The 251,668-nt window shown below is 48.5% G+C and overlaps 5 protein-coding genes across 8 annotated transcripts; 2 read left to right on the top strand and 3 right to left on the bottom strand.

Moving 5' to 3' along the window:
* The first annotated feature begins 56,668 nt into the window (after positions 1 to 56,668).
* SHISA8 (shisa family member 8) lies at positions 56,669 to 89,836 on the top strand. The gene is made up of 4 exons (XM_084618030.1): positions 56,669 to 57,391; positions 82,940 to 83,067; positions 86,109 to 86,258; positions 86,804 to 89,836. Exons 1-4 carry the CDS (start codon positions 56,829 to 56,831, stop codon positions 87,184 to 87,186), a joined length of 1,224 nt encoding a protein of 407 aa, XP_084474156.1. The 5' UTR covers positions 56,669 to 56,828; the 3' UTR covers positions 87,187 to 89,836.
* Positions 89,837 to 104,691: 14,855 nt separating this feature from the next.
* SREBF2 (sterol regulatory element binding transcription factor 2) lies at positions 104,692 to 143,500 on the bottom strand. Of its 2 annotated transcripts, none has more exons than XM_084644984.1 (19): positions 143,302 to 143,500; positions 136,320 to 136,703; positions 135,012 to 135,193; positions 129,680 to 129,826; positions 128,516 to 128,737; positions 127,040 to 127,154; positions 126,660 to 126,841; positions 125,572 to 125,764; positions 124,259 to 124,440; positions 120,754 to 121,027; positions 119,041 to 119,210; positions 117,351 to 117,519; positions 116,610 to 116,736; positions 114,573 to 114,682; positions 113,397 to 113,529; positions 112,164 to 112,332; positions 110,145 to 110,330; positions 108,752 to 108,863; positions 104,692 to 107,881 (listed from the first exon to the last, which is right to left on the bottom strand). In XM_084644984.1, the coding sequence occupies exons 1-19, from the start codon at positions 143,381 to 143,383 to the stop codon at positions 107,661 to 107,663; spliced, it is 3,360 nt and encodes a 1,119-aa protein (XP_084501110.1). In that variant the 5' UTR covers positions 143,384 to 143,500; the 3' UTR covers positions 104,692 to 107,660. The 2 variants fall into 2 exon arrangements, with proteins under 2 accessions (XP_084501110.1, XP_084501111.1); XM_084644985.1 differs by having other exon boundaries at positions 129,686 to 129,826.
* An 8,719-nt stretch (positions 143,501 to 152,219) lies between these two features.
* CCDC134 (coiled-coil domain containing 134) lies at positions 152,220 to 171,776 on the bottom strand. 3 transcript variants are annotated; one of them, XM_084648273.1, is made up of 7 exons: positions 171,334 to 171,776; positions 160,557 to 160,669; positions 158,312 to 158,433; positions 157,778 to 157,862; positions 155,971 to 156,152; positions 155,657 to 155,728; positions 152,220 to 154,611 (listed from the first exon to the last, which is right to left on the bottom strand). In XM_084648273.1, the coding sequence occupies exons 1-7, from the start codon at positions 171,759 to 171,761 to the stop codon at positions 154,486 to 154,488; spliced, it is 1,128 nt and encodes a 375-aa protein (XP_084504399.1). In that variant the 5' UTR covers positions 171,762 to 171,776; the 3' UTR covers positions 152,220 to 154,485. The 3 variants fall into 3 exon arrangements, with proteins under 3 accessions (XP_084504399.1, XP_084504400.1, XP_084504401.1); XM_084648274.1 differs by having other exon boundaries at positions 152,220 to 154,339; XM_084648275.1 differs by lacking the exon at positions 171,334 to 171,776 and adding an exon at positions 170,969 to 171,104.
* A 2,901-nt stretch (positions 171,777 to 174,677) lies between these two features.
* On the bottom strand, positions 174,678 to 241,051 carry MEI1 (meiotic double-stranded break formation protein 1). Its single transcript, XM_084648261.1, has 30 exons — positions 240,820 to 241,051; positions 240,169 to 240,292; positions 234,213 to 234,263; positions 231,145 to 231,218; positions 230,385 to 230,490; positions 225,427 to 225,630; positions 223,185 to 223,315; positions 222,532 to 222,646; positions 218,818 to 218,934; positions 217,872 to 217,971; positions 214,708 to 214,842; positions 214,246 to 214,360; positions 212,386 to 212,477; positions 211,050 to 211,191; positions 209,512 to 209,623; positions 208,786 to 208,846; positions 206,667 to 206,764; positions 205,678 to 205,852; positions 205,433 to 205,580; positions 204,644 to 204,928; positions 200,799 to 200,964; positions 198,828 to 198,932; positions 195,850 to 195,960; positions 195,049 to 195,230; positions 188,584 to 188,665; positions 187,344 to 187,534; positions 186,812 to 186,893; positions 177,846 to 177,952; positions 176,966 to 177,097; positions 174,678 to 176,536 (listed from the first exon to the last, which is right to left on the bottom strand). The coding sequence occupies exons 1-30, from the start codon at positions 240,955 to 240,957 to the stop codon at positions 176,189 to 176,191; spliced, it is 4,029 nt and encodes a 1,342-aa protein (XP_084504387.1). The 5' UTR covers positions 240,958 to 241,051; the 3' UTR covers positions 174,678 to 176,188.
* Positions 241,052 to 246,126: 5,075 nt separating this feature from the next.
* SNU13 (small nuclear ribonucleoprotein 13) lies at positions 246,127 to 251,212 on the top strand. The gene is made up of 3 exons (XM_084648303.1): positions 246,127 to 246,266; positions 248,854 to 248,974; positions 250,197 to 251,212. The coding sequence occupies exons 1-3, from the start codon at positions 246,264 to 246,266 to the stop codon at positions 250,457 to 250,459; spliced, it is 387 nt and encodes a 128-aa protein (XP_084504429.1). The 5' UTR covers positions 246,127 to 246,263; the 3' UTR covers positions 250,460 to 251,212.
* The last annotated feature ends 456 nt before the right edge of the window (positions 251,213 to 251,668 follow it).

Raw genomic sequence — 251,668 nt, 5'->3', positions numbered from 1 at the left:
TAATAGCTTATCTAAAGTGATCACTCTCCTTACAATGTGTATGATAATCAAGGTGGGCCATTTCCAGCACAAATCCAGGGTTTAATAAGAATGTCTGAGGAAGAGGGGGGTGGGGTAGGAAAAAACAAGGGGAAATAGGTTACCTTGCATAATGACTTAGCCACTCCCAGTCTCTATTCAAGCCTAAGTTAATTGTATCCAATTTGCAAATGAATTCCAATTCAGCAGTCTCTCGCTGGAGTCTGGATTTGAAGTTTTTTTGTTGTAATATCGCAACTTTCATGTCTGTAATCGCGTGACCAGAGAGATTGAAGTGTTCTCCGACTGGTTTATGAATGTTATAATTCTTGACGTCTGATTTGTGTCCATTTATTCTTTTACGTAGAGACTGTCCAGTTTGACCAATGTACATGGCAGAGGGGCATTGCTGGCACATGATGGCATATATCACATTGGTGGATGTGCAGGTGAACAAGCCTCTGATAGTGTGGCTGATGTTATTAGGCCCTGTGATGGTGTCCCCTGAATAGATATGTGGGCACAGTTGGCAATGGGCTTTGTTGCGAGGATAGGTTCCTGGGTTAGTGGTTCTGTTGTGTGGTGTGTGGTTGCTGGTGAGTATTTGCTTCAGGTTGGGGGGCTGTCTGTAGGCAAGGACTGGCCTATCTCCCAAGATTTGTGAGAGTGTTGGGTCATCCTTCAGGATAGGTTGTAGATCCTTGATAATGCGTTGGAGGGGTTTTAGTTGGGGGCTGAAGGTGACGGCTAGTGGCGTTCTGTTATTTTCTTTGTTAGGCCTGTCCTGTAGTAGGTGACTTCTGGGAACTCTTCTGGCTCTGTCAATCTGTTTCTTCACTTCCGCAGGTGGGTATTGTAGTTGTAAGAATGCTTGATAGAGATCTTGTAGGTGTTTGTCTCTGTCTGAGGGGTTGGAGCAAATGCGGTTGTATCGCAGAGCTTGGCTGTAGACAATGGATCGTGTGGTGTGGTCAGGATGAAAGCTGGAGGCATGTAGGTAGGAATAGCGGTCAGTAGGTTTCTGGTATAGGGTGGTGTTTATGTGACCATCGTTTATTAGCACTGTAGTGTCCAGGAAGTGGATCTCTTGTGTGGACTGGACCAGGCTGAGGTTGATGGTGGGATGGAAATTGTTGAAATCATGGTGGAATTCCTCAAGGGCTTCTTTTCCATGGGTCCAGATGATGAAGATGCCATCAATATAGCGCAAGGAGAGTAGAGGTGTTAGGGGACGAGAGCTGAGGAAGCGTTGTTCTAAGTCAGTCATAAAAATGTTGGCATACTGTGGGGCCATGCAGGTACCCATAGCAGTGCCGCTGATTTGAAGGTATACATTGTCCCCAAATGTAAAATAGTTATGGGTGAGGATAAAGTCACAAAGTTCAGCCAGCAGGTTAGCCATGACATTATCGGGGATAGTGTTCTTAACGGCTTGTAGTCCATCTTTGTGTAGAATGTTGGTGTAGAGGGCTTCTACATCCATAGTGGCTAGGATGAAGTTATCAGGAAGATCACTGGTGGATTGTAGTTTCCTCAGGAAGCCAGTGATGTCTCGAAGGTAGCTGGGAGTGCTGGGAGCGTAGGGCCTGAGGAGGGAGTCTACATAGCCAGACAATCCTGCTGTCAGGGTGCCAATGCCCGAGATGATGGGGTGCCCAGGATATCCAGGTTTATGGATCTTGGGTAGTAGATAGAATATCCCAGGTCGGGGTTCCAGGAGTGTGTCTGTGCGGATTTGATCTTGTGCTTTTTCAGAGAGTTTCTTGAGCAAATGCTAGACAAATGTTAGACAGTTGCAGTGTTCCACCCCAAGGTAGCTGCATTTCATTGGTACCGTGGGTGAGTGATTTCATAGAATCATAGAATCATAGAATATCAGGGTTGGAAGGGACCCCAGAAGGTCATCTAGTCCAACCCCCTGCTCAAAGCAGGACCAATTCCCAGTTAAATCATCCCAGCCAGGGCTTTGTCAAGCCTGACCTTAAAAACCTCTAAGGAAGGAGATTCTACCACGTCCAGATTCACGTGCAGAGATTCTATACGTCCAGACTGCAAAGAGCTTTAAGTGCCTTCACTTAAATTAGCTATAGAAATTTAAGTTACAGGCATGAGGAAGGATGGCCTTGTGGCAAAGGCGCTGCACTAGGCCTCAGGACAGTGGGGTTCAGCTCTTGTCTCTGCTGCAGACCCCTTGGGTGAGTCACTTTCTCCCTCTGCCTCAGTTCCCCATCCTGCAATAGAGATGACAATACAACCATTTGCCCACCCTATGTTTGTCATCTCTATTGCAGTAAGTGCTCAGGGGCGGGGACTATCTCTTACTACGGGTGTGTACAGTGCCGAGGGCGCTGGGGGTCCCAGTCTGTACTGTAATACTGTACCACTTCACCCAGTCCTGGACCCTCACTCTCTCAGGTGCTAAAAATTCACTCACAATCCTTAAAAATGTAGCATCGCTCCCACCTCCTGAACCAACGTCCCTTCCAGTCACCCGACGCTGCCTGTTCCTCACTCCCACAAGCCAGGCCATAATCATAATGCTGAGTTACAATCTCCCATGATGTGGATGGGGATGGGGTGCCATGGAAAGGGGCTGAGCCCCAGGGCACTCACATTTCATGTGCAGCATTTGACTAGCAGTTCAGAAAGGTCACCACAGCCTCGTTCTCCTCTGTGAGGGAGCAGGGTGGAGCTGGGGGGTGTTGACAGTTGCTTCTTCTCACCACCCTCTCTTATTTTCCACAGCAGTTTTTCACTTCCCCATCTTGGGTAGGCTGTGTGCTTCCTCCCCCTGCCAAGAGGACATTCCCTGCTGGGTGTATAAGGGGGCTTCCCCTGTTTTGCATGGGAGGGTCTGTCAGAGCTGAGGGGGAAGACTCTGGAAACCCCAGTGGCAGATCCTAAGGAGCTGGGTCTGAAACAACCCTTCACTATAAAAGCATGTCAAGACTATTAATAGCACAGCTGAGAAATCACCTCCCTTTCCAAGGAAAGGAACGAAACAAGTTCCAACGGGGTCATCTCACCGGGCACATGTGAGTGGGAAGAGCTCCAGGAGGTCATGTTGCTGGGGATGCTCCAGGGTCTTTGCATTGGAATGGGGCAGAATGTGCAAGGGGGTGGTTCTGAGCACCAATTACTCCTGTTCCGGGCTTATCCTATACCCTTTGGTCACAGAATTTGACTTGGCCTTCCCTTGTAGCAAGAATCAGCAAAGATACAGCATTTCTGAAAATGTTAATGAATGACACTGTATCTTAGGGACCCAAGTCAGCGGCTCTCAACCTTTCCAGACTACTGTACCCCTTTCAGGAGTCTGATTTGTCTTGCATACCCCCAAGTTTCACCTCACTTAAAAATGACTTGCTTATAAAATCAAACAAAAATACAAAAAAGTGTCACAGCACACTTACTGAAAAATTGCTGACTCATTTTTACCATATAATTATAAATCAATTGGAATATAAATATTGTACTTACATTTCAGTGTATAGTATATAAAGCAGTATAAACAAGTTCATTGTCTGTATGAAATTTTAGTTTGTACTGACTTCACTAGTGCTTTTTCTGTAGCCTGTTGTAAAACTAGGCAAATATCTAGATGAGCTGATGTATCCCCGGGAGACCTCTGCGTACCCCCAGGGGTACACGTATCCCTGATTGAGAACCACTGACCCAAGCAGTCAGTGGTGGATATTAACAGCCTCCTCACTCCTGCAAGGGGCACAGCTACAAAATACCTACCCACCACCTGGCCTTGCCTTCTCCATGTTCAGAGGAAGTTGAACCTTCAGTGGGGAAGCTTCATCAGCTCTGGTGTTACAATGAAACAAAAATCCTCACTCCATTTTCCATGCATTACATTCACCTCAGGGAGCCACCCGTTTGCATACCTTGTGTGAGATAAAACATGATGCTGTGGCAGCTGCATCCTCATATCACAACACTGTCAGTTTTCAGAGTAACAGCGGTGTTAGTCTGTATTCGCAAAAAGAAAAGGAGTACTTGTGGCACCTTAGAGACTAACCAATTTATTTGAGCGTGAGCTACAGCTCACTTCATCGGATGCATACCGTGGAAACTGCAGCAGACTTTATATATACACAGAGAATATGAAACAATACCTCCTCCCACCCCACTGTCCTGCTGGTAATAGCTTATCTAAAGTGATCATCAGGTTGGGCCATTTCCAGCACAAATCCAGGTTTTCTCACCCTCCACCCCCCCCACACAAATTCACTCTCCTGCTGGTGATAGCCCATCCAAAGTGACAACTCTTTACACAATGTGCATGATAATCAAGTTGGGCCATTTCCTGCACAAATCCAGGTTCTCTCACCCCCTCACCCCCCTTATCATGCACATGGTGTAAAGAGTTGTCACTTTGGATGGGCTATCACCAGCAGGAGAGTGAATTTGTGTGGGGGTTGGAGGGTGAGAAAACCTGGATTTGTGCTGGAAATGGCCCAACCTGATGATCACTTTAGATAAGCTATTACCAGCAGGACAGTGGGGTGGGAGGAGGTATTGTTTCATATTCTCTGTGTATATATAAAGTCTGCTGCAGTTTCCACGGTATGCATCCGATGAAGTGAGCTGTAGCTCACGAAAGCTCATGCTCAAATAAATTGGTTAGTCTCTAAGGTGCCACAAGTACTCCTTTTCTTTTTGCGAACACTGTCAGTGTCACCCTGTAATCGTAGCGTGAGAGCTGTGGATCTTAGACTTCCCGGTGCAGTGAAGGCAAGAGAGGAGGGAACAAACAGAAGTATGTCAAAAAACAGAGAAAATAAATTATTTAAATTTAAGATTGCATAGGAAGCATGTTAATATGAGTGACAACGTTCCAGTAGCAGCTTCCCCTCGTTCAGGGTAGGAAAGCGTCTAACAGCGACCCTGAAGCAAAAGCTACTAGTTCTGCAGACTGGAGTCAGATCCTTAAAGTAGAGCAAGTTTCAGAACCGAAGTGAACTCCCAAACTAGAGCAAACTTCTGAGATGAACCAAGCGTCTAAGGTGGAATGAGCTCCTGAACTAGACGGAGGAGCCAGTTTCACCTTGTAAAATCTGGAGCAGCTGTCGTTTTCTAATTAAACTGAGCTCCCAAAAAGCAATCCACTCCACAGGGCTGGAGCAAGCACCTAAGTAAATTATGCCATTGCCCAGCAAGTAGAGTGAGGGCTAGAGCATCTACACTGATCTCCTAAAGTGGAATAAATTTGGAGTAAACTTTATAGTCCCTCAGCCCCACCCTTAAGACGTTCTGGCCAATCAGGCCCTTCTACCTCCCCCAAAATGGAATCTCATAGCTGCCAGCAAATATTGCAGCACCTCCCCCACTCCAAGAAATCTCCATCAACACAGCACCCTAAGGTAAAATATAACTCCAGCTCGATTCTTGTAGGGTAAAGGCAACCAGAGGAAGAAACCAACCATTCAGAGCACACCCCATAACTGCTTTTTAACTTCCTATCTGTCATTGGAGTTGATTAAAGAATTTTAATACTTATCCGTGTAACTGTTTCACAAACAAGCCCCCTGGGTTCCCATGCTTTCTGTGGCAGGCTGCTCCGGGGCAGTCAGTATGTGGCGACATTGTGATCCCACACTGGGACGCGTTATCTGTTGACGCAGTGCCCTGGCCTTGTTTTGTTTTAACCAAAATTTTTTGGATCCTTTACTTCTTGGAATGCCAAAGATGAGTTTCCTCAACTGCTGCTACTGGTCCCTTTTGCTAAATTCTCAGACAACCCCCACGAGCTTCTGAACCCTCCTGCCACCCCTCACCCCCAACTGCCAAATTCACCCACGATCTCCTCTGTCAAGCACCACAGCCCTCCCCCCACTGCTGATCCCCTCTTCTAATCCCCAATAGGTGAGACAGCCCCAGCCCAGCTACCTAAACCCTCTGGTATCTTAAACAAGAGCCCAGAGCTCCTAATTCCTGAACCTGACCCAAAGTGTCCACAGCCATCGATACCTCCCACCCACTTCCAACAAGTGATCCACACCTAGCTGAATGGTTCTCTGGCAACCTGAGCTGCCCTGACTACCACATCACCATGTGGTCCCTACCAAAGGCATCTTGAGCCAAGTTCTGCCCCATTGCCACTGCAGACCAAACTAGATCCCAGACCAGGCCCACTTCCCACTCTCTGATGCGCTGTGTGTTCCAGATGGTTGCTAGCCACCAACCCTGCTCCCAGTCCCAAGGACACTGTTTCCAGGTGTCATTTACTGGAAAATACTGTAGATAGCATTGTAAGGTTAATGGTCTCTCAAGCATTTGCTCATAGAGCACTACAACTGGCCCATGAACACCCTTCTTCAGCATCCTCCAATCAGGAGTCTCCAAGGGGAGGTGGGTCCCTAACACCCACTTTCCCTAACCGCCAGCTCCTCAGAACAACTAGAAGATAAATGTGGGAGGGAGTGCAGGGCATAGCTTGATGAAGCCATGCAGCTTCTGCTGACTAGCAAAGGGGAGCTAGAAGGGGTCTGGTTGACTATGAACGATGTTTATAACAGGCAGGAGGCATCCTGATGCCACAAGGTGGCTCTGCTGTACTGCACGTGTGATTGTAACAGGGCTGCAGTAAAACCCATATGGCTCTGTACTGAAAAGCAGCAAGGGGAGCTGCAGCCTGGGGTTGAGGAGGTGCATTGGCTGAGCAATGGGGGAGCCCAGATTGGGCATAGCAGGACTGCAGAGGCGTGTAACTTTTATGCCCTTCATTGTGCAAAATCATTATTTTCTGCCCATCTAGGTCCTTATAAAGGTCCCACCATCACAGTGTCTGGGCACCTTCCATATCGTGTTCTTCCTTCCCAGACTCCGGGAGAAATAGCTTGATTAGTTGCTGGGCTGAGAGCATGGGGTATGCGTTGAGTGTGGGAGTATTGGTTGATCACAGGATGACTATGAGCCGCCAATGTGATATGGCCATGAAAAAAGCTAATGCAGTCTTGGGATGCATCAGGCGAGGTATTTCCAGTAGAGATAAGGAGGTGTTAGTCCCGTTATACAAGGCACTGGTGAGACCTCACCTGCAATACTGTGTGCAGTTCTGGTCTCCCATGTTTAAGAAGGATGAATTCAAACTGGAACAGGTACAGAGAAGGGCTACTAGGATGATCCGAGGAATGGAAAATTTGTCTTATGAAAGGAGACTCAAGGAGCTTGGCTTGTTTAGCCTAACCAAAAGAAGGCTGAGGGGAGATATGATTGCTCTCTATAAATATATCAGAGGGATAAATACCGGAGAGGGAGAGGAATTATTTAAGCTCAGTACCAATACGGACACAAGAACAAATGGATATAAACTGACCATCGGGAAGTTTAGACTTGAAATTAGACGAAGGTCTCTAACCATCAGAGGAGTGAAGTTCTAGAATAGCCTTCCAAGGGAAGCAGTGGGGGCAAAAGATCTATCTGGCTTCAAGATTAAACTCAATAAGTTTATGGAGGAGATGGTATGATGGGATAACATGATTTTGGCAATTAATTGATCTTTAAATATTCATGGTAAATAGACCCAATGGCCTGTGATGGGATGTTAGATGGGGTGGGATCTGAGTTACTACCGAGAATTCTTTCCTGGGTATCTGGCTGGTGAGTCTTGGCCATATGCTCAGGGTTCAGCTGATCGCCATATTTGGGGTCAGGAAGGAATTTTCCTCCAGGGCAGATTGGAAGAGGCCCTGGGGGTTTTTCGCCTTCCTCTGTAGCATGGGGCACGGGTCACTTGCTGGAGGATTCTCTGCACCTTGAAGTCTTTAAACCATGATTTGCGGACTTCAATAGCTCAGACAGAGGAGAGAGGTTTATCGCAGGAGTGAGTGGGTGAGATTCTCTGGCCTGCGTTGTGCGGGGGGTCGGACTAGATGATCATGATGGTCCCTTCTGACCTTAATATCTTTGAATCTATGAATAAATTATGGAGGGAAAATGCAGACAAAGGCAGGAGTGTTGCAGTTAGTTGGGAAGATGATGAGCTCCAGTCTCCTTGCGGGGGGACATTTCAGAAAAATTTGGGGCTGGCTGCGGGGGGGAGTTGTGTCAGCATATAGAAAATATGTGATTATATTGTATCCTGCAAAGACTGGGTTGGGAGGCAAAAAGAGGAAGACATAGTGAGCATATAGAACTATGAAAAGTTGGGTGGTAACTGCCCCCTCTTCGCCGTAGAAAATGATGCCACTGGCTCTTTGCTGTCTCTTGCTGGAGGGAGCGTCATGGTCAGAGTCTAGCTCCCAAGAGGGTTCTATCTGCTGTATGTACAAGGCATAGCTGTTGTGGTAGCACATGATCACGGACCTGATGATCTCTCAGGTCACCATCATGGCAAATCCTCAGTGGACATAGCCTCCTTGCAGATCGGGTGCCACCCGGATCGATATCTGCCTAGGTCCTTCAGACAGTCTGGCTGCCTGTTCAGTTGCCCATCCCTGGCAATCTTATCACAACGCTGAAGCTTTTGGCGACCCCATGACCGCCAGCCATGTAGCAGCATTCCTTGGTAAATGCACAGGTAGCTAGGACCAACCCCATGGAAGGCTTTGAATGTCAGGGCAGAGAGCTTGAACTGGACTCTGTGTTCAGTGGCCAGCCAGTACAGCCGGCACTGAGCTTATGTGTTCATGGCATTGTGTGGCTAGACAGAAGGGCTGCTGCATTTTATACCACTTGAAGCTTTTTCAGGGCATATGGCATAGCTCCTTGAGATAATTCTCTTGCTCCCTGCCTGCTTTTCTAAATTCTTTCTAAGGTGCCTATCACCAGGGCATCTAAGCACCGAACATTGGGTGATTGCTCCTCTTTGATCCCTCCTGATCATCCCCTGATGTAACCATAATTGCAACGTTATTTACTACTACTGCATGCATCTTCCCTCGTGCTCCTGCTGTCCCTAACAGATTTCACTGTTAGACAGGCCAGCTTCCCCTGACCCCAGCTCCTAGTTTAAAGAATCAACCCCTGCCACCCCCCAAAACTTCATAACTTAAACTGCCCTGATTTACTTTTTTTCTCTTCCTTAAATGGCTGGGAGGAAGAAGCTGGCTGGTTCCACGTGCTGAGTCTGTAGGGGGAAAGGGCCTTCCTGGTATCTCTCATCAGCATCCGTCCGTAATCACTACCCACTGCGTAATGACAGTAATTAGGAAGAGCGAAACTGCCTCAGGACTGGAAGAGCTGACGGAGTTGGGGAGCCAGATGGTGTTCACACTTAAGGAAAGATTAAAAAAAAAAGCACTCCAGTTAAATCAGCTTTCATTTCCTTTATTTCATGTCAGAATTGCTTTGGTCCTGCATAGCCTCCAAGAGGACTTGGCATGTTCTGTACGTCAATATACAGCATGCCTGGTGGGTGCAGAAGTGTGACATACACCATGTCAGCGCTGGGGGCGCCCAAGGATAGATGAGGACAACCAGAAGAGCAGGAGCCTTGAATCCAGGATCCCGGCCTGGTCCTTGGATTAAGTTGTCAGGGACCTCACGCCTGTCCTCCAAGCCCTATTGCCCCGATGAATCCATGCGGGCTGGGAATGCAGGGAAAGAGACCAGAAGCAGAGAAATGGAGGGAAACAGAATGGGCAGGATGTCAGGAAAGAGGTGGGAGGGAACTGGGTGTGGGAAAGTCAAAAGAGGAGGGGGTTGGAATGCAAGGAAATGGAGTGGGAGGGTGGTCGTGGATGAGGGGGAAGGAGCCACTTATCCTTTGGGTGCAGCTGCTCTGTATCAGTGCAGCTCAGAACAGAGCGCTCTGTGGACCAGAAGGTCATGGGCTCATAGTCAGTGTTGACGCTGCAGTCTGAAGGGAGGTGTAGGCCTCATCTTTCTGCAGAGGAGGCCTTGAATCAAGGTCCCTTCAGCCCCACTCTGAAGTGAGAGATCCTTCAGGACACTTCAACAAGGCGGGGATAACCAACTCTGCCAACGTCCCCTGTCTTGGCTGAGCAAGTCCCAGGGCCTGGTGCTGCAGGTGGGCTTTCACTGAGGGCACGCTGGTTGTAGCTTGTATCCACAGAGCCCCTGCAGCACCAGGCCCTGGCTCCCCAGCTGACCGGGAAGCCGTTATCCATCTTTCTAAACCCTGGCAATATAAATATCCTTCCTTCTCCCCGCATCTTGCATTCATGAGATATGAACAGAGAGGCCTGGAGAACAGTCGCAGGGGTAGGGGAGGCACTGTCTGGCCTGCTGGTTGGTGTGGGAGGAGTCACGCTGTCACCCCACAGCCATAATTAATGGGCTCCAGTATTTGACTCTGCTGGAACAAAGGGCTGTCTCTTACCTAGTTATTACCCGGGAAGTGGCTGTCGGGAGCGACGGCATATCGTGTAACTGAACCTGCCACATTGCTGCTGCTCTACAGGGCCCGAGAGGACAATGCACTGGAGAGGTGGTCGGGAGCAGGGTAAGCTGCAGACTGTGTGTGGGAAGAGCAGATCATTCAATACTCTGGCCACTCAGCCTTATGGACTTTGATCTATATTATAAACCCTGTAATTTAGGACCTCTTGGTTACTCTTGGCCATTTGTTTCGTGCTAGGAAGTGAGTTTGGGGAGTATCACTTTCTGGATCGCACAAGAGCACCAGGGGTAGCGGGGAGGCCTCTGGGATGTGTCCAGGCCTCTACCACGGAAAGGAGACATCTCATGGTCACCTTTGTGCTCCCTGCCAGTGCCAACACAGCCCATCCTCTTGTGCCCAGTTTGCAGTTCATGGCATTGCAGCTAGGGCACTGCAATAACTCTCTTCCTTTCACCCGCATCTGTTCTCCATGCCTGTCTGCTCATCTCTCCTAGAACTCCCTCCACCACAGAGCCCTCTCCCGTTTTCCAAGACCATGCACCATCGTGGCACCCTCTCAGCCCCCTCCCACAAACCGAGGACCCCCTATCCTCAAGCTGCATCCTGCCCCATCCTGAGGAGGAACTAAACCACAACCAAGGACTGTGGTGAGCCCAGGTTGAGTTGAGTGGTTCTGCCTGGCCAGGGGGTTCCATGTTCCAGGAGGGAACGGGACAGCCCCATCACTTCCCCTGGCAGAGGTGGAAGTGTGTGTGTGTGTGGGGGGGTGCCATTGTGAGTGAAAGCAGGAGTCCTAGCAGAACAGTCCTGGCTGCAGTTACTCCAGAACAAGAGAAATAATGAAACTATTTGCAAAGAAGCAGTAAGAGCTAATTATTGGTCCTGGTGTGGTGGCTGGGGAGGAAACATGACAAGAACAGAGTGCTGGTGAGTGTGTAGCTGTGCCCAGGTGACATGATAACCAGGAGAGGCCACTGCCACTGCCTGTGAGTGTCTAACAGGGATGAACACTAAGGAGCGAGAGGAACTGTTCTGGGTGGCCCAAAGGGCTCTGGCTGGCAGTAACGGGCTGAAATTGAGCAAAGGGGAAGCGGGATGTCAGGAAAGATTTGCTGAGCAAGAGGACTATTGGACACTGGAATAGTCTCCCAAGAGAATTGGTGGAAGCTCCATCTGGCTTCTTGTTGAGACACAGGTGAAGGTATGAGGCTCTCTGCCTGCTGGGATGATGGGACTCTTCTGCTTCTCAAGGTATGAGGAGACTATATCCTAACTAGGCTAAATAAAGGTAAAAGGCTAGTCTGCTGTTCTTAGTCTAGACATACCCTCACCGAGTAGAGGAAGGATTCGGGAGATGGGTGGGTTACTGAGTGGGAGAGACAGAAGAGGCCTGGCAGAGCTCCTCCCTCAAATCAGAACCACAGCAGAAAGGCTGGTTTGAAGGCTCTACGCTGGGACCTGGCAGATCTGCACTCCGTTCCCTATACAGCCGCACAACTCCAGTGTGATACTTCGCCTTCCTGTACTCCGCTCCCCCTCTGTTGGTGGGTATGATACTTCACTGGGGTGTTGTGAGAGTGACTTCAGTCATGTCTGTGAGGTGCTCCAACGCTACCATGGCAGGGGCCTCAGAAGTCAGATAAAAGGCCAACTCTACTTGTCCTTTGAGTTTGAAGGATTAATTTAAAAAAACCCAACATGGGTCATTGTTTTCTGCTTGCTATGTCATCAGCCCACTTGGTAACTCTTCCTTTCCCCCCTCCACTCCCTGCGGAAGACTCATGGGCTGGTGTAGGAATGCAACAGGATGTGGGGTCCCTGTTGCAAGGGTTGGTGAGGGGAAGGCGTCCTGGAGTGACACAAATCCTTCCTGACTCCTGAAGTGAGCGAAGGCGACGGGCAGATTGTAAAGGGAGTGTGCCTGGCCTGGTGTCAGTGCGTTGTGTTGACAAGGGACTGACCCTTTCCTGCCTGGGGCATCTTGGATTGTCGCCCAGGAGCAATGCGCTTGGCTCCTGCTGTCCACTGTGGCTGGCAGTGAGCTAATTCTCCTTTCTCTTCTCATTAAGGGCAGAAGGGATTGATCTAGTTGTTGATGAATGACACATTCAGATTCAAATGGCTATGGGCATCTGGAATTGACCACTGCTGGAGACAGGATACTGGACTAGATGGACCAGAAGGCTTAATACTGGACTGTCCAGGCCATTGGTCTCTCACAGCATCGCAGTTTGTATGCTTATACAGCAAAGCAGAGTCTGGGGAGGTGGAAGACGATATCAGGTATATTCGTGAGGTCACTGATAAACTCTCTTCTCTGTGCAGGCTGGGGCTGATCCTCAGAGAAGACCCAGGAATCCAGTTCAGGGTCCTCTCCTGCTAGGAGCTGACCCCAGGGCTTAGTCCATCTGGACCCAGGAATCCAGTTGAGGTTCTCCTCTTCGCAAATAATGCACCAGAGGCTTATTCTGAGGCAGCAGAGTTATGGCTCCAGTTCTCCTCAGCAGGGCTGCATGCAGAGTCCACTGCAGTTCAGTTAAAAAATACACTGCCGGGTCTTCTTTTTGGTCCAGGTTATGTACAGCCTGCTCTTCCCTCATGGCAAAATCCTATAGAGTTTAACTCTACCCTTTCTGGACCGCTTTGTGAAAACCATCCTGTAGAATTGAATTGAGAATCCTCTTCTTCTTATAGGATGGCTGAGAAAAAACATAGAAAGGATAGAACCGCCTGTGAAATACTGCAGGCCAGATCCTCAGCTGGCATAAATCCGCAGAGCTCCAAGAACATCAGTGGAGCAATGCCAATGTACACTAGCTAGAAATCTGGCTGGGTATGTTTTCTATGGTGTTTTCCATAGAACCCTATTGAATTCGGTAGTACTTTTCCATAAGGATCTGTACTTTATCTCAGTCCCAGCCTGCATCACCCCTTGCTGTTCAGTTCCTGGGACTCTTCACACAATTCTGCCAAGGTACTTCACTCTCAGCCTGCAGTACGCCCTGCTGAGCTACACTGAGAGCTCCACGAATGCCCCTCATTTCTGACCTGCAGATGTGTCGTATAACACAGCAAGGGAGCCTGCTGTAAACTGCAGTCAGTCACAGCTTGTTTCCCCCGTTGCCATTCAGAATCCACCTCCTAAGACAGAGGACAAACTTTGGTCTCTGCAGCCCCAGCTCAGATCTTCCCTCATGACAGCAGCTGCTCTACACACCCTCTTCCACTGCACTGCCAAGGTACATCAATTCTGACCTGCAAAGCCCCTGCAGGTCAAGCTGAGGCACAGGTCTGCCCATCCCCCAGATAAGTACACTCTTAAAACTGGTGCAATTTTGCGTTTAAAACACGGGCACTGCTCCGTTTAAGAGTGGTACGCTGCCGCCTCTCCTCATGCTTCTAGTTGAGTTTTGTTGCAGTCTTTTCTAGAACCTATATCGGTATACAGTACCTGCACAGGGGTTATCAAATTATACAGTGCTTAAATGTGTAGGGAACAGCATGCTGAGTCCCCAAGACTTGGCCTCTATTTGTATCCTGGGGTGTGAGGCAATGCAAGGGTGCAATGTGCCTGGGGGTTGACAGTAAAGGGAAGTGTGTGGGGGAGAAAGTGTGGCAAGGAATTTTGGGTCGACGGCAATAAGAGTTAGCTCTAAAGCATGAGATAATACTTTGTTCCCAAAAGATGAGTGACCACAAGTCTTACAGTGGACTCCTGAGCAATGGCATTGAGCAAGAGATGGACATCCTTGGTGGTGCGGAAGGTAGAGGACAGTTGGATAATGGCAGCTGGGAGAGGACAGCTAGCTAATGACAGGGGCCACGCTCTTGCCAGCCACATGTGCCAGGAGTGGTGAAGGATGGTAGCGCACCGAAGTCCTGTAGTGGGGCTATGAAAAATAGCTGGCCAGGAGAGCACTGGAGAGGCCTTTGCCCTGGAGTGGGACTGAGAGCAAACAGTGAGGCATACATGCATACGCATGCTTGTAAAAAAAATAAAAAGTCCTTTCTGCCAAGTGCCCATGAAAGCAGTGCATCCTGGGAAGTGGCAGACTGTGCCCTTCATGCTGGCAGTAGGCATGTCTTGCTGCTGTCGGCTCCGGTGTCTGACTGCAGCAGCTTGCTAGATATTCTCAAATCCTGGAGGCTATTTTAAGCACAGATCAATGGCCTAGTGCAGGGCCCGTTTTTCAGTAACGGGGGGGTCGGGGGCGGGAATAGGAAGCAGCAGGGATGCTCGGCTGTGTGAATTTGGAGAGAGGAATGAGAGCAGGAAGCTTGATCTGGTATTGGTCTTATAAAAACTATAACATGATCAAAGCAAGAGTGGAGCAAGGGAGAAGGAGATGAGGGCAGGGGAAGGCTAGGACAGCATTTTGATTCCATACTCCCTTGGGTTGTGATCTCATTAGATCCCCTGAGCCAAGCTGGGTCAGCCCTGGTCTGTACAGCGTTTGGATGCGAAACCCTAGGGAAAACCCAGAAGCCGCAGGAAGTAGTGTTGGTGTTTTAGCCTCATTCTTCTCAACACAGATCTGACACCTCAGTGTGGTGCAGATGGTACTGTGTTGCTGGAGGTACTGTCTTTCAGATGAGACCTAAAACCAAGATCCTGCCCACTCATGGTAATTAGCTGTCCCATGGGACTTTTCAGAAGGCAGAATGTTATAATCAAAGTGTCCTAGCCTAGTTCCAACGTGGATAAATGCATTGTGCCAACCTAAATTCTTGCATGAAGTGTCAATCACATGGATGTCTTCTTCACTTCCTTCCCTAAACTGTGGTGTTGTGTGGCTGTGTACTCTTAAACAGCTGCTGCTGTCGACACCATAGAAGTAACTTCTTTTCAGTGACAGGGAATCTAGAAAGGGCATTGGGACAAAAGGTGCTACAGCAAACTAAAGGGATATGATGGAGGGGCCAATTGTAGCTCCACAGGTAAGGTTGAGTTGCGTTTTGCACTTTATGCAGGGATTCAACCTGTCTGTTATGTATGAAGAATACCATGCCTCTGCCCCAAAGTTAGAGCACTTACTCTTCAAGAACAGAATGATTTTTTCTCTTTTGTTGGTGAGGACTGACAAGTAAATAAGCTAATTCATTTATTAATTAACATTAATTTTGAAATGCGTCTTTTAAGAAATTTACCATTGGATATCACCCATTTTTTTTTTCCGAAGTGATCCCAATAAAGGAATAACACAGACTCTTCAAACTTCTCATATAGTTAAAACTCACCAAAATCTTATATATAGGCTACACTTGAAGCCTTTTTTTTGTTAGGATTAAAGTTTATTTTTTGCTGCTATTCTTCATGACTGAAAGTTTCTCCTTCACCAGCTGATGTAGGTTAATGTTCTTCAGAGGATTCCACCACTAACTGCCCTCTTTCAAAATGGCTGCCATCTCCCATTGTTCTCAGCAGGACAAACTATCCATAGCAAAGATGGCCATCATCATTCACCTGCTCCTCACAGTGCTCCTCTTTGCCTTCTGACAACACAGAGGTCCCCAGTCTTCCCTGAGGGCATCTTGTGGTCTCAGTCCTACTGAAAAGAATGGGAGATGGTGGCCATTTTGAAAGAGGGCATGTTAACTGATGATAAACTGTGGCCCAGAACAGAGTTATCAGCTATTCCAAAAGCGGGAAATTGTTGGTAAGTTTTTCTGAAGGACAAGATGTTATTCATCAGCCTCTGCTAACAGAAAAATTTTCAGGTATGAAAAATAATGGCAAAAATTACCATTAGTACTAAGTATTTCGTTACAAAAACTACCTATTTACAGCAGATATACACACCAAAGAGGACAAGAGACGATAGTTGGTGCGGGGCGGGGGGACGGACTGGAAATTGTGTGTGTGTACATGTATCTGTGCATGCATGCATGTGTGAGGAGCACACAGGGGAATGTGCGGAACAGAAAGGAGTGAGGAAGGCAAAACAACTGTAAAGTCAATGTAATTGGCCAGTATACTTTAGCTACTTTGTATTGCTCCAGAGTGGGATAAAACAACCAAAGCACATGAGTGAATCTGACCCTAAAAGTTAAAATTAAAAAAAGGGGAGAGCGATTTCAGATTGATACTACGTATCTTTAAATCGTTAGAAATATTCCATGGTAACATTCTCTTTGGGTTTCTTATTTACTGTTCATATATTAAGTGGTTAATAATTAATTTAAAAAACCCAAGGAAACAACCTGAACTCTGCCCTGTAGCGATACTATAAGGAGGAAAAAAATGCGGGGGAATCAGTTTAATCTAATCTGAGACTTTATTATGCATTAATCACAATCAGATGGTTATTGCATGGTGTCACTAGAGAGCAGAGTTAAGGATATTTGGGAGCCCAAACTGTGTGTTTCTCATGTTAATGTGATTAGCTCGCTTTTAAGTGTACCCTTAACTCTGAATTTCCTGGGTTTATAACTTGGTTTGGGGATGATTACAAGACCCCAGTAAATGTGTTTTACCCTAAATCATGCATACATTCTCTCAACGTTCACCCCTCTTACTGCAGCATCTGCCTGGGAATAGCATTAAATGACAGGCACTGAAATGCTGACGATGGCGAGCACTGGGGGCTCCGGCCCTGACAGTAGGCAGGGCGGGAATGGTCATAGATGGTCATAGTTGTGTTTTGCTTTTTGAATCTCTGCTGTCAGGTGGATCCTACACTCCAGCTCTTCCAGAGCAGGAGGGGACTGATCTTGTCCATGCTGAGGGGCTGGAGCTTGTGCCTCTTTCCCCTGGGGTTCTGCTGGCTCCCTTGTGTGTGCTGCGAGACCTGCAGGATGCATAGTTAGTTTCTCAGCGGTGCCTGGTTGTTGTTTCTGGCTGGTTGGCTCGGACTGTGTGGCACTTTGCGTGCTCAGCATATGGGGGGGGCGTGTTTATATATGTGCGGTTGTGTGTGTTCCTTTTGCCACAGGCGACATCAGAAACTGGCTCCAATGACTTGGAAAGAAGCATGACATTCTCCGGGAGGATTTGTTGAGCGCCAGGGGAAGGGAGCCCCTCTTCTGCCACCACCCCACGTCTCGAGCCCCTCCTCCCTGCTCTCCCCTGCCAGCCCAAGTTCCCATCCAAACACTAAGCAGGCTCCACACAAGATCCAAAATGGCAACTGGAACAACAGCAAAGAGAAGCCCCCCTCTCCAAAGCAGCAGGTCTCCGTGTGTGCATAACGGGTTCTGACAGCTCGCCAAGGAGAGAGATCCCGTTGCCTGGTAACGGCAACAGGGCTACAGCAGCCAGTGGGCCGACAGGAGCCATCGGCCTTCCCCCGTTGCTCTGTAGCGTCTCCCCCAGGGCGTGGGTGGCTTTACGTGGGGGTGCAGGAGGATTCCACTGTGGACAAGGCTCATCTCTGTGGTACACCCTCTCTTCCCCATCACAAGCACTCGGCGCCACACCTAGAACCTTCCACAATCCCCTCTGCACAACGGACCCAACTTCTCTGTGCCAGCTGGGGTCTGCTCACAACCTCTGCGGGGCACAGACCGCGCTTCCTGCGTTTGTGCAGCACTGAGCACATGGTGGCTGCTGCTGGAATACAAACAATAGCCCCCCCCTCCCCCAAGTATCTTGGCTTTCCAAGAACCCTTCTCACTTTATGACTCTATCTGCTACTGCCCCACCAGCGCCCATGCCTGACCCCTTCCTCGCTGTCTGAAACCTCCCAGAAATTCCCTCCAGCCAATGTCCCTGCTACAGCATCACTCACCACGTTCCCAACCACCCCTTTCAACTGCTGACCTGTCCTGCTACCCTCTGCCCCCCAGCCTCAGGCACCCAGTCACAACCCTGCCCTCCGTCCAGCTGTGGAATCTATGACGCCACTAACTTCGGAGTGCCAGACCTGGCTTTATAATGCACCGGTCTCCAGCTAAGAACTAGAGAGTATCCTAATGGTTCACTCCCCCTTCCAGATTCACCATCTGCTGATGCTCTCCCTGAGCTACTAGGGTAAGGGGAACACTTTGAATGGGTAGGGCACCATTTCCCTGTCAGAAGCAAAAGGTACCCTCCTTTGGAATGGCAGCAAATACCCCCTCTAGATCCTGGAATCAGGTGTCCAGACTCTTCTGGGCTGGGATAGGATGACAGTTTAATTTAGTTGAGCAGCTTCAATCTATACTGACAAAAAGCCTGGTCTACACGGGGACCCTAGGGCTGAGCACCAGGGACTCCAGAGATCTAACCCTGCAGCTGCCACTGATTCCATGTGACCCTGGGCAAGTCACTTAAACTCTCCGTGCCTCAGTTTCCTTATCTGCAGAATGGAGGTAACACGGCTGACCTCTCTGGGTGAATGTCTGTGACATGCTATTGAAATAGTGAGTATTATTGCTGCACCAGGGATGCTCTATTGACGAGAAACCACTGTCTAGCTGAGGTTTCTACACAGGGCCTAACCCCATGGTCCTTCAGCCCAAATCTCTAACCATGTGATCAGCTCCAGAGCAGCTATACACACATGCTACAAGAGGACACATTTCTGCCCGTGTAACAAGGTGCTGCTCTTCTGCTTTAACTTGGGGATTGGGGTGAGAGCACTGCTTTTGGAGAGTTCTCAGCTCCTCCAGTCCCAGCAGGAAGTGGTGGAAGGAAGGGAAGGGGGGGGGAGGAGAGCACGGACGGACAGGTGTTGGCTGTTAGGGAGAGCTCCCTGCAAGAGGCACTGTCAGGAATGGCACAGGAGCACTAGATGCGGGAGCCGGGGGAGGGAGGGCCGGGGGGCAGGAGGTGAAGCTCATTGTAGGAGGCATTGGAAATAGGGCATGCGCACCAGAAGTGGGAGCTACCAGCCCCCTCCAGCCCCAGCTGGGCAAGTGATAGCACCCGCATTGCTCCCTGTGGCTTAGTTGGGAACAGGCTGTGGGAGGCATTTTCACACTACTGCTATCTCCCTCTGTCACTGATCCCTGCGTTAAATGGGTCAAGAGACAATAGAGAAGCTGCAGCTCTTGCTGTCTCTTGGAGCGCATTTACCCCCAGTGCTGACTTTCGCTCCTTCTCTCCTTTGTCACTGCTGATTTGCTCTAGCGTTGCCAGGGACCCAGACCGTTAGAGACACCAGAGCCATCTCCCCTGGATGGGCAGTGTCAGCAGCAATTAACTTCTAATTAAAAGGCCAGTCTCTGAGCAGCCACTGCAGAGCAGCCTGTCCCCTGCGAGCCCTGGCAAGGAACGTGGCATCCACTATGCAGAGAGCAGCTGCCAGCTGAGCTGGGCCCAGTGCCCCCTTCCCCCCAGCTTGGGCAGGTGGAGACACAGGTTCCGCTCCCCTGCTAAAGCCTCTGTCTGTGAACTTTGCATGAGCCCTAGGTTCAAATCTCAGGCATAGTAATGGGTGAGACACACCACACGGGCAGTGCCTGACTGGGAGGTGGGGGGAGAAAGGAGCCCACTAATAAACTGGTTATGTCTGCTATTCCGATGCATGGATTGGTGCACAAAGGGAAGACAGCACAATGAGTGTCCGCTTAAGGCGCTCGTGGGGATGGGTAAGAATGTGGCTACCCATCCACTTCGCAGCCTCCTTGAGCTGTGCCTGGATCCCATTAGAAATACATGTACCGTCTTAACTAGATGGCAGAGCACAGCAGAACCTATGTAAAACAATACAGCAGCATTTTACATTAACCAAAAGGTAATGATCTTACCGAATAGAATAGTTTCACTGATCAACAGGGATCCCCAAGCACTTTGCTCACTGACTGTGCCAACTCACTGGATCTATAAGGTTCACCTCACTCACTACTGAAAGGGGGAGGGATAGCTCAGTGGTTTGAGCATTGGCCTGCTAAACCCAGGGTTGTGAGTTCAATCCTTGAGGGGGCCATTTAGGGATCGGGGCAAAAAATGGGGATTGGTCCTGCTTTGAGCAGGGGGTTGGACTAGATGACCTCCTGAGGTCCCTTCCAACCCTGATATTCTATGATTGAAATGTAGCTTCTTCGAGGATGAAACACATGGGAACTGTTTCAACAGTGCACAACTCCACCCAGCTGTTTAGGACAGGAAGTGAAGAAGAATCCTAATGGCCCTACAGGGTGAATTTAAGAAGGCAGAAAATAATTACCCATGTGGGACTTGAATTTATCTAGAATGCCATGTGTTACGGCCCTACTCCTGCAAAGATTCCTGTGGGATTTTAATGCCCATGAGTGATCAAGTCTTCATTTTCACATCTTATCTTAGAAACAGCAACTCAGCTCCCCACCTCACATCACATGGGGGCATTGGTCCAATAATGCGTCAGAGGGAAAAGAGAACCACCTACTGAGTCATCAGCATTACCTTCTACAGCACCTGGTCTCCTATCTAAGTACTAAAGCTCTGCTAAGAAAAGGATGATTTGAGGACAGATGGACATGTGGCTCTCAACCTGTGGTCCACAGAGTTCTCCCAGGTGGTGCGCAGACCTGCTTTGGTGAAATAGGGGAGGAAGCACCTGTCAGTCTCTGAGCAGTGACAATAAGGGTGATCCACACCAGGACTTTTTGGCTTTGCCAGCTCAAAATAACAAACCTCTCTCTGCCCACTGAGTGAGAGCATCATCTCTCTCATGGTCTAGTGTTTCTTTGGTGTAAATTCAGTTGTGGTCACATTTGCAGATGACACCCAATTTGGAGGGGACAGAACCAAAGTGCAAAGCGACCTTAAGAGATTAGCACAATGGGAGCTGCAAGCATCAAGGGGAGATTTGGTCCTAATAAACGTGACATCTTATACCCAGGGAGAGGAAACAAACAGCACAGAGACAAACTGAGGGGGGAACATATCTAGGCAGCCGCTGCCCCCCTCACATTAAAAGGAGTTCATTTTCATCTTGTCTCCTTAAATCTGTCCTAATGCTACGTTTCCATGTAAGCAAGCAGTACAGTTGCCCCAGGGAAGATGTGAGGTTAGGATCGGATTGGCTGGTTGGAAGAGGTCCATAAGAGGAGCTCTAGCTTGAGAACCACGGTGCTGCGCACACACAAGCTGTATTTTGGAGATACAAACCTGTAAGCTGGTTCCCAGCCCTCTTGGAAACGCCATCGCTTAAAGCCTCTTTCCAATCACCCCAACAGGCCTGAAAGGGGAAGTATCCCGCAGCCACGAGCAAAGCAAGCAGCTGCTGGGGGCCCTACTGTTCTGGGGACCCTGCAGCAAATGAAAGCTCCGTAGCTAATGCACTGGGCAGATCTCCCTCTCTGGCAGCAGGAGCATCGGTTGGAGAAGAAACAATCAACTGGCAGCAGACCCTCCTCCAGCAGCAAAACAGTGGGGGTGGGGAGGAACTGGCTCATGGCCTCATTATCCTCTGGCAGTTTGCGGCCCCACAAATTGCAAGGCTGGGCTGCCTCTGGGCAGACGCTCAGGGCCCATTGCCCTGAGGGACAGTGGGGGAAAGGGATGGATTTGGGGATTTTAGCGAGCAGCCCAGGATGTCCCTTTTACCTCATGTGGCAGCACTTCCTTCACCCCGCCAATGCCCTTGTTAAAACCAAACCCAAGGGACCAGGCAGCGAGGGGAAGGAAGGTGAGTCTGGCATCTGCTGAGCAGCAACCCACATTCCCACTGTATTGTCTGTTTTCCTTTTTCCTGGCAGCAGGTGTCACGTGTTCGTCTCCCCAGTCACAGGTGGAGGATAACAAGCCCTGATGGCGCAGACAACCTGCCAAATCCCTCCAAGGAGGCATCTCTCTCTCTCTCTCACTCTTCTTGTTTGTGATGTGTGGGCTCAGGAATGCGAGCGTGAGCGTGAGGGGGGCAGGCAGAAGCTCACAACCGTCCCTGCTCCTCCTTTGCCCTTCACAGCTCTGACAGTGCACCTCGATCCTAAACTGCTCCCCTGCTATTCCAACGCTAGGCTTGCCACACCGTCCTGCATCTCCACTCTGCCCTACGGCAGCCTCCTGTTATCCTAGTCCTCCCCCGCAGCTCTGCCAATGCCCCTCATTTCTGGCCTGCAGCATCCCCCCTGCACTCCCCCCACTCAGTGCACAACCATCCTAAACCATCCCCTGTAACACCCCCTGCTCTTTTATTCCCGTCTTTCCCTACCCCCCTCGCAGCTCTGCCAATGCAGTTCAGTCCTGACCCCCCTGGCACCTTCTGCTACTGCAGGCCTGGGCTCCCCACACACAGCTCTACCAATGTGCCTCATTCCTGCTATTCTAGTCAGGAGGCCCCACCCGTTTCTAGGACAAAAATCTGCTCTCATTTCCACTGAGCTACTCAAGGGGGTCGCTGTCATGTAATTAAGATCAGAATCTGGTTCCCACTGTACTGCCAGGGACAGGGAGTTGTCAGGAGGTTGACACAGTGTAGCCCCCAGGGCCATGTCTCTTTCCCCCTTAGTGTCTGCCTGTCCTCTGTACAGTGGGGAATAGCTTTGGGGAGGCGTGTTAATGTTAAAACCTGTGAAACACCCGGTGAAAAAACAACACATAAATCCCAAATCAGTTAAAGCACCACATCTTTGTCAGTTCATTTGCAGGTTTACACTCCCCTCCTCCCCTCCAACCCCGAGCTAAGGCTGCTGCTAAGTTCCAGTGCGGAAAAGGAGAGGCAAAGTGATTTTAAAGACCTCACAACTAATCAGAACATCCTCTCCTGCTGGGAGGGGCTGAGACAGGAGCAAGCTGTGAACTTCCTCCTGCACCACCTGCCCCAAGCATTCAAAAATCATGAGCCAGGCCCACAAAAATCAAGAGATTGGCTTAAAATCATGAGGTACTTTTAATATAAGAGGCTTGGGGCTCTTTTTATTTATCTTCTTGTTTCTGAGCCTTTGGGGTACACTTGGGTCCCATTTTCAAGCTTTTCTCTGCAACTGTGAGGGCTAGAAACCTGCTTCCTTTGAATGAAAATGGAGATTCTCCTGCAATCTCTTGCTTCCAGCAGCTGGGGCTTTACGAAAAAACATCAAACACCATGATGAAATTGTGAGAGCTGGCAACTGCCCCTCACAGCTCTTGCACCTTTCCTTACAGGAACTTTTTCTAGGCCTGGTGCCGACTGGGCAGAACTCAAACCTGGTGGTGCACGCTAGATGGTTTCTTACATTGCCTCCTGTTGGGCGAGGCCTGGACTGCAGTACTGAGCTGTGAACTGCCCTGCACTGGCCTTGCTGGGAGAGGTACCCCTACAGCTAATGTCCCTGAAGCATTCCCTACAGCAGCGGGTACTGGAACTGGCAGAGCTGTGAAGTGCTCATAGCCAGTGCTGCCAGTGATTCTTGCTGAACACCCCGCATCCTTGTGCCATTCGCCCCCGCTCCATTTCCTGGTGGGAGCGGCTGGGATTGCAGTAGCTGGGAGCTCCCCTCAAGCCCAGCACTCCTGCACCATCCCCCATTTCGACTTTAAGTGCGTGTCACTTGTGCCATCTCAACATACTGGGAAACTCACGGTGGGTTTTTCTGCCTCAGCCAGTAACAAATTCCGCTCCCTCTCAGTGGAGTCTTTTTGTTTTCTCCTTTCAAAGGAGGGACCAAAAAACAAAAAAGTGTCTCAAAAGCCTCCAAACAGCTTCAGCCCATTAAGCCTCCCATTCAAAAGCCACTGAGGCTGTATTGTGTGTGTGGGGGGGGGGGACAGGCGGGAGGGGAAGCTGCATTAGATAGGGAGCGAGCTCACTGCAGCCTGCTGTGCCGTCTTGTCTCCCCGAGGTAAAAGAATCAGAAGAAAAACGCAATGAGAAAACGTCTCTTGCAATGATGTGGAAGACAGCGGAGGGGCCGGTCAGGTGTCGCTAATTTTTGTCTTTACCAAGGCAGCAAAGAAATGAATTTACCTTGTTCACCAAAGCGTGAGCCCTCCTCCCAGCCCCAACCCAGCTCTCCTCACCCACCAAGCCCTGCCACGGGCTGACTGGGGGAACCTAAGCAGGCGTTTCCATAGGCAGGTGAGCTGGAAGGCTCCTGAGTTGTCTAGAAAAGAAATATGGAAAGACAGACTAGTTAAGAAAATACCCCACCAGTGCTACCTGTCAGAGGTAACCCCCAGGCACTCCTCACTTGGGTATCTCAGCATCACGGGGTAACAGCACTTTCCACTATTGTTGCCCCTTCCATCTCAGGATCGCAAATGATTGTACATAGATTAATTAAAGCCCGACAGCCCACACTGTGCAGTATTGTTATCACCATCTTACTGGGGAAACTGAAGCAAAACAAAGGCGAAGGCCCACATTTTCAAACGTATCTCCTTAATATAGGGTTCCTCCATTATTGGGTGCCCAATTTAAGGTATTCAGGGGCTTGACTTTTTGAGAGGTGCTGAGCTGTTGTATGTGTGCTCAGCACCTCTGAAAATTAGGTGTTAGGGAGCCTCAGGCTGGACACCCAAAAGCTAAGGCAATAGGCATTTTTGGAAGTGTTGCCCTAAGTGATTTGCCTAAGTTGCCCCAGGATGCCTGAGGCCAGACTAGAACGCTCATCTTCTTACAGTCAGCCCTGTGCTTTAGCCACTAAACATCACTCCCTTCCATGCACTAATATGTTCATGATTTGTGTCAGGGCGGGAGAGGGGGTGAGATCTAGTTTAGGCCCAACATTTGAGTTTTCTTTAAAAAAATGTTTTATGCACCTGTGAGGAACAAAAATATTTTCATTATGTTCTTGTTAGTAACAAATGTTTTCTTTCTGGTTTGGGTTTAAATGTTGCCCTCCAGTGTCAGACAGAAAAACACAACAGCATAGTTTGTGAAAATCAGAAAGGAAGCCATCCAGAAACTGAAACAAAGCTGTCTGCTTCCAGCATCCAAGCTGAGGCCTTGAGCCTACAATGAACTCAATGCAGATCCATCTCTGCACCCATGCCGAGCCGCACTGATGCCAATGAGCCCTACGCTGAACTCACTGCAGGATCAGTGTCTGCATGAAGCAGTGTAGCCAATTCTTGCTATTTTATCATGAAGGTCATAGTTATTGGGTGTTTTTCTTAAAGCCCCAGCGCCTGGAGTCAGGAGAATCTGAGCTTTCATTTCACACCTGCTGCTGCTTGCCCTCTACCCTAAATTTCTAGACTTCATGCTTGCAAAGAAAAACTGGAAAATATCACCCAAGTGTAACCTAAAGGCTCAAAAACCCAAGGCAAAGAAAAAGAGTCAAAAATTAAAATTTTTAAAACAGCTTATGGTTTTAAGCCAGTCTCATGAGTTTTGAGCGTTTAGGGCTGAGGGCACTGATGAGGTACAATAAAAGAAACAAAAACCATCATTACTGAAAAGTAAATACATTTTTTAATTATTTCATTTTAAGAAGCTCTCTTTATAGTAAAACAAATCAGTGCATTTTAAAAGCGGGTAGCTACAGACCAGCAGCCATGCCCATGGGCTGCCACCGGCCTTAAGGCACCTGTATTCCAGCCCTCTGGCTCTGCCACTGATCAGGAAGGTGACCTTAGACAAATCGCTTCCCCTGTTTCCCAGTCCATTTTTGGTCTTGTAGACTTTAAATTCTTTGGGGCTGGGCCCATCTCTTACTATGTGTTTGGGCAGTGCCTTGCTCGATAGGATCAGACACAGCGGCAGCCTTTAGGCACTTCTGTAATGCCATTTTTTTTTAAAACTCAACAGCGTCACTGCAGCACGCTATACGACTGTGACAAAGTGGCAAGACCAAGCCAATGCACTTCATACTGTGCATCATGACGTTGGTTTGTGGGGTGAGGACGTGACAGTCTCTTTCCAAGTAGCACTGCTGAGACCCTCCCCAAACATATTGTACTCAACTCTGAGAAGCTCAGTACCGTTTTTTTTGTGGGGGGGGAGCGGTGGTAGGGGAGAGGGAAATTCAGAGGAGAGTGAGGGTGAAGAGCAAAGGGGAAATTTGAGAGGACAACCAGGGAAATCTGAATACTGAGACTAGGACCCAGTGGAAGCTATATCAATTTAAATGAAACATCAGTGGAGAGTATGGGAAATGACCCTGCATTGGGTGGGGGATGGACCAGGTGATCTAACTGATCATTTCTGGCACTAACTATGACTGGCTGATCGCCACAGACTGTTTGCCACAGACTGCAATGTTGTTTTGGACTTTTTTTTTTTATTATAGTTTTGACGCTAATGGGGCAGATGCTCAACTGGTGTAAAGTGTCATCGCTCCATTGTGGTGTGGTGATAATTTATACCAGCTGAGTCTTTGCACTGGTGAAAGCTCTGGAGAGGGAAGTCTCCTGTTTATCTCCAGACCAGATGCAGCACAGGTCATTAAACAATTAACCACTGGAACAATTTACCAAGACTGGTTGTGGATCCTCCATCACTGGCAATTTTTAAGTCAAGATTGTATTTTGTTTTTAAGTTGTGCTCTGGTTCAAAAGGAACTATGGTGGGGAAGTTCTCTGGCCTGTGTTACACAGGAGGTCAGACTGGATCATCACAGTGACCCCTTCCGTACCACTGCTGTGCCCTGGAGAGGGCAGAATAGCATTCACCCTCCTGGGTCTATTCAATCCTCAGCTTCTTCATTGAGCTCGCCAATCAGGGGGCTAATTGGTGCCAGCTGGAGGGGGAACAGGGTGTTTGTTGGGTGCTGCAGATCAGACATTCCAGCTGCCTCTAAAATCTGCCTGCAGCGTTAGTTGGGAAGAGGCTCCTCACTTCCCCTCCCACACGCGGTTATGCCGAGTGGCTGGCGTGGAATGGCGGTTGTGCTCCTGCCACCCTGCAAGTGGCTCTTTGGCAGTGGTGAGTGAAGTGGTTGCTGCATATTTATGAGGCGTCTTGGGATGAAAGATGCCATGGAAATGGAAGTCAGCACTAGGAAGGCAGGAAGGATAGTGGGGTGAACGTGAAGGGGGAGAAGATTTATCCAGAATCTCACAGGCTCCCGTCTTTCCCCTCCTACAGTTCTATGGAGCTGGCAATGGTTCCCTGTGGCCATTTTGGAAGAAACAGAGTGGAGCTGCCTTTACTACGTTAACCAAAGTGTTTCTCAAACTACACTTCCATTAGTTCTATCCTCACCCAAATGATTTCTCCCTGCTCTGCATTCCCTCTCCTGGGGCCTGTTCCACAGAGCCTGAGTTTAAGGCAGCTGTGATGACTTGGGGACACTGTACAATTTATGAATTCTGTGTGAGATTATGAACTCTGTGTCAGACTACAGCCTCCATTTTGATTGTAAGATTGGTCTTTACCTTCCTATTGTCCTTTGACCCCCATCTTGAACTAAAATGCTAGAGGGGTGCTGGCACTGGGAGGGACAACTATTGAAATGGAGTAGCTCTAAACAATAGGGGCCCCTGCCCAAGAGAACTGGTTTAGCAGTGGGGAGAAGCTGCCTAGCAATGGAGTCACCTGGTAGAGGCGTCAGATCACTGAGGAGGCTGAGCACATCACCTGACAAAGCGGGCTAAAAGTTATAAAAGGACAGGCATCTCTTTATTGGGGGGAGGGGAGATTTTCTTCCAGCTCAAGAGGAGAAAGAAGCGACCCCTGATGAGGCAGGGGACCCTGCCTACCTTCCTGAACACAGATGGCTCCCAAGGAAGGGTGAGCTAGTAAGGGGCATTGCATGTAGGATGCCTTTTGTTTTCTAAATGATCTGTACTCGCTTGTGCTTTCTCTGCTAAGTAAAAGAGCAATGCTGTTAGATCCCGTACAAGTATGTGTGTGTAACACTTCCCACGGGTCTCCTGAGAGAGTTAAACCGTAACCCAGGAGGCTCACTCCTTGGGGGTTGGAGGGGCTTCCTCGGAGAGGGAGTGTTTAAGTACAGGGGAGTCTTGAATGGTCAACACTGAGTCTAGGGGCAACTGGACAGCAGGTTCCCACCCTCATGAGGGGGTGTTAGCCAGAGATCCATGCTCCAAGATTGTGCCTCGGTACCCCAGACTGGGGCAGTGGCTGAGCTCCATTCAGGCTCCAAAGGGTCAAATCACCCAAGGACCCAGCATCGGGGTTCCGTCACAGCAGTCTATTGAGTGGCCAGGAGGGGGGCTCAGTTGGGATCTGTGACAGCAAGTTATTCCTTTTATACATCTCAAAAGCCAGTTCTGTAGCCAGCCTGCAGCTTCTCCACTAGCAGCTGACGTGTTCACCTTTGGAACAATAGCCAAGGATGTCATGGCGGGGGGGGGGAGGGGGAGGAAGAGGAATTGTTCAGGGTGGTCCAAGGGGGTACAATTATGAGATGAAACTTAGGCTGAATATCGGGGGACACTTCCTGCAAGGTCTATTAGATTGTGAAGTAATCTCCCATGACAAGTGATGGAAGGACATTTAAAGACTGTACTAAAAAAGGCCTTGGAGAATGTACTGGAGAGACCAATCCAGCTTTGGCTGGCGTGGCTGTCTTTCTCATCTCCAATTCCTGTGCTTCTAGTTCATTTTTAATAATCCTTTTATTAACACTAACATTATCCAGCATTATATAAGAGCATGCAGAGTAGGTTTAACATTCACATCCACATTCATCACATCAGTCCCACAGTGCGTAGGAGTTCCCAGAGCAGGGCATGTGCAGAAATGCACTACACTGGCACACATGAACAGCTGATCACAGGAGCTAGAGAGAGACCAGCCCTATCGCATCTTCCAATCCATGCCAGCCAAAGCAGGATTGTTCCCTATGGCACATTTCTATAGTGTTTTGCTCATTCTAGTTTGAGACTATTCCACAGCCAGACACATCTCACCATCAGGAAATGTTTACTGCCTTTCATCCTAACTTTTCCCTTTCATAATTTCATCCTCCTATTCCTAATTATATTTGTGTATCACATTAAATAATTCTTCCCCTCCTTCACGGTTACATCCGTCAGAGATTTGCAGACTGTTATCATAGCCCTTCTTAGTTCTCATGCTTAGCCCAGCTTTACACATTTAGCTCTTTTAATCGCTTCTTGGAAGTCAAACCCTTCATCCTGGCTGACAATTTACGCTGCGCTTCTTTGAATTCCCTCCAGTTTGGCAATATCTTTCTGGTAACAAGATGCCCAAAATGGAATGAGACATTCCCCCAGACACACATTCCACCTTCCATGAAGTGGCACCTCTGCGTATGCAGTGAAGAACAGCATCTGCCTTAGTGGCTATAGGCTATTGAAAGCTTCCATCTAATTTGCTGTCCACACTGAAATGCCCTAGATTTCTCTGAGCATCCCCAGGTTTCTCCATTCCTCAGTCAATATGACCATTGGGCTATTTTTCCCCAGTGATATTAGCTTAATTTTTTTCTCGATGAATATTATTTTATTTTCTCCTTAGGTTCCTAAATTTCTCTGTTATTTATTTGAATTACAGTCGCACCAAGAGGCCCTAAGGAACTAAGGAACCCCACTACGTTGGGCCCTTTGTACTAGAGCTGAGTGAATAATTGGTTTTTCAGTTCAGTGGCGGAACTGAAAAATCTGAAGAAAAATTTGGTTAATTTTGAACCAAAACAGAAATGTTTCCATTTTTCTTGATAAAGCAAAAACAAAAGAGATTTGCTTGAGTCCAGCGAAACATTTCACATGTCACCGAAAGGGACATTTGCAAAACAAAACACTGACATTTTAAAAATGAAATATTTCGACATTTCCAATTATTTTTCCAGACAAAAGTATTCGTGGAATCTGATGTGAATTGACAAATAGTTTGGAGCCTTGAAAAATGCACTTTTTGGCAAAATTTCTATTCATGGAACCAATTTTGGAAGCTCTATTTTATACATACACAGTGAGACACAGCCTCTGCTCCAGAGCGCTTACAATCTGAAGAGACGAGAGAGAGGGAAAATAAGGAAGTGAAGGGGAAGATAGGGCAACAAATCACAGCCAGACACTGACTGAGCCAGGAATAGAACCTAGCTCTACTGATTCCACCTTTGTTTCCCTGCCCGCTAGACTACACTACCTTTTTAGCTCCGAGTTTTCTATTCTATATAGGTTTTTATACCATGCTCATCTCCGTAGTATCCAGTGGTGCATTAAGCACAGGGACTGCACATCTGTCATGTATTGTTTGTTCTCTCATCCTCTTCCCCAGCAGGAGACGTGCATGCAGAAGAGTGTTTTGTTTTGGTAGTGTGTGGGTTTTTTTAAATTGATTTATGTAAATATACCTGTGGCTGTGTGATGTTGGAGAAGGCGAAGTTAAAGCAACGTGCCCAGTATTTGGAGTGGAGGGAAGTGAGGTTTGTGATGGTCTTTAGTTTCTGAGGGAGTTCATTCCACAGTCTTGGATTAGCCCTGGAGAAAGTTCTTTCTTTCTCTCGCACAGAAGAGCGTTACTCCTATTGCTGAGAGTGCTCTTGTGCCAGAGGAGCAAAACTGTCAACCACGGTCTTTGTCCCGGAGCTTTAGACGATCTTCTAGACATCCTGGGCCCAGGCCATGGAGCACTTTGAACATAAGGACCAAGAACTTGAACTTGATTTGCTATTCTGTGGGAAGCCAGCGTAGAGAGCAGAGGACAGGTGTGATGTTCTCACAATAGCCTGTGTTGCTGAGGAGATGCGCTGCAGTGTTCAGTACTAGATGGAGTTTCCTAAGTGCCCAAGGCTTCATATATTGCGTTGCTGTAATCCAGTCGGGAGGTGACAAAGGCATGAATAGCTGAGGCCAGGTCTTCATCCACCAACATGGGACAGAGTTTCCTAGCCAAGCAGAGGTGGTAGAAAGCGTTACTTGCAAATGCTGCTGTGTGACTGCTCAGTGTAGGCGAGGAATCCAAGAGCAGTCCTGGACTAGGGACTCTGTAGGCTCCAGTGTCTTATTTCTCTGAGGTGACTGGCATTTGAAACTCCTCTCAGTTCAGTGTCATCTATAAATGTAACTAATGTGCTCTTTAGCGCTGTGTTCCAGACAATTAACGAAGGTGTCAAGTGAGACCTGTGCTAAACCTGAGGCCTGCAGTACCCCGCTAGACACCATCCCCAGCTCAATACTGGCCATGAGTGGCCAGGAACTTGGTTTTACATCTTCTATGAAAGGCAGCACCTCCACAGCACAGCAAGCTGGGCCTGGCTAGGCTAGCAGTAACTCAAAGGAGAGTCCTCTTACTGAATCACCACTTTGGTTTCCCTAATAGCTCTCCCAATCAAAGGCTGACCAGGCCTCAACTTGCTTAGCTTGAGAGCTGACACAGCCCAGTGGGAGGGTCTGTCTGTACCCAGCCCTCCTGTACTGAAGCTCTCTCCCTCCCCTGTGATTCATAAAGCCAAAGGAAAATAAGACACAAAACAGCAAATGCCTCCCCAGCTGGGAGGGCCCTCCATGAGCCAAGGGCAAACAGAGCCTGGGCTGGGTAACAAAACAAAGGAGGAGGCAGCTCTGGGTGTGCCTGGCGCAGAGTGGGAGAGGCAAAGCATTGTGGGCCATATGCACGGCCGATTTAAACTGGGGCTAGTGGCAGGTTAAGGCACCAATGGAGGCATCTGTCACATTCCACCGTGCAGCCAGGCAGAAAAGTAACACATAACAGGCATCCAGGCCACTCAAGCTTTGTAAGAATCATTAAAAGAAAAGGAGTACAAGTGGCACCTTAGAGACTACCCAATTTATTTGAACATAAGCTTTCGTGAGCTACAGCTCACTTCATCGGATGCATTCAGTGGAAAATACAGTGAGGAGATTTATATACACACAGAACATGAAAAAATGGGTGTTATCATACACACTGTAAGGAGAGTGATCACTTAAGATGAGCTATTAACAGCAGGAAAGCCGGGGGGGGGGGCATATTTTGTAGTGATAATCAAGGTGGGCCATTTCCAGCAGTTAACAGGAACGTCCAAGGAGCAGTGGGGGGTGGGGGAAATAAACATGAGGAAATAGTTTTACTTTGTGTAATGACACATCCACTCCCAGTCTCTATTCAAGCCTAAGTTAATTGTATCCAGTTTGCAAATTAATTCCAATTCAGCAGTCTCTCGTTGGAGTCTGTTGGGCCTGTCCTGTAGTAGGTGACTTCTGGGTACTCTTCTGGCTCTGTGTTCACCTGCACATCTACCAATGTGATATATGCCGTCATGTGCCAGCAATGCCCCTCTGCCATGTACATTGGTTAAACTGGACAGTCTCTACGTAAAAGAATAAATGGACACAAATCATGTCAAGAATTAGAACATTCAGAAACCAATCGGAGAACACTTCAATCTCTCTGGTCACTCGATTTCAGACGTAAAGATCGCAATATTAGAACAAAAAGACTTCAGAAACAGACTCCAACAAGCGACTGCTGAATTGGAATTAATTTACAAACTGGATACAATTAACTTAGGCTTGAATAGAGACTGGGAGTGGATGTGTCATTACACAAAGTAAATCTATTTCCCCATGTTTATTTCCCCCACCCCCCACAGTTCCTTGGACGTTCCTGTTAACTGCTGGAAATGGCCCACCTTGATTATCACTACAAAAGGTTTTCTCCCCCCGCCCCCCCAGTGCTCTCCTGCTGGTAATAACTCATCTTAAGTGATCACTCTCCTTACAATGTGTATGTCACACCCATTTTTTCATGTTCTGTGTGTATATAAATCTCCTCACTGTATTTTCCACTGAATGCATCCGATGAAGTGAGCTGTAGCTCACGAAAGCTTATGTTCAAATAAATTGGTTAGTCTCTAAGGTGCCACTAGTACTCCTTTTCTTTTTGCAAAAACAGACTAACACGGCTGCTACTCTGAAACCTGTAAGAACCATTGGGGCTGCAGAACAAAGGATTCCCCACCCAGAGCCCTTCACTGCCCCCGGCAGGCTCTTGCTCTCCTACAACACGGCAGGGGCAGCCAGTGTCACCCCATGTGCCATAGACACCTCTACCTGGTGTGCCACAGAGCTGGGGGCTCATCACACTCACTGGTTATGCTTCCTGGGAATCATATTTCCTCTGCAAAGAGGGGTTTTTTTTTCAAAATCCTCAGGAAGTCAAGGGTTCCATCAGGATAATCTCTGGTCCCATGCAGCTCCTCTGTCTTCTGCCTCTGGTCCTTCTCCCCCATCGTGACTGGCATTGCGCAGCCCCTAGTTGGCACTGCCAGCAGAGAGGCCAAACACTGACTGGTCCATGGAGACTGAACACACCTCTCATCCCGGGCCCCTGTTAGAACATCTACACCTTCCTCATCACCGCACGGAGGAGAGACGAGGCCGTACTGACCCCCAAACCGTTCCTAGCCCCTCCTACCATTCTGGAGTGAGCGCACACCCTCCCTGCACTGTCAGCTGCCCTCTAACCTCTTTCATCCTTCAACAGGGCCTGGGAAATGTCACACTGGAGCAGACCAATGGTCCCCTAACCTAGTATCCAAAGTCTCCCAGTAACTAAGGACAGACCAGTCAAAAGAGTGCAGGAACCCCATGCTGTGCTCCAGTTTATCAGATTTTGTTGTACAGTACCCTAGCGGTGAGATTTCTTTTTGAGCCCACCAGGGGATCAGCTTCTCTCCTGTAGTGGGAGGACTGCCCATCCTTTCCATTGTTCTCCTAAAAGCAGATGCTGTTTGTATTCCTAGAAGCGCATGGTTCTTTTTAGACTCTCCAGCAGCAGTGAGTTCCACGGCTTGATTATCTGCTGAGTACAACAGGATTTCCTGGTATCTGTGTTGTGGTGGGTTTTGTTTCCCAGCTGGGCGCTCGGTCCCCATGCTCTGCCATGTGAAAGAGGAAAAGGGAGGGACCGACTGGCCTTTTCTTCAAAATTCATGATTTTAGGAACCTCTGTTGTTTTACCTCTAATTCCTTCCCCTTCCAAACTCAGCAATTATCCCAGTTTTTAATCGCTCACTGCTCTGAGGGCCTCCAATTGCTTAGCTATTCACAGAGAGCAGCCTTTGTCTGCTTCACCCTTCTAAACTTCACCAGGAGAGGGAAACAGGCAGAGAGATGAGTGGGTGGGAAGGCTGGGTGCCTGTGGGGGAAGGCAGTGGACAGAAAATTGGGAAGGGGGGGGCAGCATCCCCGTATGCCTGCTGGGACAGCCAGACTCCTGGAATGAATAGCCTGTGAGAAGAGATGCCGCCACCTCATTGTCATGGCCCAGCTGAGTCACAGCCTTAAGAACCGGGGGAAAGGGAGGTTTGGGTTTGTCAGTCACAGACCAGGCCCCCATGAGTCACGGTCCCTGCCCCAAAGAGCTTACAATCTACATGTAAGACAAGAGACAACAGCTGGATACAGACAGACTGGGGAGCACAAGCAAACAATGCGCCAACACTGGTCAGCGTGACAGGCTGTGGTCTCAGCAAACACGCAGATCTTTCTATTTATACTGCACTCATTGCGGATACCCGAGTGCCTTATTGAGCTCCTAAGCACACATGGTTGCAAACATACTCACGCTCTGGCTCCAAATGAGCTTGGCACAGCCTCTCTTCCTGAAGAGAGGCTCTGCCTCCTGCTGCCGGTCTGCCACAGCGAAGGCACGCCACACACTGTTCCGGCCCATATGCTCTCATCTGAGCAACTCTGCCCCAGCCAGACACAAGCGCTCAGAAAATCATCACCCAGCAAATGCAAAATGTCTCTCCACTGCAGCTGTTTCCCCAGTCCCCAAGCCTGGCAAATCTCAGCATGGGGACCAGTCGTTTCTGTACCAGCAGGAACGCTGCTGGTTAACTGCCGTGACTCTCACGCACGTGAACAGGGTGTGATGTAGAGTCAGAAAAGAGTGCTCTTCTTCTTGTGGCAGTTCACCCCTCTTGTCAGGATCAGGTGAGCATAGCCCACATTGGCAATTCCCAGTGAGTGCAGGGGACATCAGACATTTGAGGGGCTCCGACCTTCCTGTCTTTGTATCTAATGACTTTCCTGACTGGTTTTATACTTATTTTTTATAGTCTCACTACTGCTGAGTGCCCTAAGATCAGGGCCCTGTTGTGCGAAGCACTGTAGAAACCTAGAGTAAGAGTTTCTGCCCCAAGAAAGCTTGCAGTCTAAATAGACAAGACAAAGGATGGGAGGGAAATCAAAGACCTTGCCCATAGCCGTAGCCAGGATCAGAACCCAGTGTCTGAAGTGCCTGGCCGGCACCCGCTCTGGGAACAAAGCCCTGCTATGCACTCTGGGGCAAATTCCTCTCTGTGCAAGCTGTTTCCTTCACTGGGTCTGTGTGCACTCAGTCAGGGCGAAACGCAGAGCTAGCTTTTGCCTTCTGGGTGTCCTTCAGCAGCCCCAGCTCACCTTGTTTTCATCCCACCAGCATCAGCTGTAGACTCTGGGGGAGAATGAGGCAGTCGGTTGTCACGAGGATTGCTATGCGCCCCCCTCCCCCCCTTGGTCTGAGGCCCCTGTACTAGAACACTTCAATCAGATCCAGCAGCTGTCTCTATGCTGGGCCCCTTGTGTCACTGCCAGCTCCCTCTCCATTGCATCCAGCTATGTAGCTGCAGCATCTTGCAGTACCACATGGCAGCCTTGGAGGTGGCCTGGCATCGGGTCCAGCACAGAGGCAGCTGCTGGGCCAGAGGGCAGCTCAAAAGAGGATGAGTAGAGGGGATATCCATCAGCTGGTTCTAGAGAAACTGGAGCAAATCCCTGTCTTCATGAGAACCAGCCAGACCATGGAGACTGTCCTGTTCTAAAAACAAAAACATACAGGCCGGTTCCACTAACCTGGTTCAACTCGTCTGGATATCCTGACACCACAGTGCTGTACTGAGGGGGTATACAAAGCACAGCCACCCCCATTCTGCACCACCAGTCCCACACAGTTCTCTGAGGGAAGGAGAGTGAAGAGTAACTTCTCCAAGTGAAAAGGCCTGGGGAATTGCATGTCTGCAGAACGTAGTGAAACAAGTGCTATTAATCCTCCCGCTTCAGGGCATAAACTAATCACCAGCTGGAGGCAGGAGGAAATGTCCCCCTGTGGTACCGTAGTGCACAATGAGGTGCAGAAGGAAGGGTTTTTGCCTCCCATCAAAGCTTCAAGAACGGACCGCTGAGAGATACAGAATACCAGAATAAATGGACCATTGGTCTCTTCTGCTGTTGCAGTCTCTGTTTCAATTACCTAACTGGAATTGGCCAGGACTCAAGGCACAGCAGTTGCATCCCTACACTGGCAGAACACACCCCGGGGTCTTTAATGGCCACAAGTGGTCAAGACCTTGGTTATAGGGCTCCTCTGAAAGATGTCCCTTCTAGCAGCACAGCGCTGGGGGACTGACTCACTATTGATGCAGAGAGGAGAACATCCCCTACCAGATCATCCTGCACTGTCCCGGGGGTCCTTGGGCCTAGCCTGGCCTGCTTCACCTGAGAGATGCACTGAGTGGCCACAGAGCCAGGGTCGGAAGGCAGGGAAATGGAAGGACTGCAGGAAACACAGGAGGCCTCCTTGGCTCTGTCTGAGAGCTTTCCCACCTGGGCAAGTACCAGATTCCACCATCCTGACTAGGCGTTGCACAGGTGCCCTGAGGGAGAGGCGAGGCTGGCCTGGCCTCTGCCTGACCCTCTCCAGTGTACCTGCAGCAGCCTTCCCCCAGTCCCCTGAGACTCGAGGTGGAGCACTGTTATTCTCTTCCTCCTTGTGCTCTCTCCTTTTGGAGGTCTCTTGCCCTGAATTATTCAGCATTTCTTAACTGCTCCAGCTGCCGACATTCACAGGAGTGTTTTAGCACTTTGGTCTTTTTCAGGAGCTCCGGTGCTTGGAGCTAGGATTTTTGTGTTGGGAGGGGAATGGGGAACAGACTCCTCCCCCCACCCCACCCCCAGCAAAGGTATCTTATTGGCGGAGCTCCAGCAACTGGCTTCCCACTGCCCAACAGCTCACGTGCCGCTGACAGATGCGGCCCGCAGTGGTGGGGGGACAGCAGCCCCTTGCACACCCAAATGCACGTGAGTCTTGCAGTGTCATTCTTGGGGCCCCAGGCTGTGGGTCAGGTGGGCAGCTGAGCAATGTCAACTCCTCTGCAGAAATGAGGGGGGCAGCGGTTTGACCGCCTGAGGTGTTCCGCCTACACGAGGAATGAGGACGCAATCCTATGAGGGGCTGAGTGGTCTCAGGTCCCATTGAAGGCCCCAGTTCTGCTCCCATTGACTTCAGTCCAGCCCTTCACCCCTGATGCTCAGCACCTCACCGGCTCAGTAAGAACCTCAGCATTTGGCCCTTTTACGCTCCTGGGGGATGTGAGAACATTGCACCACTCAGGAATGGGCCCAAAGTCTGTGGTGCATTGCTGTACAGGGCATCAGATGATGCAGGGACTAGCTGGGGACCTGGGTTCAGTGCCCTTCTCTGACACAGGCTTCCTGTGTGACCTCACCTTGGGCAAGTCATGCTGTACAGTGAGGTTTCTAGCACCCCATACCTCACAGGGGTGTTGTGAGGGGCTCGTATACCCCGATCAGTGCCTTCGATTAAGGCGGGTTGGATATTTGTGCAGGCAGTGTTGGGACATTACAGCAGCTGGAGGTGAGGTGATGGTCAGTCTAAGCCCCCTCCCGTCTCCACATTTTCTGAAAGCTAGTTCCATTGCGTGGGGACTGCAAAACCACTTGGCAATGTGCCCAGTGTGACATTTCCAGACCCTTTGACGTTAGGTGCTATCTCCTGACCAAAGGAATCACGTAAACGGGGCTAAACCCTGCTGTCAGCTACGCTGCTGTCTACTCCAGTCACTCCCCTGGCTTCTGTCAGGTCACTTGGGATCTACCTGTGTGACTGAGAGCACAGTTACCCCAGCAGTGCCTGGGTGAGCTGCGCAGGTGTGGCTTTGTGCTGCTATTGCACCATGGAGCCCACAATGGTGCTGCGGAAATAACTCCATATATTCCTGCCACACAAGTAGCCACACACACTCCCACCTCTCCCTGCTAGGTGCTCATATAGCACAGAACAAAAGGGGGCTTTTGTTGCTGTTTGTCGTTATAATTTGATCCAGAGTCTTCTTGGACTCTTCAACATAAGGGGATAAGTTTGGGACGCTGTTTCCTCCAGAAAAAGAATGATACCATCAAGACCTTCCCAGGACCTCTGCGGGGCACGGACTCCCTCAGCCAGGAGCACTCGTAAGGAATGCATGAGACCAGGAACCTGTCTGCTTGTGTCTGAGCACTGGGATACTTGCATGGTAAATGTGGGGGAGCAGCATAACTTAGCCATGCTGCGAGTCACCCCGAGGCGTTGTTATGCCACCGTCTGAGCATAAAGGTCAGTACCCAAGATCATGCACCTATTTGCATTTATCTCACTCCCATGTTCCGACTAGGCCACCCCTGCTTTCCCTCTAGTGACCAGAGGTGCGTCTGCCACACTTGCATTACCAGTGGCTTGTGACTGCATGCGAGGTATGCTCTCCCAGCACTCTCACCTGGCACGCTTAACATATGCTAGTGTAATCCTGGACACCACCAATGAAAATGGAGCCTTTGGAATATTTGGGATTATAAATAATACTGTGAAATGTAAACTTAATATGCCACAAGCCCAGTTGTGCCTCTGGTGATCTCACACAGCTCCGAATGACTTCAGCAGGAGCTGCACAGATGTATCTGCGGGCAAGACTGGGTTCCTGCATTTGCAGTGTGGATTTAAGGTTACTGGGCTAGATTCTGATCTCAGATCCAGCAGTGTAAACCAAAATAACTCCACTGGTTTGAGGGGATTTCTGTGGCTGTAACTAAGAGATCAGAATCTGGCCTCCTCTGGGAACCTTAAATCTTGCATTTCCTGACTTTGGGGTATTTAAAATTGTAATCTGACTGTTAAATGAACCTCAGTTTCTGTATTTCATCTCATTAATGTCTGGGTTTATAAATCCTACATCAGGGCACCTCGACAGCCAGAACACCAAACCCGGCCAGAGGAATAATGGCCTTGCAGGTAAGGCAATGGAGTGAGCCTTGGGAGACCTAGGCTTGATTCCTGCTTCTGCTGCAGACTTCCTGTGCGACCTTGGACAAGTCTGCTCTGCTCCTTGAGGTCTTCAAACTACAATTTGAGGACTTCAATAGCACAGATATAGGTGTGAGGTCTTTTTTAGGAGTGGTGGGTGAAATTCTGTGGCCTGCATTGTGCAGGAGGTCAGACTAGATGATCATAATGGTCCCTTCTGACCTAAATATCTATGAATCTATGAAAGTCACCTAACTTCTCTGGGCTGCAGCTGTCCAGTGGGACTGCTAATACTTCCTTCCTTTGTCTTGTCGACCTAGTTCATAAGTTCTTTACGACAAGGGCTCTCTCTTACCGCATGTTTGTACAGCACCTAGCACAGGGTGGCCAACCTGTGGCTCTGGAGCCACATGCGGCTCTTCAGAAGTTAATATGCGGCTCCTTATATAGGCACTGACTCCGGGGCTGTAGCGCCAACTTTCCAATGTGCTGCGGGGGGAAGGGGAGGGTGTACTCACTGCTCAACCCTTGGCTCTGCCACAGGCCTTGACCCTGGGCACTCCACCCCTTCCCAGCCCCTCCCCTCAGCCTGCGGTGCCCTTGCTCCCCGGCCCGAGCCTCCTGCATGCTACAAAACAGCTGATTGGGAGGTGCTGATCGGTGGGGCTACTGGTAGGTGGGAGACGCTGGGAGCAGGGTGGGAGAGCTGATGGGGGGGCTGCTGACGTATTACTGTGGCTCTTTGGCAATGTACATTACTAAATTCTGGCTCCTTCTCATGCTCAGTTTGGCCACCCCTGACCTAGCATAACGGGGCCCCTGATCTTGGCCTCAATGCACCACTGTGATACAAATAACAAGAATGGATCCTGGGTAACTAGGAAAAAGCTACATTTTTAAGTCTGACTTGGAAAATCATCACTAGTACAAAAGTCATTCCTCTGGTATGGAGCCAAAAGCAGGAAACACCTCTCCTTCTTTACACCAGTCTTACTCTGGTGCAACTCTGACTTGCACTTACATCACTGTAAGGAACATCAGGCATTCTGTGTGTATATAGAAACAGCACATGGCACAGATGTTCTCTTTGGCATGACCAGGAACGTAGACGTGGAGCGCAAATTGGAGAGGAAAAAAAATCCCGGTGCATCAGTTTCTAAAAAGAAGAGAGGGATGGGGGCAGCCTGCTTTTATGGACACCCAGCCATCCAGTTAGCTATAAATTCCTCTCAGTAGCTGTTCTCTACTTGCTTTACCTGTAAAGGGTTAAAAAGTATCACACTGATGCATAGGTAAAAGGAAGTGAGTGGGCACCTGGCCAAAAGAGCCAATGGGAAGGCTAGAACTCTTTAAAACTGAAACAAGACTCCCCTTTTGTCTGTCTGTATTGCTCTCCCAGAGAGCAGAGACAGGGCTGGACTAGGCTGTAAGAGCTAGCGCCAGGTATGAAAAATCATCAAATCATACCTAGAAACTACTCATTTGAAACCCCAGATATGTAAGTAGATCAGGAAATGTCTAGGAAGACGCATTTAGGTTTATCCCTTTTATTTCTTTATGGCTTGTGGACTCCTCTGTGCCAACCCCAGATGCTTTTGTTTTGCTTGTAACCTTTAAGCTGGACCTCGAGAGTGATCTTGATGCTTAATCCTTGTAATTGTTTGGGGGTTTTTTTATATAGAAAAAAGCCTAAGTTCCAGATGTATTTTTTCTTTTTGTTTTTAATAAAATTTACCTTTTTTTAAGAACCGAATTGGATTTTTGTGTCCTAAGAGGCTTATGCACATGTTGTTTAATTAGCTGGTGAAAACAGCTGATTTCCTTTGTTTTCTTTCTGAGCTCTTCCCCGGCGGGGGGTGGGGGGTGGGTGAGTGAAAGGGCTTGAGGGTACCACACAGGAAGGAATTCCCAACTGCGCCTTCCTGGGTTCTCAAAGGGTTTTTGCACTTGGGTGGTGGCAGCATCTACCCATCCAAGGTCAGAGAGAAGCTGTAACCTTGGAAGTTTAATAAAAGCCTGGAGTGATCAGTATTAATTTTTAGAATCCTTGCGGGTCCCCACCTTCTGCGCTCAAAGTGCCAGAGTGGGGAATCAGCCTTGACACTGTGCCATCATTAAATTGATCTTGTAAGACTGTAATAGTACCGTCTGATGACTCCTAATGCTACACACCCTTTTGAGAGAAGAAAAAGAAAATTTATCAAGTTTGCTATTATCATAGACTTCACCTTTGCTGAACATCACTTTTTAATATTTAAAAAAACATTGTACCCAAGTATAACTTCAGAACACTATTTGACTTCAAATTGTAATATTCAGAGGTTAACTCTGTTCCAAATGTTGATAGAGTTGGATGCTATACGACCATCACAGGTAAAATGATTGTCCAAACCTCAGGCACAGTCAGAGGTAGTGTGAAGTCGTCCTGGCGAACAAATCTGCCTTGTGGGCTGGACAGAGACCTTCTGGAATAAAAATTATAGCCAACTGGGTTAAAGTTTAAATTCCTCCATTGTCTGTTGTTACCAGATGGGCTTGCTATTTGTATAACTTGGCTTTGACAGTGCCGGCTGCCACTGACTATCAGGGTTCTGCACGTCCACCCCCTCTCTCCTTCCTGGAGAAGAGGTTTGGCTCTGAAGTTCCTAGTGTCATATCTGTCCAGCAGGCTTCTCTAGCCTTCAACATTTCCTGAGCTTTACCTGGGCTGATGACTTCTTGTTGTCACTGACAAAGCAGATTAGGAATTTGGCAGAGGATCCCATGCCATGAGCCGGTGTGCTCCGCGACTCCAGCGGAGCAAAGCATTGGGCTCCTCGGCTCTGTTTTATCTGTCCCAGTAAGCAGTTTGCAGTCTGTGCTGTTTCTGTTTGCCCATTGGATTGTGACTAATGGGAGTTTGCTATGATACTTATGTGATACTAATGGGGTAAGAGGGAAGATCCTTTCACTGATTGAGAACTGGTTAAAAGATAGGGAACAAAGGGTAGGAATAAATGGTAAATTTTCAGAATGGAGAGGGGTAACTAGTGGTGTTCCCCAAGAGTCAGTCCTAGGACCAATCCTATTCAACTTATTCATAAATGATCTGGAGAAAGGGGTAAATAGTGAGACGGCAAAGTCTGCAGATGATACTAAAATGCTCAAAATAGTTAAGACCAAAGCAGACTGTGAAGAACTTCAAAAAGATCTCACAAAACTAAGTGATTGGGCAACAAAATGGCAAATAAAATTTAATGCGGATAAATGTAAAGTAATGCACATTGGAAAAAATAACCCCAACTATACATACAATATGATGGGGGCTAATTTAGCTACAACTAATCAGGAGAAAGATCTTGGAGTCATCGTGGATAGTTCTCTGAAGACATCCATGCAGTGTGCAGTCAAAAAAGCAAACAGGATGTTAGGAATCATTAAAAAAGGATAGAGACTAAGACAGAGAATATCTTATTGCCCTTATATAAATCCATGGTACATCCACATCTTGAATACAGAGTACAGATGTGGTCCCCTCATCTCAAAAAAGATATACTGGCATTAGAAAAGGTTCAGAGAAGGGCAACTAAAATGATTAGGGATTTGGAACGGATCGCATATGAGGAGGCTAGGACTTTTCAGCTTGGAAAAGAGGAGACTCAGGGGGGATATGATAGAGGTACATAAAATCATGAGAAAGTGAATAAGGAAAAGTGATTCACTTGTTCCCATAATATAAGAACTAGGGGCCACCAAATGAAATTAATGGGTAGCAGGTTTAAAACAAATAAAAAGAAGTTCTTCTTCATGCAGCGCACAGTCAACCTGTGGAACTCCTTGCCTGAGGAGGTTGTGAAGGCTAGGAATATAACAAGGTTTAAAAGAGAACTGGATAAATTCATGGAGGTTAAGTCCATTAATGGCTATTAGCCAGGATGGGTAAGGAATGGTGTCCCTAGCCTCTGTTTGTCAGAGGGTGGAGATGGATGGCAGGAGACAGATCACTTCATCATTACCTGTTAGGTTCACTCCCTCTGGGGCACCTGGCATTGGCCACCATTGGTAGACAGGATACTGGGCTGGATGGACCTTTGGTCAGACCCAGTATGGCCTTTCTTATGTTGTTATGCTCTTATATTCTTTGACAAAAATCACAACTATGGGCAAGCTGTTGGAATTCTCATGAGTGGGGCAAGGCAGGGCTCATCTGATAGCAACTCCTCAGATATTCCTTGTCACACAAAGGGGCTTCTGTGCTTGGCAATCATTGGGGAGGGTTTTGTTTCTCGGTCGCTCTAGTTCAAAGTTAGAACTTCAATAGTTCATTACCACTACCTAGTTTTCACTATCCAGTGGGGAAAGGGATGCTGCCCCCTTTTGTCATGGTCAGGATGGTATGTCCTGGATTAGGAGCTCCTTCAATTTTGAAGTGTGATGCAGGAGGCAAACTGGCCAGCTTGAAAGCACTGTCTGATTTGTGCATTCATGCCACAATACATGTGGCTATGCACTTCTCCGCTCTCACGTGTCCCTATTGGATGGCCCAACTCCTGACACCACAAGTCTTTCACCTTTAGAGAGCCGCTCATCCTCAACCATTACCTTCCCATGCAATGTTTTAAATGCATTACCATTATTTGTAGTATCTTGCGGCCCCAACTGAGATCAGGGCCCCATTGTGCTAGGCACTGTACAAAGACAGTCCACAGCCTGAAGAACTTCCAGTCGCAAAAGACAAGATAAACAGAAACAGACGAAAGGTGGTAGAAAGACAAACAGAAGGCAACAGACAAACAACAAATCAGTGAACTTGGCGGAAGAAGTTCAGAGCGAGTTAGCTGCAATTTCTCCTTGCTTTACTCGCTCCCTCCCCCTCCGCTGTAACGATGTCCCACTTTCCCATTTGCCCCGATGCCACAGCCGGTCTGACATGGCTCCCCACAGCACTGGCCTTCCTTCCAACCCAGCCCACAGGAACTGATGCAGCTTCAGTTGGGAAGAGCAGGGGAAGAAAGAAATGGAAATAAAAACCTCACAACCTGGCCCACAGTATCTGAAGGCTGCCTCCTACCAGTGTCTCCCTGCCAGGGGAGTGAGGAGGCGACACTGTGCTTATTCCTTGGAGAAGGGGGCGGATGGCCCCTGTGGCAGGTCCCTGCCCTCTCATGTGTCTGTTGACAGTGGTGGTTCCCAGCTGCTTTGCTTCATAATCTTATGCTGGTGCTGGCAACACACAGTTCTCTTTTGGCTGGTCAATGACAATTGTTTCCAGCAACGCAGATCACGGAGGCTCTTGCTTAGCTGCAGCCCTCAGTTCAGTTGATTTTTCTCGTCTGAGTCAGTTTAACCAGCTGTGACTAAAAGGACTAAGGCCTCGAATGATTCCTCCATATTGTCATGCCTGCCACAAAGGATCTGCTTACAATGTCAGTGATTGGTATATCTTCCTCTAGTCTGCATTTAACCACAGCATCGTATTTCCGCAGGTACAACATCACTCTTTTGTGGCCCTGGTGGTACAGCCACATATTGATTACGTTGTTTAGCAAGTTAGTTGACTATACTTGTGGTTTGTTATGAAAAATATTCAAGACCAAATAACTAATGTTAGTCAACTTCTTGTCTAAGACAAACTAGCGCAATATAAAAAGGAGACCTATATACCCCTCCTTTTGGGCAGCAATTCTCATCTCCCAGCATGTTCATCTTTACACAGTAGGTGTGCTTCGGAGATACGCCCCCAAAAACACGTGTATTTATAAGGCGATTGCTTATAGATGATGATGTATGAAGTGCTTTCTAAGATCCAACCCCTTAGTTTGGACCAGTTCCTTAACTTGTTCTGTACCATTCTTATTGTTTTCGATACTAGTGTTCTAGCTACTGGTCTCTGAAGGTACCTCCCCAGCTTGTACTGGGGCAGAATATTAATTTGATCTTTGACCGTTTTCCTATCCACTTATGCCAAATGCTGAGTTGTCCTGTTCCAAGGCATTGTGGGATATACTAGTGAACAAGAGTGAACATCATTGTGGGAAAAACAACACAATTCAGTCGGCAGAACTGCCCAATACCTACAATATTCACATCATATGCTTCACTTGTGATGCAAGTTATATGTATAATATATGCACTGGCTAACACACATGAGGAATTATTAGCATGCTGGCCTCTAAGGCTTACGGCCAGAGTCCACTGTAATGCCTCTCCTGTGCACCTATTCATGAAAGGACTCAAACAAGACAACTGCACACACTGCTTTTTCAGTCTGTGCACACTTTATTTCCCTGCACGTGAGAGTCTTGAATGCATGAACCACAGGCTTTCCTTCATGCGGTAGCACAGCCCCTCCAAGTTGGATGTATCAGCTAGAATGGATGCGTTTTGACTTATATCACAGTATGCCTGAACTGACAATTAGTTGCCTCATTCTGGTAAACACAGAACCTTGCTGGGCATCTCATTAGGGCACAGGCCAGATTCTGGTTGTGGTTCCCTGACTTTGGAGCTGGTTCTGTGCCAACACCAGCCTCAACCTACTTTAGAGTAGGGTTTCCAAACAGCGGCAATTCGGGAGCTTGTTGCAAGTGGGATGCCAAAAATGTAAACATCTTTCAATCTCAAACAAGAAATTGTCGCATGCACTGTGGCAGGGCAGAAAATGCCCCAGAATCAAAATGCATGTTCCTGGTTGCTTTCAGCCATAACAGTGGCTAACACTCACCAACTCTACTGGCATAAAGTGGTGTGCCGTGCACTGTGGCTGTGCATATGAGCACTGTACTCTTCTCCAGCTTTCTGCTAGGTCTACCTTGAGCTTGCCAGAAGTCGTGCAGTTTGGGCAACTGAGGCGAACATGTACAATTCTGTGTAATGCTCCCAGAGGCCCCCCCACACACACACACACCTGAAAAAAACACACTGGTGCACTGATAAAAACCTGCAGTGTTTAAAAAGGACATTATAATCCAATGTTTTAGGGTTCCTCGGGCACTTACGTTGCTATAGAGTCCAGAAATACTTAAAATAAATGTACACAAGTAGAAGGTATTTTCATGTGGTATTTCAAACATCCATTTTTTTTTAAGAAGGTGGAATGTGAAGCAATAAGATTTAGCAACCACTGCTTCAGAGCATCCATGTCAGTGACTGCACAGTCTCCAGATAGCAACATTCATTCTGTGACACGCTCTTCTATGTGTCTACTTGGACCTTGTATTTGTATAACGTGCCAACAATTGGGTTAGCTTAGGCGAGACATATGAATCAAATATAGTGTGCTGTGCCCACAGGTCATTTTTCTCCTCTTCAGACTTCAGAGGGTTCTTGAAGACAAGTGCTTCCTGCTGCGTGAACTTCATCCAGCCCTCAGGAAGGTCCTTTCTTTCCCAGTTCCTCATGGGCAACGAGACTCCAGTAAGCTCCCTAACTTTGGTCACTTCCTTTCTTAGGCTGCTTCTGCACTCACAGGCCTTCTGAGCCCTGGATGGTTTTCTCTGCATGCATGACAGTGAGCAGCATCTCTGCACCTAAGAGATTATTCCAGTTGGCACTCAGGTAGGGAACAAACTTTACTGGTGACTAACTTCTAGAAAGTATTGTATCACAACTGCCCACAAGCTTGTCTCCACAGTCTAACTGCCTCTACATTCAGTTAAACAGAACTTGTAAGGCTATACACAATAGCGCCATCTGGTAACTGCTAATAATATTACATGTTTCAGAGTAGCAGCCGTGTTAGTCTGAATTCGCAAAAAGAAAAGGAGTACTTGTGGCACCTTAGAGACTAACCAATTTATTTGAGCCTAAGCTTTTGAAGTGAGCTGTAGCTCATGAAAGCTTATGCTCAAATAAATTTGTTAGTCTCTAAGGTGCCACAAGTACTCCTGTTCTTTTTGATAATATTACATGTAATTTTTTTGTCATTTTGTGACGGCGGAGGGAGTAGAGTTAATTTGCAAAACAGATCTCAGGCAGGGCTTCAGAGTGAGCTGGGTGATCTGACTGGTTAAAGGGTTTGACTGCTGCTGAGATTTGTAGTAACTTGGGCTGTAATCCTCTCAGTTCTAATAAGCAACGTTGGCCCTTGTCAGTACTTGGATGGGAGAACTAAGGGTGCTGCAGGAAGTGATGTGGGTGACTCAGTAAGGGGCACAATTCCTGCAGGGTCAGTCAGCCATGAACCAGTGCTCCTGTATAGCACTTGCAGGGGCTGCTAGAGGTGCCATCTTTTTCAGGAGTAAACAAAATTAGCCCCTGACCTCTTGTGATCTGGTTTCTCCCTCTCGCTAGACATTGCAGTGTCTTTCTCTAAAGCCCAATTGGACAGTAGGTAATCAGTTACAGGTGTGCTGGATCCTGCTCCCTCTTAAAGGGGCCACTCATCCTGTAACAAGGAGCCACCTTTAGGAGGGAGTTGAATATCTATGACCCATTTAATCATTTGTTTCTCTGTTGTTGTTGGTTGTTGTTGTTGATATTATTATGTATATTACAGTAGTGCCTGGGGGCTCCATTGTGCTGGGCACCCTACAAACTTAGTAAGGACAATCCCTGCCCTGAGTAACTAATGCCATGTCTATACTACAAACTCTTGCCAATGCAAATTATGTCAGCATAAAGCCACCACAGTTAGTATTTCGCTTGTGAGCATGCATATTTGGCTCCTGGCATCAGTGCTGCGGGTACTCACCAGGAGTGCTTGTGTCAATGCATGGTGCACTGCATCATGGGTAGGGAGCCCAGTGTGCAACCCGCTACCGTCCAGCACAGTGTCTTTTGGGAAGTTTTGGGAAGACCAAGTCAGCAGGGAACGTGGTGGTTTCAGGGAGAACAGGTGGCTGTGGGACATAGTGAGAACCAGTTCACGGTGGTTGGTGGTGTTCACGGAGCAGCTGCAGAGGGCGGAGCGCAGCTTCTGGGCCTGAGAAATGAGCACCGACTGGTGGGATCACAGCATAATGCTGGCTTGGGACGATGAGCAGTGGTTACAGAACTTCTGAATGTGCAAGGCCACGTTCCTGGATCTATGTTCTGAGCTCGCCCGAGCCCTCCAGTGCAGGGACACCAAGCTGAGAGCTGCCCTGACAGTGGAGAAGCGAGTGTCGACTGCACTGTGGAAACTTGGGAAATCATTTTAGTGTGGGGAAAATCCACTGTGGGGATCATTGTCATGCAAGTGTCTAGGGCTATTAATTGTCTCCTGCTATGCAGGACTGCGACTCTCATCAATATGCAGGACACAGTGGCTGGATCTGAGGCAATGGAATTGCCAAACTGCGGTGGTACAACAGGTAGCATGCATATCCCTATTTTGGCACGAGACCACCTTGCCATAGGGTACGTCAACAGAAAGGTCTGCTTTTCTATGGTTATGCAAGCGTTGGTGGATCACCAGGGATGCTTCACTGACATCAGTGTTGGCTCATCAAGAAAGGTGCATAACACTCACATCTTTAAGAATGCAGGACTGTTCAGAATGCTACAAGCAGGGATCTTTCTCAACCAATGGATTACCATTGGCGATGTTGAAATGCCAGTAATGATCCTGAGGGACCCAGCCTACCCCTTGCTCCTTGGCTCATGAAGCCACCTCAACAGCACCAAACAAAAGTTCACCTACGAGCTCATCAGGTGTAGAATGACGATTGAATGTGCTTTTGGTAGTCTAAAGGGATGCTGGCACTGTTTACTCACAAGATTGTATCTCAGTGGAAAAAAACATCCCAATGGCTATAGCTGCCTGCTGTGTCCTGCATCATATCTGTGAAGCAAAGTTGCCACCAGGGTGCAGATGGAGCGGCTGTCTGTTGTATTTGAACACAGGGCTATTAGAAGAGCTCAATGGCTCAAGGAAGCTTTGAAAGAGCACTTTAACAGTGGGCCACAGTGATGCATTGTGATGTACTGTGCTCTACTTGGCCCTGCTGTTTCAGGGCCTGTTAGAAATTGTGCAGTGCTTGGTGTACGTCTCTGAATATAACACTGTCAATGCACCTACTAACTGTGCGGTGCTTGCTGTACGTTTATGATTATTACCCTGTTCGTCACTGATCCTACAAGTCATCACACTATACAATAACAAGTAAGCGGGTGCTTTCAGAACTGCTAGGCACTCTGCAGCATATGTTGTGAACTAATAAAGAGGAATTTATTTTCCAAATAATAGAATTTTATTGAGCAACAAAAACAGTGCAAATTAAAATCTGTGCAATTTAAAAGCAAATACACTAAAAACTTAGTAAAGGAATGGAAAAGAATTTAACTAGGGGAAAGAACGTGCCTGTCCATTTTAGCTACACAGACAGCAACCGTGGCTTTCACAGGTCAGTGCATGTAAAGCTGTGGTTGTCCTTTAATGTCCCCCCCAGGGTGGAGTGGGAGGGCTAAGGATGCAGCCCCGATGCCATGTGGAATGTTGAGGGGGGCTCAGGAGGTGCTGTAATTAGGGTTGCCAAAATTGTATTTCAAAAATACACAGAACTGTTTTCTTACCACCCCTACGGGGGAGGAGTACCCTGTACCCAGTGGGGCTCCCGATATCACAAGGGTGGGGAGCACTAATCATGGGGCTGTTGAGGAAACTTTCCATTCCCTGCAGCAGTCTTGGCTGCCGGGACCCAGCTCTGGACGTGAACAGGGCAGCACTGCAGGGCCAGGGTCGGGAGGGGACTGGAAAGATGCACCCCTGAGTACTGGCCTTCTGCTGGACAGGGCCCCCTGCTGACTCCAGCTCTTGAGCAAGGCTCCATCTGCTTTCCCTGTGTAGGCGCCACCTGGCAGGGCAAGTGGACGGGGCCGTGTGCCCTGGAACTGCACTGAAGGGCCAGGGCCAGGAAGGGGCTCTGTCTGGCATGGGGGTCAGCACTCCTGAGATATAGCCTTCCATTCCCTGCTCACAGAGTCTCTGCCAACATCCCTAGCAGAGGAGCATAACTGTTGGTTTAGTGGCTGCTGCAGCAGTGGGGAAGTGAGGTGGGCAGGGAGCCAGGTGCTGGCAGCCGAGCCTACCTGCACAGAGCCCTGTGCACTTTCCCTGCCCGCTTTCCCTGCTGGACAGAGTCCCCCCTCCTGACTCCAGCCTTTCAGCGTGGCCTCATCAGGTCTTCATGCCCCCCTGTTAACTGTATTGTGCCTCCCCCCCTCGTGGGGCTGTGCCCCACAGTTTGGGAACCTTTTGCGCTAGAGGTGCATTGGTTCAGCAAATCATGGGGCCAATTCTAAATTGTCTAATTTTACAAACTTTATTTAATTGGAAAGTGAGGTAATACTAAAACTGGCTTTGAATAATGAGAATATGTTTAACACGTTGAAATACGGGCTAAAAGGCATCCCGTATGACAGGCAATTTTCTATTTAAATAAGTGTAAGCAGGGTTTGAGTGAGCTCTCCCCTGATATCTAGTGGAAGACTTCAGGAGCCAACCTTGTTTGCATGGACACACCCACCCTGCCTAGGTGCTAAGCATGATGGGGAGGTTGGATCACAAGTCACTTTCTTATTGGGTGCAGGGGTAATAAAGGGTCATTATCCTTGTTGTGTGAATCAAGGGGTGGGCAGAACTGTGCTCAGCATGCCCTGACTGAGGAGTTCACCCTCAACTGAACTGCTCTCGCTAGTTAGGGGACAGGGGTACCACACGCCAGTGGAGTTGAGGAAGGGTGGGGATGAGTATGTGGATGATGGAGCAAGTAACCCTCACCCCTACCAGGGTGGGAGGTGAACTTGCACAGATGCACCTCTGAACTCTGGGTCTTCACTGACCAAGGACAACCACTTTAAGTGGGGCATGTGAAAGGAATTTTTGTTTGTTGGACTTAAGAACCTGAGGCAAAAGGACACTGTCCAACATGCTCTCCGGTGCAGGTTTTGTTCATGGTTTTATGCTTATGAATCCTGCATGCAGCGTTTTCCCAAGTTAATATTGGGTTACTCTCCCCCTTTTTATTATGTGTCTTTTCTAAACTCAGACTCTGTGCTTGTGAGAGGGGAAGTGTTGCCTCTAGAGGCGCCCAAGGGGTGATGTGTGATTGTCCCAGGTTACGGGGGTGGGGCTTCCAGACAGTTCTGTGTTGCACTGTTGAAAATGAATTCCTAGATATTGAGCCCAGTCCTTGTTGCTGCTGACTTCAACTGGCGGAAGGGTTACATAAGGGACACCCCTTGTAATAGAGGACTGTTGGCAACCCTAGCTGTAATGGAGTTTTCCATGGACTGCAAAGGGAGGTGAGCCTATGCTGTTGAACCTGAAGGTCTACAAGAGTCTGCAGCATCTGCTGCTGAAGAAGCTCCATTACGTCCTGGTGCATCTCCCTCTCCTCTTCCTGCTGGAACTCCTGGGCCTTTCTCCAGTGTGCTCTTTCTTTCTCCAAGCTGTCTTCAGTGTTCGCCCTCCAGGCCCTTTGCTCATGGCCTGACGCAGCACTAGCTTGCAGGATCTCAGTGAACACATCATCCTGAGTCCTCTTCTTTCTCCGCCTCTTCTTTCTCCGCCTCAGGCGTTCCATGGAGGGAGAACCCCTCAAGGCCGCAACAGTAGCAGTTGCAGATCCCACACCCAGAGGTACCATTGTCAGGACAGTCACAATGGAAAGTGAAAGTTAAGATTGAGAACTCCCTTTCCTCAGCCCCCTGATGTTTTAAAGAAGACGTGCTTATTGTTGTTCTGCTTCTGAGTGCTTGTGCATGGTGCCACTCACAACACCAGCCGTGGTGAGTATGGCCTGTCAGGGGTGAGGAAAATGAGGGAACTGCTCCATTGCATGAAACTATATGAATATAGGGCCCTGGCACTGAATACGGGCACCATTTCCCGCAGGTGGTCATGGTTTTCGCTGGTATCTCACTCCTGAGGGTGACAAAAGCACAGAGAGCACAGCTGCTGCAGGCGTCCCAAAGCCTCCCGGGCCTGTATGCTGCTAGTCTGTGCTCTGCAATGGTGCCTGCCGAAGTGATCACTGACTGGTGTGGGAACATGTCCCACCGCAGAGGAAGAAATAAGGCCGCCATCCCTAGAAACCTTCGGGAAGGATTGCAGAGTAGCTCCACGGAAGTTTCATCGAGATCTCTCAGGAGGGTTCAAGGGACACCCCTGTGTGCATAAACTGCTCCACATGCCCCCACCTCACTGTATAGGGGAATGACCAGCAGCTAATGCCACCTCTCTCAGTTGTTCCGCTTCCTCTCCTAGTACGAGTAAAGGCCTGAAAAGCCGATCGCTGTGTCCTATTAAGTCGGGGGCACCATCAGAACATCACTGCAATGGAAAATACATTTACACACTTACACGGGGCTCCTTCTCCTGCATCGGGCTCATCTATGCTCGACTACTGGGACTGACTGGCCCGCAGTGCAGTCTTAAAGAGGGCCTGGCAAGCAACGTAGCTGGATCACCACCCGCCGGTTGCGTGGCCCCCATTGTCCTCTTCCACCTCCTCCTCGTCTTTGCTGTTCACGCTGGGGTGTGTGACTTGGGCTCCTTGGAGGTATCCACGGTGGTGTGTGGGGTGGTTGTGGGGTGTCCACCAAGTCTGGCATGCGGCTCTTTGTAAAAGCAGCAGCTCTGCTGATACGCTTCCCTAGCCGTCTGGTGTGCCTGCCGCAGTTCCTTCACCCTCACGTGGCGCTGCTGCTGGTCCCTGTCAGACCCCTTCTCCCGCATGCCCCATGCAAGCTGCTCGGAGATGTCCCTGTTTCTACAGCTGCTCCAGCCTCTTCTCCCCACAGGCCCAGGAGATCCAATATCTCCTGCCTACTGCAAGCCGGAGCATGTCTGTGATGTGTTGCCAGCATGGTCACCTGGGCAGGGACACCCAGCAGTGGAGAGCGGCTAGCTGTGCACACCAAGCTGGACAATCAGGACAAGGCGTTTCAAAAATTCACAGGGCTTCAAAGCAGGTGGGAGGGAGGGGCTTCCAGTCTCTGTGACCCCAGGCAGTGGAGTTCACAGTTGTGACCAGAGCAGTCACTGTCGGGCATTGTGGGACAGCTGCTGGAGGACTGTTAGGTTCAGCATAGGTAACGCAGCGTCTACACCAGGGGTGGGCAAACTTTTTGGTCCTAGGGCCACATCGCGTACGGAAATTGTATGGAGGGCCGGGTAGGGAAGGCTGGGGGAGGCTATGCCTCCCCAAACAGCGAGGCGTGGCCTGGCCCCGGCCCCTATCCAGCCCCCCGGAACCTCCACCCCCATCCAACCCCCCTTGCTCCCCACCCCTGACTGCCCCCCAAGACTCCCACATCCTATCCAAACACCCCTCCTCTCTGCTCCCTGACCATCCCCCCGGGACCCCCGCCCCCTATCCAACCCTCCCTGCTCTCCCCGCCCCACGTTACCTGTGGTTTGGGGGAAAGGGGGCTCAGTCCTTTCCCTGTGCATTTCCCCTGCTTGTTTGTCAGCTCTTCCGGCAGTCGGGCAGGGCTCGTTCCCTGGCTGGGCTTGACTGCTGGGGACAGGGACCAAGCATACTGGGGTGGAGAGGGGCCCTGGCTTGCTCTGCCCCTGTCCCCGGCAGCAGGGCCCAGGCCCCTTGACTGCACCCCTGCAATCCTCCCTGCTCCTCGCCCCCCCCAGAACTCCCTCTACTCTTTGACCATGCAGCCCTGGAGCACCAGGTCTGGCGGCGCTATAGCTGTGCCCCCCAGCCAGATCTGCAGCCACACTGCCCAGGCGCTGGGGGAACTGTGACTGCAAGGGAGGGAGGGGAGCAGAATGGGAGCGAGCCTCCGCCCCGCTCACCGTGCTGCCCCGCAGGGAGCTGGGCTGGCTCTTCAGCAAGCCTGTCCTGACCCCGCTCCCCGGCAGGAGCTCGGCGGCCAGAGGGAAGGGTTCTGCGGGCCGGATGTGGCCCGCGGGCCATACTTTGCCCCCCCTCTGGTCTACACTCACGCTGCATTAACCTCAGTACATCAACCATGGCTCAACGCTGCTCAGGGAGGTGGTGTCATAGCATCGCTGTAATGGGGCGTTTACATCGGTGGGAGGCAAATCTAAGTGTAGACACATACACAGCTAGCTCGACGCAAGGGGGCCTATGTCACCCTAACCTTATAGCACAGACTTGTCTCACTATGTAAACAGACAACACCCACAGGGGGAAAAGGAAGAGAGTGCTAACCTCACTTTGCAGATGGGGGATTTAGGCACAGAGAAGTGAAGTGATTTGCCCAGGGAGGGCTGTCACAGAGCGAGGAGTCAAATCCAGCTTTCCTGAGATGCAGTCCAGGGTGCTAAGACAACCACTACAAAAAGGATTGGATGGGGATGGATTGGATGGGGATGCCCATGGATTGGATGGGGCACGTCTCCCAGGGCAATAATAAACAAAGGAGCAAAACTGCCCAGTCAGAAGAGAGAGGCGATGGCTACCCAGCTGACTCTCCATAATACATCACCATCGCCATGCTGATTTATTTGTGCATTTCACTGTGGCCCATGGGTGCTCTGGTCACACGGATGCTGAGTCCCGCGCATTCTTGGGTATGCATGAAGCTATGCCGCTGCATTCTCAGCACTCTGTGGGGAAGAGAGGGGCACAAAGGCCTTTATTTTCTGGCTGGGAGAGGCTGCTCTGGGCTGAGACCTTTGCCACGTGTGGTGCAGATACCATGACTTGCCCATTGAGAACAGCACTCAGAGGCCTGGCCTTACCTTGGCGCACCCAGGGAACGGCACTGGGGGGAAGCCCATTTGTGCAGGACATTTCGCACTGGACCTCACATCTCGCTCCCGCAGAAACCAAGAGCTGCCCCTTCCTTCTGCCGGAGGAGGTACACGTCCAGCCCTGGCCTTCGCTAGAAAAAGATTTGTCTGAGAAAACTGAGCCCCACCCATCATCTGTCCTTCTGGGGAGAGGCCTGTGGAGAATCCACATTGCGCCAGAGGCTAATATCTTTGCTTTATGTGTTGCTGGAAGGCATTGGGCCCAGAGCGGTGGGCACCGTATAAGAGCTGGCAGAGTGCCCAATAAAGGGCATTTGGTCACCAGCCTCCTGAGTCTGGACTGGACCCACTTAGAGGTGGATGGCTCCATGTCATGTGCTTAACCTCTGGAGCCAGCGCAGCCCCCTTGGCCCATTAACTAGAGCCAAGATTTTCAGAAACAAGGGCCTCTACTCCAGTGACTCAGTGCGGACATAGATTCCGAAAGAAGGGACCTGGCTTTTGAAAGTGTTAAATGCCCAGCAACTCCTGCTGAACTCAGCACTTCACTGGGTGCGCAGAACTCCTGGCAAGCAGCCCATTTATCTGGGTGCCTACATCTGGACTTGGGAGTCTAATGTCACACACCCCTGTTTGATGGCTGGGTGTATGGGCAAGGCTGGGGGGATGTGTTGATCCTGCAATCCTCCCTCTGGCAAAACTCCACACTGAAGTCAATAGGGAGCTTTGCCTGAATTGGAGCTGCAAAAGCTTGCGCCAGAGGGTTATGCTTATAAACGGTGACATGTATAAGCCTTCAAAGCTCCTCAGAGGAGTGCCCTCCCCCCACACCCGCCCGTCTGGGTGGAAGGTTTAACTTCAGGTGGGTGGGGATAAGGGTGATGGTGACAACACTGTATGGGCGCTTTCTGACCCTTAGGAAATGCACTCCAGTAATGGTCCCAGACATGATGGCCTGAAACCGGGGTACTGCCCGGCTGGGGCTCTAACTGCAGTGGGCCCTTAAGGGGTGGTAGAGCTTTGCCAGAGGAGGGAGTGTCTGTGTCTGTGTGTGTGTAGGGGCGTAGCCCTGCAGTGGGGGGGGGGTGGGGGGGTAGCCCTGCAGAGGTCCAGGCTTTTTCAATCCCTCCCTTGACCGGTGTGTTTTTGTGGATGTCTCTCTCATTCAAGCCACTTGTGCACCAGTGCCTGTGGCTACAGTCAATAAGGAGCCGCTGGTGTCCTCTTGTATCCCCTCTGGCCTGGTGACAGCCTGGCTCTGGCTGCCATCCAAGGCTCTGCACGGAGGACAGTGGATGTGCTAGAGGACTTGGCTAAGGTTCTTCCCTGGTTTCCTTTGGTAACTGTCAGACAATTGTGGCGCAGGAGCCCACTCGGTTTAGGAAGGAATAAGGACTATTTCTCCCTCTTTCCCTTTCCTTGGTCTCCCTCCCGCTCTCTCAGTTGCTCCCTCCCTCGCTCCCTCCCTCTCTGGTGTGAAGGTTGTGTGTGTGTGTTGTTTTTTTTTTTCAGAAAGCTCAGTGTCTCCGAGGAAGGGGGAGAGAGACAGAGCCGCGCTGGCTGCCTCCAGGATCCTCTCCCAGCCTTGAGCAGCCGAAATGGGAACAGCCCTCGCTGTTTCCAGGGCAGCCTTTCGACTGACACTACAAAGATCCAAAATTCACTCCTAAAGGACGAGGAGCAGAGGGCGATCTGCATCTCCTGCCTCCTTGCACTTGGGCTCTTGCTAGGAATTTCAGGGGTTGCCCTGATGCAAGGCTGACACCCCCCATATTGTTGTTTTTATCTTTAGGATTTTCCTCTTCTCCTTTTTTCCTTCCCCTGCCCCCCAACCCACCCTGAGCCCTTGGCTGAGCGGGTGGCTTATTCTAGTTGTGGGGTTTGCTCGGGGGGAGCTGTTTAGTGAGGAGGGGGTGACTCGTCTTTTCCCACGGGCAGACGGAGTGATATAGCTTGTGTCCTAGCATCTGGCTGGAAATTTTTGAACACCCTTCTTGCTGCGTCTCCAGAGGAGAGGGGCTTTTCTCCCCTAAGGAGGCGGGCGAGGAGCTAACCAGTCTCCGTCCCCATTGACGAGGAGAGCGTGATGGCAAGCGGGAGTGGCGCATGGATGGAGCGAGGTTACGTCTTCGGATTCTGTTGCCTGGTTCTGTTGGACCCAGGGCGGGTTTGGACCAGGGCTCCGAGCACCCAGGATCCTGAGCTGGAGGGGCAGGTGGAGAGCCATGGTAACACCAGCTGGGCTCCCACCTTGGAGGACACTGTGGTGGCCCCCACTGAGGCTGTGCCAGGCAGCGACCGGTGCCGTGGTTACTACGATGTCATGGGGCAATGGGACCCTCCATTCAATTGCAACTCAGGGATCTACCAGTACTGCTGTGGGACCTGTGGGTACCGCTTCTGCTGCCAGTTCAAGCACGGGCGGCTGGACCAAAGTGGATGCTCCAATTATGACACCCCCAACTGGGTCAACACAGGCCAGCCACCAGCCCGGGTGGATGAGACCCCCGAGGATCCTACCCGAGACAAGACCAACCTGATTGTATATATCATCTGTGGTGTGGTGGCCATCATGGTGCTGGTGGGCATCTTCACCAAGCTGGGCCTGGAGAAATCACGGAGCCCCCCGACGGAGATGACCATGTCCAGGTAAAAGGGACCTCACTTCTTCCCTTCCGCTCTGTCTCTGTCCCTGCTCCCTCTGTCTCGCTCCACAACAGATAGACAATACTTCCAGACTTTCCCTCTCGGCTGCATTGTCATGTTCCCTTCCAGAGGGCAAGACCCAGTCCAACCCCAGATCCCCACAGTGACCTGCCACCCCTCAAACCCTCCTTAATTTTGGCTCTGGACCCTGATAAAACAATCTATGGGGGAGCTAGGTGTCTGAAACACTGAGGAGGGAGAGGAATGAGTCAAGGGGGTAGAAATCAGAGCTGTCGGGTTGAAGCTGAGCAACGGAAATTTAGGCTGGAGAGCAGGAACCCTTTCCTACCAGTGAGGCCTGCTGGGCTATGGAATAGTCCCCCAAAGGGAGGGGGGGGATGGAAGCCGCATCACTTGGGTCATTTAACAATGTACTGGTCAGATCCTGAGAGGATATACCAAGGGGAACAGTCGTCAGAGAATGGACAAGGTGTGTCTACTCTAACCGGTCTTCTCCAGCCCTGATTTCTGTGATTCTGAGTGTAAGGCTCATAGTTTTGCCATCTGTTTGGGGGCATTTCAAAGTTCGATTCTATACAGGACAATTACTTACAATGAATGTCTTGGCTTTCCTGCAGCATCCTGCTTTGGGGAAGAGCTTGCTGAGCGGCTTCATTAGTTTCTGTCCTGTCAAAGTGTGGGTGTGTGTTTGCGTGCACATGGATGTCTGTATGTTTACCACATGACCCTCACACCCCCTTGCCAGCAGGTTGCCAGAGGACGGCAGCTGGGCTATGAGCATTGTCCGGGCTGGTTTTGATTGTGCTCTGGGCAGCAAGTTCAGCCAGGGCACCTCCTCTCTCCGGCAGGGTGGCTTTCCGTGTGGGTGCCAAGAGGGAGTAGGCAGCCAGCTGAGGGGATGGGTGGGAGTGAGGGATCAGGATGGCAGGTGGGACTGCAGCTGCAGCACCCGGACACTGCTGGGACTCTTCTCAACCTCTGTGTCTCCTCTCTTTTGTCCAGCAAGTCCGAGGGGCTGAACTTCCCAGCAGTGAGAGAGTAACAGGGATGGGGAGGGGTACAGAATTCCCCCCCCCGCACCACCCTCTTTCTCCCCTTTCCTTCTCTCTCACTCCCCTCATCTCTGTATTGCTGTCTGTCCCTCCCTCCCTGTGTTCCGCCTTCTCTCTCTTTTCTTCTCTGGCGTGCGCTCTCTTAATATGTCAGTTCTTGACTTCAGATAAATGTTCTTCTTGTCGTGTTCCCAGAAGCAGACTAAGCAATTGCTCAGGGCCCCAAGCAGCTCTGGGGAGGGAGGGATTCACTTTTTATTATGTGTGTTGTGGGCTCCTCCAAATATTCCTGCTTAGGGCCCCCAATGGGCTAGCATCACCTCTGCCTGCCCCCTCCACCCGTCCCCGCTACACACACACACACAGACACACACACACAGAGACACACACACACGTTCCCCCTCAGGGAACATCTCCCCCCCCCCCAGGACTCTGGGCAGGTTCAGTCCCAGCTCGGGGCAGAGGTATGTCACCCCCAGCCACGCCATTCTGCTCCAGCGATGGCCCCCAGAGGCCCTACATCCTTTGATGCATGTTCAGTTGTTATCAGTTTTCTGTTGGGGTGGGGTGGGGGGTGATTCAGGGGCTTGTCCATGATGAAAGGCAGCGTGTGTGTGCGTAGGCAGGTGGTGAGGAGACGGGGGAAGGCAGTGGCACCTGAGATGCCAGCTCCTTAAAATGCCCATGCCTCCCCTTCCCGTTGCTTCCTTCTGTGGCAGGACGGGAGAACATGAGACCTCGCCTGACTCATGACACTAGTGGACCTGGGGGGGCGGGGGACAGTCAGCGAGGTGCCACGGTCCTTTGGTGGGGGACATATTTAAGGCGAGACTGTGTCGCTCACTGACAGACTCACTGGGGCTGCCAGAGAGTCCAGCTCGCATGGCCTGGGGGAACTCGCTCAGCCTTGTGCCTGCAACCAGCTGCTCCACTGACCCCTGTTGAGTGGCAGGCGGGGAGAGAGCCACTAACGAGCTGCAGCCAGGGAGAGCGACTCCAGAGCCAAACTCCTTAGGAAAGTCCTGACTTCCGTGCACCAGATCTCTTGGGCCGGCTGGCAGGTTGTGATGTCATAGACCAGGGCTATGCCAAGTGCCCCGCGCTGGGCACGGGGCGCCTGACACAAAGCGGGTGCGTTGTGCCATCCGGAGCGATCCCCTGACGCCGCACTCTGAACGGTCCCGCGCTCAGATCATGGAATCAGTGCCGTCTCTTGGAGGAAGCCTGCAAATGCTGCCTTGACCGCTCGTGGGGATTCTCCACTGGAGTCAATGTACACCATCCCGAGGGGCAGGCATGCGGTCTTTAAAAGCCCCACTGCACTTTTTGCAAGAGTATGGGGGTTAAAACTGGCATCTCAGTCAAATCCACCCTAGGTAACTGCACTGCACCTCCCAAATTCCTTCTCAGATTTCAGTGGAGGGGATTATCCTAATTTACCCAGCCTATGGCATGGCTGGATCGTTCTGCTGGGTGAGCATGGCTGTGGCATTCCACCGCAGAGATGGTTGCATTTCCTGGCAGTGTGAGTGATCCCCCAACATTCATTCTGTACAGCACTTTGCTATGAAAAGGAAATCAGGAATGTAGCCTCTTGCTAGTCATAAGTCTCGGCTCTGGGTTTGGTCACCAGTGTGGTGAGTTTGGTTGGGTTTTCATCCTAGGTCCTAGTAGACAACGCCCTATGTGGTGACATTGTCTCCTAGAGGCTGGCACACAGCTGATGGGGACTGTCGCTTCAAGGGCAGCGAGGATCCCCCAACTGGAACATCATGGGGTGGTGCAAGACAGAGCTGAGGCACACTGGCAAAGGGCCTGGAATAGCAGAGGTGCTGGGGGTCAGGATGGCGGGGCATTGGCAGTGCAGGGGGAGGGGAGGCTAGGACTGGAGTAGCCGGAGTGCCAGGGGTCAGGATGGCGGGGCATTGGCAGTGCTGTGGGTGGGGGAGGAAGGGCAGCAGCAGCAGCACAATTGACACCGGTTTGTCGGTTTTACTTTTTTGCAGCTTCTCTCTTCAGCTTGATTTTTTTTTTATAGCGAGTTTTATGCTCTTCACAGCGAGGTGCTAATAAGAGCAGCTGGCGCCAGGCAGGGTGCAAGGTTCCCAGGCAGAGCTCTGCCGCTGCGTCTCAGTCCTGACCCAGAGCTGCCCCTCCTCAGCCAGTCATGGAGGCTCCACATGTGGCCCGGCCAGTGCCCGTGGCTCCTGATTGCCAGCACCTCCTGTTAGCCCGGCCTTCCCCTACCCGGACCCGCACCAGCCACAGCTCTGCCTGGGCATCTCCCTCCCGATCAGCAGCGCCACTTCTGGTGGAACGCAAGGTCGCTTGTTCGCCGAGAACAGCTGTTGTGCAGAAGTAAGGAAGTTGTGTGCTATGAAACGAAGGGGGAGCGGATGATAGGGGCCCGAGGGATGGGGAAAGGCATAGACAGAAGGGAGCGGGAGAGGAAAGGGGGCAAAGAGGGTGGAACATGGACATGGATCCATCAAGCAACTGGGTGAGTTTCTAATCATGTTCTACTTTGCAGATTGTCGGCCAGGGGGTTAGCTCTGGTGACGAATCCATTGTATGGAGCCGGGTTAGGGGATCTAGTAAAAAGGCAGCGCCCGAGGAGATGACTGACCAGGACAGACAATGATCAGGAGAGCATCTCAAAATATCTCCATCCCCTGAAATGTCGGGGGCCTTAACACCCGTCCCCCTTGCTTTGTTATACAATTTTGTAGCCGCTAAATGCCCTGCGTTCGGTCTCCAAACCAGTAGCAGCCTCTGCTCCCCCATCACTGGCAGCCACTGAGTCAGCACAGACAGAAGCCCCACCTCCTGCCAGTCACTGACATGAAAGCTCCACCCCCCCAAGGGGGTGACTCAGCCGAGCAGCTGGGCGTGATGGGTGTAGAGGAGAAGGCTGGGGTGGGTGGCAGGGTGATTACAGAATCCCTTGAAAGGCAGCTGCCGCTCAGGGCTGGGAGGAGGAATAAGAGTGCTGAGGAGGCGATGACAGGGACAGATGAAGGCAAGATTCAGCCCCATGCTCAGAGGGGACACACTCATCCTCGAGAGTAACAAACAGCGGTGCCATGCACCAGTGATCGCTAGTAGCCAGCTGCCTGATGAGCTGGGGTCTGCCTGACTTTGGCCAAGTGTCCATCTGGGAGCATGCAGGATTAGGAGGCCCAACATTTTGGTGAATCCAGGTTCAATTAAGCCTCAGTCCATCTCTGAGATGAAGCCTCGTCCTCTATGTCTCTTTTTGTCTGCCCTCATCCCAGCCACCTCCTCCCTGTTCCTCGTTTGCCTGACAAAATGCTGGCAGGTCTACCGAATTGATACAAACTCCCCCCGCCTCCCTCCGCTCCAACTACTCTGCCCTTTGCCCACTGCCACTAGCCTGCTCCTGGGAAGGAGCTCTCTGCATTCTTGGGGTGTGCACGTGTCTGAGAGCGCGTGTGCGTGTTTGCGTGTGCTCATTTTCCTGGCTGGGATAACTGGAGGAAGAACACTCCATCCCCAGGGATGCTGCGATGACTTCTGTCATAACACATCTGTCTCTGCTCCGCTGGGGCGTGCCGAGAAGGTCTGTTGCCTTTTCTGCGATGGGAGGGTTTGGGGGGGCTGGAGTGGGGTATGAAGAATGTGTGCCTGAGCAAGGGGGGTATTCTAACCCTGCCCTCTCCAAGGGTAACCAAAGTGAGAAGAGGGGAGGGAAAGTACTGTCTGGTGGCCATTAGCTATAGTTGCGCTCTGGCCAGCCATGTGAACTCCCTCACAGCAGTGCCTACCTACACACTTGAACTAGAACTCAATCGGTGCCCTACCAGCTTCATCAGCGCGATCCCCAGGAGCTGTCCGTTGCCAGATCCAGCTGCTGGAATCTCAGAGACATGTGCTTTTCCGTCGCCTGGCCCTGTCCATGCCTGGGGCTGCATTTAGTCATACGATGTCGGGGGGGGAGGGGTAATTTCCCATTTCATGTGTGTGGATAACAGAAAGAAAGAGACTTTCCATGAAACTGGTAGCACCTAGCAGTGCTACGCAGATACACCAGTACCCTAAAAGCTTAGCCCACTGTTGGGAATCACATCTTCTTAGTCCAATAATGAGAACCATCAGATCTTTCTTCAGGACACGTGTGGTTGGGTTCCATTTATTCTCCTGCATTTCTTGCCATCAGCGGGTTAACGTGTGAGCTGTCCTCTTGGCAGATTGTGTTAACCAAAGGAAACTTGTTTTTTACTTGTAGTCTGGTTCCTGTGGTACCAGTGCTGAGCATTTGTTTTTTTTCCCTTCGCTAGCAGTCCCTGTTTGACTGAGCCGGTAATGTATTCTGATCCCCCTCAGGGTCTAGCTCCCCATAAACACACGTTCCAATCACATGGGATGGTACTTTGAAATATGTGGGTCATCACTGAACAGATCTCTTCCCCAGAAGCTGCGTATTTTTGGACAGGAGCATATGGAGTGGGAAAAGGCAGGTTTTTCTTGCATGCCTTTGCACTTCTTCCATGTGACAAAAGTAGGACCCCACACCAGCCCATCCTGCATATGCAGTATGGGAGCTAGTCTCTGGCCACCTACCAGAGCACCATAATGGCTGTTGCTGAGCTGAACACCATGGTCTTTCTGAACTTCACAGCAAAGCAGACGTAGAACTCGCATCCTCTGGCTTCTACCACATGAGCTAAAAGAATATCTCTGTTAGCAGCATAGGCTCTATGACACACACTTGAGGAGTTCTGACTCCCTCCAGCAGAGGGCAGTAGCACGGGTACACTCTAGCCAGTTTATTATGAAATATATTGTCTATGACCCTGATAGTTCCCTTTGACACAAAATGTCATGGAAAGGGGAGAGCTGCACCTATACTGTGCTGATAGCAGGGAGTAGATGTTATGCGCTGGCATTCTCCACTGAAATGCACTGGAGACTTACGTGCAGAGGCAGGAGTGGGGCATGTCTCACAACATATGCAAGCACACAGAAGCAGTAATGCAACCGTGACGAATCCAGGTGGCCTGATGATGCAGGCCAGCAACCCCAGCAGCAAGAGGTGTTGAAGCTGGTAACCTGTCCCCGGACAGATGGCCTCTAACAAGACCGCACTGGAGGGAGAAGATAACAGCGGCTGGGTAAGCTGCCTGGAGAGGATGCAGGAAGTAGCACAGGGTCTGCGCTGGTTTCAGAGATCCCTTGATGTGGAGGGAGCAGGCTTGCAATGGCCTCAGTGTCAGAGTCCTGACTCTGGTACAACGGGGTCTGCACCGCACAAGGAAAGCAGAGGACAGCCCCTGGGTCTGAAGAGATTCGAGAAGACACGGCGCCACTGACTGCGACAGCCATCACATGGCTCATGCTTGGCAGAGGCTGTGGGTAGCCTCTTCTGGAGTGGATGTTAGCCACAGCCACTGTAAAAACAGGCAGCATGCAATCGGCAACACACTCAGTATATCTGTGCACCGCGTTGTCTCCTGGCTCCCTCACCACAGCCCCTGCAGGCTATTGGTGGAGGCTCCCCATGGCTCCCTCTTTAACCCCACTCCATGGACACAGTGACCCTTTGCAGAAGGGAGCCCAATCTGCCTCCTACTCTTGTTTTACGGGGGTGCAGCTTCAGTGGAGTTCCACGTGATCGACACTCAGGTGCAAGGAGAATCAGGCGCCTGGCTGAAGAGCTGCAGCAGAAGTCTTGAAATCCCACATGCCGAAGAGGGAGCAGGCAGCGCAGACAGGCTTCCTGTTGGCCCTGTCTCAATTTGCATGCAGCAGGCCCAGGTTACAGTGGGCTGGGTCCATTGCTCATGCTCACCACAAACACACAGGGTCACGGAATATCACTGCCTTCTTTGTGTAGCTGGTGCAAAGGTGGCTGGTAGCACCTTGTAGCCTTTACTGTACATGCTGTCCGTGTACCATGGCAGCCAGTCAGGCTGTCTTCATATTGACGCAATGGTTCCTGGAGCACTTCCAAGGTGGCCCTGTCACAATGGCAGAAATTCCACCTGTCATTAAGTGAATTGTGGCCTAGTCCCGATGTCTTAAGCTTCTAGAAGCTTTTTAGATCAACTGATGTTATAAAAGTCAGCCCCGCTCAGCGATCTGTGGGGCTGCTTTACGTCTGTCTGGGGCGGGTGTTTCTTTGGTGTGGATTCAGCTGCGATTGCACTTGCGGCTGAAAGCATGGTCAGAGGGGTGACAAAGCCCCAGGAGGCAGAACCAAACTGCAGAGAGAGCTGGAGAGATTAGAGCAGGGCAGGGGAGGTTTCAGGCAAGGAAGAAAGAGTTGGTCCTAGGATATGTGAAGTCCTAGATCTGGGGGGAGAGAACAAACTGACAGATAAGTACGGGGCGGGGGGGAGATGTATTATTTCCTTACTTGCATTATGGTAGTGCCCAGGGACCCCACTCAAGATCAGGATGGGCTTGGTGCTGTACAGAAACAGAGGGCCCGATTGTACTGCCTTTATTTGCCCTTGTACCTTCCTGAACTGTGGTGGCCTCCTGAAGCCAATGGAGCAAGATACTTGCTGGTGTGAGGAAGGGCATCACACCTGCCCTAGAAGTAAATACAGCCCTGGCCCCAAACAGCTTCCGATCTATATCCCCAAGCCTGCCACCCTGCCTCCTGTGGGCTAGTACCCTGTTCTGCTAGGAGCTATTAACGGCGGTGGTGTTACTCACTGAGAGTAAGGACAGCAGCATTGTAGCCTCCCACAAGCGCAGAAACCTAAGCAGCAGCCGCCCCACCACATTAAAGGGAGTTCATTTTCATCTTGCCTTCTTAAAACCGTCCTAATGTAACCAAGCAGTAGACGAGAAGGGTGGAAGTTGCGGGGAAGGGAGCCTGAATGGCTATTGGAGGATGTACATGACGAGATTGGAGTGAAGTATCAGAGGGGCAGCCGTGTTAGTCTGGATCTGTAAAAGCGGCAGAGTCCTGTGACACCTTATAGACAAACAGACGTACTGGAGCATAAGCTTTCGTGGGTGAATACCCGCTTCGTCGGATGCATGAGATTGGAGTGGTCACACCACAGACTAAAGTGCTGTATTAGAAGATCCTGTCCCTCTTGCATGTACCAGGCTGATGCTGCTGTGAACTCCACTGACCTCAATGGAGGAGTTTACTCCTGGGGAAATTTATGTCCCCCGCAGATTTCTTTGCTTCCCTACAGAAAAATGACTTTCTGACGGGGAAGCAAAGGGAAGCCACAAGAACTGTCATGCAACCCTCCACAGCAATATGTTTTGGGGGCCCAGGGCAGCTGGAAGAGAGGTAAATCACTGTAAAGCAGGAGGTGGCGCTGGGGAAGACCCAGCTGGTGGCTTCTACCCTGTGCCAGGCTCCTCTGCTAGTCCCAGCTGGGCTGGGGAGGACGGGACTCCCTCTTACCTTGCACAGCATCTGGGGCCAGGTCAGACCCACCCCGAGATTTCTCCCCCAGCTGAAGGAAACTCTGCAAACTCCCCTCCCATCGCTCCTCAGCTGCAGAGGGAGGGATCCCTGTACAGGAAGCTGCTCCCCCATCCACCCAAGCCCTGTGCATCCAGATCCCCTCATACCCAGACCTTCTTGCCGAGCCTCACCCCCGCTGCACTCACACCCCCCCCCCACCATGATCCCTACTCCCCCTGCACCTGGACCACCCCGATGAGCCACCCACACCCTGATCCCCACCCCACTGAGCCCCAACCAGCTGCAGCTGAACCCTCTGCTGAGCTCTATCTCCCCCACACCCAGAACCCCCTCACTGAGCCCCAAACCACCTTCACCTGGACCCCCCGTAGAGTCCCATTACCATTACACCCAGAACCCCCCAACAAGCCCCTGTGCATCCAGATTCCTCCCCATGCCCAGATCCTCCACTGAGCTGCCCACATCCACGATGCCCCAGACAGAACCCTCTCAACCCACACCTGGATCCCCCCACACTAAGCCCCTCCACACTTGGATCCTGCCTTGCTGAGCCTGTCTGCCCACACCTGGTGCACCTGGCACAGAGGGGCAGGGCCCTGGAGTGTTTCTGGGGCAGGCCTGGTCCTTGTGCTGTGTCAGGTTTGGGCGCAGCCTCACCGTGTCCTTGAGGGGCTGGGGGAGCTGCACTATGATCTCCCACCTCTGTGAACCCAATGGCCTGTGCTCCCCAATGCCATGCTGGAGCTTCCACATTTATTTGACAAAATTTCCAGAATTCTAAAATATAGTGCGCAGAATTTTTATATTTTTGGCACAGAATGCCCTCAGGAGTAGGAATTGTTCCTCACTGGCCCTGGTGTGAGAGCACGATCGGGCCCTTTCTCTTTATCTCTCTCCATCTCCCACTTCTGTCTATCCATCGCTTTCCATAAGTGTGGGTTGGGCGTGCTAAATGCTGCCCCTTTGCTCCTTTACAAAGGCCAAAAGGGGCAGCCTGCTATTTCCAGGTGTGAATTTAGCCCCTGGCATTTGCAGTGATAACATACCCATGGCAGCGGGGAGCTGGGTGAAGGGGGTAGAATTCTGCTCATTTGTTTGATTTGCCAAGCAAGGTCCCGGTGAGGAGGGACAAAAGTGAGCATTTGATCCTTTCTGGCTAAGTTGAACCCTGACCTGAATGAGCCGGTAGAGGAGTCAGGCCTCTGATACATTTTGACGCTGAGGCCGTGGCAACTTGCTGCCTCTGGATCAAGGGATCTCTGAAACCTGCCCAGAGTGTGAGCAGCCCCTACAGCCAGTGAAAAGAACAGAACTAGTGTTCTTTTGGGGCTAATGCATTCTGGTGTAACTGAAAGTCTTAGCAGGAATCCTAGTCACGCTGTTTCACAGCGGTTGCTGATCCATTGCCCCCATATGGGACAGCTTGAGAATGCTAGACAAAGTTATGGCTCTGTGGCATCCATCATGTCTCCTTAGATCTGCCCTAATAGCATGTTTCCTACCGTGCAGCAGTACCGTTGCCTCAGGGAAGGGACCTGTCTGATTGGCAGGGAGACGTTCACGTGAATTGGGAGGCAGTGAGTATGCGACTCAGGAGACCTGGGCCTGGCTCAGCCACTGATCAGGAATGTGGCCTGGGGTGAATCTGCTTCCCTTGCCAGTCCTTCAATTATAAACTCTTTGGAGCAGGGGCTCTCTCCGAGGGTACCTCCGCACTGCGGGCTGGAGGTGATATTTCCAGTCCGGTTAGACACGTGCACTAGCTTTGATCAAACTAGTACGCTGAAAATAGAAGTGTGGCCACGGGCGGCAGGACAGCACAGCTGCCTTAGGAAGTACCTAGGGTCCCAGGTGGGACTGTACTTGGGGCAGACAGCCCATGCCACTGCAGCTACATTTCTATTTTTAGCTTGCAAGCTCAATTGGACCTAGTGTGCTGTGTCTACACTGGGCTAGGCAAACTATGGCCCACGGCCCGCCAGCTGATTTAATCTGGTCCTTGAGCTCCCGCTGGGTAGTGGGGTCTGGGACTTGTCCCACTCCCACGCTCCAACCAGGGAGTAGGGTCAGCAGCCACTCCACACGCACGTGCCACAGCTCCGCGCAGCTCCCGGAAGCAGCGCCATGTCCCCCCATCCAGCTCCTATGTTTAGGGGCAGCCAGGGGGCTCCGCGTGCTACCCTCACCCCAAGCGCCACCCCCACAGCTCCCATTGGCTGGGAACTGCAGCCAATGGGAGCTGCAGGGGCAGGGCCTGTGGATGGGGCAGTGCGGAGAACCGCCTGGCAGCGCCTCCACATAGGAGCTGGAGAGGGGGACATGGCCACTGCTTTCGGGAGCTGCCTGAGGTAAGCACTGCCCACAGCCTGCACCCCGAGTCTCTCCTGTGCTCCAGCCCCCTGCCCCAGCCCTGATCTCCCTCCACGCTCCGAACCCCTCAGTCCTAGCGTGGAGCACCCTCCTGCACCCCCAACCCCTCATCCCCAGCACCACCCCAGAGCCCACACCTCCAGCCGGAGCCCTCACACACTCCCACGCTCCAACCCCCTGCCCCAGCCTGGAGCCCCCTCCTGCACCCTTAACTCCTCATTTCTGGCCCCACCCCAGATCCCCTACCCCTAGCCAGAGCCCTCAACCCCCCCTCATGCCCCAACTCCCTGCCCCAGCCCTGATCCCCTTCCCGCCCTCCAAACCCCTTGGTCCCAGCCTGGAGCACCCCCCTGCACCCCAAATCCCTCATTCCCAGCCCCACCCCAGAGCCCACACCTCCATCAAGAGCCCTCACCTCCCCGCACCCCAACCCCCTGCCCCAGCCCAGAGCCCCCTCCTGCACCCTGAACTCCTCATTTCTGTCCCCACCCCAGAACCTGCACCCCCAGACAGAGCCTTCACTCCCTCCTGGACCCCAACCCCCAATTTTGTGAGCATTCATGGCCCACCGTACAATTTCCATACGCAGATGTGGCTCTCAGTCCAAAAAATTTGCCCACCCCTGCTCTACACAATGGGGCCCTGATCAATCGGGACAAAAGCAGTGAAAGCACCTGAGATGTAAAGCATTAAGTGAGGCTTTCATTTTAACAGCATCCCTTGTTCCCTTTCTCTTCAGCTAGAGCAAGTTTTTAGAAGGAAACCCCCTCCCTTGTTTGACACTCTCTGAGGTGGTGTCAAAGACGGTAATAACTGTCCTTTTGGGGGAAAGAGAAGAAGTTAGCCGAGATGGGCTGGACCTGTCATTGTTGCTGGTGTCCGATCCCTTTTTATCCAGGTGGCATCTGGGATTCAGCTGGAGCAAGTAGAGGTGGTGATTGTCATCTGGGCCCCTCTCACTGGCCTGCTCCGGTCAGGACCATCTCTCAGGGTTCGGACGAAGAGGATCAAGGGTCTTACAGGACGATGGGGGTGGCAGCCATCATGGGGGCACTCACTCCAATAGCCTCAGTCTGTTTCTTTTTCTGTGTTTCCTGGCACAAAATCTTTCTTTAAGGACCCAAACAGGGAGTGATGGGTGGAATAGCCCATCCCCCTCTTACTTTGTTCACCATTTAGGCTGAATGTTTTACCCACCAGTTTTGGTTAACTGATTTCTGGACCCACACTTTCTTGCTTGCCAAGCATGATCATAACACAGTCCTCGAGTTATATCAGTAGGGCTTTTTGGTTGGACTAATTCCATAGCACTATTGTGTCTGCGTACACCCATCATTCTGTCTGCATTTCATCCCTTCCCCCCATCAGCATGTGTGGGGACAGGTTACTGTGACAACTTAGGGACTTGCACACATTTTTACCGTTGAGCTTACAATTAGGGTAAATTTGTAGGCCCAATTATCACAATAGGCCTCTATTTGCTGCCAGAATACAAATAATAGTGTAGAGGCAACAACGCATTCATAACGCTCCAATGTCATGATCCTGACCTACCCCATCCCCTATTCCAGTCCAAGGGCCCCATCCCATCCCCCGCTGCCCCACTGCTTTGCCAGGTCTCCTCAATCCTGACCATCAGCACCCCCTGCTATTCTAGGCCCAGTCTAGCCAATCCTTGATCTTGACCTAAAACCTCTCCTGCCACACCAGGAGTGGGCCTCTCTTCAGTGATTGATTGCCATTCTTGATTAATTTTGTGGTCCATATGTGGTGGTTGCTGCTTTATTATTTGTATTGGGACAGTGCCTAGGAGTCCCAGTTATGGACCACAATCCCAGTGTGCCAGGCCTTGTACAAACAGAGTAAGACAGTCCCTGCCCCAAAGAGCTTACAATCTAAGTAATGCTGACACAGTTCCACTGGAGACTAAGCTGAGACTCCCAAGCTTATCTCACGTGTTGCTTTAGCTAATGATTTGAACTTCAGTGGGGGAGGCCAGTGCAGTGACCCAACTCGGCTATGAGGTAGGTACCCTGCAGCACCCCCACTGAGCTGCCACATTTCTACTCACTCAATGATTCACTGGTTTCCCTCCCACACCTTCTTTCCCAGTCACCAGCCTGGGACCTTCAGCTTCTCTCTGAGTGTGGAGGTGAAGAATTCATCCTGGCTTTGGGCAATGTCACCCGTGACTGTCACTAATTTGCTGCTCCGCTCCTTGGATAGCCACACTGTCTCCTTCGCCCTCCTCTGGCTCCTCTTGCTGATGGGTTGGAAAAGAATTGCCAACGGTTCCTTCCAGAGATGGGCCTCAACTGCAGTCGGGGGTTGGATTCAAAGTATCCAAAAACTGGGGGTTAGTCAGACCTGAGGGCTTGGTTTGGATCTTCAGGCTCTGGCTCCCCAGCTTGACATCTCCATCTTTACTAACATGTTTCCGTCATTGCACATGCATGGCGATCATCTTAGGTTTGCTCAAGAACACTGGACAGTGTATGTTTTGTTGTCAGAGGGCTGGTTCTGAGTAATAGGCTGTGACACTTTTGTTACTGTAGGGTTTTTTCTGAGCACTGGTTTGTGCATATGGGTTTCTGATGGCTGGCTTGCTAACAACCACTGGGATACTCCCACCAGTCTGTCATTGGAGGGATTCTCATGAATGTTTGCATACGCTCATTGGTCGGTTGTTTGGTCTGTTCACAATGGCCTATTGTAGGGGTTTCTGCTAGTGTAAGACATGCCCACTCAGTGGTGGTTAGGCCACATAAAGGTTGATAGCCCCTTCCCCCCCCCCATAGCAAGCTTAACAGCCCTGGGTCTTAGCTCAAGCAGTAGAGGCTTGTGCATTAAGCTCCAGAGGTTCCAAACTCAAGCCCTGCTGCTAATGACCGCCTCAGTGTTACACTAGCCATGCGTGGCTGTCATAAATATAAAGGGAAGGGTAAACACCTTTAAATCCCTCCTGGCCAGAGGAAAAACCCTTTCACCTGTAAAGGGTTAAGAAGCTAAAGATAACCTCGCTGGCACCTGACCAAAATGACCACTGAGGAGACAAGATACTTTCAAAGCTGGGTGGGGGGAGAAACAAAGGGTCCGCTCTGTCTGTGTAATGCTTTTGCCGGGGCCAGAGCAGGAATGCAGGTCAGAACTCCTGTAAAGAGTTAGCCCTGGTCTACACTAGGACTTTAGGTCGAATTTAGCAGCGTTAAATCGATGTAAACCTGCACCCGTCCACACGATGAAGCCCTTTAGTTCGACTTAAAGGGCTCTTAAAATCGATTTCCTTACTCCACCCCTGACAAGTGGATTAGCGCTTAAATCGGCCTTGCCAGGTCAAATTTGGGGTACTGTGGACACAATTCGACGGTATTGGCCTCCGGGAGCTATCCCAGAGTGCTCCATTGTGACTGCTCTGGACAGCACTCTCAACTCAGATGCACTGGCCAGGTAGACAGGAAAAGAACTGCGAACTTTTGAATCTCATTTCCTGTTTGGCCAGCGTGGCAAGCTGCAGGTGACCATGCAGAGCTCATCAGCAGAGGTGACCATGATGGAGTCCCAGAATCGCAAAAGAGCTCCAGCATGGACTGAACGGGAGGTACGGGATCTGATCGCTGTATGGGGAGAGGAATCCGTGCTATCCGTGCTGGAACTCCGTTCCAGTTTTTGAAATGCCAAAACCTTTGTCAAAATCTCCCAGGGCATGAAAGACAGAGGCCCCTAACAGGGTCCCGAAGCAGTGCCGCGTGAAACTTAAGGAGCTGAGGCAAGCCTACCAGAAAACCAGAGAGGCGAATGGCCGCTCCAGGTCAGAGCCCCAAACATGCCGCTTCTATGATGAGCTGCATGCCATTTTAGGGGGTTCAGCCACCACTACCCCAGCCATGTTGTTTGACTCCTTCAATGGAGATGGAGGCAACACGGAAGCAGGTTTTGGGGACGAAGAAGATGATGAGGAGGAGGAGGAGGAGGTTGTAGATAGCTCACAGCAAGCAAGCGGAGAAACCGCTTTTCCCGACAGCCAGGAACTGTTTCTCACCCTGGACCTGGAGCCAGTACCCCCCAAACCCACCCAAGGCTGCCTCCTGGACCCGGCAGGCGGAGAAGGGACCTCCGGTGAGTGTACCTTTTAAAATACTATACATGGTTTAAAAGCAAGCATGTGAAAGGATTAATTTGCCCTGGCATTCGCGGCTCTCCTGGATGTACTCCCAAAGCCTTTGCAAAAGGTTTCTGGGGAGGGCAGCCTTATTGCGTCCTTCATGGTAGGACACTTTACCACTCCAGGCCAGTAACACTGTACTCGGGAATCATTGTACAACAAAGCATGGCAGTGTATGTTTGCTGGTGTTCAAACAACATCCGTTCTTTATCTCTCTGTGTTATCCTCAGGAGAGTGAGATATCATTCATGGTCACCTGGTTGAAATAGGGTGCTTTTCTTCAGGGGACACTCAGAGGAGCTCGTTCCTGCTGGGCTGTTTGCCTGTGGCTGAACAGAAATGTTCCCCGCTGTTAGCCATGGGGAGGGAGGAGGGTTGAGGGGGTAGCCACGCGGTGGGGGGAGGCAAAATGCAACCTTGTAATGAAAGCACATGTGCTATGTATGTAATGTTAACAGCAAGGTTTACCCTGAAAGAGTGTAGCCACTATTTTATAAAATGTGTCTTTTTAAATACCGCTGTCCCTTTTTTTTTCTCCACCAGCTGCATGTGTTTCAATGATCACAGGATCTTCTCCTTCCCAGAGGCTAGTGAAGATCAGAAAGAAAAAAAAATGCACTCGTGATGAAATGTTCTCTGAGCTCATGCTGTCCTCCCACACTGACAGAGCACAGACGAATGCGTGGAGGTAAATAATGTCAGAGTGCAGGAAAGCACAAAATGACTGGGAGGAGAGGTGGCAGGCTGAAGAAAGTAAGTGGCGGGCTGAAGAGAGTAAGTGGCGGGCTGAAGACAGGGCTGAAGCTCAAATGTGGCGGCAGCGTGATGAGAGGAGGCAGGATTCAATGCTGAGGCTGCTGGAGGATCAAACCAGTATGCTCCAGTGTATGGTTGAGCTGCAGCAAAGGCAGCTGGAGCACAGACTGCCACTACAGCCCCTGTGTAACCAACCGCCCTCCTCCCCAAGTTCCATAGCCTCCACACCCAGATGCTCAAGAACGCGGTGGGGGGGCCACCGGCCAACCAGCCACTCCGCCACAGAGGATTGCCCAAAAACCAGAAGGCTGGCATTCAATAAATTTTAAAGTTGTAAACTTTTGAAGTGCTGTGTGGCATTTTCCTTCCCTCCTCCACCACCCCTCCTGGGCTACCTTGGTAGTCATCCCCCTATTTGTGTGATGAATGAATAAAGAATGCATGAATGTGAAGCAGCAATGACTTTATTGCCTCTGCAAGTGGTGATCGAAGGGAAGAGGGGAGGGTGGTTAGCTTACAGGGAAGTAGAGTGAACCAAGGGGTGGGGGGTTTCATCAAGGAGAAACAAAGAGAACTTTCACACCGTAGCCTGGCCAGTCATGAAACTGGTTTTCAAAGCTTCTCTGATGCGTACCGCGCCCTCCTGTGCTCTTCTAACCGCCCTGGTGTCTGGCTGCGCGTAACCAGCAGCCAGGCAATTTGCCTCAACCTCTCACCCCACCATAAATGTCTCCCCCTTACTCTCACAGATATTGTGGAGCACACAGCAAGCAGTGATAACAGTGGGAATATTGGTTTTGCTGAGGTCTAAGTGAGTCAGTAAACTGCGCCAGCGCGCCTGTAAACATCCAAATGCACATTCTACCACCATTCTGCACTTGCTCAGCCTGTAGTTGAACAGCTCCTGACTACTGTCCAGGCTGCCTGTGTACGGCTTCATGAGCCATGGCATTAAGGGGTAGGCTGGGTCCCCAAGGATAACTATAGGCATTTCAACATCCCCAACAGTTATTTTCTGGTCTGGGAATAAAGTCCCTTCCTGCAGCTTTTGAAACAGACCAGAGTTCCTGAAGATGCGAGCGTCATGTACCTTTCCCGGCCATCCCACATTGATGTTGGTGAAACGTCCCTTGTGATCCACCAGAGCTTGCAGCACTATTGAAAAGTACCCCTTGCGGTTTATGTACTCGCAGGCTTGGTGCTCTGGTGCCAAGATAGGGATATGGGTTCCGTCTATGGCCCCACCACAGTTAGGGAATCCCATTGCAGCAAAGCCATCCACTATGACCTGCACATTTCCCAGGGTCACTACCCTTGATATCAGCAGATCTTTGATTGCGTGGGCTACTTGCATCACAGCAGCCCCCACAGTAGATTTGCCCACTCCAAATTGATTCCCAACTGATCGGTAGCTGTCTGGCGTTGCAAGCTTCCTCAGGGCTATCACCACTCGCTTCTCAACTGTGAGGGCTGCTCTCATCTTGGCATTCATGTGCTTCAGGGCAGGGGAAAACAAGTCACAAAGTTCCATGAAAGTGCCCTTACGCATGCGAAAGTTTCGCAGCCACTGGGAATTGTCCCAGACCTGCAACACTATGCAGTCCCACCAGTCTGTGCTTGTTTCCCGAGCCCAGAATCGGCATTCCACAGCATGAACCTGCCCCATTAGCACCATGATGCATGCATTGCCAGGGCCCATGCTTTCAGAGAAATCTGTGTCCATGTCCTGATCACTCATGCGACCATGCTGACGTCGCCTATTCGCCCGGTATCGCTCTGCCAGGTTCTGGTGCTGCATATACTGCTGGATAATGCGTGTAGTGTTTAATGTGCTCCTAATTGCCAAAGTGAGCTGAGCGGCCTCCATGCTTGCCTTGGTATGGCGTCCGCACAGAAAAAAGGCGTGGAACAATTGTCTGCCATTGCTCTGACGGAGGGAGGGGCGACTGACGACACGGCTTACAGGGTTGGCTTCAGGGAGCTAAAAATCAACAAAGGGGGTGGCTTTACATCAAGGAGTATTTCAGGCAGGACTTCACGGAGGGTTCCAATAAGAAATGGTGCATCTAAGTTATTGTTCTTATTGGAACAAGGAGGTTAGTCTGGCCTCTGATTGATACATGGCTAGATTTACCTCGCTGCACCTTCTCTGTGAGTGACTGCAGTGTGACCTAGAGGAATGAGTCCCCTAGACGGGAGAGGGGGGAAGGAAATGAGTACAAAACAAATCTGGTCTATTTCTTGTTTTGATCAACTCCATCTATCTTTTACATCTTTGGCTGGCAGCAGACGGTGCAGAAGGACTGCATGCCATCCACATCTCATGGCTGCCCGGCAGAAGATAATGCAATAGGACTGCTAGCAATCTGTATCGCCTGCCTGCTCACCATAAGATGGTTCAATAGGACTGACTGCAGGACTAAAGAGAATGACCTGGTCAAGTCACTCCAAATTTAGTCCCTGCGCCTATGTCTGCCCAGGCGCTCCTGGCCGACGTGGCCAGGAGCACCTCGGACATGACGATGACGGCTACCAGTCATATTGTACCGTCTGCTGCCACAAGGCAGTTGGTTGCTGCTACTGTGTAGCAATGCAGTACCATGTCTGCCAGCACCCAGGAGACATACGGTGACGGTTACCTGAGTGGACTCCATGCTTGCCGTGGTATGGTGTCTGCACAGGTAACTCAGGAAAAAAGGCGCGAAACGATTGTCTGCTTTCACGGACGGAGGGAGGGAACGGGGGCCTGACGATATGTACCCAGAACCACCCGCGACAATGTTTTAGCTCCATCAGGCATTGGGATCTCAACCCAGAATTCCAATGGGCAGCGGAGACTGTGGGAACTGTGGGATAGCTACCCTCAGTGCAACGCTCCGGAAGTCGACGCTTGCCTCAGTACTGTGGAAGCACTCTGCCAAGTTAATGCACTTAATGCACTTAGAGCATTTTCTGTGGGGACACACACACTCAAATATATAAAACCGATTTCTAAAAAACTGACTTCTATAAATTCAACCTAATTTCGTCGTGTAGACATACCCTTAGAAAGCAATCTAGTTAGATATGCGTTAGATTCTGTTTTGTTTAAATGGCTGATAAAATAAGTCGTGCTGAATGGAATGTATATTCCTGTTTTTGTGTCTTTTTGTAACTCAAGGTTTTGCCTAGAGGGATTCTCTATGTTTTGAATCTGATTACCCTGTAAGGTATTTACCATCCTGATTTTACAGAGGAGATTCTTTTACTTTTTCTTTAATTAAAAATCTCTTTTAAGAACCTGATTGCTTTTTCATTGTTCTTAAGATCCAAGGGTTTGGGTCTGTGTTCACCAATGCAAATTGGTAAGGATTTTTATCAAGCCTTCCCCAGGAAAGGGGGTGTAGTGCTTGGGGGGATATTTTTTTGAGGAGGAGACGTTTCCAAGTGGGCACTTCCCCTGTTCTTTGTATAACACTTTGGTGGTAGCAGCTTTTAAACTAAGCTGATAAGAATAAGCTTAGGGGGGGTCTTTCATGCAGGTCCCTATATCTGTACCCTAGAGTTCAGAGTGGGGAAGGAACCTTGACAGTGGCACACATAGGTTTGTTGTGGGGTTGCTCTAGTGCAGTGCTTCTCAACCTTTCCAGTCTACTGTGCCCCTTGCAGGAGTCTGATTTGTCTTGTGTACCCCAAGTTTCATCTCACTTAAAAACGACTTGCTTGCAAAATCAGATATAAGAATACAAAAGTCACAGCCACACTGTTACTGACAAATTGTTGACTTTCTCATTTTTACCATATAACTATAAAGTAAATCGACTGGAATATAAATATTGTACTTCCATTTCCATGTATAGTATATAGAGCAGTATAAACAAGTCATTGTCTGTATGAAATTTTAGTTTGTACTGACTTCGCTAGTGTTTCTTATGTAGCCTGTTGTAAAACTAGGCAAATATCTAGATAAGTTGAGGTACCTCCTGGAAGACCTCTGCGTACCCCCAGGGGCACATGTGCCCCTGGTTGAGAACCATTGCTCTAGACAGTGACAGTGGAGGTTGGTGAAATCTAATATTTTTGGATACTTTAACGTGCTTGTGACACCCTCCCTATTTAAGAACACTCTTGGCTATTGTAACAGTTCCTGGTATATTATTTGTGTTGGTTGGGAGTGGGGGAGGAGTTTGCTTGAGGCTGTGAGCTTTGTTTGTTGTTGTAGGGTTGCTTATGCGCATAGAGCTTTGCAAACTGTTTCATTGTGTTTAGAGGGTTGCTGCTTACTGTTGGGCTTCGCACTCTCTTTTTATTATAGCATAGACTCTTATTGACAGCTGTCTACACTGTTTTGATATTGTAAGGTTGCTTTGGGTTGCTGGGATTGATGTTCTTTTTATTTCAAGAGGAAAAGTCACAAAAAAAGAATGACCATAAAGAAGCCCAAGAAAATGTAGGTCAAATAACATTGAACTTGCTGATGCAACAGGCCCATTTGAGTGCTGATAAAAGAAGAACAAGCCAGTTGCCTCAGGTAGCATGGTCTTCAGTGACAGAGATGTCCTACCACTGCCAGAGACAAAAGATAAAAGCCTAGCCCACCAGTTTCCAGCCTGCTGGAACTGACTCATAGCTATGGTTATAAAAAGGTGGAAAAAATAGTATTTTTATTGGGGGACACAGAGTGGGGAGGAATGTGAATCAATTCCTATAAAAGAAAACCCAGTTCAAATCCTCACCCCAAAATACAAATCAAACCAAATCTCTGTGCCTTCAACATCCCTCTTGGGTTGGGTGGGGGGGGAGGGTGAGTGGGGAGACCCAATGGCTAAGCTACTTCCTTTTGGGATTGCCTCAGCACCTGAGCTGTACTAATGTGTCCTGTCCTAGATCTTCGAGGATCTGGATGGGGTGGAAATAATTACTGGTGATGGTCTGCTGATTTGGAACAAAAACAATCCACACCTCAATGACAGACTGCAGACTGCTCAGCAGCATGCCAGAGATCAAACAGGCACAAATGCCAGGTCAGGCTGAGTGAGGGCAGGTATGTAGGACACGGACTCAGTGACAAAGACTGGACCCAAGAAAAGTGGAGTCAATTGTGCAAATGGAAAGACCCAAAATCAAGGAGCACCTATGGAGATTCGTGGCCATGTTAGTCTACCTAAGCAAATTGTCCCTCATTTGTCACAGGCAGAGTGCTCTTGGAGACTAATACAGAATGATACAGCAATGGCTAGCAAAAGAAAAATGTTGGGGAATTAAACAAAGGTTGCCATCGAAAGACCAGCACTGAAATATTCTGAGATTAACAAAAAGCCCAAGATCTCAGTTGGTGCAAATTCTCAGAGACTGATGCAAGATGATCACCCAATGGCATGTGCTTTCTAAGCACTGTCTCCACTGGCTACTGTTAGAGTTAGCTTATGATGTTCACCAATCGCTGACAGGAGCTGGAGTGAAGCATAACAGTCCTAGGAACAGCCCTTCCCCATTCCAGACTGGGATCTGGAACAACTGGCAAAGGGACTGGCCTCAGAGAATCCATCTCTAGTTTTACATTCAGCACTGGGAATGCTAGTCCAGGACTTTAGAAGTTTGGTGAAAGCTGTGGCAATTCCCTTGTAGTGCGGGAAAAACTAGTGTAAAGTTCATGGTTATGTACTTCAGTACTGAGTCTCAGTTCATTGTCCAGATGCCAAGACACAATTAAATGTGATACAGGAATGACCCATTTATAGAAGCTGTGACAAAGTAGGCTATGTCTGTATCAAAGTGCAAACTCCGTTTTGGATGGTAACCTTCATTTTGGATTAGGATATCCTTTTGTTTAGGAGCTGAACCCAGGACTCACCTTGTCCAGGGCCAGGTTAGTATGCTGCATCCCACATGCTGCCCTTCCCAGGAGCGGTGCGGAGGGCCTTGCTGAAAGACTGAATGAGAAGCCATCACAAAACAAACTAGAGTCATCAGCTCTGTCTCTCAACTATTGGCCATCCACATGGAACACAAGCTCTCTACACAGAAGGGGAAGGGGCTGGCTTTTCTTAGCCTGGGCACATGGGCACAAGGGGTCAGAGACTGTATTTAAGGGGGATGATCTCTGTGACGGGGGGCTGGCCACTGCCACATGCCAGGAGACCAGGCTGGAGAGAGAGAGAAGGCAGAAGGCACTCTGCCTGGCCTGAGATGCAGGCCTCACAGAAAGGATGAGAACAGACTTTGGAGGGGGATGTCTCAGAACTCTTATTTTGCAAAGCTCTGTAATGCTTTAGTGCTTTGCTTGCTTGCCTGCCTGCCATGTTGTCCCTGAAAGGGTTGATCAAGAAGCTCAGAGCACTCACAGCAAGGTGGAATGTTGGAAGAGTGTCTCTGAGCAATTGGGGCTCAGGAGGGTGGGGCCACTGGTTCTGGGGTCTAAGATGGCTGGGCTGCAGAGTCCACTTCACAAGGTAGGGTAGCAGTGTGACGCTGTGTGGAATTTGGGGGCGGGCACTTTAGGGTATTATAAATCCCAATATTGTAAAATGGCACTGAGTCGTGCCAGATATGCCGAGTGAGGTATCTGTGAAAATGTTGTAATTTGCCAAGTATGATCGTCCTGTTTATATGTTTGTCTCATCTTTGTATTATGAGGTATAGATATGTAGGGGATATATATATTTCCAAACTTGTGCTGTGCATCTGGATGACATCCCCAGACAGATTGGCATCAACACTGCCTAACATGCTTGATGGCCCATCAAGGGACATCAACTGTACAATGAACCCATTGAAAGGGTCAGGGATCCACCTTATGACTCAACAAGGCATGCAGGGACATGCCTATGGACAGAACTGTAATGCTTCCAGGCCATGTGCTGGGCAGCTTGCATTTGGAACAAAGGAAATACAAGCTGCATGGCAAAAGACTATAAAAGGCAGCTGCAGCTTCTCCATTTTGTCTTCATTCCTGCTTCTTACCTCTGGAATAACCTTCCTACAAACGAAGCTCTGAACAAAGGACTGAATGACCCATCCAAGCTGTGGATGCGTTCCAGAGGGACTTTCAAGCCAGCAAACTCACCAATACTGCTAAGCATAGGCACCAACTTCCCCTCTTTCCCCTGGATGCTCGACCCCACCTCTGTCCCCGGCCCCGCCCCCACTCCACCCCTTCCATGAGGCCCCTCCCCAACCAGTCTCTTCCCACCCCTTCCCCGCCCCCATTCCAGCCCCTTCCCCAAAGTCCCCACCCCAACTCCGCCCCTTCCCTGCCCCTATTTGAACCCCTTCCCCAAATCCCTGCCCCAGCCCCTCCTCTTCCCCGCCTCCCGCCCCCAGCACGCGGCTTCCCGCTCCTCTCCCTCCCTCCTGGAGCATGCAAACAGCTGTTTGGCGGTGGCCAGGCGGGAAACACTGGGAGGTAGGCGGAGGAGCGGGCACTCGGGGTGGGGGAGGAAAAGGAGGGGGAGAGGGGAGCTTGGCTGCCAGTGGGTGCAGAGCACCCACTAATTTTCCCCGTGGAAGCTCCAGCCCCAGAGCACCCACGGAGTCAGTACCTATGCTGCTAAGAACCTGATATATGGACTTTGAAGTTTTTGTATGTATATGACTGTTTTCTCTCTTCTTGTTCTTTCTTTTTTCTTTATAATAAACTTTTAGTTTTAGATGCTTAAGGAATGGCTGGCAGCATGGTATTTTGTGTAAGATCCAAACTCATATTGACCTGGTAACGTGACTGACCCTTTGGGGTCAGAAGAACATTTTGTATATGTGAGCCAAGTTTACTATACTGGACCTAGGTGCTGACTGGGAGCCAGAGAACTGGAATGAACTAAAAGGGGGCTGTGTGGTTTCCTTTTATGCTTCTTGATAACCAGTGTGGGGGATCAGGAGCACAGTTTGTGACTGTTTGGGGAGCTTAACTTCAGTGTTACCCACCAGTCTTGGGAGTCTCTCTCTCCCTTTTACAGCCTGCCCTGACCTTGGCATTTCCAGGGAAGGCTGCCCTAGGCACACAGGGTCACAAACGGATACCTGGGAGGAAGTCTGAGAAAGCCAGAGCTAGAACCAATGACCAGGCTCTGCCCAGACCTGACTGACTTAGGAGCATGTGGGATCCAGTGGTTGAGTCCACTCACAACAGACTGGTGTCTGTCCAGAGGCAGGGGACAGGGACAGGCTGTGACAGAAGCATCTGCAGTGGAATATGCGAGAAATACAGAGTAAAAGCAGCGAATCTGTGTTCAGAAGGAAAGTGGAGGCGAATGATCATACAGATTGGAGGCAGAAAAAACTATCTAGACACCCCTTGCGTGGTCTTTCCTTGCAGAACAGGCTTGTTTTTTATGCTAATTTTCATGCAATAGCACCATGGGGATCTGATCCTGGAACTTGCTGTCCATGGCTGTTCTGGTTTCTGAGTGTATATGTTGCTCTGGGAGCTTCCATGCACCATGGAATTTCTGGGATGTCTTCACACATGAATGTTAAACAAATTACGCTTATGTAATGTTCTTTAATGTCATTATTCAGAAAGGGATGATTAAAAATGGATAGAATAGCCAAGAAAGGTCACATCTGGCTCATCCACATCCCTGCTGATGCCGGATCTTTCCCTACAGTCTCTTCTCCAGGGCTTTCTCCACTTCAGTTTGAAATGACTCAAGCGCTGGGGTTTCCATCGCTTCCCTTAGCAAACAATTCACATTCTGGTAGCTCTGTCCCTTGGGAAACCTCCCCTGTTATTCAGCCTGAGTTTTCCTCCTCTGTTTCATCCCATTACTCCTAGTTATACATCTTTGGTGCACTCGGAACAATTCCTCTCCCTCGCTGCTTTTACACCCTTCAGGTATTGTGTCCCCAAGCCCTTAACCTTTGCCAAGCCTCGTGTCTTTCTTTATTTTAATCTAGTCATGCAAATGGGTCTCTCCAGCTTCTGGGTGTGCAGGAAGGGAAAGAGGGCAGTGTGATGAACACAAAGGTTTCACTCTTTAATTCCCCTGCCCCCCCACCCCACCCCTTTAACAGTAGCAACAACTGACCATTTACTAGGTGGCAAGGGCCTCCCTTGTAACATTGACAAAGTGCCCCACAGTGGTCGTGCTTTTCAAGAGGAAGTGGATCATGCTACAAGGCTGAGCGTGCTGGGAGGGTGTGGCTACGTGGGGCTTGGCCTTTCCTTCTATCCTTGGCTAGCACAGAGTTCAGATCCCACCTTGGTTGGCAGGTGAGTTTGGTGGTTGGCCACCATGACGTTTGGTTTGTTGGGCCATCGCTGCACAGGGCTGGAAAGCGGCTGTGTGAGAGGCACTGGGAGACCCATGTAGTGGCCCGGCACTGGAATAGCTGTGGGTTCTACAGGCCGGAGTGGAGGTGCATTGGCAGTGCTGTATTGAGCCCTAGGCTGGAATAACCAGGGTTTCTGTGGGGAGGTCTACACTACAGAATTACTTCAATATAACTATGTCCCTCGGGGATGTGACTCATCCACCCCCTGGGCGACGTAGTTACACGGACCTAAGTGCTGATGCAGACAGTGCTATCATGGCAGGAGAGCTTCTCCCGCCAACACCGCTCCTGCCTCTCAGGGAGGAGGATTCACTACGCTGCGGGGAGAGCATCTTCACTAAAGCGCTGCAGCAGTGCCGCATATGAAGCGTAGGCCTGCCCTGTGGGTCTAAACTGAGGTGCATTGGCCGAGTGGTCTTATGTCTGCACCAAGTGTCTGTATCACACGCCCGTGAGGCGGAGAGTGTGGAGACTCCCCTCACGTGACGCTGGTTTGCTACTTTCCTTTCCGCCTTCTCCAGAACGCTCACAGACTTGCTGAAGCAGCCGGGCCACGGCCCCTCTGACCACATGACTGACAGCCACTTGGGCAGCATCCAGGTCCAGATGGGTGACGGGCTTGCCCGGAGCTCCCCCAGAAATGGCACAGGTAAGAGCATCACCTCCCGCCCTCCCCACGGTCCCATCTGTGCTGGGCAGGGACCGGTTTGTGGGCAGCAGAGGGCCTCCCGGTCTCCTTCCATTTCTGTGAATGGGACTCGAGGGGGGCAGGAGGGAAGCTGGGGGGGGTGGAGCAAACCAAGCAGGGCGGTTTGCACAGAGGCAGTAGAAGAACATGCATGGGAGGAAGTCTGTTCCCTTGTTTCTGTTGTTTTCTATTTAAAGTAGAGCTTTAAAGGCAGCCCTCCCGCAGTGGACTTCAGGGTGAGAGAGCGGCCCCCCACCAAAATGCTGGTCATGGGGAGGATTGCAGGCATTGAGCTCCTCTCCTAATGTCAACCCAGCGTAAGGGGGCGCTGGTCATGGGGAGTGCTGGGGGCACCATGCTGGCATCAGGGGTTCCCAGGGAGGAGGGGATACAGCCCCTGGAAATTCTTTCACCAGAACCCTACTCTCAAACGAGGAATTCCTTCCTCTTCAAGGGGCCTCTTTCTTCCCACTTGGGGCCCCGTCACTGCTCTTTGTCGACACTCCCCTGGGAAGCTGGGAGTGCCTCTCTCCACCCTCCCAGTATTTGCTGCTCTCATGGATGTTGCAGAGGCTGTGGGTGCGAGATATGTTGAGGCTCAGGAAGTTTGGGCTCCCTGTTGGTTCTGCTCCTGGTTCTGGGACAGTCATCACCAAGAACAGCTGGCACAGGTGAAACACAACACTGATTTGGATGCGTGGCGGCTGTGTCTGCCCCTGCTGTAGGGGGGCAGCTTTCGAGGCTTGCATAAGTTGCATTTGTGCCTTCTGCCCCTTCTCCAGTGCGCTCCCTGCTGCCTACCCATTCAGCCTCTGGGAGGAGGCTCCCCCTCCAGGCTGACAGTCCCCTGCTTGCTTCTCTGAAAGATTGGAAGTGACATTTGCCCTGGCAGCAGCCAGTGTGTGTTTGCAGCTCACAGGTCAAAGCGCAGTGCAGTCATCCGGCTAGGACAAGCTGCAGGAGCCCCCGAGGCTGGCGGGTTACTAGCTGCACCCGGGCTAGCAGGTGGGAGCATGGAGGAGGGAGGAAAACTGTCCTAGCCGTGAGGTGTGTTAGGAGGTGGAGCAGTCCCGTGGTGGGGCAGTGCTGGGGAAAGTCCCATCGCTTGGGTTCTTTAAAGCTAGGCTGAGCAAAGCACGCCAGAATACGCTTCAGGGCAGCGTCCGGCACTGGCCAGAGTGCACCTGGGGTGGGTGGGATCCATGCTGTATATCATCCTTCTAGAGCACAGGTGGCTGGGATTTCCCCCTCAGAGCTGGAGCTAGTCCCAGTGCTGGTGAATGGTAACCGGTGAGGTCATCCAGCATGTGGCCGGGGGATGTCCCCGCAGGGGATCTGCTTCCGAGGTGGGGGGAGGGGGGGAATGTTTCTCCTCTGCTGAAGGATGGGCTGATCGCTATCCCATGCTGTCCCCTTGGGACTCCCCTGGGTGGTGACAATGGGAGGATTGGTGGAGCCAGGAGTCACTGGTACCACCATGGTCCCCAGCTGTGTAACACGGGGAAATCAGCTGCTAATCCAGTGGCCTCTTAGTTTAGTTCAACTCTGCTCGGGGAAGATGGGGAAGGCTCTGTTTTCTCTTTCATTTGCCAGTGATGCTTGTCCCGGGTTAAAGGGGGCAAGGCGAATTTGCATTGAAATGCTTTGATCTGAAGTTACCGCTGGTGAATGTCACCCGACTGAGAGCCCTGGAGCCTGAAGTCTGAACAGATACACGGGCACCCACTCTCCTAGCTTTGCACCCACATGGCCCACACCAAGCCTGGCACCAAGGGACTGCTGCTAGGAGTGACAGGAGGTCAGGTCCTTTGGCCCATTCAGCGTTGGTCTCTCTGCAGAGGAGGCCAGTTAGTGCTGACGGGAATGGCGGTGTCAGGGCTGTGGGTGTCCCATTGGAATGGGAATGCGCCCTTCATGCCAGTCACCAAACAGCTGTCGGTCACAAAGGGCTTTTGGCCTCTTCTGATCTGGGGACAGACTATCACCAGAGCCACAGCCATAGAAGGTTCCCTGATCAGTCCTCCAAGGTGTCCAGTCCCACTAGGCAGGTGGTGATGTTTGCTCTCAGCAAAGATGTCTGACTGCTCAGGGCAAAGCCAGGGGAGACTGTGGGGACGCATGGGGGGAGGGAGTATCCAAACCTGAGGCCAGGGTGGGGGAAGGGTGAGCTTGTTAACATTAAAATGCATTTTTATGCAGCTAAATACAAATATATATAATTAGGACCAAGGAAGGCAGGCCAGACACTCTAGCCTGGAAATCAGTGACTCGGAAAAAGAGCGAGGAGCCCTAGGGGACCAGCAACTCCACCTGAGCTCCCGGTGCGGTGCCGTGGCAAAAAGGGCTGTTAACTCTCCTTGAGTGTATAAACGGGAGGGTGGGGGGGGGTGATTTTACCTCTGTGTATGTCCCTGGTGAGACTGACCCTGGCATACCCATCCAGTTCTGGGGTCGGCAGTTTTAAAAGAATGTTTAAAAATTGGAGAAGGTGCAGAAAAGAGCAACAAACAAGGATTGGCAGGCGGGAGGAGATGCCTTGCAGGGAGCCACTTAACACGTGCCATCTGCGTAGCCTCTCAAAAAGAAGATGGAGAGGTAACTTGATTAATGCACAAGCACCTTCATGGAGAGAACACACGGGCTCTTTAATGTGGTGGCAAGAGGTGTAACAAGAACCAATGGCTGGACGCTGAAGCCAGATTAAAATTAAGGCACAGATTTTTATCAGTGCGGGAGGTGAAACCATTGGGACAAACTACCAAGGGAAGTGGTCGATTTTCAGGCTCTTGCTGCTGTCAGATCAAGGCTGGAGGCCTCTCTGGAAGATGTGCTGTAGCCACGCACAAATTCCTGGGCTCAGTACTGGGGTAAGCAGCCGAAATGGAATGACCTGTGGTGGACAGGGGGACAGGCTAGATGATCTAATGGTTCTTTCTGGCCTTAAATTCTGACTCTCTGACCCCTTAAACCTTCCCTCCCAGAATCTTTCTTTGCATTTCCAGACAATATGCACTTGAATAACGCTGTGGTCAGCCCCCCTATCGCCCCCCAGATGGGGCTGCCACATGCCCACAGCAACCGGCTGCAGATGATGAGCACCATGCCCCACCAAGCTCCGGACTACGCCAAGTACGCCACGCTCAAGGCCGTAGGTATGTGCTACCGCAGCCCAGGGACCGGACAGGGCTGCGTCACCAGCCTGTGCTTCCTCTGGCTTTGCTTCAGCTCTTGTCTCCCAGCATCCCGTGGTAGCAGTGACTGTGATTTCCCCAAGGCCAGAGGGAAGGAAACGGGACACCCTTGGTGCTGTCAGGGAGAGCAGTGCGGCCCCCCAGCTCTAGCGGTTCCGCAGGCCTGGAGAGAGAGGCAGGGACTGCAAGTGTCATGTGTGCTGAGTTTGAGCAAAGTTTAGCTCAGGGGTGGGGGCTCAGCACAGGCATCAGTGAAGGAAAGGGGCCTGGGACAAGGCTGCGCAAGGGAAGCTGCTGCATTCATGGAGCGGGGGCCAGAGTGTGAAATGGCTAAGGTTCTGTCCCTCGCAGCAGAATTGAAGCCCAGGTCCGGGGGAGGCGGGGACAGGCATGGAGGAGAGCCATCCTGGCAGGCAGAGAGGCGAAAGGCTCTTGTGCAGCCCAGGAAGGCGGGTGTGTTCCCTGGCTGTCTGACTTCCTGCCCTTTGCTTTGTTTTCCCCTGCAGAGAGTGCGCCCGAAGAATTCTACAAGCGGTTTCCCATGGTGGACATGCCTCCGCCTGGTCCTCTGTCCTTCCCACCCATGGGGCTGCATCAGAAAGACATGCCTTCCCTGCACGACAGCTGTGCCTTGGTTGGTTTGGCTACACCTGGGCAGAAGGCCAAAGTGGTGAAAACCAACGCCCACCCACTGGTGGCCAGTCCGGCCTTCAAGGGAAGCTGGGACCCCAACCATCACCACCCCCCTGATGTCCGCCGACAGATCTATGCCAACAAGCGCCAGTTCAGCGTCGAGAAGCTGCCGGAGGTCTTCAGCCAGACGCCCACCCACTATGTCCAGCCCCCGCGGCCCTTCTCCACTAATAGCAAGACTGAGGTCACTGTCTAAAAAGAACCTTCATCTTTTCGTTTTATGTCCCAGCAGCCTCTGGGGCTAACGGTCTTGTCAGCCCAGACCACCTGCTAGCGAAGTACCAGAGGTGCTTCCCCATTATAGCTGGTGGCACTAGGCTGGGTGTCAGGAGGGGCGAGGAAGGTGGGGGAATCCCCACCAGAACAGGTGCCCACACCTCCTGAGAGTACGCAGATAACGTGCATGGTGAAACAGGCATGCATGTGCCCTGTGATTGATGCACGGCTGTTGTTTCCAGTTTACCTGTCCATCACATCACACTTGTACCAGAACGGTCAATGTTGACGGGAGCCGGGGGACTCCACTGCTCTGGCCAGGGGAGTCACGTCCAAGCCCAGCTGGCAAGGGGGAAAGCACCACCCCCCACCCCCTCGAGGGGAAGGACAACTGGTGGGAGATGTGAGACAAGCAATTGCAATAGCCATTAAAGCCCATTGGGTTAGCACGTGCAGCCCGTCCCCTCCCTCTGCCCCTCCACGTGGGTTGTAAACAAGGGCACACAATCACCAGTATAAACGAACTGTACAAAAGGGCAGCTGGTAAGGGCTCACAAGGAGTTTTACTTTTCCCTTCTCTGCCAGCTCAGCTCGCTCCCCTTCACACGCTAGGCACCAGTGCCGAGTAGGGTTGGGGATTTGTCTTACACCATTTTTGAATGTTTCGAATGATGGCCTAGCTGACCCTGCAGTTCTTGTTGCATTTAGCGCCCGCGGGCCAGGGCTGTGGGTCAGTAGGTGAACACAGGGCTGCCCCTTGCTAGCTGCAGAGTAGCAAAACATAGGTCCTACGTAAACAGTGACTGCTGGCTGAGGTTGGGGGCTGGTCATTATTTTTAGTTTCTGTGGGACATTTCTGCCAGCCGGGGCAAGGCTGAGCGCTGGCTTTGGCAGCTCAGGTGGGGGCTGATGGGGGCATGGTGGTTTAAAGGGGATGCAAAGCTGTCTCAGTGGGTAGGCTCTATGGCCTGGCTTCACCATGGAGCCTTTCTGGCTGCAGCTACTGCCCAGCAGCTGGCCCTGATGGTCGCTCCTGCCAGGTTACCGCCCAGCAGGGCGTGTGGGGCTTGGAGTGGCTCCAGAGCAGGGCCTGAGCGCTCCCAGCGCGCTGGGTGTGTTGGCCATACGTGTCGTGCGCGTCACTGCTTCCCCCTCAACCTTGTGTTGTTCTCTCACACACACCCCTGCCCCAGGCCCAGCCATGTTCCCCTCTCCACTCGTACAGGTTCCAGAGCAGGCAGCAGTGCCAAGCTGGCCACTGGGCTTGCTGCTAGTGCTGGGCCTGCAGGGCGTCAGTCACTCCCCTACCACCGGTTATTGCATGCACCGGCTACCTATGGCACAGCCCCGCTCAGCAGCTGCGGCCCCACGGAACTGTAGCCACAGGCTCTCAGGCTGGGTCAGCCTGCGTCTCCCTGACCATGTTCAGCCACTCACCGTGGTCCACCATGGAGGTGGTCAAGCTCCTTTGTGCCCAAGCTGTTTCGACCCCCCGGCATGAGTTTGAAAAGCCACTGCTACTGTCAGCCTGGGGAAACGGCTCTCTTCCCTTCGTAGGGGCCGGGCTTTGCTAGTCACGTGCGTGTTTCACTCAGTTGCGGCCCTTGTCAATTTTTTGTTTCCTTAATTCTGCTTCAGTCCTTTTCAAAAGGGCTTTGTACTGCTGGCGCGTGTGTCTGTGGGTGGCTAATGGCTGCCAGGCGGAGTGCTAGCCCTGTAAGGGTGCCACGCCCCTGAGCAGTCCCTCTCTAGAGCTGTATTTCTACTGCGAGGGCAAGAAGCACATGCTTAGCTACTGGAAGGGCCAAGCCACAGATACAGCTTGCAGGGTTGGTACAGGTGATGCTGCTGAGGTCAGATTTGAACTGGGGACCTTCAGTCCCAGAATAATAAGCCATTAATGCTTGAGCTAGAGGACAGCTCCTCTAATGAGCAGCAACAGCCGCATAAACCTCTTAGCTGGACCAGCTACTAAAGGTAAACATGCCACACTGCGTTACCTTTTAATCCCCATCACTCCCCCACCCCCCCATTCATCTGTCCGCAGGGCAACAGTGAGCAGCAGAGAGACGCGCGGGGAGAAAAGTGGAACAAAAATGCTCCTTTAGGCCCGGCTTGCTTTTCCCCCCCTGCTGATCTGAAGTTCACACACAAACTTTAGGGCTCTGCAGGAGCTGACAAACAGCTGCCAGTTTTCCTTCCTACTGCGCTCTGGTTGCTGCATGGCGGCAAAGGCGTCGGTGGGGAGGACTCGGTGCATGCCCTTTGCATAATGCACTGAACAGCAGGCTTGGGCCTCTGCTCCATAGTGAGGGCAGGTTAGCACCATGGGATGCCTCCTCTGGCACAAGCCCATGCGGCGTGTCCGTCTTGTCCGCTCCTGGCTGAGGCGTGCACGCCCAGTGACAGCCAGTGCAGACCACCACCAAGGGCTCCCTACCCACTTCATGCTGAGGCCAGGCAGGGTGCCTACCTTCCTCCCCTTGTTGAACTAGGGCTTCCATCTGGTTTCTGATGCCTGGATATTAAGTGACTTTAGGCCTTGTACCAGCCCAAGCCCTGCAGTGCGAGAGGCTGGGCTTAGCCCTGCAGGGCAGGCTACCACCCCCCCCCCGCCCCCGCCAGCCCAAACGGGCCTTTTTTGTAAACCAAGGGGCTTTGACTCAGCAAGGCCCATTTGGCTCTTGGCCTCTGCTGAGGCTGCAAACAAGGAGGCCAATCAGTGCCAATTGCCAGGTGTGTGAGACAGAGAGCGCTGGCCACCTGGCCCCTCCGGCGGATGCTGGAATAAAGCCATTAACGTGTTTCACATGGGCCACCAAGCAGCAATCAGCTGGCAAAGCCTCCCAGTGGGGGATGGGGGTTGGACTGGTGACCCAAAGGGGAAAGGTTCCTCTCCCTCCATTCACGTCATTCCAGCCCCTTTGAGCCGCTGCACCTCTTAGCAATAAATATCACCCCCACCCCCACCCCCAGGAGCCTGAGTGGTGCAACTGGCTGTGACGGGGGAACGTGAGCGGGCTGGGCACTAAAGCCTGGCCCATGGACAGACAAAGCAGAACCAGGGCTCAACCCTTGTGTCCTGCCGGCCTTGGGTCATTTTTATTGGTAAGTCCCCCCCGTCTCCTACAGAAATAAAAGTGCCCCTGTTGCCAGACTGAGTGTGTGTCCAGTGGCTGTTGTGCATGTGCAGACCCGGGCTCCCAGCTTGCCGGGGGGGGTGTTCGCAGCATTTCGGAGGGTCCCTCTTTCAGAAATACACATCCAGCAGCCCCTTTGCTTCTGGCAGCTTTAGGCCCAAGGGTGTGGCCTTAGGCCCAGGAAGAGCTGCACTGGCATTGAAGCCTTGTGGTCTTTAGTAAGGGGCAGAGCTGGACTTCTCTGCCCCACAAGGGCTTGTGCCACAGGGCCACACGGCCTCCCCTCGCCCCTACTGGCTCTGGGGGGGGAAGCACATAAATTACAGCAGCCGTTCAGCCCAGCTGCGCTTCATTCAGTGCCCCTCAGCCCGAGCCACCAGCCCCGTCCCAGCTACACATGAGCAGCCTGGGGCTGAGGCGTATTGGAGCTGAAGCAGGGGGTGGGGTTGGGACACTTCCCAGGTGCTGACTGCTGTGGGCCCCTCCCCATGACTAAGGGTAGAGCTGTCCCTGTTAAGAGCCTGTGGCCCCCCCCGGCCTCTCCCATTCTGTACAGGGGGGGGTGATGCATGCCCAGCCTATTAGGAAGGTCACAGCACGGGTCAAGGCGGAAACTTGCCCTCTGGTCTCTCCTGGGACCGCCACAGGGCAAGGGAGGTGTAGGCCTTTCCCAACAGCAGAAAGGTTGAAGAAGAAAGGGCTCATTTGGCCTTGATCTCAGTCCTGGGAAGGAAGAAGGCAAGTGGGCCAGCAAGCCCCCATCCCCAAGAGCCGCGGCAATCAACGCCTGACTTCCCCAGCGCCGGCTGCTTTACACGCCCCAAAACTCTGCTCCCCCCGTGCAGCGCATGCTTGGCTGAGAGAGCTCCCACCCACTTGGGGCACCCAGGATTAATCATGGCCCCCAGGGGGTGGGTCTGTTCTTTCTCTGCAGGTGACAAATGGAGCAACACCCGCAGGGAAAGCATTCTGAATTTTAAACACACTCCTGCCAGCACCAACAGGCCTTGAACAGATGCCTTCAAAGTCCCCACCCCCACACCAGAGCCAGCCACGGCCCCATCATCCCTCTTCGGAAGGAGCTCTGGCCATGGGCAGGAGCCAGCGCTTGGTCAAGCTGCAGAGCTTTAAGCTCCAGCCATAGAGAAGGGCAAACACAGGTTTGCTGCTAATGGAAAAAGACGGATCAGTGCAGAGTTTGTATGTCCTGGTCTAGCCTTGGTGGTCAACATGGGTGCAACCACACCGATCACATAGCCCCACTTCACCCACTCGCGGAACTAGTCCGCCACGGCCCTGGGCCATGCCTGGCCCCTGGAGACTGTCAATCTGAGCAAGGGCTTTCCAGCTGATCATCTGGGGTCAGGTTCCACCTCCGAGGACCGGGCAGCAAGCAGGGGTCAGGGGCCAGCTGGCTGCAAATAGTGTGATCAGCTACTCCGGTGCTGTATAAAACCCCGGGCGCTTTTCCTTGTCCATCTTCCGCTCCCAGTGGGGACGGCTGGCGGGAGCAGAGCGAGGTGGAGCGAGAGCAGCAACAGATTGGCTGGACTCAGGAGCCATCCGTAGCTCTGGGGTAGGATACAGCCTCTGCTCGGGGCCATATGTAAAGCTACATTGGGAACAGCAACACGGGGGGCAGGTGGGAATGTTTATGTCAGGCCCAGCTCGCCCCCTCAGCCAGCACCAGCTTGGGGCCCACCCCCTGGCCATAATACCAGCTCCCACCCTGCCCCATTGCTGGCCCAGCACCTGCTCGTGCCCTGCCCTGCCACCATGCGGGCCCCTTATCTGGGCCCCTTTAGATCACAGGCATTTAAGTCCCAGCCTCCTGCCTCTGCCAGGGCCAGCCTGAGCCCAACAGTGCTCCAAGCCTGGGTTAGGCCAGTGTCACCCCAGCCTGGTCCCATGATAGCTGGGGTACCTCACTCCTCACCCTCAGGTATTAACACACTGGTTCTCTGCGGAGGAGACAGCCACAGGGGCCCTTTGCATCACCACAGCTTCCTCATAAACCACTGCAGGTACAAAGCGCCAGAAGTGTGGGGGGGGGGGGGGCGCCTGGGAGCTCTTCACCCACCCTGGCTGAGCCCTTCGCTGTGCTCTGCCCGGGACAGTCAGGCCCAAGCCATGGAGGAGGAAATTGTGGCAGGCAAGAAGCGACGTGCTACGGTCACACCGTGAATCACTCCTAGGCCAGGAATCGAACCCCTGCTCCTCCCACGAGGCTGGGGAGCCTTTGATGGAGAAAAAGGCGGCGGGGGGGGGGATTCTTCAACCCCCCCCACCGCCAAGGTTTGTGAAAGGCGGCAGTATTGCACTACGCCATACAAAGCATGTCCCAGGAGCAAGGAGACATGGGGAAGGCACGTCATGCTCTAATCAGCCATTTCTCCCTCCTGCCTCATCCCCCTCCTATCTGTCCCCTGCCAATTAGTGGTGGCAGAAATCAAAAGCTGGCATTGGCACCGAGCCAGCACAGTCTTCAGGCCTCCCAGGAGCAGCTCAGTGCCCCTCACCCACACGTACCAGCTGCCAGGCAGCTGCTGCCGGCCCCGAGGGTGACAGCAGGACCCTGTCCTATCATCTCTATCAGGGCAGCTGCACCTTGCTGGTGGTTTCCTGCACAGCTGGGACTACAATGAATCACCCCCCGCCAAAAAAAATCCCAGCAAGAGAACCGAAGTCAGAGCGCTGCAAGGGCCCAGAGCAGCCTGTCCTCATTCTACCATCTTACGCCAGGGAAGCCCCCAGGAGTAGTAATCTTTAATAGCAGAACAGGTGCAGACCCTACGCATCAAGAGCGACACTCCGCCAACCTGCTTTCGCTTCCTGAGCGGGCGGGAGGGGAGGCTCTGGGTGGAATCCCACACAAAGGCCCCCGGCACTTTTAATGAGAACGGCTTACAGTTCAAAGGTGCTTTTCGTCCCACCGTGCAGAGTAGGCTGGTGTCCCGAGACGCAGCGACCTCTGGGGGAAGCAGGCTGCGGCCCTGCCCCGTGCTTGGACGCTGCACAGAGGTTTGGAGCAGGGCGTGAGGGCTCCAAGAGAGGCTAGCTGAGGGGCTTTAGGCAGACAATGGAATGCCCAGAGCGGGATGCCGGTGGCCAGTTCTGCAGGGCTAACACGCCAGCCTGGTGAAAGTGCCACAAAGTCTTTAATGGCAAGCCAAGGTCAGAGGCTGGGTCCCCTGACACAGCACCGCTGGTAGCAGTGCCCCTGAATGAGCAAGCTGCCTCAGTGCACCTGGCCATGGATTGCCACCACCTCTTAGGAAGCACTTGGGTTGCAGCACAGCTCTCCCAGCCAAGATCTAACCAGGCACCACCCTGCTTAACTTGACAGTCCACAATCAGAGCCCAGAGGGTAGGCCCTGGGCAGTCACTACTGTTTATTCTAACAGCTTCACACAGAAATCTGGTGACTGGGGCTCTCCTACCCTAATGATGAGCCCAACATCAAACTCAACCTGCACAGCTGAAGAGTTATTCTGCACCCAACAACAGAAGCCCCAGCTACAGCAGCCTCTTTGGAGACCACCTCCACTCCGTCCCAGGCCTTTGCTAGCGTCCTGATCGTTACTGCTACAAAAGCCCAAGGGAGACCGGACTTCCGGGCTGGGGCAGCTCCAACCCCAGCTGCGTGGATCATCACTGATCCATTGCAAATAAGTTGGCCACTGCTGCAGGGCATTCAGACATGCCTGTTACAACATACAGTGCTGCAGTAATCAGAAACAGTGAGATGGGCAGGGGCAAAAGCTCAGATTCTCTCAACTCATCAGCACACCGCTACCCAGGCAAAACTGCATTCTTATGTCCCTCAAAACCATCCCCAGAAAAACACATCAGATGTGGCACAAGCTCTTCCTTTCATGGTAGGAGCATTGGAAGTCTTTAGTGGACCTGGGTAGGAAGCTTTTCCCATTCCATCAAAAGCTGGGATTTTTTTTGGGGGGGGGGGGACTTTTTCCACACTGAACCAGGACTAAAAAGTCAAGAGCTCAACCATTTTCCTGAACCAAAAAATAAAAATTGGTTTGGGTCAAAGTGTTTCGGTTTGATCTAATCACTTTTGTTTAGTGGTACTATAATTAGCTTAAATAGATACACAAAGAGGGGCGTGCATAGGGGGTGTGCCCACGCCCACCCTAATGTCGCCAAAAAAAAAAGTGGCTTTGCGCTTTAATTTAATCGCAGGATACGCTCTTTTAGTTTTAAAGTATGGATTGTTGGCTTATGCAATAAGCGCTGAATTGCGTAATATGGATGTTGTGGAAATGTATAGAAAGCCCGCGTTCGCTCGCAGCATGCGTCCCCACTACTGCGGCGCCACATTACCATTGGTCCTCCCCTCCCCCGCCGACTACTATTCTAGAAAATTCTTTGACCTATATAAGCGGCCAGGTCAGGCATGCCCAGCGCAGGGTCTATAGTGTTTGTAATCTTTGTCGCGTGTACTCTACTCAAATAGCATAACAAGCCCGTGGCTTTATGTTTTAATTCAATTGTATGATACCCCCTTTTAATTTTAAAATATGGATCGGTTCGTTGTTAAGATAAGAAAAGGAGCAGACAAACTGAATTATAATGAACGTGCTGATGGTAGTGCAAATACCTCGGACTCCTCGGTTAAGAACTTACATGAAGATAATACCGCCACCAGTTCCAATGTGTGCAATAAACTGAGTAATGACCAACAGAAACAGACTTTGTCTCTTAGTTCAGGTCAGTGTAGTTCCTATTCAAAGCCATCAAATATTCCATCTGATGACTTGGTCTGTGATATTCCAAAAAATAGATTAGAACGCCAGTCTCGATTATCTAGAGGTCCTTATCAGCCTAGATTGAGTATGTTTCCTAGAAGTAAAATAGGGAACAAACAAAAGTTTTCAGTCCGATTGGCATGAAGAGTATAGGTGCTTAGAATATAGCCCATCAAAGGACGCAGTATTTTGCTTTTACGGCCGTTTCGTCTCCTTTAATGATGCAGCAAACAAAGGTCACACTGATCCAACATTTACTGATAAGGGATTCAGAAACTGGAAGAGGGCTAACAAATGTTTTAAAAACCACCAACTGTCAAAATCTCATGTGTCAAGCTGTTCTTCATGGTCAAGTTTTAATGAAGGGAAACCTATTGATGTATTGGTGGATGAGGGCAAGCAGGCTTATCTGTCTAAACAAGAAGAACAGTGCCATATCCGAAGTGTAATGGAACGACTGATTGACATTGCTCTGTGTTTGGCGAAAGGTGGGAAACCATTCAGGGGTTACCATGAAAAAGCTGACCGTTTTGAGAAAGGCTTATTTCTAAATCTTGTCAATATGCTCCAAAAATATGATCCTGTAACGGCAAAGCACGTGCAACAATCTCCTCAAAACGCTACCTACCTGACAGGTTTCAGAGCAGCAGCCGTGTTAGTCTGTATTCGCAAAAAGAAAAGGAGGATTTGTGGCACCTTAGAGACTAACACATTTATTTGAGCGAAACTTTCGTAAGCTACAGCTCACGTCATCGGAAGCAAAGCTCATGCTCAAATAAATGTGTTAGTCTCTAAGGTGCCACAAGTCCTCCTGTTCTTTTTACCTATCTGAGTAATCGCATCCAAAATGATTTAATTGTGGCCTTGCACAACATTGTGCAACAAAAGATTGTGTCTTCACTAAATGGAAAAATGGTCTCAATTGCCAACGACGCTACTGACTGTGGACACCATGAACAGATGTCCGTGGTAGTGCGGTATTTTGACAATGAAAAGCATATTCCAGCTGAACATTTTGTGTCTGTTCAGAGACTATTAACAGTTGATGTTCAGTCTATTTTTGACCTGTTAAATGACATCCTTGGCATTCTTAAAATTGACTGGTCATCAGTGATGTCTGTCTGTCTTTTGATGGCGCATCTACTCAGGGGCGACAGGTTTGTAGAAATTTTGGTGGTGCCCAGAACACTCAGAAACTCCCCACACACACCTGCCTAAGGTTTGGGAGGGAGTTTGGGTCGGGGAGGGGGTCTGGGATTCAAGCGATTGGGGTGCACAAGGGGGTGGGGATGCAGGCTCTGGGCGGGAGTTTGGGTGCAGGGGATGTGAGGGGTCGGGCTCTGGGCTGGAGTTTGGCTGTAGGCTCTGGGCTGGGGCAGGGGTGCAGGCTCTGGAAGGGAATTTGAGTGCAGAAGGGGTGAGAGGTTGGACTCTGGGAGGGAGTTTGGGTGGGGGAGGGGGTCTGGAGTGCAGGCTCGGGGAACAAGTTTGGGTGCTGGGTGCAGGCTGTGGGCAGGGGGTGCAGGAGGGAATGGGTGTGTAGGCTCTGGGATGGAGTTTGGGGACAAAAGTAGGTGCAGGGGAGGGGTGGGAGTGCAAGAGGGAGTTAGGGGGTGGGGGTGTGGGCTTCAGGCTCTGGGAGGGAGTTTGGGGGCGAGAGGGGGTGCAGGAGGAAATTTGGAGGCTGAAGGGTGTGTTTGCAGAGAGGGTATGGGTGCAGGTTCTGGAAGTGGATGGTGGGGGTTCGATGCTTACCTGGGGCACGCACTCCGGCAGCGGCTCCTAGGCGAGGCAGGTTGTGGGGGGTCCTCCTCACGCTGCTGTCTCCAGGCACCGCCCCTGCAGCTTCCCATTGGCCACAGGGGCGTTTGGGGCGGGGGCAACGTGCAGCAGAACAACCCCCTCACACAGGCTGCAAGGACCTGCTGGCAGCCACATGGAACGAGCGTGCAGGAAGCCGCTCAGCCCCGCTGCGCTGCCGGGTGGTGGCAGGAGCCCCTGGGCTGTTTTAAATCACCCAGGGGCGGCAGGTGGGGCCAGGGGAAGTGGGAAACTTTGCTGGAGCCGGGCCCCTGGGACAGGAATATTCCTGGTGCCCGGGCCCCACAGGCCCATAGAACTCGCCGCCCCTACATCTACTATGTCCGGATGTCCTGCGGGAGTTCAAATGAACTGTAAAGAAAGAAACAGTGAAATACTCTATGTACACTGCTATGTGCATTGTTTGAACCTCGTCCTAGAAGCTGCATGCACTGCAAGTAAACAAAACAGAACTGTCTGAACAACACCAAAAAAAATCAGACTCTTTATGCCTTCATGGAGGGGAGTCCTGTGCGACATGCAGTAATGGAGAAGATTTCACAAGAAGTCGGATCCCAGTTGAAGACTTTGAAGTCCCTGTCAAACACAAGATGGGCATGCAGAGGAGAAGCTGTGGCTGCTGTAAAACAAAACTACTCCATCATTTTACAAGCTTTACAAGAGATTATCGAAACTCGCCTTGCTGACACTAAAATAAAAGCCAAGGGTCTTATCCATGAACTAAATTCATTCGAGTTCATCTTTGCACTTCACATGATGCACCCTATTCTCCAGATGGTGGTAAAAGTGAGTAAGGCTCTTCAAGCTCCAGATCTCAACTCACTTACTGCAATGACGGGGGTGAAAAACTTGCGTAACTCTTTGGCTGCGATGAGAAGTGGCCCAGAATATTTTCCAATCTATTTTCAATGACAGTGTGAAAATGTGTGTAGAGAATGATATATCGATTCCTCCAGTTAAGAAGAGAAAAATGTCCACTAGTATTGATGATGCATTTGAGTCCCAGCATCACTTTGATACAAAAGAGGAGCAGGAGAGAATAACTTCATTTTACCCACTCCTAGACTCAGTGATTACCGGCATTGACCAGCAATTTGAACAGGAGACTTGTAAAATTGTGACTGCAATGAGAAAACTGCAGAGCTTAGACATTGGCAGGGACAATAGGAGAATCATTGCCAACAAATTTATGCATCCGATGAAGTGAGCTGTAGCTCACGAAAGCTTATGCTCAAATAAATTGGTTAGTCTCTAAGGTGCCACTAGACTTCCTTTTCTTTTTGCGGATACAGACTAACACGGCTGCTACTCTGAAACCTGCTCCTAAAGGTAGCACTACGAACACCACCAGAGTGGCTTGATTGGCTAAAGGAATCGGATCAGTCTTCCATGTTCCAGGCCTTTTACAAATCTATTCAATGCTTTGCAGTCTTACCTGCTACAAGCTGTTCATGTGAAAGAGTCTTTTCGAAACTAGCACATGTAAAAAACAAAACTAAGAAGTACAATGTCCCAACAGCGCCTCGACTCACTCATGATTTTGTACATTGAACAAGAGTTGGCTTCATCAGTTAATTACAATGATGTGATTGAGGAATTTAAGTCCATAACACCCTGGTGAGCGACGTCTTATTCTCTAGGACAGGAAGATGAAGAAACCTTAATCTGTTTTGGTCAATTTGGGTTCACTCATTATCTGGTTAAAGACAAAGATCATGAAAATTGACTGTATCTTTGTATACGCCTGGTTATCACTACAGCAAAAATTTGCCATTTTGTGTCTCATTTTTTAAGTTTGTATTTTTTTAAGTAAAGTTTAGTTGTTAATTTAAAAAAAATTAAGTTCAGTTCCAGTTTCTTTAGTTTGTTTGATGAATAAAACTAATGTCCTTTATGATTGAGTATTCAATGAATGTTCGCCTTTAAAAAAAATAAATAAAATTCCCTGGGTGCACACCCTCAGGAAATGCACACAAAAAGTAGTTTTTAAAATAGAAAACTGGAACTTTTCATTTCAAAAGAGGTCAAAACTAAACAGGCAGTTCCAAAATGTTTTCCAGTGGAGAAATTCATCAAAACCAGCCCGGTCTAAGAAAGTTGCGATTTCAACAAATCAGGGTCACCTGACCAAAAAAAAAAAAATTGTTGAAAAAAATCCCCTGCTAGCTGTAGTCCTTCCTTTGCAGCGTTCACATGCTATTTCTTTCCTAGACCTCTACTGCCCTCTGGTGGATGCATCCAATGAAGTGAGCTGTACCTCCCAAAAGCTTATGCTCAAATAAATTTGCTAGTCTCTAAGGTGCCACAAGTCCTCCTTTTCTTTTTGTAATTAACTTTGATACTTCCCCCTTGCTGCGTTGGTCTTGTAAGGCGAGCGAGGCTCTTTCAGAGTGGCCCCTTTACCAGTACTCTGTGTTAGGGATGGTCTCTGCTGAACTAATGCCTGGTGGATTATATACTACAGCAGAGAGAAGTACTCTGTGTTGACCAATATATCCAGGGAGATTACTAATGGACCCAGGGAGCTAAGTAGCAAATACCATCATCTCAGCTGCCCTGGAAGCTGCACGGCAGGGCACATGAAAAGCTTCTTCTGACGAGAGTGAGAGGCAACCACATGTGAGGAGGGACAGGGCTTTTCCCAGGGCTGTTGCTGCAGCCAAAGGCTTTAGGAAGAAGAGAGCAAGGGGTGTCCTTGCCTGGTGGAGGCCATGGTGCGGTGTAAGCTGGCTGTAACTGCTCTGTAAGAGATCTGTGCAGCACAAAACCCCACTCTATCCCTTGCTAGTATAGTGGTGAGTATCCCTGCCTACCATGCAAGAGACACGGGTTCAATTCCCAACAGGGAGGATGTCACCTTTTGAATGGTTTCAGAGTGGTAGCCACGTTAGTCTGTAACAGCAAAAACAATGAGGAGTCCTTGCGGCACCTTTGAGGCTAAAAAATTTATTTGGGCATAAGCTTTTGTGGGCTAAAACCCACTTCATCAGATGCATGGAGTGGAAAATACAGTAGGAAGAGATAGCAGTATATGAAAAGATAGGAGTTGCCTTACCCAGTGTAGGGGTCGAGACAAATCAATTAAAGGCTACCTGCACATCTACCAATGTGATATATGCCATCATGTGCCAGCAATGCTCCTCTGCCATGTACATTGGCCAAACCGGACAGCCTCTATGCAAAAGAATAAATGGACACAAATCAGACGTCAAGAATTGTAACATTCAAAAGTGTTCAGAGAACACTTCAACCTCCCTGGACACTCACTAACAGATTTTAAAATGGCAATTCCTCAACAAAAAAACTTCAAAAACAGACTTCAATGAGAAACTGAAGAACTGGAATTAATTTGCAAACCGGACACTGTCAAATTAGGCCTGAATAAAGACTGCAAGTGGATGAGCCACTACAAGAACTAAAAACCTAATTTCCCCATGCTAATTTGCCCCTACTGTTACTCACACCTTCTTAACTGTTTGAAATGAGCCACCCTGATTACAACTACAAAAGTGATATTTCATCCTGTTGATTATAGCCCACTTTAACTGATTTGTCTCCCCCCCACTGGGTAAGGCAACTCCCATCTTTTCATATATCACCCTACTATATTTTCCACTCCATACATCTGATGAAATGGGTTTTAGCCCATGAAAGCTTATGCCCAAATAAATTTTAGTCTATAAGGTGCCACAAGTACGCCTTGTTTTTACCTTTTGAATGGGGAGAATGAAATACCTGGCCAGGCCAACACATTCCTCACCACCTAGTTCTATGGCAACTTCTGTTCACACCTTCCAGTGTTGATTGTCACCTTGGGAGAGACAATTAGCCCACAAGGCCACCGCTGCCTCCTTGCCCTAGCAAAGGCCTCTATAGCGAAAGCCTCTACATTGCCTTCTGCCACTAGGCCCAGCTTCAAGACCTGCACATTGGGGCACGCTTCAGAGTTGCAAAGGGAAGTACTCTGGCCAAGGGCATGAGGACAATCGCCCAGCCTAAGGTGGTGGCAGCTGGTCAAGGGGCGAGGAAGAGAGTAAAGCGGACAGGCAGCAGGCTGGCCTCCTGTCTTTTTTCCTTTTGTTACAATTTTAACTGTGACAGTAATGGGGAGACTTGAGAAATAGCTGTGGTCATAGGTGAGGTCGGCAGCCACCCTGAGAGCAGAGAAAGGAGCAGTTCCCCATCAGCTGCTGTGTCACCTGGCGGCTGCCCAAGATCGTGTAGCGGTCAGTAGTCTGCATTGTGGCCACAGCAACCTGCCTTTGAATGCAAGTTGCAACTTTGCTTTTTCGTGGGGGATCTCCTGACGCACTCCCAGTGGCTCAGCCTGATTGCGTCCATTTGCAAAGAGAGCCAGCAGCTGGTGCCTAGTTTCCGCTTGGTAGAGGAACGTCACTGAAGTAAGTCCATCAGAAAAAGAGTAACGGGGATGAGTAACAGGAAGTTTCGCTGGGTGCCAACATCCGGAAGCAGCGTATTCCATCCTGGAAAGGGCTGAGTTTGGAAAGTCCAGCAACTGTATGTTGAAGGGAAGATTGTTTGGGCCTGAGAAGCTGCGGCCCTCAAGAGGGGCTTCTAAAGCCAAAGGGGACTTGGGTAAGTTTGTGAGAGTGTGAGTATGAGGAGCATCTGAAGTGTGGAACAGGGAGGGTAGAAAGAAAGGGTTGTCAGAGGAGAAGGTGCTGAGCAGCCTGTGGGTGAGAGAGAGGTCCCAGGCAGGTGTGGTGAGAGGAGCTGCCTAGCCCCCACTGGCAGCCTACTGAGAGGCTTTTCCCTGCAGTGGCTTGGGGTCTGGGGAGGGGAGGCACAGCAAGGCCGCTGCTGGCCCAGGACTCCTCTGGCCCTCGGGGGGGCGGAGGGGGGGGAACACGACTCAGGCCTCCGGCCAGCGCTGACCTCCTCTGACCGAGGAGGGAAGTTGCTCGCGACTCGTGGCCCCAGCTGCAGGAGAGGGGCAGGGGTCTTGGGGCTGCAGCTGCAAGGGTGGGCAGAAGCGGAAGAGCCAGCTGCTAGCCTCCCCTAAGGGAAGTGCCACTTGCTCCCACATGGCCTTCCTTCCTGTAGCATACCATTATTTACTTTTAGCAAGAAACCTGACTTAGATTGATTATTTGGTCTCTTGAATATATTTCATAGCAAACCAAAGCGAAGTCCGGCAACTAACTATACAATTTATCAGCATCTGTGTAGGTGAGGGAAGGCTTTGCCTGGGGCTTAAGTTACTAGCAAACGCTTTTGGGATGATTACTCAGAGCTAAGTGTAAGTAGCAAAATATTTGTCAAAGCAATCCAGATTACTGGTGTTAGGAAAGAGATGAGCAGCCCTGGTCCTGCCTTGCAGCTGTGAGATTTCAGAGAGGAAGTCCTGAGTTACAAAGCAAGGCCTAGGCTGGAGATCATGTCACCAGAGAAGAGCCTGTGGAGAGCAAACGCTAATTGTTTCTGGGCCTGGCTGCAATTCAGAAACACACCTTTAGTGTGGAGCCTGTCCCACCACCCACACACCACCAGGGCAACTGACGTCAGGCCCAACTCAGGTAAACTCCTGACTGAGCAAGAGCTGGTTTCTGAAGGACAGAGGCACATGGACAGGCTGCACCTGAGGTATGTACACATCGAATCAGTCACCAGCTGCTGTAAAGCTGCAGAGCTAGCAAAGGACTCTAAAGATCCAACCCAAGCTTTCATCCAAAACCGAGACGAGCGCCTTCTTTGATGTTTGAACAACAAAGTGTGAGCTACTGTCCTAACGGCCCTCCCTCACTGACCCCCCACCGCCTCATTTCCATTTGCACAGATCCTGAGAGGCCCCACCGCTTGGTGAAATAAGGTTCACGAGGGAGAGGAAACACTGTAGTATCTGCATGTACCAGGGTACAACTATACTATGAGGGTTATGCCACTACCTACTCAGGGAAAGGGCAGCAGGTGCACCATGTTAAGATTGATTGACAAGGGAACTCAGTCAAACATCACATAATGGGCAACTCCAGTCAGCTGCTCATAACTGGTCGAATCTCCCAGCCAGACAAGGGTTAGAGAAGCAATTTCCCAGCAGGTTCTGGAACAGCTAGTTCTAAAGCTGTTCTAAAGCAGAGGTTACTCTTGAGTGAATTGGTTTACACACAATAGCAGACCCACGGAGGAATAGTCACCACAAAGGCCCACACCCTCAAAAACATTCAGGCTCCTAGCTTTCATTGATTTCACTGGAAGTTAGGAAACTAAATTCCTTTGTGAATCTGGGCCTATTTAATTAAGTGCAACACTCTTAGGGAAGGAATTAGACAAACCATAGCACAGATACAGCTTTAGAAGTTTTTGGTTTTTTTTAAATGTGGAAGCTAGTCAAAAACAAAAAAAGGAAATTAAGACGCCTAGGGTCTGAATAGAGGCTAGGTCAGCAACTCTAACCAAGTCACAGAAGTTAGGCATACCCCTAAACAAACAAGGAAGTAGGAAGGCAAGGAGAATAAAACCAGTATGGCTAAATGGCAAGCTTCAAGAGGTTATTTGAGTCAAACAAGCATCTTTCAGAAAATGGAAATCCATCCCAAGTGAAGCCAATAACGAAACAATGGCAGGTAAAATGGGAATCAGGTGGGTTACAAGAGAATTTTGAAGAATAACCAAGGACATTAAAATGAGAAAAAAGTGTGTGACACATGTGTGTCTGAAGCAGGAAGCCTGGGGATCAATCTGCTTGACTCCCAAAACAAAGGGAGAAATGGAGAGTAAAGCATTCCGTTGCATCAGTCCTCATCACTTACAGGAGATGGGGGAGATGTCTATCCAAAACTGCTCTTCACGTGGTTAAGATGAAGCACTGTCAGAACAAGATATCCAAGGAGAAGCTGGAACAATGGCTAGATTCAAGACCACCAATTCATAAGCTCCAGAGGATACACACTGTATTTAAAGGTTTTTAAGACTGAAGTAGCTGAGTGCAAACAAAAATATCCACTTGTTAAGATCAGCTACTATAGCAAATGCTGTGCCTATCTTAAGCACTGAGCTGATCCTAGGAGTTTCAGACCACCAAGACAACTGGTTGAAAGCTATAATTACAAGTAAAATGAAGACAGATTTACGTGATGGGACAAGCCAGTAGGGCTTTCGAAAATGAAAGTCCAGCCCTCATCAACTAGGATTCTTTGAGCATGTGGACAAAATAGTGGATAAAGGAGAAGGCATTGTTCTAATTTGGATTTTTAAAAGCTTTTAGTCAGAAGCCCTTCACAAGGGTTATAAAAGAAACTAAGAGATCAAATAAAGAGCAGAAATAACAGGGGCTAAGCAAAAGTTTCCCCTATGAGCATGTTAATTCATAATTGTCCATTACAGGGTTTTACACCTATCCCTGAAGCATTTGATGATGACCACTGGCAGAGACAGGATCCTGGACTAGACAGACCACTAGTGCAATCTGGTGCACTGTACTGGCAGGTTCCACAAGAAACAGGAACCCTATCAAACTATCAAGAAATGCTGCTCTTGCTTTCATTCCTGGTGTGGTGAGCAGTAGGAAGTCCTTCCTGGCAAGACTACCAGCCTAGTTTAGCAGACAAGATGTCTAGAGAAGTACTGGGGCTTGTAGATACTTCTATGAAGTGACTCCCCTTTAAGAACTTTGGTGGTTTGGCCATTTCTAGTCCAGCCCCTTTCACTGCTGAGTTTAAAAGCTATTCAGTCTTACCACTGCCCAAAGGCAGTATGGATTGTGGCAGAGGCTATTAATAAATACACCATACACAGGGGCCAGGTGGTACCACCGGTCTTTATTAGGCAACAGTCGCTCTCTAGCACTGGGACAGGGTACATAACTGGGCACCTCTCAAAGAGAGCAGAAATGGTTCCCTAGAGCCATCACCAGCCATATCTTTTACAGCGAAGTGTCCCACTCCTAATATCAGTTGGATAAATAGACAGTTTTTCACATCATCCATAAACTCCCCCCCCCCCAATAAAAAATATTACAGTATACACGGAAAAAGATGAGGGGATACAGACAGCCAGTCCATAAATAACAGCACACAAACAGGCACAGAGAGGAACCTGACACCCGAAGAAGTGCCACAGGTGTAAAGAATGAACATCATACACGGACCATTTGCACAAGGGCGGCCTGCACTGAGCCTTAAGCTATCAGTACTGCCCTCAACATCTTCTCCGGGTCCATCCCAACTACCCTAGCTAATGCTCCAGCACTGTGTTCTGTTCACCTTCAGATGAAGTGACCAGGGGAGGAGGAGGTTCATCACTTCCCATGAGTGCTCAGTCTCTCTGACTGACTCTACTGGACAAACAGGGATGGGTGTGGAACTCCTCCCCTCCCTAGTACACTACTGTTGCCATTGCAGACCGGTCAGTGGAGGTTTGAATGACATGGAGGATGCCATGGGCAGATACATTCCGAAAAGATTAAAAAGCTTGGGGCTTTAGATCAGGAAGCCTTTATGGGAGTTGTTTGTTTGGAAACCAGAGTCTTAGTTTCATCCTGCCTTGGAGGGGTGGGTGGGCATTAGCCTCTCCACAAACAAGCAGTATCTCTGTCCCATCTGACAAGCCAAGAAGCTGTGGTGCTGAGCCATAAAAAACAGCATCTGTTCTTGGGCCAAACTACCAGGGTACGTGTATCACCACGTGATTGTACTCATGTGGGTTTAACGCAGAAGCAGCCAACACAATCTGCATTAGGACATCTCTCGTACACAGAGATATCAGGAGCCAGAAACCAGAGGTAAGAAAACCACTCCTGAGTGTCCCACTTAGCATGGGCTGCTGACGCCAATGTGAAGCAGGAGTTCTAAGTGAAGCCTTTGAATGCATCCACCCACACGCCGGGAAGAAACAAAGGACATTTTCATTTGAGAAAATTATGACTCTTCCATTAAATGCCCCCCAAAAGGGGTGAGAGAGATGCGGAGGCAGGGGGGAGGCATTTCACTGCAGCCTCCAGAATGCCCTGCAGTTCAATAATGGTGAGTATGGAACCACTGTGAACATGTGGTTTGATGGCAGGCAGAATTACGTCAGTAAGATTTACATCTTAGCAAAGCTGTGGTGGACAATATTCCCACGGGTGTTTACTTCTGTGGCATTTGAAAAACCTTCGCCAGGAACATGCTGCAAAACAGAGGCAGAAGGTCCCACGTGTATTGTAAAAGCCTTTTCTTTGCAGTAACTGAAGCTCCAACAGCAGTTGCTGCAGAAAACCGAATAAATCTAGACAAAAATCTAACAAAAATGTGAGTTCTGCTTCTACAGTGAGACACCATTCTGGGTAACAAAGAGCAACAGGCACCTGCTCGGGATAGGATTGTACCCAGTACCAGTGTCGTTCTAGCTATCCACATACACACAGCACACGCCATGGAGAGAAGCAGCAATGCGTTCCTGCCGAGCGCTAGCTTCCATATCGCAGGTGTGAACAGGAATGATTTCACACAGTCTTTGGATAGAGGTAATGTGAGCAGCGGAGCAAAAGGGAAAACTGGGTCACTCCCCAACCCTACCCCACCCTCTCTCAAAGTCACAGGACTGGGCATTAGTACACCGAGGATCCAGCCAGCTCCAGGATCCTCCAAACCATGGCAGACACCAGGTTTATGTAAGCTCCCTCCCCGGGGGCACATCCTGCCATTCAGACTCAGACTGAGGGGTGTGCAGGTGAAGACACACAAAGGGGCCTGGAGCGGGGGGGAACCACCGGATCTAGGATTTTGAGTAATGAAGTATCAAACCTTCTCTTTTTTAAAACCCATTTTAATCTGTGCCAACAAAGAGGGCCCAGCAGGGACCGTTCTCTCCCTTCGCCTCAGCCCAGGTCTCTGCACATCCTAGGTCACTCACCACATGAGCAGCCCAGAAAAAGGCACCCTTGTGCCCTCAATATGGATGCTGCTGATTTACACTAGAACTTCGCCACCAACAGAAGCAGCTCTGTGACCAGAGAGGGGAGAGGCACACGGGGCGGGGAGTGTGGAGAAGAGAAATCTACTGAAACCGTTCCCTACATTTTGTAAAGACACAGACAGCGCTATAAAAAACTGTATAAAAACCACAGGGAGATTCCTGGGTGGGGTGGGCTGGCCCCAAGCACCACCCCTCCTGAAGAGCTCCCCACAAACACCGAGTCTATAGAAAAAGGCTCCCATAAAAACAGCTTAGTGAGTCCCGCCTTGAAGAGAGTGCTAGTACTCTCCCCTCCCCATTTCCAGCCAGCCTGGAGCAGCCAGCCTGCAGGTAGAGAGTTGCCGGAGATGCTGGTTTTGCCTTGTGTGGGGCGGGGAGGAGGGGTGGCTCCCCTACCCACCCCCGGGGGGTCTGGCAGAGGAGGGAGGGGAGAGCAGCCCCCCGAACACAGGCCCACCCAGCACCAGGAAATGGCACTTTTCTGTCCTCAGGGCTTGCTGACCCCTCCTCCTGAACCGGCATTGCCTCTCTTACCCCAGTGAGGGGCAAGGGAGTGGGGAAGCTGCTAGCAGCCGCTGGCCTGGTTACACAGACTAGAACAGCACCAGCCAGATTCCAGTCCTGCCAGCAGGCCTAAACACAGCCAATGGCTAGGAAAGCTAACCCTGGGCTAGTCCAGAGCCCTCTCTGGCCCAAGTGATTCCACTTGCATGGCCCTAATCTAGAACGGTCTGCTCTAAAGAGGGAGGATAATGGGGGGAGAGTCCAGTCTGACGGCTCACAAGGCTAGCTTTGGCCACACGTCCCCTGGGCTAGGAGGCAGCGATAGCGGTGCCCCCACTCAGTTTGACAATCATTTGCTGGCAGTCGTTGCAGGAGCGCTTGTCCCCCACTTTCTCCAAAGTGCGGGCTGCTTCTGCCAGCAGGACCGCTCGCTGGCCCGGGGACGAGAGGAAGGAGAGGGGAAGGTGGCGGCAGGCCAGGAGAATCGCCGTGGCTCGCTCTCTCTGTCCTGGCAGAAAGTCCAGCTCACCTGTGCAGGAGAAGAAAAACCACTGCAACCAAGCCTTGCATAGCTCTAGCCCACCATAAAACACAGCCTTCTCCGGGCTGGCTGAACAGCCGTGGAGGTCAATACACCACGCCCGAGTATGACAGGATGAAACCTTCGGGGAGTTATTTTAAGGCAGCAAGGTGAGGTGGCCCAAGCTGCAGTTTGGCCAGGATTGCAGCGGTAACACCCTAATCCCAGGGAAAACACTGACTGGATCTATAACCAGGGGCCAGGCCCTCTGTTCCAAATTTAACTTGTGCCAGTATTAGTGACCTCGGCTGTTCACTGTAACCTGAGCAGACATTTGCTTATTAAAAGGATTTTTTTTTAAGCGGATGGCTTTTCTTTAGGAGATCAGCACTTTAAACTTTACCCTGATCTGTGAATTCTCTGCTTCCTAAGGGCAGCTCATTAGGGTAGTTCACTCCCCTTAAATTCAGCTTAATGATGGTTTTTAAAAAACGTTTTAAGGTTTACCCTGTAACCCGAAGTCCCCAGGACTGGTTTCTGTTGCTAGAATATAGGAGTCTCCAGTGAGATGCCATCTTCTGCTGCAGGTCTGTGTAGGGATCCCAGGCTCTGCTGGGATCTATTTTCCTGAACCAGAGCGCCAAAGCCCCACAAAACCCCAGCAGCTCAGCTATGGACTTCAGGAAGATCTAACATATCCTGCACCCTGCCTCCAACTCCTGCATCGTTCAGCAAGGTCACTGCCAACACACACCATGCTGGGCAGCTCAGTTCCAGACACTAAGCCTTGCCAAATAACCCCCTGCTTGCCGAAGAGCCCACAGCACAAACGAATGCTACAGATCCCCCTCCCAACAGGGAGCCTGTGCCCACGCTGACCTTGTTTGCCGCTCTGGGCGGTGCATCGCCTCAAGCTGTGCTCCAGCAGCTGGTGGGTGCGGGTGGGGCTGGCGCCTGCCATCAAACGCACAGTAGCCTCATGCAGGAACACCTGGGGGGAATAGAGCAGAAGGCAACGACGGGCAGCCTCACGCTGGGACGATCCTACATCCATACTGCCACAACATGGGAGACCGCTCCCAGCTCACAAGCAGGGATACTGTTTCCCCTCCCGCCTCGCCTCTGGAGCTCCCTACTGAGTGGTCCCAAAACGGGGGCAAGAACGGAGTGAGAAGCAAAGCTGTTACATTGCCAGGGTACAGGAGGACAAGGAAGCGGCTGGGTGGAAGAGGGTGGCAGGAGCACATCAGCAACACAGGAACCAGGGCAGAAAATGGAAGAGGTGTGGCCCCAGCCCTAGATTTCCTTATCCCAGAAAATAGGTCTGATGCCCCAGGAACAGAGTTGGCCATGAGAACCAGGATAGTGGGGTTAGCTGTTTAACACACGCTGTTTACACACATTTAGAACTTGAGTGGGTAAAGCTCTGCAGGTTAGACCATAAGGAGTAACCCTGCACAGACAGGGACATGGAGTGGAAAGAGAGGGAGGACCCTGGATGAGACACGAGGGTTTGCCCCATACTTCTCAGCCACTGTTTAGGGCACGGTGAACGGAGTCCCACACTGCACAGAGACTTTTCCCCCACCTGACTCCCCAGTGCCCCAGCCTAAGCAGGAAGATCACAGGGATTAGGTATGAAAGAAACCCCAGGCCTTCACCTCCATCCCTTCCACAAGGCACACGCATCTCCTCAGGACATTACAGGACTGTGTTCACAGGATGCTCCCTGGTGCTTTGGCCAATCAGTGAAAAGCATCCAAATGACGGAACCCAAGTCCTCCATTTATCCACAGAGCAGGTGCAGCATGGACAGACAGGGCAAGGTTCCCTGCCCTACCCCCGGCCAACGGGCCTCAATCCTAACCTGCAGTCACCTCTAGGGATAGGAGGGGCAGTCTTTCATTGGCAATCGCAGCAGTCTATATCACAAAGGAGGCCAATTAACTAATACAGACACCCGCCCATTGGGAACAGGACTGATACTGCCAGCTCCCCACCCAGATGTCGGAGGGAGTGGCTCTCACTCACTAAGTGCCTGGGGAGAGACTGAATGCTGTTGGAGATTGTAAGAACTCCATGCACCGTCTCCAGCCCCTGGGCCATTCTGTCCTATTCTGCACTTCAGATTTACAAACTCAAGTGACGAAGCTTCTTTGGGGCGACTATTTGAAAGTGTACTGCTGTGCAGAGCAGGCTGAAAATGAACAGTGCTTGCTCTATGGGACTGAGGGGAAGGCAAATGGGAATCAGAAAAGAGGCAGGACTTTACCTTGCGATAAGCGGGCCTGAAGCCATGGGCCAGTTTGCGCAAGCTGCTGAGGTCTCGCTGGAAACCCGTCAGCTCAGAGGCCGAGGCATGGTAGGTCTCACCCAGGGCCTGGCTGGAGTTCGCCTGCTTCTGCCACAGCATGGTGCGGAGCGAGAGCAGTAAGTCACAAGTCAGCAGCTGGATCATCTGCAAGGAGCCCCCCAAGAGAGGACAGAGAAGGTAAGAAACCCAACAGCAGCCCACTGCAGAGTGGCCAGCATTATCCATAGCTGGGAGCAGCAGTGCCCTCTAGCTGCAGGCAGGCAGAGTGACCAGCCCACCTGAGCAGAACCACTTTGCTGTGCCTAGAGTTATTTTGAAGGGGAATTTAGTGCTGCAGGTGCGCCCAATCAATGGCTCTGGGGACCAAAGTCTGCTCCCTTCATCTCAGAACAGGGACGGTGGGGCAGGCCCTGCCAAGAAGGGACCATTTCTAAAGGGTGAGTGCTGCTGACGTGGGGTTATGGCTCTGAGATGTGGTGCCGGCTCAGCAGGAAGTGGCCGGAGAGCTCCAAACACACTGGAGACCAGCCACCAAAAATCCAAAACAACCTTCAGTCAATACCAAGCTGAGCTGGATTCAAACCACCAGCCTCAAGGCAAAAGGCTGCACATTTGACCAGTCACCTGGAGCCATCCTGCCCCAGAGAGCTAGTGACCCCCAAGGCAGGCTTGGGTAACCAGAGACCCTTAAAGCTAAAGGCTGCAGGACAGTATGCCTAAAGCAAGCAAACACTTGGTGCACCCTCCTTCAGCACACCACAGCCTGCTCCGTATTGTTACATTAAACCACAGAAAGGAAAAGTTGATGAGCACATTTGGCTTGAGCCATTAACCAAATGAAAACGAAGTGCCTTCCACAGCCGCACAGTGACAGGCAGACCCACCTGGAGATGGCTATGGCAGAGCCACCAACCCCACCTCAGAGCTCCATGGTGTCACCCAGGGCGACCCCACCCTTAAACACACACTCTAGGTACACACCAAGAGGGAGTTCCAAATGGAATCAGCAGCACCACAGTCTTCCTTGGCGGTCTTCCCATCCAAGTACTGACCAGGCCCCAGCTTACTGAGATCTACCAAGATCCTCACCGGAGGTACAAAGCTACAGGCCACAGAGAGCTGTACCACATGCAGAAAAGGGAGGCCTTGTCCCCACTCAAGCTCCCCGAATCCCACCCGTTGCTGCTCCCAGGCAGGGGGGATGGGGTGTTAGCCTAGCCATCCTTCGGAGAGCCTACCTGGGCTGCAGAAATGGAGAGTGCCTCTGTACTGCACTGCAGAAACATTGCACAAGTACTGCCCGAACATGCAATGCAACTACAATGCACTACAGCTGCCCCCCAGGAAAACAGAGCGGGCCAGAGCTCAGCATCCCACATGTCCTGCAGGGAAGCTCGAGCTTTGTGGTGCTCTGAAAAGTAAAGATACGAGAGATGCACCGATGCAGAGAAATGGCTTAGTACAGTCTTACTCCTGTTGAGGAGAGGAGCTGACAGTTCAAATGATGTCAAGTGCCCCAAGCCAGACCAGAGTGGATGTAAGCAGTCCCTACTTTACACAGTTATCAGTGACCTCCCCCACAGCAGACCAGAGATGGGGGCTGCTATGGGAACAACTTAATACGGAGAAGTGACTAAGGGAACAAGGAAGGGGTGGCAACAGGCAAGATGACACAGCCAAGCACCAAGCTGTGACCACATGCCCCCAGTACAACAGAGAGCCACCTCCACACCAAGCAGGAGGGGAGGGAAGCTGGATGAGGAGTCCATCTCTCCCCTCTTCTTCAGCCATAAGCATGGGGTACTGGGTGGAGGGAAATCTGCCCCCTTCTGCTCTGCTCCAGGCGGGAGAGGAAGTGTGACGCACCTTGAACTCCTCCACAAGGGGAGACCAGAGCAACGTTCCAGCCTTAGTGAACACTACAGGAATCAGAAAGGAAACACAAGCTAGCAGAGGGCACCCTCCCTGGACCCTTACATTGTTGAGGCCAGTGTTAGACACACCACTGCTCATGTTAAGGCTGTTCCACAGGTGGCTGCTGGCCCTCTCGCAGTGACCAAAGGAGCTCTGCTGCCCATCTGCCTTCCCCGACAGAGAGGCCTGCATGGCTTTGCATACATGGAAGATCGCTTTCACCAGGGCGTTCCTGAAAGACAGAGACAGGGCAACACTTTCAAACAGTGCTGTGTCCAGGCCTTTCCAGCAGCTGTTCTAAAGCACCTTCCAGTTCTAATCAAACAAGACTTTGGCCTCCAGGGACCTTTACTGAACTGACCTTAAGTCCTAAGGGAAAGGAGTTCAGTGGTCTCAGTCTTCTCCCCACCCCAATGGGTTCAGATCACAAAAGACACCACATAGTCCGACATCAGAGGGCTGCCAACCCGGAGAAGCGGCAGGCTGGTATAGAAACACATGCAGCACTGGCATGGGGGGCAGCCCTCACAAAGCCTGTGTCTGTACATGTGACAGTAGCTCTAGGACCACTAAGGGCTTGTCTACACTTACAGCAGAGCAGCTGGGCTGCTGTAGCCTTAGCGAAGACACTATTGACACTGACAGGACAGCTTCTCCCATCGGCGTAGGTGATCCACCTCCCTGCGATGCGGTACCTATCTCGACGGGAGAAGCTCTCCATAGCACTGTCTACACCTGAGCAACGTAGTTATACCAACATACATTTGTAGTGTAGACCAAGCCTGAGTTTCCATATATAGGAGCCTACATGCAGCTGGACGAAGGAGCTTTCATCAGTGATGGGCACTGCTGCTGCTTTCAGTGTTATTAGGAAAGGTTTACATGCTTTCCCCTCACACAGGGCATCAGCCTAGGGAACTCCGAGAGAAAGGCCCCAGATGAGGATAACATTCACCCACAATTTTGTTTAGATAGCAAGTACAGGGGCGTTACATTGCCACGGGACTTTCCCCAACCCACTGCCCGGAGATCTGTAACACAGGCGCTGATCAACATGACAACGCACACTCCTACATGCTGGATGTTTCCACATCATGCCATTACATCAGCAGGTACTGAAGCAATCTCACAGCATGACACTGCAACCACCTTTGGTTGCAAGCACTAATAGGGTTAGCCCACAGGACAAGCGTCAACATGTGCCTGCCCCACAGAACATCTGCTTTCAATCGGGCCATTGATATATTCATTTCTGGAAAGATTTGGTGGTTTGAAGAAGGTAAAAGGCCCACGCACTCTGACATCTCCAGAGATTTGGGCATGCGCTCCACTTCTGTGAAACGTGACCTCACGCCTGCATCGTCCCCTCTGAGCCAACTGATTGCCATGCCGATTGCCGCTGACCACCATCTGCACACCAAATCAGGGCCTGTGGAAACAGTAAGACAACACTGCAGGCAGGGAAAGCACAAAAAGCGATGCCAAGATCAGACAAGCAAAAGGATAATGCTTAATATTTCCAGTGCCTTCCACCTTGATGAATCCAGAAGAGCTTTAGGAAATGCATGGACAGAAATTCTTTCACCCAGCACTGAAATGCAGCTGTCTCTAGAACGAAATACTGCAACTTCGACGGCACACAGCAATGCTACACATCAGGCTAGGACAAGAAGTGAAGAACACTGTACTCACTCAAAACTGCAAGGGGAATTTTAGGCCTTCAGAACATAGTCAGCCTAGCCAGACTCTCTCCCTTACTCGAATGAAGGGGGCCATGGGCTCTTCAGATGATAAGCTGTCAAGATCTCGGTTTTCCTCTCTCATCCAAAGAGCAGCTTCTCCAGCAGCACATAGAATGCTCATGCACTGGTTCCCGCTGACTGAGAGGAGTTTATTGAGTCACCTAACCTTGCCTTGAAGGTCTCCCATCCAAGTACAGACCAGACCCAACTTTGTTAGGGTAAGGGTGTTTGCTTCCACTAGCCTGACCTATTTCCAGCTTCAGTAACTATCGTTAGCCAATCCTATTCCTGGGGGGCAAGAGGCCTTCCCCTTGTGAGATCAGAGAGTCCTGCCCACTGCACTTCTGTCTGTGTGTTGCACCCCCTTGCCCAGTGTCCGCCTGCTCTTTGACAGCTGGAAGCTCTCTAGGGCAGGAGTGCTCCAACCGGTGTTTGGAAAGTGCCTAACACATTTTGGGCATTGCTGCAACATAAACAGCCACCACAATCCACTCCGTCCACCTGAAGTTACCAGTGGTGTTTCTATTCCATGGAGCTTTCTTCACGTCCTGTCCTGAACTGCCGTACGTGGTATGCTGCTGAATAGCTCTGTCCCACCTCAGAAGGGGCTGCACATCAGCAGAGGCTGATTCCCCTGTAGTTAGTAAACCCCCAAGATGAAGCGTGCTTCAGAAACTGGGCTATCATTCAGAGTCCCAGAGATGGAGAGGCTTTGAACCACAACACTCACCCAGGGCCAACTTCAGGACCGAACTGCTATTGAAAGGTGGAGTCCCGCTTCCCATGGAGTCCACAAAGGAGTTGACTAATTTCAGGTACTCCAAAGCACTAGAGAATTCGCTGGAAGCAGAGGCAAGACAAAGACATTCACTAGGCAGCAAGGCATGAGATGCCACATTTACAGCGTGTCACAATATAATCTGTATGAGTCGCATTTATAAGCGCCACCGACCCACTAGGTTAGTGAGTTAGGGGACAGGTACAAGAGTTCAAGCTCTGAGTAGCGCTGCTTTACTACAAGCAACCTTCCCAGGCCTGGAAGAATATGACTGGGTCAAGAGGAAGCCCTGCTGGGTATGTCTACACTGCAACTGGGCGAGTGCCTCCCCACACGGGTAAACAGACTCATGCTACCTCGAGCAGTGTGGACATCGCAGCTCCAGGGGAGATTGAGGCTAGCCACCCGAGCTCAGACCCAAGGGTTGCACGGGCTTGGATTCAGGTGGCTAACCTGAGTGTTCACCGGCTCTGCATCCGCCACACTTCTCTTTAGTGCACTAGCTCAAGTGAAGCTACCTTGTGTCTGTCTACCCATGCTGAGATGCACCCTCCCAGCCGCAGCGTAGATGGATCCTCAGTCCCCAGGGGGCAGCGTTAGCTAGTGCTTCACTGTCAGCATAATCAGGGCTAGGAGTACACTCCGTACCAGCCCCAAGGTCACAACACACATGTGCTACTTGCTCTTTTAGTCCGTTGATAGGTGGGAAAACACAAACTGTAAAACAGGCTATTTATTATGGGAAGGACTAGTTGGAACGAACAGAGGAGAATTAGTGTGTGTAACAAGTGACGTTTATGGGAAAGCGAACATTCGCTCTAACATTTTAATTAGCACTTTAAATTTTACAGATGCTGTCTGGAAGCTGCCACCCTTCTCTCCAGTATCTGACACCTGCTGACATTAGGTGTGACAGTATCACGAGTCCTTTATAGGCTCCTTTCCATGCGTAGCTTCCAAGGCAATCTGAACTACATTTCAGCAAGTCACAAAAGCTATCAAATGTTCTCGACCTTGGCCAAAGACAACAGCACATGTTGTACTTATCCAGTTCCTTTGGGTCTGTCAGAGGATTTTGGGATGCTGTCCATGGAAAATTTATTAGTGTTAAAGATATCCCTGCCAATTAGAGACCTAGGGCTACCTTCTCACAGCAGGCCACGCACAGTGTAGAACACCTTGCAACCTTTCCACCACATTAACAATAGCAGTGGCTTGTCATACATCGATTTCAATGAGCTGGATCAAGTTGTTTGTCACCCACTGGGACTATACCAGTACTTAGATGTACAAACAAAAATGTAACTAAACCTGCACTATAATAAAAACTATACTTTTTCCTAACTGATCGGGGGGTGGGGAGGGGAGAAGTGCAGTGTCCTCTTGGCTCTCACTCCTCTTTTGTGGGGGGCAGATCACTACACAACTTCAGAGATTTATGAGAGACAATTAGGACTGGTCTAGGACAAGGCATGACCATAGTTCAGTCCCAAACTAGACATGGCTTGGAGTATAAAAAGCAGTTCTTTCCTTTCCCTCCATTTCACTCAGATATGGAGACAGAGACCAACAACAAAGACCGCAGCCGAAGCCTGCTCTGCCCCTCACACATCTATATATCTTGGTTTGGTTTACACTGCTGGTAAATGCAAGCTAACATTTTGTATTTAGCTATCAAGATACTGACAAGCAAATGTTAGGCATGGAGCCAGTGTATGTCACCAGGTCTCCCCCACCACCAAGTGCCTGGGCCCAAAATGGTTACACTTGAATTTGAAGGAGAAATCTTAGCTGTGGTGGGGGAAAGCTTGGCAGGTCCTGAGTTCAAACCCCGCTGATGATCACAGTGGCCCCTATCAGTTTGATTGAAAAGATGTAAGTTAGTCATTGGCCTCAGAGCTCCTAGTAAATTATGAATGCAGCCCTTGATGCCTCAGAGTATTGGGTTCCACTCATCTAGACAGTAATAATCTACGCATTGAAACTTACCAGGGCTCCGGCTCCTCCTCCTCCTGTCCCACAGCCCCTTTCCTGGCCTGAGGCTTCACAAGGGAATCCACAGCTCTCTCCAACAGATTCTCACAGAATGCCTGGTGAACCTGGGCTATGGGATCAGCTGGAAAGAAGAGAACAAGAGTCTTGCTCTTCTCTTATTCACAAACCCAAGCATCTCCAGACACAATAAGACCAGCTGGAGGAAGGAAGCAGACTCCAAGACAGAAACAGCAGGAGCCAGCAAGAGGGATGTTCTTGAGGGACTGGTGCAGGGAACTAAAAGATACCAAAAACTTTTGACATATTCAAAGTAACCCTCCATACCTCCGTTGATTTGTTCATTATTAGTGATCTAGCTCTGCACAGCCAGCCCACAGATCCCAATCAGAAATGCCACTTCACCCGTGCAAAAGAATGGGTAGGATACTGTTCTAAAGAGAAAAGACCATGGTTTTACCCCTCTTAGTCACTCAGCCCCACACCTTGAGGGAATGCTGCTCTGTTATGTGATTGGAGGATAGAGGCAGGACTATGTGTAGAAACAGCACACAACAGGAAACGAAGGGATTAAACTTTGTGTGTGTGTGTGTGGGGGGGGGTGATTTTGCAGGAATTAGAGAATCTTCTGGGATCGGGTACTGCAAGCTGTCCCAGATATTGGAGTGTAGAAAAGAATCCCTGTGCAAGAGGTTGGAAGGTCATGCATTCGAGGGTGTCAGACACAGTGGTGCTTACCTGGGTTCCTCGGGGCACAGTATAGACTCTCCTTTGTAGCAGATTTCACAGTCCAGCTCCGTTCCACAAAAAACCTCTGTCCCAGTGGGTGACACAGCCAGCGCAGGGAGTCGGGAATGGCGCTCCGCTCTGAGCTACACAGGCTCTGGGCCTTATTTAAGAAATAACCCTGGGAAGAAAGGAGAATGGTGCCAAGAAGAGGGAGACACACATGCAAACATCATGCATATGACTCAGTGACAGTAAGCAGGGGCAAGGTTCATTACAGGCCAGCTCAAAGTAATTCCAATTAAGTGGAATTGTTGGGCACCACTGTGAGAATCAAGGTCAGACATACCATGGGGAAAATAGAAGGGTCTAAACTCCAACGAACAAGCAATTGAATCAGCTGACTGTATACAGTATTACTGTACTATAAAAGCATACAGTAACATTTTATGAAAGCAGGTCACACTGGTGATTAATATCATTATGCAATGTGTATATTAACACTATGAAGAATTATGGATACTCGCTGATATTATGCTTTGAAGTCCATGACCAAACAAACAGAGAAATAGGTTAAATACCTGTCTCCAGTGTAATTTAAGTAGTGTGGAATCAAAACAATGGAAGCCCTATTGACATACAAATCAGCAGGGGGATGGGAAGTGCGCAGGAAGGAAGCACAGCAGGAAGCCTTACCGGCTTTTGATAACAGAGACCATGAACATTGGGGGGGTGGGGGGTGGGGCCGCAAAAAGGCATTTGAGTTATCCATCCCTTGGGAATCAAAGGTCTTGAAAACACAGAACATTGGATCCTTCAAGCAAAGGGGTTGAAGTCTTTGGGAATTGAGTTTAGGTGAGAAACCTGCTTAGGTAAGGATCGTAACTTGCTGCAGTTAAGTTTTAGTCTTAGAAGCGTATTTTTACTTTTGTTTGCTTGTAACCCTCTCTCTCTTTGTGCTGTATACTCGGTAACACTTAAACATGTGTCCTTTTGGTAAATAAACTTCAATTTACTTTCACTCTAACCCTTTCCAGTGCACTGACTGAAATAAGAGTGTTTGTCAAACCTCAGTTAAACTCATGAGCTGCAGTGTATTGTCTCGCTAAAGGAGCAACGAACTGAACTTCTGAGTGTGTTCAGTAAAGGGAGAGATGCCTCTGGGGAACTCAGGAGTTGGGGTTCACGGTTATCTGCAAGGCAAGGTTTGGACTGGCAGAGTCCTGAAGAGTCTGCTGGCAAGGCAGACAAGCTGGTGCATCAGGGAGCTGTCTCACAGCTTAGCTGTAGCAAAGCTCTCACTTGCTGAGGCTGAGAGGGGAACATAGTAACTCTCAGTTCTGGGAACCCTAGTAGATTGTCACAGGGAGAGGTTTTGGGGAAATTCGGGACTGGGAGAGTGTTGGGGTCACTCTGCAAAAAGTAACCGGGTGGTAGAAGACAGGGTGTGACCTGCATGCTTGTAGGCTGGCTGTTGTTTCAGGGCTGTGAGCCATGGCAGCATAGCATTGAAGGCACCCAGAGCAGCAAGGCAGGTGGTGACAACCCCTCACTGGTCTGGGTTGAACCCCAAAGCATCACAACCACCAACACCTAACTATGCCCCCTTTGGCTAAACAGCGACTGACTGGAGATACGCAGGCCTCCTCTGCTCAGAGCTCTGCTGGGAGGCCCTGTGGGGAGAACAGCGGGACTCACTCACCGCCAAGAAGCCCAGCTTGCCTCCGCAGCGGGTTTTCAGGCCGACAGCAGCAGTCAGGTGGATTTCTGCCATCATGCTGGGTGGGATCTTCTCCTCCGCACACTCAGCCAGATTCACAGCGCACAGGGCCATGTGCAAACCTGAGTAGGCCGAGCTGGATGGAAGTTTACCTGTGCCGGCAAGAGAGACGAATTCACCTCTCCTATACAGTCACCATGCAAAACCGATCCGAGTGCAACTAATACAATTACCATGCATCTCAAAGCCTGCACCGTACATGAACTGGACCATCTTAGCGGAAAAAGTCTATAGTGCCATAGGCATCATGACCCAGAGCTCTGTGTATCCTGCACACGTCATCACTGGACTAGCCAGCTTCCTTCGGGGCCCAGAACTGTACAGCTATTTGAACAGCATGATCAAGAAGGGTGGAGAATTGCTCAGGGTGGTCCAAGGTGGCCTAACTAGCATTAAGGGGATAAAATTGGCAAAGGGCAGCTTAGGCTACACATCAGGATGCGTCAGTGGTTTGTTAGACCGTGAACTATTCTACCAAACGAAGTGGTGAAAGCTCCACTCATCACATAACGATCCCCAAAAGCTCGTCAGTGCGTACATACATGTAAACAGAGCTTCAGAAGCGAATCACACCTATTGGCTGATGCAAGCCTGAGAGTGTTGGTGGTGGTCTCTGCTAATCTACTCCTCCCCCCCCCCCAATCTCTAATTTTAGGTGGTTCTTCCAGTGATTAGCCTGGTACCAGCTTCCACTTCCCCTGCTTAAACGACATGAGTGAATTTGACCCTCATGGTCCCCGCTAGCAGCAGTGAACACTGACAAGACTCAGGTCCATTCTCAATCTGCTACTGCATGGGAAAGCTCCGAGCAGCAGCAAAATGGCTCCAAGCCGTCTTTCAGCAGACGCCACGGCATCCGTCCCTGCTGTTCATGTCTGGAAGATTACCTCCACAGCCGTAAGGGCTAGAAACAATGTTTATAATTTCAATGAAAGCTTGGATTCTATAGCAGTTAATGGCAGCCACCTGGGAAAGCCTCTTGCTCCCCAGGGACAAGCTGATTTTTCAAGCCCAATGTACATGGATCACTTACCACGGAAACCTGCCAGGTGGACAACATCAGCTGTGTGACAGCATCCAGTAATGCCACCCGGCAGTTCAGTGGAGGAGAGTCAGAGAAACCCAAGGTTTTATTGAAAAAAACATTAATTTTAGGCTGGCATAACCAATCTGGAATATGCCCAGGGCACCTGCTAAGAGCTTACCCTTGCAAAATGTGCCACGGGGCATTCTGGAGCCCATCCATGGTACAATTACAACTGAGTAGGGCTATCGGGTTACTACGTGGTTAACCCCCCACCCAGTTCGACACACTTCCATTTTGTGGTGTAGACAGGCCCTTATAAGAGTGTTCCATCATGCCAACTAAAGCCCTGGAGGTGCCTTACAGATCACAGCACCCCAGAGGTGACACTATTGCCCCAGGAGAGGTGACGCTTACTGAGCTGTTCTTCTGAATGGCATTGTTCCCTTGTGACATTTCAAGTCAGTCTGTGTGTAACTTGTCCTTTGAGCTAGTAGCAGATTTGGGAAGAGCAGGACAAGGAGCCCTTCCAAGGACCCCATGAGAAGGGTAGCTACGAGCACCCTCACTCTGTCAGGGGAAGACAGTCCCACTTCAACCTCTGCCCTTACCTGTGATGTGGAGCTGATGGAGCTTGTGATATGCCAGAGCTGCATCCCGAGCACTGGTCTTGGCCTCATCCTCAAAGCCAGCAGCAGCCTCTCTTGCTCGCTGTCGCCGTGACGTCCTCTTCAGTAGCCAGCGAACCAGCCCCAGCTTCTGCAGACTGTAGCGGATCACGTTCCAGGACAAGCTGCAGGCCAAGTCCAAGCGGGACGCAGGCAGCGCTCGGCCCAGAACTGACAGGCAGATCTGCAGATTTGATGCAGCTGCTGCAAAATCCCCCTGCAAACGCAATGGTGAATGGTTAAACAGAGATCATTTAAGCTGGTGAACGGGGCTGCACTGACAGTCCTTGAGACCAGAGGGCTCTATTTGCCCCCAGAACACGTACAGTCTAAGTAGAGGCAGTGCAAGCTTCTTCCATGCACCTCCACACCCATTTTCACCCCCTTCCCCTCCCAAGCCCTGAAGCTCCACCTCTAGGAACCAGGAGAGTTAAGTCTCCATGGCCCATGTAATCTGACAACTCTCAGCTGAGTGCCAGTGAAAACTCATGGCGATCGGGGGAAGTCCCGGACAACTGGAAAAAGGCTAATGTAGTGCCCATCTTTAAAAAAGGGAAGGAGGAGGATCCTGGGAACTACAGGCCAGTCAGCCTCACCTCAGTCCCTGGAAAAATCATGGAGCAGGTCCTCAAGGAATCAATTCTGAAGCACTTAGAGGAGAGGAAAGTGATCAGGAACAGTCAGCGTGGATTCACCAAGGCCAAGTCATGCTGACTAATCTAATTGCCTTCTAAGACGAGATAACTGGCTATGGATGAGGGGAAAGCGGTGAACGTGTTGTTCCCTGACTTTACCAAAGCTTTTGACACAGTCTCCCACAGTATTCTTGCCAGCAAGTTAAAGTAGTATGGGCTGAATCTGATGATGAAATCTGATGAGGTTCAACAAGGACAAGTTCAGAGTCCTGCACTTAGGACGGAAAAATCCCATGCACCGCTACAGACTAGGGACCGAATGGCTCGGCAGCAGTTCTGCAGAAAAGGACCTAGGGGTTACAGCGGACGAGAAGCTGGATATGAGTCAACAGTGTGCCCTTGTTGCCAAGAAGGGCAGTGGTATTTTTGGCTGTATAAGTAGGGGCATTGCCAGCAGATCGAGGGACGTGAACGTTCCCCTCTATTCGACATTGGTGAGGCCACTTCTGGAGTACAGTGTCCAGTTTTGGGCCCCACACTACAAAAAGGATGTGGAAAAATTGGAAAGAGTCCAGCAGAGGACAACAAAAATGATTAGGGGACTGGAACACATGAGTTATGAGGAGAGGCTGAGGGAACTGGGATTGTTTAGTCTGCAGAAGAGAAGAATGAGGGGGGATTTGATAGCTGCTTTCAACTACCTGAAAGCGGGTTCCAAAGAGGATGGATGTAGATTGTTCTCAGTGGTAGCAGATGACAGAATAAGGAGTAATGGTCTCAAGTTGCAGTGGGGGAGGTTTAGGTTGGATATTAGGAAAACCTTTTTCACTAGGAGGGTGGTGAAGCACTGGAATGGGTTCCCTAGGGAGGTGGTGGAATCTCCTTCCTTAGAGGTTTTTAAGGTCAGGCTTGACAAAGCCCTGGCTGGGATGATTTAGTTGGGGATTGATCCTGCTTTGAGCAGGGGGTTGGACTAGATGACCATCTGAGGTCCCTTCCAACCCTGATATTCTATGATTCAGTGTAGGGACTTGTCTACACCAAATTTTGTCAGCAAAAGTTATGCCACTTTAATTAAAATTGCTGCTGCATGTCCACACTAGCTCCTTATGTCAGCAGAGTGCATCCACACTAGCAGTTCTAGCATCGAAACAGAGCAGTGCACTGTGGGTAGCTATCCCACTGTGCAACTGGCGACAGCATGCTTTGGGAAGGGTTTGCAATGCCTCATGGGGCAGGTACAGCCTCACATGATGCAGGTTTCTCAATCCCATGGTTCAGGGAGATCCTAGTAGATTGTCAGCTGCTTTTCCAGCTGAGGTATTTGTGGGGGGAGGGAGAGGAGAGTGGTGTGTCTGGGGCAGGGGAGAGAGCAGGCTGACCGACCTATCCTGAGGAAGGGGGAGGGGGACACCCTCACCCGCCGCCCCCCCCCCCCATCAGCCCCCAGCTCTACTCTACTCGGCACAGCAGTTTCTCCTGAAGCAGCCCGTTCTGCTTGCCTGCTTATGGTTCTGTGATCCCCGCAGGGAGCGGCATCCTGAGCAGCTCTGGGAGCTCTCTGTGCTGAGGAATGTCAAAGCAGCACAAGCAGGCCACTGTGTTCCTGCTGCACATCAGAAAAGCAGCATTCCACGTTAATGATTTGATCTTTGACAGCTGAGCATGACAGATACTTCCCAGAGCTTTGACAGGGGAGGGGCGCAAGCCTGCAGGGCAGCAGAGATCAAAACAGTGAGCAGCGCGGTCACGGTTGCATTGTGAGATACTGGTGGACGTCGACAAAACAAACAGCAGTGTCTACACTGATGCTTTATCACTTTAACTTTGCGGCAATAGGCTTTGTGCCTCTCGTCGAGGTGGTTTTATTTTGTCGGCAAAACAGAATAGTTTTGCTGCCAAAAGTAGCTTTGTAGTATGTACCCCTCCCGTTTTGTCGGCAAAAGGCAGCTTTTGCTGACAAAACTTTGTAGTGTAGCCAAGGCCTAGGCTTTTTGAGGACTCCTGTCCATTACGAATTGAACAGACTAAGTACTCAATGTTAGCACCAGCTGGGATCAATCAGCATATCTCCACCAACTTCAATGCTGATTGACAACAGCTGACGATCTGAGCCCACAGATCTGAACCCACAGATCGAATACCTGGACATGCTGAAGGCTGAAAAAGCAACTGTGAGAAACAGAGAAGCTTGGGGGAGAGGCAGGGTTCAGTTGTGGCAAAAGAGGTGGAAGCACTGAGCCCCCACTATCAAAGACAGCACATTGCTTCAGTGCCAGAGAGCAGTACAGAAAGCTCTCCTGGGGGGCTGGAGGGCAGGGGAACTGTGATGGTCATAAAATAGGGGGCCTTTCGCAACGAGGGTGCAACCACAGGAAAGCTGTTCAGTGGCCTGTGGGCAGCAAGTTGGTGGATTCAGTCTAGTTCTTAATGAGACAAGCGCCTACGCTAAAAATCCCCAAGCAGCGCAGCTGACCCTTTGCTGGCCAAGTACGAGCAGGAATGAAGACTGAACTCCCCTCACTCCCCCAGAGGCTGCCCTGCAAGGCAGGAGTGAGGCAGAGATGCAGGGGCTGTAGATCGGAGGCTTACAGCGCTGCTGTCTGTGCTATACACATTTAGTAGTTTGATGTTTCGCGCAGACTGGTGTCCTTTATCTGGCACCAATTCTCTCCATGTTTTCCACTTCAAACTGCACAGGAAGGTTAACCCTAGAAGTGCTGGCATTCTCCCAAGTGCCAGCCATCGGCACCTCCAAAGGGTTTACTGGGGGAAGGGCAGGATTTGCTCTGTATAGTGAGGGGTTGCTTTACCCTTGCCAAATCCAGGTCAGCCTGCTTGCGATGCCGCCAGAACATTACAGACGAGCGGGAGTGCAGCCGCGTCACCGGCTCCCCATGCACAAGGAGCTTTATAAACACACTCAGGACAATTACACCATTCACCAGCCACAACAGCAAAGTGGGCATCATCCAGCCAAACCAGCCGCCAGCACCTGGCAGAAAAAGAGAAATACAGAGAAGTCAGCCTGGATAGCACAAGTTCAGCAGGCAACAGGTGACAAATCTGTCCAGCCCTATCAACATACCACTGTGACTTCGTTTCACATGTCCTGAATCTTGGGAAGATTTGATTTTCTTCAACTGACTGTAGTTATTGATTTCTCTCCATCTGAACACTGACTCAGATGCTTGCAACATTAAAAAAAATCTCATTTCACAAAGTTAATTTAAAAAAAACTAAACTTCCTCTTGAGGGGAGGACTGCGCAAGTGGCTCTAGTGAAGCACTGGGCATCCCAGGATGCTTGATGCCTGAAAGGGACACAGTATGATATTAATTAAATGCACAAAGGTAAGCTAGTGCAACAAGAAGGCTGCATAGTCAGGGAACTGCAGACGTCCCTACAGGGTTCCTGGTCCTTGTTAAAAGTGTAATTTAACACATCTGTGTAGGCTGTTAAACACACCATAAACCAAACAGTCTGGGAAGCACAGCCAAGTTAATATTGTGCCAGGAGCCATGATTTCTGCATTGATTTTCACAAATGACTTGATTTGTAAATTATGAAAAATGACTAGAGATATAGAAAGTTCACCCTTATGGAAATAGAAAAAAGTGACCTAGTTCAAAACTCCACGACATCTGTCCAACCAGGGTAGCTTGTGGTGATGGACTACAGATAGGTACTTTCTGGTAGCCCACTGGACTGTTTGATTTTACCACTCCTAGTTTTTTTCTAGTAAGTACTAATCATGCCAAAGCACTCACTAGTCTATTCAGGTTTCTGACCTCCCACTTTGCCAGGGTTCTAGCTCACTGCTACAATACTTGGTAAACAAAGGAGGCTTGATGCTCTCTGAAAGTCTGTTTTCAAATGACAGGTTTCAGAGTGGCAGCCGTGTTAGTCTGTATCTGCAAAAAGAACAGGAGGACTTGTGGCACCTTAGAGACTAACAAATTTATTTGAGCATAAGCTTTCGTGAGCTACAGCTCACTTCATCGGATGCATTCAGTGGAAAATGCATCCAATGAAGTGAGCTGTAGCTCACGAAAGCTCATGCTCAAATAAATCTATTAGTCTCTAAGGTGCCACAAGTCCTCCTGTTCTGTTTTCAAATGGTTACCTGACTCGAAGGCCAGCACATTCCTTCCAGAGCCATGGTGTATAGGGCTGTCTGATTCGGGCATCCCTCGGCCCTCCAGGAGGGATGTCAGAGGGTTGAAGGAGAGGCAGAGGAATGTGAGGGCACAGAGAAGTATTCGAGAGCGATCCACCATGCCAAGAGCCACAGGGGGAGAGTCGGGTTCGTCTTTAACCTTTACAAAGGGCAGGGATGGAGAGAAAGAGCAAGAAGAGAAATAACTTTAAACACACTGTAAAACAGCAAGTGTGTGTGTGTGTGTGCGCGCGTGTGCATGTGGGGGAGAACATGAGTTTCAACATATTTGACTAATGTCACCAAGAACTCTGGGGCAGCCTTTCCTGGCTCAGTAAGAGGGGCCCCCATCATTTCAGTTTCTTTGATTCCTTATTTTAGGCCAGCACTAAGCTTCCATCAAAGCCACATGCAGCCACCTTGCCCTCCTGCAGATCCTGCATAAGACTCATCTTGGTTGTGATGCCTACAAAATCCTTTTATCTGATAATACCTAGGCAGGTGGTGAGTTAATATTGCAACTACTCATGGGCTTATTGCCTGTAGAAGTTAGGCACATAGCTAGTTTGTGTAAATACATGCTGTTACTATTAACCCATCCTCCCTTCCTTCATCTCCTATTTCATCTATGTCATGTGTCTTGTCTTCAAGACTAAAAGCTCTTTGAGGCAGGGTCTTTTACTACATATATATCTGCACAGAGCTTAGCATGATGCAGCCTGGCTTGGTTGGAGCCTGTATGTGCCATTGTAATACAAACAAACAAGAGCGAACATATGGCTCTCCCCCTGAAGTAGAGTCCTTTTAGACGAGAGTCATGTCTTGTCCAGAGAGAGTATCTTGCACCCTTTACAACAATCTGCTTTTCCTCCCACACCATCTCTTGCCCTACAGATCCTCTCCATTCCCTGCAGCCTTATCCTTCAGAGCTCTGTCAGCGCTGCTCCTGAATGACAAGCAGCTGGCACTGTTGAGACTCTCAAGGATCTAAAGTCCTGGCCATGACGTACCCTTGGAGAGGCTAGCTGCCTTGCCCTCCTGTTAACTACCATTACCTTTGCATCATCCAGGAGCGGGCTTCCCGGCTCAGAGTCAATGGAATAGGGGGAGAAGCCCTCCTGAGACCCCGAGTCAGAGGCCGGGGGAGACATCAAGAGAACATTTTGGTTGAAGTCATCCATCTTCAGGTCCACATCGTTGTCCACGAGACTGCTCAGGTCAATGCCCTTCAGCAGCTCTGCAAAGATCAGAGATTCCACTTACTACACACCTCTCGACCACGCCTTGTGCCATGCCCACTCTGCTCAGCTGGCCACAGAGATAAGGGCCAACACTGATCTGATTTCACATGCAATCTTTCATCATTGGTGCAAATGGGCAGGAGGAAGCACATGCTCCTGCTTCCTGGCCCGCTCCTGCCTGACTGACAACTTACTGTTTTTCTGGTTAGCCAGCTTCAGAACCATGTTCTCCTGTCTCAGCTTATGGTTGACCTGCTGTAGGTATTTAATGTAATCAATGGCCTTCCTCAGTACTCCAGATTTGTGCATCTGCATGGAAGCAACACGTACAGAAAGCAGTTTATAAGAGCCCTAAGCAGTGCCACCCTCTTCGCCATGTGATATACAGAGAGAGTCGAAAAATGACCATCCAGTAACACCAACACAGCCACTGAAAATGTCAGCGCTGAGGTCAGGAAAGATTACACTTGGAAAGATGCAGAATGGCTTGCTAACTAGAGCAGGAGTTACTGTGTCTGGGAACCATATGGGTGAACTAACATTTATTGGAAACAAACATTAAAAACAGTTTAAGAACCCCAGAGTAACAGAATTCAAGTCCAGCCTTAACCACAAAAGATACAAGTGCATAGCTAGAAAGTAAAGGGGCTCTTTTTAGGAGGAGCATGCTCTTATGGGTTAACGCTAGGACCATTTCTCACTCTTCCATTGGCTCACTAGGAGATCCTGAGCCAGTCCCATAACTTCTACATGCCTCAGACTTCCTAACCCACCTTCATCTGCAGAGTGAAAATATCTTACCCCTTAGGGGACACTGCTAGGTTTAGCTTGTAAAGCACATGGAGCTGCTCAGACACAAACAGCTATGGAAGCACAGTGTATCACCTGGATTTTCAAAACTCAAGTTTCCCATTTCCCCAGGCAATAGCTGATGACCTCACTAACACCAGAAGCAATGTTAAGAATTGCAGCTCCCTGATCTGCAAGAGTGATGTCAGCAAATAGTGCGAATGAAAGGGCACGACCATGAACTCAGGTCTTGAATGGTGGCAAAGCCTTTCACAGTGCACATTTTGCATTTGAACCAATAGTAGTTCTCACAAACCAAAGCAACAAGGAATCAAATTGCCCAGTTCCATGTAAAAAAATTGTTTTATATTGCTACAAATTTCAGTCCAAAGCTCTTTTGAGACAGTGTATAGGATTCATCTACCCATCAGGGAAACGCAGCCACTTCCAGGAAGCTACTTAATAGCACAGTACATTAAGAAAGGAAGCAAAGAATAACCTATTGAAACTACTGGGGAAAGGTGTAACAATGTAGTTAGCCAGGTTGGAATTTGGCCAGAGAGTTATTTAACACAGCTAACTCTTACAAAGGGCCCAGGGGATCCTTAACCTCCAAGACAGGTTAGGTTATGTGTTTTGTTACCTCAGTTTCCAGCAACATCATGGAACACTGAGCCAGTAGTATTCTTATTCATGGGTTTTCCTTGACAGTCTACTATCCCAATAAAATTAATATTATTAAAACCAACTATTACTAATAGCTTGCACCAGCTAAGGTCTCACCAGCGAAGCAGTCAAGCAGGATTCTTCTTATCTAACATCTGGAGGTGAGGGGGCTGCAGACCACACAAGCTTAATGACAGCAGCTTTCATCTCTTTACCTTGGCATCTGTTCCCATGACCAGGTCCTTCAGCTCAATGATCTTGTCATTTATAGATGACCGGTAGCGCTTCTCAATTATGTTATGGGTCGTCCTCCTCTCTCCTTCTTTGGGCGGTTCCAGCTGCTTGACCCCACCAGGCACCTGTTTGATGGGCATCTTTTCCTGTCCCATCATCATGGGCATCGTGGTCAAAATGGTTCCATTGCTGCCAACCAAGGTCTAAAAAGGCAGCGAACAAACAGCATTACTAGGAACAGCCAAGTTACACACGATATATGTGCCACATTAGAAAAACGAGTCTGAAAAATGAAGTGTGGAACCAGGAAATAAAAGGGTTACAAAGACCAAGGAAATACACCCCCCTCCCCAAGTTGAGGATAAGACACATTAGTAGAGCAATGCCATCGGCCGTGCCAATATTTGTATGGAGAGAAAGTACTTCATTCTCCAGGATTGCTGACCTAAGACTTTTCACCAGTGTTGAGTGACTTTCATTTGAAGATGTGAAAAACAAACCCAGGATCCTGCTGGATCCCAGAATCCTTTGTACTAACCAATGGATCTCCAAAGCTACCTTCATACAATGAGAAATAAAGCTCTTTGAGAATCCCTTTGTGGGAGAAGAGAAAAAACACACAATTCCACCAGCTAACAAGTATGGCCCAAGGCTTCTGTTCCATGAAGCATGCCTGACAGTTCCTGCAATCGCTATTACAGTTAAGTGTCACTGAGGATGCTGTTCACAGAGACATCTGTTTTTGAAATTTACCATGCCATTTGCCTCAACAATATCCAGTAGTAGCAAGTTTCAGAGTGTTCATTAAGGTTTCTTTGAGCTATTTTAAGTTTGCTACCTTGTAATTATGAGTGCTCTCCTGTTCCACTGAGCTTTAAAATGGCAGTAGATTATTTGGTCATGTTCCTCTCCAGCTAATGCAGGAAAAAGGTAAACAGGAGTCTACCCTTGGTCTTTGCTCTCTGGTCAGCAGACACTGCCAAAAATGCACAAACTGCATATGTAGCCTTGGTGGAAGAGAGGCTATTCCTCATCTTGGGCATGACCAGGGTAACACTCCAACTCCCTCCCATTGTCACTCATGGAGAGCACTAACAAACACTTAACAAAAGAGAGAGGCAACAACTTAGAGGAAAGGTTCATACCGGTACCTGCAGTGCCGTTGTCTGAATAGGGGTGGTCAGTGTAGTGAGGGCCGGATTATGAACTGCAGCCATAACTGGATTGCCATCTGCCTTCAAAGTTGTCAAGACAAGAGAATCTGTCTTTATGATCTGAGGCTGGACCAGGACCTAGGGGTTACAGAATATGGGAACACAGCAGGTGAGCATCAGGAAATACATCTCCATCTCCAGTAACCACAAACCTGTCACATAACAGACCTATCCGACTGCATGAAGAGTTGGTAGGTAGCAAAAGCCCGGGGTCTGTAAACCCTATTTCCCTCACCCCACATCACCAGGACTTTCTCCAAACGTCAGAAGTCAACACAAACTCCACAATGAGACAACCTGCACGCAAACCTGGAAGATGGGAAAGGGAGGAACAAGATGGCCACTGGTTTTCAAGTCATGTCAATTTCTATGGGGAAATTAACATGCAAAAGTAAAAGGGTGGGGTAAGTCTCCTCTCTGAGTGGTTGCACCTATAACTGGCTCCCCTGAGAACATACCTGATTTTACTGGGGGGAGCACTCAGTACCTAACAGGGCTAGACAGCCTCTGGCAGCCACCTGGCTTGAACACATCAGTTCTGGTGGTATTACAGACCACCAAGTCAGGAGGATGTGGTGGTGGTGGTGAACAAACAAATATCCAAAACACAAGCCTGATAGTAGTGGAGGTCTTTTCCAACAAATGTCTGAGTAGCTAAAGTAATACAGCAACACACAAAATCTCTAGTAAGTTCCTGGAACGTACTAGAGATAACTTTTTATTTCAGAAAGTGGAGGACATAAGAGGGGCAGCCATTTTAGATTTGATTCTCATCAACAGGGAGGGTTTCATTGTGGAGTTAAAGGTGGAAGGTAATTTGGGTGAAAAGTGATCATGAAATGAGAGATTCATGAGTCTAAGGAAAGGAAGGAATGACCGCAGGAGAACAAGGACAATGGACTTGAAAGAAGCAGATTTTAACAAACTCAGAACTGGTAGGTAAGGTCCCATGGGAAGACAATCTAAAGGAGTTCAAGTGATATGGCAGTTTCTCAAGGAGAGAATGTTAAAGTCACAACTGAAAACTATCCCAATGCAAAGAAAAGATAGGAAGAATAGTGAGAGAGGCCAATACAGCCCACCAGGACCTCTTTAATTACCTGAAAAATCAAAAAGGAATCCTGAAAAAAAAAGATGGAAACATGGACAAATTGCTAGGGAAGAGTACAACAAAGAAAGTACAGGCACATAGAGACAAAATCAGAACAGTCAAGGCACAGAATGAATTCCACTAGCAAGGAACATAAAAGGCAGTAAGAAGAGGTTCTTCAGACACAGTAGGAGCAAGAGACAGACAAAGGAAAATGTAGGTCCTCTTCTTAGCAGGGAAGGAGAGCTAATAAGTGGGGACATCAAGAAAGCTGAGAAGTTTAATGCTTATTTTGCTCCAGTCTTCACTAAAAAGTTAATGGTGACCAGATACTCAACATAATACTGACAACAAGGGGGAAGGAATGCAAGCCAAAATAGGGAAAGAACAGGTTCAAGAATATTTAGATAAGTTAGATGTATTCAAGTCAGCAGGGCCTGATGAAATTCACTCTAAGGTCCTTAAGGAACTAGTTGAATCAATTTCTGAACAGTTGCCAGTCATATGCTCCAAGAATTCTTGGAGCATGAGTGAGATCCCACTGGACTGGAGAAGGGCAAACAGTACCTATCTTTAAAAAGAGGAACTAAGAGGTCTTGGGGAATTATAGACCAGTCAGCCTAACTGATACCTGGCAAGCCCCCAGGAACCCCTGCCCCATCCAACCCCCCACTTTGTCCCCTGACCGCCCCCGGACCCCCCAGCCCCTGCCTCCCCCCCGGCTGCCCCATCCAACCCCCTCTCCTTCCTGACTGCCCCCCCCCCGGGACCCATGCCCCCATTCCCCACCCTCTGACTGCCCCAACCCCTATCCACGCCCCCAGCTCCTGACTATCCTCCGAACTCCCCTGCCCTCTATCCAACCCCCCCCCCCACCTCCTTACCACGCTACCTGGAGCGCCAGCGGCTGGTGGCGCAGCTGCACCAGGATAGGCAGCCGCGCAGCACAGAGCACCGGATCAGGCCGGACTCTGCAGCTACGCTGCCCCAGGAGCTCGCAGCCCCGCTGCCCAGAGCATTACACCACTGGCACAGTGAGCTGAGGCTGCAAGGGAGGGGGAGGGGTGAGCCTCCAGGGCCAGGAGCTCAGGGGCCAGGTAGGATGGTCCCGCAGGGCGGATGTGGCCCATGGGCTGTAGTTTGCCCACCTCTGATCTAAAGGATAATGGGTTATACGTATACCCAGCATGGAATTTGTGAAGAACCATGCCATTTGTCAAGAACATGCCAAACCAACCTGATTTCCTTCTTTGACAGGGTTACTGGACTAAGAGATAGGGGAAAGCTGTAGATATGGAATAGCTTGATTTTAGTAAGGCATTTGACACAGTCCAACGTTACATTCTCATGAGCAAACTAGGCAAAATTACTCTAATGTGGGTGCACAATTGGTTGCAAGACTGTACTCAGAGAGTAGTTATCAACCATTTGGTGTCAAAATAAAGAGGTGTACCTAGTGTGGTCCCACAGGGGTCAGTCCTGAGTCCAATACAACTCAATATTTTCATTAGTGACTTGTTTAATGGTGTAGAAAGTACACTTATAAAAATCTGCAGATGACACCAAGCTGGGAGTGGCTGCAAGCGCTTTTGGCATACAGGATTAGAATTCAAAACAACCTTGACAAATTAGAGAATTGTTTTGAAATCAACAAGATGAAATTCAATAAAGACAAATGCAAATTACTACACTGAGGAAAGAAAAATCAAACGCACAACTTCAGAATAGGGCATAACTAGCTGAGTGATCGTACTTCTGACAAGGATCTGGACAGTATAATGGATGACAAATGGAAGAGGAGTCAACAATGTGGTGCAATTGTGAAAAAGTCTAATAGCATTTGGTAACTGTTCTGCTCTATTTGGCAGTGGTGAGGTCTCAGCTGGAGTACTGCATCCAGCTCTGGGTGCCATACTTTAAGAAAGATGTGGACAAAGTCCAGAGGAGAGCAACAAAAATGATAAAAGTCTTAGAAAACTTGACCTACGAGGAAAGGTTCAAAAACTGGGCATGTTTAGTCTTGAGAAAAGATGACTGAGGAGATCCTGATAACAGCTTTCAAATAGGTTAAGGGCGGTTATAAAGAGGATGGTGGTCAACTGTTCTCCATGTCCTCTGAAAGTAGGACAAGAAGTAATGGGCTTAATCTGCAGCAAGGGAGATTTACATTAGATACCCTTATAGTTAAAAAGTTTTTCTTAGTAATGAAGCTTTGTAATAGGCTTCCAAGGGAGGCTGTGGAATCCCCATCATTGGAGATTTTTAAGAACAGGTTATACAAACACCTGTCTGGGATGGTCTAGGTGTACGTGGTCCTGCAGGGTGCTAGACTCAATGACCTCTCGAGGTCTCTTCTAGGATTCCATTATTCTCACCTATCACCTGAGGATTACGATCAGGTTTTACCTCTATCAAGGTTCCTTCTCCACTCTGAACTCTAGGGTACAGATGTGGGGACCTGCATGAAAACCTCCTAAGCTTACTTTAACCTAAGCTGGTAAAAACTTCCCCAAGGTACAAACTATTTTACCCTTTGCTCTTGGACTTCCACTGCCACCACCAAACATTTATCTGGGTTTATTTATTAGGAAAGCGTTGTTTGGAAACATCTTTCCCCCAAAAATCTTCCCAACCCTTGCAGCCCACTTCCTGGGGAAGGTTTGGTAAAAATCCTCACCAATTTGCATAGGTGACCACAAACCCAAACCCTTGAATCTTAAGAACAATGAAAAAGCATTCAGTTTCTGAAAAGGATTTTAATAGAAGTAAAAAGTAAAAAAGAATCACCTCTGAAAATCAGGATGGTAAATACCTTACAGGGTAATTAAATTCAAAACATAAAGAATCCCCTTAGGCAAAACCTTAAGTTACAAAAAGACACAGACAGGAATATCCATTCTATTCAGCACAGCTTAATTTCTCAGCCATTTAAAGAAATCAATCTAACGCATATCTAGCTAGATTACTTACTAAATTCTAAGACTCCATTCCTGTTCTGTCCCCAGCAAAAGCATCACACAGACAGACACAGACCCTTTGTTTTTCCTCCCTCCTCCCAGTATTTTGAAAGTATCTTGTCTCCTCATTGGTCATTTTGGTCAGGTGCCAGCGAGGTTATCCTAGCTTCTTAACCCTTTACAGGTGAAAGGATTTTTCCTCTGGCCAGGAGGGATTTTAAAGGTGTTTACCCTTCCCTTTATATTTATGACAACCTCATTTGGCTGAAATAACCAGTTAACCCAAACTTCACTCAAATTGAAGCCAACAGTAAAGGGTGGTTACCCTTCATCCTAAATATTCTTCTTTGCTTTTCCATTTTTGCAGCTGTTTCACCATTCCTGATCCTGGGTGGGACAAGAAGTGGCATGATACAGTTTTGCTTAACCTCAGTAATCTCTTTCATACAGAGTGTATACCCTACGGTGAAGCACTTCACATAATAGCAAAGGGAGAAAACAGATCCCTTTACTTTTGTGGGTATATTTTCAAAAGATTTGATAGGAGATGAAGCAGCAGAGAAATACAGGAAGATGTTCCATATAGCAGAAGTCCACAGTGGAAAAGGCTCTAATAGCTGCATCGGTGAAATTTTAACAAGAATAGAAGAAGCAGATGTGTTATTGGCAGCCTAACCAGAAGTAGGAAGAATTAGAAATCTACCATAAAAGACTGCTAGCATGAGATTTCCAGTCTGGTTTGGCTGACCAAAGCAACTTAGACACACAGGATAACATAACTATGCAGCCAGACTTTTAGATGTTTAGTCAAACAGAACCTTGTGAAGTTTGCCCAGTGCTACATCTAATCGTGCTATGTGACAGGACAGATATTCCAAGTGGTATGTTCACAATACGGAGCTCCTTTGTCTGGGTTAAATAAAGCAAGATGGTTTTTTGTTTTTTTTTGAAACAGAAAGATTTGTTAGAATCACTTTCCACACCCAACAACTCAGGATCCCAGAGTAAGCCCAGCACCAATCAAGCAACTAAGCCTCAGCTAGCCCCATGCACCACACCCCATCCTTGGATCAGTCAAGCAACCAAGCCTGCTCCTGCACTATCCTCCTCGATGGATCCTGGGGATCCCTAAAGTTCTGCAAATTGTGCCCTCCACACTGCATTTGCTGAGGGCACTAGACACTCCCTTCTTTGTGTATTCCATATTTTTACTTACTGGAACTTGCTGGACCTGAGGAGCAGCTACTGTCTGGACTGTGGCAGGGGTTAGCGTTTGGATGGTGCCATTGGCAGCCTGCGTGAACACCCTCTGAGCCTGCACAGTCTGCACCTGCTGCTGGATGGTCACTGGCTGAACTTGGGAGGACGTCACCAGGCTCTGAACTTGAGGCTGAAGCACTGAAAAGGAGAAAAAGATGTGAGGGATAGCACAGCAGAGAGGCTCTCAGTCTGCAGGTTGTGACACCCAAGAAGTCTGTAAACGGCTTAGTGGGTAACTCATAGCACCTCCATTACCTTGTGAACTTTCACACAATTCCCTTAATGGCACTGGACCTAGCACAACAGAACCTGGGATGCACTGGGACCAGTTGGGAGCAGCTGAATGGCAAGAGCATGGGAGGAAGAGGTTGGGCACCCTTTTGTCTGCTGAACGCTTTAGTTATAACAGAGTCTCTGGCCCGGCCTTCCCTACAATGCTGCCATTAGTACTCCACGTGACTTATCCTTGCATAAGCTCTTAGCACCTGAAATGAAAACAGAATCCAATGCCTATGCAATAGAGAACTATGATGACTGACCTTAATGAGAGCTCATTATTATTTTTATTTTAGCCCCCCGGGGCAGGAGCTTTTTGTTCTGTGTTTGTCCAGCACCTAGCTCGGGGGGTCCTGGTCCATGATTAGGGCTCCCAGGCACTAAGGTCAGATGTGTTCCAATTAAACCTTCTGGGAAGTGCCCCTACTCACCAAAAGCATTACTCTGAGTACCTGAACTCTCATACCACACGTCTTAGTCCCTTATTTTATTGCCCTGGATACAGTCACAGAGGGAAGACAGCTCAACCTTCTAGTGGCAAAACATACTGCCATACGGGAGAGAATGAGAGTTCAGGTCCTGGGTTTATCCTTTGCTCCCACAGCTAGGAGCAGTACAAAAGTAAACTATGACATAATTCCTAAAGCAGCATCTACAAAGCCCCCTAAGAAGCCAATGCAAAGGACTGTGGGGCCACGTTTGAGGTGAGCAAGTGGAGCTGCGTCACAAGTAGATCATATGAAAAGAGTTAGAAACCCATACACTAGAGTTTTCCTGTCTTGCCCATTGAATCTGAGTGAAAGTACACTTCATTTAGATTGAAACTCTTCATGCAATACAAGTGATTTCCCAAAGACCAGGTCATAAATTAGAATTACTGGGCAAACAGCATCCTCTAGAGCCATCATGCCTAAGTTTTCTTTGAAAGGTAGCTCTTTTTCATGACTACAAAATAAAAAATACAGTGTTTTGAGCCCCCAGGCACTACCTTGAAAACTCGTGGCTGCATTCTGGTATATTAGCGGTTGCTGAATGAACCTGGTCTGGGGAGCAGAGCTGAAAGTTGGAGTAATCATCACAGTCTGCTGTTGGAGCTGGGGCTGAAGCTGGGGACGAGGCTGAAGGAGGGGTGCAGATCGCTGAGGGGCAGGTGCTGCTGCCTGGGGCACTTTGACTTGCACAGGCTGGAGTTGGGGAGAGGCAGCGGTGGATGGGAAGGACTGCAGCTGTGCCTGGCTGTATGAGCTCTGCAGTGGATGGTCCAAGGTTCCACCAGCGCTACCTTCACCACTGCTCTGGAAGGTGCCACATAACTGCTCTGAAAACAGATCCGGAAACTCCCCGACCTGGTTGCTGACAAACTGCAGCATCTCTGAAAAGAATAAGAAAACATTTTAAGTGCTATCCTCATACTGCTCCATTCCTCCACCATCATTAGGTCAGGTTCAGAAGCTTATGTGAGCGTGGGAGGGAGGGGACATAGGTTCAGGGTGATCCAGAACTGCAATAGGAGAGGCTACATGACACAAACACACAGTAGTATTTGCAGACAGCAAGGGGTCACATCTAGAACAGTGGTGGGGAGGAGGTTGCTACAGTCAGGAGTGAGACGCAGAAGAGCTGCATAAGAAGAGTCTGCAACAGCACCTACCCATGCGGAGTCTGACTGCAGCCTGTTCCGCAACTCCCACGCCAATAAGAATTAATAAAGCCATCTCCAAAATGAGCGCAGACATTACAAAAACCCACATTTTAACACAGCAGCCTTCTGAGGCAATCAGATGTGATATAGGAACAAAACAATTGCAGAGCGCCACACAACAGTTACTCTCCCACCAAGCTTTTAGGGGAGCGTAAGGGAATAAATAAGCACCTCAGAAGTGGGGAAATTTGAACAAGAATTAGGCTTAAGTTAAAGTTTAAACCTAAGGGAAAGACAAAAACATAGCGGAACCATCATCCTACAGGGCTTTGGTGAGAGGAAGCAATGCCCACATTTAGTTCTTAGATTTTTTTTTTTAAAAGGTGTTTATTTTAAAAATAAACATGCCTCATGATCTCCTGCAATACATATCCCTTCTAACCAGGCTAGAGTTCTATAGCAATCATTAAATCTAATGCAAGCATTGATCCATTAACAATGGAAACAAAGAAAAAGACATTAGAAATGAAAGCATCACTGCTCCCTAAAAGGATCTAACCTAGAGATCCTTACATTTTATCCTGCAGAGTGCAACAAGTCCATAAGGCTGCCTTGGTGGCTAGGTAGGGGTGTAGGGGAAAAGAGAGCTCTTCATAAGATGTTGGCTCAGTTTGTACAGACACAGCAGAAGAGCTCTTAATACTCTGCATTTATATAGGACTTCACTCCTGCAAAATGCCACATACATATTAACTAATTAATTTTCACAGCCTCCATGGCAGAAAAGTAAATATTATCCAGCACCTTTGCATCCTCTATGCCTTTTACCATATTAATCTGTCTCACTTCTACCCAATGGGCATATCAGTAAATTGATGGGATAAATCCCCAAGAGTGAGGATAATCTATTTTAAAGAAAAAAAACTGTCAAGTCTGGGAGACCCAAACGGATTCCCCCAGCCTAGTTATACATCAAGAATAAGTTGATGTTACTTCGGCTACAAGAGGCCCAATAATTTACTTTTCATCTGCACATCAGCTATCTGAGGGAAACAGCTACCAGATGGGGCAAAAGACTTATCAAACTAACTGTGGTTTTGGCCAAATGAATGAAGGACATACGTTTTTATGTAGCGTACAATGAACCTGTCACAAAATACTATTGAAGGATGTAGGAAAATGTCAAGAAAATTAAACATTTGTAAATAAGGATAACATCTACATTGGTGCTAACATGGATAAAATGACAAAAGATATTTATCCTCATAAGCTGTCAAACTGATGACCAGCTGGGGTCAGGAATAAAATACCCACCATGCTTATCACTGTAGTCTTACACAACAAGGCTTTTCAGTTTCCTCTGAAAAATCCATCAGCGGCTATTATTGGAGGCAGGAAAGAGGTCTAAATTGGACAAGGTTTTGTTCCGGCATGGTAGTTCCTATTTAGGAGCTGATTTTCAACTGTTTTGTATTAAAGAGCATTTATTCACAATTTCTGAAGTTACTGACTTGGAATCTTAGGAGTTTTTTGTTTACAAATATATTGCTTCATCACAAGTCAAATCCCACTTTTATCAGTAACCAAGTGCTGCCTAAAGTGAATTTGACCAAAAAGTCAAAAACAAAAAAACCCCAAAGGATGAATTTCAGGAAATTTGGCTGCATATGGAACAAAAACATTTTCCAAAAACTATATAGCTTTGCTAGTAGTAGTACAATAAGGAGAATAAAATACAAAGAATTGTAAGAAACACACAGCCAGATGACAACGCTCCCTCCTAAAACCTAATTGCCAAAGCAAAGAAGGAGAGAGGAAACCTGCAAAATAACCACGCAAACCGCATAAGCCAGAAAATAAGATTTCAGGAATATGGAAGGCTGCCAACAGCTAGCAATTAAATGATGAACCTCTTATTTTGCAAAGATTATATATGCCCTTAAGTGTTTGAAAGGAGTGAACCACTAAAGAGGAACAAGACAAGTTACTACAGAACACAGTTCTAGGCAACCCTGTACCAATAAAATGTCAACAAAATGTTGTGACATTGAGTCCACCTATGATTTAATACCACAATCACATCAGTAAAGAAGCTGAGCTCTTTACCAATTAAACAAATGCAAAGAACTAGTCCAACACTTGAATTATGTTTCTCTCTCCTCCTTGGATGGTGACCAGAATTTTGTTTTTTTATTTAAATAAATACAGGTTTATTTTTAAAAATATATCAGTCAATTTCAAATTTAATTTTAAATAATCTATTCAAATCATTTCTATTAAATACAAAAAATTAACATTAAACATCACCTTTGCTGCCAAGTTTTAAAGAAAGTCAAACCACTGAGCTGGTGGAAATCAGTGGCTAGGCACACAGAACTACAATTTGTTGAAGGAAGAAAGGCTCCTGGGCTTCCCTTCCCTCCCTGATAAGCTTCTCCTTTGCTTTGAACTGAACATAAACATGAGTGCAACCAGAACACTGACTGCAGACTGATTAGAATTTGCCTCTTGCCTCAGTGTCCAAGCTGTAAGTAGCATCCCATGCAGCTCCTCAGGGAGAGCATTATTTATTTATACTCGCATGGAGTAACTCAATCTTCAGTTTTCAGAGTAACAGTCGTGTTAGTCTGTATTCGCAAAAAGAAAAGGAGTACTTGTGGCACCTTAGAGACTAACCAATTTATTTGAGCATAAGCTTTCGTGAGCTACAGCTCACTTCATCGGATGCATACCGTGGAAACTGCAGCAGACTTTATATATACACAGAGAATATGAAACAATACCTCCTCCCACCCCACTGTCCTGCTGGTAATAGCTTATCTAAAGTGATCATCAGGTGGGCCATTTCCAGCACAAATCCAGGTTTTCTCACCCTCCACCCCCCCACACAAATTCACTCTCCTGCTGGTGATAGCCCATCCAAAGTGACAACTCTTTACACAATGTGCATGACAATCAAGTTGGGCTATTTCCTGCACAAATCCAGGTTCTCACACATCCCCCCCACCCCCAAACTCACTCTCCTGCTGGTAATAGCTCATCCAAACTGACCACTCTCCAAGTTTAAATCCAAGTTAAACCAGAACATCTGGGGGGGGGGGGGTAGGAAAAAACAAGAGGACACAGGCTACCTTGCATAATGACTTAGCCACTCCCAGTCTCTATTTAAGCCTAAATTAATAGTATCCAATTTGCAAATGAATTCCAATTCAGCAGTTTCTCGCTGGAGTCTGGATTTGAAGTTTTTTTGTTTTAATATAGCGACCTTCATGTCTGTGATTGCATGACCAGAGAGATTGAAGTGTTCTCCGACTGGTTTATGAATGTTATAATTCTTGACATCTGATTTGTGTCCATTTATTCTTTTACGTAGAGACTGTCCAGTTTGACCAATGTACATGGCAGAGGGGCATTGCTGGCACATGACGGCATATATCACATTGGTGGATGTGCAGGTGAACGAGCCTCTGATAGTGTGGCTGATGTTATTAGGCCCTGTGATGGTGTCCCCTGAATAGATATGTGGACACAGTCACTTGTCACTTTGGATGGGCTATCACCAGCAGGAGAGTGAATTTGTGTGGTGGGGTGGAGGGTGAGAAAACCTGGATTTGTGCTGGAAATGGCCCACCTGATGATCACTTTAGATAAGCTATTACCAGCAGGACAGTGGGGTGGGAGGAGGTATTGTTTCACATTCTCTGTGTATATATAAAGTCTGCTGTAGTTTCCACGGTATGCATCCGATGAAGTGAGCTGTAGCTCATGAAAGCTTATGCTCAAATAAATTGGTTAGTCTCTAAGGTGCCACAAGTACTCCTCTTCAATCTTCAGTGTACATCATAACCATTAATTACTGTAATTAAGCCTTACCACAATCTTGTAAGATAAGAATATGACCCTCATTTTACAGACTGGGAAGCAGAGAGAAACAACAACTGATTTGCCCAAGGCTACACTGCAAATTAGTTGCAGTTATTACTTAAGGACATCTGACTCAATCCTGTGTTGCACCCATTAGACACCCACTGCCTCAGCCCCATGCACCCAAGGGCACAACTGGTGAGCAAAGCAAGGAAAGGCAGTTAGCCCAATATCAGGCCAAGTTGGCAAATCTCCACTGTCTTTTGCAGGTCAGTTTTCATTTTCAGCCCCTGGGGAATCAACAAGAGCTGTCTGTCAAGCAGTAAGTAAGTAGCTCATTTGTTGAAGCTTTTTGGTTGCCCCAGGTTGCTGGAAAGTAGATTCCCATCCTCTCCAGCACTGCCCCACCATCTGAGTTCTCTAAAAACATGAAGAGTATAAACAGTAAGGAAGAGGTAGAAATGTTTAGAGTGATCCAAAGAGATGTAACAAGGAGCAACAAGATGAAACTGAACAAAGGGAAAACTTTTCTAACAGTAAGGTACATGATCTGTAGAATAACCTCTCATAGCAACTAGTGGAAGCCAAATCACTTGAGTCATTTGAAACTGACTTTGAAAAAGCCCTGGGGAATATGCTGTTGGAAACAGCCAAGCCTTGACTTCAGCAAGGGTGGTGCTGGGAGAAAAGATGTGATTTAATTGGGCTCTTCCATCTCTAATTTCTTTGATTCTAAGAAAGATATTTGTAATCCCTATTACTGCTGGGTAGTACTGGCAAGAAGCTAAAAACAAGAACTAGAAAAAAGGGACAGGACCTACTAGACCTGGGACAGAGCACCTGTCCCAGAACGAAAGGGCACTATTCTAATATGTTCCATATAGGTTCCTATACCACACTCACCACCCGGGTATCTAAGCACCACCCACAGTGAGTCAATCCCTTGAAAAACATTTAAAAGAACAGCGGGTACAAGTTAAACAAGATTGTTCATCAAGTGACAGGACTGCTCCCACACATCAAAGTAGAAGCATTTTTAGATACAGAGTTCCACATTGTAAACTCTTAAATAAGTGTCTTAAACTGACAGACTGGTATACATGCTGCTCTGAGAGACATTCTACACACCCATAACACAACAAGGTAGTCAGTAGGGATACAGGAAGAAAGCAAGCAGGCACACCTCTATCCCCTAAGGAAGTCCCCTGACACTAACGGAAAGCAGGTTTCTAGGGTGCAGCTACCATGCTAGCTGAGCTGTAGCTCACGAAAGCTAATGTTCAAATAAATTGGGTTAGTCTCTAAGGTGCCACAAGTCCTCCTGTTCTTCATGTCGGCACTGTTTCACATGGAGGCACACAGGTTGCTGCAGGCACATCATGGGAAGACCAATGAATAGGACACACACATTGCATGCCTGCCTGGGGGTGGGATGGGGACAGTTTCACCACACATGACTCATATCTATAACAGGCAGACACTCCTAGGCGGGTACATAAATGTTGTCTAGGCAGGCACATGTATCCAGGACTGCAGGGGTGGCCTCACAATGTACATCATATACATATGATAAGAGGACGTGACATATCTAAAGGAGCAAGTTTTACCACACACCCTGCAAGTCTACTGAATGATTTTGCCCCACTAGATACTGTGCAGGTGATCACAGGCTTGCCACATGTACGTCACACCTATGCTACACATCCCAGAGTGGATGGCCACAGAATGGCCACATGTGCATTAGTGAACCCCACACATTTCATTCCCCTGCCAGCTACTCTGTGGAGAAAGACACAGGCTTAAGCTGCCACACACATCACTCTCCCCATCAGAGAAAGGGGGGGGGGGGGGCACAAGTAGGCCATACACCCACTACATACCTTAGAAACGAGTGGGCAAAACTTGAAATCACACATGCTGAGGCCACCACCAGAAGCAACCACAGCCCAGTTACACATCAGTACCTCTCTCCACACACATGGTAGTGCCCCTTGGTGTACCCCCCAGGGAGGTGGGCAGAGCCCTGGCATATGTCAGTGCCCCCCCATACACCTACCACATAAGAACATAAGAGATAGCATGCTGGGTCAGACCAATGATCCATCTAGCCCAGTAGCCGGTCTTCTGACAGTGGCCGGTACCAGAGCACCAAGAGACACAGAGAACAAGGCAATTATGGAGTGATCAACCCCTGTTATCCAGTCCCAGCTCCTGGCAATCAGAGGTTTAGGGTCCCCCAATGCATGGGGTTACATCCCTGCCTAATAGCCCTTGATGGACCTATCCTTCATGAACTTATCTAGTTCTTCCTTTTAACCCCCTTACACTTTTGGCCTCCACAACATCCCCTGGCAAGGAGTTCCACAGGTGATTTATGCAGCGTGCGCACCACCTCCAGACACCCCCCTCCCGAGAGGGGCGGGCACAGCCCGGGCTCCCTGCCCTGCGGACTCCCCGCTCTCACCGTCGATGTCTCCCAGCGTGAGCTCGTCCCCCAGCTCCGTCAGGGTCTCCATGGCTTCCATACCCAGCTCGCGGGTCTCCATCCCGGCTCCGCGCACGAGCCCGCCCCCGCCCGGGCACCGCCTCAGCCCAGGTTCCCAGCACCCGCCGCTGCCGCCTCCATCTTGGGCCAGCCCCGCCCCCACCTGCGTGCCAGGCGCCGGGGCCGCGCGCTTCCTCGGTTTGTTGTCAATGAGACCAGGTCTCCTCCGGCCAATCAGCGGGCGAGGCGGCTCGTGGTGTGATTGCACGTCAGCGATCAGCAGCTGCGATTAGCATACGGGGCCGAGCCCTGCCTCCTTTCCAGGTGGAATATTCATGAGGGGGCGGGGACAGAACGCTGATTAGTTATTAGTCCGAAGTAGGATTTAAAGAGAGAGGACGAATCTGGGACAAGGGTGAAGCGGCCTGGAGGGTAGCGGGTGTGGTGAGGGAGGGGGAACAGTGGGTGTGGTGACGGTGGGGGGGCTGGAGGTGTGGTGACAGGGAGGGGGAGGTGGGCAGCGGGTGTGGTGAGGGAAGGGGAACAGTGGGTGTGGTGACAGGGAGGGGGAACAGTGGGTGTGGTGACGGTGGGGGGGCTGGAGGTGTGGTGACAGGGAGGGGGAGGTGGGCAGCGGGTGTGGTGAGGGAAGGGGAACAGTGGGTGTGGTGACAGGGAGGGGGAGGGGGAACAGTGGGTGTGGTGAGGGAGGGGGAACAGTGGGTGTGGTGACGGTGGGGGGGCTGGGGGTGTGGTGACAGGGAGGGGGAGGTGGGCAGCGGGTGTGGTGACGAGGGGGGTGGGCAGCGGGTGTGGTGAGGGAAGGGGAACAGTGGGTGTGGTGACGGTGGGGGGCAGCTGGTGTGGTGACGGGGGGGAGGGAGTGGGAGAGGGACGGGGCACAGCGGGTGTGGTGAGGGCGAGGGATGGGGAAGGTGAAGGGGTGGGCGAGGGACGGGGGAATGGCAAGGCAGGCGAGAGGCACAGATGTATTGTCAATCTGAAGCATTCAAAAATCTCAAGTCAGGCCCGCAATATAATGCCAACAGGGTAATTTTGGCCCAGTAACATGCCCTCCTGGCAAGAGGTACCACAGTGCAGCACCAGTAAAGACACAATAGCTTGGCTATGGTTTTTCAGCATGGCTGCTCTTGCCCAGGCTAGGCTAATTCGGGTGCCAATCACCCAAGTTAATGCTGCAGTGAAAACTACCCGAAACGAAGAATAATTCCAGTGCAGTCAGAGGTCGTCTTGTTGCCCATTTACTCGATTTTTATTATGAATCTTGTAATATTTGGTGTTTTACTTACTGCCCCAGATCCTGGAGGCAAGTGATTGTGAGAATTTCAGCTTTCATATAAAAAGGGTAAGTTTCTAGCCCTCCTGGTAGCAGAGAAAATATTGCAAATGTGACTTGAGTGCATAGATGCTGACTCCATGGGTACTTGGGCTGGAGAACCTATGGGGAAAAATAGCGGGTGCTCAGCACCCACCGGCGGCCAATCAGCTCCTCCCCTGCCTCCCGAACAGTGGGGTGCAGGAGACGCTGGAGGGGAGGGGATGGAGCGGGGGCAGGAAAAGGTGGGGGAGGCAGGGGTGGGGCCTTGGGGTTAGAGGTGGAGTCGGGCGGGGCCTGGGGTAGAGCAAAGATCTAGCAACCACTGGGGGAAATGAGGAAGCTGGCGCCTGTGCCTGAGTGCTCCTAAAGGCTCAGAAACCAGAAGTCAATTTTAATTATTATTTTTTTAATTCTCATGATTTTAAAGCCAATCTCTGTAATTTTTTGGGACCTGACTCATGATCTTGAATGTCTGGGGCTGGCAATAGTACATTGGGGTTTCACTAGAGTAGAAGAAGAAGAAGATTAGGCCCCCTACCCGGTTAAGGTTAAACCAGTGTCATGCAGCTGCCTGTGCCTCACCTGGTCATGATGCATTCCACACGGGCCTCCCATAGGTCCTGAAATACACATATTCTCTATATAGTTAAAAACCTCTTTCCAGGCTCCTTTACCTCACTGCAGCCTTTGTATTATGAATCACTCCATTCTCCTGGCTCTCCTCCCTAGCTCTCCCTTCTGTCACAGCTCCTCTTCTATCTAATTCAGCGCTTTCATGCTGGATCGTCTTCTTCGCTAAGACCCCTTTTTCTATGGAGTCTAACCACATTCAGTTCACTGCCTCTGATCTTTTCTAATCTGCCTTTTCCCTCATGTTCCCAGGAACACACCCACCACTTAGGCTCTCGCTAAGTCCTGTCGCTTCTTCCTCTTAATTATCACCAGAATCCTCCTTTTCCTTTCTGTTCCCACCATTAAAATCATGGTCAGTTCTTGCCCTTATTGTTCTAACCTTCTCCTCTTCAGCGTGTCCAAAATACCACTAGTAATGTCATCTTTGTCTCCTTCTGCTCCATAGTGATGCCTTCTTTTTCTTGTGGCTTCCTGCCTCAACACATCCAATTCAAGCTCATGTTAGATAGATAGATAGATAGATATTTAGGCCAGAAGGGACCATTATGATCATCTAGTCTGACCTCCTGCACAATGCAGGCCACAGAATTTCACCCACCACTCCTAAAAAAGACCTCACACCTATATCTGTGCTATTGAAGTCCTCAAATTGTAGTTTGAAGAGCAGAGAATCCTCCAGCAAGTGACCCGTGCCCCATGCTACAGAGGAAGGCGAAAAACCTCCAGGGCCTTCCAATCTGCCCTGGAGGAAAATTCCTTCCCGACCCCAAATATGGCGATCAGCTAAACCCTGAGCATATGGGCAAGATTCATCAGCCAGATACTACAGAAAATTCTTTCCCGGGTAACTTGGATCTTACCCCATCTAAAAACCCATCACAGGCCATTGGGCCTATTTACCATGAATATTTAATTACCAAAACCATGTTATCCCATCATACCATCTTCTCCATAAACTTATCGAGTTTAATCTTAAAGCAAGATAGATCTTTTGCCCCCACTACTTCCCTTGGAAGGCTATTCCAAAACTTCACTCCTCTGATGGTTAGAAACCTTCGTCTAATTTCTAATCTAAATTTCCTAGTGGCCAGTTTATATCCATTTGTTCTTGTGTCCACATTGGTACTGAGTTTAAATAATTCCTCTCCCTCTCTGGTATTTATCCCTCTGATATATTTATAGAGAGCAATCATATCTCCCCTCAACCTTCTTTTAGTTAGGCTAAACAAGCCAAGCTCCCTGAGTCTCCTTTCATAAGACAAGTTTTCCATTCCTCGGATCATCCTAGTAGCCCTTCTCTGTACCTGTTCCAGTTTGAATTCATCCTTCTTAAACATGGGAGACCAGAACTGCACACAGTATTCCAGGTGAGGTCTCACCAGTGCCTTATATAACGGTACTAAAACCTCCTTATCCCTACTGGAAATACCTCTCCTGATGCATCCCAAGACGACATTAGCTTTTTTCACAGCCATATCACATTGGCAGCTCATAGTCATCCTATGATCAACCAATACTCCAAGGTCCTTTTCCTCCTCCGTTACTTCTAGTTGATGCGTCCCTAGTTTATAACTAAAATTCTTGTTATTAATCCCTAAATGCATGACCTTACACTTCTCACTATTAAATTTCATCCTATTCCTATTACTCCAGTTTACAAGGTCATCCAGATCCTCCTGTAGGGTATCCCTGTCCTTCTCTAAATTAGCAATACCTCCCAGCTTTGTATCATCTGCAAACTTTATTAGCACACTCCCACTTTTTGTGCCCAGGTCAGTAATAAAAAGATTAAATAAGATTGGTCCCAAAACTGATCCTTGAGGAACTCCACTGGTAACCTCCCTCCAACTTGACAGTTCACCTTTCAGTAGGACCCGTTGTAGTCTCCCCTTTAACCAATTCCCTATCCACCTTTCAATTTTCCTATTGATGCCCATCTTATCCAATTTAACTAATAATTCCCCATGTGGCACAGTATCAAACGCCTTACTAAAATCTAAGTAAATTAGATCCACTGCGTTTCCTTTATCTAAAAAATCTGTTACTCTCTCAAAGAAGGAGATCAGGTTGGTTTGGAACGATCTACCTTTTGTAAAACCATGCAAGGCCTTATGTAATTCCCCACCTACACCTCTGCTCTCACTTTCCCTTAGCAACTCCCCACCCACCATCTAAACTCTTCCCAGTCCTCTCAGTTTACTGTTCCTTTTTCTGTATTCTCTCCTTCTCCCCGCACAGTTCTATATCCTTCTTTCCTACTATATCCCTGTCGTCATCGTCAGGCATCTCTCCTCCCTCTTCCTCATTAATAATCACCACACTCTCCCCATCCTGAATCGTTGCCTGTGCGTTGTGTTGGTCATAGTTTGAGAGTCAGTTCTGTGGGTAGAAAACATTGATCTAGAAGTAAAGTGCTGCATAAGCTTATAGCACTATATGAAGAAAATAGTAACAATAATTAATAGTGAAATAGAGCAGGCATTTAATAGCAGCTTTACACAACAATGCAGGACAAGGAGTGAAGACAATAGCATCCAATTGAAATTGTCGGGAGAGTTTTGATCAGCAGAATGCAACTTCCCAAATAAAATTTAGCCAGACCATTGGGGCTACCACCCCTACTTTTATGGAAAGTGCCATGGGGTCTGTTTAGAGTTCTGATGCTCATTAGAACTTAGAGCCTCTCTGTTTGTGTGCCATCTGAAAGACAACCGCAACACTGCTCTTCTAGCACTATTCTGGGGCACTGGTTTAGAATAGACTCTAAAGGATGACCACCATCAATTACAAATAGTACTTCCTGCAACACCGTGGATTTTCCTGAGAAGTCTCCCATCCAACTACTTTCCAAACCAGACTCAACTCTGCTTAGTATAATATAAGATGTGAGGTTTCAGAGTAACAGCCGTGTTAGTCTGTCTTTGCAAAAAGAAAAGGAGTACTTGTGGCACCTTAGAGACTAACCAATTTATCTGAGCATGAGCTTTCGTGAGCTACAGCTCACTTCATCATACTGTCTACTGCAGTTTCCACAGTATGCATCCGATGAAGTGAGCTGTAGCTCACGAAAGCTCATGCTCAAATAAATTGGTTAGTCTCTAAGGTGCCATAAGATGTGAGGTGATCATACCACCAGGTGGCATAGCCACCCCATTCCCTGTATAGGACACAGCTGAAATTTAACCCTGCAAAACCAGCTGTTAGCACAAGACGTGTGAATGGAGACATTTCCAAAATGAATTCCTACCCATGGATTCTCAGCACTGCAGATGGACCATGTTTGACCAGAGCCAGGAGACAGAAATCTTACCAGGCAAACCTCTTCCCTTGCAGAGTGGAGCAACCAATCTGTAACATGAGTAGCTATGCAAAAATGAGACCCTCTAAGACAAAGGGACTGAATGTTTTTCAAAAGGTAATCCTATATTCAGTCATTTGCAACTGCTCCTTCTCATCTGTCTTCCCAACTCCTCTGCATCGTGTCCCAGGAGGCAAAAAGAACATAAGAACAGCCATACTGGGTCAAACCAAAGGTCCATCTAGCCCAGTATCCTGTCTTCCGGCAGTGGCCAATGCCAGGTGCCCCAGAGGGAATGAACAGGTAATCATCAAGTGATCCATCCCCTGTCGCCCATTCCCAGCTCCTGGCAAAGAGAGGCTAGGGACACCATTCCTGCCCATCCTGCCTTATAGCCATTGATGAACCTATGCTTCATGAATTTATCTAGTTCTTTTTTGAACCCTGTTATAGTCTTGACCTTCACAACATCCTCCGTCAAGGAGTTCCACAGGTTGACTGTGCGTTGTGTGAAAAAAAAATACTTCCTTTTGTTTTAAACCTGCTGCCTATTAATTTCATTTGGTGACCCCCTAGTTCTTGTGTTATAAGAAGGAGTAAATAACACTTACTTATTTACTTTCTCCACACCAGTCATAATTTTATAGACCTCTATCATATCCCCCCTTAGTCTTCTCTTTTCCAAGCTGAAAAGTCCCAGTCTTATTAATCGCTCCTCATATGGCAGATGCTTCATACCACTAATAATTTTTGTTGCCCTTTTCTGAACCTCTTCCAATTCCAATATATCTTTTTTGAGATGGGGTGACCACATCTCACGCAGTATTCAAGATGTGGCCATACCATGGATTTATAAAGAGGCAATACGATATTTTCGGTCTTATTTTCTATCCCTTAATGATTCCCAACATTCTGTTTGCTTTTTTGACTGTCGCTGCACATTGAGTGGATGTTTCCACAATGACTCCATAATCTTTCTTGAGTGGTGGTAACTAATTTAGACCCCATCATTTGATATGTATAGTTGGGATTATGTTTTCCAATGTGCATTACTTTGCATTTATCAACACTGAATTTCATCTGCCATTTTGTTGCTGAGTCACCCAGTTTTGTGAGATCCTTTTGTAGCTCTTCGCCGTCTGCCTGGGACTTAACTCTCTTGGGTACTTTTGTATCATCTACAAATTTTGTCACCTCACTGTTTACCCCTTTTTCCAGATCATTTATGAATATGGTGAATAGGACTGGTCCCAGTACAGACCCCAGGAGGACACCACTATTTACCTCTCTCCATTCTGAAAACTGACCGTTTATTCCTACCCTTTGTTTCCTATCTTTTAACCAGTTACCAACCCATAAGAGATTGGATTCCAATGAGGGAATTTGTGGAGTGGTGCTCGTGGCATCCTCTGAGCAAACGCATGTTGGTGGAAAGTCAGATACAGAGAATTGGAATGGGCTTCCGCCTCCCCAGCGCTTCCAAGTTTTCTATCAACATGCCACCAGCAGAAGAGGATCACAACTGAACAGCCGAGATTCAAGAACGGAGGGCTGTGCCATTGCTGCTGACTGTTGGTCCTGCTCATTGCTTTGTAGCCTGTATACCTTCTTAGTAAGCAAATACTCTGTCAGGCCTTCCTGTCCCCTTCCATCTCCAACTATGACAGTAGTAGAAGCAAGGAACAGAACTAGCTGGCCATATGCTTGGCTGTTGGAAGAGCTGTCATTCAGAGGACTGGCACACATGAAGCTGTCTGTTGTATCAAATCGTGCATCTTTGCCGCAGTACAGATTTTGGAGGGGGCTGCAAGCGGTGGCCCACCTCACAAGGAGAGTCTTCCTCCATCCCCCTTGCACCCAGGCTCTGAAGGATCTGGCCACCTGTATCCCGCTCAGATGCCAGGAGTGGCTTGAGAGGCAAAGGTAAATTAGCCCAAACTGAAATTTGACCAGGGATTTGTATCCCTGCTTTTGCAAGAGTGTCATCAGATCTTCAGTGACCCCACACACTCAGGTCTCCATTTCATTATCCAGTCAAAAGATGGTGCCTCCAGGAGCACAACCAAAGCACCATGCTGGGACATAAGGTCAGTACCAGGCGTGGGAAGGAGAGCACCACTTCCAGCAGCTGCTTTATTTGCCTTGGTCCCCACCATTGGGGACCTGGATTTCAGAGGTGCTGAGCTCCTGTGGATTCCATTGAATCCGTGCCAGTTGTGGGTATTCAATACCTCTGACAAATCAGGCTAGTAGTGATCAGGCATAGTCTTATTTCACCTGTGGGCTCAGAGGCAATCATAACCCAAGTTGCTACAGCAGCTGGGCACCATCATCAGATACCTTTATAGCCTATCCCCACCCTCGCTATTGTCTCTCATTCACTATAAGATGTCAACTTCTGCTTCCATTCTTCCGGCCTTCATTGTCCACGTGTTTCATTTTCAATCACCTCCTTGCTCTCACCTGTACTGTACGTGGAATGAGAGCCCCATAAACATCTGCAAGGTCACCTCACTGTCCACCTCCAGCTCCCTCTTGGAAACTCTTTTGCTGTGATGCCTACAAAAAACTTGCTAACAGGCTGGTGGTGAGCTGAGAACACTTCCTGTCATGCTGATCAATATTGTCTTGTTTCCTGGTATTCCCCTCCCTCTCTCTCTACCCATCGTCTCTTGTCTTATACTTAGACTGTAAGCTCTTTGGGGTAGGGACCATCTTTTTTTCTTCTGTTTGTACAACGCCTAGCACAATGGGGTCCTAGTCCCCAACTCAGGCTCCTGGATGCTATTGCAGGACAAAATAATACCTGAATGTTGGTTCCTGGAGCCCCATCCTTTCTTTGGGAGAGGGAGCAAAGGTATACATACGAGGGAGAAGAGAACAAGGAGAGATGCAAGCAACAAATCTCTCCCCCACTGCATGCGGAGCCAGCAAGGAGCAAGGGTAAGTGCAGGCCCTGTGGGTTGCATGTCTTCCCCACGAGGTCTGATGGTGCAGAACAGGAGATGGGATAGCCATAGGGGATAGACCACTAGTCTGATCCAGCACGGCAGCTGCAAGGGGCCAGATTTTAGAATGTATTTAGTGCTTAAAGATGCAGGCAGTAGACACTAATGGGATTTTCAAAAGCACCTAAGCAGGTTAGGCCCCTGACTTCCACTGAAACCAATGGGAGTTAGGTGACTAGCCTGCTTGGGCATTTTGAAAATCCCACTAGGCCCCTAAATACCTTTGAAAATCTGGCCCTAGATGCCAAGGAAGGTTGGTGGAGTATGGGGAAAGAGTACCATTAAAAAGCTCAAAGCTATAGTACTGCGTATGGAGACCCCCCAGGGGTATTTGTGTCAGTCTGAAGGTGGCAGTTGGTGGTTGTGGGACAGGATTTTTGGAATATAGACACACAGTATATTTTAGAGGAAGATTCATCTTTAAAGTGCTACAGTAACTAATTTAGCAGGTAACCAGATAGGATCAAGGGAACTCTTCCAATTGTATCTCAGCACCAATCCAGCCTCTAAAATATATGAGGTTCTCAACAGCCCCAATACCCATTCCCACCCCAGAGACACCCCCAGGCATGCCACGGTTCAAAACAGCTCCCACTGAAACACTAACAAGGTACAATGGTTTGATTTTAAAAATTCTGATTTATTCAAGAAAAAAAAAAAAGGCTTCCTCTTTCAATGCATGTCCAAGGAACAAAACACATGTAACTGGCTCTTCATTTAAACATGAACAACATTTCCCATCTCTGGCCATGTAAAATAGCCTGAAGGCAGCAAGTCAGACTACAGCGTCCCCCGATAGAGTCCCTTATTCCCCACAGAAGGATAATCCCTCAGCAAGAACAAGCTAGGGGTGTGTGATTTGATCAGCGACTGAAAATACATCAAAAACAAATCTTGAGAGAGTAAATTTCAGTTCTCGTATTCAAGACAGCGAGGGGCTGATAGCGCCAGCTGGAGCCAGGCGAATGCTGCACAAGCTTTGCATGCACAGCTCTGCCAACGGCCATCAATCCCGACCTGCAGCATCCCCCACAGTTCCAGTCGTGAGCCCCTGTGCAGTGAGTACCACTTGATACAAAGCCTCCACACATTTGGCTTCCGCGCAAACATCCACTGGGGACTTGGATGAGATCTATCAAATTCATTTAACTGGCAACCAGCTCTGGATCTGGACTAGGACGTTAGTTGCACTGAGCCCAAGCCTGGATCACTAACTTTTACCTTACTGATGACAGTTAAAATGAACATCAGTCAGAAACCACGCTTATTTCTAGTACACTTACAAGAACATGTCTGTATGGAATAGCTGCACATGCAAAAGAGAAGGCTTGTTACTCTGAGCCAGTAAGGCAGCAGGTCAGTAATAGTGCACTCGCAATAACTGACTGGACAATTAAATCTACAATCGGTTGCTTGGTCCAATGGAAAGAATCCATTTTGGACAGAACACATGATCATCACCTCTCTTTCTTCCTACTGTTTATGTAGTGGAAGATCATCCTGCCACGGTGATCTAGTAGGTGGGTAGCTTTTCATTTTAACACAGCAAAATAAAGGTCATTAAAAAAATCCACAACCCAAAGCACTAAATGTGAATTTAGTGAGACTGAAAGTGCCCAACTGGCACCCACGGAGTCTGAGGTCCCCTCTTTAGCCCCAAAACAACTACAGTAAAGGTAGTCACAGCATGGGCTTCACATCCCCCCAGCAACGTGCCTCTAATCCGGAGCAAGTGAGATTCTCTAGGGGGAAGGTGGGGAAGAGGAGTTCTGCCTCCATAGCTTATTCAATCCTTGGTCTTTTTGTCGAGGCTCCCACTGAGTGACAGTGGCCATGGTGGTTGTCATGTGGGCACCTGTTTGCCAGGAACTGAGCTGAGACCAGAAACCACAAGTTCAGCTCATGCAAGTCACCGGCATAAGGAGTCTTTTTTTTTTTTTTGGCAGTTCAAGCTGAGTCTTTACTCCAGAACCTTTGCTGGGAGGCCTTACGGTGACGTTAGACTCTCTGGAGCCTGCTCAGTCTGTCCTGGCATGCACAGCAGCCCCCCCTCCCCAAAAAACCCTTTCCTTCTGCAGCCCTGAAAATGTGGGCTGCCTCCCACTACATAAGTGGGGGTTCACCCGGTTGGCTCTCTCCAATCCAGATCAGCCAATGGTCTGTTTAGATGTTTTTAAATTGTGTTTCTTTAATAAAACAGCCATCTAGAAAGGAGAGATCTGATTTGTGGATGGAGGTTCCAACAATGCAGGATTTGGTATAAGTGGCAGGGGAGGGACTAGCTGGCTAACTGAACCATATAAAAGCACCATCCCCTTTGGAGCCGCTAAGTTACACCGCCTACCCCCCATTTCCAGGGGGAAGGGAGCATGTTTAATACATGATACATTGTATTTCTCCAGTAACTGAAGGTTCCCAAGGCCTGTGGGTATCTGCTCTAACCACACACCCTACCATGCTTTCCCTCTGACCAGTATAACTATGCAGCTCGAAACATAGTCCTGCCCAGTATAACTATGCCCTGTATCCTGCATTGTGGTTCCAGGGGGATGGGTACCACTCTAATCCCTCCCTGCCTCCATGCAGTCTCGTTGTTAGTATCAGGAAAGCCCTACAGTGCATGCACCCAATGGATGTTCTCTGCTGGACCCTCCGTATGCCAATAGCTATGGAGAGCTTTCCCACGGGGGGTTGTATCCAGGATCTGCGTCCAGTCCCTTCTCAGGATTCAATCCAGTCCTTGTCCGATACACCACAGAAAAAAGGAAAACAAAAACCATTAAACAAATTAAAGGTGACCCGCCCGGGGGCTGCTGAGGGAGTAGGACACTCTGCTTCCAGCCGCGGCATCTCCCGCCAGCAGGGGTCTCAGCAACAAGGCAGCACTATAACTCCGACTGCGAGCGCGAGATGCGGGGCCCCTTGCGGATCTCCTTCCGTTTCTCTTCTTTCTTTCTCCGTTTCTCCTCCTCTCGCAGGGCCTTCTGGAACGTGTCTGCACTGGGGAAAAACTGAAAGCGCAAGGAGGAGCTCAGCTCCTCAGGCTGCACAGGTGGAGACAGGAAAAGCAATCCCAGTGCCTCAGCGGTCTCGGGAAGCCTTACAGTATTAATTCATTAAGCCTTTTAATCCGTAAAGAGGGGAGAGTCTCCACTCCCTTCTGCCAGTTGTAGCCTTACTGATGTCAGTGGAGAAAGCAGGTGATCCAAAGCCCATGGACAGACTCCTGATGACTCCCATGGGCTTTAGATCAGACGCTAAGCAAGAGGCAAATCAGGCCCAATTCATTCTGTGAGGCAGGTACGACTGCCCCCATCTTACCAATAGGGACATTCAGGAATAGAGAGATTAAGCAATTTGCCCAATGCACTCCCATAAGATCAGCGTCCCAACTTTCCTAGCCACGCTGACCGCGGAAGGGGCCCCCAACTCTGAGGCTATGGTGGAGCCAAATGTGGACCATCAGAGAGAAGGGAGAGAGGTGGGTTTGTGAGGGCAGCAGGGCCTGTAGGCAGCAGGGATGGCTCCTTGCCTTACTGCCACGAGATCATTCTCTGCCAAATGCTATGGAGAGTTTTCCACGGAGGGACGGTGTTGAAAGACCAGGACTCAGCAGTCAAACTGGACACAGCACCAGGCTCCGGGAAGAGCTGTGTCCGACAGGACAGACAGGCCCGAACGCAGCCCTTTGAGGGCAAACGGCAGAGTGCATGGACCTGCCTTTCCCATACTGCCGTCCATCTCACGCATTCAGCAGCAAAAGGAATTCACTCTCTGGAGCTGGAGCATTGAGAGCCTGTAGGGAGGAGTCGCTGGCACTGCTCCATGGGTTGGGAGGGAGGAGAAGGGAAGGGCAGGATCAGACTGCTCATCAAATGGTGCCACCATCATGGACAACACAAATGGCTTGGCGTAAGCTTAGAATCCTCCCCCACCCCAGGCATCAACAGCCCCAAACATTTGGCCTTTCCATTCCCAAACCAGCTGCCTTCAGCACGGGATAAAGGTGGAGGAGGAAACGTGCACAGGGACTGACTCGTAGCTTTGCTATCTTACCTCGGAATGGTCGGTTTTAAAGGGATTCCGGTAACCCGGAGACTTCTCACTAATTCCCAGCTCCTGAGCCATCTGTGGATTAAAAGAAAGTCAGTACTAGAGAGCAGCATCTCTCACCCTACTGCTCCATGCCTTGCCCTACCTCTCTTATTCCTCCCTCTCCCCCAACGCCATCTCTCCCCCTCTCGACTCACTTCTCTCCCCATTTCTCTAGTCCAATAACCGCAGTCATCTCCCCCTCCATTTGGCCTGTCCCCTAGCTCCAGGGGGGCTGGCCATGCCGGGAGTCAAGATGATTAAGCGCAGAGCCATACCAGTCCGAGCACTTGGGAGTGGGGTCCCTGATCGAACACGCCCGTCTGGTTGCAGAAGCTGATGCCCCAGCGGACCAGGTTGTTCCAGTTGGAGTTGCGGTCAAAGTAATGGTGGACGATTTTGGGGAAGCGCAGAACCACGTCTCCAAAGAAAGCCGTGTTCTCCACCACGTGGGAATAGGCTAGGGAGCAGAGTCACAGGGACAGTCAGCAGAGGGTCTTGCTTCACTGCCCACTTCCTACTGCATGTAAGCCAGCAGAGATCGCCTTCCAGCCAAGAAACTCTCAGCGTGGCCCCTACTTGCGTGGCCTGGCCAGGGGGAAAGCCCTCCTCTCAAGTTGCCAGAAAGATTCCATGGCAGTCCCAGTTTAAGTGGTGACATGCAGGATGTGCCCTCAAACACAGCAAGCCTGGGTGACTGGAGGTTTCTAATGGTCTACGTCTGCTCCAGTCAGACATCCCAACGAGTGGGCACTCCGGCTGGGTCTGGCTCAGCAGGGTGCTAATAAGCACAGCACAAGACTGCGCACTTTCCTACTGACAGAGACGAGGGATGGAAGAGCCCCAACAGGCAAGATCTTCTCTGCCCTCCTCAGACCTGGCCAATGCAGGATTATTCCTTACGCTACCAACTCCAGGGGCCTCGTCTAGTCTAGTTTTAAATAACTCAAGTGACGTGGCCTCCAGCACTCGTTCCCCTTGGGAGAGTGCTCTCCTGTATAATAGACCTAGGTGTTAGCAAATGGGTTTTTATACTCAGCCCAACTTTTCTCTTGGTTAATTTCTTGCTTTTAAGTCAGAGTTATAAACCCCGTTGGTTCATTTTCTCTCTTGCTTGCTATTTACAGCCTACAGGTACTATAGAAGGTTTGCATAGTCCCCCCCACTCCCTTTGCCATCATTTAGCCAAATTCTTAGACAATTTAGTCATCCCACAGGGCTGAATTCATCCCTCAGATACCAATCTGTGCATCTCTCTCTGGGTGGGAGTTGTCTGATGGTCTTTGTTTCCCGCATAAGTCAACCCTCCAGCCATCACAGATACTGGCCCATAGGCTGGGGACAGGGTAAAATACAACTCTCCCTAGCCTCCATCCTTGGAGTGATTTTCTCTTCCGAAACCATTACTGGCCAGCAACTGCTTAAAGAGAGGGTAATTGACAGAGGTTCTTGTGTTCCTCTACAATGTAAGGGCTCTCAGTGCTCATGCTTCAGGTCATAAACTAATCATTGGCTGGGGTCAGGAAGAAATTTCTTCCTCCACGTTCTGTATAGCATTGCACAAAGAGTTGCATTATGGGAGGTTTTACACCTCCCTCTGAAGCATTCAGCATTGAAGACAGGATACCAGACGAGGTGGTCCAATCAATTGTTTTGGTCTCCAGTGTCCTCCCTTTTCAGCACACTGGACAGAACCCCAAGTGCTTACTTTTCATCAGCCATGCAGAAGAAACACCCAGATTCTGTTCTGCTTCACAGATCACTGGCAGAGTTCCCTGGCTCCATTCCCATCCTAGGGTCTTCTAGATGCTGGCAACAACAATGCAGGAAGCAGGACAAAGAGCCAAGTCGATGAGAAAGGGTTCCGAACGTGGACTGACCAGGGAGGCGGTAATGGTTTCATAGATTTTTAAGGCCAGCAGGGACCATTAGATCATCTAGTCAAACCTCCTGCACAACACAGGCCATCGAATTTCCCTCATTACCCCTGCACTGAGCCCATTTGAAATGGCAAATGAGAGGGAGAGAGAAGTATGAAAGAGCATTGGAAGCGGAAACTGGGACTAAAAAGAGAGGAAGTCCTACCATCCTTTAGCTTCTCATCCTGAGGGAAGGGCCCATCTGGAGGCACATCCGCGGCTATAAGGACCGCCCGGGAGTCCTCCAGCACCTGAACATTCAGAAAATGAACTCAGTGAATCCATCTGCTTCCCAGATCTCATCTTTCTCCTGCCTGCCCCAGGCATCCTGCCAGCTCCAGCCTCGTCTCACACCCCCTCCTCCTTTTTGCTGCTACAGCAGCTCGGTGGTGCAGTCTGCCCCAACTCTCCCACCCTGTTTTAAAACATAGCCCTGCGCTCTTATGCCCATAGTGACCTTGGGTCCAGTTCCCAACCCCACTGCTCACTCTTATCAACCCCCTTCTTCTCCTCCCCCCATTGTCATGTTCCCATGGTGGTGCTCTGGGCTGGGACACACCCTCAGGAACATGGGATAAAGGTAAGTTGTACTGTGAGCCTTCCCTGCTCAGCCATTGGTGGGAGGGCTCCCAAAGAGCACCCAGCAGCACCCAAAGCCCTGGAGGAGGGATGGGGGCGGGAGTTAGTGGGTGACGCTCACTTTGAAGAGTCCCTTGAGCATGATGTCGATGATTTTATATTGTTGGTTCACATCATTGAGCTCAATCAGGTTCTTCAGTGCGTTCATCTGGTCCTTGCGCTTCACCTCAAATAGCTTCTTATCTGCAGCTCTGTCAAGGATCATGCCCACTGCCCAGACTTCACTGCTGGACCAGGTCCTGCCTCCTGATGGCACTGCAGCATCCAACATTGGGGCCTCTGAGGTTATGTCTACACTGCATCTGGCTGGGATCGAGCCTCCCAGCCCGGGCGCACACACTTGTGTTGGCAGGGCTCGCGTTATTGTCCTCAAAATAGCTGGGCAGAACCTCCCCGTCCCCCTAGGCTCGAGAGCCTGAGCTGCAACATCACCCTAGCATCTACGCAGCTATGTTTAGTGCACTAGCATGAGCCCTGCCAGCACACATTTGTGGACCTGGGATGGGAGGTTTGCTCCCAAAGGTAGTGTAGATACACCCTTAGAAACCCCTCACCCTGAAGTCTCCACAGACAGGCCACCTCCCTCTTTCCCAGAGCTGGGCTCGGCCCCAAGATCTCATTTTACGGGCTTGTAACAGTTTTTCCCCTCCCACAACTCCAAACTCAAACATTTCCAGCTGAGATGCACTGACCCATGCAGTGCTCCAGAAGAGAGACCACCCAGGCCAGTACAACCAATCAGTTATGGGGCCTCCCTGGTGTCTGAGTGCAGGGTGTAAGTGACTGAGCCTATCCGCTCCAGCGGTTCATAGATGGGAAACAGGAGCAGGCTTTTAACAACCCTGCAACACAGACATCTGCCAACAGTCCCCTTGGGGCATTTAATAAATACTAAGCACTTATATCGAGCTTAACATTTACAACCCACACTGGCAGTCTGGGAACAGCCACTCTGAACTCATGTCAATTCCCAACCTCTCCTGTTATACACTGGGAGGCTTTGAGCATCCTGCAATGCCAATCTGATTAACCCTTCACCAGGGGAGGCTGGCACAGATAGGAAGGATTCATGTCAGCTGCGGATGCCCAGTAAGAATGATAAACACAGAAGAGACATAGACCAGGCTGAGTGAAACCATGTACAAAGCAGCCCCTCGCCAATAGCAGGAGTGTCAGGCAATCACGGTGAGATAGCCCCATGCATTCTTAGTGTAACTTGATTAAAGTTTTAAGCTAAAAGTCACTTCAACTAGGCAACTATTTTTACTGGTTCCTTGAGGGTTCACTTAAAGGACAGCACTCCAGATTGTCACACTCCAGTGTGATTCCCCCAAGTTACGAAGAGAGAAGTAAAGTCCAGGTCCTCAGCTGGTGTATGCTGGCATAGCTCCAGGGAAGTCAATGGAGCAGCACCAAGCTACACCAATGCATGATCTGGCTGAAAAGTTCAGTCACTTTCCCAGCTGAAGAAGCCATCGATCACGACTGCGTGGTGCATGCTGATTGGTACCCGGCTGATCTCTACGACCTGGAAGGAATAGAACTTTTTGGCTTTGATCCCAGACATTTGGGAGATTTTGGATTATTTTTGGAGAATGCATATGGACTAAGACAGGACAAACCCTGATGATTCCTGCAAGAATCTCACTGAGGAATTTGGAAGCAGGGAGAGAAAGCGTATTACAGGTCACTCTGCTTTTCTTCCTGGGGGCACAGGACAGGTCACCACACTGTGGCTCAAACCCTTGCCTAGAATACAATCTGTACCTACTCCATGCCAAGCTGAGAATCTGCCTCTATGCTCACCAATGATAAAAGAATGAAGCGAAATGGGTCTTATATAAGCAAACTACGGAGCCTAGATAAATCCTCCCTACAGAAGAGCAAAGATGTGCCAGCTCAGCAGTTCTGATGCTATCACATAATCAGAGAAAACAGAGTCAGAAAGGAGCCAGAAGGTCATGAAGTTCTTCACCTATCGCCTGGCTAACACAGGATTGGTCTTTGCAATTCCTTTTCTCAGTCCAGCTCTATCTGACTCAGTTAATGGCGTTCCCATCATTGCCCCTGGGGACTGCTCCCCAGTGTGTTAGATCTCACTGTGAGGAAACAGTTCCCAATATTCTGTCTGCATTTTCCTTAGTTCACTTTTACGTCATTGTCCGTAATTATAACCCTGAGGCCCACTCAATAACTCCTCTCCCTCTTCAGTGTTTAATCCTTCTAATACCTGTCAACTGCTCTTGCAGTTCTTCCCCGGCCCGCCCTCACTCACAGCCCAAGTGCAGGCCTGGAGAGAAGGATACAGATTTCCAACCCAGAGTCTATGCTCTGTTTCTCTGGGTCTGAAGAGCTGCCCCTGGACAACATCAGCGTGAAGACAAAGGTGCAGACCCGGAACAGATCCATGTTTGAAGTCCTGGATCAGAACAAAACAACAACAAAGACTTCATGAGCTGGATAAGATGTACAAACCGCCCCACACATCCCAGCGCCACATGCCACACAACCCTTTGACATCCAGGGCCAAAGAGCATCCCCAGGACAGACGCCAGGGGTTCTCGTTGAAGAGGCTCCTTTCCAAACAGTCTTCTATCCATTTCCCTGTCGTCTCCCCACTGCACAACAGGTGCATTAATAGGGGGAGGCAGGGCTGCCACTTCCTCTTATATTTCATCCAATAGTCACTGGCAGAAGCAGGATGGTGGCCAAGATCCATCAGGAGCCTAAGACTGCCCAGCACAAGAGACAGGGATATCAGACTAGATGGGACCAGACTCTGACCCCCTTCAGCAAATCCGATTATTCCCACTGAAGTCTGAACTCAGTTCAACCTACTCTTCAAACTTGCCTTTAGCAACCATATTCTATGCTACTGCCTAAAATCACTCTCTTACAAACTTCTTCCGAACTTCCAGCCCAAACAGTTCTATATTTCACTGCAGGCTCACTCCCGTTCCTGCCTTGGCATTAGCTCCTTGGGGGTATTATCTATGCAGTCCTGTTAGGATCCTCCCCACTTCATCGCCTGAGCAGGGCTGGGGGGTAGGGAGGCACAACCAACAATTATAATTCAAAGCAGGGGGGACTCAGCTCAAAAAGTTTGAAAACTGCTCAGGGTGCAGGGAGAGGGGTAGCTAGGAGCTGTGTGCAGCGAGGGGTAGCTCAGAGAGCAGTACAGCTCAGAGCTGTGTGGAGGCGGGGGGTAGCTAGGAGCTGTGGCGCAGCGAGGGAGGGTGCAGGGAGAGGGGTAGCTAGGAGCTGTGTGCAGGCGGGGGGTAGCTAGGAGCTGTGTGCAGGCGGGGGGTAGCTCAGAGAGCGGGGTAGCTAGGAGCTGTGTGCAGGCGGGGGGTAGCTAGGAGCTGTGCGCAGGCGGGGGGTAGCTCAGAGAGCAGTACAGCTCAGAGCTGTGTGCAGGCGGGGGGTAGCTAGGAGCTGTGTGCAGCGAGGGAGGGTGCAGGGAGAGGGGTAGCTGGAGCTGTGTGCAGGCAGGGGGTAGCTAGGAGCTGTGCGCAGGCAGGGGGTAGCTAGGAGCTGTGCGCAGGCGGGGGGTAGCTCAGAGAGCAGTACAGCTCAGAGCTGTGTGCAGGCGGGGGGTAGCTAGGAGCTGTGTGCAGCGAGGGAGGGTGCAGGGAGAGGGGTAGCTAGGAGCTGTGTGCAGGCGGGGGGTAGCTAGGAGCTGTGTGCAGGCGGGGGGTAGCTCAGAGAGCGGGGTAGCTAGGAGCTGTGTGCAGGCGGGGGGTAGCTAGGAGCTGTGCGCAGGCGGGGGGTAGCTAGGAGCTGTGCGCAGCGAGGGAGGGTGCAGGGAGAGGGGTAGCGGGAGCTGTGTGCTGGGGCGGGCACGCTTTGTTGCAGTTGCTGCTCCCCGAGGGCTCTGCTGGCCCTGGAGCCAGGACCCCCACCCAGGCGGGTCTTACCAGCAGCCCAAGAAGTCAAAGGGGGCTGGGAGCCGAGGAGCAGCCACAACTCAGGTGACCAGCAGCAGCAAGAGATGGGGAATGCTGCAGCTTCCCGCTCCGTGGCACCAGCCAAAGCAGCAGCTGCCCCGCACTACCCAACTCAAGCCTCCAACGTGGCCAGGGGACAGAGAGTAGGGGGACTGCAGGAGAGGAGATGTGTGTGTGTAGGGGACGGGGGGACGGACACTGCCGCACTCTGGATAAGTTTGGAGTGGGGGGTGACGCCCCCCAAGACACACCCCCCTTGCAACTCTGCCCATGGTCTTCCGGCTTCAGCCCTACAGGGAGTGCCATGGCTCCTGGCTTCAGCCCCGTGGGGGGCGCCGGGACTTGTGGCTTTAGCCCTTCAGGGGGTGCTGGGGCTCAGTTTAAGACCTGCAGCTCCTGGCTTCAGCCCTGTGGGGGATGCTGGGGCTCATGGCTCCGGGCTTCCTCCCCGCGGCTCCCGGGTTTAGCCTCACAGGGGGCAACAGGACTCCAGGCTTCAGCCATGGCCCCTGCAGCCCCTCTGAAAACAACTTGCGGATGAGCAGGGGGCCACAGACCCCTGGTTGAGAACCACTGCACTAGTGTATGTGATAAGTAAAGACAGGCACTGTAGGAGCTGCGTAACAGAACTTGTTCTGCCTGGGGGATCCAGTCCTTGAACAAGAAAAGAGAACGCCACCATATCAGGTAGAAGTGGTCCTGCCTGGAGTGCCAGATTTACAGTAATCCCTCAGGTGGTGAATGAGAGAGACATCAAGGAGGGTCAGAGAGGTCCACATATAAGTCAGCAAGAGCCTTCTCTCCAGGCACAGATTTCTTGGCACATATCAGGATAGCTAAGGCATACAAAGAAAAACAGTCCCTGGTTATTCAGGTGCTGGGATTGAGAGCACTCTCAAGAGTGTATTCTGCTTACCCAAGGGAAAAGAACACGGGTAGGAACATTACTTTTTATTGCAATGTAACAAACACTGCAAGTCAATTCTTTCTGAATAGGTAATTTATCCAACTGAGACGGGGGATCTGCACTGGTAGCTGCAAATCCCAGAACATGAATCATTAGGTAAACCTCTCTCCCTTAGGAGTCGGAGTCCCACCACACCAGACTACCAGGTTTAGAGACGCTGAGTGCTGCATGAGGGAGAGTTACAGAGCCGACAAACTGAAGGCTGCAATCAAATACAGGCTTTTTGCTATATTTCCGAGACCTCTATGGCCAAGGGCAGCACTTGCAGGAGTTAAAGTATCAATGTGATCACATCAAGTATTATAAAATGTAAGGTGCTTTCTCCACAAATCCTGAGAATGTCCTGGGCCCTCTCCAATTTAGGAGCTGAGCAAAGGCTGCAAGGAGATATGTTCTGGTCTCAGTGAAAAGTAGATGTACTGCTTTAGGCACAATACTGCGCAACACTCAACAAAGAGGCTAGTCCTTGTGAAAAATTTACAATGGAGATCATAGAATGTCAGGGTTGGAAGGGACCTCAGGAGGTCATCTAGTCCAACCCCCTGCTCAAAGCAGGACCAATCCCCAATTTTTGCCCCATATCCCTAAATGGCCCCCTCAAGGATTGAACTCACAACCCTGGGTTTAGCAGGCCAATGCTCAAACCACTGAGCTATGGGCTCAAACAGAGCGTTTGCAGAGCCTCCTGCAAATGAGAGCAAGGGCCAAAGCAGAGCTGGGATAAGTAGACGCAACTTCCACCAAGCCAGAGGCAGCTGCTCAGTCTCTGATTCTCCTTAAAGGTTTTGGATTGGAGGAAAAGGAACAGCCTGTGGACTGAAAGATCATCAGCTGTCATTGGGATCCAGACACCCGTTTGTGTGCAACTCTGTATGTGTCCTTAGCCAACATCCTTGTCTGGTCCCATGTGATGCTACAACCATAAGGAGCAGACTGACCACGGCTGAGATGTCAGAGAGATCTGGGGGGAAAAGGTCTGTGGCAGCTGGAGTCAGCTAGTCAGTCCATTAGGAGCTCCCGGCCCAGACAGTACAGGGAACGACCAGGCTGCCAGCAGCTCTCTGGAAAGGGGATGGGAAGAATTCCTGCCTGGAACTACTCTGTTCTGCTGCCCAACGTGGCTCTGCTGCGCCCTCCTCCTCCTGCTGCTGAGAAGTCTTGGGCAGAGCCTGTGGTGACTGTTTCCTCACAAGGGTCTCCAAAACCACAGACTCCTTTTACGTGGGGCAGAGTCCGAAGAGGCACTGGCTGGCTGAAGGGAGGACAGGGAAGGAGAGAGTGTGCAGCAGCCCCCTCTGGGGCAGGGGAGAGCCATCTGTGCTGAACCAACAGCACTGCCGGGGAGAGATGTAAGCAGATGCAGACATAGGTAACAGAGGAGTTGATGGGGACTGGGAGCAACTCATCAGCTGAGGGGAGAAACAACGCGGGGGAGAGAAGCAGGGAGCCAGAGGCCGAATTGCCCAGCCTCATCACACTGGTCCGGTGAAATAGGAGGCTGCTATGACATTCACGGACCCGGGGCTGAACTTGTCTACATGCCCTCAGCCCCAGGTCGGCTAACAAGCCTGCCAACAGCTGCACTGAGACATGGCTACATTTCATAGCAGGGACCAGCCTGCAGAGAAGCTGACGAAAGCTGGAGCTGCTCACTGCCCTTAACAAGAGTGTGAGCAGTGCTGCCATTGCCAGCAGGCCTTCTTGCTCCTGAACACTCCCAATGGACTTCTGACCTTTAACCCTACTACGTAAAGAATTGTTGTTTAAAGAACACCAGTCCCATAAGTTTGATGGCTTAAGTCTTTGCGTTTCCAGCCTAATAAACCCCATTAAATCTGTCTGAGTGACATATGCACACGTGTCTGTTCTATGCTGGGGAATTTACCGCCCCCCCAATTCTAACAGGTTCTAAAATTGGCTCACTAAATCCGTGTTAAAAGTGGCCAGTTTCACAAAGCTGAAAACTTTGTCATGAGCCAAATCAGCTGAGAGGAAGAATTTAAATCAGAAAAATATGAATGATAATTGGGAATTGTTTAAGTATACTTTACTAGATGCCCAAAAAGCCACAACTGAGGAAGAAGGCCGTATTAGTTTAAAAATCGACCTAGTTTAGAGGGGAAGCAAAGGCAGCTATAAAAAATTTAAAAAATAAGAGATCACAAATGGAAGAAAAAGGAAGTTGAATAGTAATTAATATAAATCAAAAGCTAAAAATTGTAGAAAATTGATAAGGGAAGCAAGGAGAACTCTATGTAGAGTTCAGTACAATAAGGAGTTTTTAAAGTATATTAGGAACAAAAAGAATCCTAATAATGCTATTGGTCCATTCCTAGATAGAACTGGTAGAATTATCAATAACACTACAGAAAAGGCAGAAGTCTTCAATAAATATTTCTGTTCTGTATTTGGGAAAAAAAAGCAGATGATATAATCTCACCATGGTGATAACACTCTTTCCTTTCCACTAGTATCTCAGGAGGATGTTAAACAGCAGGTATTAAAGTTAAACTTTTTTATATCAGCAGGTCTGGATAACTTGCATCCAACAGTTTTAAAAGAGCTGGCTGAGGACCTCACTGGACTGTTAATGTTGATTTTTCCAATAAGGCTTGGAATACTGGGGAAGTTTCAGAAGACTGAAAGAAAGCTAATGTGCCAATATTTTAAAAGGGTAAACAGGATGACCCAAGTAAGGTCTTTCTGACATCGATCCAGGCAAGATAGTGGAGCAGCTGATTCAGGACTCAAAGAATTAAAGGAGGGCAATATTATTAATGACAATCAACACAGATTTATGGAAAATATGTCCTGTCAAACAAACTTGATATATTTTTTGATGAGATTACAAGTTTGGTTGATAAAGGTTCAAATAGTGTTGATATAATATACTTAGACTTTTATAAAGTTTTTGACTTGATACCGTGTGGCATTCTAAAGAAAAACTAGAACAATATAAAATTAACATGGCAAACATTCAATGGATTAAAATCTGGATAATTAATGAGTCTCAAAATATAACTGTAAATGGGGAATCATCAATGAGAAGGTGTGTTTCTAGTAGGGTTTTGCAGAGATCAGTTCTTGGCTCTATGCTATTTAACATTTGTATAAGTGACCTGCAAGAAAACATAAAATCATCACTGACAAATTTGCAGATAACACAAAAATCGAGGGAGTGGTGAATAATGAAGAGGACAGGTCACTGATACAGAGCAATCTGGATTGCTTGGTAAACTGGCCACAAGCAAACAATAAGTATTTTTATATGGCTAAATGTAAATGTACACATCTAGAAACAAAGAATGTAGGCTATAGCGACATGATGGGGACTTTATCCTAGGAAGCAGTGACTCTGAAAAAGTTTTGGGGATCATGGTGGATAATCAACTGGGTATCACCTCCCAGTATGATGCAGTGGCCAAAAGAGGTAATGCGATCCCAGGATGCATAAACGGGAATCTCGATTTGGAGTAGAATACTGTGTACAGTTTTGGTGTTCACAATTCAAGAAGGATGTTGATAAATTGGAGAGGGTTCTGAGAAGAGCTACGAGAATTGTTAAAGGATTAGAAAACATCTTATATAGTGATAGACTCACTCACAGATAGACTCAATCTATTTATCTTAAGAAAGAGAAGGTTAAGGGATGACTTAAGTGCCATCTATAAGTACCTACATGGGGAAAAAATATTTAATAACAGGCTCTTCTGTCTAACAGAGAAAAGTATAACACAATCCAATGGCTGGAAGCTGAAGTGAGACAAATTCAGGCTGTAAATAAGCTGTAAATTTTTAACAGTGAGAGTAATTAACCATTGGAACAATCTACCAAGATGTGACGGGATAGACCAGGCTGGAGGCCTCATGGTCTTGCCACACTCATCCCAGGTCCTCGAAGCAGGCTAGAGTGCCTGCAGGGGAAGCAGCCAATCAGGGCCCAGGAGGGTCCTATAAAAAGGAGCTACAGAGCAGCCACAGACAGAGTAGTTCCTGGCTAGAGTTGGAGGAGTGTGGATGGCTGAGGGAACTACAGCACAATGGACAGCCCAGTGCTAGTAGGGTCCGGGGAAGCAAGGAAGAGCTCCTGGCTGGCTACTGGTCCTGAGCTTAGAAATGCTCTGAGCTAAGGGTAAGGCATGGGTGAAGGCTGCCCACCCCCTCCCCCTCCACAGACCACTGGGGAAGGGCCTACAATTGGATATCAGTAAACCACCAGAAGGGGACTGAACTCTCAGGAGGCCCAGCTGAAGATTAGGGACAAAACAGACTAAGAAGGCAAAACCATTACTTCCAGGGAGGTAGCCCTGGGGGTATGGCCTACCCAGAGCTGGGATTGGTTTAAAAAATGTGGATACAGCCAACCAGAGGGGGTGCTCATGACAGGTAGGTGCTGACCCCATTACACAAGGGTTGTGATGGAGTCTTCACCACTGGTCATCTTAAATCAAGATTTTATGCTTTTCTAAAAAATCTGCTCTAGAAATTGTTTTGGAGAATTTTTATGGCCTGTCTTATACATGAGGTCAGACTAGATGATCACCATGGTCCCTTCTGGCCTTGGAATCTATGGAGCTGTATTGTAGACCAGGCTCCAGGTGATCTGGACCATTTGTACTGAGCCACTATCTTCAGCAGGCTCTGAAAATGGTTTAGGCCACCTGTAGCATGATTCACCCTGCAGTTCCAAGGGGCTTTAAAATCACATTAGCTGACCTGCGTTTCAAGACGGTTAGAATTCTGTGGACACGTTTCCCACCCAGACCAGGCCACTGGTTTACAGGGCTTGGGGTGGAAATTTTCAGGTGATGCTCCTTTGTGTTTTGTCTAGGGAAAAAAACTCCCCTTGGAAGCTGGAATCCCTGCCTCAGTCTTCACCATCTTAGGGATCAGATGAGAGGGAGAAATTTGAAATACACATTCCCCACCTCCCACTGAAACAATCTTTGCTGAAGCAGAGCTGTTGCCGCAGCCTCAGGCAGAGAGAAGGTTGGGAAGCAAAGGCCTGTGATGTGGCAGATGGGAAGCAGTTGCCACGAATATTCTCTGCCAGCTCTGTCCAGCAGAAAATCCATTTGTCTGAACTGGACGCTTGAATCTCCCAATTTAGATTGTGTTTAAAAAGCCAGTATGAATAGTCTGGCTTTGTGAATGGTTACCATTTTCAATTCAATTGGGGGGGGGAGGGCAGTAAACTTTAAATATTCTCCTGCAGTAACTCAAAATCTAGAGCATCTGGCTAGTGCATGAGAAAAAAGTCTGTAATCTACCTACATCTTCCAGACTTCTTGTCACCTTGGTATCTGAGCTCCTCACAAGCAGTTAGGGATTTATTCTCACAACAACCCCAGGAGGTAGAGATGTATCATTATCTCCATTTGAATTTAAAACACGCACACACACACAGAGAACTGGGCAGAGAAATTAAGTCACTCGCCCCAGGTCTACAGAGAGTCTGTGGCAAAGCAGTGCCTGGAATCGTCAGAAGTCTCTGGCTAGCTCTCTGCTTTAACCACAAGCCTCTTTAGCTAAATGGATCCATTTAGGTGCCTCGTCCGAGCTGAACGAAATGTAAAAAACAAACAGCATCAGTGGTGGAAACAACAAGATATTCCCACTTCTTTACACCTGAACAGCATAAGAGAGCAGGGGGTTGGACTAGATGATCTCCTGAGGTCCCTTCCAACCCTGATATTCTATGATTATTAGTAATGCAGGTATGAAATATTTAAATACAATTACCTCAGTGATCCCTTAAAAATGCAGATTAGATAGATTAAATATTCTGGAGCAGATCATCACATGGTGTTAATTGGCATCACTCCTATTGAAGTCACTGGAGCCACAATGATTTACACCAGCTACGGATCCGATCCCAGCATAATTAATTGTGTTCACTTGAGGGAAATCAGCAGCACCTTAAAAGGCTCATGTGTGGTACGGTTGAACCATAGAGCTTCCCTTTAAGCACTGCGGGATCCAGTCTTTATCACACAGGGTGGTAATAGTGTGGAAATTGGATTAGCTCTCATTGCCCCAGCAGCATTCTGAAAAACCCAACCGTCTGATTGTCATCCACACATCAATTACAGAACAGCAAGCATCACACAAGTAGGACATAATTCTGTCACAATGCAAGCTGTGAAAAATCATAGAATATCAGGGTTGGAAGGGACCTCAGGAGGTCATTTAGTCCAACCCCCTGCTCAAAGCAGGGCCAATCCCCAATGTTTGCCCCAGATCCCTAAATGTCCCCCTCAATGATTGAACTCACAACCCTGGGTTTAGCAGGCCAATGCTCAAACCACTGAGCTATCCCTCCCTTTCTCCCTCTCATCTTGAAAGGTATCTCTGTCCTTTTTAGGGACTGCTTTTTATTGACTAGAACAAGAGCATAAGAGCAGAGGGGGAGGAGGGGAATGAGACCATGATGTGAAATAGGAGAGAGTGCCTTTAGGGAATGCGCATACTCCCTGTAATTGTTGTCCAGCACATAGATGATATGAGGATAGGTGCCCTGTGTGGGTGTGAAGGAGAGATTCAACTACAGAAAATTTCAGTGTTTGACAGCAACAGAGCCTTTTATAAAAGTGACATGCTTCCAACACTGGAAAAAGGGGAAAGAAAATTACCTCTCCTAAGCATGTCAGAGGGATTATCTATTGGGATACATCGAAGAGTAACTGCAGGAAAGATCAAAGTGATTTACAGACATGAATTAAAGCATCACAAACAATCCATGTGAATTCCACCTTTCTATGGAGCATTCAGCAGAGATCATCTGTTGGAGTTGGGGGATGGGGGAGGGCGGGGGGGGAAGGAGATCTGGTGGCCTTTGGTCCCTCAAGTCTTTTTCTTTCACTACTCTACTCCTGAGAGATACCCAGAAGCAGACCTTCAGAGGCGGGTGTATGAGGTCAGAAACAAGCTTCCTCCTTTGTAATAATGCAAAGTCAGAGGCATTATGGAGAGTTTAAGCCTTCCTCTGAAACATCTAGATTTGGCCGCTATCAGAGACACAGGATAATAGATCAGCAAGGTCATTGGGCTGATCCAATATCACAATCTTTTCCATAGTTATAAATAGGACACCATTTTTTGTACACAACATATCAGACTAACATCTAGTCAGAAAATTACCCTCTTAGGCAGAAACAAAACTGTACCAGGTACGGGCCAGACTGCTCAATTAAGTATTGTGAGCAAGGAACTGAAGAACAATGGGGATCTAGGCAGTGCTTAATTTGCACCAGGGCTGAGCTCCAGTGCCTCTAGGCTTGGCAGTTCATAGACCTGGCACCTCTGGGTTTGCCCTGTCAGTTATGAAAGTAAAAAAATTTCTTGAGCCTTGGCACCTAATTGCTTGAGTCAGAAACCTCTTTCATTTCAAAATTAAGCACTAGGTCTATGCCTAGCTCTGCCTACGACTCATGGCCTGCAGGACCTTGGGTGGGAGGGGGGGAAGAGGCAAGGGGGCACTCAATTTACCTGTGCTGCAGTTTACCTAGCTGTAAAATGGGTATAACAACATAGCTGCCACACTGGGTACTGTGAGGCTGGTTTATGAAGCACTCTGAGATACTTCAATGAAAGATGCTCGAAGCGACATAGAGAAGACCATCTAGCCCAGTTATTTGCTTACATTTGAATAGCTTGATCCCAAAATAGTTCCCTGCACACCACACTTCCTCTTGCATTATCTAGTTTAGTGGGGGGGGGGGGTATTGCCTTGTGGCCAGCCTGAGTTCGGCTAGCACCACTCGCCAGCCATCCACCCCCTCCTCTCCTTTAACCCCCTCCGTGCCTAGCCATGAAGCACAAGCCAGGGATGACCCACCACGGGAACTTGCGGTGGGTGCCCCCTGCAAGGAACAGGTGGCTTGTGAAGCAGGCGATTTCTGTCGGAGAAGCGCGGCGGGGCTGGCGCAGGAGAGCGGGCGACGGCGGAAAGCCACGTTCCCGCCTCGCCTCCCCGCCCCTGCCCACGAGAGCGCAACGAGCCCCCCCGGGGCTGGTGCCGCTGCGCCCTGCGGGGCCGGCCGCGGGGCCGCGCCGGCCTCTCGCCCCGCCCCGCCCCGGCCGGTGCTGAGCAGCCGGCCCCGCGCCCGGCACGTGCGGGCAGCGCTCAGCCCCGCGCTCCCCCGGGACCGGGCTCCGCCGCGATCGCACCTGCCGCCGCCGCCGGGGAGGCTCCAGCCTGCGGGGCCGCCGCCGCCGCTCACTGGCACCGGGCTGCCATGCCGCCGCCGCCGCGCTTCTTCTGCCGCCCCCGGGGGCGGGCTGTGCGGAGACCGGTCCAGCATGCACCGCTCGGCGATGTCACTTCCTGAGCCCGCCGCCGCCGCCGGCGCCGGCCCCGGGAGCCGGGTCGGTGCGGGCCCCGCGGGCTGCGCCGGCCCCCGCTGTCTCTGCACCGCTTGGGCCGAGCAGAACGTGAGCCCAGCCGCCGCCTGGGCTTCAGCCTGGGGGCCACGCCGGCCGCGGGATCCGGGCCGCGCTTGGGCGTCGCGCACACCCAGAGACGGGCCAGATCTCCCGCTTTGAAAAGGATCATCCGGATTATAGGGGCTTTGGTTTATACAGGATCGGTGCTTCATGTGTAATGAAAGCGGGGCTGGGGCTCAAGCAAGTTTTTTACTTTCATACCTGACTGGGCAAACCCAGAGGTGCTTGGGCCCTGAGCTGCAAAGCCTAGAGGTGCCAGGGCTGCCCCAGCACAAATTAAGCCCTGTGTAGGACCCGATTACCCTCCCCTCCCGATTTTTCATACTTGTTGTCTGCTCACCCTAGCACACACATACACGGTAATCTCACCAACACAAACGTGCGATAGGATGCCAGCGCAGCAAGGGCTGCATTTCCGGGGCAGAGGAGTATTTGCTGTATATTCAAAGGTTTCAGAGTAACAGCCGTGTTAGTCTGTATTCACAAAAAGAAAAGGAGGACTTGCGGCACCTTAGAGACTAACCAATTGATTTGAGCATAAGCTTTCGTGAGCTGCAGCTCACTTCATCGGATGCATGTAGCTCACGAAAGCTTATGCTCAAATAAATTGGTTAGTCTCTAAGGTGCCACAAGTACTCCTTTTCTTTTTTTGTATATTCAAACTCTAAAATCTTTTGGATCCTTCAGGCTGAAAGACCCTGGAAATGTAAAGTGATGACTATGAGGGTTTTTTAAAAACAAAATGTCTTTGAACCATACAGAACATGGAGTGGAAATGGATCAAAAATAAATGATGAAAATGAAAAGAAAGCCTTCAAAATAAAATGTGTAGATTTAAAGTGTTAAATACACACAGGCAAAAGTCTAACTCAGGCCAGGGCTTGCATATGTGCCTTTGCTCATTCCAGTCTTCCCACTGAGGTCAATAAGACTGCTCATATGGATAAAGTTGGGTCACTTCACCTGCATAAACGTTTGCAGGAGTAAGTCCTTAAAGTGTGAATGCCTGCAGCCATAGCACCAAGTGCTGTGATCCATCGGCTAAGCAGGGCCAGTACTTAGATGGGAGACCTCAAAAAAAACACCATCCACCATGGGGCAATTGTCTGTATTTCCCACTGTTGCATTGGTCCTACTGTTAGCAACGTTGGGAGTCCCACTGTGGATAGGCAGCTATAGGCACTTGTAACACCATGTTATTTAGATCTGTTCCCCTCACCAACGGGCTGCTCAGCACCTTCTTCCTCACACAACCCTTTCTTTCTACCCTTCCACTTCCATAATTCACACGCTCTTCAAAGTCACGCCCTCACAAACTCACCCAAGCTCCCTTTGGCTTTAGAAGCCCCTCTTGAGGGCCGTAGCTTCCCAGGCCCGAACAACCTTCCCTTCAACGCACAGTGGCCAGACGTTCCAAACTCATCCCTTTCCAGGATGGAATACGCTGCTTCCGGACACTGGTGCCCAGGAAAACTTCCTGTTACTCATCCCCGTTACTCTTTTTCTGATGGATTTATCTCATTGACGTTCCTCTACCAAGCGGAAACTAGACACCAGCTGCTGGCTCTCTTTATAAATGGATGCAATCAGGCTAAGCCACTGGGTGTGCGTCAGGAGATTCCCCCACCAAAAAGCAAAGGCATGATTCGGATTCGAAGGCAGCTTGCTGCGGCCACAGTGCAGACTACTGACCACTATACGATCACAGCCAGCCGCTGGGTGACACAGCAGCTGAGTGGGAACTGCTCCCTTCTGCGCTCTCGGGGCGGCCGCTGACCTCACCTATGGCCACAACTATTTCTCAAGTCTCCCCATTACTGTCACAGTTAAAATCGTAACAAAAGGAAAAAAAGACAGGAGGCCAGCCTGCTGCCTGTCCGCTTTTCTCTCTTCCTCGCCCCTTGACCAGTTGCCACTACGTTAGGTTGGGCGATTGTCCTCATGCCCTTGGCCAGAGTATTCCCCTTTGCGACTCTGAAGTGTGCCCTGACATGCAGGTCTTGAAGCTGGGCCCAGTGGTGGAAGGCGATGTGGAGGCTTTCACTAGGGCTGTGGTGGCCTTGCAGGCTAATTATCTCTCTGGAGATGAAAATCCACACTGCGGGGGTGTGTGAAGGGAAGTCGCCATTGAAGGAGATGAGGAATGTGCTGGATGGGCAATGCATCTTTCTCCCCATTCAAAAGGACTCTCCCCATCGGGGAATCGAACCCCGGTCTCCCACGTGACTGGTGGGGATACTCACCACTATACTAACGAGCAAAGGGGCAGGGCTGTGCACTGCATGGCTCTGTGGGACATGAGCTATGGCCAGTTGACAGCACACCAGGGGCCCTAGCAGGCAACAACACTGCTTGCTCTCTTCTCCTTCCTAAAGGCTTTGGTTGGCTGCAGCAAGAGGCCTGGGAAACACCCTCTGCCTCCTTACATCCGGTTGCCCAACACCTGCCTGGGACCTTTCCCTCACCGACAGTTGTGATGGTGTTTGAGGATGAGAAGAGGGCATTTGAATGGGAAAGAAAATGGATGGTAAGCCAACAGAGTTTTTTCAGGAAGAAGCAATTAACATAAAAGCTTTGGCTGTGGTCAGCAGTAGTAGCTGGAGGCTTGTGATGATATGAGTTATGATCCATGACACATTCAGATGCTACCACAGCTTTGGAGAAGAAGTGACTCTTTTATAGACAAGTAGGGAATTGATTTCATGGCATCTACAAGTCTGTCAGGTGGAAGCAAGGGGCTCTGAGAGGAGGCTGTGGAGCCAGAGTTAATGTAAAGGGGTTACCTGTGTCTTTTTATGGCCCAAGTCCCCCCTCTCTACTATAAGCAGAGAGGAGCTGCCATGCTCTGGCTGAGGTAAGCAGCGCTCATCCTCCTTGCTGGTTAGTGTGGTGAGAGCTCCCCCTTCTGTTTCAATCTATTTAACTGCTGCTACAGGCTGAGACACTGCCTCCCCCCACACATACCACCTGGGAAGTGCTGTGGTGTGCTCCCCATGAATGCAAGTCTGACCTGAAGGGCAGGTTTCAACCAAGCCATCTCTAACAAATGAATGGAAAAAAGAGGGAATGCAAGATTTTATTTTGTGATTGCTTTTCAACAACAGTAAACATAACTTTTGAAAACCAGCTACCAACCATTTCTGTTATTGTTTCTCTCTAAGCCACTGTCTGGGAAAAAGGGCAGGAATGGTCTTTCTCCGTCCATTTCTTATTTCTCTGCTCCATGTGCTCCCTCCTCTTGTTTCAGTCTGCAATGTGCAAGAGAGACACCGCCACTCCTCCCAGGCATCTGATGTTGATGGCATGAATGGAAAACTAAAGGGAAGGACAAGCCAGGAAAACCCAACTTGCTGTGGTAATTTCCTGTTTGGGCAGTGCTCAACAAATGTTGCTGAGAAGCTACTACACCTGTCCTTTCCCTAAACCTGGATTCTGGCTGTGGGGGAGGGAACAGCTTTCCAGACAATGTTAAACTTAAAAACCTGGCTTTCAACTAGAGGATTCTTGCTCTTCCATACAGTGACCCTCGCATTCCTATTCAGATGCATCCCAAATACTTTGTAAAAAACAGTGCAAGGATCTTTGGGCCCCCTAGCATCGGAAGACCAGTTGCAACAGTCCAGAGGCAAGGAATAAGGGAGATGGCTCAGGGCACTACCCCCTCTACCTGCAAAAAAGACAATTGCAGGGACTCTCATGTGGAATGGGATCAATGTGTGCAGGTTGAGAACTTTTATTCTGGAGCAAACCTCAGCACCCAACATGGGATAATGGTGGAACCACTCTAGCAGGAATCCTGAAGGTGGTGCCAGCCTCCCAGTGGGGACTGATCACTAACCAGACAGGGTTTTACTTAGAAGATGGATCCTTAAGGGGCGACTCCCATGTGATTGTCAAATGCAACAGAGATGCTTCACAGACACTGCACTACAGGTGGCTCACAACAGCATTAGCTTCAGCAGCACTTTGGACAGAACAGAGACAGTATCCGGGGCATTAGCTGGCGGAGACAATGCAGCGTGAAGAAGCCAGGCAGGCTAAAGCAGCTAATTTGAGAGAGAAGTAGCCACTTAATTAGGCATATACTCTAGGCTCCCTCATTTATTTCCCAACCCCCAACAAAGGCAATTTTGGGCTAACTGACCCTTCTGGTTGAGAAGAGCTAGTTGCAATTGCTAGCAGTGCCCATCAACTCTGCTTCTAGCTCAGGCTGAGTGGGGGAGATGCTTGACAATGCCACAAGACATGCCTGCCCTTTTAACAAGGGCTAACAATAATACCTAGTCCTTGCATAACGGTGGTTGTTTTCAAAGTGCTTTACAAGCGTCCAGTTAGCTTCATGTCACCCCTGTGAGGAAGGAAAAATGAGTAGCAGCACAGGTTAACAGATGGAAAAACTGAGGCAGACAGAGAAGTTAAATGAATCACTCGTCCTAGGGAGGAGTCAGTGACGGGGCCATGATCAGATATCCCTGGCTCCCAGTCCTGTGCTCACTCCTCAAGCTGTCTCTGTCAGATAGACAAGCATCGTCCCATCAAGACACTGTTCCCAGCACAGGTAGCGAGGAGCTAGGTATCATTAATCCCTTTTCTGCACAATTAGGATTTTTTTCACCACACGATGCCCCTGGCCAGTTCTTAGCATGAGGGTCTTGGCATCTGCAACAAGTGGAGATGTACTGAATACATTCTTACTCTCATTCAATCTGAGCTGGATGATGGCATGGAGCAACAGATTAAATATCACCCCTCGCCGAACTGCTGTGCCTTGCTTAGCAATGTCATTTACCAAGGATGTGTGTCTTGCAAAAGGATACACCATGTCCTGTGCGCTTAGATGGGTCCTGGTCCTGGCTGGGAGGCTCTCCAGCAAGGTCTGAATGGTCCCTTCTTGGGCTGGCTCCATCTCACAACTCCCACTCTGAAGCTGAATACCAAAGGAAAGGGATGATTTCCAGACCAAAGGGCAACTAACTGGTTTGTTCCTTCACATCTCCATCCCTTACTTCCCCCACTCCCTCATCCATGGCAAAGATAGATGCTCTTCTTATTACAAAGGGTGAGATTCAATAGGCAGAGGGACTCATAGCAACATAAACAATACAATCTGGGCACTGCTTGAAATGTTTTGCTTTCCCGTTCCACAGTTCCTCCCTGACTGTACCAGATACAAACAGCCAAGCTGATCATCTGCAGGATCCTCCCCATCCCATTACCTTCTACCTCACAGAACCCGACGCGTTTCCGAAGTCTCATAGCAAAAACAGAAGAGATTGTTTGCAGGATCCCCTTCTCATAACCTCTTCCCACATTCCCCCATTTCTCTTTTCCTCCTGGGCCTTGCCAGCACTCTTACCTGAAGCAGAAAGAGGCGTAGAGCCTGAGATGTGGCACCAGGAAGCTCTGCTAACTTGGCTTTTGCTGCCTCTTGGAGTATCTGGCTAATTTCACTTTGAGAAATAATACCGCTGCTCTGATATCTCACAAACTTGACAAAGAGGAAAAAGGGACATTTAATAACAGAAGTCATACGGATTCCAGCAGTGACTCATCTACAGCTACACAAGGAAACTGCACTTAACCAAAGGGGAGATTTCAAATCAATTTAGTTAAACCAATGCAAAAGGCTGTGCAACCACTCTACTTATGGTTTAAATCAGGCTTAATTCAGTTTAGCATTAGTTAATTAAGAATCAGTTGAAGCCAAACCAAAATAAGCCATTCCTAAATGGAAATAAGAGTATCCACACAGGAGTTTGCACTGGTTTAACTAAACCTGTTGAAACATCTGTGCAGGCAAGAGCTCAGCTAGGGAAGGGCAGCGTCTTAGATCATTAGCTGCCATCATCTTTCTTTCAACAATATCTTCACATATATTTGACATGTGAGATCAGTGCTTCAACAATGCAGTAAAGCAAAGAAAACCACATATTCCCTGTTCCTCTTTTGTCTCCCCGCCCCCACGTATGATGGGAATGTTACACAGAGGAAGAACAGGTCAAAATGTATAGGTGACTTCCCTTCTGCACTTCAAGAATATTAGTTTGTTGTCCAATTATGGGCCAAGAATACAGGTACAGACTGAAAGCAATGGAAGTGTGTGAGTTGGGAGGTAAACCTATGATGATGTACTGTCCAATAACTATGTACTATGATGTACTGTCCAATAACTTACACACCTGCATTGCACTAATACACAATCGATTCACAGAACTGTCTATTCCTCCCCTGCTCACCAAAGTCATCAGCCTGAGAATTTCTGGACGAAGGAAGGAGTTCTCGCCACCATCCAGTAGTGTGAAGAGCAGGAATCGATTCCAGGGCTGTGAGATGACATGGAGCGCTGGAGGAGCAAGAGAAACTCATCACAGGTGGTTTTAAAAACTGCAGTGGCAGGGTGCTCTTAGCTAAGAGCACTCCTTCATACCAAATCCAAATCCTTCTGTTCTTCCGCGAGACACCAAGTCGCTGGAGACAAAAGTGGTATTTGTTTTATATCCCTTCATCGGGGAGGGTTTATCAGCTAGGAGGCCAAAGGCTTAGCATCTTCAACCACTACTTTCTGGTTTGGGGCCTCACCCCATGACTTGAGCTCATAGCTAATTCAGACACTACAGTGAAGTACTGGGTGTGGGGGCTGCAGTATCAGATGAGCCAATCATCTGAGATAGTAAACCCAGTTGCCTTCTCCCCATTTCTGGCATTTGTACAAGTGATAATTAAACTGATCTCCTGGGGCACTTTTCAGACAGAGTAGCGGGCTATCCCTAGCCCAGAACGACAAGGGATGCACAGAATTAATCTGTCTTGCATAATTTTGTACTTTCTCGCATAAAAAACATTTTGCCTAAGAAGTGCTGCAGTTCTGCCTTTTGCCCACCAGAGGCTGCTGTGGCACCAGAAGAGACAGCTGTGGCCATGCCAACTGTACTAGCACCACAGCGGCCTCTGGTGGGCACAAGGCAGAACTGCAGCACTTAGGCAAAATGTATTTTATGGGGGGGAAATACAAAATCCTATGCCCAATTCTGCAGAATTCCCCCAGGGGTAGAGTTCATCACAGGACCCTGCCCGCAGAACTAGGTTTGGACAGAGCAAGGCACACAGGGCTGTTGGGGGGGGGGGTCACAGACTGGGGTTCAGAATGGCTAGTGGGCAGGACAGAATGGAGCATGGGCTCAGGAGTGTGGGGCTGCAGAGACCCATGGGGATGAGGGGTGTGGGGACAGGGGCAGACGTGCCTGACTGAATGGGAGAGGCTTGGCGTCAGCCAGGGTCTGCATGGAGGAGGCTTCCCAACACCCTAACAATTCCCACCCCCCAAAAGAAAAACCTTTCATCCACACTCAACAGCCTCCAGGTTCACTCCTAGGCTCCTTCCCTCTTCCTCAGTTCCTCCATTACCCCTGACTTCCCCAAGCCTTTGCACTGCTTCTGACAGGTGCAGGAAATACAGTTCTGTATTGTAATTTAAATGAATTACACAACGTTCTGTATTAATATGCCCTGTAAGGAACTGATTTGTCAAAAAAAAAAAAAAATTACCAGAATCTTTTTTTTTTTTTGGGTCTGCATTGTTGCAGACACACCTGCGGACAGATATTTTGAAATAAATTACCAAAATAATTGTAACTGGCGTGATTATATTGTGTTATTTTGACAAACAAAATATGCAGATTTTTGCAGAATTTTCAAATAGTGTGTGCAGAATTTTTTTTTTTTTTGGTGCAGAATTCCCCCAGGAGTAGACCCTGTCCACACAAAAGTTTATAATGGTTTAATAAAACTAGTTTAGTTAAATTGACTAAAACCCCTGTGGACACTCCCATTTCAGTTTTGCTTAAGCATCTTCCTAATCTATTTAAGCTAAATAAGCCTGGTTCAGACCAAAAGGAGCATCCACATAGCTAACGTTTTAGCTAAATCAGTTTAAAATCATACCTTAAATCAAACTGGTGCAACTGGGTGTGTAAACAAGCTCAGGGCCTCAGAAAAGCTGTACCCCTTTGGTTGTCTTCCCACCATTTGTAGGTCATTCACCTTCTTACGTTGTAAGCTCTTACACAGGTAGGGAGCATATCTTCCTGTGTATTTCTATAGCACCCGGCACAATGGGACCCCAATCCTAACCTGGGGCTCTGGGCACTACAGCCATAAAAACAGATCCATACTGTTTTCCCCTTTCTTAGAATTCCAAACGAGAATACTCCAAACTCCACAGTTTGTGATACTAGACTGTTGTTAAAATGCTGAAATAGCATGTGATCTGTTTAATATTGAATCAGTGGAACCTCCTACTAATCTGCTCTCTCTTTCTGTTCTACTGGGACTTTTATCAGAGACACACTTGGACTACTGAGTAGCATTCATCTGTAACATCACATTTTCATTTACGAGTTTCCTCCCTGCCAACAATGGCCCTTTTGTTTAGTGCTCATTCATTCTTTGGTGTTCTCTCTCTGGGTATGTTTACACAGCCCACAGAAGCAGAACTAAATCACAGAACTAAAAACTAATGGTAGCTTAATTAATTAATTGCATTTATAATGGGAAAGCAGAATTAAGTCCAGACCAGTAATATATATATACTTGGTGCTTTAATAGGGCAAATTTCACAAAGCACTTATGAGCCAAACCAACTGGGAGGAAGAATTTAAAATGAAAAATGTGAATGATAATTGGGAATCATTTAAGAACACCTTACTATAGATCCCCAAAAAGCCACAATCGAGGAAGAAGCCAGTACTGATTAAAAATGAACCTGGTTTAGAGGGGAAGTTGAAAGCAGCTATAAAAAATAATAATATATATATATATATATATAACAAATGGAAAAAGGGGGAACTTGATAGCAATGAATATAAGTCAGAAGTTAGGAACTGCAGAAAATTGATAAGGGAAACAAAGGGACACAAGGAGAAATTTGTAGCCACCAGAGAGAAGGTCAATAAGAAGGAGTTTTTTTAACTATATTAGGAACAAAAAGAATCCTGACAGTGGTATTAAGTACATCAGAAGCATGAAGCCTGCTAAATAACCAGTGGGGCCCCTGGACGATTGAGATTCAAAAGGAACACTTAAAGACAATAAAGTCATCGCAGAGAAACTAAATGAATTCTTTGCTTCAGTCTTCATGGCTGAGGAGGCTAGGGAGATTCCCAAACCTGAGCCGTCTTTCGTAGGTGACAAATCTGAGGAACTGTCACAGATTGAAGTGTCACTAGAGGAGGTTTTGGAATTGAGAAACTTAACAGTAACAAGACACCAGGACCAGATGGCATTCACCCAAGAGTTCTGAAAGAACTCAAATGTGAAATTGTGGAACTATTAACTATGGTTTGTAATCTGTCCTTTAAATCAGCTACTGTACCCAATGACTGGAAGACAGCCAATGTAACACCAGTATTTAAAAAGGGCTCTAGAGGTGATCCCGGCAATTACAGACCAGTAAGTCTAACGTCAGTACCGGGCAAATTAGTTGAAACAATAGTAAAGAATAAAATTGTCAGACACATAGAAGAACATAAATTGTTGGGCAAAAGTCAACATGGTTTCTGTAAAGGGAGATCATGTCTTACTTATCTATTAGAGTTCTCCGAAGGGGTCAAACAAACATGTGGACAAGGGGGATCAAGTGGACATTGTGTACTTAGATTTCCAGAAAGCCTTTGACAAGGTCCCTCACCAAAGGCTCTTACGTAAATTAAGTTGTCATGGGATAAGAGGGAAGATCCTTTCATGGCTTGAGAACTGGTTAAAAGACAGGGAACAAAGGGTAGGAATAAATGGTAAATTTTCAGAATGGAGAGGGGTAACTAGTGGTGTTCCCCAAGGGTCAGTCTCAGGACCAATCCTATTCAACTTATTCATAAATTATCTGGAAGAAGGTGTAAACAGTGAGGTGGCAAAGTTTGCAAACGATACTAAACTGCTCAAGATAGTTAAGACCAAAGCAGACTATGAAGAACTTCAAAAAGATCTCACAAAACTAAGTGATTGGGCCACAAAATGGCAAATGAAATTTAATGCGGATAAATGTAAAGTAATGCACACTGGAAAAAATAACCCCAACTATACATACAATATGATGGGGGCTAATTTAGCTACAACTAATCAGGAGAAAGATCTTGGAGTCATCGTGGATAGTTCTCTGAAGATGTCCACGCAGTGTGCAGCGGCAGTCAAAAAAGCAAACGGGATGTTAGGAATCATTAAAAAAGGATAGAGAATTAGACGGAGAGTATCTTATTGCCCTTATATAAATCCATGGTACACCCACATCTTGAATACTGCGTACAGATGTGGTCCCCTCATCTCAAAAAAGATATACTGGCATTGGAAAAGGTTCAGAAAAGGGTAACTAAAAGAATTAGGAGTTTGGAATGGGTCCCATATGAGGGGAGATTAAAGAGGCTAGGACTTTTCAGCTTGGAAAAGAGGAGACTCAGGGGAATATGATAGAGGCATATAAAATCATGAGTGGTGTGGAGAAAGTGAATAAGGAGAACTTATTTACTTGTTCCCATAATATAAGAACTAGGGGCCACCAAATAAAATTAATGGGCAGCAGGTTTAAAACAAATCAAAGGAAGTTCTTCTTCACCCAGCGCAGAGTCAACCTGTGGAACTCCTTGCCTGAGGAGGTTGTGAAGGCTAGGACTATAACAGGGTTTAAAAGAGAACTGGATAAATCCATGGAGGTTAAGTCCATTCATGGCTATTAGCCAGGATGGGTAAGGAATGGTGTCCCTAGCCTCTGTTTGTCAGAGGGTGGAGATGGTTGGCAGGAGAGAGATCACTTGATCATTACCTGTTAGGTTCACTCCTCTGGGGCACCTGGCATTGGCCACTGTCGGCAGATGGGATACTGGGCTGGTTGGACCTTTGGCTAACCCAGTATGGCCATTCTTATGTTCTTATTGGTCTATTACTAGATAAAACTGGTGGAATTATCAATAATAATGAAGAAAAGGTGAGGTCTTCAATAAATATATCTGTTCTGTATTTGGGGCAAAAAACAGATGAAATAGTCTCATTAGATAATAACAATCCATTCCACTAGTATCTCAGGAGCATGTTAAACAGAAACTACTAAAGTTGGACATTTTTAAAACACCAGCTTCAGATAACCAGCATCCAAAAGTTTTAAAAGAGCTGGCTGAGAAGTTCGCTGGACCATTAATATTGATTTTCAGTAAGTCTTGGAGTATGGGGAAGTTCCAGAAGACTAGAAGGGTAAACAGAATCACCAGTCTAATCGTATGCCAGTAAGCCACATTGATCTCAGGCAAGATAATGGAACAGCTGATATGGGACTTGATTAATAAAGGATTAAGGGAGGGTAATGTAATTAATGCAAATCAACCTTTTTCTTTTTCTGATGAGGTTCTAAGTTTGGTTGATAAAGATCATAGCATTGACATATTATTCTTAGACTTCTTAAAGGCATTTGATTTGGTACCACACAGCATTTTGATTAAAAAACTAGAACAATATAAAATGAATATAACAAGCATTAAATAGATTATAAATGGGCTGTGTGATGGTCTACGCCCCTAGTGTAGGGCAGCATGGCCTAGCAGCCACATTCTATAGCGCAGCCCTTAGGTGCAGGGCAGTGTGGCCTAGCGGCCAGAGTCTATGGAGGTGGGGTGCCCACCAAGGGGTGTGACGGCCCCGGTAGGGAGTCCCGGGCCCACCAGACTCCACTGGGCCCCAACCCAGGGCCCTAACAGTGGTGTAGCAACTTGTCACTGACTTAGCAGGGGGGTCCTACCGAAACATGCTGAGATTTCCCGGGTGGGAGGTACCACTCCGTCACCCTTCCTGGGTCACTTCCTGTGGTTAGCTGGGCCTGTCACCTCCGGCAGCTCCTCCAGTCGCCGGGGTTCAGGAGATCCCAAGGAGGCTCTGATTCCCAGCGTAGTCAGGTGCCGTGACTGGCCCTCCGCAGGAGCTTCCCAGACAGGTCCTTCCCCTGCAGCCTCCAGCCCAGAATGAGCTAGGCTTCCTCCCTTTATACTGCTAGAGCATTTGGAGCATGCCTAGTCCTGCCAGGGAGGTGGGACTTCCTCTGTCAATAATATGGGCCTAACCCTGTCTGGGCTAGTGCGGGGTAAGCAGACCCCGTCACAGGCTGACAGGTCTCAAAATGTAACTGTAAATGGGGAATCATCATCAAGTAGATGTGTTTCCAGCAGGGTTCTGTAGGGATGGTTTCTTGGCCCTAGGCTATTTAATATTTTTATCAATGACCTGGAAGAAAATATAAACTCATCACTGATAAAGTTTGCAGATGACATAAAAACTGGGGGAGTGATAAATAATGAAGAGGACAGGTCACTGATTCAGAGTGATCTGGATTGCTTGGTAAACTGGATGCAAGCAAACCATTTTAATATGGCTAAATGTAAATGTATACATCTAGGAACAAAAAATGTAGGCTACATCGACATGATGCGGGTCTCTATTCTGAGAAGCAGTGACTCTGAAAAAGATTTGGGGGTTGTGGTGGTTAATCACCTGAATGTCAGTTCCCAGTACTGTGGCCAAAAGGGCCAATGTGATTCTTGGATGCTTAAACAGGTGAATCTTGAGTTGGAGTAGAGAGGTTATTTTTTTTCTATTTGGCACTGCTGCAACTGCTGCTGGAATACTATGTCCAGTTCTGGTGCCCACGATTCAAGAAGGATGTTGATAAATTGGAGAAAGTGCAGAGAAAAGACAAGAGAATGATTAAAGGATTAGAAGACATACCTTATGGTGACAGACTCAAGAAGTTCAATCTGTTTAGCTTAACAAAGAGAAGATTAAGGGGTGACGTGATCATAGTCTGCAACTATCTACATGGGGGAACAAATAGTTAATAATGGGCTCTTCAATCTAGCAGAGAAATGTGTAATATGATCCAATGGCTAGAAGCTGAAGCTAGACAAATTCAGACTGGAAATTAGGTGTAAATTTTTAACAGTGAGGGTAATTAACCATTGGAACAATTTAGCAAGGGTCATGGTCAATTCTCCATCATTGATAATTTGTAAATCAAGATTGGTATTTTTCAAAAATATCTGCTCTAAGAACATCCCCAAAATAATTCCGTGGCCTGGGTTACACAGGAGGTCAGATTAGATGATCACAAAGGTCCCTTTTGCCTTTGGAATCTATGAATGGATCTAAGCAAGCCTCCCAGACATGGGTTAGTGCTCTAAAAATAGTTGTGTAGCCTGCTTTGAAGTTGAGCTTGGGCTCTGAAACCTAGGGACGGCAGTGGGCTTCAGATTCTGAGCTCCAGCCTGAAGCCTAGTGTCTATTTTTAGTGCTGTGGTGCAAGCCCCGCAAGTCGGAGTCTTTAGATTCAGGGGAGACCCTAACAGCCCTTAATGCCCACTGACATAGAGTACATGGTCTCTCATCAGACCCAGCCAACTCACTACACCCAACACTGTCGTCATGATATTTATCCAAAAGATATTGTGTAAGGCATCATATGAAAGCTAGTAACATGCTGGTTATTAATATCACTGTAAAATGCATGCATTAATGTTATATGTGAAGTTATGAATTCTCTCTAACATGATTGAGACCAGACAGCCTACCCTAGGGAAAGGTAATAAATAGGTCTGTCCTAGACAAAGGAATGTGGGTTTACCTCAATTTAGATATTAGCAATAAACAAAGCTATCAAGTTAAACCAATGGGGGTTATCTTGATCCTGAACTCAAGAGACAGAGAATTATGATGGCTCCTGCATCCTACAGAAAGACAGGAGACTGAACCACCAAGAGGCCTTCCTGACTTGTAAGACAAACACGGTCCCCTTGGGGCTACAGCGAACAGAGAGGATTTCATATCCTTCACCTTAGGAAACAAAGGAACCAAGCAATTTGATCATTGCAATGGATCCTGCCAGAAAAAGCTGGAAAGACAACTGTGGGGGAAAGAGACTATCTTGAACAAAGACTGTATCTTGCTAGATTAAGTTTTAGTCTTTTAGATGCCTGTTTTCACTTGTATTTGCTTGTAACCATTTCTACCTTTATCCCTTTTACTTGATATCACTTAACCATAACTTTTGTTTAATAAACTTGTTTTACCTTTACTATAAGCCCATTCAGTGCTGTGGTTGAAGAGAAGATGTTTTTACCTCAGTTAAATTAAGATGTAATGTACTGACCATTCAACAGAGAAGCAAACTTAATATCCTCAGTGAATGCACAGATAGGTGCTGTGCACTGCAGAGAAACATCACTTTGAGGAGCTGGGTGGCTGGAGTTCACTGATCGTTATCCGCTAGGCAAGGTTTGGGCTGGGAGAGCCTTGAGGAGTTTGCTGGTCAGGAAGACAGATTGGTGGGGCAGGGAGCTGACATAATCTAACCTCCAGCAAAGCTCACTTTTGTTGAGGCAGAGAGGTAACACAGTGACTCACAGCTCTGGGTGTCCCCAGCAGTGTGTTACACCAAGGTCTGAGATTTGCTGCCTTGGGCTCCTCCTTGCTGGGTGGATATACCCTTTGTGACTGATTCGAATGGGTCATGGAGCAGGGAACTTTTCTGTTTCAAGACTGAAGACAGAGCCCACTGCCCTGTATCAGAAGGCTGAAACTAAGGGAAACCTTCTATTCCACTGGCTCAGCTGTAAAAAAAACCTTCTGCATGCCAGCAGAGCGCACTGTGACATGGGGTTCTTGAGTTCAAATTCTGTGTTGAACTCTTGGTCTCTGGGAATACCACCATTATCCCATTTCCCTGTGCCCCTAACCTGGGACCAAAGTGCAACTGGCAACCTACAGGTAAAAGGCTCCATATCCACTCTTGGGCCCCTCAGTCACTTAGCTGTTCTGGCCTCAAGGACTGGAACAAATGCCCTGCAGGTGAAAGGTTCTGAATCCCATTCCCAAGCTATCTAGTCTTTTCAATCATAGCAGACATGAGGATGGGGAACATGATTTTTGTTCTTCTGAAAACCAACCATGGGATGGGTCCGTGACCACAGCAAGGGCTTGATTCTGCAGGGGCCTGGGTATTCTGGCCTCAATCCAACAATGCACTGAAGCATGTGATTAACTTTAGGCACACAGGTAGTTCCTTTGACTTCAATGGGACTATAGCCACAGGCTTGATGTCAGACATGTGCTTGTTGGATCAGGGCCAGCATGCTCAGTAGGACTGAGGCCCAAATGAACAAGGACTGGGCAGGTTTACCGATGCCCTGGTTCTTCCTATGCAGGTACTCCATCAAGACCTCCAGGCAGGCAACAACACTCTGAGACAGCAATAGGTCTTTCTGAAAACACAGAGAAAAGAACAAAGGTGATGGTTGTTGAGAGAGGAAAATTCAAGGGACAGGAGGTGCAAAAGGTGTAGCATAGGCAAATTACACTTTTCATCGTCCTCAGGGTATGCAACGTACAATGCACTTACAAAGCCAGCTCTGCTCTCAGTTACACCATAAAGTCATATGAGGCCAGAATTTGCTTCAGAAATTATAAGACAGAGGAACAGTGTCCCAAGGGAAACAGTGAAAGCATGCTGGTCTGGGCAAAGGCCTAGAGGATATACCGTATATAACAGCCCTGCACTGGCTGTGGTGGGAGAATGTGGTCTAATGCTTCCTTACAGATCAAATTTCTATCATTCTGTAAGGGGTGAAGAAGGGGAGAAATTCCCTTGGGCCATGTTATTTGAGGTGTTTTTCCTCAGACTAATCTGTGTTTAGTTATGTCCGTAAATGTACCTGGACCAGAAGGTTCTGCAGACTGACGACAAGCGAGAGCACCTGCCAAGTGGCCAGTGGATACAGGGAGGCATCATCCTCTGACGACGATGGCTCTATCCTGCTTTGAGCTGTGGGCTGGACTATGAGCACCAGCAGGGCGGAAGAGAAGTTCTGTCTGAGGATGGCTCGCAGGAACTGAAGGATACTGACTGCACACACAACTGCTTGTTATTACAGCACAACATTTCCCTCCCCCACCCCAACCCCATGAAACCAAAACCATTCCGCACCAAGGAACCCAACCCTGCACATGAATGCCCAGAGCAAAGCCTGGCAGAGGAGAGAAGGAAAAGTTGGATGGATTTATTTTCAGGACCCACTAAAGAGAGATTGCACTGGCTAGCGTCTGCAGACATGAATGCCGCTAAATTAAGTCCCCACACATCCTGCCCTGCAGCACCACCTCGGTTGTTATTCCAACTCTTGCTCAGTTTCAAGCCCTGTTACCTAACTCTATGGTGGTTTTAAGAAATGAAAAAATATCCACCAGGGATGAACATCACCAAACTCATTTTACCTTTGCCCCAAGTACCCCAAATCTGTAGTGGACAAACATGGGCGGCACGTGAACTGTCGACTGGGGGAGGCTAGCCCCCAGCCCTGCCCCTTCGACCTGAGGCCCCGCCCCTTCTGCAGCCCCATCCCCTGCAAGAGCCCAGAGCCCCTCCCACCACAGCCGTCAGCCCCTGCCCCAAGCTAGTGCCCTCAGGCCTGGAGAGCCAGGAGGGTGGGCAGCGCAGCCCCGGTCCCCCCAGCCCCGGAGTGCCGGGAGGGCGGGCGGCACAGGGGGAGCTGCAAGGCGGGAAGCAGGAGGAGGGGGTCTGGGGGTGGAGCGTGGCTGGGGCCATGACTGGCTGTCTGCGGAGGCACAGCCTCCCCCAGCCTATGATACCCACCGCCCATGTGGACAAAGATAAATGCACCAAAGGTGCCAGGCTCCCACCTGCATGTTCACCTCCAGTATGTCAGAAGTGAGCTGTAGCTCACGAAAGCTTATGCTCTAATAAATTGGTTAGTCTCTAAGGTGCCACAAGTCCTCCTTTTCTTTTTACTCTTATTTCTGTTCTTTTCGCCTTCCAATAGTCTCAACTTCCCTCCCAACATTCTCTCTATCTACTTTAAACAGCCTTGGAACTAAGCAAGTGCCAGTTATTGTTCCCAGGCAACAGAAACATGACCCTAGACAGCCTCTGCATACCTAAGAGCAGCGCAGGCTTCTTCCTTCTGAGGATGACTGCATTCAGGACCTGTTCTACATCCAGAGAGATCGTCTGGTGAACCTAGGAGAATGAAACACCAGGGGAAAGAAGAATGAATAAAAGCCTACCTCTGGTGTTGAGTCAACAGGTTATCAGGTGGAAGACTGTCCCCTTAATTGCTCTTAATTCTCATAGATTCCAAGGCCAGAAGGGACCATTTTGTTCATCTAGCCTGACCTCCTGCATAACGCAGGCCATAGAACTTCCCCAAAATAATTCCTACAGCAGATCTTTTAGAAAAACAGCCAGTCTTGATTTAAAAATCACCAGTGGAGAATCCACCACAGCCCTTGGTAAGTGGTTCCAATGGTTAATTACACTCATGGTTAAAAATGTATGCCTTATTTCCAGTCTCAATTTGTCTAGCTTCAACTTCCAGCCACTGGATCATAGAAGACCATTCCCTGATAGACTGAAGAGTCCATTATCAAAATATTTGTTCCCCACAAAGATACCTATAGACTGCAATCACTTCTTTCCCTGCTGTCCTCTGCCTTTCTTTTGCCAATGTCCATAAATGACCATTTGGAAATATGTGACTAGGTAAAGATGACAAGATTTCTGGGGTCAGACTGGGTAAGGAATGACTGGGGCCCAAGCTCCACTTGTTATCCTGCACTCTGCCTGCCTTCCCCAAACAGTTAGTTGTTTCTACTAAAATGATCAGCAGTAAAAGAGACACTGACCAAACCTGTTGCTGGCAGATAAACTGAACTCATTAACACCCCTCAGAGGGCAGTTCACACTTTTCTGCAGGCTCAGGGAGACAGCATGGCATCAGCTCTCATTCACAACAATAAAGGCAAAAAGCTCTGGGCCAGATCTGGCTGCTTTGCGTGACTCCAGCAGTACTGCATGAGCAGCAACGGAACAGCGGAAAGCAGCCAGAGAACAACAGTGGCTCTACCCCTCCCCCCCATTTTAAGGAAAGCTTAAATTCTTCAGAAACTGAGGGGACTTCCAGAGAAATACCACTGAAGTGTCTCACTGCTCAGCCTGATCCCCGAGCCATTCCTAAGTGCCCACCACCTATCCTGCATCCATGGGTACTTTAATTACCTCTGACTGATACTGGAGAGCTCTCTGCGGCAGTACCCGTGTAAGCTGTCATGCCTATCAAGTGCTGTGGAATTTAAGAGATAGGCTTACAAGACAGTAAATGCTCACATCCCAGTGATCAATATGGGCTGGGAAAACCAAACCTGGGTCTCCCAAAAGACACAGCACAGCATTGGCCACTAGGATAAAACAAGCCCTGGAACCTTCACAACATCACAGTCTTGAAGAGTGTGTTCCGGAGGAGAAAGTGTAAGTGAAATGACAAACTGTGACTGATTTGTCTCAGGGTCTCTATTCCTCACCTGCTATCTCATGATGTTAGGTTTGTAAGCCCTGAGAAGCTGAGCCTTTTGCAGGTTACAGATATATCCGATGGACAGGTTAGAAACACATCGATCCTTCTATGGAAAAGTCCAGTGCTGCAAGGGATTACAAGGGGCTACACACCCATCAAGGGGCCCAAAACCTGTGCACCCTTTCCTGGCCATGTAGACTTAGTCCCCAATCCTGCACAAGTTTACACACTTGGGTAACTTCACTGACTATGGCCTGGTCTACGCAACGAGTTTATGTCGGATTTAGCAGCGTTAAATCAAATTGACTCTGCACCCGTCCACACAATGAAGCAATTTTTTTTGACATAAAGGGCTCTTAAAACCGATTTCTGTACTCCTCCCCAACGAGGGGATGAGCGCTGAAATAGACACCGCCATTTCGAATTAGGGTTAGTGTGGATGCAATTCGAAGGTATTGGCCTCTGGGAGCTATCCCACAGTGCACCATTGTGACCGCTCTGGACAGCACTCTGAACTCGGATGCACTGGCCAGGTGTACAGGAAAAGCCCCGGGAACTTTTGAATCTCATTTCCTGTTTGGCCAGGCGAGCTCATCAGCACAGGTGACCATGCAGTCCCAGAATTGAAAAAGAGCTCTAGTATGGACTGAACAGGAGGTACTGGATCTGATCGCTGTATGGGGAGAGGAATCCGTGCTATCAGAACTATATTCCAAAAGACAAAACGCCAAAACATTTCAAAAAATCTCTGAGGCCATGAGGGACAGAGGCTACAGCAGGGACGCAACACAGTGCCGCGTGAAACTTAAGGAGCTCAGACAAGCGTACCAGAAAACCAAAGAATCAAACGGACACTCCGGGACAGAGCCCCAGACATGCTGCTTCTACGCTGAGCTGCATGCAATTCTAGGGGGATCCACCACCACTACCCCACCCCTGTCCGTGGACTCCAATGATGGGGTACTCTCCGCCAAGGCAGAGGATTTTGCGAATGAGGAATAGGAGGAGGAGGAGGACGAGCTTGAGGAGAGCACACAGCACACTGTTCTCCCCGACAGCCAGGATCTTTTTATCATCCTGACTGAAATACCCTCCCAACCCAACCAAGCTGGAGAAGAGACCTCTGGTGAGTGTACTTTTTTAAATATAATACGTTATAAAAGCAAGCGTTTTTTAATGATTAAGTAGTCCTGAGGACTTGGGATGCATTCGTGGTCAGTACAGCTACTGGAAAAGTCTGTTAACGTGTCTGGGGATGGAGCGGAAATCCTCCAGGGACATCTCCATGAAGCTCTCCTGGAGGTACTCTAAAAGCCTTTGCAGAAGTTTTCTGGGGAGAGCAGCCTTATTCCGTCCTCCATGGTAGGACACTTTACCACGCCATGCTAGTAGCAAGTAATCTGGTATCACTGCATGACAAAGCCCAGCAGCATATGGTCCCAGTGTTTGCTGGCATTCAAGCAACATCCGTTCTTTATCTCTCTGTGTTATCCTCAGGAGAGTGATATTGTTCATAGTAACCTGGTTGAAATAGGGGAATTTAATTAAGGCAACATTCAGAGGTGGCCATTCCTACTGGGCTGTTTGCCTGTGGCTGAAAAGAAATCCTCCCCGCAGTTAGCCACATGGTGGGGGGGGAGGGGACACTGGCACTGAACTGTTCGCGTTTGGCTAGCAGAGATCTTCCCTGATACCAGCCATGGAGTGGGGTGAAGGGTAAAGCGATCATCCCAGAGAATTGGATGCGGGGGCATTAGTTTGGTTTCTGCTGCTGCATGTTAACAGGAAAACCGCAGCACTAAATGGCCAACTCAACGTGCTTTGCTTGGTATGGGAGAGGAGGGCACTGCTGTTATGAAGGTTGCAGAAGCCTAAAGACTATGGCTTACCATGGCCGCCTGCAAGCCGAATTCTGTTGCCCGGCATTGCGTGTGTGATCTCTAACACCAAAGCCACAGGCACTCAATATAAGATGCAAAATGCGACCTTGTACCAAAATCACATGTGCTATGTAATGTGAATAGTGTTGCTCACCGTGAAAGAATATAGCCATTGTTCTGTAAAATGTATCTTTTTTAAATACTTCACTCCCTTTTTTTCCTCCAGCAGCTGCAAATGTTTCAAGCCTCCCTCTTCCGTCCCAAAGACTATCTCAGATAAGGCGGCGAAAAAAACGCACGCGCGATGAAATGTTCTCTGAGCTCATGCAGTCGTCTGGCACTGACATTGCTCAGCAGAACGTGTGGAGGGACACAATAGCAGAGTACAGGAAAGCGGCCGATGAAAGTGAGGAGAGGTGGCGGCAGGAAGATCAGAGGAAGAATGATGCAATGCTGGGGCTACTGCGGGATCAAACGGACATGCTCCGGCGTCTGGTGGACGTTCATGAACGGCAGCAGGATCAGAGACTGCTGCTGCAGCCTCTGTTTAACTGCCCCCCCTCCTCCCCAAGTTCCATAGCCTCCTCACCCAGATGCCCAAGAATGCTGGGGGGGAGGGGGCGCGCTCCGGGCACCCAACCACTCCACCACAGTGGACAGCCCAAGCAACAGAAGGCTGTCATTCAACAAGTTTTGAAGTGGCCTTTTCCTTCCCTCCTACCTTCCTCCCACACCCCACCCAGACTACCTTGTGAGTTATCTCCCTATTTTTATAATCAATTAATAAAGAATATAAGTTTTTTAAACGATAGTGACTTTATTTCCTTTGCAAGCAAGCTGTGATCGAAGAGGGGAGGGCGGGTGGCCTACAGAGAATTTAGAGGCAACCAAGGGGGCGGGTTTTCATCAAGGAGAAACAAACAGAAGTGTCACACAGTACCCTGGCCAGTCATGAAACTGGTTTTCAAAGCTTCTCTGATGCACAGCGCTTCCTGCTGTGCTCTTCTAATTGCTCTGGTGTCTGGTTGCACGTATTCAGCGGCCAGGCAATTTGCCTCAACCTCCCACCCCGCCATAAACGTCTCCCCCTTATTCTCACAGAGATTGTGGAGCACACAGCAAGCAGCAGTAACAGTGGGAATACTGGTTTCACTGAGGTCTGAGTGAGTCAGTAAACTGCGCCAGCAACCCTTTAAATGTCCAAATGCACACTCTACCACCATTCTGCACTTGCTCAGCCTATAGTTGAACAACTCCTTACTACTATCCAGGGTGCCTGTGTAAGGCTTCATGAGCCATCGCATTAAGGGGTAAGCTGGGTCCCCAAGGATAACTATAGGCATTTCAACATTCCCAACAGTTATTTTCTGGTCTGGAAGTAAATCCCATCCTGCAGCCATTTAAACAGACCAGAGTTCCTGAACACGCGAGCGTCATGAACCTTTCCCGGCCATCCCACGCTGATGTTGGTGAAACATTCCTTGTGATCCACCAGTGCTTGCAGCACCATTGAAAAGTACCCCTTGCGGTTTATGTACTGGCTTTTCTGGTGGTCTGGTCCCATGATAGGGATATGGGTTCCGTCTATAGCCCCACCACAGTTAGGGAATCCCATTCCAGCAAAGCCATCCACTATGACCTGCACATTTCCCAGAGTCGCTACCTTTGATAGCAGCAGCTCAATGATTGCGTTGGCTACTTGCAACACAGCAACCCCCACAGTAGATTTGCCCACTCCAAATTGATTACCGACTGACCGGTAGTTGTCTGGCGTTGCAAGCTTCCACAGGGCTATTGCCACTCGCTTGTGAACTGTGAGGGCTGCTCTCATCTTGGTATTCTTGCGCTTCAGGGCAGGGGAACGTAAGTCACAAAGTTCCATGAAAGTGCCCTTACTCATGCAAAAGTTTCGGAGCCACTGGGAATCATCCCAAACTTGCAACACTATGCGGTCCCACCACTCTGTGCTTGTTTCCCAGGCACAGAATCAGCGTTCCACAGCATGAGCCTGCCCCAGTAACACCATGATCTCCAAAATGCCGGGGACTACGGTTTTAAAGAAATCTGTGTTCATGTCCTCATCACCGCACTGCCGTCACCTCCTCGCCTGGTTTTTCAGGTGCTGGTTCTGCATAAACGTGCAAGGTGTTTACAATGGTCATAACTGCTCCGGTGAGCTGAACGGGCTCCATGCTTGCTATGCTATGGCGTCTGCTCGGGCAATCCAGGGAAAAGGGTGCGTAATTATTGTCTGCCGTTGCTTTCACGGAGGGAGGAAGGGTTGACTGACGACATTTACCCATAACCACCCGCAAAAAAATGTTGGTCCCATCAGGCATTGGGAGCTCAGCCCAGAATTCCAATGGGCAGCGGGAACTGTGGGATAGCTACCTACAGTGCACCGCTTGGAATGTCGACGCTTGCCACGGTACTGTGGACGCACACCGCCGAATTAATGTGCTTAGTGTGGACGCATGCACTCAACTTTATACAATATGTTCCCAGAAATCGACTTCTGTAAAATCGGAGTACTTTCGTAGTGTAGACATGGCCTATGAGTAGCCCAGCTAACTTCAGTAGGACTACTCACGAGTCAATTTCAGCATTTGCGTAAATGTTTTCAGGATCAGAGCCTAAGTTCACCCCATTGAGGCTTTAACTCCATTTTATCACAAAGGAATGGTATGAGGCACCGGCATATATATTTAGAGGGGAAGGTCACCCCCTTGCATTGGTGTTAGAATATACTCCATTCACAGTTACCTGTAATTCCAATAGAGAGCACCAACAAAATGGTTTATAAATTTACAGAATGGTTGTTAGCCTCCTGAAAAGCACCTTTAAAATGTGTCACTCTCTCACAGAGAGTTTAGCTTTTTGAGAGGAAAGGGGAGTTTGGAGATTTTTCTCCAGGATCACCACCCGTCTCCTGAGCCCTCAAATGGTCTACATCATAGCTAGCCACTGGATAGGATTCCTAGCCCCCTGCCAGGCTGGGACAGCAGGAGACCAGAACTAGGAATCCCCTGAACAGAATAGTGCAGTAACTGCAAGGGCCAGCAGAGTCCAGGCCAATGTGAATCATTTCTGCCTGTGAACAGGGATTTTATTTTAGCATGATGATGTCTGTTCCCTCACAGCTCGAGTTCTGGCTTGACAGCAGTTCTAACCTCAGAGTTGAAACGGTGCTGATGAGCTAAGAGGGAAGCAGTCAGCAGCCAAGCAGAGCAGAGAAGCGCCTCTTCTGATGAAGATAAAGTGGGTCCAGAGCGACAGGGCCACATCCAGGTGAGTTCCAAAACCTTCTGGAGCAACTCCAGCAAAGGCACACTAGAGAGCAGCACAGCCACCACTATGCAGGAGAAAAGGGTACAACAGGCTTCAAGAGTCTGCTGGAATGGCATAGAAGGAATCAGCATGTATGTGACACAAGTGATTTAAGCAAGCCACTACAATCAAGAGGCAACCAAAAAAACCCACAGGGCACAGCTCCTCAGACCAGTGGTCAGTTTAGTCTGGCATTCCACCTTGTGCCACACAGGTGTGATCCCTGATACAGCTAATAGAATAAACAGCATTCAAATAATCTAGTACGGTGGCCATCTTAATTTTTCTCTCTATATTATTATTTAATTGGGGGTAGAGCCTGAAAGCCCCAGTCAGGCATCAGGGCCCCACCGTGCTAGCTAGCTATTGTACGAACGAGTAAAACAAAGCTAGTCCCATGCTCCACAGTGGCCAATATCTGAACCCTGAAGCAAAAAATAAAAACCACACCCCAACCCCATAATGCACCTGGCCAACTGCATAATGCTGTAAATAGAAGGAAAAAACGCCTTCTTGACTTCCACATGGAGGTGATCAGTTGTCACTGATTGCCTTTATTACCTTTGTTAGCCCAGCTACAACCCAATGAGACTAAGTCAGTGAAATCATCCAACCCCACATCATTTGACACAATTCCACTTCACCTCTCTGTTGACTACATGTTGTTGTCTGGTGAAGGCTCCAATATAGGAAGTTCAAGGAAGGCTGCAGCAGCTCAACATCTCCTGGTCTGCATTTCCCACAAAGGTCACTGACTAGAAGACAGAACGCTATATATCAGTACACAGCACCCTCAGAAATATCTGATATAAAGACAATTCTGAGCAGCTCACTACAAGAAAGATGCCATTTAACTGGAGAGAATTCAGATAAGAACAACAAAATGATGGATGGGCTGGAGGGATTGAGGAAAATTAACAAAACTAACAGAATACTTTGGCTAAACAAAGAGTACAAATTAATGCAGCACCCCAGGTGTGCATGGTGCATAGCACATACAGACTGACAGGCCCCTGCAACAAAGAGACTATGTTCTATACTAGACAGACTGCAGCAATGGATAACAACAGCAAAACAAAGGGTTGGGGCAGAGAGCATGGGAGGATGAGGGGCCCAACAGTGATGGACTGGGAGATAAACTGATTGTTACATGTGTATATTGTTTGTTCATAACATCAAACATTTGGGGATGATGTCTAGCAAGAAGGCCTGGGAGGAGGTTAAGGACTGAAAGGCTAAGCATAGAACTGCCATATCAGACCAGCACCATGGTCCATCCAGTCCTGTATTCCGTCTCATAGAAAGGCCAGCACCAGATACTTTAGAGGAAAGTGCAAGAAACACCATGATGAATTGCCTGCCCGTTTATTATTTGTGTTGCAGTACAGCCTGGAGGCTCCAACCCCAGTATGCTAGGTTAGTACAAACATAACAAAAAGACAGTGCCCTACTCAGAAAAGCTGACAGTCTAAAAGGAGATACTTCTTCCTAACCCTGACCTCTTTAGTTAGCTCAGTGGTTCCCAAACTGAGGTTCGTGAATGTTACAGGGGGTTCTCGGGAAAAAAATCCCTAAGGGCAGACAGAGCTGTCCATATGGACCCCGGGCAGCCCGGGGCCAGCAGCCCGGAGCCTTGAGCACTTCCAAGAGCTAATTAGATCAAAGCAAGCATATCTATCACAGCAAGGAGATTTAAACTTCAAGACTCCTTATACTAAATAGAAAGGGAGGTGGATATTTTTGCTGTTTTTAAAATTAAATAGGCTGCTAGTGTTGTTTTTAAATTATTATGAAGAACAAGTTTGAGCTTTGTTGTAACGTGCATTGTTTGCCTGGACTGCTCAAGACCTGACTGCTTGTGTAGGAGGAACTCTTGAGTTGGCTTCTTAAATACCTTCATACTGTTTCACATCTGATACTCCTTGATGAAACATAGGAGCCAGAGGCACCAGTACAGGGGGGACGACGAGGGTCATGTGTCGCCCCCATGTCAGCACGCCCCCCTGGCGGATCCCTCCCCTTTTTCCCTGGCAGCCCCCCCAGGCCCCCCACTTTTCCAGCAGTGCCCCCCCAGGCCCTGGGGTGCATATGGGCTTCGCCCCAGCACCGTCTTTTTCTACTGGCACCTCTGATAGGAGCCTTGTCTTATAACAGGTTTAATCAAAAGTGATACAAGCTACAAAAGTGAGATCTTGGAGGAGTGTTGCTGTTTTCATCATGTAACAAAAATACTGTAATGATAAATAATAATGAATAGTGTGAAATAAGCATCTCATAAAAACAAATTTTATATTTCCAAGATCACTGCTTTTATAATTTATGCTGAGGTAAGGGAGAAAATCCTTGGAAATATTAATTTTTAGGAGGGGGTTCACGAGACTTGACATTTTAGTGAAAGGGGTTCGCAGGTTGTTGAAGTTTGGGAACCACTGAGTTAGTTGCCACATGAGAATCTGTGGAATAGTCACAAGGAAAGTAATGGAAGCACCAAAGTGTTGATCTTTCAATGGAATAGCGTCCCCGCACCCCACCCCGGGCGGCGCTATTCTATTGAAAGGATAGCACCTGAAGAACACTGTAAAGAATATCCCTGCATTGGCCATGGTGGGAAATAGGAGAGGAGGGAGCAGATGATCTAGTAACCTCTTTTCCATCTCTCATGTCTATGATAACTGAGAAGCTTGCATGACACGTCCATCTGCTGTCCCCATATTCACAGAGAGGTGAAAGGGTATGTTCCAGCAGCCCAAAGCACATCTTTGAGGCCTGCCATGAAAAGGCCCATCTGATTTCATTTTCCTACACGCATTTTCCCCTTCTCTGCCTTCTCTGCAGAGGGAGAACTGGAATAAACTGAGAAAGGAGGAGGGAGATTTTCTGCTCCTGAGGAATGGAGACAGATACAGAAGTACACAGATGGGTTTCAGAAGGGAAAGAGAGATGTGACATAACTACGTAGGCAAAAAGGAGCAACAGAGGTTCAAAATCTTGTCTGAAGGAGTCTGGAGTAATTTTCATCTGCCTAAAGCCCTGGCTATTGCATTTCCCTCCAGCTACATGTGAAAGCTAAGCACAATACCCAGACTCATTCTCTGGTTCCCTTTGGCTGCTGGACGCTAGAAGTATCCTCCACTGCTATGTTGGAAACCCAGTTCAAACCTCATTCCCAGGACTATGAGTAAGGCAGAGACCATCTGCTCAGCCACTGGTGCGGGACGCCTGCAGGCAATGAATTGCACATCAGCAACCCACTCCAGCCACCTAAGGGGCACCAGTGATGGACTCCATTCTCACCCAGTCCAGTCCCACCCAAAGGGAAAAAACTGTGGCCTTGATGTGAGGTCTCAGGCAACAAAGGTGCTTTAAAGGCAGGAAGCAGAGGAAACACTCTCACAGCTTGAGCCTCATTTATTGTACAGATGCTTTGCACCACACTCTGATGGTGGAAAAGGACCTTTAAGTGACTGTAAATGTGATGTAACTTACTGCCACAGCAGTGTAATGGGACCTGAGCTCCAATAAGAACCAGGCCCTTGGACTCAGTACAGAACTGCTGGGTTAGAGCACCCTGGGGAATGCAGAATCACATCCCAACAGGAAAACAATGGATGCAGAGGCTCACCATGGTGAAGCAGCTTGAAGTCTGTGCTGTCCAGCTCTCTCTCAGCCTCATTCCTCAGCTGCACCAGGAAGAGAAGGCTCAGCAACAGAGGCAGGTGCTTGCTAGCTAAGAAAGGATATGAAGAGTTGGTCAATGCATGCCATCCTCCTGCTGTCTGATAGGTACTGCACATTTTGGAGCTGGGGGGAGGAGGAGTTGTAAACTAACTGCCACAATCTCTGCCATCCCAAACCCCTTGTTCACTCTAGATCAGGGCTGAGCTTCCTTCCCTTCAACAGCTGGGTCCCACCAACACTGTTCTAGATTAGCTAGAGAAGAGCAAAAAGGATGGGATATGGGGTAATACTTCCTCTCCCAGGAGGCCAGAGCCCCTTCAGCACAGAACTTGGGTTTCACTTTCTTAGTGAGCCATTTAAGAGACTCTCTCACCTACATTTTTACAAAAGGGTCCAAAACCCTCTGAGAAGCTGGAAAGCATTTCTTTCCATTCTGATGCTTCTTGTCCCAAATGTTTATCCATCTTAGGTAGTTATGTGGCACCTCACACTCTAATGTATTGATCCTCACAACACCCCTGGGATGTAAGGGAGCATTAGTATCTTCATTTTGCAGATGGGAAACTGAGGCACGTGGTGACTGAACAACTTACACAGGATCGCAAAGGATGGCTGCGGCAGAGCAGGGAATTGAAGCTGTGTCTCCAGAGCTTCAGTCCTCAATCTTAACCACAAAGCCATCTTTCCTCCCCTGCCTCTACCTGAGCTTCTATCTGCTGGGCAGCACACAGGTGAATAGTTACATATGTGTGTGTGTTTGTACATGTGTCTGAGTGATATATGCAGGATGAATTACCATAGGCTTAGAAAAACTTTTCCAAATGCTGCTCAGGGGATTTTCCTTTTGGGAGGGGAGGTTTAACTGTTTTTTAAAATCCACTTGGGGTTCAGAGAACTTGAGCCCAAAGCCCTCTGGTTATTTATACAAGTTTTCCAGATACACTGCCCCTTCCCCTGACCTGTCACAGACCTTGTCAAAGGGGCCACCTCCAGTGGGAGGCAAGAATTCAAGTCTCCGAGGCTCATTCAGTCGTTGGCTTCCCAGATGAGACTATGAATAAATGGGCCACAGCTAGCATAAACCGCAACACAAGCAGTGCCTGTGATGTTAGGAATACAGGAACTGCAATGGTAGATCAGACCTCAGATCTATCTTGCCTAGTACTCTGTCTCTGACAGTGGCCAGCACCAGATGCTTCAGAGGAAGGTGTAAGAACCCTGACAGCAGGCAGAGGTGGGATAATCTGCACCCATGTTGTTACCTATGCACTAGGAACTGTACTGAGCTCCACCAACTCATGCTGCATAGAGAGCTGAACAGAAAAGAGACAGGAATGACTTTCAGTCACTAGCTACCTGAGGGTGTGTCTACATGGGACATATACTGGCAGAACTCTACAGCTATAGTTATACTGATATAACTTTCTGTGGGTACATTCTTTTACCCCAGAATCAGAATGCCTTTTTAAAATTTAATTCAGACCATTTTCAAAGTGACATAAGCAAACCAGAAAAGGCACTTGGATTCTGGAATAAAAGTGTGTCCACATGGGGAGTTATATCAGTGTAACTATAGTGGTACAGTACTGCCGCTAAATGTCCCCATGTAGACAAGCCCTGTCATTAGGGCCTGGTCTACATTTAAATCTCATGCCAGCAAAGCTATGTCAGGTAGGGGTGTGATTTTTTTGACTAGCATAGCTATGCCAGTACAAGCCCTAATGTATATGCTGTGTATTTCGGGAAATTGGTATAATCCATATCTCCACTTGCAGGGTTTCCTATGTAGGCAAGGCCTAGATTAGAACCAGTAACTCAGAAATCAAAGGCTTTTTATCCTAGATTTAGCCCCTTGAGCTATCCAGTCCTTTCATAAACTTTATCATGTGTGTCCCTAATTACACGTGGGATTCACCTCGTAAAGTGGTGGAGCTGCTCTCCACTAGAAGCTGCTGCAGGATCTGTAGAAACTGACTCCGAAGGAGGTCACAAACAACAACATCCTCGTTTCTTTTCAGAAACATACTCAAGGTCATCAAAACCTTGTGAGCCACTTCTGTGGTGCTCAGGCAGACCAGGTCCTGAAAGGGAAGAAGTGCAGACATTACCTTTCGGTCTTCATTAAGCAGAAGTCATTGTTGTTCACTATCATTATGCTACATTGGTTCCTTGGGAGACACCCTAGTGATGTGGATGTTCAAACTAAGTATGGCCATTAAGCAGAGTGTATTGTATAATATAGGTAGGCTCTCCTCTTTGATAGCCAAACACCTTCTGTAAGTGGGCTGTTAGAATTAATATATTGATATGTGGCTATCAAGTGCATAGGCATAGGAAGTAATACAAGCTGAAGGCCAAGAATTTTAAAAACAAGTGCCTGAAGATAGGCACCCAAATCAGTGGACTGAGTTTCAAGAGTGTTGAGCAGCCTGCCACTCTCATGGGGAACTACTGCTTTGAAAAATCAGGCCACTTATGGTAAGTGCCTAAATATGGATTTATGAGCCTAACTTTAGGTACTTTGTTTTAAAGTTCTTGACCTAGAAGCCTAGCACATATAGAAGCAACATAACTGATAAAAGTGATCAACTATGTGATACATAAACCAAATATTCCTAGAATCACTGAAATTAGAAATGGAAAAGACTTGTATAGATCACCTAGTCCATCCCCGCCCCGAGCATAGTCCTTCCTGGAGTCTCATAGCTAAATTTCCACTAGCTCTGGACAAGATTCAGCACAGCACGTGCTTTACTTTATGCATGTGCTTCAGTGTTTGTTGAACAGGAAAGGACTTAAGTACGTGCTTAAAGTTAAGCTTATGTTTAAGTGCTTTGGTGAATTGGGACCTATGAAGACTGGGGTAGAAAATACTGAGACTATTATAATGCCATCCTATAAATCAGCAATATTCCCTCACCTGGAATAACAGACTGAGCTCTGGCTGCGGCATCTCAAAAAAGTATAGCCAAAACAGAAAGGATTCAGAGAGAGGCCACAAAAATACTCTGAAGGATAGAGAGATTTCCATATGAAGAGAGACTGAAAATATGGGGACTGTTCAGAGAGGAGTACTAGGAGACATTATGGAAGTATAAATGTAATGAATGCTTCAGAGAAGGTAAATTGAGCACTCCTATTTACCCTTGTTTGTAATACAAGAACAGGGGGACATTCAGTAAAGCAGAAAGACAACACATTTAAGAGTGATAAAAGGAAATCCTTCATGCAATTATGTATAATTGCCCTGTAGAACTCACTGCAATGAGATATAAAGATTTGAATTCTATTAAGCAAGGATTAGATATCTATATGGATAATGAGAACATCCACAGTTATATTAACAGGATAAAATATTTCCAAGAGATAGAAACCCTTAGGCTTATATGCATGAGCTGACCACTTATTTCCCAGGGTTAGGAAAAAACTTCCCTTATGAGCAAGTTTTTTCATCATCATCCATTATGGGGTTTCTTGCATCTTCCTGTGAGATACAGGGTACTGATCACCACAAGAAATAGACCAGTGGTCTGACCCAAAAAGTCCTTTGTTCTTAACACAATACAACACTGTTCCTACGAGCTACTGCTTATATTTAGTATTGAATTCACTCCAGGGTGGCCTTCATCTGTACAGGTCAGGAATATAATCAAAAATTGGCAGAATGTCTTCACTGTGTACATTTTTTTCTTTTTTTTACTCAGGAGCTAACGGTCCCAAATGAAGCCACGCACCATCTGTCCTATCTAATCCAGAATTTTAATAAGAACAGCTAAGCAAATAAAACATTTTGGGAAGGATATTCATTTTTGTCTTCCTGTGACAAGTCTTCCATTTTACAAGAGTTTTAACTTGCCCTAACAGATGGTGGTTATTTTTCTCATAAATTTGGTTTATAACTGATGGAATATTTATACCAAGACACTGGACTGTTTGATTAGCTCATCTAAATTCAAACTGATCATGCTGTACCCCTGCAGAGAGGTGAATTGCCAATATCTGTGATTTACTGTAGTTTACTTTAAAACCTGAAACAGAGCTAAATTAATTTCTTTCTGTAGGAGTGCATGGCAAAGAGAAAATGGGAACATAATATCATTCACAAATGATGCAATTTGTTTTTCTTTTACCTGTTTATACCTGTAATATTTAACCTGATTTTAGTTTGCTGAATGAAGGGTTTCAAAATTATTGTGAAAGATAATGGGGTAGATAAGTCATCCTGGGGCATCCCTCCTTTTAATTCACATTGATTTGTCAGCTCATCCTTCACTTTCACTGATTCTCTGGAAATGTCAGTTGCCTGAATACTGTTTCGTATTCTGGAATCTAGTCTCAAATGGTGAAGGATTTCTCTAAGAAATGTCCATTCTGTCTGTTGGCCCTTTCAGGAACTGGAGAGAAAAAAATACTTTGCAACCTCTTAGACCAGGCCAGATGTACCAACACCCCAAGCCCTGTGTATGCTGCCTTGTATGTGCCTATTCATAATAAAACCTACCTTGTTTCTTAATTATTTTGGGAGGCTGTTTATCCAAGAGCATGCTATTACTTTATCTAAAAGCTTAGCCGTTTTAGTAATGAAATAGGTCTCTATTCTGATATATAGTATCCTTATCAGGTTTGGGAAGAAATAACAACACAATTGTTATGCTTCCCTTACAGATTCAGGCCATACAGATTTGCCTGAAGAGATGTTAAATACATTTGCTATGTGAAAAGCTAACTTATCTTAGTCTTATCAAAGAACTCTCCTTTACAGCCACCAAGGGCTTGATACTTTCATAATGACATTGTGTCACTGACTTCAGTGGAGCTACACTGATTTACATCAGCTGAGGATCTGGCTCATTATTCCAACTGCTGGGAGAACCTTGCCTCGTTGATCCCAAAGGCTTCAGATTTCAGTTTTTGTAAGAGCAGCACAGGGTGCTATTTACAGTCCTGGGAATCCTGGGAATAGCACAAAGAAACACTTCCCAGTTAATAAATAGACTCCCTCAGTTCCAGTCTTTACATGCCATTTTGGAAGCTCTTTATTTCTCCCTTTCTTTCCTATCCTATTCTATCCTTAGCCTATCACAGTCCCCACATTAACAGAGCAACTTCTTGCAAAGCTACCACAGAAGAGATTACCAGCTGTGTGCAAGGAGCTCACAGTACGTGTGAAATGAATTTTTTTGTACTGTGTATAAACAAGTGCCAGTTAAGCAGCACCTTTCTGATAGGCTTCACTACCTATCTGGGTTGCTGAAGGCCCTCCAGGCAGGTTGGGCGGGTTGCCCAGGTACAGCCAAAGGCCCACAATCCCATTTTCCATGTCAGGTATGCATGTCTGGTTTGTGACCAGAGCTTAATTTGTGCCAGGGCACAGCCCTGACCCCTCTCCTGTCAGTGGCGGGCTGTGACATTTACAGTAAAGCATGTAATTCCACACTTGTACGCAAGGCATGGCCTTGCACGTACGGTGCGTGCAGAGGGCACTCTGTGAGGAGGACACCATGTTGTTCTGCAAAATGGCCTCCTCCACGCAGCATGACCTTGCCTGAATAGTGCCATTTTGTTCTAGGAACAGTATTATCTCTATTGCTTGAGCCCCAGCACCTCTTTCTTTACAAATCAGACACTGTCTGTGACTGCATATGAACATGTGAGACTGCTCGCTTAAGCCCAGATTCAAAAAAGCACTTATCCATGTGCTTAAGTGCTCTCCTGAATTGGGGCCACAGATGGCAAACTGTCCTTATGAAAGTCACATACCAGCAAAATGAGTAAAACACTGGAATTCTCCTTCAGGATGTGAAGCAAAGTGGTAAAGCTGTTTGGATAATCAGGCAAGCTAGAGGAGAGCCCAGAGACAGCATCTTCAGACTCAATCTGACTGTAGTCTTCCCAGGAAAACCAGAGCTGGAGGATCCGGTGACCAAATTTGCCCACAAGCTCAGAGTAATGCAGGAAAAATTTAAGCAGAAGAGGATGATGAATGTAGACCAAGCTCAGATCTGATGTATTCTCCAGGACCCTCCTTATGGCACACAGTGGACTCTGGCAAGAGTGGAGAGATGGAGAGAGAGATATAACCATTAGATGAAGCTGATGTAATGAGATCCCATTGTGAGAAGTGCAATTATGTGCCCTGTTTATGCAGTCTATCAATATCAATTAAATACAGTCTTGTGAAAGCCTTTGAATCACAAAGTCTAAAAAACTCTTGCAAGCTCTGTTCAGTGTTCTAAACCAGCAAAAGCCAAACGGAAGCATTAGAAAGCCTACTGCCGAGGTTGCTGCTGCTCTCAGGAGACTGAAGCTATGGAATTTATAACAGCATTCACGTGCACTCCCAGGACTACCCATCATGCAAACACCTTCCCACATGTACACAACTTTATTCAATACAATCTGTATCCCGAAGTGTTTGTCACAGTTAAATAACCTGAGAGTATACATGGCGTGAGCTCCCCGAGTCTATTCACTGACCATCACACACAGTCACTTTTCTGGGGTGGAGGGGAGAAGGTAAAAAGTGGTGGTGATGAAATCAGCTTTTACCAAGTCTAAGGCTTCGCCTTTGTCTTGACAGACTGCCAGAAGGTAAAGAACGGCTCTGAAGACATAAGGAGGGGGACAGTCTCCCTGGTCCTGCACTGACAGAAGGAAATTTCTTATGGCTGAAAATAATTCTGCCTCTGGAACAAACCTGCAAACAAGGAAGGGAAATAGTAATGATGACAGGCTGAACCCTCTGGTATCTGTGTACAGTACTGCCCCCTCCTCAATCACACCACTCGGCTCACCTGTCTTCCAGGGCATAGGCACAGTACAAGAGGAGCAGGAGGCAATATTGGTGGCTACGAAGAGCTTCATCTAAACAGAAGGGATCTGGGGTTTCTGACAGGAGGGTGAGGCTTTCAGGCACGTTGCAGTTTAACTGGGGCAGACTCCTCTGCAGGAGCTCAGACATCTCTCGCTCTAGAAACAAAACCAGCATGAGAAGGGCAGGAAGGACTCGGGAATACCAGAGCAAAGGCAGAGAGGTCTGGAGCGAGAGGTGCATAGTTACCCGACCCAAAGTCAGGAATATAAAATCAGGGAGGGATCTGGCTGAGAAATACTGAAGTCCTTCGTTTATCCCCAGAGCAGCTATAGCACAAGCAACAGCAAAGCATGATTCTCTGGTGCAGATCTGCTGTACATGCCTCAACCCTACCAAGTGAGACCATATCTAAAGATGAGAAGGGAGTTCTACTTTCACAGCCCATTCAGTCCTTGGCTCTCTGCTGAGGCCATCAACAGAGATACTAATTAGTGCCAACTGTGTGGTTTTTGTGGTGTAGAAATCTGCACCCACCCAGAACTGGAGTCAGAGACCGACACACTCATTTCACTTAGGGCTTGAAATTATCGGTGCAACTAAATTGGAAAAAAGCACTCTTATTCCAGGAGAATGGGGTCCCCACTGAGAGTTATATCAGGATAACTATCACAGTATCTCTAATATCCTGGCACTGACATGGCTGCAACTGCATGCACATCATGGTATAATTATACCAGCAGTATTGTGGCAGTAAATTTTGCGTGCAGCCAAGCCCCAGAGATTGCTGAAAGAGGGATGGATTTTTAAATGGCTCAAGGCTTGGTTTTGAGTATGGAGTATCTATGTTTAGAAAAGCCCCATTCGCCTCCCTGTCAGACAAGCTAAACCAGCTGAAAAACCTTTAAATCAGGGGCAGACTGGGTCCACCCAATCTGAACCAGATTAAATTGTCTCCTTCATCAAACTTACCCTCCTGGGAAGAGTCCTCCATCTTCTCTGCAGCTGAATGAAGGCTGAGGCACATGCTGTAGAGGAAGCTGGAACAGGCTTGATTCAAAGCAGGGTTACTTGAAGGGAGAACAAAAAGATATTATGAGAATGGAGATCTAGCCTGATGCATCCTCTCCAGGCTCAGGATTCCTTGTGTTTATTTGACAGGAGAGCATCAACCTAAGGGCAACAACTAACTGCACACAACATCTCCTCTGTCAAGACATGACACCCAGAGCTTGGGGCTCCAGGAGACACAGGGGAACCTCACACATTTCGGGATGAATAGCAAACTGCAGTGAAGAGCTATCAGAGCAGTGGCATTCCAGGGGTTAACACTGAAGAGTGGCAAAAAAATTACCTAAAAGGGTGAGAATAACACAATCCCAGGCACTTCCCTCCCTGGCTGTGAGGACTTCTCACGAAGACCCCTATAGCACAGGACCATCACAGAGCCCAGTGTTTCATGGGCCGCCTGCCCATCTATTCCCAGTCGCAGACCACCTCCCTGCCCAATCGCAATCACAAAACATCCCCATTTTAACTATCACACCTGCTCACATGGACAAGTGATACTAGGATCATAGCAGAAGTATTTTTAGCTACTCTTGTAATGAGATGTAGCAGCTGGATACAAGGAGAGCCAATACCACGCAACTAGCCTGCTTGCTGCAGACTATTAGCAAGTGCTCCATAAGTAGAACCCTACAAATCTGCGATATCCGCTTTATATCCACAGATATCAGTGGACCATGCTTGCGGATCGGATACGGATACAAATTTTGTATCGGTGCAGGCACAGACGACTTGTGCCTCTGGATACTGGGGGAGAGGGCACATGAGGAGGACACATGACTAAAGGGGAGGACACATGACTGCCCCATGTGCCTCTTCTGTCCAGCGACTGCCTGCACCCAGCCCGGGGCCGCCATGCTCTCCCCGCCCCACTAGAATTACCTGGCAGGGGGAACAGGTAGGGGGCTCTGTCCTTCTTCCACTCTACTTCCCCTCAACGTTCAACCGCTCTCCCTGACAGCTGGGCCTCGGCGGGGAGCAGGAGGGAGCCACTTCTCATGCTGGCTGAAGTTGGCCACTCTGGGTTGCCTACTCTGTGCTGCGCAGCAGCTGCCTGAGAGAGAGTCTGGCTGGGGTGGTGGCCTGCCCTGCCCCACCCCTCTGCTCCCCATCCAAGCCGGCTGCTGGGAGCAGGGGCTGAGCGAGCCAGAGTCCCTCCTCCTCCCCAGCAAGTTTCCAGCTCACTCGGCCCCTGTCCCTAGCAGCTGGGCCCAGGCAGGGAGCAGAGGGAGCGGGGAGGACAGTCACCCAAGCCAGGCTCTCTCTCAGACAGCCGCTGCGCTGCCAGAGCAGCGACCTGGAGCAGCTGGTGTGAGAAGTAGTTGATCCCGCCCCTTCCGTTCCACACCTGAGCCTAGTTGCTAGGGACAGGGGCTAAGCGTTCCAGGGGGCAAATGCAGTGAGAGTAGGGAGCCCCTCTCCTTCCCCACTCCCCGGCAGGCCACAGAGAAATATGGGGGGAGGGGGGCACTTGACCCCACACATCCCCCTATGTGTCGCCTATGCAAGCAGGGCTCTATCCATAAGCTTTCAAGCTCTGCTTGAAATGACCCAGCATAATGTATTTTGTTAGCGTTCTTACCCTCCCCATCCCGTCTAATCAGTGAACCAGTATTTCTACAGATGGTATGTTCTGTTCCTGGAATGCCAGAGCTCCAGTGAGATGGAACCTGCTGTAACTTCTCCTCTCCGTGGCATCCAGTGTCATCACTCCATCACAGCAGCACCATTCTACTGAATCTGAACAGCATGTTCCTTACTGGGCATCTTTTAAACCAGTTCTGGAGAAGTTTGTAGTTCACTTTGCCACTACATGATCAGTTTCCCATCCCACCTCCATCAATCTCATTTTTCCTTTCCAATTACTATTTAGGTCTTTCAACTGATGAAGGAAAATGGTGCTGGCCTAACTGAGCAGAGGGTATTTCAGATACATTCACATTTAATTCTGCTGCAAGAATAGGACATTTCCTCTTTTCTCAAATGGAAACTCTTGGTTTGGTTTCAATATAGAGGACAGTACCTTTGTCCAGTGCAGAATTTGGCCTTCAGCTCCAGTGCCAGTTGAATGAAAGAAGAGGATGCTAGAGAGAAGGCAGAGTAGGAGAGAAGATAAACACATCATGAGAGCACAGAACGCAGGCAGGACCCCATGTCACGAACAACCATCCATGGCTTTTCAAAGCAACAGCTGGCAAACAACACAGGTCACCCCAGACAGAATGCATCTGCCAGGCTCATTCTCTTTTAGGTTTCATGGGCAAATTATTTTTCCAGATTTTGGAGAGAAGAGTGGGTCACTGGGTCTACAGGCTCAGAAGAGTTAAGCACTGCCAGATGTACTAGCTCAGGGTGAGAGTGAATTCCTCTTCATCTCTGATCGAGAAGGCAGTAAAGAAAACAGACAATATAGAGGAAATAAAACACTTTGTCTGATCTCCTGACTCCAAAAGTAGCCAATTCTGGAGGCTTCAGAGGAAAAGTACAAAGCTCCCATAACGGACCTAACTGAAGTGCTATGCTATGGGGTAAACTCCTTCCAGCACCCAGCAGATCTTGTTTTTAATCCTGGGTTTTATCCTAGTTAACATAAGTGCAGATACTAGTCTTACTCAAATAAATGGCTCTATGTGAAATCTTGCTAAGCTCTTTTTTTCAATCATATCCAGCAGCAGCAAGTTCCCTGGGTTAATCAGGTTATTCACTGTGTAAAGAAGCACAGTGAATACAATGTCAGAATTCTGCATACCCAGCTTCCTAGAGAATTTCTCTTGCATGCTCGGCACAACAGCAAACAGAGTGCTGAGGGCGGATATGAAAACCTCCATCAGAGCTGGGCTGGAAGTCCTTTCTGAGTGCTTCTGTGGGGAGAGGAAATGGTCAGCAAGCAAATGCCATATCCCTTTGTGCACAGGCACTGACTTTCATTATTCCAGATGGGTGCTCCACTCCTGCTTTGCACCATCCCCACTCCGTCCCTTCTCCAGTGCCCCACCCTTGCTCTACCTCTTCCCCTAAGGCCCCACCCTCACTCCGCCTCTTCCCACCCACACTCCATCCCCTCCTCCGAGCACCTCCTGCCAGTCACTGAACAGCTCATCAGCAGGGCCGGCCGAACAGCTGTGGTTGGTGGGTGCTGAGCACCTGCTATTTTTTTCTATGGGTGCTCCAGCCCCAGAGCACCTATGGAGTCAGCGCCCATGCCTTTGTGATGAGAAACATGCAAGCACACACCGGAGGAATCAGTGATCTTCCAGTGAGTCTCATATGGTTACAAAGCCAGGCAAATGCGACTGAAGTCAAACAGCCCTTGTTCCAACAAGACGGCTGACAGCAAGTATCCTACCTCAGACGGTGGCCTATGCCAGGTGTTTCAGAGACAGATTTAATAACTTCCCCCTCTGAACAATTGTTCCTAACTGTGCAAGACTCTACACCAAGGAGAAAAAATCTTCCTGGTTGCAGTTGTTATGCCCTGAAGCATCAGACTGATATTGTCATTTTTACTCTACACAGAATCACAGTAAATGGTATTCCTGTTCAGATACTGAGGCCTCAATTCTCCAAAGCACTTAAGCATGTGCTTTGATATCAATAGGACTTAAGCATGTGCTTAAGCACTTTGCTGAATAGAGACGGAAATAAGCACTAAAGTGCTTTGCTCATTATTGCCCTAAGTCTGTAGGGGGTGTAGTGATAGATTTGTAAGAAACAAAGTACAAAGCTATGTGCACCTGCTCCTTCTTTTACCTTTATTCTTTGCCTTTTGGAGCTATGTGCTTCAATAATGCCCTGTGGCTCCAAGTTCCACAGGTTAATCAATATACTGCATAAGCCTATATGAAAAGGAACTTGCAAGTTCTGTTGCTTGCCAGGCTAGTGGCAGGCCTTGAGAGAGGAGAAGAGGGACAGTAGTTCATACATACATCACCTCCAGCAGTGGCAAAACCTGTCATTTATTATATAATTTAGGTGGGATGCTATTTCAGAGACTTCATGGTCTGGAGACATTTGCTGTCCTCTCTATGGAGTGCAGGCAGGGCTTTGAGTTCGTACACACTCCCTCTAGACTTCTCTCTTCCGTTTCCCATAAGCCAAATAATTTGAGGATTGCTCAGCGTGAGACAGAATATGCCACAACTACACTTGTATGAGCTTGATGCACTGGTTTATCCCTAATTCTCCTCTTTCCCACACAAATTCTTCTCAACAATCTCCCATAAGCATCTCCACTGCTTGGGTGCCCCTTATGCCTGAGGGACAGTGTGGGTTCTGAACTAACCCTACCAGGACTACGGGGATGCAAAGGCTGTCGCAAATCCTCAGCAGAAACTCAGAGTAGCTGCCCAGAGTATTCTCGCTCTCCAAGCCAGGAGCAGTGAAAGCGTTCTCCTGAGCCAAGGGGTCGCTTTGACATTCCACAGCTAACCTAAAAACATACACATGGACTTCAGAGAATGCACTCTCCTGCTCTCTGCAGAACCTACAGTGTGTTACACCTCTAGAACCTGACGGAGCCCAGAGCACATCACATGCTGTATGTACAGGGATCAGTCAATGAAATGAGCTGTCTCGAGTCAAACCTGACAGCCATTTTAAGCCAGTGACACTACACAATAGTATCACAAGAGGGGAAAGAATTAAATGAAATTCCTGCTGCAGTGAAAGGAGACAATATTGTTTGGTTAAATGTACTTAGCCAGTTTGGAATTTGGCCTGAACACCAAGGCTAACGCCTCAAATCTTATAAAAATGCCGTAGGGTATTTAATGATCATGAGTGGCCATGAACCCAGTTTTGCATCTCATCCACAAAACAGTATTATATAAGCATAGCACCCCCTAACACTGTACCAAGGCATTGTTTCAGCACCTACTAAAACGAGGGGACTGGAAATGGAATACAGTCTTCCACTAGTTCAAGTTTAGCCACCAAATTTGGTTAGTGACCAGAAGTTATTTTCTAATAGCTGTTCAGGGAATGAGCTGGTGGGTGTTAGGCAAGTTTCTAATGGGACTGGTTTGCGTCACAAAACCATCAAAACTGGTACTGGGTCCTCCTTCTTTTGGAATGTCAGTGAAGCCACCAAGGATTAAATAGGCCACAGGAGATTCTTCTCTCACTCTTAGAAGTGAGTCCCTCCACATCTGGGCAGAGTCATCATGAGGGGGACTGTACTTTGCAACTTCCTGTGGTTTACGTGTTATGTGGCTAAACAGACAACTTGAATCTCCAGTTTCAAGAGCACCACATTGACCAATACATTTAATTTAAAAAAATCGTCTCTAGCCTCTGGCCAGCAGGTCCAGCAGCTGGATCGCAGACGCATGGGGAGAACTCCACTGACTGGATACATCCACTCTAGTGGCTTGAAGGGCACAGAGAATGATTCCTCTAAGTAGTTCAGTCTGCTCTAGCATCTGGCTAACAACTGGCAGACTCACCAAAGAGCAGCCCTTCCACAAGTTGTGCTGACAGACCATATACTGTACTTTCACCTCATGCTGAAGAGAGACTGTAAGGAATGTTAGCTGGGCACAGGGTGTGTGTGTGGGAGGGGGAAACTCGCTCACCAATGGACTAGACAGAGTCAGAACCAACAGAAATCCCCTTATCTCCTCACCTACAAGCATTTCTGAAGCCTTCCACAGTGCTGAGCAGGAACTGCCCCTGTCGCAAAACCGCTTTGTTCTGAGTGCTGTGCCCCAGGTGACTCTGAGAGATTGAGGAGAGAAGATCACTCCGTTAAAGGACAGAAGCAGGGACATGTTCTCAAGAGCTTGTGTTTATATGTGAAACAAATTAACGTTCTCCCCCAAAACCATCTAACCAACCAGGGGTGGGATAGGGGAAAAAACCTGTAGCTAAACTCATTTCATCCACAGATGGGTTCCTTTCTGTTCAATATTATTACCCATCTGCACATCCCTCATCAAGATTAGAGATGGAACAGGTCTATTAGATAATACCTTGCCCATTGCACAATGCAATATATTGCCAAGGGTCTGTCTGGTCCAGTTTTAAATGGCTCAGGTAATGAGGCTTCCACCACTGCTCTGGGCAGACTATTCAGCTTTAATTTTCTCTTAATTCAGTTTCATCTCATTACCTCTTGGACAACCCTGAACAATTCCTCTTCCTCCTCAGTGTTTACATCATGCAAGTTGCTTGTAGATTGTTATATCCCTCCTTAGACCCCAATCCTGCAGCTGACTGAATGGGCAGACCCCAGCTCCCACAGAGTCCCATGACTTCAATGTGGCTTCAAGGGACCACAGGAGTCTGCCTGCATCTCCCTAATTGTAGGACCAGGGTGTTAGTCATTTGGTGAGCAAGGACATACATGGCTCTTTTAATCTTTCTTCATAAGTCAAACCCACCAGCTCCTTAATCATCTGAGTTGTTCTTCTCTGAATTCCCTCCAAATGGACAACATTTAAGAACAGTTACAGATTGATGCCTGAGCAGTCTGAGAACTGCATGTCCATGAGCCCCTTTCCCATTTGATGCTGAAACAACTTCCACCTTATAATAAGCATTTTCTGCTTTCCCTGAGTCAAAAGAAGTCAACACCTGGTTTCTTTTCCACAGCCCAGTTCCCCCTCTATTAGAGATTCACTAGTGCTAATGGAGCTCATAGCTCATGAAAAGCAAATAGACTGACATCTAAGGTCTAACCAAGCAGCATGAAACAACTTCATAGTCCCCCATCAGATAAGACAAAAACAACAGATGCTACATTACTCAGACCATGCACAATTCTTTTAGAGAAAATTCAGCACCTACCTGCACAACCCTACGTTTCAGCCAGGTGCTCCTTCCATTACAGACACACCTGTGACATAAACCCATGTGCATATAGATCTAAAACAAGGGTTCTTAACCTTTGTGCTTGTGTTCAGCCACCTGTAATTGCTCCTCCTCCTCAAATACACCTCTGGATCTTTGCCCAATTCCACTTCATGAGAAGAGGACCAGATTTGCAATCCAAATGATTGCTGGTAGCTCTCTTGGTGAGAGAGGGGTCACAGCCCAAGGAATGTGACCCCCTGAGTTTAAGTCAGAGTGAGGAACATCACCAGTTATAAACATGAAAGAGGAAGCACGCTGTGAAGGAGCCTGAAGGTGGAGAGCTTGAACTCTCTTGGAGCTGAGGACACCACATGAAGGGAGTAAACTCAGCCCTGACGGAAGGAATCCTTGCACCACTTCTTAGCAAACCTCCCCACATTTCCATTGATCTGGCAGAAGCAAGAATGGCCTCCAAAGGGACCCATACCCAGCCTGCCTCAACTAGAGAGGAACTGAGACCTTTCCAGAGGAGGAGGAATAAAGAGAAACTGCAGGGATCCCTAAGGGCTACCCACCACCCATGGAAAAAGGGGGAAGTATGAGTTTATGCGGCATCTATATGCCCAGCTATATACAAAGGCCATCATCCGCCACCCCTGTTGAGGAGCAGCAGTGGTCCTCCCTGACTTACTGCAGACCTCCTGTTAATGGGTGGCAGTGAGAGGTCAGCGCACCGCTTCAGCATAGTCTCAATCAGTCTCTGCAACTCTACATACTGCACTGGGGGACAGCTCAAGTGGTCCTTCCTGTGGAGACGGGGAGAAAGAAGGACAGCAGCTGGGAGTTGGAAGAAGCCTCTGAACTTTCCCCATTGGAGACAGAACTCCCTAGAAGATCACATGTCGTGGCAAGATCAGCATGAAGAAAGACTTGATGGACAATAGCACACCTTCACCAACTCGCTCCAGCCAAAACTTGGTGCAGCCACATTATACAGAATCAAAGCCTTCAGCCTGTAACTGGGTTGAAGGCAACTGTGATGGATTTGGACAGACAGGAGTAGATCTGAAGAGGCCAATATGGATAAGACAGATGTGTCACATCCAAAATACATCTCTCCTGAAAGAAGCCTATCAGACCCCTTCCTGCTTACCTCATAATAGCTGCCACCGCTTTCACAGCCTCTGCTGCTACCTCCAGCACCGGACATTTTACTGCCTCCACAAGAACACCAATGGCATCTTTACACATGGCTAGATTTGTGAATAACTTGATTTCCACTGGCTGCCTGAGAAGGGGAAACAAGGAGCAAATGAGTAAAGCTTTGTGACAACCCCTGCTTGAAAAGAGAGTATCGAAAAATAAGACCATCTTGGTGTTTATTCCCCAAAAGACGCTAAGTCTTGCAGCTTCAGGCCATGCTACCAGATGTCACACAGCAAAGTCCTAGCATTGTACTGAGATAGTGACTCTCCATGGGTTTCATGTAGTCTCCAGGCAAAACATTCATGCTGTCTATGAGTCTGTTATGGCTGGATCCCAGCACCACTCATGACAGGCAAATTAGTTCCTGGGCGATGCTCTGGAACTGCTCCCTACGAAGCCAGTCAGGACTTTGGTGAAGTCTCCTTTCTGTGAGCAGACTGTCTTCAGGGCAAGAAGCTCACATGGCTTCCATGTTCCTGGGTCTGACCTTGGAGCATTCAGCATCCTCTGCCCCTCCGTGCGCTTCCCACAGCGAGTCCACCCAGGCGGGGTCCTGGGGAAGCCAGAGGGTCCTGCACCCCAACTTTGCAGTCAGACGTGACTCTTAGCCAGCCAGTAAAACAGAGGTTTATTAGATGACAGGAACATGGTCTAAAACAGAGCTTGTAGGTACAGGGAACAGGACCCCTCAGCTGGGTCCATTTTGGGGGGCAGTGAGCCAGACAACCACATCTGTACTTCACGTCCCCAGCCAGCCCAAACTGACTCACTCTCCAGCAGTCTCCCCCAGCTTCCCCCTCCCCCCCGCCACTCCTCCTTCAGTCTTTGTCTCTTTCCGGGGCCAGGAGGTCACCTGATCTTTTTGTTCTCCAACACCTTCAGTTGGCACCTTTGCAGAGGAGAGGGGCCCAGGCCATCAGTTGCCAGGAGACAGGGGGTCAGCCATTCTCTGTGCGGCCCCTCTAGGTATCTGCAACAATCACACACCCTTATCCCACCACCTAGATACTTAAGAACTGCATAGGGGAAACTGAGGCACCCACACAGTATTCAGAGAAAACATCAAGAACATTCCCACTTCGTCACATCAAATAAATGTCAGAAGATTTGGAGAAAAACCTAAGTATGTGATTGGATCAGCAAACACTGGTCTGAAAACTTCAGGACAAACAGCCTCCCTACAAGAGAAAGAACTCACCTCCCTAGGATTTCACACCATGCTCAACACTCTGGTACCTGAATGCCTACCTGAACACAGACATTTCTAAATAAGGAAACAAATACCCTGCTTCCAGAGAGGCTGGAAATGCCATGAAAAGAGCTTCTCTTGCAGTATTGTGGCACTTCTAATGCCGAATGGGGCCAGGAAGCATGGATGATGCCATGAACTTGAAAAGTAATCTTGAAAAGAGCACCACATTGACCAATATATTTAATTTAAAAATATCACCTCTAGCCATCAGGCCAGCAGTCCAGCAGCTGGATCGCAAAGGCATGGGGAGAACTACACTGACTGGATACATCCCCTTTTTAAGCCTCAGAAAAGGTTCTGGTTCTTGAAAAATGAGAGCTTTGGTGACTTGACCTTCTCATTGCAGAACACATTAGAACCTTCAGTGCCACAGCGTTCAGCCCTCAGGGGCCTTTACCAATGGGGAAAGGCCAGGAGTAAGCGTGACTGAGTGCAGTAGCAGTATTTGGTCACTCAGTGAAGAAAGGATTAAATCCAGCTCAGCACCCCACCCCTATCCCATGCACGGGTGCTTCAGGCAAGAACTGAAAGAATAGCTGGAACAGCTGCTTGGGAGACAGGGTAAGGAGAATGCTGTTGGGAAGGATGGTCTCCATGCATCAAACCCCACCTTCTTCTGTTTACTTTCTTATTTTGTTAATTAACTTTACTTTCTTGTTTGAAACACGAATCCTTGAGAAACGCTTCCCTACTGGGGGCAGAAACATCACTGCAGTAGGGTACTTTATGATGTAATCTTGTATTGGAGGAAAGGTCTAAATGGCAGCATCTCTGTTTGGGTCCCAAACTCTGCCTGCTGCTCCTCCTGTGCTGACTCTCCTGCAAGTCACCTGACCCTTTCAAAAAGCAAATGGATTCCTAAGGGAGGGATTCCTGTATTCAGCCACCCCTTTGGCCAGTGACTGTGGTGGTTTGGGGGAGAGGAGGTGTTACTGCAATGCAGCAACCCTCAGTTAGAGAGCAAGCAGAAGGGGAAAAATTAGAGGATCATTGATGGGATCCCTTTCCCCAGCACAAAACAGATCATCTGAAAGAAACACTGTACTTCAAAGCACAGCAAAGAACACCACATACTAAAAATGCCATGAGCTTGGCAAGATGCAGTATTATCCTCTCTTCCATTTGCAACGATTAATGCAGAGATGTGTGCTTTGAGCAAGAACTTTTCTCTTCCCATGTCCTGGTTTCTCTCCTTCTGACGGACCCTGCTCCCGCCACCACCATCCTGTGCCAACAGCATCACATTATTTTTTATTGCTACAGAAATGACTGTAATGTCACGCCGCAGAAATCCAGCTTGGGGAACGGAGTGAAAAAGAAAAAGGATGAGATACTGGGGTGATGGAAAGGCAAAGAAATAAAGGGGGGTGGGGTAAAAACAGACACTACATGAATTCTCCTATTTTGCAGAAAAGAAGAGTGATGGGAAACAAATTTGTATTTCAGCCTAATGTTTCTTTTCTGTGTAAAATTTAACCCAGGTGACAGGTGTCGGACTGAAAGCCCTGGAGGCTGTGTTCTCCATTTAGCCGTAGAGCAGCACAAGCCGTGCAGAGCTGCTCGCATACACTGACCCAATCCCCTGGCTCCCCCCTCCTCTTCCCCACCAACGTGCCTCTGTCCTACCCTGGAAATGTTCTGCCCAAGGCGGAGAGGACTGTTTACTCAGTCCGCTGCTGACACTGCGACGGGAGCTACTGAGGGGCAGTTGTTTTGGTAGGTGGTGCACGAGATGTGGCTGAGTCAGTTTTATCTGAAACTTGCTCTCGGGCCCTTCTTTGGTGAACAGGTGCTCTCCCTTGCCTTCGCAATGTCCTCCAACTCAGTGACGTGTGAGCGAGCGTGAGTGAGTCCCTTACCGTTTCAGTATTTCAGTGAACAGCAAGAGTCCCTGCTTGTGCAGCTCCACATTATTCAGCTGCAGGATGTCTTTCAGGCTCCTCACCACAGACTCGATGCCTGCAGAGGGGCATGCATTCACAAGATGTCATCAGGGAGATTTTAACACACCCGCCAAAAGCCCAAGAAGAGTTATGATGGGGGTGGGAGATGAGTTTTCAAAGGGGGACGGGGGTTGGAGGATCTGCTGACCTTGGCAGGACTTAGGCAATGGCAGCAAAAAGTTCCCCATACACTCTGCTCTCTGCCAACATGCATCAGCTTCCGCTTGTAAAGGCCACCTACATTTGAGCTGGAAGGCATGATTCCCAGCTCACGCAGACATACCTGCACTAGCTCTGCTTGAGCTAGCACCTAAAACCAGTAGCGTAGCTGTGGTGGCCCAGATGGCTGCTTGGGGTTGCTACCCCAAGTACAATGCCACCTAATCCTCTGGGTTCACACTCAGCTGGCTACCCCAAGCCACCACCTCTGCCAGTGCAGACACGGTGCTATTTTTAGGTGCTGACTCAAGCAGAGCTAGGGTGGGTACATCTACACAAGCCAGGAATCATGTTCCCAGCTCAAATATAGACACACCCTAATGGTGAATTCAGCTTCTGTCTTCCTATGTCCTTGGCCTCTTCTAGAGACTGCCACCAAGACATCAGTTAATGTCAACAGTGCTGGTGGCTTCTGCAATGTGAACATGTGCCCATCAGGAACTGGACTCAGGCACCATAAACCTATGTCATGGAAGTCTCCAGACAAGCATCATATGGGAACAATCTTCAGTTACTACCAACTTGGGGCCTGACTGGGACCAGTGACTTTGCAGTAAAAGGCTCTGAAATCCCAACCCCATCTTCAGTGTCCGTGTGATATTACTCTAGCAATTTTGACAGGCTAGGAAAGACTGGGACCTACCATAGACTGTGTGACACTTGGAAAAGAAAAGCCGCTCCTCAGTTAGGAGCAACAGGCAGCAATAAACCGACCAGAGGAGAATTTCACTGGTGCAGGAGAGACGCTCAAACAGGAATTCTGCAAACAAACAAAAAAATCCATCGTAGTAAAACAGCATCTCCGCCATGCATGGCACAACTGCCCCTAGTGTAAGGGAAAGGGGGCCAGGGAGAACGACAGGGGCTTTAACTGGGAGCAACGTCTTCTTTTTTCCACCCTACTGCCATACTAATTTAACAGTAACACTCAGTAATAGTCCCTAGGGAAGAGGAGACAACCACCCACCACCTCTGGATGGTGTCCAGCAGCACTGATGAGTCCTGAAGGAAAAAGGGATTCCAGCTCTGCTCAGCCAAAGTGAGGATTACTGTGGAATAGGACTCTTAAAGGAGGTAGGGAGAATGCAGAGGAAAATGATGGTACATTATCATAGAATCATAGAATAACAGAGTTGGAAGGGACCTCTGGAGGCCATCTAGTCCAACCCCCTGCCCAGAGCAGGACCAATCCCAACTAAATCATCCCAGCCAGGGCTTTGTCAAGCCTGACCTTAAAAACTTCTAAGGAAGGGGATTCCACCACCTCCCTAGATGACGCATTCCAGTGTTTCACCACCCTCCTAGTGAAAAATTTTTTCCTAATATCCAACCTAAACCTCCCCCACTGCAACTTGAGACCATTACTCCTTGTCCTGTCATCTGCTATCACTGAGAATAGTCTAGATCTATCCTCTTTGGATCCACCTTTCAGGTAGTTAAAAGCAGCTATCAAATCCCCCCTCATTCTTCTCTTCCGTAGACTAAACAATCCCAGTTCCCTCAGCCTCTCCTCATAACTCATGTGTTCCAGTCCTCTAATCATTTTTGTTGCCCTTCGCTGGACTCTCTCCAATTTTTCCACATCCTTCTTGTAGTGTGGGGCCCAAAACTGGACACAGTACTCCAGATGAGACCTCACCAATGTCAAATAGAGGGGAACGATCACATCCCTCGATCTGCTGGCAATGCCCCTACTTATACACCCCAAAATGCCATTGGCCTTGTTGGCAACAAGGGCACACTGTCGACTCATATCCAGCTTCTCGTCCACTGTCACCCCTAGGTCCTTCTCTGCAGAACTGCTGCCGAGCCATTCGGTCCCTAATCTGTAGCGGTGCATTGGATTCTTCCGTCCTAAGTGCAGGACTCTGCACTTGTCCTTGTTGAACCTCATCATATTTCTTTTGGCCCAATCCTCCAATTTGTCTAGGTCCCTCTGTATCCTATCCCTACCCTCCAGCGTATCTACCACTCCTCCCAGTTTAGTATCATCCGCAAACTTGCTGAGGGTGCAATCCACACCATCCTCCAGATCATTAATAAAGATATTGAACAAAACCGGCCCCAGGACCGACCCTTGGGGCACTCTGCTAGATACCGGCTGCCAACTAGACATGGAGCCATTGATCACTACCTGTTGAGCCCGACAATCTAGCCAATTTTCTACCCACCTTGTAGTGCATCCATCTAACCCATACTTCTTTAACTTGCTGACAAGAATACTGTGGGAGACAGTGTCAAAAGCTTTGCTAAAGTAGAGGAATAACACGTCCATTGCTTTCCCTTCATCCACAGAACCAATTATCTCATCATAGAAGGCAATTAGATCAGTCAGGCATGACTTTCCCTTGGTGAATCCATGCTGACTATTCCTGATCACTTTCCTCTCATCTAAGTGCTTCAGAATTGATTTCTTGAGGACATGCTCCATGATTTTTCCGGGGACTGAGGTGAGGCTGACCGGCCTGTAGTTCCCAGGATCATCCTTCTTCCCTTTTTTAAAGATGGGCACTACATTAGCCTTTTTCCAATCTTCTGGGACTTCCCCCGATCGCCATGAGTTTTCAAAGATAATGGCCAATGGCTCTGCAATCACATCCACCAATTCCTTTAGCACTCTCGGATGCAACGCATCCGGCCCCATGGACTTGTGTACGTCCAGTTTTTCTAAATAGTCCCAAACCACTTCTTCCTTCACAGAGGGCTGGCCACCTCCTCCCCATGCTGTGCTGCCCAGTACAGTAGTCTGGAAGCTGACCTTGTTCGTGAAGACAGAGGCAAAGAAAGCATTGAGTACATTAGCTTTTTCCACATCCTCTGTCACTAGGTTGCCTCCCTCATTTAGTAAGGGGCCACACTTTCCTTGGCTTTCTTCTTATTGCCAACATACCTGAAGAAACCCTTCTTGTTACTCTTAACATCACTCGCTAGCTGCAACTCCAGGTGTGATTTAGCCTTCCTGATTCCATTCCTACATGCCCGAGCAATATTTATATACTTATCCCTGGTCATTTGTCCAATCTTCCACTTCTTGTAAGCCTCTTTTTTGTGTTTAAGATCAGCAAGGATTTCACTGTTAAGCCAAGCTGGTCGCCTGCAATATTCACTATTCTTTCTACACATCTACAGGTTTGTCCCTGTAACCTCAATAAGGATTCTTTAAAATACAGCCAGCTCTCCTGGACTCCTTTCCCTCTCATGTTATTCTCCCAGGGGATCCTGCCCATCAGTTCCCTGAGGGAGTCAAAGTCTGCTTTTCTGAAGTCCAGGGTCCGTATTCTGCTGCTTTCCTTTCTTCCTTGTGTCAGGATCCTGAACTCGACCATCTCATGGTCACTGCCTCCCAGGTTCCCATCCACTTTTGCTTCCCCTACTAATTCTTCCTGGTTTGTGAGCAGCAGGTCAAGAAGAGCTCCGCCCCTAGTTGGTTCCTCCAGCACTTGCACCAGGAAATTGTCCTCAAAATAAAGTGACTAAAGAGCAGCAGGGTCCTGAAGGCAGGTGGGCTGCTATCCTTCCAGTACAGAGCTAGCAAGCAGCTGGAATATGGCTATAGACTTTGATCTGATTTAAGGGATATAAAGCCAGCTTTGTCACAGCAGCTGTGACCCCTCCTCTCAAACTCTTACACATCCAAAGAAGGGGATGCACAAAACCAAAGTGATTAATTCCTCTGCGGACGGGAAATTAAAGTTTAACATCTCCCTGGGTTGGCATACTGGGCCAAAGTCTGAGCTGAATAACATCCTGTGCAACGCCACTGAAGTCAAGGGGACAACATAGGGTTAATTCAGGACAGAAGTTAGCTTGTTTGGGTTCTGCAGTTATATTGCCATGGGCTGTGGTCTCATGAGAATGCATAATCTAAGCAGGGTTGGGCCTAGTCAATTCTTAGATGGGAGACTTCAAAGGAAAATTCAAATGCTGCAGGAAGTAATTAGTAATTTGGTAAAGGATGGTCTATGCTCTGAATCACTACTGCACCAATGCCTCCTAGCCGTGCCGTGCATTTGGAAGTGCAGTTTTTACACCAATTACGGTTAATAAGTATCCTCATCGGCACTTTTTGCAAGAGGCGTCTTAGACTTGATGACCTGCCCAAATTCCAACTCAGAACATTACATTCTGCCTACATAAAACTCCCCCTACAATTTCAACTAGGAGCTTATTTTCACTTCGCTTCCCAAAATACTGTTGGTGGCTTTTGTTGATGCAGAATGGCTGTTGTGACTACCCCAGAGGTGGATGCATTACACGGATTGAGGCTGATTACCTATGTGCACAAACTGTACACTGTTAAGGTGCCCCCAGAGGGAAAGACACTGTAGAACTACAAGGTATTATTGTATTTCTTCACCTGGGATGTCTGCATGAATGAAGGCAGGAGCATACTTGATGGGAGAATGCACAAGCACAGCAGTCATACATTGAACACTTGCCACCTGTAGCATCTCATCTCTGGATAGCAACAGCTGTGTGGAAACAAAAATGAAGAAAAAAATCAAAACCACAGACTTGATTATGAAAGAATTCCTAGAGGGGGCTTGAAAAAGACCAATTTAAAACAGGCAAAAAGAAGACTCTTTAAGCAACATATAATTCCCTAGGGTAACTTGCTATGGCAAGATAATACCAAGGCAAGTAACTTAGCAAGATTAAGAAAAACATTAAAGAAGCCTATGACTAAGAATAGCTCTGCAATCGCACTAGCCAGGCGAATGCTTACAAGAGCTATGTCAATCCTCATGCTTCGGGCTAAACATAGCTGAGATCAGGAAGAAATTCCATTCACTACCTGTGTACTATTGAACAACTGGTGCATTATGGGGGATTTCCACCTTCCTAGGCTGCATCTGACATTGATCAGTATGGAGGACATAATATGAGGCTACTTGAACCAGTGCAGCAAATAACTGCTCCTATTGATAACTCGCCTCACAGAAACGGATAATTTGACTGGCCCCTTGTACAAGGCATGTTGACAGATGTGGTAACCCCTTCAGCAATTACCTTTTTGAGCATGAGCGGCAGTGGGTTCTCTTTCTCCAGCAACTCAGCATTCTCGGAATCTGCCCCTCTTCTTGAATTGTTCATAATAACTGATACAAAATGGTCAGAATTCAGCAGCTCCTTTAGCAAACCTACAAAGGGAGAGAAAGAACAAGCAGCAAACTGGGAGTGGGGAGGATTGGGAGCTTCACAACATTCTGCCCTGAAACATATCACTGACTCCTTAACCACTTCTGTATTCTTGACAAAACCCTTCTGCTTACATTCAGGGCCTTCTCTGGGCATGCCCCCATGTATCTCCACCGTCCATCAATGCTTTACACCCCACCCCATCCCCAATTCTCCTCTTTGCCATTTCTGATTCTCTCCATTCCCCATTCCCTCTTCTATCGGTGGATTCTTTAATTGCCATTGCACCAGCTCTCTGCTCAACCTGATCCACTCCTTCTGCCTTTCTGATTCCTCACCTCCAAACTCTTTTTAAAAAGCGCAGCTCAAAACCCACCACTTCTCTGCTGCTTGCAGCCAGGGACCCAACCACCAGTTTCTCCCTCAGGTACTTTACTAGTGCCAACCATTCACACCTCTTGCTATCCATTCTCTCAACCTGCTCTCACACCTTCCCATTTAATAATCCCATTTCTGTAACTGCTGCAAGTTTAAAGATACTGCCACAAGCAGCACATTATAAACATACAGTGTACGTCGTTACATGCACTGATGCAAATCATAAACAAGAGATTTTGTAGGCGACGCTCCAGTGTAAGTTCAGAAGTGATGTAGCATGGCTGTTGGAGTGAACTTTTGAAAAGAGTCCTCCGTTACAAATGGCTGACTGCTGGATGTGAAAAGCAAGCAGACGACTGTTCCCCTTCTACAGTAAAGAGAGAGATTGCTGTGTGGTGGGCATTTGAGCTGTGTGAGTGAAGACGAAACCATCCTGTGTACTGCATGACATTGCTGCTCTATGCAAAGCGATGGTTCTGACCCAGAAGCGTAGAGAAAACATAGGCACCGACTCTGTGGGTACTCCAGGGCTGGAGCACCCATGGAGAAAAAAATGGTGGATGCTAAGCACCCACTGGCAGCCCCCATAACAGCCCCCCTTCTTCCCCCAGTGCCTCCCACCTGCCGGTGGGCCCCACCAATCAGTGCCTCCCCCTTCAATCCTGTGCCTCCCACCCACCGTGATCAGCTGTTTTGTGGCGTGCAGGAGGATCTCGGTGGGAAGCGGGAGGAGTGAGGATGCGGTGTGCTCAGGGGAGGGGTGGAAAGAGGCAGGGCAGGGGTGGGCCAGGCGTGGGAAGAGGTGAGCATATTGGAAAGTCAGCACCTGTGACAGAAAGCCAGTTTCCATTTTAGTTTTTCAGCCTCAACTACGAGACACTTCATATCTCCAAGTTGTATTTCTCAGAATCAATCCAGCTACTTTACAAAACCAATCTATCTGATTGTATGTAGAGGTTAGAATCAGTCACTTTAACCTTAGGGGATTACTTGATTTCCCGGAAGATGACATAGTCAAATTGGGATAGGTCAAGCCATGGTGCAAGCTGGAGGCCTTCAGAGACAGTTACAGCAGGTACCACTGGGGTTCCAGCAACAAGGTGGGACAGGGTGTGTTGCTTCCCTGGTTATACCAGGAGGGTTTGGCAATGGGGCTAGGATGACCAATTGTTGTGCAGTAACAGAAGGGATCAGCAGCTGTGGACAAGTATGCTCACCACCTCCGGAACAGTCCAACCAGCTGAGAGTTTGCAAGTTCAGAGTTCTGAGGAACAATTCAGAATCCAGCACACATTAGGACTCCCAAACTAACAAAGACAACCCCCCACCTTTTCAAAAAAAGAAAAGGAGTACTTGTGGCACCTTAGAGACTAACCAATTTATTTGAGCATGAGCTTTCGTGAGCTACAGCTCACTTCATCGGATGCATGCCGTGGAAACTGCAGCAGACTTTATTTATACACAGAGAATATGAAAAAATACCTCCTCCCACCCCACTGTCCTGCTGGCAATAGCTTATCTAAAGTGATCATCAGGTGGGCCATTTCCAGCACAAATCCAGGTTTTCTCACCCTCCACCCCCCCACACAAATTCACTCTCCTGCTGGTGATAGCCCATCCAAAGTGACAACTCTTTACACAATGTGCATGATAATAAAGTTGGGCCATTTCCTGCACAAATCCAGGTTCTCTCACCCCCTCAACCCCCACCTTTTGTTTCTCTGAGGTGTCTTACCCATGCAGTTAACCTGCAGTTCCTTTGTTTGTGCATTCCCTAGGGTAGCCAGGAAGAGGTCACACAGCCTCTCTGTGAAGTGCACTGACAGCCTTTCTGAACTGATGGGGGAAGAATACAGCTTGCCGTAAAGATAGCAGACAGTAGCCTTTATACCCTCGTTGGGGTACATCAAGCCTGCCAGCAGGTGTTCCATTAAGTTACCTAGAGTGGTGAACGACAATGACCGCTGTTGAGAGAAAACACTGGTAACAGACATTTCTAAGTCATCCGGCAGAGGCACATTCCCTGCAAAAGCTTCCACAAACACTTTACAGACCTGTCCATGCAGGCTAGGAAAAGAGGTCGAGATTAGGTTGAGATTAGCTAAGGCATGTTAATTGACCTTTCCCTATTTCCCTAATCAAACCTTATATTTAGAGATGTGGGGCCAACTGCTGTGATTCTCTGAGGACTGAGTGATGCTGTAACAATTGAGGGGCTCACAGTTAAACTACATAACAATACACGCCCCCCGACTCCTCTACTCAGGGGCTGAGCATGCTCACACCGACACTCCTACCTTGGGGAAGGGAGACCTGGGGAAGTGCAACCACATGCATGTCTCCCAAGAGGCAAACAGAGCTCCAAATTCCACTAAGGCTGGTGACATAAATATAAAGGGAAGGGTAAACACCTTTAAAATCCCTCCTGGCCAGAGGAAAAACCCTTTCACCTGTAAAGGGTTAAGAAGCTAGGATAACCTCGCTGGCACCTGACCAAAATGACCAATGAGGAGAGAAGATACTTTCAAAAGCTGGGGGGAGGGAGAAACAAAGCCTCTCTCTCTGTCTGTGTAATGCCTTTGCCGGGGACAGAACAGGAATGGAGTCTTAGAACTTAGTAAGTAATCTAGCTAGATATGCGTTAGATTCTGTTTGTTTAAATGGCTGAGAAAATAAGATGTGCTGAATGGAATGGATATTCCTGTTTTTGTGTCTTTTTGTAACTTAAGGTTTTGCCTAGATGAATTCTCTATGTTTTGAATTTAATTACCCTGTAAGGTATTTACCATCCTGATTTTACTGAGGTGATTCTTTTTACTTTTTCTTCTATTTAAATTCTTCTTTTAAGAACCTGATTGCTTTTTCATTGTTCTTAAGATCCAAGGGTTTGGGTCTGTGGTCACCTATGCAAATTGGTGAGGATTTTTATCAAACCTTCCCCAGGAAAGGGGGTGTAAGATTTGGGAGGATTTGGGGGGGGGAAGACGTTTCCAAACGGACTCGTTCCCAGTAATCGGTGTTAGACGTTTGGTGGTGGCAGCGAAAGTCCAAGGGCAAAAGGTAAAATAGTTTGTACCCTGGGGAAGTTTTAACCTAAGCTGGTAAAAGTAAGCTTAGGAGGTTTTCATGTAGGTCCCCACATCTGTACCCTAGAGTTCAGAGTGGGGAAGGAACCCTGACAGCTGGTCTTCAACAGGCTGAACTGGCCAGGAGAGGTAGAGCAGTCTTGTGGCTAAGCACTGGACAGGGACTCAAGAAATCCAATATCTAGTTCTGCCACAGATTCGCTTTGTGACCTTGGGAAAGTGACTGACTGTATCAGAGGGGCAGCTGTGTTAGTCTGTATCCACAAAAACAACGAGGAGTCCGGTGGCACCTTAAAGACTAACAGATTTATTTGGGCATAAGCTTTCATGGGTAAAAAACCTCACTTCTTCAGATGCATGGAGTGAAAATTACAGATACAAGCATATATATACAGGCACATGAAAAGAAGGGAGTTACCTTACAAGTGAAGAACCAGTGCTGACAAGGCAGATGTGCACAGGCTGAAATTGTGAACAAAGAGCATCACTTGCCCCATAACCTCAGCCGTATAAAACGCAACGCCACCTACAGCTTCAGAAACAACTCTGACATTATAATCAAAGGGGCTGACAAAGGAGGTGCTGTAGTCTTAATGAACAGGTCGAACTATGAACAGGAGACTGCCAGGCAACCCTCCAACACCACATTCTACAGGCCACTATCCTCTGATCCCACTTAGGAGTATCAAAAGAAACTACACCATCTGCTCAAGAAACTCCCTGCTACAGCATGGGAACAAATCTACACAGACACACCCCCAGAGCCTCGACCAGGGGTATTCTATCTGCTACCCAAGATCCATAAACCTGGAAACCATGGATGCCCCATCATCTCAGGCATCGGCACTCTTAAGGCAGGATTATCTGGCTATTTGGACTCTCTCCTCAGACTCTACGCTACCAGCACTCCTAGCTATCTTTGAGACACCACCGACTTCCTGAGGAAACTACCATGCATTGGTGATCTTCCTGAAAACACCATCCTGACCACCATGGATGTAGAAGCTCTTTACACCAATATTCCACAGGAGGATGGATTACAAGCTGTCAAGAATGATATCCCTGATGAGGCCACAGCACACCTGGTGGCTGAGCTTTGTGACTTTGTCCTCACCCACAACCATTTCAGATTTGGGGACAACTTATACCTTCAAGTCAGTGGCACTGCTATGGGTACCTGCATGGCTCCACAGTATGCCAACATTTTTATGGCTGACTTAGCACAATGCTTCCTCAGCTCTCGTCCCCTAGCACCCCTCCTCTACTTGCGCTACACTGATGACATCATCATCATATGGACCCCCGGGAAGGAGGCCCTTGAAGAATTCCACCTGGATTTCAACAATTTCCACCCCACCATCAACCTCAGCCTGGACCACTCCACACAAGAGATCCACTTACTGGACACGAAAGTGCAAATAAGTGATGGTCACATAAACACCACCCTATACCAGAAATCTACTGACCACTATACTTACCTACATGCCTCCACCTTCCATCCAGGACACACCAAACGATCCATTGTCTACAGCCAAGCCCCAAGATACAACCAAATTTGCTCCAATCCCTCAGACAGAGACAAACACCTACAAGATCTTTATCAAGCATTCTTAAAACTACAATACCCACCTGGGGAAATGAGGAAAAAGATTGACAGTGAGACAGGTACCCAGAAATCACCCTACTATAGGACAGGCCCAACAAGGAAAATAACAGAACACCACTAGCCATCACGTACAGCCCATTATCAACGAGGCAGGTATTATATACTGACACATGAAGAGAAGGGAGTTACCTCACAAGTGGAGAACCAGTGTTGACAGGGCCAATTCAATCAGGGTGGATGTAGTCCACTCCCAATAATTGATGAGGAGATGTCAATTCCAGGAGACGCAAAGCTGCTTTTATAATGAGCCAGCCACTCCCAGTCCCTATTCAAGCCCAAATTAATGGTGATAATTTGCAAATGAATTTTAGTTCTGCAGTTTCTCTTTGAAGTCTGTTTTCTGAAGTTTTTTGTTCAAGTATAGCTACTTTTAAATCTGTTATTGAATGTCCAGGGAGACGGAAGTGTTCTCCTACTGGCTTTTGTGTCTTAGCATGCCTGATGTCTGATTTGTGTCCATTTATTCTTTTACATAGGGACTGTCCAGTTTGGCCAATGTACATGGCAGAGGGACATTGCAGGCACATATGACATTAGTAGGTGTGCAGATGAATGAGCCCCTGATGGTGTGGCTGATGTGGTTGGGTCCTCTGATGATGTCGCTAGAGTAGATATGGGGACAGAACAGGCAAAGGGGTTTGTTACAGGGATTGGTTCCTGGGTTAGTGTTTCTGTGGTGTGGTGTGGTGTGTAGTTGTTGGTGAGTATTTGCTTCAGGTTGGGGGGCTGTCTGTAAACGAGGACTGGCCTGCCTCCCAAAGTCTGTGAGAGTGAGGGATAGGTTGTAGATCGTTGATGACATGCTGGAGAGGTTTTAGCTGGGGGCTGTACGTGATGGCCAGTGGTGTTCTGTTGTTTTCCCTGTTGGACCTGTCCATTAGTAGGTGACTTCTGGGTACCCGTCATGTTCTGTCAATCTGTTTCCTCACTTCCCCAGGTGGTACTGTAGTTTTAAGAATTGATAAAGATTCTTGTAGGTGTTTTTTTCTGTCTGAGGGATAGGAGCAAATGCGGGTTGTATCTTAGGGCTTGGCTGTAGACAATGGATTGTGTGATGTGTCCTGGATGGAAGGTGGAGGCATGTAGGTAAGTATAGTGGTCAGTAGATTTCTGGTATAGGGTGGTGTTTATGTGACCATCACTTATTTGCACTTTCGTGTCCAGTAAGTGAATCTCTTGTGTGGAGTGGTCCAGGCTGAGGTTGATGGTGGGGTGGAAATTGTTGAAATCCAGGTGGAATTCTTCAAGGGCCTCCTTCCTGGGGGTCCATATCATGAAGATGTCATCAGTGTAGTGCAAGTAGAGGAGGGGTGCTAGGGGACGAGAGCTGAGGAAGCGTTGTTTTAAGTTAGCCATAAAAATGTTGGCATGCGGGTATCCATAGCAGTGTCGCTGACTTAAAGATATATGTTGTCCCCAAATCTGAAATGGTTGCAGGTGAGGGCAAAGTCACAAAGCTCAGCCACCAGGTGTGCTGTGGCATCATCAGGGAGACTGTTCTTGACAGCTTGTTATCCATCCTCATGTGGAATATTGGTATAAAGAGCTTCTACATCCATGGTGGCCAGGATGGCGTTTTCAGGAAGATCACTGGAAGTGGCTGGCTCACTACAAAAGCCATTTTCCCTCTTGGCATTGACACCTCCTCAGCAATTACTGAGAGTGGACCACATCCACCCTGACTGAATTTGCCTTGTCAACACTGGTTCTTCACTTGTAAGGTAACTCCCTTCTCTTCATGTGCCAGTATATATATGCCCGTATCTGTAATTTTCACTCCATGCATCTGAAGAAGTGGGTTTTTTTACCCACAAAAGCGGATGCCCAAATAAATCTGTTAGTCTTTAAGCTGCCACCGGACTCCTCTTTGTTTTAGTGTCTGTCTCACTCTTTCAGTTAGTGCCACTAGATGCTACCATGATATAATGAAGCATGACTCACCGTGTTCAATCACCAATATATCAGCTAACCCCGGGATGGCATCTGCCAGTTTGCCCAGGAGATTTAACGTAGGCAGGCTCCCTCTCATGGTGGCTGCCTTAGATAACTGGGGAGGGAAGAAAACGAACCACCTATAAGGATGTGGCCCAAAATGGGAAACACACACAAAATGGTGAACTCCCCTCATGGTGCAATGAACCCCTTGGAATGGGACCTTCTAAACCAGTGGAACCCCCTTAACTGTTCAGGATAAATCAGCGGAAGATATGTGTTTGTCCAGCCAATTGTCCCTAACACATCCACCAAATCTCCCAGCTGTAATCTCCTCCCGGTTTTTGCCCTGCTGCTGCACCCCCAAAGCTGATGTGAGGTGGATGGGGGAGCTGGCGAACTCTCTCCCAACCTCTGCTGTCTCCCAAGTGTCTGTGCTCTGGGGAAGCCTGACATTTTGTGATGAACCTGGCAATGAAGAGAGCACAAGCGAAGGGAGCAGGCCTGCCAAGCAGCTTCAGGTCTAAAAAGCTGCCCATATTATTGCCGCAGTAATGGAGGGAAAAGAGAAACCACAAAGGATGCTATGTTGCCACGGTGGAGGGGATATGATGGCAAAAATTCCAGGGCAGATGTCAACATTGCCAAAGTCACGAAGGCAGCGGCAGCATTTAGGACATTCCACAAGAGCCCATTCACAATACTGTGTAACTTTCCATATTTTCAAATTTGGGGGACCAAAGGGAGCAAGGAAATAATCTTTACTGACCTCTTTCTGGCTTTCATCCAACACACAGTGTACATACTGTTCCAACTTCAGATCCGCCACAAGTCGCACCAGAACTGAGCAGAAGAAACAGGATCAGTAACAATAACACATACCAGAGTTTACTCATAATACATCTTCCACACAGCTTTACCAGGCAAATGAGCAGGTGGAGTATGTGTTTAATGCATATATGGGTGCTTATAAAGCAGGGTAACATCTGCATTCCCTTTGCTGTTATGTGATATCCCTCCTGCCCCAGCTTGATCTTTCTGCAGTGAAGTCATAATAAACCCTGCATTAGTGACTGCCGTCTGTTTACAAGGAAATTAACTTCAAGTCACCAATTCAGCATTTCGATATCAAGTTAAGGAAGAGATATCAGGCTGGAAAAGAATTAGCCCCTTATTTCAAGCACAAATACACACCTAAGTAGTGCACAGGGCAAGTTTCCCACACTTCCTTTCCAAGATTAGATAAGAACACAGTTGATGACCAGATATAATTTGAGGGGCCCTCATCTAGTACCAGACTCTTCAATAGTACCTGTGGTCTTGTTACAGACCAGACTGTAATAACCTAGTGGACAGGGGGCTGAATTAGGACTCTGGAGACCTGTGTTTGAGTCCCAGCTCTGCTGCTGCGTGAGTGCTACTAAACCACTTTTCTCCCTCAGTTTCCCCAAATATAGGATGACGATACTGATCTCTTCTGTAAAGTGCTTTGAGGTCTACTGATGATAACAGCTAGGTGTTATTTACACCAATTGTGATTATTCTGCGTATCAAGTCCTATATCTTCAGCTGGGTGTCCCAATTGTATCTTTCCACCTCCTCAGCACCAATTAAGACCTCTTATTTTTGGCTCACAGTAACTGCAAGGAAGCCTTATTCCATCTGCCCTAGTGACGAGGAGGAGGTGGAATAATGGAAATCAACAAGAAACTAGGTTCACTAGATACCATTTGCACATCATTTTTGGCTTTACTAACAAAACAACTGGTGAGTTGCATGAAGCAAGACAACTGCTTTCCCAGTTAAAAAAAAAAACTGTATAACCTCCTGTGCCCGTTGGTCACCTCTTGCTTGACATGAAGAACCAAAACAATTTCTGACATGTTTAGATCACAGGCTTTACATGGGTATAAGGAACATTCAGTCTGACTTAAGAGTAAAAGTTTTCCAGCAGAAAACCAAACAGACAAGAAAGCTATTATGAGGGTAATACACAGAGGATGGAGTCAGGGTGCAGTAACTCCTCACTTAAAAGTCGTCCCGGTTAATGTTGTTTCGTTGTTACATTGCTGATCAATTAGAGAACATGCTCGTTTAAAGTTGTGCAAGACTCCCTTATAACTCTGTTTGGCAGCTGCCTGCTTTGTTCACTGCTTGCAGGAGGAACAGCCCGTTGGAGCTTGCTGGTGGGGGCTTGGAAATAGGGGGGACCAGAAGCCCCCCAATCAGCTCCCCTAAGTTCCCTGTGCAGCAGCCGCCCAGCAGGCTGTCAATTGCCGGGCAGTTCAGCTGTCCCTGCCCCCACTGCCGTGTGCTGCTCCTGCCCTCTGCCTTGGAGCTGCTCCTGGAAGCCTCCTGCTTGCTGTGCGGGTGGGAGGGAGGGAGAGGGGTGCTAATGTCAGGGTGTCCTCCTCCCCCCCACTCCTTTACCCCATCTCCACAGAGCGGGGAGACACACGACAGGGCTCAGGACAGAGGGAGCTTGCTGGCAGCAGCAGCTGTCTCAACTTGCTGATCTACTTTAAAGGCAGTGTACTGTATTTAGAGTGGGGTCAGCGTACTTAAAGGGGCAATGTGCGTCTCTCTCTCTCACACACAGTATGTGTCTCTGTCTCTCTCTGACATGCTATCTCCCCTCCCTCCATTCCTGCTACCTTGTAGAATGTGAGGCTACATTAACAAAAATGTGTTAACCTTTGAGGGCTAAGCCAAGTGCTAGCTCATCATTTAGCAGTAATGCATTCCCTGGGAAATATGCCACCCTCTTCTACTCTCTGACTTCACCACCTCAACCAAGCTTCTCAATCGTCATTGCTGTGTACAGTATTAAATTGTTTAAAACTTATACTGTGTATATGTGTGTGTGTATATATATAAAATATAGTCTTTTGTCTGGCGAAAAAAATTTCCCTGGAACCTAACCCCCCCATTTACATTAATTCTTTTGGGGAAATTGGATTCACTTACCATCGTTTCGCTTAAAGTAGCATTTTTCAGGAACATAACTACAATGTTAAGCGACAAGTTACTGTATATTGTTTGACATTATATGAAGGGTTGTTGTGGGTTTTTCTTGCTTCCATTGTGTGGTTTGTTCTGGGCATTATATGCTTTTATGGAACATACTTTTTTCCGTTTATATTGTTAGAGTATTCAGTGACATGTTAACAGTGAAGTGTGGTTAACCCTTTGAATAAGTTACCAGGGAACTTGGTGGATTCTCCATCTCTTCATGGTTTCAAATCAAGACTCTGGGCCTTTCTGGAAGATGCGCTTTAGCCAAACACAAATTACTGGCTCAATACAGATGTAACAGGGTAAAATTTTAAGGCCTTCGTTATGCAGAAGACTAGATGATCTAACGGTCCCTTCTGGCCTTAAAATCTATGAAAACCTTCAGGTATGAGGCACCAATAAGTTAAATGGTTTTACGGTTTGGGAGTGTGCACATCTCAGAGGATAAGTAATGTGACACAGACACTTTACCTCTGTGTCACCACGTCAAGTCCAGCCCACATTCCTACTGACTGAAAATTGTTACCCTCCCTGAAGAGAGCTGGTTACTTCTCAGTTCAGCTCTTCAAGATTTTTGTGAGAAAGACACCAGTGGCAGCAGAAATGCCAAAGATTAGATGAGCTGTGGGTGTGCTTCCCCCAAAAACAACTCTTAGGAGACTATTCCCCTCTCACTGTGCATGCAAAGCACCCCGGCAACGAGAGGGAACAGCTGCTCTCTTCAATTTGTGAAGTTGCTGAGACTCTCAATATCAGCATCAGACCAGATACAGTAGATTCCTCTTCCCAACCTGCCAGTGAGACCCAGAACCTCCTTCTCACCTTCAGTGGGTAGATCCAGTGCACTGCTGTCTTCTGCTGTATGCAACATCCCTGAAAGATCAATTCACATATAAACCACAATTACGTAATATCTCGTCCATATGAGATCATCAGTGTTGGGGCTTGTAATCTCTGATTTTGAAAGGACCGTTCAGGACTCTCGCATTTTACCCATTTATTAGCCCTGCTTCACATGTGACCAACCTATCTTTCTGGTCAAGAATGAGAGGACATTGCTCTATGGGAGCAGGATACAAGGTGCTCCCTGTATCCAGTTCACAAGAGGCTGAAACATACAGCCTAACTTGTAATATTTTAACTTGCTTGCTGTGTTTTTATTTTTAGGGGGTATAGTGAGAGTTTTTTTTATTTTTGCTAAAATAATTGTTTCCACCCACCTAGGTACATACCCAACCCCCATCACCAGAGCATCTGAGTGTCTGCGGCTGGTATTATTAAATCCAACTCACACAAAAGTCTGTTTCTAGAAAGATACAGCACACCACCCAGAATCCCAGAAGTTACAGACTGTCTGTCAGATCAGCCTCTTATGTTCTACTAACTCCTGCCTTGAACAGTTTTGTTCCTGTTCCCTTACAGCAGTGAACACTGCCAAACAGATTATCTAGCCTAAAATTAAACACCATGAGTATTAGAAATTCACTTTCCCATGGAGACTATTCCAGAGGTAAACTGAATCTATTGTTACAGAAATCAGAGTAGCAGCTGTGTTCGTCTGTATTCGCAAAAAAAAAAAGGAGTACTTGTGGCACCTTAGAGACTAACCAATTTATTTGAGTATAAGCTTTCGAGCTTTGAGCTGTAGCTCACGAAAGCTTACGCTCAAATAAATTGGTTAGTCTCTAAGGTGCCACAAGTACTCCTTTTTTTTGTTACAGAACTGTTCATCATAATCTTTTATTTTCACAACCAGAAAATAAGATTTGGCCATCATCCCACCTCCTGCTGCACCAGATGAGCCTTCTAATCCAGTATCCCACCTCCTTCCACATTAGATTAGAGCACTGGTCCACCACAATCCCTTCTTCTGCCATACCGGGCCTGTTCCACCAACAGTATTTCTAGTTCTAGTTTTGTCCTTTTGCTTCTGATGCTTCAAAAGGACAAAAACCCTCCACATAAAACAGCTGACCAACTGAACAATACTGAGACACTGGATCTGGAGAAAGCAGTTTTATTTCCTGCCTCATCCCACCCCCTCTACATCATAGGATCAATTACCTTTATTACTGAATATTGTAGAGTTATCTTCCTTTCACTTTCCACATTAAATTCAGGCTATTCATGCCCACCATCATGGTCCTTCACAATACCCGAGCCTGCATCTCTTCCCTCCTTCACTTTTAACCTCCCTTTCTTCTGCCTATGTTCCTCCCAAAACGCCCTCCTTTTTTATCCTTTTCCAATGTAGTATTGATTTAGATTAAATAAAGGGGCGAAAGGTGTTAACATAACCCAGTCACTGTCCAACATTAAACAGTATTAAACCAGGTCTGGAGTTTGATATACAGAGACTTCAGCCTGCTTAGTACCATGGCAAACATACCACTACATTTTTTTAAAACTTTTAAATTAAAGATAAAGCAAAGAAAGGAAAACAGTTAAAGGATTTGAAAGGTAAAGTATTAAACAAGGTTTTTATTTTAAACAACTTTTTTGGGGGGTGGGGAATTAGCTGGAGCGAGCTTTTAGAAGGAAAAAAACCGTTGTTTGACAGTTTTTAAATGGTAATAACTATCCTTTTAGTGACAAGAGAAGAAATTGGTTGAGAGAGGCTTGAGCTGTTGGTGTTACTGTTGTTGTTAACATTTGATTTTGTTTTATTTTAGGTGGTGTTTGGGATTTAGTTGAAACCAGTAGAGGTGGAAATGTCATTTGGGTCTTTTTTTTGGCCTGGTTTGGTCAGGACATTTTTTAGAATATGGATGATGAAAGCCTGGGGTCCCTGTAGATCATCGGAATGGCAGCCATGATGGTGACGCTTCATTCAGTAGCCAATTTTTCTTCCAAAGTTTTTTAATTTAAGGACCACATAAGGAGTGTGTGACATTCTGTACCTCGTGGAAACACCCTACACCCCCATGTTCATCCTTATAATATGATTGTGTGGTATCTAATGCAAAGTTTGTCATGTTGGGTGTCTTTGGAAGGCTCATGATGCACTGAGCATTGTTATTGTGATGTTATAGTAATTATTGGCAAAGAGTCCTGTAGCACCTTATAGACTAACAGACGTATTGGAGCATAAGCTTTCGTGGGTGAATACCCACTTTGTCGGATGCATCTGATGAACTGGGTATTCACACACAAAAGCTTATGCTCCAATACGTCTGTTAGTCTATAAGGTGCCACAGGACTCTTTGCCACTTTTACAGATCCAGACTAACACGGCTACCCCTCTGATACTTGACAAAGTAATTATTGTTATAGTAATGTTATAGGTTGTAATTTCATGTATATAATTATGAGGCTGAAAATGTGTCCTCATGGCTTAAAAAAAAAGCCCAGACAAAAACTCTCCAAAAGCAGAGGGGCAGTTCACACCTCATCAGGGCATGTATGGGACAAACCCAGCCCAGCCTCACAGGAACAAAGGACACTGGCCTAGACAACAACAGAGGATCTGTTGGACTCTAGAGTGAGTCATCCCCCTTCCTTTGGTCGGTTTGGGACTGTGATGAGGTAATGCTCACCTGACTCTGAAGGAGGGAGGGGGGGCAAAGCCAAGGGGGAAGAAAGAACATGATAAAACGGAGAGATGTTTGCTATGCTCTTCCTCTCTCTTCAACCTATATCTATAGACACCACACCAAGCAACTGAAGCACTGATCAAAGAGGAGAACCTGGCTGAAGAGCAACCAGCCAGCCTGGGGTAAGAAGCATCTAAGTTTGTAAGGGCATTGAAAGTGTTAAGATCAGCTTAGAATGCATTTTACTTTTATTTCATTTGACCAAATCTGATTTGTTGTGCTTTGACTTATAATCACTTAAAATGTGTCTTTGTAGTTAATAAATCTATCTGTTTATTCTACCTGAAGCAGCGTGTTTGGTTTGAAGCATGTCAGAGACTCCCTTTGGGATAACAAGCCTGGTACATATCAATTTCTTTGTTAAATTGTTGAACTCCTATAAGCTTGCAGCGTCTAGCAGGCATAACTGGACACTTCAAGACAGCGGTTCCTAGAGTTGTGTCTGGGACCAGAGATATTGGCTAGTGTCATTCGGTTGCAGAATCCAAGGAGCAGCTTACATATCAGAAGTTGTGTGTGAATAGCCCAGGAGTTGGGGTTCTCACAACACAGCAGGGTAAAGCTGGTTCCCAGAGTAAAGGATTGGAGTGATCTAGCAAATCAGCAGCCCGGATAACACCAGGAGAACGTCACTTTATTTTGTCTACCAATTGGGCCTAGAATTTGATACATCAATTTTGTTTTTCTGGTGTGATAAATGAAGTGGGGGGGAGGAGTAGCTCCCTTTGATGGACACCCAGCCAGCCAGTTAGCTGTAAAATCCCTCTTGGTAGCTGTTTTCTACTTGCTTTACCTGTAAAGGGTTAAAAAGTCCCCCAGGTAAAGAAAAAAAAAAAGCAGCCACCTGACCAAAAGAGCCAATGGGAAGCTGGAACTTTTTAAAATTGGGAAAGAAACTTTCCCTTTGTCTCCAGAGAACGAGACACGGAGCAGCAATGCTATAAGCAGGAATTCATCTTCCACACCTAGAAGAAATCACTGGACAGGGCATGTTTAAATAGACACTATTAGTTTTATTTCTTTATTTTGGCTTGTGGATCTAACCCTAGATGCTTTTGTTTTGCTTGTAACCTTTAAGCTGAACCTCAAGAGAGCTATCTTGATGCTTATTTTTTGTAACTGTTTCTTTTAAGATCTAGCAAAAAGCCTAAGTTCCAAATGTATTTCCTTTCTTTTTGTTTTTAATAAATTTTACCTTTTTTAAGAACAGGATGGGATTTTTGGTGTCCTAAAAGGTTTGTGAGTGATGTTTGATTAGCTGGTAGCAACAGCTAATTTCCTTTGTTTTCTTTCTCAGCTGTTCCCCGGGGGGGTGGGGTGAAAGGGTTTGAGGGTATCGCACAGGGAGGAATTCCCAAGTGCTCCTTCCTGGGTCCAAGGGTTTTTTTTTGCATTTGGGTGGTGGCAGCGTTTACCACGCCAAGGTCAGAGAAAAGCTGTAACCTTGGGAGTTTAATACAAGCCTGGAGTGGCAAGTATTAATTTTTAAAATCCTTACGGGCCCACACCTTCTGCACTCAAAGTGACAGAGTGGGGATTCAGCCTTGACAACTGGTTTTACACTTTAAAAAACAAACAAACACCATCCTTGAGTTACGTCCGTAGCCTTTTTGTTTAGACTAATTCAGTTTTTCTGTCTCCCTTTCATATCTTTTCCCATTAACATTTATTCTTGATAAGTTACTTTGACATTTTAGGAACTTTCACATACTTTTTACAGTTGAGTTCTTAATCATGTACATTTGTAGGGCCAATTATTACACCACCACACTGGTCGTTTTGCCTTCCCCATGCTGCTGCCCTTGCCCTTGGACCTCCCTCCCACAGCTAGTGTACCAAAAAAACCAAAATCAGCTCATTCCAATCCCACTTTAATACTTATTATTATTGATTATATGTATTACAGTGACACCCAAAGGCCCCAGTTAGGACCCTATTGGGCCAGGCACTGTACACACATACAGTAAAAGACAGTTCCTACCCCAAAAACCTCTCTACAGGAAGCCTTCCAAAATATAGAGAAGAGGTATTTTTTATGCTATTGCCTGTCTTTAAAGCACGCATTGGCCTCCTAAGTTATTGGATCCATGTGTGTTTAGCATTATAACTATAGTATCTAGGTCTGAATTGTCTGTAAACTCCTCAGGGCCTCTCTGCTCCCTTCACGTTTGTACTGGGCCAAATGCACAGACTGTGCTCGGTATAACCTCTGTGAATAAAATTATTAAAATCTACAAAGCTGTGTTCCTAACAATGAACAGCATCATATATACAAACAAAATAGGAAAACACCACTGAAATTATTCAATGTGCCAGAATAGAAGAACAAGAGGGAGGGATCTTGACATGTATTTTCCCTTAAAGAGCAAGAAAAATCTCAAGCGTAAAGGAGATCTGGGGAGTAACAAGGCAGAAACAGAGAATCCAATATTTGTTCACTGAAACAACCAGCTTTTGGGACCTCTATGCACCCCACCACCTTCCCCTTCCCTTACTATTCCTTCGCTCAATGGGCCAACATTCCATAGCAACTCTTCCTGCAAGGGCTGTGATGCAAACAAAAACTGATCGTGCATATGCTCTGGCCAGCAAAGATCATTCTTGGAAAGACACCTCTCCTAATCCCTGCTCTACTGTGATGCTGGTTGGAAAGGAGCAGGTGAATGGCCCTAAAGCTTCAATGAGAATTTCTACAAATTCCAAGATGTGGGTTGAAAAGGTATCATGTAGATTAGTGTTTTGGATATTGTACTATTAAACCACACAATGTGTTCCTTCCACCCAAACACCTTTGGTTTTCTACCACTTCATCCCAAAGCTGCAGTCCCACCTATTCTATACCTCTGACAGTGCTGTGGAAGAACAGCAGTGCATTCTGGGAAGAGACATAACCCCCAAAAAGCTCTCTGTTTGTAGCAAGAGACAAAAAAAGAAGAGGAGCATGATCCACACAGACATGCTGGTTCTGCCTCCAGCTGAATGAGAAAAAACTCACATGTTCTGTATGAACTGGCACAAGCATAGTGTTTCTCCGGGAGTGTAGTATTCATGACACAGAGCTTTGAAAGTCAAGATGGGGCAGATAGAAACAGGGAACACTGAGGCAGAGGGATCCCAGAAAAGTAAAGATCAGCACTGCCTTCCCCCATTAGCGGTATTAGTTAACATAAAGGGGGTGCTCTTACCAAAGAGGGTTCCTATGAAATGAACACACACCCTTTCGTCCTGTGCTAGCAGCTGGAGGACTGGCACAGCATGCCAGGCCAGGACATCCCGGAAGCAAGACAGCACGTGTTTCTTGCGCACCAGCTGAAGGTTAAAGATGGAATGAAAAGTATCACTGGAGAGCTCCCTCATGACATGCAAAGGGGCTGAAAAAGACACGGGGACGAAAGCCCAGCGTGCCTAGGTGCCCGAGAGACCCATGCTGGAGCCCAGAAACGCAGCAGGGCACTAGCCCTATTCCCACATCAGAGACCAGGGCTCAAGTCACAGAGGCCATCCCATATGAAAGTGACCTGGGAGGAATGGGCCGGCAGGGGGCGGGAAGGAGCCGGGCCAGGCAAGGCCCTGGGCGAGACCGGACCGGCTGGGGGCCGGACCGGCGGGAACCGAGCCAAGCCTGGCTGGGCAGAGGGCGGGATTGGCGGGGGGCGGGGCGCCGAGGCGGACTGGGCAGGGGCAGGGGCAGGGGCGGGGCGGGACCGGCTCGGGGAGACGTGTGGGGACGCGCTGGGGGCGGGTGTGGAACCCGAGCCCCCTCCGCCCTCAGCGGCCGGCCCCGACAGGCGGGGCGGGGCGCGCTGGCGCGGGGAGGGCCTGGCCGGGCTCCGTACCGAGGCGCCGCCGTCCCCCAGCGTCTCGATGACGCAGGCCAGGCAAAGCGCCGGGGGCAGCTGCAGGAGCCAGCGCGGGTCGTGGCGCGCGTGGAGCCGCTCGCAGACCAGCAGCCCCGCCCCCGCGGCCGCTTCCATCGCGCGCCGCCTGGGCCTCGCCGCGAGCAGGCGTCACGTGGTTGGGGGGGGGGGAAGCGGAGCACTGACAGGGAAAGTCCTGCGCATGCGTAACTGGAGGGGCGGGGTTTCGTTTTGACGCATGGGGAGAAGCCCCGTGCGTACCCAGCACGTGCATCCTGGAGGTGAGGGCGGGGCCCAGGCGAGGGAGGCTATTGATTCCTCTCGGGCTCCCTCTGTCGTTAAAGGGCCACACACCTCACCCTCCGCACCTTTCTTTCCATCCCCGGCCTGAGCCCGCCCCCTAGGGGAGCCACTGACCATGCAACGCGCCTGATGCCTGCCTAGCGATGTGTGTATATTGATCTTTTAGCCAACACTCTCTCTCTTTTCTTTTTAAATAGATTTTAGTTTCGTTAACAAGAAAAAAAATGGCACCATGGGCAGCTGGGAGGGCCAAGAGGGGAGGAGAAGGAGAAGGGATCTGCTGGGAGAAGAAGAGAGTTCGTGGAGCAGCGCTGCATGGGGGAGTGGGGGGGGTAGCCTTAGAGCAGAAACCCCGCTCTCGGGGCGGGGGGGGGGGGTGAGAGGTGAGGAAGGGAAAGCTGACATAGGTCCCGAGGGGGGTGCGGGGGGGTAACATGGGGAAATGAGAACCCTGGGCAGAGAACCAGGTGGAAGGACCAGAAACAGTGAGGGAGAGATTGGCGAGGGAGGGACAGAGAAGATGAGAGAGCAGGGAAATGTGTGGGGAAAGACACAGGGGACTCCAAATGAGGAAGGGGAAATAATGTGCAGAAAGGAAAGAGAAAATTGAGGGATGACAAAATAAGCGAGGCCGAAGGAGAAAACCCAGAACCTTACATTTTATTAATTGCAACCTATGTTTTGGGTGGTTTCAGAGTAACAGCCGTGTTAGTCTGTCTTCACAAAAAGAAAAGGAGTACTTGTGGCACCTTAGAGACTAACCAATTTATTTGAGCATGAGCTTTCGTGTGGGGTGACATAAAAGCCAAGCCAGCCTTTTCCTTCTTGTACTTGGAATGTGGAGGAGTGATCAGTCCTTGACCGAGGATACTGCTGCACGTAAGCCCTATAGTTGATGGTTATTTGGTGACCTATGTGAAATAATTTTTGGCTCAGTCCAGTTCCTACTGGGATCAGCAACACAAAAGCCACAATTACAGCTGGTACTAATGTTCTTCCCAATACCAGCCCCTTATCAGCCTCAGAGAAGTCAAAGACTAAATTAGCTATAGGGACTAAATCTCTTTTCTTACTCTAGAGATGGGCCCTTCAAGTCAGAATTCATCAGCTGTGTGTGTTTGAGATGCCTGAACTGCTGCAGCAGTGCAGTATCTGCATTGTAGAACACCTAAGAGATGGTAGTTTCCGGAACTATAATTACAGCAGCTTCTCCCAGCATAGATTCACTTAGAATGTAGAACGGTTAGCGCTTCCACCCAGCAGCATGCACCTTTACTTTACCCTTACAGCAGCATTCAGTGGGCACAGAGATGCCTTTAATCCATCCAGAACTGCAGAACAGATCCGGTGTTCATAGTCCCATGTTTCGCATCAGTAAGGATGTCTTGGAAATTCATAATCCAACACTAAGTGTGTATGTGTTTTGTTTGGAGTAGGGAAGGGAACAAGGATGAATGACATTATCAGGCACAATATTTGCTTATGTCTTTCCAAGTCCAGAAAATTATCATGATGGTTTTATTGCATTTGGAACTAGGAAGATTTTAAAAATGAGTTAAACATTTGCATCCCTTTCTGAATAGGAAAGATGGAACAAAGACTAAAAAAGAATGAAATATGGAAAGACAAAAGAGAACAAAGATGGAGCTACAGCAAAAGGAATATAATTGTATGCTCCTGAATATCCTGGAAATATAATGTGATCTCTATGTCTCAATTTTTTACATGTGGAAATCCAGGGTAATATAGATGAAAGTCAGTAAGTAACGATCAAGATAGGCAATCAACGGATACAGAATTTAGGGCCTGGTTTTCCGAAGTGCAACAGCTCTTAGAGCCTTCAACTAGAATTGTGAATTATCAGCTGTTCTGAAAAGCAAGTCCTTAGAGTCTAGAGCAACAGAAATTAAAATTCTAATGACATATACTTTTCAGTCACATCTTGTTCATTCTCCATACCCTGCCTAGTAGGGAATTGTATCCTTCAGTATATTGTCAACAAAGGGTCCACCTCTTTCTTTGGGAGAGGATTCAGTCATCTGAAAGATTGCACTGTTAGAAAAATATGTTGATGCCCAGTTAAAATCTCACCCTGTTACTCCAAACTGTACCCCAGGGGTCGGCAACCTTTCAGAAGTGGTTTGCCAAGTCTTCATTTATTCACTCTAATTTAAGGTTTCACGGGTCAGTAATACATTTTAACGTTTTTAGAAGGTCTCTTTCTATAAGTCTATAATATATTATTAACTATTGTTATATGTAAAGTAAATAAGGTTTTTAAAATGTTTAAGAAGCTTCATTTAAAATTAAATTAAAATGCAGAGCCCCCCAGACCAGTGGCCAGGACCCGGTCGGCATGACTGCCACTGAAAATCAGCTTGCGTGCCCCCTCCTGTACCCTGAATAATTTCAGAGTAACAGCCATGTTAGTCTGTATTCAGAAAAAGAAAAGGAGTACTTGTGGCACCTTAGAGACTAACCAATTTATTTGAGCATGAGCTTTTGTGAGCTACAGCTCACTTCATCGGATGCATACTGTGGACAGTACAGAAGATCTTTTTATACACACAAACCATGAAAAAATGGGTGTTTACCACTACAAAAGGTTTTCTCTCCCCCCACCCCACTCTCCTGCTGGTAATAGCTTATCTAAAGTGATCACTCTCCTTAAAATGTGTATGATAATCAAGGTGGGCCATTTCCAGCACAAATCCAGGGTTTAACAAGAACATCTGGGGGGGTAGGAAAAAACAAGGGGAAATAGGTTACCTTGCATAATGACTTAGCCACTCCCAGTCTCTATTCAAGCCTAAGTTAATAGTATCCAATTTACAAATGAATTCCAATTCAACAATCTCTCGCTGGAGTCTGGTTCTGAAGTTTTTCTGTTGTAATATTGCAACTTTCATGTCTGTAATCGCGTGACCAGAGAGATTGAAGTGTTCTCCGACTGGTTTCTGAATGTTATAATTCTTGACGTCTGATTTGTGTCCATTTATTCTTTTACGTAGAGACTGTCCAGTTTGACCAATGTACATGGCAGAAGGGCATTGCTGGCACATGATGGCATATATCACATTGGTGGATGTGCAGGTGAACGAGCCTCTGATAGTGTGGCTGATGTTATTAGGCCCTGTGATGGTGTCTCCTGAATAGATATGTGGGCACAGTTGGCAACGGGCTTTGTTGAAAGGATAGGTTCCTGGGTTAGTGGTTCTGTTGTGTGGTGTGTGGTTGCTGGTGAGTATTTGCTTCAGGTTGGGGGGCTGTCTGTAAGCAAGGACTGGCCTGTCTCCCAAGATTTGTGAGAGTGTTGGGTCATCCTTCAGGATAGATTGTAGATCCTTAATAATGCGTTGGAGGGGTTTTAGTTGGGGGCTGAAGGTGACAGCTAGTGGCGTTCTGTTATTTTCTTTGTTAGGCCTGTCCTGTAGTAGGTGACTTCTGAGAACTCTTCTCGCTCTATCAATCTGTTTCTTCACTTCAGCAGGTGGGTATTGTAGTTGTAAGAATGCTTGATAGAGATCTTGTAGGTGTTTGTCTCTGTCTGAGGGGTTGGAGCAAATGTGGTTGTATCGCAGAGCTTGGCTGTAGACAATGGATCGTGTGGTGTGGTCAGGGTGAAAGCTGGAGACATGTAGGTAGGAATAGCGGTCAGTAGGTTTCCGGTATAGGGTGGTGTTTATGTGACCATCGTTTATTAGCACTGTAGTGTCCAGGAAGTGGATCTCTTGTGTGGACTGGACCAGGCTGAGGTTGATGGTGGGATGGAAATTGTTGAAATCATGGTGGAATTCCTCAAGGGCTTCTTTTCCATGGGTCCAGATGATGAAGATGTCATCAATATAGCGCAAGTAGAGTAGGGGCATTAGGGGACAAGAGCAGAGGAAGCGTTGTTCTAAGTCAGCCATAAAAATGTTGGCATACTGTGGGGCCATGCGGGTACCCATAGCAGTGCCGCTGATTTGAAGGTATACATTGTCCATAAATGTAAAATAGTTATGGGTAAGGACAAAGTCACAAAGTTCAGCCACCAGGTTAGCCGTGACATTATCGGGGATAGTGTTCTTGACGGCTTGTAGTCCATCTTTGTGTATAACATTCATAAACCAGTAGGAGAACGCTTCAATCTCTCTGGTCATGTGATTACAGACATGAAAGTTGCTATATTACAACAAAAAAAACTTCAAATCCAGACTCCAGCGAGAAACTGTTGAATCGGAATTCATTTGCAAATTGGATACAATTAACTTAGGCTTGAATAGAGACTGGGAGTGGCTAAGTCATTATGCAGGGTAACCTATTTCCCCTTGTTTTTTCCTAACCTCCCCCCCCCCCCCAGACGTTCTTGTTAAACCCTGGATTTGTGCTGGAAATGGCCCAACTTGATTATCATACACATTGTAAGGAGAGTGATCACTTTAGATAAGCTATTACCAGCAGGAGAGTGGGGTGGGGGGAGAGAAAACCTTTTGTAGTGGTAAACACCCATTTTTTCATGGTTTGTGTGTATAAAAAGATCTTTTGTACTTTCCATAGTATGCATCCCATGAAGTGAGTTGTAGCTCACGAAAGCTTATGCTCAAATAAATTGGTTAGTCTCTAAGCTGCCACAAGTCCTCCTTTTCTTTTCCTGAATAATTTATGTGCCTTGTATAGTGTGAGTAGGTTTATCTTTCTATTCAGAATGCATTTGAAATCAGAATTCAGCTCCGCCTCTAAGCTTCAGCATAACAATCTCTACCTGGAAATCCCAGACTGAGCAGGATACTGAATATTGTTTCCGCCAAAAATCCCTTTCAGCTGCAAGCAAAGCTGGTCTCTGGTTCCTGAATTGTTGCTTCTGTCTTGGGACCCGATCACGCGCAGTGGACGCAATGCACAACACAACCCACCTACATCCAGGAGCTTAGACCCGGCCGGTTTTTAGAAAGAGCAGCGCTGGCCCTTTAAGGTGAGAGTCTCCCCTGGCTCCCCGCCCCGGCCGGGCTCAGCTAAACCTCATTTCCGGGCGCGACGCACTTAGAGCAGTTTAGCTTTTTTTCCTCCGTGAAGCTTTCGGGCCGAGAGGATCGCTCCGCTCCGCACAGGGAAGGGCTCGGTTCGCCTACAGCGCAGCCATGGTGAGCGGCGCCCAGGCCGGGGTGGCCCACGTGGGCTGGTGGCAGAGCACGCGGGCGGAACGCTGGGACACTCCGCGTTCTGCGAGCAGCGTGCGCGGGGCGGGAGATCGGCGGCCGGGGGCCCTGCCTGGGCCGGGGCACGTGGAGCGCGGGCGCCGCCATGTGGGCGGGGGAAGAGGCCGCTGGGCCGGGGGGGCGTATGTCTCAGCGCCCCTCCACGGTTCCCGCTGCCGCGCACAGGGCAGCTGGCCGGTCCCAGCAACTGCGGCCATGTCCTGTGGCTTTTGTGTGGGCGACTGCTGGCCCTCCTCTGAGCGCTGTGTCCCGGTTCCCCCTGATCCCCTTTGCCGCCTACCTGCGCCTCCGCTGGGTGGGGTGGGAGCTTGCGAAGACCAGCAGGATGCTATGCTGCCTCCCCACCTCTCGGGGTGTGTGTGGGGGGGGGGGGAGCACATGAAGGTTATGCTTCCCCCTCCCCTGCCTTGTATGAGACTAGTACGGGATGGGACCGCTTATTTCACAGCATGAGTCTACGTTTATTGACTGTAAATTGACCATAATAAGAGGGGGTTATTTAAAGGGGTAACTTACAGCGAAAGTTCGTGTAGCAATAGCCATATTTAGTTCTTATAGTGCTTTTTATCTGTAGATTTCAAACCACTTTACAGAGGAGAAACAGAGAGAAAGAGAGGTGACAGACTTGCCAAAGCTCACCCAGCCCTCCCTTGGCACGTGACCCTGGTCTCCCAAGTTGCACTCCCTGTTCTGGTTTCAGAGTAGCAGCCCTGTTAGTCTGTATTCGCAAAAAGAAAAGGAGGACTTGTGGCACCTTAGAGACTAACCAATTTATTTGAGCGTGAGCTTTCGTGAGCTACAGCTCACTTCATCGGATGCATTCAGTGGAAAGTGTAGAAGATCTTTTTATATACACACAAAGCATGAAAAAATACCTCCTCCCACCCCACTCTCCTGCTGGTAATAGCTTATCTAAAGTGATCACTCTCCTTAAAATGTGTATGATAATCAAGTTGGGCCATTTCCAGCACAAATCCAGGTTTTCTCACCACCACCACCACCCCCCGCCCCACACACACAAACCCATTCTCCTGCTGGTAACAGCTTATCTAAAGTGATCACTCTCCTTACAATGTGTATGATAATCAAGGTGGACCATTTCCAGCACAAATCCAGGGTTTAACAAGAACGTCTTTGAGGGGGTTAGGAAAAAAACGAGGGGAAATAGGTTACCTTGCATAATGACGTAGCCACTCCCAGTCTCTATTCAAGCCTAAATTAATTGTATCCAATTTGCAAATGAATTCTGATTCAACAGTTTCTCGCTGGAGTCTGGATTTGAAGTTTTTTTTGTTGTAATATAGCAACTTTCATGTCTGTGATTGCGTGACCAGAGAGATTGAAGTGTTCTCCGACTGGTTTATGAATGTTATAATTCTTGACATCTGATTTGCATCCATTTATTCTTTTACGTAGAGACTGTCCAGTTATGCTTATGCTCAAATAAATTGGTTAGTCGCTAAGGTGCCACAAGTCTTCCTTTTCTTACTCCGTGTTCTAGCCACTAGATCACACACACTCCTTTAGGAGGTATCCTGTTGTGCCTTTCTTAGGCACAAGAACATCTCAAACTGGAGAAGCAGAGCTGTCTCTGTCTAGACAAACCTGTCATCTCCTTTCAGTTCCATAATCCCCTATCTGAATATTTACTGTTTATCTGGCTACCTATGTAGTAGAGCTGACCCTGAGCAGAAGCATGTCTGTTACAGAAGGGCCTCAAAAATCCTGTCACTTGTTTGTGCAGATCTAGAACAGTTTAATTGTTAACATAAGGTTTTAGAAAAGCCTTAGTTAAAACAGAAAAGAATTCTAACTCTTCCCCTATTGATGCTGTTTGTTTGTTTTTCACTTATCATGGGCACAAACTAGCATGGTTGATTTTAATTCCTGCTTTTAATTCCTGTTTGTTATGCGCTAGCACAGAATTGTTCCAGCACTTGCGGGGGGGCAGAAGGGAGAAGTGTTAAGTAGAAAATTTCCTTTTGAATTGTTCTCAGAACATTCCCTGCTTAATATCTAAAACATGCCTTTGCAAAATAAACCTGGTGCCTGACTCTCTTGACAGGATTATTCTTTTAAGTTCAGATCTAAAAATGTGCAATTGCTCTCCCTATGTTGGCAGATAAACATTTTATATTAACATCACACATGAAATTACAAAGGGCTCACTGTTGAACTACGTCTGGGCTGGAATTAGTATGGTATATGTGAAACAACAGCATGTAGAGGGGAACTTTGGTTTAGGACTGAGAACAAACCTGTGTGTGTATGTAACTTTGGGATGCCATGCAATCTTTAGTGTCCATGCAGAGCAGATGAGACCTCAGTGTTTCCTGTCTCATCTGCAGATACAGTTTGTGTAGGTCTTTCAGAAGAATCAGGGACTGAGTTGATCCTGGCAGGATGTGAACCTGTGGCTCTAGAGAGTTTGGATGTGTTTGACTCAGTACCTGCCTGTAAATGTTCCAAGTGAAGCTTTCCTCTGCTTCTTGTAATTCTTGCCTTTTTCTAGACTGAGGCAGACGTGAACCCCAAAGCTTACCCACTGGCTGATGCACAACTCACCAAAACCCTGCTGGACCTTGTACAACAGTCCTGCAACTACAAACAGCTACGCAAGGGTGCCAATGAAGGTGAGGTCTGTTTGTTATAAAACATGCTGTGTTGGCTGAAAGTAAAGAAAGTGTTTCATAGATTGAGGCCAGAAGGGATCACTGTGATCATCTAAGTCTGACCTCTGAGGCAAGAGAACTTCCCCCAGATAATTCCTAGAGTATCTAGTTTACCACACTAGATGTTACAGATGATGGTTGGCTTCCCCTGTCTACAACTGAGGGTTTAGGATGTTTGGTAATTCACCCTTCCAAATCCACATTGTTTTATACAGTTTCTGGCTTGTGAAAATGTTTGGGTCCCCCCCCCCAGAATATTCTAACAGGAACAAAACTGTGCAGCTCTCACCTGCCTCTCTGTTAACTGCATAAAATAGGGTTGTTGGTATAACAGTTCCTGTGTGTGTTTTGGGTAGGGGTATCAGGGGAGAGTGTTATGGAAGATGGCTGGTTGGTGGTGAGACTAATTTGTCAGGATTACATCCTTAATATTTGTCTGTAGTGCCCATTGATGTGCTGCATAAGAACGGATAGTGTTTAGGGCAGTGGTCCCAAACTGGGGTGTGTGGAGGAATGTCCAGGGGAGTAGTGGGGCCCAGTCCAGCCCCCATGGGGGGAGAGGGCATCCAGCCCTAGCTCCCCTCCCGGATGTTGGCCGCAGCCCTGCTCCTTGCCACAGCTCGACCACCTGCCCCCAGCCCAGCTGTGACTGTACTCCTAGCCCAGGGGGCTGCAGACATATTCCATTACTGGTAAGGCAATGCGTCAGGAGAAAAGTTTGGACACTATTGGCTTTGGGGAAGGATCCAGACAAATAGGACTCCTATGTCCTAATTATAAAACGTAGAATGAAAACAGTTGTTGGATCAGTTTTATCTATACAATCGCTTACATCACCTTCCTTCACTCCCTCCCTGTCACACAATTGGTTTGATTCCTAGAATATGTTCCTTACAGCCTTGTCCAATCTGCATGTTTGTTTTTTTATGACACCAAATCTACCACTTTCCTCAGGAGGTTTTTCACAAGCTCTTTGGGGCGGGACTGTCTCTGTTCTGGTTGTACAACACCCAGCTCAGTGGGGTCCTGGCCCTTGACTAGGGCTCCTAATAGCATTACCATGGCATCTACCAATAATAGATTCACTGTTACTAAATAGATTTCTGTGTTTCGTAACATTCTCTTGTGTTAATATGCTCCACCGCAAGACCTCCACCTAATCCTCTTCCTTTTCTCTCTACAGCTACAAAAACACTGAACAGAGGAATAGCAGAATTCATTGTGATGGCTGCAGATGCTGAGCCCCTGGAGATCATCCTGCACCTCCCTCTCTTGTGCGAGGACAAGAACGTGCCCTATGTCTTTGTGCGCTCCAAGCAGGCCCTGGGCCGGGCATGTGGTGTCTCCCGGCCTGTCATTGCCTGCTCAATTACCATCAAGGAAGGGTCACAACTGAAGCCTCAGATTCAATCGGTCCAGCAAGCCATAGAGAGACTGTTGGTCTAAATCTGCCTAAAACCCAATAGCTGAAATCTAAAATTAAAAAAACAGTTGGGGAGGGAATTAATGATAGTTAGACAATACAATAGTTTGATACCAAACTCTTGTTTCAAAATGCCAGTTGTTTGTTTTCCAGTGGCTTGTTCCTATTATATATTTCCACTCTCCACTGTGGGTCAGTCTAGATTTTTCTCCTCCCTCTCTCCCTCGCTGGCTTTTCAGAAGACATTCTTGCTATATTAGTTCTCAAAACCCTGTTGCTCAACAGAGTGAGAGTAGCTCCTCCTGTGTGATATGCAAAATAACGTATTGCCCCACTAGGGCATGATTAACCTATACTCTTTCTCCCCCAATAAAGGATTAGCTTCCTTCATTTTGCCACACATTCTTCTGTGATAAGTTTGACTTGTAACAGACATGAATCATTTAATGTGTGTTGTAGATGGTATGGTCCAATGAGGAAAATTAAGGTGGATCTGCAGTGTAATGGTGTATGTTCAGCAATTGCTGCTTTAAGGGAGAGGCAAATTGCTGCTTTAAGGGAGAGGGGGAAAATAAAGACAGTGGGAGATATATAATGTAGGATACAGGCCAAGATCAGGTCAGCAGACATGGTGAAACTGGACAAGCGGCCGCTATGAGAGGTGTAGAGGGAGGAGAAATCCTACTACAATGCTATGGGTGATAGTTCTAACCTTGCTTGTTCGTGTTTTTTTTTTTTTAACCAGTATTTTTTTTAAATAAATCCATTTACTCCCAGGTTTGTCAACTCATGTACATGACTTCTCTCAGCCTGTCTTGGATAGGAATGTGCTGCTAACTGCCTCTTACTAGTTAAAATGAATTGGAGACCACCCCAGGGCTAATGCTGTGCATTATAATACAGCATATTAGAGCTGCTCCCTATAATTTTCTTTAGTAGTGATGTCTGCCTGGAGCATTGCTGTGATCTACAAAAAGCTAGTTCTCAAGGGTGTTCTCCCTCCTCCTCCTTCCCCCCACCCCCCCCAAAAAAAAAACCACCAAAAAACCGAACAACAACTAAACCAACCACACACACACAGGAAGAAAATAAGCTTGCTACTCCTGGTAGGAAGTAGCTTATCAAGGCCCACATGTTGTGCAAGGGAAATAAGGATAGCAAGGAGCAGTGTAAGTATTCACATACTCTTCCCAAAGGTGTATTGTTACTGTCAGCAAAGGCCTAACTTTAGA

The sequence above is a fragment of the Lepidochelys olivacea genome (genome assembly GCF_965140295.1).
Source record: "Lepidochelys olivacea isolate rLepOli2 genome assembly, chromosome: 1".
Classification (NCBI taxonomy): Eukaryota; Metazoa; Chordata; order Testudines; family Cheloniidae; genus Lepidochelys; species Lepidochelys olivacea.
This window is presented reverse-complemented; position numbering and strand designations above follow the sequence as displayed.

Bases quoted from the DNA above. Each gene is read 5' to 3' on its own strand.
- MEI1 (XM_084648261.1), bottom strand. From the start codon at position 240,957: ATGGAAGCGGCCGCGGGGGCGGGGCTGCTGGTCTGCGAGCGGCTCCAC. The intron at 214,361-214,707 runs GTAAGCAGGAAG...CCGTCTCCACAG, and splicing joins GCGGTGGCAGCTATTATGAG to GAAGGACCACTTGAGCTGTC. The intron at 204,929-205,432 runs GTAAAAGCTGAT...CACTCTTGCCAG, and splicing joins AAGGCGAAGCCTTAGACTTG to AGTCCACTGTGTGCCATAAG.
- SHISA8 (XM_084618030.1), top strand. From the start codon at position 56,829: ATGGCAAGCGGGAGTGGCGCATGGATGGAGCGAGGTTACGTCTTCGGA. The intron at 83,068-86,108 runs GTAAGAGCATCA...TTGCATTTCCAG, and splicing joins CTCCCCCAGAAATGGCACAG to ACAATATGCACTTGAATAAC. The intron at 86,259-86,803 runs GTATGTGCTACC...TTTCCCCTGCAG, and splicing joins CGCCACGCTCAAGGCCGTAG to AGAGTGCGCCCGAAGAATTC.
- CCDC134 (XM_084648273.1), bottom strand. From the start codon at position 171,761: ATGAAGCACCGATCCTGTATAAACCAAAGCCCCTATAATCCGGATGAT. The intron at 158,434-160,556 runs GTATCCTTCTCT...ACAGAGCTGCAG, and splicing joins AGACTCTGGGTTGGAAATCT to ATAAGAAGCTATTTGAGGTG. The intron at 157,863-158,311 runs GTGAGCGTCACC...CTGAATGTTCAG, and splicing joins TGCTCAAGGGACTCTTCAAA to GTGCTGGAGGACTCCCGGGC.
- SREBF2 (XM_084644984.1), bottom strand. From the start codon at position 143,383: ATGGAGACCCGCGAGCTGGGTATGGAAGCCATGGAGACCCTGACGGAG. The intron at 125,765-126,659 runs GTAATGGTAGTT...CCCTTTGTAAAG, and splicing joins CGCTCCTGGATGATGCAAAG to GTTAAAGACGAACCCGACTC. The intron at 121,028-124,258 runs GTAAAGCAACCC...TTGCGTTTGCAG, and splicing joins CTGACCTGGATTTGGCAAGG to GGGGATTTTGCAGCAGCTGC.
- SNU13 (XM_084648303.1), top strand. The intron at 248,975-250,196 runs GTGAGGTCTGTT...TTCTCTCTACAG, and splicing joins ACGCAAGGGTGCCAATGAAG to CTACAAAAACACTGAACAGA.